The sequence below is a fragment of the Lissotriton helveticus genome, chromosome 6, assembly GCF_964261635.1.
Source record: "Lissotriton helveticus chromosome 6, aLisHel1.1, whole genome shotgun sequence".
NCBI lineage: Eukaryota > Metazoa > Chordata > Amphibia > Caudata > Salamandridae > Lissotriton > Lissotriton helveticus.
The window spans coordinates 1246687493-1246975850 of NC_136067.1; the positions used below are offsets into that span (position 1 = coordinate 1246687493).

The window sequence follows — 288358 nt, forward strand, 5'->3', positions numbered from 1 at the left end:
TCAATCGCTCGGCTTCAACTCAAACCTTATTTGATTAACAGAAACAGGACTCTGTAGTGTCCGCTGTTCTTAGAGTCCGGACAATCACCATGGCAGCAGAGGCAGGGGCAGCATCGTAGAGGCAATGATGTTCATGGAGTCGAGAATGGAGAGCCTGAGCCTCCAGACCAACCGCAAAGACGGCATGCACGGACAGAAGGAGTGCAGTGCTGGTTGCAGACAGACTCTGAAGCTTTAATGTGACATCAGTGATCAGGAAGATTCTGAGTCTGGGGAGAGCAGTGTGACGGGCTGTGACGGTAGGGTGCCCCTCCCTAAAACCACCCTGGTTATTGCAGGCAAGATCATACGATAAAAAGGACAATTTTTATTGAGCACGGGGTTTTCTTTTTATCATCGGGAGAGCCCGGCTGCTTATCTAGGCGCTATTATATGTTTGGCGATCATGTGCTGGATTGGGCGGGGGGTGACCGGGGGAGCTCTGGTACGTACAGTGAAGAATGCTGCATCGCCTATTTAGGATGTGCTCGGATCCCCCAGTTTGCTAGCCGTTGAGGCGCTGTTTGCCTGGTTAATGAGCGAGCCAAGCTGTTGGTGCAATGGTATGACCAGATATTTTGGTTTGGACAGGGATATTGTGACTCCTTAGTCTCGGGCCCTTGTTGTTGGGATTTGTTTGTTGTGACAAGGTTTGTCTCTGCTTTTTAAAACGAGCCTCTGTGGATCAACTCATCATCAGTGTAAGAGTAGGTCAAGATACCACTGGTATGAAGAACTCACAAAAGGGAGCTAGGAATTTAATTAAGACCCTCAATACTGATTTCAGTTCAAAACTTTCACAAATCTCTCGACCTGTCTGTACCATTCTACAGGTTTTTCGCGCAATTTTGGGAAATCATTCGTAAAGGATACAATATCCTGTCGGGACCATGGCACATGTACATATCCTCCACCTGGCACTTCTCTCATAGGATATCATTTTTCCACCTTTTCTGCTTCTTTTAAAACATATCCAGAAGTCATTTGTTTTGATCTAATCTCTTCTTTTTTCTTTGCCCACCTGGCTTTCCATTTTTCTAACTCTCCCCATTTTTGCAACAGATTTAGTAATTTTCTTATCTGCACCTTTTTCCCTGACACATTCATGTTTTCTAAATCTTTGTCTGAGAATTCTGCTCTGTAGGGTTTTTGCAACACTTTAGATTTGCCAATGTCTATTCCCATGCTAGCTGCAGTGTCCATTAATTTCTCATGGTACACTCTGGTATTACGGGTGATAATTTTGCAAATGAATAATAATTCATCTTCACTAAGAGTGTTCAGTCTGTCCAATCCCACATTCCCAGCCATCAGTTCCTCTAATTCTATTCTTAGCTTATATATAGCTAATGATTTTGGCTGGGGATTTGGTTTCTCTTATTCTCGGGCCCATCGGTCTATTTCCTCAGGAGTCACAACCGTGGCACTTCTGGTACCAGAGGATGACTCAATCTGGACTTCTCTCGAACTTAAAGGAGTGTTCTTTCTCATTGAACTGCCTTCTGGTTCCCTTATGGGTAAATCCATTAAGGAAATTATGGATTCACATTCACTTGCCTGGTCGTCTATTACCAAGGGCTCTTTTCTCGGCTGCCCTTCTGATGTAGTTATAACTGGAGCTTTTGGACTACCTTGCTTATCCCCGTACAAAGGAACAACTGGGCCAATAGTTACTGGGATTGTCAGAGCTTCAGGACTGGTATTTAATTGAGAGATTTTCTGGATTAGTTCAGTTCTTTGTTTGATTAAATCCTCTCGTTCCCTATCCTGTAATACCTTTTCCATGGAGGTTTCATGTACTATCTGCGGAATCAAGGGAGGGTTAAAACTCAGAGCACTTGGATTTGCCATACTTGGTCCCTCATTATAGTTTGGTTTTGAAAATGGGTTTCTCGTACTTAGGGATCTGGGTTCCTCATTATAAGGTGGTGGATTCTTCATTAACAAGTCTTCCAGATAATCATCGTCTGAATCACCACTGGTCATTAAATGTTTTGTTTTCTCTTTCCTCTTACCTCCTGTGGGCTCTCCCACTGGTAGTACAGGGTATAGTCCTTCTGCTAACATGTTCTGTCTCCACTGTTTCATTCTCTTATCTCGGGATTCTTTCTGTACCTCGGATAGAATTTACTTAACCCTTTGTCAATTCTGTGCCTGTCTCTCTCGAAAGCTTCTATTTCCCATTCCTCTAAGGCCTCATATTGCGTTAGTCTAGGTCTGGGATGTAAATAATTCATTTGGGTCCTCAAGTTGAACAAAATTCTTCCATTAAATGTACCTTCTAAGGGAAATGCAAAAATTCTGTCATCTTTAGTACATTCCACAAAATTTTCTAACCATACACAAGCATGGTAGCCTCTGTCAAACATCATAAATGATGCAGGAGTGTTTGGTGGTGTAATAATGACTCCTTCTCTAGTTTTGATGGGCTTGTCTTTCTTGCAGTAATTCTTAACTCTGTCTACAAGTGTCATTTTTCTCTTGCTTCCATACATAATGTGAGATCTACTTTTTATCGACTGTTCTCTCACAAAACCTTGATATCTTGGATCAGGTCGAATCTCTGGATGGCTTGGATACCACATATACTTTTTCACAAAATTACTTTGTTTACAAAATCACTTCCAATACTAACACTTCTTTTATTTCTCTGCCACCAACCAACATTGCGATTTCAAAATAATTTCAACCAATGAGTGCGCGGCTTTTCTCGTGAGACGAGTTCCCACGCTCCTGTGCTCACCCCTCCTTTACAATGCTATCTCCGCTACACACCCGCTGTCTCGACCAATACCAGCGCAGCACTGAGAGACGTCAGCGCAGCTCCGCAACTGACTCCCTCCTTCACAAGGTAATGAAAACTCAATCCTTTTCGTTTTAAAGTGCAAGTGCTTTGTTTAATTTACAACGCAAAACATTTGCCACTGTACTCGAGTGTCTAGAAAGAAAAGATTTATTTCACTTCAAGTAAACCTCTTCTGTTTACTTTTCATATACTGCGGATAGATCCCTTCTGCCTACCCTTCACGCAAGCATTAGAGTACCTGCTACTTCTCTAGACTCATCCACTCAGGGATATATACTAAGTCCAAAGTTTCACTAGCGAACCCTTTTGCTATCAATCAAGCTCAGACGAACCTGCTACTCCTTCCGTGTGACCCTTTCTAGGTGATATCACAATAGAAGTTTTGCCAGCGAACTCTTTGCTATCATTTATTCATTCATTCATACAGAAAACCCTAATTAGTGCTTCCAGTTCTGCACAACCATGCACTAACTTCCTGCAAGTAAGTGACCTCACTGCGATGTGGCTTCCATTTACCACCCGCTATTCTGCCCCCGGGGATTTCAGACAAACATATAACAATTACAAACGGGTTTTTTAATACATAGATCAATATAGCAGCACATCAATAATATTTCAAAACATTTCAGAACATCTCAAAACAATTTACATTTGATCGATCAATACCTATTTAGCAGTAATTTTAATTTTCACAGTTAGCAGCAATTTACCTACCTACCTATCTTAACTAATCCCTAACCATTAATCTGCTACTAGAAAAATACTGATAGAGCGCACAGACCACCCGACTATAATTTTACCAATGCACACCTGGGCCCATAATTCAGTTCTCCATATTTACTCAATCGGGTAACCTACACTCTACTACCAGTCTTTTTATTACTACTGATTCCTATACCATTGACTTACCAATCCTTGTCACTTGTACCTATGATCACAATGGATCAGGGAGTTAGTTGTAAAGATAAGCAAAAAGTCAAAATTACCATAAAATTTGCACTCTTTTATAATAACCACAGACTCGAGAAGTTTTGAAAACCTTTATCTAATCTTCATCAAGAGTTGAGAGCCAAAGATTTACAGCAAGCAAGCTATCGATAACCAGAAACATGAAAAGCGTGCAACTATGCAAAATATATATTATGCCAACCATTTAGAATTCTAAAGGGAAGGTAAGAACAGGGAACATACTGTAATGAACTCACAGAAATCAGACTTAAAAAGGTGTCTTCTAAAGGACGGGGTAAATAAGGGACATGCTAGAAATCACAGTTTGATTGCTCATAACAAGGTGGGTAAGAAGAGGAACACCATTTATTATGACGACACTGATTTAACCATGAGCTAAGGGAAAGGTAAGAAATTGGAACACGCTAATAATTCAGAGCAACCACTTTAGTTCGGCTAAAGGAGGGTAAAGAAAAGGAACACCTAATTTTCATGAACAGTTCTTTATGTTCAATTCTAAAGGTTAGGAGAAAATTGGGTCATGCTAAAATAGCCAGAATCACGATGTATTAATGTCTCAAAAAGGAGGGGGAGAGAAAACGCACATATGCAATTGTGACTCTAGCAAGATTCAGGAAGGGTAAGAAAAGGGACGCAAAGGTACTATTTGTTTCCCACGCAGATTTATATTTACCTAGCAAGGTGTGAAGACCAACGCTAGCCACGGGTCAGTTAAGGACAGAAACCCCGAAAGTTGCAAACGCCAGTAGGCCAGCAAGTGCAGGTCAGAGACCGGGCAGGAAAATCAGATTTGGATCAGAACCGGACCACCAAAGTTGAGACCAGCACCCGCAGTTCAGTTGCAATGCCTGCGCTACACCCTCTCTGCAGCTATCAGTCAGAACCCAGATTGGGTTATCGAATTCCCCTGCAAAGTGCTTCGCCAGCACTTCAGCTCCCCAAAACCCCGATTGGGTCAGCTGTGGTAAATAAATTATTACCCTGTCTGAATTTCTAGGCATTAACAATTAGCATGCATCAAGTGAGAAGCAGAGTCCGTGGTATCTGAGTTAAAATGGGCTTTATTCCAATAACTCGAGTCAAAGGGAGAATATGTTCCATCACCACAGAGGTTCAGGAAGAGTCTTCTAACATTTAATAACAAAACATTATATTATATACTTTTCACTCCTTGTAAATAGGAGCAGGCGCAAGACAGAAAATGAGATAAGAGCATGTGGGTGTACATGAGGGTGTGTACTTTGATGAGTCATAGCGAGGTGATAGGTAGGTGTCATAGGTGGGTGGGTACTTAGAGGAGGAGTTGGCATGACCAGCTCGAACTGTGCCCTAATTGTGCAACTTTGAGCATGACGTGCAATTGACGTGTAACTGGGTGGAGGCTGACTTTCAACCTAGCAGAGAGATCTCTTATGTCAAGGCGACCAGCACATCTAGTACAACTGATATCTAGAGTCAGCAAGCAAAAGAAGCAAAGGTTGTTCGTCACTAAAAGACAGAGAGGGCATATTTATTCGTTGCATGAGCTTTCTATGGGTGCAAGCACTGTCATTTACTTATATGGAGACAGAATGGCTAGGCCTATCTCCCTCGGACGGGTTCTGTGTACTTTTCCTCAGATAACTGTTATTCATAAATAATACTGTCTTGGCAGGCCTCTTGCGAGGTCGGAGGGACGTAACTGCAGCTTCAGTGTGTCAGGAGTCATGAAACACCCTTATTTCAGAAAAGTGGCTCGGGCTGCGCCACAAAATGGGTTCATTAGAATATTTATTTAACAGTGCACAATGCAATGCAAATACATGGGCCTTATGCTAACTTAATGTTTGGGAGACTTGATGACTTGACTTGCAGGACATGATTGCAGAGGCCTAGTGATTCAGGCCACTACGGGAAATATGCATGGGTGACATGCACATGACATGTAACATAGGGTATATGTAGTGGACATATTTGGTCATATTTGGTCAGGCAAAATATCATTTTCCTCACAGCGAGTCTTTTGACAGAGTGCTTCACAGCACCACTGTTCCCGATCAGCTATTGAGTGCGTTGGGTCAGTGACAGGTCAGCTATTCGGACAAGTCGAAAATTTCTCTAGCTAAACCTATGCTAGTTATACTATTTTCCAGGTCAGTGTACCACCCCCCAATGTTGCAAGTGTAAGAATCCCCAATTTCGATTGGACAAGGAAGAGGACAGGTCATCACACCCCCTAATATTTCTGAATTTTGCCGTCTCTTATTCAAATTAAGGGTCCCGCCTATTAAACTCAGGCTCCCATGAAGTTTTCCACTCGCAAACAATCGATGTTTTATTCAATACAACAATGTATGTGTCCAAAGTTCAGTAGGTGACGTTCCCAGGAGCATCTTTTCCGTCAGTCAGCTCCCTGGCTGGATTTCAAAGGTCACTGCTGTGGAGACTCGCAGATCTCGCGCAGACGCAGTTTCAAGCAAGATGGAGTGCAGCAAGGGACAATAGGCCATATTTCGTAATGTACCCTGAAATGGAAAAGAAACAGTTTTAGAACACAGAAAAAATGAATACACTGTATACCATGAACTTCTACTCTATACCCATTACTTTATAATAAACTATAGCATTAGGATTAAGCAGAACGAATAGCTTAGCAAAAGCAGCAATGCAAGCTTCTTGCATGTGAGAACACAAAGCAGCCATCTTAGCTCTAATGCGCAGATGCGAACAGCTTCCCTCCAAAACTGCGAGTACGTCACGTCACATGGGTATGACCGACACATGCGCAGTTGAAATTCCCGCGTAGCAGCAGCCATTTTATTTTGCAAGCGTATTAGGATTAGAAAACACATAAGCAAGCTTCACTCGGATGCCCAATAATGTCGGAAAAGGGGCTAATTAATAAGACAAACTAATTGATTAGTTAATTAACGTTATTCGAGGTTCATGAGTACAAGCAAGTCGCTTTACGTGCGAATCCTTGCTCCAACTGCACCTTTGTTCGTTGGGGGGCTGGGGAGGTGAGGTAAGGGCTACCTCCCTCCACAGATAGCCCGGTGTGGGAAGGGGTGTTGGGGATGGGGGGGTGAAGCATCACAAAAAAATAGGCAGCTAATTAGCGGGCAAACGTGGGTTGACAATCAACAAGATAACATAATCAAGCTTAGGGGTCAAGGGATATGCAGCAGTTTCCATGTCACTAAGGGGCTATATGTAACCTTATCTTTAGAGACAGTACAGTTTGAAGTATGGCATAGGAGAGAGTACATCATGTACTTGTTATGGTGGCATGGTTTATTTTGAAATATGACACAACCATTGAAGATAACTTCTTGTAATGTTAATGGATTTTTAAACGTACAGAAAAGAGGAGCGATGTTGAAATGGCTAGGATCATTTTCCCCTTAGGTGATTTTTTTCACAAGAGACACATTTTAAGTCTAATTACCCTAACCTTTCTCTCCCCAAGAAGTATGCTCATGCATTTTTTTCTTTGGCACATGCAGCAGTATGTGGGGTGGGTATTTTACTTTCTTCTGTGCTAGACTGGGGGCTGGGAAAAGTGATTGGAGATGAGGGAGCAAGATGGACCTGGGTCGAAGTCTCAGTTTGTGGAGTAGCCCTTGTGTTGTTTAATTTTTATGGGACAATTTTTTATGACATGCAGGCCTTGAAACAGATTTATGGTCTGCTGTCAAATGCTCATGGTTTTATAGTTATGGGTGGGGACTTTATTTTTATTCAAGATCTCGGAATGGATACATCCAATAAGGGTAAGCATCAATTAAATCCAAAGACAGCAAGATTATAAAAAAATTATGAAAGAAGATTTTGCCCTATTAGATCAATGACGGTTTGACCACCCGGGCCTTACTGAGTTCACGGCCTACTTAGCTAGAGATAAAACAGCATCCAGACTGGATTTCTTTTTGATAAGTAATCATCTTACAAGAGGAGAATCTGTTATCTTTTCGAATTCATTCATCCAATAACGGTAAGCAGCAATTAAATCCAAAGACAGCAAGAGTATTAAAACTTATGAAAGAAGATTTTGCCCTATTAGATCTATGGCGGATTGACCACCCGGGACTTACTGAGTTCACGTGCTACTCAGCTAGATATAAAACAGCATCCAGACTGGATTTCTTTTTCATAGGTAATCATCTTACAAGAGGAGAATCTGTTAACTTTTCTAATTCATTCTAAGACCACTCCTTAGTATCTTTTGTAACATATTTTCCCGTCCCTAGGGAAAAAAATAATAGCAGGTAGTGTTTTGATAAAACATTGCTCTCTTACTCAATATGGGTTGCTAAAACCCATGACTTTATACAATGGTTTTTTTAAGGAAAATGTTATCACAGCATCAGGTTTCATGGTCTGGAAGGCTTTTGAGGCTACTTTTAGGGGACGAGTTTTTGCATACAGGGCGAACCTCTCCAAACTAAGGTAACATAAGATTGCAGGCCTTCAGAAGGCTGTTGATCGAGGTAGGGAAGTTCTTATGTCTAGGGCCTCCGAAGATTATCAGGAATAGTCTCCCCAGCAGGAACTACTAAGGGCGAAAGAGCAACTAAAAAACTTTTTTATTCTTGAGGAGATCTCTGGTAGCAAAGCATTTCAACAAAAGGTTTACGAATAGCGCCAACAAATTGTTACATTTCAAGCCTGGTCAACAAAAACACATCAGAGTAGACAAATAATCCCACAAATAAGGTATACTAACACTATGAGCTTGGTGAACGATAAAGATAGAATAGCTGACATTTTTGTGTCTCATTTTAGGAAGATCTGTGCAGAAGCCCAGCTAGTTAACATCCAGGCTCTTGTGGATTATTTTACGACAATACAGTTGCCCCTGGTCCCTGAGGAAGACTGTAGAGTGCTGAATGAAAACATTTCTCATTCAATAAACAGCAACTTAATGCATTCTGCATTTAAAACAGAAATGCATTAAGTTGCTGTTTATTGAATGAGAAATATTTTCTTGTTGACTTTGTCCGTTGGGTAAACATTTAACCAGAGAGCATTTTGTGAAAACGAATTCATTGTTGATAAAAGTCTTTGTGAAATGTATAGTGTATATATATGTATTGTTGAATAGTGTTGAATTTTGATGTATTTGTATTTATGTAGAAAGTGTCAAATGTGTAAATGTTTTGTGTTTTTTTCAAACAAGAAATACCTAAAAATAATGAAATAAAAATGAAAAAGGTATGAAGTGGATATACCGAACAAACTATATAGTAATTTTGGTTTGTTTTCCTCAATTGTGAGGAGAAAAGAAATGTGAGGTTGGCAATCTCTTTTTTGTACAAGGCAGTGTACTAGGCAGGACTGCCCCTTTTCCCCCCTTCCATTTTCTCTTTTTATAGAAGCATTGGTAATAAAGATTGGCTCTAATATATTAATTTGGGCTCCCATAATAGGAATGGCAAAAATTAAGCTGTTTGCCGATGATTTGATCTTGTACTTGAACCCAGATAAGGTGAACATTCAGTTGGCCCTTGGAGAAATCCAGACGTTTACAGAGCTGGGGGGTCACAAGGTCAATCTGTCAAAAACTGAGCTTCTCCTCTTTAATTATTTAATTCTTCGGGCGCCCATCTCCCTGAAGGGATAAAATTCCTGCCTTTAAGAGCTATTAGATATTTAGGCCTATACGTTACAGCCGACTTCTCTCAACTTTTTCACTTAAATTATGTAAAAACACTTAATAAAATCAAATTTTTTTAGATAGATGGTTGCTTTTACCACTGACAATAATATGTTTAGTCTCCCTAGTAAAGATGTTGATACATCCCTTGCTGATTTTTTTGTTTTTAAATATCCCTTTAAAAAAAACAATCTCATATTTTAATGAAGTAGATAAAGTGATCTGTGAGTTTGTTTGGGCAAAAAAGAAACCTCGGGTTAAGCTATCTATTTTACAAGTAGACGCAGAGCGGGGGTGATTGAGCGCGCAGGTCACCCGACCAACAATTTTACCATACACGTATCGGGCCCATGTATTTCAATTCACCATATTTATTATTAATCAGGTGACCATACACTCTACTACCAGTAACCCTTGTTCCTTCCTATTTATTTCTACTGTACCCGACTTACCAATCCACCGTTACGGGTACCTATGATCACGACGGATCAGGGAGCTAGCTGTAAAAGAAAGGCAGATACCAAAATACTTTCTATATTTGCACTCAGAAAATAAACACAAACTCGAGAAGTTAAAAAACCTTTATCTAAAATTCAGATTCAGTTTCAGAAAGCATAAGATTTACAGTAAGTAAACAATCGATAACCAAGATTACAAAGAGCACGTATCCATAAAGGAAATAAATCAGTCCAACCATTTGAGAATCTAAAGGAAGGTAAGAACAGGGAACATGCTAATCAGAAATTTCAGAGATTGGGCGTCAGATGGAATAACTAAAAGATGGGGAAAATTTAGGAACACACTAGAAAGTCACTATTGGAAAAATACCCCTGATATATGGGTAGGGAAAAGAACTTTAGTTTATATTGCGAGACTCTGGAATACTATACAACTATAGGGAAGGTAAAAATGGAACACGCTATAATTCTAGAAACATCATTTCAGTCAGCTTAATAGGAGGTAAAGATAAAATACAGCTATATACATCTATATTTCATAAACGGTGTGGAGAATTGTGCCTAAAAGAAAATAGGAACAGGCTAGAATAACAATCAAAAATGTATGAGCTTTTCATTTAGTAGTTTTGCGGAAAGCATGGAAATTCAAAATATGCAAGAGTATGACTTTATTAAAGCAAAAAAAAGAAAGGAAAAATAGAATTTTGCAGAGTAGACTTTTCAGCACTATATTTACTTAGTATGGTGTGAAGACCAACCCTGGCCACGGGTCAGTTAAGGACAAGAGAAACCCCAAGGAAGGACAGTCGCCAGTAGGACAGCAGGTGCAGAATGGACACCCCAGGACAGGACAGGAAGACCAGATTAGGATCAGGACAGGACCACCAAGGTAAGACCAGCACCCGCAGTTCGGAAGCAACGCCTGCGCTCCACCCTCTCTGCAGCTATCAGTCAGAACCCCGATTGGGTTTTCGAATTCCGCAGCAAAGTGCTGCGCCAGCACTTAAGGTTTCTCAATAAAAAAAAAACCTTGAGTCTATGGAAATTTCGGACAGAGTGCTCCGCAGCTCTCTGTATCAGTCACCTATTGAGTGCGTTGGGTCAGTGACAGGTCAGCTATTCAGACAAGTCGGACAAATTCTCTAGCTAAACCTAGGCTAGTTATACTGTTTTCCGGTCATTATACCACCCCCCAAATGTTGCAAGTGTCAGAATCCCCAATTTCAATCGGTTCACAAGTAGGATAGGTCAACACACCAATCACATTTCATTTCTACAAGACTCACTTTGCATACTCTGGGACCGCCTATTGATTTTGGGGTTCCCATGACCTAAGTTTCTACATTACAATAGAGCATCTTTGAATTATGATACAATTGAGAACAAATCAGCTTCTTCTGCTAGGCGAAGGTGCATCTTCCCAGGCACATCTTGGCTGGGACTTCGGGTTGGCACTGTTTCAATGCCACCGGCAGAAGACGGTCATGCGCAGAAAGGCTGTTCAATATGGAATCACAAGTGTTCCTCAGGCCCCAGAAAATGCGATACATGAAAAGTAAGCGAAAACAATTTAGAAATACAGGAAAAAATGAGTACACTGTATACCATGATTAGCTACTCTATACCCCTTTACTTTATATTAACTATAGCATTAGGGTAAATGCGGAACAGACAGCTTTGCAAAAGCAGCTTTGCAAGCACGGAGCATATGAGAAACAAAGCGGCCATTTTAGCTGTATTGCGCATGAGCAAACCTTTCCCACCAGAACTGCGAGTATGACCAACGCATGCGCAGACTAAATTCCCGCAAAGCAGCGGCCATCTTTAGTGGCAAGCGTTATTATGTTTTAGTAAACACATAGGCAAGCATCGCTAGGACACCCAAATGTCAGAATAACGGGGAAAATTAGTAAGACAAACATATTGGATTAATCGAGGTTCATGAGTATAAGCAAGTCGCGTAACGTGCGAATCCTTGCTCCATCAGGGGGGCTTGCACTACCTCATTTAGCTACCTATTATCAAGCTGCGCTACTTAGTTTAATAAAGCAGCTAGTGGCCCTTTCCTCAAATTTTGATAATTTTTTATTTAGTCATTTGTTAACAGAAAGTGCAATTAAGTTACCAGCATTTCTGCGCACCTAAAAATACCTAAAAAGAAAAGATATTAGTGTGATCATATTTCTAAATCGCATGCAGCAGTTTGATAAATGTTACAACGTGCCAACATGCCATGCATATACCTCTCTCCAAGATTGTGAAATATGGGGTTTTCAACTTTCGAGTAAGGGATTGCAATCATTTAATATGTTAGGCTTTAGAAAGCTAGGTGACTTCTACGAAGGCACTAAATTGAAAACATGTGAAGCTTTTGTAGCGCAATGCGGTCTTCTGGGCCGTGATCTCTGGTTAAGCTTCAGGCAGATAACAAGCTTTCTCTCGAATTCTTATAAAACAGTCAGTGAAAGGGTAAGAACAATCCTAAAAGCAGCCTTGAGATGAATTTAACTGTAATTGGCAATTGGTAGTGCCTACTGCTTCAGGACATAAATAGGAGTCTTGTTGAAACAATGCTCCCTAAAATTGTTCAGCAATCTGATTGTTTAGTATTCAGGAATGGCAATTAGTGTGCGAGTTGGAGCATCGGGCTCTGAGGGCGGCCAACTTTAAAAGGATGGCCTTTCTTTCAAGATGGATGATGTATCATACTCCCCTCAGACTACATAAATGGTTTCCTTCAATCCCAAACACATGTTTTAGGTGTAATCTGGCAGAGGCAGGTGACTGGTCACAGATATTCTTCACTTGCCCTAGATTACAACATTTTTGGGGTGAGGTGTTCAGGTTTATCAGTCTCTGTATGTCAATGCTAATCCTTCCATCAACATAGCTGTCCTTGTTTGGCTTTTCTTATCAAATCAGTCAGCTACCAAAACATAGGCAATATTTTGTATTTACGGCCATAGCAATAGCCAGATCGTTGGCATTGCAAAATTGGCTATCCCAGAAGGTGCCTAAAGTGGAACAGTGGCTTTGTAAGCTGGATCAGACCTACCAATTTGAAGAAGCATACGCAAAAAGGGTAGGGGCGCTTCGTATGTGTAGGCAGATCTGGGAGGGGTATGCTTTGATCATTTATACAAATGATAATATGTAAAAGTGGCTATTTCTGGCATAATGTAAGGAGAGGGGATTCAATTCAGAAACTGCGGTGTTCTTCTTTTTTTTTTTTTTAAACAATATTTATTCTTTTTATTGTTGGTAGCCATGCACGTTGACAAACAATACTACAAGCCTTCAGTCATAATTCCAACACACCATTATACCTAGTCAGGGTTAATAATGACATTAAAATGAGGAGCAATTCGGCTTTTGACTCATTATAGTTAGCAATATCAATAACCCAGTCCCTTTTTTCACTCCTCTTCGTCATCTGAGACTGCTTCTTCTTCTTCAGGCAGCATGTCACACAGTTCTCCCCTATATACATTCCACTTAGACCATACTTTATTCCACTTTCGAGGGCAGGCCCTTGCTACATATACTGCCCTTTCGGTAAACATTAGTAAGTCCATATTTCTGCTCCATTGCGCCAGCGTAGGTAGGTCCGCTGCGCCCCATTTTTGCGCAATGTCCCGTTTCGCCACCACAAGGGCCAGTGTAGTCCAGATCAACCCATACCTTGATAAGTCATGTGGATCCCAGATATTTAAAAGACACTTACGCGGTTCCGGTGTTAACGAAACCCCTAGTGCTTGCGAAATCGTGCATAGTACCTGGCGCCAGTAGGCCGCTACAAATGGGCATTCCCACAGGGTATAAAACAAGGAACCTTCTGCACCGCAGTTTCTGAGACAATATGGATGTGGTGCTCTCTGAAGTTTATGTAAGGTGGTCCTCGTGTAATACATCCTATGTAGGATTTTTATTTGTATTAGTCTAAATCTAGCTGAGATGCCCACTTCCCTTGGGGACGCTAGTGCTTCATTTCATTCCGAGTCGTCTATGGCGCCCTGTTCCTCCACCCATCTCTCGCGCAATTTCAGTGTGGGGTCTGTGAGGTTGTTTATTAGCTTTTTATAAGTGAGGGAGGTTGCGCTATGTTGCATATAGTCAGTGAGTAGTCTGTCCTCTAATGGGGAGGACTCCGGGATGTTAGTCTCTGCTGTAAGTACTTGCAGCAGGGCGTGCCTGATCTGAATGTATCGATATGTTTCTGTCAGACCCAGTGCATACTGGTGTTGGAGTTGAGTGAAGGGGATTACCGCCCCTTTGTCCCATAAATCTCCCATCGTCGATATCCCTATATTGTCCCATTGCGTAAACCCTTTACTCTTTCTTAGTTGTCCGAGTGATTTGGTGTCCCAGAGTGGGGTAAGTTTAGTGATTATGTCCTTCCAACCCAACCTTGCTTGCGCGCTGTGCCATATCGCTATCGTGTGTTTCGCTGGGTGTAATAGTCCTGTCACTTGGCTTCTATTGTATAGCGTTGAAAGCATGCCGTCGGTGCCCAGTTGAGCCCAGTCAGCCCTGTAAGCTGGGTCATCCCGGGGTGCGTGGATCCATTGGTTAATTATTTTGAGTTGGGCAGCCCAGTAATATAATTGCAGGTTTGGCAGTGCAATTCCTCCTTCGTACCGGCTTCTATTCAGCTTGGCATGGGCAATACGTGCAGGTCGGTCACTCCATAGCAGGTTAGTCACTAACGCCGTTACTTGTTCAAAGTATCGTGGTGTGACCGGGTAGGGTGAGTTTTCTAGGGCATAGAGGAATCTGGGAAGGGCCATCATTTTGTAGAGTGCCACCCTGCCAAGAAGCGTGAGTGGCAATTGCGCCCAGTGTTTTTCATCGGTTCGAAGCCGGTCTAGTGGTCGTTTTAGGTTCTTGTCATAGAATTCCGTCGGATTGTCAGTGATATATATGCCAAGGTATTTGAAGGAGGTCGTGACTATCTCGAGCCAGCAGTCCCTGCCGAGTGTGGGCGCCGGTCCCTTCAGAACATATAGGACTGATTTCGACCAGTTTAGTGTGTATCCCGACGTCACGCGATATTCGTCGCATAGCGACAGCAGTGCCGGCACACTTCTTTCTGGGTCCGTCAGATATACCAACATATCGTCGGCATACAGCGACACACGGTCTTCCCATCCGTCCTTCCAGCTAATACCTTTCAGAACTGCTGTACTTTTAATCAGTGCCGCCAGCGGCTCCAGCACCAGGGCGAATAGCAGGGGTGAAAGGTAAGGGTGGGCGTAAAATCCGTTTCGCGGGCAAATTTGCGGATTTTCCACAATTTCGCGATCCGCGAATCTCGCAAAATCGCGGTAAAATCCGCGAATCAGCGGGGACGAATTTTGCCAAGCAAGGGTTACAGCAGCAGGTGCAAAAGTTGAACCTAATTTCTTTGTAACCTTTTACAAAAGGGTTACAAAGAAATTAACTTCAACTTGGGCACCTGCTGCTAAGTGCTTCCTGGCGCCTCGTTGCCTACTTGCAACTATTCTCTGACCCTGCTCTGACCCTTGAAGCAGGGTCAGAGAATAGTTACAAGTAGGCAACAAGGCACCTGTCCCAGGAATTAAACCTCATCAAGAAGCACTTACAGATATAAAAAAACAGGAAGAAGGGAGAGGATGGCAAATACACCCATTTTCAGTTGTCAGGAGGGGTTAAACTAAAAGAGACCTTTACAGCACAATTTTCATATGCATTTTGCTAAAAATAAAAAGCTGTATGTTCTGTAGGGGCAACTCAGGAATCTGGCCCTTCAGAGATCAGGCCTCTCTTTCTTTCTCTCGTTCTCTCTCGTTCTCTCTCTCCCTCTCTTTCTCTCTCTCTCTTTCTCTCTATCTATCTCTCTTCCTCTCCTTTCTTGCTCTATTTATCTCTTTCTCTCTCTCTTTCAAGTTCTTCCTCTTTCTCTGCTTATCTCTTCCTTTCTCCGTTGTTCTCTCTCTCTTTCTCTCTATATCCCTCTCTTTCTTTCTCTCTCTCACATCCTCTCTTTCTCGCTCTCTCTTTCTCTCCCTTTCTTTCTCTCTCACTCTCCCTCTTTCTCTCTCTCTTTCTCTCTCTCATCCTCTCTCTCTCTCTCCCTCTCTGTGTGTCTTTCTCTCTTTCTATCTCTCTTTCCATGTCTCTCTCTCTCTTTCTCTCTCTCTTTTACTTTCTTGCTCTTTCTCTGTCTCTTTCTTTCGTTCTCTCTTTCTCTCTCCCTCTCTCCTCTTCTCTCTCCCTCTCTTTCTCTCCCTTTCTCGCTCTCTCTTTCTCTCTCTTTCTTTCTCTCACTCTCCCTCTTTCTCTCTCTCTTTCTCTTTCTCTCTCTCATCCTCTCTCTCTCTCTCCCTCTCTGTGTGTCTTTCTCTCTTTCTCTCTCTCTTTCCATGCCTCTCTCTCTCTTTCTCTCTCTCTTTCACTTTCTTGCTCTTTCGCTGTCTCTCTCTTTCTTTCTCTCTCATCCTCTCTCTCCCTCTTTCTTTCTTTCTTTCTTTCTTTCTTTCTTTCTTTCTTTCTCTCCCCTCTCTCTCTTACTCTCTCTTTCTCTTTCTCTCCCTCTCTTTCCCACTCTCCCTTTCACTTTCACTTTCTTGCTCTTTCTCTGTCTGTCTCTCTCTTTCTTTCTTTCTCTCTCTCTTTTCTTTCTTTTTTCTTTCTTTCTTTCTTTCTTTCTTTCTTTCTTTCTTTCACTCTCTCTCTCGCGCTCTCTCTCTCTTTCTCGCTCTCTTTCTCTTTTTTGAAACATTGCAAAGATATTGTAGATGACAAAGTACAAACAAGCATTTGCAATGCAATAGGTCTCGCATGTTTTGTATTTACGTGACTTAGCTGTATTGATATTACAAATTACAATGGCTTTTAATTTTTAAATAATTAATACTTAAATAAAAGTGATTTTAATTTATAATGGCAATAGCTTAAACTTTTGTAAATAACTTTTGTGAAGATTATGTTCAGTGTATTTTATTGTGACGAAAATCCAAGAACAGAAGTGAAATATTAACATCTTTTTGTGACATTTGTAATAAAGTTTGAAACATTGAGAGAACATATTTGAACCAGTTGTTGTTGAATGGTTGCGCAGATTGATGCTGGGGTGGTGCTGAGTGGTGCTGTGGTGGTGCTGAGTGGTGCTGTGGTGGTGTTGAGTGATGCTGTGGTGGTGCTGAGTGATAATGTGGTGGTGCTGACTGATGCTGTGGTGGTGCTGAGTGATGCTGTGGTGGCACTGAGGGGTGCTGTGGTGGTGCTGATTGGTGCTGTGGTGGTGCTGAGTGATGCTGTGGTAGTGCTGAGTGATGTTGTGGTGGTGCTGAGTGGTGCTGTGGTGGTGCTGAGTGATAATGTGGTGACGCTGAGTGATGCTGTGGTGGCGCTGAGTGATGCTGTAGTGGCGCTGAGTGGTGCTGTGGTGGTGCTGAGTGGTGCTGTGGTGGTGCTGAGTGATGCTGTGGTGGTGCTGAGTGGTACTGTGGCGGTGCTGAGTGATGCTGTGGTGGTGCTGAGTGATGCTGTGGTGGTGCTGAGTGATGATGTGGTGGTGCTGAGTGATGCTGTGGTGGTGCTGAGTGGTGCTGTGGTGGTGCTGAGTGATGCTGTGGTGGTGCTGAGTGGTGCTGTGGTGGAGCTGAGTGGTGCTGTGGTGGTGCTGAGTGTTAATGTGGTGGTGCTGAGTGATAATGTGGTGGAGCTGAGTGATGCTGGGGTAGCGCTGAGTGATGATGTGGTGATGCAGAGGGCAGAAAGGCATAAAAAGCAGTCTAACAAAGGGCAGAAGGGCAGAAAAACAAGGGAAAAACGAGTCTAACAGAGGGCAGAAGGGATCAAAAAACCAGTCTAACAGAGGACAGAAGGGCAGAAAAACAAGGGAAAAACGAGTCTAACAGAGGGCAGAAGGGCACAAAAAACGAGTCTAACGGGGCAGAAAGGCACAAAAACGAGTCTAACAGAGGGCAGAAGGGCACAAAAAACGAGTCTAACAGAGGGCAGAAGGGTACAAAAACAAGGGAATAACAGAGGGCAGAAGGGCACAAAAAAACGAGTCTAACAGGGGGCAGAATGAATCCCGCCCTGCATGTTTGTCCACGAAGATGCCACCTTTTTGTGCAATACCTCTACTCAACTGGAGTACTTTCTACTGTCTAATCAGTAAGTGCTCCCTCGTTGGCTAAATGTATAGGGGCAGATTTACAATAACTGGGGCATCCCCAGGGATGCGCCAGTTATTGTGCGCCGCAGCTCCGCCACCCATGGTGCGCCGCATTTACAATGCGGCGCACCATGTGGCAAAAACGGCACAGATGCATCACGCATCTGTGCCGTAAAAGCAGCGCATTGCTGGAGCTGCGTCGCGCTTGCAACGCAGCTCCAGCAATGCTCTGGGGGTGCCCTATCTCCCCAATGCTGCATCAAGCCTTGCGCCTGCTTCAAGCAGGCAAAGGGTTTTGACGCAGCATTGGCCTAAAAGTGACTGAGTGAAATCTTGTAGATTTCACTCAGCCACTTTTAGGAGGCTGAGTCGGAACGCCTCCTGATGGCGCAGGGCTTTACAACGTGACGCATCTCACAGAGAGATGCGTCACGTTGTTAATACCCAGCACCATGGTGCATCTTTTTTGCTGCCGCTGTGTCACAAAAGGTCTCGGTAGAGGGTGGCAGTGGTGAACCAGAGGGTGGCAGTGATGAACCAGAGGGTGACAGTGATGAAGCAGAGGGTGGCAGGGGTAAACCAGAGGGTGACAATGCTGAACCAGAGGGTGGCAGTGCTGAACCAGAGGGTGGCAGAGGTGAACCAGAGGGTGGCAGGGGTGAATCAGAGGGTGACAGTGCTGAACCAGAGGGTGGCAGTGCTGAACCACAGGGTGGCAGGGGTGAACCAGAGGGTGGCAGTGGGGAACCAGAGGGTGGCATGGGTGAACCTGAGGGTGGCAGTGGTGAACCAGAGAATGGCAGTGGTGAACCAGAGGGTGGCAGTGCTGAACCAGAGGGTGACGGTGGTGAACCAGAGGGTGGCAGTGCTGAACCAGAGGGTGACAGTGGTTAACCAGAGGGTGGCAGTGGTGAACCAGAGGTGCTGTGATGAACCAGAGGGTGGCAGTCGTGAACCAGAGGGTGGCAGTGGTGAACCAGAGGGTGACAGTGCTGAACCAGAGGGTGGCAGGGGTGAACCAGAGGGTGCTGTGATGAACCAGAGGGTGGCTGTGGTGAACCAGAGGATGGCAGGGGTGAATCAGAGGGTGGCAGTGGTGAACCAGAGGGTGGCAGTGCTGAACCAGAGGGTGACAGTGGTTAACCAGAGGGTGGCAGTGGTGAACCAGAGGTGCTGTGATAAACCAGATGGTGGCAGTCGTGAACCAGAGGGTGGCAGTGGTGAACCAGAGGGTGACAGTGCTGAACCAGAGGGTGGCAGGGGTGAACCAGAGAGTGGCAGTGCTGAACCAGAGGGTGGCAGTGGTGAACCAGAGGGTGGCAGTGGTGAACCAGAGGGTGTCAGGGGTGAACCAGAGGGTGGCAGGGGTGAATCAGATGGTGGCAGGGGTGAACCAGAGGGTGGCAGTGCTGAACCAGAGGGTGGCAGTGGTGAACCAGAGGGTGGCAGGGGTGAACCAGAGGGTGGCAGGGGTGAACCAGAGGGTGGCAGTGGGGAACCAGAGGGTGGCATGGGTGAACCAGAGTGTGGCAGTGGTGAACCAGAGAATGGCAGTGGTAAACCAGAGGGTGCAGTGCTGAACCAGAGGGCGACAGTGGTTAACCAGAGGGTGGCAGTGGAGAACCAGAGGTGCTGTGATGAACCAGAGGGTGGCAGTCGTGAACCAGAGGGTGGCAGTCGTGAACCAGAGGGTGATAGTGCTGAACCAGAGGGTGCTGTGATGAACCAGAGGGTGGCAGTGGTGAACCAGAGGGTGGCAGGGGTGAACCAGAGGGTGGCAGGGGTGAACCACAGGGTGTCAGTGGTGAACCAAGGGTACTGTGATGAACCAGAGGGTGGCAGTCGTGAACCAGAGGGTGGCAGTGGTGAACCAGAGGGTGACAGTGTTGAACCAGAGGGTGGCAGGGTTGAACCAGAGAGTGGCAGTGCTGAACAAGAGGGTGACAGTGGTGAACCAGAGGGTGGCAGTGGTGAACCAGAGGGTGGCAGGGGTGAACCAGAGGGTGGCAGGGGTGAACCAGAGGGTGGCAGTGGTGAACCAGAGGGTGGCAGTGATGAACCAGAGGGTGGCAGTGGTGAACCAGAGGGTGCTGTGCCCATACACGACTGCATGGGTAACTTCGCCATGCGGCCTGCGAACACGCAAAAAGCCCCGCTAACACGCAAAAACCCCCGCAAACACGCAAAAAAACCCGCGAACGCGAAAAACCCCCAAAATCCGCAAATTCGCACGAATTTGCGGATTTTGTGGATTGCGAATTCCATTTTCAAATTCAAATTTCGCCCATACCTAGTGAAAGGGGGCATTCCTGTCGGGTTCCCCGCGCCAGTTGGATTGTGCGTGAAATATGACCATTCGCCACCACATGGGCGACTGGGTTGGCATATAGGAGGCGTACCCAGGCTATGAATTTGGGGCCAAAGCCCATGCGGGTCAGGACTGCGAATAGGTGTCTCTATTCCACCATATCGAAAGCCATTCTCGCGTCAAGCGAGAGGATGACGGCCCGCTCAGGTAGTAACGGAGCTCGCGCTAGCACTCCGTGCAAGCGTCGGAGGTTATGGGCAGTACTCCTATGTGGCATAAAACCTGATTGGTCAGGATGGATCAATAGTGGGAGATGGGTCATTAATCTAGTGGCTAGCAGTTTTGTGAGAATCTTCGCTTCTGCATTGATCAGCGAGATGGGGCGGTATGATGTGCAATCGGTCGGTAGTTTATTAGGCTTAGGTAGTGCCACTATCGTCGCCGTTCGCTGATCTTGTGGTAGCTCCGCTTTCGTATAGGCTCTCTGTGTACATAGCCAGCAGCGGTAGGCTAAGTGTATCAGACATAAGTTTATACCATTCGATGGGGATCCCATTGGGGCCCATGGCTTTTCCAGATTGTATCGCCCTTATGGCTAGTTGTATTTCATCTACAGTGAGGTCTGCTTCTAATTCTTGGACTGCCTTTTGTGGAAGCGTCCTGGTTTCAATCTGATTAAGGGAGTCTAAAGCTGCGGCCTCTGTGACGACGCGGTTAGGGGTGTACACCCTTTCGAAGTGATCTGCCAGTACATTGACTATCTTTTCAGGGTGTGTCTGAGGGTGTCCCTCCACTGTGTGTATTTGTTGTATGGCTCTACTGCTTCCCCCTCGCCTCTCCAGCCAGGCCAACATCTTGCTTGCTTTATCCCCAACATCATATATCTTGAATGATTGTTTCCCGCTGTTCTTATTTTTTTATGACCCACACCGACGCTCTTCGGCCCGAGTGCTTTTTAGAAGCACCCAGGCGAAGCCACACACTGCGTTCGGCCCTTTCAGACACACCCAGGCCAAGGCACACACTGCATTCGGCACTCCCAGTATGTGTGAGACAACGGGCAGTCCCCCAAGGGAGTCTTGCGAATGGTTACTTACCACGCTTCGAGGTGAACGCCTTTGTGACGCCCCCAGCACATGGCCACAGCTGACGATCTGATTAATGTACGACCCAGATGACATGAAGTGCGGAACGTAGCACACGCCCCCAGCGTTTGTCACGCCCCCAGCATGCCCCTTGATGTGGCGCAATTGCGCAATTGGCGCTTCACATGGCATGAAGGGCGGACACACGCCCACAGCGCGAACACACGCCCACAGCGTTTGTCATGGTCCCAGCGTTTCACGCCCCCAGCGTGCCCCTTGATGCGGCGCAATTACGACTCACATGGCATGAAGGGCGGAACGTACCACACGCCCCCAGCGTTTGTCACGCCCCCAGCACACGCCCACAGCAGAACGCAGACACGCCCACAAGAGACTACTTTGCTGGCACGGTTCTTTTACCTTTTAAATGTATATGGTGGCCGTCTGCATAGCCTATGTCCTTCTGCTGCAACTGCCCTTTCCAACGCTATATTGGGTGTTGTGATTGGTGCTGTGGTTACTGAGATTACCCGCCTCAAAGGTTTGGGCTCTCTCTTTATAATATTAGTACGGATATATATATATATATAGATAGATATATATATATATATATATATATTGATACCCCTCGGTTCCTTTTCGCCAGAATTTGCAGCGCTCTCTCGCCGGTTCGTAAATCCCCGCGGCAGAACCACGCCGCATTTAAATCCACAACCAATTCCCCCAGCTGGGAGAAAAAAGGGACGAACTCGCGTTTGTCTTCACTTATGTGCTTTTTTATTTAATCCTCACAGCATGGAGTTTCTCAAGCAGGCAGGCACAAATCTACGCGGTTCGGGATAGCATATCCCTTGTTCACGATCAATTTGGCTACAGGCTCTCAGTCTCAATATAGTAAGTCACATTATTACATAATTTCCTGTTCGATGTTATTTTGGCCCTCGGCCTTCTGGATGATGTAGTTTTTTGCAATTTTTTTTATAACTTTTTTTATCCGTCTGCATAGTCTATGTCCTTCTGCTGCAACTGCCCTTTCCAACGCTGTATTGGGTGTTGTGATTGGTGCTGTGGTTACTGAGATTACCCACCTCAAAGGTTTGGGCTCTCTCTTTATAATATTAGTATGGATTGACTTCATCAGTGAATTGGGCATATAGTAAATATTTCAAAAAGTCCAAGAATAAAATCTATAAGTACATCCTTGCTGGAAACAACATAAATATATTTAATATTGTATCTGAATGCTTTCCTATGGACCCGTTCTTTCTGCTACAGTGAAAATTGCTTGTGGGTCCTTTTCTCCATAAAGATATTTTTAACCTAAAGTATTTACAGGTCCTACTTTTAACTACAGAACACTCTACCAAACTGCAGTATGGCCAACTTAGGGGTGACTTGTTAATATTTAATAGAAAGGTTTAGGCCTATCAAAAGGGGTTACTTTGACAGATTGCATTTGAAGTTTGAAAACGGCAGAGTCAAGCTTCATAGAGTAGGCCTTCAGTCAGGTTTATAATGTCAATGTGGTGGATGAACAATGGGTGCTGACATCCACTTGTCACATTTAACTTACAGGCCATGGGCACACTTTGTGCTCAGTACTAAGGCCTTATATGTAAGCTAAGTATGCTGATTAGGGATATGCCAATTTCACTATGTTAGAAGGCAGAAAACAGGCACTGTTTTCACCCGTAGGAGGTCTACCGCCAAGTAAATTGTCAAAGCACAAATTCGGGGCACACCACACTAAAGGTGGTAATTTCCAACAATGGTGATTTTGCAGGAAGTTGTTTGGGCTCTCAAACATAGTATATGCATGCCCATAATCTCAGAACAATAATAAAGTCTGTGCATCTTTTTGTCACTGATAAATTGCCTCATGTTCCGCTCCTCGAAGAGGTTTGAATTTCAATTGGTAAGCTTTTATATTGGACCTCTGTCTTTCTTTGCTGAGATGCCAATTAGCAGTCATCCGAGTTTGTAAGAGACCTAACGTGGGACAGCTAAATAGTGAGGTTTATGTAGCTCAGTTCCTTTTCACAAATTGTACCTTGCTGGACTGACATGTGTCTCACATGTTGTAGACATTTTCCATATTCAGAAACTTTGCATACATAATTATATTAATTTACAGCACACAAATGCATTTATTGTGTATCCATTTTCATCTAGCTATAGCTAGCATATGCCACATTGTAATATGACGGACACCTGTCAGCCATGATGTATTTTTTTATTTCTAATTTCAGGAACCAAGCTGTACCAACCAGTCTGCAAATGTATCAACAGTTTTGCTTTCCATGTAAATGTATATTATAGGAAATTCACATGATATTCATTAATTATGTGTTCCTTCTGTATCTTCTTTTATATTGATAGGTGGGGTTTGAAGGGCGCTCTGACAGAGGCTACAATGTGTTCATACATGTGTAAGTAAAATCTTTTGTATCCTTCTGCACCTTATCTGGATTGGTTTCCTTCATGGGGATCATGTGGCGGCGTGGCGATATGTTAGTAGTGTGCTTTTTAGGTTATTGCACAGTAGGCTGGAGATTCAGATGTCTCTTTCAGCTGCTTTAGAAGGAGATGTCTTTCCCGCTCTCTTTCGGGAATAATGCCTTTTTCTCTTGCCCAAAGGAGTTAGATTATGGGGGCACCACTCTACCCACTTTCTGGACAAGTCTTTATTTGATTAATTTGATACTGACTTTCAAAGGCTTTCCCTGCTGACAAATTTTGCCTGACTTTTTCCAAACTCTCTTGGCTTTTCCTAGTTTAGCTATGTAGGGATTTTCCCTTCATGTTTTCATTTATTTATGACCACTTTATAAGAGTTTGTGTTTGCATTTATGATTTTGAATTGCTTGGATTTATATTGATTAATGCCTTAATATATTGACTACTGAATGACAATTACTTAATGATTTTATAAACCTTCATGGTTTGCATCCTTGTGATGTAATTGTGCTTCACGTTGTTGAAATGTATTGATTGCGGTTCACGTTGCTGAAATATATTGATTGTTGTGTCTGCCTTGGTCAGAACTAAAGATCTATTCGCCTGAGCACAGATTGTACTTAAGTTCACACCATAAATCTGCCCGGTTAAAAAGTACTGCATCAGAGGATCCGCCATTGAAGCTTCCCTTTTCTCACTGGACTGAACACCAAAAGTTTTACCTCAACTTCTGCATGTTTAAGGTGAACATCCTGTTGGCCATCACCCACAGTAGTGTAACAATAGCCCCCACAGCCCCCATGGTGTAGGGGTTCCCTTCTGGCACCGACAATAGGCCCCTGGCCTGAGAGCTCCTGACTGGGTCTGGAGCATGAGGGCCACCTCCATGTACTTTGTAGGGGGGCCCCCTCAAGTTGTGTTTTGCCACTGATCAGCTATGCATGCTCCTCCAGCGAGATTGGGGCATTTCTCTGGAAACAAAAACCCTTTTCTCTTCTTTAATCTTAATAGGTAGTGTTAGAAACTGGGTTGTTGGTTCACTGGGCTGTAAGCCTGGGTCAAATAGCACCCACAATCCAAATCAGGGTGAGACACAAGCAAACCCTAAATTATAATGATCATGCCATACATGGAGCTCGGTATTACACGTCTTTATACTTCAACGTGTAACGTTTAACTGCCATCCCTATGCCATGAATTTTCTTAACCACACCCAATCACTTACGTCACTATTCTATGGAGCCTATCAGAGACCAGAGGGGTACCGCTATCTCTAACACACATGCTATACTCTATACACTATACACTATAGTAGCTTGGCACAGAGCAGTCAGGCTTAACTTAGAGGCAATGTGTAAAGTATTTGTGCGGCACTTCAAACAGGAAAGCAGTGAAACATCACACAAAATGATTTCCACACCAGGACTGCTTAAACAGGGCTTAATTTAATAAAGACAACAAGACCAAAACAACAATAATCTAATCAGTACAGCCCGAGATTTTGAATTTTAAAGTTATTTGAGAAAATAGCACCAAAAGGTAAAAAGCACCAGCTGCAGATATCTGGTCACGCTGGGCCAGGACAAAGTCCAACTGGGATGGATTGGGAATCAGGTAAAGGTATCCAGTTAGGCCCATTAATTAGAGTATATTAAATCCTGGTTTGCGGAGCATTGCGTGAATCCGCGTCGAAGGATTTGTCGTCTAGCCGAGGCGATGTTTCCGATCCGAGATGCCGGGCGAATGTGATGCAAAGTCGGGTTGCATCGACATTGAGGATTTGGTTGTCTTGATGTGCGATGTGAAGTTTGGTGTCAGGATGGGACACACAGTCATGCATTGGTTCCGAAGAGCTGCAAACTGCGATGGGAAGTCCGGCATTGTCATTGAGAAATGCGAGGGCCTGCGCCAAGGAGGGGTCATGCAGTGGCAGTCCTGAAGACGATGCAGGTCTTTGCGACGGTTCCAATCCACACAGCAGCGGAGATTAATTGATTCTGCTAGGGATTGCTCTGTGCTGCAGAGGTGATGTAAGCATATATTTAACAAGGACCCCCTGAATACACGGAAATGCAGTTCCTAGACCAGGGAAAAACAAATGAATGATATGTATCAATCTAGGCAACAAAGACAATAAAAATAGGAAGGGACGGAGCTACAACATTGGTTTTTGCTAAAAAGAGTACAATTTTATTCAGAGTTATCAAAAACACATAATTTCATGTTACAAATTCAATATCACCAATTAACAAATATAACACAATAAAATAGAAATTCAAAATATCATTAAAAAAGAGAAATCCAGTTGTGTATATTGATATACATAAAATAGAAACAAAATAAAAACAGAATGTGGCAAATTATATCTCTACGCGCGTTTCGGCGGACCAGCGCCTTCTTCTGGAGCAGCCACGATAATTTCTAAAAAGAAAATACCATATATAGAAAATTATACATAGTATCATATAAATTCTTTAAGTCCTAGTTTTTCATACATGAAATTTCTAAATTCCAATGTTTTAACAGTAGTCTCAGTCTTTCCATTTTACATTAGGCATAACATTTTGACATTTCAACATTTTTTAATATCGTTTCCTTGCTTGGCCTCACTGGCTGTCACAGAATTTGTATTGCGTTTTGGGTATCGGGACATATATGGGAACCCAAAAATTGGCAGAGGCTGAAAGTTTATTCAGATGAAGCCATTAAATTCTAGCTATATCGTATAGTCACAGGAGATGATATATTATATAGGAGTAATGATGATTCCAAGGTTTAGAACTTAGAAACTTTGGAAAAAAGAGATATAATCCAACATTCCTAATGTAAATCCCTCAATTGCAAGCCACATGTGTGAAGATAAAAGAATATACATAAGGGGCCTAACTTGATAGAGGTCATAAGTGAAAGGCTATGCTTTCCTACATATTCGACCATGAGAGGACCTGTACATTTATTTAAATGCATGTATCCAATGATTAGGATCACTTACTTAAAACCTGGAATATAATATGTATAACACGAAGAATGAATCTGGTTCTTATGCGAAAAATATATCCTCTCTTGATTTCTGAAGATAGTACTATAGATCAAAAGAAAACACAGGGGGGACAAGGTAATATTATGAATAGGTCCATGATTACTATTTCGAAATCAAGGTTTTAACAGAATTGGTGCATACCTATTTCGATTTCTGTCCAGGGATGGATTTCCAAATGAAGTTAATACTGTCAGCTGATTTCAGGTATAACTCTTAGTGGTTTTATGTTTCCTAAAAAATATGTATATAGGTCGAACTTTAGGTTATAGGAAATTATTCTGACTAAAGGTATGTACAATACAAGTTTTCACGTTGTTATCTCAGGTCGATTAATTTACCTGAGATATGAAAAAGAGTTCCATTTAAACCCGCCGACCGGAAACAGCGTCGAAATCACAAGAACTTTTGTTTGCTTGATAGCGAAAATATAATCCTCCTGATGTGGGGATCTTGTTAAGGGTAATTTCCTGTATGTTAAAAGGAAATGTTTCTCAATAAGCGTTTGTTTAGATTTTATGATTAATTTGCAACTAAATGAAATTTCGTTCATGAAATGACAAGTAAACAGTGGTTACCTTTTTTGTTTATGTTCCAATAGGGTTGGTTATGTGAGGTTAAAATAACTCCCTGTCTGCAAAATAAAAATATAAAGATAATATAATAAACTTATGATTTTAAGTAGTAAGTCAGCGGTAGACATATTAAGCTACAGGTATCACGCTAAGTGATTATTTAGTCTTACCCAATCGAAATTAACAGGGCTCTTGGTTTCCGGCGGCGGGACGCGAGGTTTCCGTAGTCCTTACACGATCGATAGTGTGTGAATGCACTTGCGGTTACATTTTTATAATGCCGCTAAATAGAAGATTTGATGCAGCTGTGTTCCGTATAGAAAGAGAAAACGGACCAACTGGTCGGAACAACAAAGAAAGGACTAGGTTCTTACGGGAAAACGCATTGACTCTAACAACGATGCTCTTCCGGCATGAAAATAAACGACGGAATGTGGAGTCAAAGGGATCTCTGGGCAACTGCATAGGAGCAAACATAGAAGAGGGACTCCTTTTATATGGAAAAGACGGAGTCTAGTTAATGCTATCTATATGCTACAAGTTAGCGCACTGTATGTAGATTGTTAGAACCAGCAGTGCATAAACCGAAAACGGGGATATGAGGACAATAAAGTCGTTACTATTACAAAATGAAATGGAATGGAAACTGTGATCCTATTAAAGAATTAATTTGGAAAAAATTGAAAATTATATATGTATATTATTAATTTCACGCAACCTCATAGAGGCGCAGGGAACGAAGAATTTTTGACGATTATCTATAAAGGATAAGATTCATATAATTTCCAACCTATAAAGTGGAGTAATAGAACGATAAATAATTAAAGCAGAAAAGTGAATTGCAGTTTGTGTTTATAATGGGGCAGGAAGGACTGTGTGGAATTGACTCTGTTCTAGCATATAGCGTGTTCCCAAGGCAATTCACTATTCATTCCCTCACGGAAGGTATTAAAGACAAATATCCAAAACACCTCCCTTTTCTTTCGGATGGCGGATCCACCATTAGTGTCTGGGGTATGAATTTTTTCTAAGACTCTCCAGGTAAAGTCTTCTGCATTATGCCCTTTTTCCAAAAAGTGTTTCACCATTGGAGCAGCAAGTTTTTTAGTTCTAATCGCAGAGCGATGTTCATTCAGACGTGTCTGTATTGCGTGGGATGTTTCTCCTATGTATCCCAGGAGGCAAGGGCATTGTATAAAGTAGATCAAATTTGAGGATCTACAATTCCACATTTCTTTTGCAACTGTTTTATGGCCATTGTGAGTAAATTCCTCTCCTCTTATGATATTGGTACAGGAGGAGCAAGAGGTGATGTGTCATTTTCCCAAGATCCATAGTTGCGCTTTGAAGAGGGGAGAACCTTCTAGAGGCATGCCTTTGAATTGCACATTTACCGTGCCTTCCTGCTCTGGCTCCAGACTGTCTTCAGGGGGTTTGCAGCCCTTTGTGTGGAGACAGGACACAGTATATCCTTGCTACACTGGCTCCCAGTAGGAAAAACCTTCTTTAAAACCATGTGTTATTGTCATACATTTCTAAACAGGAAGGACCCAAATTCTTCTACTTGTGCAACCCTACCTGCCTTCCCACTATTTGAGATCTGCTAGGCTTTCATAGTGACGCTACCCTGGGTGTGGTGGGCCAGGGTAAGGGCCCGATCTTTTCGCTATTTGGGGGCTAAGATTTGGAATTCCCTACTGGTCCATCTAAGGGTTGAACCAACTGAAAAGAGTTTCTGGCACAGACTCAAAACCTGGCTGTTTAAGCCTCTCTAGATTTCTTAAGTGGTTCTCCTCTCAGCGCTCGTGTTTCTCATTTTTTACTTTGTAGATCTCGTCTTAGTGCGAGAACACAACGCAAAGTGTAACTCTGCTATTTATAAAATATCTTATTATAATTTTTATTATTATTTACATGTAAAACGTTTTAAAATACACTGCGCCCTGCCCTTGGGGTTGTCCAGAGCCTATATCAGGGGTGAGGGTAAATGTTTCAAAAAAGAAGGTTTGAGCCTTGCAAAAGGTTTACTTTGATGAATAGTAGTCCCGATGGTGGACCAGGCCCAAAGTGCATAACTTTGTAGCCCTCGGGCTTCTAATTTCAACAACATTCAAAAATAATTAAACAACTCTTTGAAAAGAAATTGATGCTTTTCAGTGATTCAACTACTTTAATGAAAATACATTGTATCAATGTTCATGATTGACAGCCAGACTTTGGATGCTCTGCCTCTGGTTTTGAGAAGTTGTCCTTCTGAAGTGGTTTTCAGAAAAGGACTCAAAACTCTCCTCTTCGATTCTGCTCTAACCACTTCCTAACTATGTTTCTTGTATTGTGACACTGTTGTGATCCTTTCCGCTACCCCAGTGGCAGCTGTACGATTTAGAAATGCATTGAATTGTGTTGTATGATTCAAACCAAACGTTGGTCCACACTTGTAGAATCGAAATATCACAGTACAATAATACAACAGTCTTCTTGTTCCAACAGTCATATCCAAGATCCAATACATTTTGGGAAAACCCATAATTTGTGGGTAACTATTAAAGTAAATAAGGAATATAAAGTTCTGACTAGGACAGTTCATGGGGAAATGGAGAGAAAGTGAGATTACAGCACTGAATCACGTGCAGCACGCAGGTGTGACTAATATGTCTCCATGCTTCAAAATGGTGTTCATTGCAGGACTTCCATGTCAAGAGCATAGGTAGTGAACCTCCATGCAATGGGCCAATGAATAGTGGCTGTTCGTCCGACTATATGTCATTCAAACTTAGCCTGTAGTGAGAGTGGTTAGTCAGTGAAATATTAAAGCCGAGCAGCGAATAGAAACTCAAATGCAACATAAATCACCAAGGGCCAGATGTAGGTAAATCTCATTTACCGATTCATAAATACCGAATTTTACCGATTCGGTATTTATGAATCTGTAAATGAGATGTAGGAAAAATTCGGTATTTTTTACCGAATCGGTAAGATTCGGTATTTACCGATTCTGTAAATACCAAATCGGTATTTGCTATTGAATCCTATAGGCCTTGAAGCCCATAGGATTCAATAGCAAATACCGATTCGGTATTTACCGAATCGGTAAAAATACCGAATTGCTAAGGGGGACAGGGTGTCACTTTGACACCCTGTTGCACCCCTGTAACTGGCGTTTGCGCCATGTGGCACACATACATGCCCTTAGGGCATGTCTGTGTGCCACATGGCACAGGTGTACATGCACAGATGTGCATGTACACAAGAATTCGTAATTTACCATGCAATTGTATTGCATGGTAAATACCGAATTCTAAAGGCCCTGTGGCACTGTTAGAAGTGCTACCTACATCACAAAATACATTTTCGGTATTTTTACCGAATGGTAAATTTACCGAATCGATAAAATTTACAGAATCGGTAAATTAACCGATTTTGTAATTTTACCGGTTCGGTAAAATTACCAATTCGGTTTAATTACCGAAAATGTACGTTTTTCTAGCCCCTACATCTCCATAGCCCTTTACCGGTCGGAAACGGACGAAAATCGGTATTTTCGGCCGTTTCCGACCGGTAAAGGGCTACCTACATCTGGCCCCAAGTGCCTATTACATGCCTAGGATGTGTGTCTGAGATAAGATCCACATGGACTAAAGTGGCACTTGTGGTACAACATGCATTAGGATACACTAGATAATTAATGATGATCCCTAAATGCAGTCGTGCTCACAAATATGATGAGACACGATCTCAACAAAGTGAGTCGCTCTAGGGACACGGAGTGTAAAATGCATTGCTCAATGGAATTGCTTGATGGTCCCTTTATGAAAGATGTATTGCTGGGCAACGGTCCTCAAACCCTGCACAACTTCACAACGTGACACCAAGACGTTGGCTCAATACAATTACATGGAAACCAAAACACGTGGCAAAAAGTGGAAAGCAATATACCTTAAGGGTTGCGTATAATCCTAGCCGGGACCAGAGGCGCAACCAATTTGCAAGTGCACTATGTGGCCACTATATCCCAAACGCTTAACATTCGTAAATATGCATTACATCTGAAGGAAAATAAAAAAAAGAGTGGCAGAACCAACAACGCGGATGCCTTTTAACACCATGTGACATTATCAGGTGTCATGCTACCCGGATGTCGTTACAGTAATATATCGCAATAAAATCGTATTACTGGATAGGCATGCTAGACTCATGTCTACCAGGTCAGTAGACCGGGCTCTTACTGACAGAAAAGATGTGGTCACCCTACATACGCCCAATGCATGGTATGCTGCCCTCACTGGTTTACATAATGTACACAGGCCATGGACAATAGTTCCTGGCTGGCTATGAGGACACGATTGGTGCATCCATCCAGGTCACAGGACAGGTCCTGGACCTCACATTTTCAAGTTCAGGCCTAGACCTCTGCTCACGTGCTAGGTAAGTATAATGCCAGTGTCAAGAATAGAAAGTCAGGATACCAGTGTCATAAGCAGTCAGGTAATCAGGGGAACATGTCTGCTTACCATGCAGAGAACATTCTCATCTCAACACTGGATAACTTTCTGTAATCTTGATCAACTGTGCCAGCAAAATCATCCATGTCACATTCGCAGTCATGTTTCCCATTTCGTCTCCTCTTGTAATTTCATGATTAGATCAAGCAGGCAGTACTTGGGCTGAGTAAATGGAGTGAGGCATGGAGGATGGGCATAGTTTAACCCTCTTGGGGCAAAAAGAGTTTTTTGGGGAAAAAATATTTGGAGCAAAGTTGTGCCTGTCTCAGAGTGCTCAATGATGCTTTTAGAAAAAGAAATGTGAGAATATGAGTACGACTCAATGTAATAAAGATTAAAATAAGGAATATAAGCATTCTTCAAGTATAATAGTGGAAGCTCAACCTATACCAAAGCCAAATGATTTTTTTTTTCGTAGCTGGTCATCTTCGCAAGTAGTCTGTGTAAAATATCGTCCAAATTGAAACAAGACCGTACCATTTGTCAATAAGTACCTCCAATGGACCAGAAGCAGCATTTTGGCATGTGCGCTCTCCTTATTAAATGGATACCCCCTATACCCCTTAAGAAAAGCATTAGATACAATATGCCATTGCCAAAATGTTGTATTTGATCCCATCCATATTCCATGGGTCACCCTTTGTGTCAAGAACTGCCTCTAGCATGTCAGTGCCAGCATTTTGTCATGTTTGACTAACCCCCTCGCCCCATAAACCACAGTTCTCCTAATGCCAAAAATGGCCTCCACTGTGACAGCACCAGCAATTAAACATGGGTAGCCCATTGCCATTGTCACACGTCCTCCTTGAGGCACGACTATTTCTAAAAATATGCCATCTCCAGTATATTGCCATGGATGCACAATAAGCCCCAAGAATGATCTCCAGTATGCTAGAATCAGCATGTTGGGACTCCGAGGCAGGACAAGAGGATTCTTTGTGCACTTCCACAGTGAGGGGAAAAATGGTAGAATTGCTCTTTTCCCCAAGTCTGCTCAAGTGGCCACAGCTGGTATTCACTGAGTGGAAGCTGTCCATTGTGGACAGCTTCCACTTTATGAATTGCTACTGGTTGCTTTACGCCCCCTTCCTCCTGGTTTGTAATCACCCACGAAGAGCGTTGTGCAAAATGGAAAGTCATTTCTGCCTCGGATTGCAGTCCTTGTATATTGCAAGTTGCCCTTTTTTGTGCTCATGCGAATCACGGGCGTGTGACCTCAAAAAGGCTTACTACACAAGGCTCCTAACTATCTGAAACAGCTGAAAGGAAAAAAATAGAAGCGATTTGAGCCTTCCATTGACTAGCATGTAGCTTCATAACCATTGTAGGGGGTTTGGCATGCTGCCCAATGACAGCATTGTCCACTCCTTCCACTGTGTGACAGTGTCCGCTCCTATACTTACCATTGTTTAAACTCTTACCACTGTAGATAGTCTGGGGGAATGTCCCCTCAGTGCTGCTACCCATTTTAATGTTTGTGTCTCGCTCATTTTGTAGTTCTGACATTAATAGGTGAACTGAAAAAAATGATGTTTTTAACTTCATACTTTATAAAAAACGTAAATCACCAGCCTCTGTAATTATGGAAATTTGAAGTGGCACATATATAAAATGTAATTTTAAGGAAATTATGCCAAACATTCCAAAGATATGAAGAAGGCACATAACAGTAATACTTTTCAGTACCTGACCTCTTTTTCTTTCAATATTAAAGGATTTCGAAAAGATTGCAAATAATTGCTAAAAGGTTTTATTAATCTCCGCTCCATGCTCGCACGACACAATGCATTACACGGATTTTAAACACCACTCTGCCTGGAGCAGCGTGTAGCACCAGAGGTTTCAGCCTCATGAAAAACAGATTTAGTTTAAGTGGTGCTAAAAAGCCCTTGGACTTTCGATGGTTTTAAATTTTACAGTGACATTTCTGGACCTATTTAGCTTACTTTCTACAGTGATCGAGGTGGTTTCTGGGTCGACAAAAAGGATATTACTGATTCTAAGCACCAAACCAGCCCACGGGCTTTGCCAGCTGCCAGGCAACTGACCTTATTATACCTTGAATATTGGCAGGAGAGATCTCCTTCCAAATGGAAATGACCTGTGAGTAGATCAGGTACCTCTCAAGGACATTGGGAGCCCTCGGAAAAACGTTTTTTTTTTTTTTAAGAACAACTATGAATTTATGATCCAATTCCAGCTCTTTCATGCCCTCTATGGCTAGGTCACTAACCATGCACAGGGATAGTGATCTGTGTTTTCAATATTGTAGAACAACAGCAGCTCCCTAATATTGCTGCAAATAATCTCTGTGCCCCCCCTTCCATTTCTCATATGTTAGGTACTGTTTTGATGTAATAGAAACTTATTTATGGTTGTTGCATGAAACAAACACAACTTTGAGGACGAGGGGCCTCAGTCATTTATGAAAAGTGACGCATCGCTGCGAGAAAACAGCGATGCGTCACTTTTCATTGCGCCCTCCTTGCGACCCCAATGATGCGTCATATTTACAATATGACGCATCATTGCGCAAGGACTTACAGATACGTCAGTATTTCTGATGTATCTGTAAGCGCAAAAGTGACGCATTGCTGGAGTGTGTCACAAAAGTGACGCAACTCCAGCAATGCGTCCATTCACATGGGGAAAGCCCCATGTGAAAGGGCTTGCGTCAGTCTTACGCCTGCTGTGAGGCAGGCACAAGATTTTGACGCAACAGCGTCCTAAAAGTGACGCAGTGAAATTCATAGATTTCACTGCGTCACTATCACGAGGCTTTTTGCGGGGGAACACCCCCTCTGCATACATTATACCTGGCACAGGTATAATGTAGCGCAGGGGTTTACAAAGTGACGCATCTGCTTAGATGCGTCACTTTGTAAATAGTGCGCAACAGCAGGCATGTTTTACGCTGCAGATGCGCCACAAAAAATGACGCACCGGCGGCGTAAAAGTGACGCACAGCCTCATAAATGAGGCCCGAGGTACTTTCACTTCTCAATCAATCCCTGGTACATGGTACCGTCCCCGCTAATCTCAAAACAAGCACGTGTCATCCCACTCCTGAAGAAGCCAGGAGCGGATGTGAAGAACTTAAAACATTTTAGACCGATCTCCCAACTCCCCTTCCTAGCAAAAGTGCTGGAGCAGCACGTGCTGAAATCCCTGTCCCATCACCTCGAAATTAACAACCTCCTGCAGCACAACCAGGCAGGGTTCAGGGCCTATTACAGCACAGAAATGGTCATGCTAGCAGTGCTGGACGATCTCAGGCTCCGGGCTGACAAGAAAAGGCCGTGTGCCCTGGTCTTACTGGATCTGTCCGCGGCATTTGATACGGTCAACCACAACCTACTTCTGTCGCGGATACACGATCTCGGAGTCCAGGGCACAGCCCTCAAATGGCTCACATCCGTCCTCAACGGCCGGTCACAGAGAGTACAGCTGACGGCCCACACGTCCGATTCGGGCAGTCTTTCCTGTGGAGTCCCGCAGGGATCGGCACAGTCCCCCACCTCTTTAACCCTTACCTGCAGCCCTTGATACCTGCCCTAAACACCATGGATTGCCAGATCTATGATTACGCTGATGACATTCAACTCATCATCCAGATCGACAACTCCCCAGCCTCTCACGCTAATACACAAAACATCCTTAAATTTATCGCCAACTGGATGACGGCCAACTCCTTAAAAATCAACCCGAACAAGACCGAGGTCTTGGCCATTGCCACCGCCTCTAACCCTTGGAGTTAATCTTCTGGCCCCAGGAACTGGGCGCCGGCCATGGTTGTTAAGAGCCTAGGAATCAAAGTGGATGCTAATCTGTCCATGACCCAGCAGGTGTCTGCAGTAGTGGGAACTTGCGCCGGCCTGATGAGACAGCTCCGTGATCTCGCCCCCTCTTAAGCATTTCCACCCTCAGACTGATCGTGTCGGCAATGATAACCTCTCGTCTTGACTACGGAAACGCCTTGTACATAGGCCTCCCGGAGAAATTACTTGCCAGACTTCAGGTCGCCATGAACGATGCTGCCAGGCTAATTTTCAGACTGCCCAGAGGGGCCCACGCCACCCCCCCTCCTCCAACAACTGCACTAGCTCCCAGTAAAGCAGAGAACCAAGTTCAAGGGCCTCTGCATCACGCATAAGGCCATCTATGGCCAAGCCCCTATGTACGTCAAAGATCGCTTAAAACTTTACACCCCGAATCGGGCGCTCCAGTCCTCAGAGGCATGCCTGCTGACATGTCCTTGCTTCAGGCTCACCTCCAAAGGGGGTAGAGCCTTTTCCATGGCTATCCCCCCACTGTGGAATAAACTACCAGAGACACTGTGCAAAGAGGGCGCCCATCTTCCCTTTAGGAAGAAGCTAAAAACGGTCCTTTGTTTAGAAGCTTGGGGCTCTCCCCAATGCTACTCCCTTCGCATCTGCAGACCAGGCCGTGCCTCTCTCTCTTGATAGTGCTTAGAGCTGATAATTGCGCTCTACAAATGTAAAATACAAATACAACATTTCTCTGCAAAATATCGGTTATACACTCTCACGCACCACCACAGTAAAAAAAAAATTAAAATACATTAACGGAGTTTAAAACCCTGTTTAACCCCTTCGATACTCATGACGAGCTCAGCTCGTTATGCAGTACACTGCTCGTGTGCTCATGACGAGCTGAGCTCGTCATGAACAATGGGAAAAAAAGAGAGCCAGCACTCAGGGAAAATTGCTGTAGCATTGAAGGTGTCAAGAATTGTTCAAGGTCATCAGGGCAAGATTCTCTCCAGAACACTGCTGGCTCTTCAGAGGGCTCCCTGAAAGGCTGGGGCCCTGTGCCAGAGCCCCCCTTACCCATGCCCTAAAATATCTCTGGAGTAGATATATTTCAGTGGCATGATAGAGACAGTTAGAGCACTTACTGGCACTTTGCACACAAGGGGCATGCAATGGGTGTTGCTGTGGGCGTACCCAGCAACACCTGAGACTGAGTCCTAGGATGGTTGTTGTCACATCATTGTTGACTACGTGGCAGCCAATCAGATCTCATCTAGATATCTGGCGGCCTTGATGATCTACTGCAGCCTGAAATATAAAAATGTTTTAAAGGCTTAATATTTTAAAAACGATAACATGGATTTACATCAGGCATTTTGTGATTTGGTGATAATCCATTCAGTAGGTTTTTGTGAATTAAGGTTTAAAATATTTGTATTTCTACACAGTTAAGTCTGTGAGAGGCTCAAGAAACTCTCACAAGAGTGGCAATTTAAAAATAGAGCGTTCTGATTGGTCCAGGGAGCTTTATTACCATTGGCCCATATTGCTCCCACAAATACTGACATATTCACCTAATTATAAAGTTACTTTAACCTTTTTTTCAGTGAAAATATATAACGGTGTATCCATGAGCCAAACTGTGATTGGCTGGTTCAATATAAAATTAAAAGGGTGCAAGGGGCCAGGGTAGAGGTACTTTGCCCCCATAAATGGCTTAGGAGGGTCTGAAAGGAAATCCTCTTTGGATGAATTGGTAAAAGTAAGACTTTTTATGCCCATTCGGCTGGTCCTCAGATCCATTGTGGCTTTGCAATGTATCCACACATCCTCAGCAGCTTTGTGAAAAAACACTAAGAAACACACAGACAATCACACACATACACACACAGAGGCACACCGGTTCCACACATTCACATTCACACTCATTCACACACACACACAATCCAAAACTCACACACAGACTCACACTATCATACACTCGCACACATACCCACAGATCTCCATGCACAAATACTCAGACACATCCATGCACCCCTATACGAACAGTCACAGACACAAGTACACAACTCCACGATCACACACATGCTCACACAACCTCACACTTATACCCCATAAACCCAAATAGCCCCTCTCATATACACAGAACCAGAGACACCCAAATAATCCCCCCACACACCCTCGCACCCACACAACTCCACACTCACATACACACAATCACACAATCCTACACACAGACACATATCCAAACACATATACTCACACACATACCCACAGAGTCCTACTGATATACAGTCACAAATGAAGCACACAACTCTGCATTAACACACACTAACACACAACACCACACTCACATCCCACAAACCCACACAACAAACTCCACACATATATCCAGAGAATCCACCCACACAACCTCTCCCAATGCACAATTACACACAGTACCACAAAAAACACACCCACACAAGTACATATTCACACAATCCTGTGCACACACCCACACATCCCCACACACATATTTACACAAACTCACACAACCCTATATGCACCCTCACAGACATAAACACGCAACTCCACACTCACAAACGCACACTCACACAACTGCCTAAACATACCCACAAACACACACACACTCACACAGACCCAAAAACCATGCACAAACACAGTCACAGCAGATGTAGACAACCACATGCACACACACTCCACAACCCAACACTCATACCACACAAAACCATACAGCCACGCAAACAAACGTACACCCACTGAATCTCCCACACACACAGTCACACACTTAAACAACCCCACTCAACCAATGAAACACAACTCCACACACAAAGACACTTACACAATCCCACACAATTCACATACTCAGACACACCCACACAACCCCACACATACACACAGTCACAAGCACACAACTCCACACTTACACACATACTCACACAACCCCAAACTCAAAGCTCTACAAAGTGAACAGAGGCCATACAACATTGGATCTGAAAAGTGACAATGGTTCTTTAAATGTTCCAAAAATGTATTATCTGGGAGTGCAAGAGTAGTAGCCGAAAATTGGTGGAGGGATTGTCTGACACATAGGACCAACCAGCTATGGATAAAAAGGGGAAGGATAGGTTCTTGGGTTAGTAAGCGTAGAATATAGGTTTCAACAAGAAATAGCATAAAGAACGTTTGCCTGTAAAAGAACTTAGGAAGGGCCTACTTTGTTAAACAGCAATGGTGTGCTGTAAAATCTGGTAGGATACAATCAATCAGCGAGTCTGTGGAAAGGTCAAGGATAGAGAGAGGTACAGTAAGGAAGTGAGTGATAATTGGAAATACTGAGGTGAGTGGGTTCCAGTTTGAATGTGAGCAAATGTTGACGTAAGATAAGCCTTCATGGGGTGGGTCAGGTTATCTTGATAAGGTCAGAGGGCACTTTTCATATGTGTGAGATAACCAAAAATTTGAATTGTGAATAGGTGATGCTTGAGGTGTCATAATATTCCTGTGCCATTTTTGAATGCTACAACATCAAGAGATAATTGCATTGGAAGCTATGAAGAGCATGGAACATTCATCTCTCTCCACAGATTATGACAGAACATCAAATGAACGACCTGTAACTTGGGAAGAAAAATGAGCTATATGCAGTAGTATAACAGAGATAATGCATGTTTTTAAAAATATTTGGTTTCAGAACAACCATAAGAAAATGACATGCAGAGCCACAAAAACATAGGGTAAATTGTCTGAATATGATGGTAGATATTTAAAAAACATCAGTGCTATAGGCTGGAAAACCTTAAAAAATGATAGGTGAAATATGCTTTCAAGATTAATTGAGGCAGTTGGAGTGAGTAATTAAACATATAAGAACATGTAGAGAGTTGGGGTTGGTGCCTAAGTGGCACAGAATACACAGGTATCTCAAACGGAGAGGGGTACACAATGCTAAGCCTCAAGAAACACTTCTCACAGTGCGCATGGCGGTGTATTTGGCCAACGCGCAGGGTGTTCTTTTGTGGATACGAGCGGGGTTCCCTTTGGAGGGATGCACATAAAGATAGATAGTAAGGGGAATTAAGTTTGAGTCACAGGTAGATTATATGCTAGATGAATTACACTGGGGAGTGTGTATGAGCCTCAACAAGATCAAGTTGCATTCCTGCATTCTCTGTCTGTGCTCCTGGACCACCTAACTGATGAAGCTTTGATCTTAGACCGGGACTCTAACTGCGCAGCAGATACTGTCCTTGATACTTTTACTCCCCATTATATGGAGCAACAGCTCACAGGGTGGCTGTGGGCTTCCAGGACTGGCAGCGGGACTAGGGGCTTGAAGACGTTTGATTAATGCAACATGGTGCTGAAAGGGAATACTCTTATTACTCCCACACATGCAGGCTTCATACTGTAGTTTCTAGTGAGTTAGAAATGATGCAACACCTTTGTCTCCTGATTGACTCTGTAGAACTTTGAAATGAGTGTTAGAGCAGAATGCAATGAAGGCGGTTTTTATGGTTGAATTTGCAGTTACATGCAGACAAATAAAGATGTGTAATACTAAGCACCATGTGTGGTGTAGTTATTGGCAGGTGCCTAGGCTTGGGGGACCCCACACATACCCATCTTGACTGTTATATTTTTTCAAGCCGCCTGTGCCAATGCATGGCCCAGACAGAATATCTGGGTCGCACTCTTTCAGACCACAGCTCATTGTAAGAGGGTTTTTGACCGGGGGATGAACACCCGGTGGTACCCATGTGGTGACTGAACATAGAAGCCCTCTATAGGATCACACTGTGGGAGGCATTTGTGGTATATTTTTAGGTCAATCACAGCACAGTATCTGATTGCTTAATGTAGTGGGAGGCTTTTAAGGTGGCCCTCTGTGGGCATTGCATTGGCTGGTCTGTGAGTGTGCAACAGGAGTTAGACAGAGAGCTGCTTGAGCTCAATGATGTCCTGCACAAATTGGAAAATGCACTGGGTGTTGACCCGGACACACTTGCACAGATACTAGCTCTAAAGGAAGGTGTTTCATGTTGTACTGTAAGGAATAAATCAACAGGCTACATGAAGATCAAGGGAGGGCTGGGAGGCCGCTGACCTGGCTTATTACTCTGGAGAAGCGGGGAATGCACATTACCTATTTGCATGCTGCTGACGGCATGACTCTTCATTCCCCCAAGAACATCAATGCAGCCTTCCAGGACTATTATGTAGAATTGCATTGGTACCCACCCTGATTATGGCTGGGGCGGCGTGGGTCTTTCTGGAGTGACTATTACTTCGAGCCCTGCCGCAGGAGACTGGGGAGGGCTTGGGTGGGCCAATGACATCCCATGAAATTAGAAGTACCATTAAAGACATGGTCACAGGCAAAACTCTGGGTCACAATGGGCTGCCTGTGGAGTTTTACTCCACATAGGCTGGAATGCTGGTCCCTAACTTAGTGACGCTATATGCCGAGTTGCTTAAAATGAGGCTTTGCCGGCCTCCCCTAGGGAGGCAACTGAGGTCTTTCTTCTCAAATTCAAGACTCCAAGTGCTGCCGCAGCCGCATTCCACTCCTCTTCATGTTAAACATGGATTTGAAAATCCTTAGTAAAGTCTTGGCAACCAGACTGCTGTAGCACATGCAGGTGTTAATTCACTGGTAACAGAATGATTTTATACCATTGAGGAATACCTCTTCTGTGGCTATATCATATTTTGCATTACTCTGATGTGCAGTCTTCGACAGGTGTGGGCACCCAATACCTTTACGTATTTATGGATCCAGATTTACCACAAGTTGGTGGATCTATCGGAGAGCAACCTGTGGCGGGCTGCACTCTCTTCCTTCATGTGTTCCCTCCTGCAGACCGCTCAAACTACAAAAACCAAACGTCATGTCTCACTAAAGACCAAATGGGAATCAGTGGTAGGCCACAAGCCCCCAGATCCAGAAGTATGTAGGATATTGGCGTACATACAGAGGGTGTCCCCAAATACATGCCTGACTACATTCAGTTCAATTACACCCACTTGACATACTTGACGCCGTTAAGAATCAGAACCATATATGGAGGTGAGCCCTGAGGATACCCATTATGGGGTGAGGTTTTGGCCAGACTGAACACTGTGCTTAACCACACTTTACTTGTATGGTGGAAGCATGTCTCCTGTGGGCCTTTCTTAGGCCCAAATCCCGAAAAGTTGGCAACATGTTTATTAATTTGACAGTAGCCCTGGCTAGGAGGTGCATATTGATGGCTTGGAAGTCCATGTTGGGACCAGGAGTGGGGCTATGGGTGAAAGATGTGACCACATGGGTCAGGGCAGTGGGGAGCGCGCCCTTTTGCGGGACTATAGGTGGAGGCGTTAGAAGTATGGTAAAGCCCCACTGGCAAGGCCGGCCCTGGCATCAGAGGGCATGATGTGCTAATGGAGACTGACCGAGTGATAGTTGAACACTGGGAAGCATTGCCTGCAGCCACCCAGTTGGGGTGTACTATCTCCTCCGGTGCCCAGTAACCCCTCTGCTACTGGGTATCCCTTGTGCCCGCGACCTCTACCTCGAAAGGCTGATGGCTGGGTGCGCCCACAGTGTAGCTCTGATCCCACATGTGTAGCCCCATGTATCTCCTCCGCACACATTCACCCGTAGATGCTCGTAACAATCCCCCAGAGACAGCAATCTGGGAGTATTCCCCAGTTTGTCGGTTCCATACCTTTCTCTCCCTTTTCCTTTTCTTTTTCTTTCCTTTTCTTTTCGTTAAATTGGCATTGGTAAATATATGCAGACAGGAACATTGCTAGGTCGACTGTATTAGGCCTCCACATGGGAGTGAACTCTGGGATGTCTTATAGGAACTAGGCCATTTAAGTCTAATGGCTGAGGTAAAGTAGAGTATATTTAACTGTATAGCCCGCACAATACATTTTGGGGAGGCCTAAAGAAGAGACATGTACTTACAATGTTACTGTTTTGACTATGATAAATGTTGTGTATACAGTCACTTCCCCACCCACGGAAATTATTGTGTGCGCCATTGATTCTGAAATATACAGCTGAAATTCCAGTAAAAAGAGATTTAAAAAAAAGATATAAAAACATGTAGTCATAAGTCCTGATGCTTTAGTAGACATATTATTATAATAATATCTTTAGTGATGGGCACATCGTCTCACCTCAGTAGTAAAAGAAGTATTCTTTACAGTTGAAATTCCTTTATGGTCATCGGCTTATCCTGATCCTGATTTACAAAAAGAGGACAAACAGAGGCGCATTTCAGTCACTTGCACTGTATGCTATAAAGAATGCAACTTGTTGCACTTCTACTTTTGAGATTTTTAGGTAGCTGTGTTGAGAAGAGGGAAACAGTACCATTAAATCAGACACATTTCTGGAGTTGCATTTAGAGTGTGTATTTATTTGATTTATTTAATAGTGGAATTTATTTAGTGCTGAAATATTGACTGGATCATCGGAGCACTTCACTGAAAAAGAAAACATATTACATTGATGAGAGGATAAAAAGAGTATGGCCAGTATATAAACCTTTGGGGATTATACAAACAGTCTGGAAAGCAATCTTGAAGTCAGTTTTTGGAGTGAGGAGGAGTTAGCGGAGTGCTCATAAGAAATGTGCACTCACTTATCTGCCCCAAAGATCCATTTGTTCCTTTGACCGGTGCTTTCACCTTTTTGACCAGAATGATGATAACATGTAAAAACTTTAGAAGGGCTAATTGTTGACACACCTTACATTTAGCTTGTATCTGGTTGAATTACCGGGGACTTGACAGCTCCCTGTTGTCGTGTCTTCAGATCAATAACGACAAACACTAATGGTGTGTGTTCAGGAGATTTATTTCTTACTTGTTACCAGTTCCCTGTCCCTACTCTAACTGCCCCTTTCCTGTCTCTGCCCCTCCTCTTCCTCCAACCCCGTGACTCCTCCCATCCCAACTACTAGACCGTGCACATCATTACATCTCCCCCTTTGTTAACAAAAGAAATTAACTAGTCCGATCATAGTTCTTTAATCAGCCTCTTTGGTTTGTGGATGTCTCTTCGAGGTCGGAGGCACATTTCAACCTCTGCAGGCGCATCTTCCGTTTGCCTGTCAGGTCTCAGGGTTGGACTGGGTTGAGTCAGTCCGTCTGCATCTCGTTGTACTGAATCCCCATCGAGTGTTTCTTTTATACCCGGGGTACATTTCTGAAAATGAGACACATTTCAAGTGATCCGTCTTTTCTCAGACTCAGCAGTGATCATGGTGCCTTTTTGCTGAGTGACAATCAATGGTTCTTCTTTGAACCGACAATCCGTCTTCTTGGCCTGCTCTTGTTTGACCACTACACAGTCTCCTGTCCGAAGGGAGGGAGACTTGGCTCTCCGTCTATTGTCTGCATATGTTTTCATCCTCTGTTTCCCCGCTTGATCAGCCATCACTGTTTCTCGATGGGTACGTGTTGGGGACACCGGTGTCAGAGCCCCTTCCCACGTCGGGATCCTTGTCCTGATGGGTCGCCCCTGCATGAGAGTGGCAGGACACTTTCCGGTGGTCGCGTGTGGGGTGGTCCGATAGGCTCTTAGCACCTCATTGAGGGCTAATTGTAGGTCCTTCTTTTCCAATGTGGCTTGTTGAAAAGCCTTTTTCAGGGTGGCCATGAACCGCTCAACTGTGCCATTGGCCTGGGGCCACAGCGGTGTGATCTTCCGATGTCGAAAGTTTAGATGCCTTGCAAATTCACGGAACTCATGACCGTTGAAGGGGGGACCATTGTCTGTCTTGAGTTCCTTGGGAACACCCCACGCGCCGAAGACCTCATCTAATACAGCGATGGTGCTGGAGGCGTTGGTGGAAGACACAAACTGAGCTATCGGGAATCTCGAGTATTCATCCATGATAGCCACCACATACTTGCCTGACTGGAGGGGTCCATAGAAGTCCATCGCAAGTTCCTGCCATACCCCACTGGGCAATTTAGTCATTTGAAGAGGAGCCGGGGGTTCTCCAGGCTTCACCAGTTGACACTGGGGACAGTCTTTCAGGGTGAGCTCTACCATTTGATCGAGTTGCGGGAACCAGACTCGCTCCCTTAGAGCTCTCTTTGTGGCAACCACTCCCCGATGACCTTCATGGGCAAGGTTGACGACACCTTGACGTAGCTGCCTCTGGATGACAATCCGATGGTCTCGCAGCAGGAGCCCCTCTGAGGTCGCTGACAACTCGTCACTGACATGACAGAAAGCTTGCATTTCCTGGCGGGTTTGTGGGTCACTTACTTCGTCCTCACTATGATGTCGCCAGCGATGTATGCGCAGTCGGCGCATTACCTTCTGAAGGATATTGTCTTGCTCAGTAGCGTCCTTGATCGCTTCCAAGGGGACTGCCGGTGGCCGGGCTACACCTACAACAAAGTGTATGTACTCTTCAGCTGTCGACGGGTGTGAGACGTTAGATGCTTGAGGGTGTCTGGACATGTAGTCCGCCGGGTTCTCACCCTTGCCAGGTTTATGAATGATGGCAAACGTGTATTCCTGCAGACGTAGACCCCACCTTTCAATGCGGGGCGGCATCTTGGCTTTGGGATTACCGAAGATGATGACAAGAGCCTGGTGATCCGTAATCATGGTGAAATGTTTGCCAAAGATGAACACGTGGAAATGTTCACATGCCCACACGACCGCTAGGCTCTCTTTCTCGGGCTGAGAATAAGCCTTCTCTGTGTCGGACAGGCTGCGACTGGCGTAGGCCACAATGTGATGCCGATCAGTGTCACTATCATTCTGAGCCAGGATGGCACCCAGCCCCACTGGACTGGCATCCACCGTGATCTCCGTCTTCCTTTTGGTGTTGAAATAGGCCAGATTGTTCGCCGATTCCACCGCCTGCTTGATCTCTTGGAAAGCCCATTCACACTGAGGGCTCCACAGAAATGGTTGTCCTTGCTTGGTAAGGGCACGAAGTGGATGACTGATCGTGGCATAGTCCTTGATGTATCTGGAGCAATAACTTGCCATGCCCAGAAACGATCTTATGTCGCTCACATCTTGAGGGCTCTTGGTGGTGTTGAGCGCTGTTACTTTCTCAGGGTCGGGCTTCATTCCCGCCCCAGAGAACACATGACCGAAAAACTTGAGGGTGGACTGATGGAACTCACACTTGTCCTTATTGAGAGTTAAATTAGCTTCAAGGAGAGCATGGCACACTCGATCCAAGGCTTTGTCATGTTCTTGTGTATTTGATCCATATACCAAAATGTCATCACTGTAGTTCAGGGAATTCGGGATATGCCTGATGGTTTCGCGGATGACCTCTTGAAATATTTCTGCTGCAGAGGAGATACCAAAACTCAGCCGTTTGTAACTAAACAAACCCAGATGGGTGGCAAACGTTGTAATGTACCTCGACTTTTCATGCAACTCCAACTGATGGTATCCCATGTTGAGATCAAGTTTTGAGAATACCCTTGCTCCATTCAATGCCGATATCATATCACTCAGGTGAGGCCCTGGGTGACGCTCTCATTCTATGGCCGTGTTGGGGAGCCTCATGTCCACACATAGCTGTACCTTCTCCGGGGTACCCTTTTTTGGAACTATCACGACCGGTGACACCCATGGGGTGGGGCCCTCCGTTTTTTCAATAATGTCCGCTTGAAGTAGTTCTTGTATTTCTTCCTCTACTGCCTGCTGAAGGTGGAAAGGCACCCGCCTTGGATGCTGGGCGATCGGGCGCACTTGGTCGTTGATGTGTAAGCGAATCAGACACTTGTTCATTTTGCCTAGCCCACTGAATAGCTTGGGAAACTTGCAGACAATGTCCGGATTGTCATGGACCCGGTACAGGATTTCAACCAGACTGAGCCGCTCTGCTGTGGGCAGACTGAGCAGACAATCAGCCTCCGGTCCGTCAATGACGTGAATGTATGCCGATACTGCTGTGGATTCGTGCTTGAGCGTCGTTGCGAACTTGCCCAGGCAGGGAAGTGGTTTCTTCGCCATCCAGGTAAACACCCTGACATGTGCTGGACTCAGGACAGGCATTGGTTTCATCTTGTTATATTCGGTCATGGGCATGTAATTCAGTGATGCCCCACTGTCAAGCACAAATTTGGTGGCATGAGTCCCCACTTTGATATCTAACGGAGGATACTTCTTCAGCTGGTCCGGGTCGGCCACCATGCATATGTATTCAACCGTGAATTTCGTCTCCTGAGAGGTCGACCTCGATTCCCTCGATGGTGACCTTCTGATCCATTGAGATCTGTGAGATTCCCTGCTGGAAGGTGACGAGCCAGAAGACGATAGTGCTCTGTCTTGGACAGCTTTTGCATGATGTCGCTTATCCTCTGGGGGAGATCTGGTTGTCTCACTCCTTCTCTCCTTGCTGTGTACTCCGCACATGACTTCAAAATGGTTCTTGCGTCCACATTTCCGGCACTGTTGGCCCATTGCTGGGCAGGTGTCTGTGTGTGGGAAGTCATACCCACATCGGTAGCATTTCCGTGGACGTTCTGTCTTCTTGGCATATCCGCTTGCGCTGTGCTCTTCCTTATCCTCACACTGAAAAGCGCTGACTGCATAGCGTGGTATTTTAAATTTGCGAGTGAAGCTAAATTTTAAAACTGTGTGTGGAATAATTTTGTCACTTTCCTTGATTGCACCTCACCTTTCAGGCTGATTACTAAGCCTTGTTGAATCACATTTCGCCTACTCCCGCCCCGGTCCGCCGCGTCCATTTCTGGGCGTTTGATGCGGAGGGTGAGGAGGAGCCTAGCACTTCCGGGCTCCAGGCGGCCAGGTCAGCGTTCTAGTTGCCCCTATTTCCTATAAATGTGTGTTGGTCAGCGACCGCGCAGCGGACGCGTGCAGCGGGCGCGCCGCATTCGCGCCGAAGTCGAGCCAAAGTCAAGCCCGTCTGCGCCCGTCCGCGGTCGGACGGGGCGCGGGGCCATAACCCCTGGCTCTTCTACCTCTGCCATTTGTAGGTATGACCGACAAGATTTGCTGGATATCCGGCTTAATATTCCCACATGCCACAATCATTTGATGCATGCTTTGTCTCTAGGAAATTGCACATCGTGCACATTTTCCCCTGTCAATAATGTAATTGTTACTGGCGTCTTAAACACATTAAAAGCTGCTCTGCTCAACTGTAGATCTCTACGAAAACACTGCTTAGAAATATTCCATTTACTTGAGGATGACAAAATTCAGATTCTGTTTCTTACGGAAACGTGGCTGGATGACTGTTCAGATCCCGATATTATTCAAGCCCTGCCACCTGGATACTCCCTTGCCAGATTGGACAGGAAAGATGGCAGAGGCGGGGGCATTGCCATTATTACTAAAGCCCCACTAGAATGCACCCTCTCTCCCATCTTGGTCGATCATAGTGAAGCGGCATCCTTTACCATCATTACTGGTCCGAATCACTCCTTTTCAGGCATTCTGGTGTACCGCCCCCCGGGAAGACTTTATGATTTTACTCCTACTCTTATGGAAGCCTTAACCCATCTTGCACTTAGAAAAACACGCATTGTAATGCTAGGCGACCTAAATGTCCATTTCGACGACCCCCTTGATAAGGAGGCGGCTGACATTAAATCAGAGTTATCTTCTCTGAATCTACAGCTAAAAAACAGTGACCCAACACATCAGCAAGGTCATTTATTAGACCCTGTATTTGGAAACTGGAAGGGAGTTCAGACTTTTCCCCCTCAGCCTATACCCTGGTCTGATCACTTCATAATTCCGATTGTATTCCAACTAGAAAAGACTGAGCAGCATATACAAAACTCACAGCGTTTCAAACGTAGGAGATGGAAAAACTTCTCTAATGATTCCTTTGAAAAAATCATTCTGGATGCAGGCCCTCCTAAAGGTTCGGATTGTGAGACATCATATGCCTACCTACAAGACTGTATCACGAAAGCACTGGACACCACTGCTCCTATTCGCACTATAACAACTGCCACTAGAACAAAAAAAACAGCCCCGTGGTTTAGTCAGGAGCTCCAGTCTGCGAAAACAGCTTGTAAGAAACTCGAAAGAGATTGGCGCACTGATTTCTGCCCTGAAATCAAGGCCCGATATAAAATAGCACAAAAAGAATACTATAAAAAGGTACGTCTATTCAAAGCATCGTACTATAATAACCGAATCCTGGAAGCGGAAAACTCCTCCAAGGAGCTATTCCAGATTTACAAAGAAATCTCTATAGTGGATGCTAATCCCACCTCCCACACTGACTCAGTGGAAACCTGCAATAAAATTGGCAAGTATTTTTCGGATAAAATCACAAACATCTATGTGAATTTTTCCAACAATATAAAACCTGGCATTGACTTTGTAGAGAACGTAGACCACACACGCACGCAACTTTGTCTATGTGCGTAAAAATGTGTAAAAGTATTAAATCTGGTTCTCCGCGAGATCCTGCGCCACCAAAAATTTTGACTGCGAGTCTCTCGGTCCTTGAGCCCCACTTTAGACACTTGCTTCAAATGTCTTTCTCTACGGCCTGTCTACCCGCAGACTGGAAAAAAGCAATAGTGTTCCCCATCAAAAAAAAAACCAACGTGAGTCAGGACATAATGGAGAACCTACGACCGATCTCCCTGCTGCCCTATCTTGCTAAATTAGCAGAGAAAGTAGCTAATGCCCAACTCACGGTCCATCTTGAAGCCCAAAACGCCTTCCATTCCTCTCAATCGGGCTTTAGGTCAGGCTTCTCGACAGAGACAGCACTCTTGAGAGCTACTGAAACTCTGCGGGAAGGAGCAGACGAGGGCAAGACCATGGCTTTGATCATGCTGGACCTTAGTGCCGCGTTTGACACTGTGGCACATTCCATTCTGCTACAGTGTCTAAACAGAGCGGGGGTCACCAAAGAGGCATTGGGATGGCTGAAAGCTTTCCTCACCAACAGGAGCTTTCAGGTCCAACGGGGAAGTTTTCTTTCGGACAGCATGTCATTGGATCAGGGGGTGCCTCAGGGCTCTGCCCTGAGTCCCACCCTGTTCAACTTATATATGGCTCCATTGGCAGAGGTAGTCCAATCGTTCGGCGTAGAGCTTGTCTCTTACGCCGACGATACTCAACTTCTGATCTCCCTGTCCCAAGCTCCCTCCTCCGCGGCTGACAACTTCAAATCATGCATGTGCAAGCTTGCTGCATGGATGAATGAGCATTGCCTCAAATTAAATGGAACTAAAACCGAGGTGCTCATAATAGGTGGGAATAACATAAATTGGACCAATAATTGGTGGCCCTCTTGTTTGGGACCCGTACCTATTCCCAGTCAGGAAGCCAAGAATTTGGGTGTCTGGATAGATAATAAACTATCCTATGACAGCCATGTCAAAAAAACAGTAGGGAAGTGCTTTGGAGTCATGAAAACCCTCAATTGTACCCTGGATCTTCTACCGATAAGTTCCAGGCGTACCATGACTCAGGCACTTATTACTTCCCGTATAGATTACGGAAATGTGCTGCTGCTGGGTACTTCAGAAAAAAACATGAGGAAATTACAAGTCCTGCAAAACTCAGCTGCACGACTTGTGCTAAGACTCCCCCGTAGAGCTCCCTCTAAACCTTCCTTGGCTGCCCTTCACTGGCTGCCGATTAGCAAGAGGATACTATTCAAAGCGCTCCTCTGGGGCCACAGGATCATTCATTTTAAGGCCCCTCCCTACATGTCTGATCTAGCTACACTTTACGTACCTAATAGATCCTTACGGTCAATGGGTACAGGTCTGCTTAAAACAACGCTCCCTAAAAAAGCTAGAATGGGAGGCAGATCCTTTCGTACTCTGACAGCAAAAAAATGGAACACCCTTCCTATGCACATCAGACAAGAGAATGATGAGGCATCCTTCAGGAAAATGTTAAAAACCTATCTTTTTACTCTTTAATCTCTGTCTCTGGATCCACATTGCAATACTCTTTCTCCACAGCGCGGGGACACGCCGGGAGGCGTCACCAGGCGCTTTACAAACCCCTATAATAATAATAATAATAATAATAATAATAATTGGCATAGCTCGATTTCTTGTCTCTCCTTCTTGATTCATAGCGTCGATGACTTCTGTGTGTGTGTCTGGACGCTGGACGAGACCTTCCCTGATTGTCAACTGATCTTCTCTGAGTGTTGGTGTTTTGAGTCCAATATGCTTGCTCCTTTTTCTCACCACGCCCTGTCTCCATGTTTTTGGCATGCTCTTCCGCCTGGTCGTACACTCTCGTCATTTCCTCTATCTCGTCGAGATTATGACTTTTCCTTAACAATCTCCTTCGAAGCGTCTCTGAATGACAGCCCTCAATGACTCTCAGTCGGATGGCATCCTCCGTTGAAAACAAGTCAAAATTGCAATACTGCGACAGTCGGCGCAGTCGTGATATGAAGGTGCTCATCATTTCGTCTTTGTCTTGACGTGCCTGATAAAACACATACCTCTTGTAGTCCACATTCCTCTTGTGCACAAACTTTCTGTTGAGTGCATCTCGCACTTTGTCATAGGTCCCTTTATCATCCGTCGGTAGTTCTTTGATCACCTTTCCAATCTCTTTGCCAACCAGATTGCGGAGTGCAATTAACTTGTCTCTGTCGCCTGTGACTTTCGACCCTTCCAGGTAGTCCTCAAAGTCCTCCAACCACTCCTGCCATCGAGGGCCCATGCTTCCACCAGCCACCAGAGTCAGTGGTTCCGGGGGTCGCAGATGTGAGACTATGGGCGTGACAGGGGCCGTCACCGCTGCACCACCTCCATTTCGGTGCGGTGAGTTTGACATGGCTAACCTGGCTGACTAACACACTTATTGTCAGGTTCTACACTTGCTAGTGCCTGCTGTTGCAGTGACCAATGGTTGTTTGTGCACTTATCAATGTTTGTTTTGTAGCCGTCAACGCTTGATTTGTAATGTTCAATGCTTGTTTGCTTCTTGTTTTTCAAATGCTTGTTTGCAATTGTCAATGCTTGTTTTGCAATTTTCAAAGCTTGCTTTGCAATTTTCAATGCTTGTTTTGCAATTTTCAATGCTTGTTTTGCAATTTCCAATGCTTGTTTCTTTCAGCCGGGTGCTGCCTGACTTCAAAATGGCCGCTCAGGTTTTGCACATAGGGTGTCCCACTGGTCACCTGACTCTAAGATGGCCGCCGTACATGAAATCTCGATCCACACGAGATGTGCTTTCATTCAGGGCATGCTCTCTCTCCAGGACTCACCGGCAGCCGATTTCTGTACGCGATCTCACTTTTCGGTGTCCCTGCACTCCCAAACCTTCAGTATCTCCAGGTAGGTGCAGGGAAATGTTCTCAGCGTCATTGGATGCTGGACCGGCTGTCTCTCACGCATCGGGGGTGAGCCGTCTCTACCACGTGTCCTGGCGTTCTTCGTCTGGACGCTTTCACATGCCTTGGGCAGCACCTTAAGCGCTCTTCGACCACTGGGGCAGTAGGCAGACTCGGGGTATGCACCCGACTTCTCCTCGTGGGTCGCGTGCCAGTTTGCACGCATCGAGGGTGACTCGCGGGTTTGGCGCGAAACAGCGCACCGCTCCAAACGCCCCAGCGCCGCTTCCTCCCTCAGGGCTCTACGCGATTGCGAGATCGTGGAGCACAGGCAATTGCCGCTGGCCTCTTGTTTTGGGCGGCGGACCTACTTCAGCCACACGTGGCTCACCAGCGTTTCTTTTTCCTTCCTGCTGCCGGGACAGGGATGCTTCTCCTTGGGTCCTGTGGGTGGCTGACTGCACCATCCCACCCTCGTCGCCAGTTGTCGTGTCTTCAGATCAATAACGACAAACACTAATGGTGTGTGTTCAGGAGATTTATTTCTTACTTGTTACCAGTTCCCTGTCCCTACTCTAACTGCCCCTTTCCTGTCTCTGCCCCTCCTCTTCCTCCAACCCTGTGACTCCTCCCATCCCAACTACTAGACCGTGCACATCATTACACCTGTGAGTTGGCCAGCTGTCTCTTTATATGCTGAACACACTCAGATTACTGCTGCAGTTCTTGCCGCCAGCACCAAGACGCCCTGTTGGGCAATCGTTTGCACTTTACAACTGTTATCTTATCTTATTACCTTGGAAAAATAGGCCAAACACGTAGCTGCTGCATTAGTTAAGTAGACCTAAAGACAATGACTAACATTAAATAATAAAAAAACTCAGATATTCAATTTTTAAGACATCTTTCCTTTAATCTACATGAAAGATAATGCGATTGTTCTGGGGTGGTGAAACGGCATATATATTTTATAATTCTATTTACTTAGTAGCTTGTTCTGGTACCTTTATCTAAGGATAGTTTAATAGGAAGCAGGAAAAAAATGGACTGTCAAGGGTGAACCATCAGTTTTGCGCTAATTGGGTAAACACTTCGAGACTATCATCCATTTTATACAAAATTATATAATATTCTACATATAACAGACTGGAGCATAACAGGGACTGTTCCGTATCCATACGCAGCTGATACAACCAATACCGCCCGTATGGATTTTTGTTCCTGATGTGGACTCCAATTTTCGGGGGGAAGCGTTTTGTTCGCTGGCTGTAGGCCATGTGTAACCGGTCACAACTATGCTACAGTGACTGGGAACATTCTAGCAAAGATAGATTAGAATAAAGGTATGGGCATTAGTATGATTTAGCTGATTTACAGCTTAAAGATGTAGTTTATAACTGCCGCATGGGAATGGCTTGAATATGACCATCACATTGGTTTCTGACAGATAATTGACATTTGATATGATTTGTCTCATAACTATCATTTTTAGGAATACATGCCCATATGTGTTTTGAAGACAGAGTGCACCTTTGACTTGATTTACCAACATGTGGATACCCATGAGTCCAGGCGGTTAGATCCGGTCACAATATGGCCGCCCATCAGGCTTATCTGGGTGGGATCTTCCCCTTAACCTACTTTCAATAAAGGATGGGAAGCAGCAAGAACGCCACCGTGACTTGCTTAATTGTTTTGTAATGCTCAATGATAGATTGTGACATTGCTTTTGGAAACATTACAAGACAGTAATGGATAGCTGTTATATATTTTATGTAGCATTACATTGACACTTCAAAGCTCCAGCTGGGGAAGAGTTTTTGCTTCATGCTCTCGGTTCTGAAGCATCCAGTTTGTGTACTCTTTTCTTATGCACAAGAGCCTGGCTGTTGTAGTGATACTGTGAACAGGACACAAAATAATAAACAGCCTAAGCGGCGATAAGGCCCTTGGTAATATGCCCCAGAGTCTGTGAAAGGAGCAACACTGGAGAAATTGACCAGAGGGTACGAAAAGAAGGAACCACAGATGGGCAAAAGGGGAAGCAACACACCTTTGAATGGTCAATTTACTAGACAAAACCCACAAATGGTATCTGTCTGACAACATGCAAGTGGGTAGTGTGGTATGGATATTTTATAATATATCTTGTGTTTGCATACATACGTTCATTTACACATTTGGCCTCACCCATATCACAATTTCTATCATGATTTATGCATGTGGAATCTTGATTCCACTTGTCTTGTGACATCTTCCCATACTATACCGAAACAATGCATGGTTTTTGACTGACATATGTGTTCAATGTTTTCCCTTCATATTTCGTGCCTTAGGATCTGATCATGGTGATAAATGGATACATGTGACCGTGATCATTTGCTTGACATATATAGTGGGGTTCCACTGCAGATGTACTATTGTTGTGAGATAATCATTTGCTGCCTGTGTAAGTATTTTGCTCTAAGATGTGTATAAATACATGTTGCACATTCATTTACTGGTACTTGTATTGTCCCCAATCATGGCTGTATCTGGCCCTTCTACTCCTTCAACCTCTTCCGGTTCTATTACTGCTGCAACTTGCTCCTCCATTGTTTTTACTGGGATGCAAATGTCCAGAACCCCCACCTGTTGCTATTGCGCTAAGACGGTTGTGTGCCATTTTCTCTTTTGTGTGCCTCCTGCATTCATGCCACTTTTTTTTACCTCATCAACAATTTGCACTGTTGAGGCCACTGCATTGCTTTTATTTTGTATTGCCCTCCATAATGCTGTTTTTGTAGCTTGAGTTAAATTGGAAGTGACAAAAAGTTGGTGCTGTTGTTTTGTCCCCTCTGCTATTAGGATCTCTACCTCTTCTGATGTGAATTTTAATTTCCTTTTCCTGCCTTCCTTTGAGGATTCTTGTGATGATCGTGCTGCTGTTTCCGACATGTCTTCAACGTTTTTTTAGATCTTCTTGGCTTTGTCCTCTCTGTTGTATTTTGCCTTGCGTGCTCTGCTTCGCGGTGTGCATTTTCACATTTGCATTGCTCAAATTTTTTTTCATAGCATGTGAGAAGTTGGCCTGATATGTGATGTCCACTATTCTAGTGGGCACCCTGTATCAGTCCAAACAACCCTTATGGTGATGGTTGTAAAGTCAACCTTATAGACCAGCTATCCTAGTGGTAACATGGACAAAGCAGTCTTAGGCTAAACTCAAGAGGGCATGTGAAGCCAGCTGTTTTACCATATGTTTTACCCCTTTAATATCAAATGAAAGGACACCACACAGGTTATATATAAAAATATATATGTATTTATTACTAACACAACCCTCTGAACTCTTTATGAGGTCAGATGCACAAGCACATAACAAGATACTCAATCATCATACAATAAGTTGCACAAAATACAGTAGGGCCCTAGGGGCATGTAAAACCATATACTAAAATAGTGGTATAAGGACCACATCATGAACAAAGGATAGGCATTGGGCCTAGGGAATCGCTGGGTCTACGCTGTACTACCTAAGGATAGGAAGCAGGAGACCCACGGGAGGCGCGTGCAGTGTCTTAACACACACGCGAGTTACCATAGAGTTATAATGGGAACAAAAGAAATGGAAACTAGTTCTTTTAGGGCACTTCCGGATGGACTAGGAGAAAGCTACTGAAAACTAGGACAATAGGATAGTCAATACCCACAGGGGCACCAGAGTACTCGCGTTACCTCACCCACAGGAAGCGGGTGCATAGGTATCAAAGTGTGTCGGGTTTCGTCGCTGAATCCTGTGGAGCCTTGGAGAAAGATGCTGCAGACGACCAGGAGATAAGTGTCCAGGTGGATCCAAGGGCGGATCGAGGATGAAGAGTGCTTGAAAGCAGAGGGGACAGAGTCTGGGCCACTAGCCAGTGACCAAGAAGGAACCAGGAAGGAACCAGGCAATGTCGCGAAGCAATCAGGTGATGTCGTGAAGCTTGACTCTGCAGCCACGTGGACCAGGAGGCATCAGCGATGACCAGGAGCTGGATACGGACTGTCCCACGGAGGATCTCGCTGTTGGCGGCATCGGCTTCTGGATTGGAGTCAACAGGCCTTGGCAAATGCAACCCACGCAGGAATCAAATATTCGCTTCGGGATAGACCAAAAAGGTCTATGGGGCTTCTCCTTTTCAGGGAAGTAGGGAGCAACCTGGAGCAACCAGGCAGGCAGTTTAGATTCAAAGGTTCGTCGTCACAGAGGCCACTAGCCAACGGGCAAGTAACCGGACAGACGCGTCGAGCAGGAAAATGCAGAAGGGCCCCACGCAGAACTCATGGAGTGTGGAGGGCTGATCTTCGATGCAGATGATGCTCGGGGCTAGGGCTTCTCAATCCCCAATGCACAACTTCGAGAGTGCCTCAGAAGCTGCACAAGTAGCAAGGAGCAGGTTTTTCAAGATGGCCGGTCCCATGTCTCTCGTCGCCTCCACGGGTCTCACCTTTGCATGGACTGTGGATCGGAGACAGAAACGTCTAGAAGTCTGGCTTTTGTCGGACTCTGTGCTCAGGCTCTGGCGGGAGCGTCTACAAAGTAAACCGCAGATTGCTGGATGGTGCCTGTAGGTACAGAGTGGTCACTCCTTGACCACAAGGGAGATTCTTCCATCTTCTAGTTGCAGTAGAATATCGAAGGTCCAGAGTTTCGTTACAAGTTTCAGTTCAGGATAAATCTAAAGTCTCTTGACTCAGCTCCTACCTATATACTAATCTGGGGGGCTGGATTACCTGCTAGGTACCTCCTATGGGTGGGACCAGGAAAGGGGGTTGTTACACCCCTTTCCCTTTGTCCAGTTTCGAACCAGAGCTGGGGCTGGAGTGCCCCAGCAACTGGTTTGAACCGGGCTATGCATGGAACCCCTTGTGTGCCCCAGGCAGTGTCTCATTTCATTTAGTCTTCCCTGCCCCAATACACTATGGCCTGTATGGGGTGGTGCTAGCACCTCCCAAGACAGGACACCTATTGTCCAAGCCTCCCTTGCTGGAAGGACTCCCAGGAGCAGGAGGTCAGACTTGTGTCTGTGGCAGCAGCATCCATTTTGTGATGCTGAGGCTCTGGTTAACTTTAACCGGGATTAACGGGAACAACACGTCTTCTCCCTCTTGAAGGGTGGAATGCTACCCCCGTCACCAGAACTGGCGAGGGGGTAGTATTCCAAAGCAGAGGATTATAATGCACTTAAGAGTATATGGTATGGCTATATCATAGAACAGCTACAAGGACATGGTTCCGAAAGCTGCAGACAGGCTCAGCTCATGCTAGAGCCTCATCTCACATAAAAACAAGCACTCTGCCTTCAGGATTGTTAAGGCCTGCCATAGGAGTGACTTATAGGTATATATGTGTCTATATATAATGGTAGGTATACGAATACTATACCTAAGCAAGGGGTGATTGCACAACCTTGCCCCAGCTGAGTGATTTATTTATTTATTTATTTTAGGAAATTTGTTAAGCGCACAAATACCCGTGGGTGTCTCGGCGCTGTGGGTCCACTATGTTGTCCATGAAATGATCACTATTGAAAAAGCCACGTTTTAATCTGTTTGCGAAAAGAGAGAAGAGAGGTGCAGGTTTTAATTTGGCACGGAAGGCTATTCCAAAGTTTGGTGGCAGTCACTATAAAGGACCTGTCACCCCATGAAACTTTCTTTGTCCTTGGGACCTGTACAAGACATGCAGTGGATGAACGGAGGGATCTTACCGGGGTATAAGGGCAAAAAGCATCCTTTAGAAAAACAGGTCCCAAAGAATGAATTGCTTTATAGGCAATACAAAGTGCCTTAAATTGAGTTATTTTCCTTACTGGCAACCAGTGAAGCTGTTTAATAGTGCTGGAAATAGGTGCAAACTTAGGGGTCCCAGTAATCAATCTGGCCGCAGCATTTTGCACCGACTGTAGTTTTTTTAGGACTCCTTCCTGAGCATTCACAAAGAGCCCATTGCAGTAATCAATGTGAGATATCACTAATGCACTGACCAATGTCCTGGCCATACTCATGGGAAGGTAAGGAAGGAGTTTTTGGATCATTCTCATAGTATAGAATGAGGATGACACCACAGCATTAGCGTGGTGCATAAGGGAAAGTTTATTGTCCAGTACGACCCCCAGATTTTTTGCCTTGGCCACCGGGGACAGAGGTGGTCCAAGAGCAGCAGGCCACCAAGTAGGTGACCAGGCTGGGGAGAGATTACCAAACACCATAACCTCCGTTTTATCGGAGTTAAGTTTAAGGGAATTTGTGGACATCCAGTCACTTATTGCAAGCATTCCTAAATTAAAATTGGAGGCCACTTTGTCTCCGTTTTTATTAATAGCCAACACAATCTGAGTGTCGTCAGCATAGATGTCACTGCCAGGTGATGGGATTTGATGACCCTCGCTAAGTCCGACACATAGATGTTAAATAGTGTCGGACTTAGCGAGGATCCCTGGGGGACACCACAGGGGAGAGTAAAAGATGGTGAACTGAAATTGCCAAAAGTGACGGATTGCACTCGATCAGCAAGAGAAGAGGAAATAAGATCCCTAGTACCATGTGTAATCCCCACCGCTGAGACACGGTCGATCAAGATGGAATGATCGACCGTGTCGAACGCGGCGGACAGGTCCAACAAAATAAGCACTGCTGATCCTCCCCCGTCGAGTGTCATCCTGATTTCATCTGTAGCTTTAATAAGCGCAGTTTCCGTCCCATGACCCTTTCGAAATCCAAATTGCGAATCATCCAAACAATTATTGTGATTGATATAATCCGAAATTTGGATATTCATGATCTTTTCAACAATTTTGGCAGGAAGAGGTAGGCAGGCTATTGGTCTATAGTTGGCAACTTTAGAGGGGTCTAAAGAACTCTTCTTAATGAGAGGTTTAATAATCGCTTTCTTCCAGATGGAAGGGAAGATGTTTGAAGAGAACATGACATCAAATATCTCAGTGAGTTTGGGACCTATAATGTCAGGGAACATCTTGAGAATGGAAGGGGGACATGGATCTTCCGGCGAGCCAGAATTGGTGGTGCATAATAAATGTGATACCAGTTCTGACGGGACCTGAGTAAAATTCTGGAAGGAAGGCTGTAAGGTCGAATCAGGCGAGATAACGCCTGACCAAGCCAAATCCTTGCGGTCCTTAGGAGTGGAAAGTGAGTGTCCAGTACTGATTGTGTGTGCCTTGAATTGGGTATAAATGTCAGTCACTTTACTTTGAAAATGGTCCGCCAAAGAGTCACAAAGTTCCTGTGTAGCTATGATGGGGATAGAAGTAGCTTGGCCAGAGAGACGCGTGACTACCTGAAAGAGTTGTTTCACAGAATCGTGCGCAAGATCGATTTGGGCACTATAAAATTTACTTTTTTCCATGACGATGAGTTGTTTATATTTAGACATCATAATTTTGTAGCATGATTTTTGGTCTGGATCGTAGTCTCGTCTCCATCTACGTTCCTGACGTCTACATTTTTGCTTTTCCTGTCTAAGTATATCATTATACCAGGGTGCGGACTTAGAAGCCCTATTGATAGATTGTTTCTTTACAGGAACCGTCACATTAACTGTGTTCTGAATCCAGTTCGTATAGTTAATAGCTCCTAACTCAGGATCAGTCACAGTAGATGGCAGCGAGGTCAGTAGTAATGATTGAGAAGCAAGAGTATCAATGCTTTTCCAAGCTCTAAAATAATTGACGGATGAAGAGTTATTAATTGGAGAAGGAGTATCTTTTAATAAAAAAATCAAAAAGAACCGCAGAATGGTCAGTCCACGTCAAGGGGAGAACATCTCCTATCATAAGTGATATATGGCTGGAAAAAAGACCATCCAAAAGGTGGCCCGCTATATGGGTGGACCTGAGACTAATTGTGGGAGTGCTATTACTTCTAATTCCGATAGGAGAGCTACAGTGTCGGGATTGTCCAGGTCCTCTAGGTGAAAGTTAAGATCACCCAGTATAGTTTACTGGTCTTCACCTGCTAATGGCTCAAGTTAAGCTTCCAGGTTAGTAAGAAAGGCACCCCGAGGTCCTGGGGGGCGATAGATAAGAGTGCCTTTGAAAGGGGTAACGTGGGGAGTGGCGATTGTAAAAGTAATTGCTTCACAAGTGGTGGTAGGGACAGCTTCCATTTGTACTATTAGGTTATTACGATATATAATGGCTAGGCCACCTCCCTTTTTCGGGGGTGGTCTGTCAATTCTGATGTTCGTGAATCCCTCAGGGGTGGCAATGACAAAATCAGGTCCACAAGAGAGATCACCCCAAGTTTCGGTTAGAAAGATAAAATCAAGATTGTGATCCTCAATAAAGCTTAGTATTTCATATTTGTGCTTGGGCAGAGAACGTGCGTTTATTAATGCCACCATAAAAGGTTTAGGCGGTGATCCCTTACTGCAAGATGTATCTGTCAGTAAGCGACGGTAGGTATTAGTCACATAGGAAGAGTTAGGGCAGACGTAAGGGAGGGAGTATGGCTGCTTGGCTAGTTCGATGCGAGGGCAAAAGTGAAGCAATGTGTTTAGTGAGTGAAGTTGCTTTGAGTCATAGGTCAAAGTCACCTCTGGGCTATTTTCCATGACACTGGCAGGGGGGGTTGCCCTAGGCACGGTCCAGGCACGGTCCAGGCGCGGACGGGCGCAGACGGGTTTGCCTTTGGCGCGCAATCGGCACGCCCGCTGCGCACGTCCGCTGCGCGTTGTAGGAGACATGATGGTTAAATAGCGAAGGGGCGGCCGACTAGCCTGCTAACCTTCGTGGTGGTGCAGGTTCAGACCGGAAGTGTAAAACTTGCCGGCGAGTGTCTGATCGAAGCTTCCCTCCACTCAAACGGAATCACAGTAGTGGACCGGGGAAGTGGAGGAATTGAGTGCACAAAGAATAGAATTACAATGCGGCGCAAATAATAACAATTTTCAGAATTTTAAAATACAGCTTATTAAATCAAGCGTTTTAAATTAAAAGGCAGAAGCCCTTTCCCACTCCTGCGTGAGTCAGTTTATATCCAGAATAGCGTTCTTCAGAACGCGAGGCGGAAATCAGCTGGTTAAATAGCGAAGGGGCGGCCGACTAGCCTGCTAACCTTCGTGGTGGTGCAGCTTCAGACCGGAAGTGTGAAACTTGCCGGCGAGTGTCTGATCGAAGCTTCCCTCCACTCAAACTGAATCACAGTGGTGGACCGGGGAAGTCGAGAAAGTGAGTGCACAAAGAATAGAATTACAATGCGGAGCAAATAATAACAATTTTCAGAATTTTAAAATACAGCTTATTAAATCAAGCGTTTTAAATTAAAAGGCAGAAGCCCTTTCCCACTCCTGCGTGAGTCAGTTTATATCCAGAATAGCGTTCTTCAGAACGCGAGGCGGAAATCAGCTGGTTAAATAGCGAAGGGGCGGCGACTAGCCTGCTAACCTTCGTGGTGGAGCAGCTTCTGACCGGAAGTGTGAAACTTACCGGCGAGTGTCTGATCGTAGCTTCCCTCCACTCAAACTGAATCACAGTGGTGGACCGGGGAAGTCGAGGAAGTGAGTGCACAAAGAATAGAATTACAATGCGGCGCAAATAATAACAAATTTCAGAATTTTAAAATACAGCTTATTAAATCAAGCGTTTTAAATTAAAAGGCAGAAGCCCTTTCCCACTCCTGCGTGGGTCAATTTATTTCCAGAATAGCGTTCTTCAGAACGCGAGGCGGAAATCAGCTGGTTAAATAGCGAAGGGGCGGCCGACTAGCCTGCTAACCTTCGTGGTGGTGCAGCTTCAGACCGGAAGTGTGAAACTTGCCGGCGAGTGTCTGATCGAAGCTTCCCTCCACTCAAACTGAATCACAGTGGTGGACCGGGGAAGTCGAGGAAGTGAGTGCACAAAGAATAGAATTAGAATGCGGCACAAATAATAACAATTTTCAGAATTTTAAAATACAGCTTATTAAATCAAGCTTTTTAAATTAAAAGGCAGAAGCCCTTTCCCACTCCTGCGTGAGTCAGTTTATATCTAGAATAGCGTTCTTCAGCGGTTGTGTCAGTTTGGATGGCCAGACAGGGGTGGCATAATACATGCTGCAGCCCCTGATGGGCCTTGGGTGCACCTATGCCCTGGGTACCTATGGTACACTATACAGGGACTCACAAGGGTGACCCAACATCCAATTAGGGATGTACCTAAAGTACATGGGGTCCATTTTACAGTGAGAGCAGATAGCCTGGGGCCCTGATTAGCAGGATCCCAGGCCAACTACGTTGAAAACCAGCTAAACACTAGGCAAAAAATGTGGGGTAACCATAGTCAGGTATCCACCTTCCTACATAGCATACGGAAACTGCAACGTTTTGCTTCAGTTGCGATGCTAATTTTTGTGCCGGCGTGCCTTCGCGAGCATCCGAGTTGTAAATTTGGCGCAACCTTTACGTGGAACACTGGTGCTGATGGGGCACAATTTTTTTATACGCAAAACATCGCCAGTTGAAACTTTCGTAAATCTAGCCAGAAGTGTACTTAGGTGGTGGTCATAGTACGATCACGGATATTGTCATGCTATATTTGCAGCACATACAGATCTGACATCTAAGTTTTTTTTTTAAAACAAACTTTATTGATTACCATAAAGCATCCAGTGAATGCAAAACATTTCAATGAGGCATATTTAATAACTGTACAGCTAGCATATGCTAGTAAGAGTGTTGCAGTGTGTGCTCGCATACACACCAGGAGAAAGAAAAAGTTTGCATGATGCAATTGCAATTAAGATGCATGAATTTAAAGAGGTTATCAACATAACTACTAACTGTTTCCCAATACCCCTCCCTCCCCCCACCCACATTCTGGCCCGCCTGGTCAATTTGTTTGGGATGTTAATTGCGTTCTTGGGTATTACTTTCCACTCCATATTTCAGTGTTTCGTTGTGGGGGTATATGTGTCTACTTTTCATCCGCCAGACACTCTGCCCACTGTAGCGCAGGGTGTCAGTTACTGTGGGGTTGGAGTAACGTGGTGCGGAAAGAGGTCCATCGCCTTAAATCCCTCCAGTGCGACATCCCACTCAATAGAAATCGAATGTTTGTGCACCCCTTGAGCTTCTTTTCGCATGATTGCCGCACTCTATGCGCCATTCCAGCGCACTACCTCGTCATACCATGTGGACATCGCAGGGGGTTTCGCAGACTTCCACCTCATCATATTAGCTCGGATAGCTAGTATAAAGGCATGGTATAGGAAGCGAAGCTGAACCTACTGGGTGCCTGTGTGTTTGTAGAGTCCTGGCAAGCATTTGGTTATATTGTTTTGTCGTGTATTTCTATAGGTTCTGAATCGATCCCCCTATTCCTGACCCTATTCTGGTTAAACTTACTAGCTAGTTAACTAACAGTCAGCCCATGAGGCAAGAAATCCCCCATGATGCAGATACCGTTATCTGACGCAGTCACACTACGGCACAGGAACGTGTTATCTGATTAGGTCATAACGCTTGAGATCTAATTAGACAGCGATATTCCTCCAGCCCCTGATAAGGCATACGACGTTCTCATAACAAATCAAACCTATGACAACCTGGATAATCCGTGCGGCCATTGTTTTGATTTCACAGAGAACTTTAGTAAAGAATGTGCTAACGAGCAAGTCGTATGACATCTTTATTGACGTACCTATGTCCATCCTTACGTCAATCCCGGCACCTTTAAGGTATAAATATTGCCGACCTTGCCCTATGCAAAACACACGCGTGGTGACAAGACGGAGCAGCCATACTTGCCGAAGCAGAGAGCCGAAGCAGACCCCGCAGGCAGCAGCCCCGCCTTCCTGACGCGCTGAGAGACGCGCTGCTATCTCAAGCCGAGAGACCCAGCACCGGCGCTTCTGGGCAGCCCTCGCAGGCAGCCTGGAATATCGAGAGCAGAGAAAGAGATACCATTCCTCATTCATCCTAAATTCCAGGTACAGAACTGAATAACCCCTCACAGAGAATTCTTTAGTTATTCACTTGGCAAAAACAAACTTAACTTAAACTGTAACTTTCTATTCCCGCCCACGTATTAGACTTAGGTCAGGTACACGGGGTAGGCGTATTTAGAAACACCAGTTGAGTACGTTTAGTCAAATGTATATGTGTATGTAAATATATTTTAATCATTTTAAACATCATATGGCTCAGAAACCATATCAATGTTTTTACAGTATTATTTTATACTATTGCTTCTAATGTATGCACTTTACTTAACTATAAGTATCGCAATAATATCGATCCATTTCTCTTGTACGAGAAAAGAGACTGATCAATAAATAACATCTTTTATTGAACACGCCCGTCTCTTCCTTTTCTCTACATTCTGATGAGACTAAGAATGCACGTACTGACTGAGTAAAATAATTGCCTTGTGCTCACACGACTCTTGAGATTGACTCTTGATTAGGGGAGAGCAAAGTTGTCATGTTCTATGGTTGTCAGAAACTAAATCCCTTCTTGTCTAATCAGGGAAGTTAATCCTTCCTTGAACATTCGAGAAAGGTTCTAGCGAACTCTGAGCTTAGCTGGCAAACCCAAAAATTAAGTCTAGTATCGACAGTAGTAGACCTAGTTAACGTCTGGCCTAGGCCTTTACTGCTGTAGGTACTATTCCAATGCGCAGAGCCTATTGGGAAAATAGGAGCTACACTACATGGCGCCCAACGCGTTTGGAAAGGGCGATAAAACTAACGTAAGACATTTAGAGTAACTCAGTCGTGCTTTCTCACTCAGACCCCTTTTTCCAAATACTCCAAAGACGTCTGGAGTGGGTGAAAGGTTATTATATCCTCCAAAACCTCGCAGGAGGGAACTCCTATGTATGGTTTTTGGTCTAGTCAACGTTGAAGGATAAAACAGTTCCAGAATATTGTGCATCTAATCTCTGTTTCCATAAGAAACCTGATCTGCAAATAAAAATAATACCATCCTGTCAGTAAAATGGGAGACAGTGATGGAGAAAGAGAGGCAATTAGATTAGCTACTGAAATAGCAGATGCTGATGCTACCATGCAAGCAGCAGACGCGGATATAATACTCATTCCGGTCATTAAAAGGAGATCTATAACCTTAAAACTTATAGAAAATGGACTGACACCTAGAGGTGGCACAGTCATATTCGTAATCGAGGCACACGAATATCGGCAGACAGAGGTATACTATACATGGATACATTTTCCAGCAGCAAATGCTGTAACAAAGTACTTCCACTATTACAAAGTAGAGGAACCTCCTAATGAGTACACTCCTTTCGAGGAGGTGGAAGTACCACTCAAATTCCAAGAGCATTTGCTCTTATTTGATGGCGCCCTAAAACATAATAATCACATTACAAGGCTCGGTCCTTTAGGAAGACCAGGAGCAACGTGGCCGGTCTTAGCCGGATACACACCATATCCAGACATCGAAAGAATGCCTGCAGCAGAGCTGTTAATACAGCTAAAACAACTACTAAAAATTCACAGACAATTAGTTCAGTATGTAATGCGGACTTCAACAATTCAGCCAGCGATTAAACTTCCACAGCTGACCCCTCACCAGGGGAACACAAATAAAATTACACCACAGAACATCCAATCCTGCCTAGGTAAAGTTCCAGCTAAACGGGAACAGATACCATTCTGGTTGGCACAGAAAATTACCCAAATAGAGGCGGTGTTTCCTGACACCACCCTGCTGGAAAAACACAGAATTCTGACTATATGTCTCCCAATGGGAATCGCACCACACATTGAGGACTGTGACACTTGGGGTACAGTCTTTGCTTCCATCTACACAAAAACGCACGGTGTTCCATCCATTTCGGTAATACCAGATGTGCTAAAACAAATTCAAGATGAATACGGTCCAGAACCTGCTTTAACTCTTGGTATGAAATTACTAAAAGACTTCAAGCAGGTCTCGGCTATATTACTAGCCAATATAAAGGGTGAAGCAGCAAACGTGGCGATCCGCCAGAGGTTAAAAGAGACAGATATAGCAGACCAACCAGCTGAAATTGCCAGAATCATAGAAAAATCCTATGAAGAACTAGGCAGAGATAGTCTAGGTGGAATACCAGTAAAACCGCAACTGACTACAAGTCCAGAAAAAATATTTTTTAATAATAATAATTCACCAAAAAAGAACTGGGATGGAAACAAACAATCCAATCCTAAAGAAAAGAAATTCCAGTCCAGAGGAAGGTCTCCTAGGCGAAGAGAGAAATCTCCAAACCCGAGACAAAGGTCACCCCAGAGTGAACCCTCTGGGAATAGATATAACCTTAGAAATAGGGATAATATTAAAAAACCTGATAGATATCAAGACATTGATACACGTCCCTCTCAATCTTTTCAGAATTCCTCGCAGAAATCGGAAAGAAGAGGACGATCAGAAGAGCACGCCAAGTCCAAAGACAAGGAACCTGCTCAACTGAAAAAGAAATCACAATTTCCAAAAAAGAAGGTAGCCAGTATCAAGGTAGTTAACAATGCCGAGAATACTGAGGACACAACTGAAAAACGGAGAATGGGCTCAGACAATGCTAGACAGCGCAGCAGAGGTGAGCATAGCTCGCAAAGTCCTTATGGATCATCTGGAGACAGTGGACACGAATGAATACCTTCAAGTGGAAACTGCAGATACCAGAGTTAGCAAGCCCCACAAAATATACGAGATAACATTACGTATAGAGGGAGATAAGACTAGGAAAATAAGGGGACTATTTTGGGATAACCTATCCAAAGGCTATGACATCCTTCTAGCTGAAAAAGACTGGCCACCAGAGTTTGTCAGGGAGTGCCCTCATGGCGAAGAAGTAATTATGCCTGCCTTCTCGAATCAAATACCGATTCATAAAAAATACACACTTGCTAGAAAGTGGGCAGTGGCCTTAGCACCTGCTTTATATAAAAATCATGTAGGATGGGATGAGGATTCTCCTCCTCACAAAATCCAGTTAAAATCACAACCTACTGCACAAAGGCAGTACCCAATTAAGCAAGAAGCTAAAAAAACAAGTAAATGAAATACTAGATCAGCTAGAATACCAGGGGGTGATTGAAACTTGCACCTCACAAATGAACAATCCTTTGTTTCCGGTCTCCAAACCAGACAATTCGTACCGTCTAGTTTTGGATTACCGACACCTTAACACATGTTGCAAAACTTTTGCAGTGCAAAACTCACACAGTGCTGCACTAATGAATAACATAGTGCGCAAAAAATACAAAACAACCTTGGACATCTCCAACGGATTCTTTTGTCAAAACATAGCACCAGAGAGCAGATATTTAACTGCATTCTCAGTAAATGGCACTCAAAAACAATTCTGTCGGTTAGCCCAGGGGTACAAAAACAGCCCGGGGGTATTCTCAGCGAGAGTAACAGAATTACTACAACTATATGATGATGAAGCATTATCTTATGTCGATGACATTTACTTAACAGATGATGACTTGGAGACTCACTTGAAAAGAGTGAACACCATAATACTTGGTTTCGCTGCAGAGGGTTACAAATTCAACTTCAAAAAGTCCAGAATTGCCCATCTGACGGTCCTATTCTTAGGATATGAGTTATCAAGTGAAGGCAAAAGCCTGGCAGACAATTTCCTAGAGAAATGTGCCGTAATCCAAGCTCCTAAAACACTAAAAAACCTACAGTCAATTCTAGGCTTCCTAAATTTCGGAAGAACATATATTGCAAATTACGCAGAAAGGGTCAAACCCCTTTATGATCTAATTAAACCAGACTTTAAAAGATCCAGTTGGACTCAAGCACACACAGAAATTTTGAGATCCTTACAAACAGACATGCTAATTAAAACAAAATTAGAAACCCGTGATAATACACGCAACCTTGTGATCCGAGTCATCCCAGGGAGATGCGGATTCACATACCTGACTTCTAATGAAGGAGATAAGGTACCAATTGCATTCAAATCACATTTGTACACAAAAGCTGAACAGAGATTCAACAACAAAGGAAAAATTGTTCAAGCAGTTCAAACCGCAATAGCTAGAGAAAAAGACATAGCTGACGGTAGACATATCACAGTCAGAACAGCAGAATCAGCCTTTGAGGCATTAACAACACCGTGTAATTTACCAACAACAACATTGGATCCAGAATGGTTACAATGGGTAAATTCAATCACAACGGACAAAATATATTACTTCTTTGATCCAGAACTAGAAGAATTAAAAAATCTAAAATATGAAAAAACGTATCCTCTGCCAATCGACATTCTGCCTCTACGACACTACGCCTGTGTAATCTATACAGACGGACATGCTCAACCCTCCGTTTGGGGAGAACATGCATACAATCCCACATGTGAGATTACAAAAGAAGTGTGGCACGGAGGTAAACTAAGACCTCTATTAACAAAATCACACTCAGTAGAAACTAATTCAGAACTACAAACTGAAATATTAGCTTTGAAAATGGCGCTAGATAATGCGGATCGCGAATTCCCGACACTTATAGTGTCAGATTCATATTTCTGCGTCAAAGCATATAACAAGGATTTGCAGACCTGGATTCAGAACGATTACAAAGATGACACGGATGCACCAATAAAGCAGAGACTGCTCTGGGAACAGGTAGCTCTTTTGAAAAAAGAACTACCAAAGACTCACGTGACACACTCACTGAGTCACCAGCGTGATGGCGTTCACGTTGTAGGGAATTCATTGGCTGAAACAGCCGCAGCGGCAGCCAGTAAACCGGCTCCCGTAGATCGGAAAAAGCGTACATTAAAATACATTGACGGCGAAACATTGCTGGCAGTAAAAACGTCATCAAAAGGCGACTGCTCGGCGTTACCGATCAACTATCCACTCAATTACACATACATCATAGATGCAAACTCCATTCCTTTTGCTCGAATCCCTGGAGTGGGGGATAGAGTGATTCCAAACATGGACAGGAGAAACTTGTTAATTGCAGACGCACACATGGGCGAGGGTCTCAGACACCTTAAATTAAAAGATTCTCTGGAAGAATTACAATCACGGTACTGGTGGCCAGGCATGAGCCTGCACTACACCATGTTTGTAAAAAACTGCCCAAACTGCAACAGAGATCGCAGTGGGGAGAGAAGCAGTTTAATACCTCGTCGTATCAAGGCAGATAATATTACCAGTAAAAAGAATGGCTTGCGATTAACATATACAGGCTAGTTCCCACTTATAATGTAGATCCACAGCACTCGGCTGACGTCCGGACTGTTATACAAGATTTGCGAGTCTAAATGGCATATACGCTAAGAGCATGCTACGTTCGACCAATTTTTTCTTTTTCTCAGGCAATCCAGCCTGGGGGGGGGAAAGAATGGCCAAATGAGCACAGCCCAGCGGGAATCTTCTCACTTCCTTCCTGAGGGTATGGGATGGTGTAAAGAAAAAACCAAGACAGAAAGCAATCTATAATAGAAAGGATATTAGGTTCGGGAGCTGGGTGGGTCAAACATCTAATAAGTGTCCAACGTAGTCTAAATAACTTGCCAAGAAATTCTCTGAAGGGATTCAGTCCGTACGAATTATTATTCGGAACTAGGATGTTGATCTCTGACCTTGATAGTCAGACTTCAGTGGTAACAGAAAAAAGCTTTGATGTCAAAGACCGTTTGGCTATTTTGCAGGACTTAAACAAAACAAGAAAAGACCTGAGCAACATACAGTTGAAAGAACAGCCAACGACCACTGAAGATTCACCACCTGTCCCAGCAAGACCTGTCTGGATTCCAAAAGTCGGGGATCTAGTCAGGGAGAAGATCGCGGTAAAGAAGGAATTTGGGCCTTCTTACAGAAAAGCAGTTCCTGTATTGTCTGTCAACGGGACAAGATCAGTTGTACTACCGCCACTTGCTGGAAAAAAGGAGAACCGAGTTGTATCCATCGACCTGGTAAAACCACAACATGTGGCCGATAACAAACAGTAGGCCAAGTGGACTCCCAATAAGTAGCAGAACACCAAGGTTTGCTACCAGTACAGAGGTCCTAACAAAGAGGCTCATCACATTCGAAACGCCTACAGAAGAACAACAAGGACTATGCAACAATGCAATAGAACTAAGACCTCTGAAAACCCAAATAAAGACATTTAGCAGAGACACACCAATCTATACAGAAGTACCAAGTGAAAATGCAAGAAACAAAAATCCTGAACCAATTGGAACAATTGACAGAACTGCATCCGGTTACTTCATCAACTTCGATGATTCCTCCGACGGTTTCAGCGAACAAAAGACACAGCCATCATCAAAATCCTTTAAAGACAAAGCGAAGGAACTTTTGAAACAACTAAAAGAAACATATCTGATCTCTCCATGGATTGAATTTTGGGTGGGTTTTGGTGCATTTATCCTCATACTTTGGCTCATCATGGTATTTACCTTGGGACGCTTCATTGAGGGAAAATATGCTAAAATGGACACAGCAAGTCAGAACATCAACTTGGTCCTCAAACCACACACATCTTCACACGTCGAGAAACGAGAACTTTCTTCAGAACTTTCTTCAGCCAACTTCACAGCAATTCCAATACCTGGTGGGGTAGCCTGGGACAACACTGACTATGAAATTTATGGTCCGGTCGAGATCCTGAAATATCCACACCAAATTAAGATCTCTTTGAGTGACTTTGCAAAACCAAACTCATTTGCTGATGATTGGGACTTTGAAAGTATTAACAATATGATGTCTGACTTAGTAATGTCTGCTAAATTTACAAAACATGATTATTTGCAGGGTTCTACAAATTATGACAGCATGTACTGCTATAACCATTATGGTAACCATTTCGTGCATAAATCTGCACAACCTAGAAATGTTTTAAGTTATAATCAATGGGAACATTGTGCTACACCTCCAAAAGGGAGCTCTAGAACCGTTTATGACAAATATTCATATTTTTCAGGTTTTAACATAACTAATGCTGAAACATTTTATTACAAATTGTCAAACAAGACAGGGATGAAAACCATGATAACCAACACAAAATTGATATATTCAGATTCTTTCTTTGAAAAAATGAATACCTTTGGATTTGATTATTGGGACAAAAATGTTGATTTGAAAAGTGTTTGGGGTACAAAAGAATGGCAAGTACAGGGTTTAGAAGCTTTGTTTAGAGCCTGCATGATCCCAGAACAAATGATATTTTTAAATGACACCGTTCAACAAACCACCTGTCTTGGCCTAGCAAAAATCAAAGATTTAAATAACCTGTCTATTCCAAAGCCAACAATGTTTAGCAATAACTCTGATATAGACATAAACCATATACTTAACCAAAACAGAACACATCCTGATTGGAAACAATGGTTGATCTGGCCCACAGATACAAATAACTGTCAAGATAGATTCCTGAATAAAACACAGGGTTTCAAAATGAACAGGCCAGACCCTAGATTTCCCCAAAGACATCACCCAGGGATAATAACAACCTACAGTGTGGGCAAATTATGCCTTCAATGGCTACAAACCTCCACACTGCCTGAAATTAAGCAACACCTAACTTTACTTACTGATGGTGCTGACTTGCGTGATTTCATACTGGGACCACGCAAACAGCGTCATAAGCGTTTCATAGCAGCCTCTGTATATGCAGCATACAATGAGGCCTGGAAGGTTACTCAAATTGAGACAGCAGAAAGAATACGGGAAATTGACCGTATTAATTTGGAAAAATCACTTTCTGTAGTGGACAATGGGTTAATGACTCTGTCCTCCAGAATTTTTTCATTGGACAGCATTGTGTCTTCAGCAATCGATATATTATCGCAAGACTTACTGTTATTACAACATGGTCAGTCACAATTGCGTTCTATCGTACAGCTTGGCTGGACGTTACAAAATCTGCGTTCAGGCTACGTGCCTTGGCGTTTAATCAACACTACGTCACTATTCCAAATCTTTAACCTTACTGATAGACAAATCGGTATGGCGCAGAAGGGTGCTGATTATACAATCTTGAGCATTGAAAAACTAGAAAGATTACCAATGACAATGTCAGAACGACCGGTCAGTGAATGGATAATCCACGGAATCATAAATATTCCAATCTCAACCTTCAGGTTTCAATACTGCCAAAAATATATACAGGCTGGCATGTACGAGAAATTGGGAAAGGGGTACCTTAAAACAACTTGGAACCTGCCCTATTCACATGCATGTGTCAGTAACAAAGGACAGAAAGTGTTTCTTAGTGGCAACAATTGTGCTATGTCACTAAGCGGCACGCTTCTGTGTAACGGTATTAGTTTGCACGGAGCCTGTGAAGGGAATTCATACAACCTTTCATGTCACCAGCAAGGCGCACCTGCAACTGAAATAGAACCATTCTTTCAAAGACTCTATAATGGGAGTTACATTCTTATTGTAGACCGCAGATGCTGTAGTCTTATGCCCGGGACTCCTTATCTCGTCACTACGACGGCGAAGGTCAAGTGCTGTGGACGTTCTTTGTTCCCCAGCTCCTTTCCAGACAGGGAGGCAAGGGCATGGCCCGGTCTGAAAATTACTTCTATTCGAATAGACACTTTAAGCAGAATGAAAACAGTGCTTCTTCAGACGCCTACAAGGCTCACGTCATCTAAAGAAACGTATGATCTACAAGTCGCAAGGACGACTGCAGAGATACATACATTATTATCAACCAATTCCCCCGTACATTTCGCGGAAATCCTGAGCGAAATCTTAAATATTTCTGATACCACTGGGGTCTCAAAGGTATTTAAGACAGTATTTTCGATGGCATTAACACCATTCAAAGCCATACTGGGTATTTTTCCAGATTTCGTCCATTCGATTTTTGGCGGACTTCCCCTGATCCTAGGACTAATTGCAGGAATCCTATTCCTGGTCCTTATTTTTCGTTATGGCAACCCATGTCACAAAACAAAATCTCACGACAATGGAAGATACGATCCTAGCCATTGGATACCGGGACCGGATATCAAAAATCCTGGGACTCTCCCGGCTTAGAGACCTAAACATGACTTGGTTTCTATCATTTCGACCAATGTGGCAAAGGTGTGTTTTACCTGTACTAAGGTGTCTGCTATGCGGAGAAGAATGCGTGTTAGACACCTGTCTGACGCTACAATCGGATGCGCCGGTGGATGCAGATACACTGTTGGTTCCTACCAAGGTTCACGCACTGTGCTGCCCTCAAAGGCTGCCAATTCTGATGACGGCATTCCTGGAATCTTCACCACTGCGATTGAAGAGTAGTGAAGTTCAAGATGAAAGCAGCATCGAACAGGTACGACCTTCTGTCAGCAATGCAAATCAGAATGTCAATGGAGACAATCATGCGCACGAATGCATGGTTACCCCTATTTCCGACTTAGAGGAACTTTCCCATGAAGCTGTTGACAGTTTTTTCGAAAGCCTGAATGATATGATGTTCTCTCCGGAACAGAAATAGAGACTTTTGAGTAAACTCGCACACGGCGTTCCCTGAATTCGGCCTTCAACTTTAAAAATAAAGTCACATGAACAATTACAATCCAGTTCACGGACAGCAACTTTTTTCAGCAAACCCCTAAAATATTTTTCTATATATTTTTTCCCGGGACACTGATCTTCTGCTTAAAGTAAGAAACTATTCCTAGAGAACTAAGATTTCTATTTTTTTAGATACTTTATAGACTTTATATAGACTTTAGCTGCCCACTGGTATGTTCACAATATATTTTATGTGATGAAATGGTTTCGACTTTTTTTCTGTATAGCCATATTAAGAGCCATTTCATGTGTATTTCTCATATACCAACAAGCAATAATGCATAACAATGCGTGTTTACTTTTGCATTTAATTCATAGCTTAAGTGCATACAATATATATGACTGCAATTTTCCAGTATATTTGAAAATTTCAAAATGCATTTATGTATTTTGGGGTGGTAAGGTATACACTATACTCTATAGTATGTTGTACTATGTTATACTATGCATAGATTAGTAGATATGACCATAGTTAGCGTGGAGTGGGTGTCGTGTATTTCTATAGGTTCTGAATCGATCCCCCTATTCCTGACCCTATTCTGGTTAAACTTACTAGCTAGTTAACTAACAGTCAGCCCATGAGGCAAGAAATCCCCCATGATGCAGATACCGTTATCTGACGCAGTCACACTACGGCACAGGAACGTGTTATCTGATTAGGTCATAACGCTTGAGATCTAATTAGACAAGCGATATTCCTCCAGCCCCTGATAAGGCATACGACGTTCTCATAACAAATCAAACCTATGACAACCTGGATAATCCGTGCGGCCATTGTTTTGATTTCACAGAGAACTTTAGTAAAGAATGTGCTAACGAGCAAGTCGTATGACATCTTTATTGACGTACCTATGTCCATCCTTACGTCAATCCCGGCACCTTTAAGGTATAAATATTGCCGACCTTGCCCTATGCAAAACACACGCGTGGTGACAAGACGGAGCAGCCATACTTGCCGAAGCAGAGAGCCGAAGCAGACCCCGCAGGCAGCAGCCCCGCCTTCCTGACGCGCTGAGAGACGCGCTGCTATCTCAAGCCGAGAGACCCAGCACCGGCGCTTCTGGGCAGCCCTCGCAGGCAGCCTGGAATATCGAGAGCAGAGAAAGAGATACCATTCCTCATTCATCCTAAATTCCAGGTACAGAACTGAATAACCCCTCACAGAGAATTCTTTAGTTATTCACTTGGCAAAAACAAACTTAACTTAAACTGTAACTTTCTATTCCCGCCCACGTATTAGACTTAGGTCAGGTACACGGGGTAGGCGTATTTAGAAACACCAGTTGAGTACGTTTAGTCAAATGTATATGTGTATGTAAATATATTTTAATCATTTTAAACCTCATATGGCTCAGAAACCATATCAATGTTTTTACAGTATTATTTTATACTATTGCTTCTAATGTATGCACTTTACTTAACTATAAGTATCGCAATAATATCGATCCATTTCTCTTGTACGAGAAAAGAGACTGATCAATAAATAACATCTTTTATTGAACACGCCCGTCTCTTCCTTTTCTCTACATTCTGATGAGACTAAGAATGCACGTACTGACTGAGTAAAATAATTGCCTTGTGCTCACACGACTCTTGAGATTGACTCTTGATTAGGGGAGAGCAAAGTTGTCATGTTCTATGGTTGTCAGAAACTAAATCCCTTCTTGTCTAATCAGGGAAGTTAATCCTTCCTTGAACATTCGAGAAAGTTTCTAGCGAACTCTGAGCTTAGCTGGCAAACCCAAAAATTAAGTCTAGTATCGACAGTAGTAGACCTAGTTAACGTCTGGCCTAGGCCTTTACTGCTGTAGGTACTATTCCAATGCGCAGAGCCTATTGGGAAAATAGGAGCTACACTACAGTTTTAAATCTGCAAGTGAGTGACTTCCCTAACAGCACCACACACGCCCTCTCAGTAGTCCCTAAGGTGAGGGCAAGCCCATAGCATGTGTACAAAGCCCACCTCAGATTTACAGGAAAGGCGGCAGTGTTGGGTGTCTGGGAACATTCGGTGTAGTTGGCGTGGGGTTAGAAAGGATCTATGCAGAACTATGCATCATTTAAATTTGGCATTCGGGACACTTGCTTCGGGTGTTCCAGTATACTTTCCCAAGCTTCATCGGATATGTTGCAAGTGATAGTTTCCGGCCATTTCGCTCTCAAGTTAGTGAGATTGTGTCCCTCTCCCATGTAATATAATGTATGAACTAGTTCATGTGTCGGTGGCACTTGCTGTTGGGGAGTCCAATACTTTTTAATATAATGGGACACCGTGGCATGCGTTAAATAGAGGTGGCCTGGCGCCCCTGTGACTCGCATAAAGTTGTCATGGTCTAGAAGGGTGTTCTTGCTGAACAAGGCACCTACTGTATCAACTCCCACATCCACCCAAGCCTGCTGTCTATTGCTCGTGAGTCTGCCACCATGGGTTGGTATCCCAGCAATGGGATGTTTCCAGCATAGGGAATGGTGCAGGGTGTGTAAAGCAGTGCTTTTTTCCAACATTGAAGTGCTGTCTTGAGTAGTGGTAGTGCACAGGGGGGGAGTTTGCTTTTTGGCAATAGCAATGTGTGGAACGAATCTCGACCTATGTCCTGTGTTGTATAGCCTATTTCTTGGAGTTTCCGGACCGCTGCCCAGTAGGATAGCCACTGGAGCTGACAGGCATAATGGTGTGTCCTAAAGTCTGGCACCCCATCCCTCCCTTATGTGGTTCTAATTGCAGCTTTTCAAGACTCACCCTTCGGCGACCAGACCTCCATAGATCCAGCAATAGTGTGTCCAGGGCGTGGAATGTGGATGGCATGACTAGTATTGGCAAGTTTGCAAAATAGTATAATAAGTGGGGGAGCACCACCATTTTGGAAATAGCGACTCGCCCCATCACCGATAGTGGTAGGGACGACCAGAATGCCACTCTTGCCAGCACTGCACTAACTGCTTTCATTAGATTCCCGTCTAGTTGATCCGCGTGTGACCTTATATGTGGATACCTAGGTATTTGAATGTGTTATGTACCACCGGTATTTAAAATTTGCTGAACCTAATTATGTCTGGACGGGGACCCTCATGCAGGAAAAAGGTGTTTGACTTCCCTTCATTAATGGCGAGATCAGAGACACATTCAAAAACAGAGAAGATAGTGGGGAGAGGTTCAGACAGGTTTGTGAGGTCCCGTAGGTACACAATAATGTCATCCGCGTAGGCTGATATCAGGTGGGTTGCATTGCCTATTGGAATCCCATGGTGGTCAGCCATCTGCCTTAGTGCGAGTGCCAGCAGCTCTATGGCAAGTACAAATAATAAGAGGTAGAGGGGCAGCTCTGCCTCGTGCCTCTATGTACTGTGTATTCTTGAGATATGTGGTTGCCAGTGCGTGCTCTCTATACAGAAGTCACACCCAACGGAAGTATTCAGTGGGGATCTCAAACCTCTTCAGGGCTGTGAACATGTTTCCCCTGGTGTTTTGTTGCGTGGGAGTTCTTTGATGGCCGCTTTTATTTCCATTTTCATTATGGGGCCTGAAAGGCTCTTCTGGGTGTCTGCTGTGAGTTGTGGGTAGGGTATACCCTCTAGAAAGTTATCGTCCAGCTAGTTGTCTATGTGCGCAGCTTCGCTATATAGTGCGCTATAGTATTTGCAGAACGCATCATTTATGTCACGTTCTGAATGGACGATGCCCGTCCCTGGAACGTTAATGTGGTAAATAACAGGGGGCGTTGGATCATCTCGTATTATTCTACACAATAGTGTCCCAGATTTGTCAGCCTCAGTGTGCTTCAGCTGTGTGTACGCCCTGTGGTCAATTATACGGAGAGTTTCTAGCAGTTTGGCGTGCTGTGTGCACACTTCATGCAGCAGATCCTGTTTAGTCTGATCGCTCACTGCTGCCCATTCCAATTCAGTCATTGAATTTTCTACTCTAATGAGGTGTTTATGTGTTTCCTGTCCGGCCCCTACAGTGGCTCCTATCGCAGTACCTCGCACCACCATTTTAAGCGCATCCCATTCAATCAGGTTGGAAGTGACAGTGTTCCAGTTTTCTGAAAAATAATTTGTGATGGCTGTGGATAGCGTACCGCAAAATGGTGCATCTTCCAGCATTTGGGGCCAAAGCTTCCATGTGGGGACCGGCGTAGGCACTTTTCCCCATGTAAGGTGAATCTTTACGGGGTTATGATCAGAAAAGGTTTTGGCTAGATATGTGGCATGAGTGACTTGGGCCGCTATAGTGAGGGAGCAGAGGAATCTATCTATCTGCGTGTAGAGTTGGTGGACTGGCGAGAAAAAAGAGTGTTCCCTGCCTTTTGGATTCAGCATTCTCCAGACGTCCCCCAGTGTCCAACCAGCAGTCCAGCTGAAGAATTTGTCATGGTCAAAGTTTGGGGCGTAAGGGCTACCTAATACCACTGGCAGGTCATCAAGCGTTCCTTGCAGTAATATATATCTACCTTGGTCATCAGTGCGTCTCACCAATACAATAAATGGGACCCCATGTCTAACCCAGATGGTTGCCACCCTTGCAAAAGCAGAGTAATTAGTAGAGAATATCTGTCCCCTCCACTTCTTGCAAACTTTCCCAGCTTCCGACTCAGTGAGGTGTGATTTTTGCATGAAAACTATCTCCACCTTGTGCCTGAGGGGTTGGCATACACCCCATGCCTCTTGTATACTGATCCAAGCCCCCGCACATTCCAGGATATTACATTATAGGAGCCTAGTGTAGTGGAGCTGTGGTGCATACGTCAGTAATTTAAGTATTGGTCCCCCCAACTTGGAGCTGATTTCCTGTCGAGGGCCAGAATTCCCAGATTCCCTTTGAACTTGTAATACATGGCTCAGCCATTGAACTATGCTTGGCCAAACAAAGAATAGAAACATACAAGCAATGCCATTTGGTGCGTACGCTTTGTGAGGGTGGCCGCCGCCATCTGTCATGTTGTTTACATACATATATGGATTTTCACTTCATAAGCTCAACGGAGCCCGGGGGGTATCTCATTTCACTATTAGTATTAATCACCCAGTGTGCTCCACAAAGTAGTAGGAAGAATGTATTGACGTGCCATATACTCATTCATAAATTAATTGCTGGTACTATGATAGATGATGTCTGTTAGACGGAATCCAAGGAGGACGTCATACAACCACTTAACAGAACCAGTACTTGATTTGGCCGACTGGCGGTGAATTGAGTTATCCCCCTCGTTTTTCCCATCCCCTTATTCACAGTGGAACTATTTGGAATTTAATTCCACTCAGGCACTTCTTCACTAAGTCCCATTAAGAGTCGGCATTTTGGATTAATTTGGCACACCATTGACGGGTTGCGCACCTTATTGCTGGGGGCGTGTATTACTTCAACCTAGGTCCCCCACCACCATGTCTTGAGGAAGACCTATAGCTGAGGTGTTGGTCCACCCTTACCGCGTCAGGGTCGAAACGTCAACGATCTCCCCCCCCCATCTGGAGCCTGCACCCTTGCTGCTGACCCCCCGCCCATTGACCATTAGCACAGATGCTGTGTCACTGTCACAAGAAACTGCAGTAAAATATTTGAACTGTCTTTTGGGGCAGGCCTTAGATTTTGCTAAGAAGATTGGACCTTAGCACAATACAACTTAGCAGATTCTCTTTTAAACTTTCTTAATTCCTTTTCCCTTCTCACATGAGCACCTATCTTTGCACTTCTCCTTACTGCACCTAGCAGTAACCCCCAGCCTTTACTGTACTTATTAAAGTTCTCATTGAAACATAATGTAAATAAACTGCAATTTATGTTGCCCTATCAAATTTGTGCATAAAATTATTTTGGGTACTGTGTAATTACACATGCATTTGGCTTTTTGTTTTTTATCTCCTTTTCACTTGCAGGATTGAATCGCATATGAATATATAACATTTTCATTCAATGTTACGATTAAGCTACGTCTAGGACCACTTTTGTTTTCTTTACAGCTTGATACCCAGGTCCTTAGACTAATTCTGGGTCTAACCCCATTTTTTTCAAAGGTACTATGATGTGCACATTAACATCAGGCATTTTCTTCATTAGTAATGTCCAGTTCCATGAGCTCTCATATGGTCCAGTAGGTCCTATGTGGCCCACACAGTTACACCGACCCCCCATGAGATTAGTGAGTAAAAGAAAAGGATACATTCCGCCACAAGGGGCGCACACTGTGTGTCCTCAGCTCCTGTGACCCATTGATCGAGACTGAAATCCAAGCCATGCTATTCACCCCAGTAAATTATCAGCGGTCTGAGGTGTCATTGATGGAAAGAGGGTGATACTGCGCTCAGAGTCTGACTGTATGGTGCTGTCTTCCAACGAGTCAGTTGCAATCTGGAGATTGTCGTGTCTGAAGGAGGTTGCACCTGCCAATGCCTCTTTCTTGCTGACCAAGGCTTGCTCCTGTGTGTGGCCAGAAGTAGATGGTTTTTGCAGCCTCTTAGCATTGCGACATGAGCTGCGGCCTTGAGTTTGATTAGGACTATTGGGTAGATTGTGGGACGAAACTGGGTCCATCACTTCAATCCATTCCTCCGAATTTTCCAGACTATCGAAAAAATACGTTTTTTACTTGTGGATTATTTTTAAATGGGCATGAGATGTAGGGCGCGCAGCTTTTTCTTTACTGCTTGAAAAGAGGACCTCTGACGCTACACCATCACTGTATAGTCAGGGTACAGAGATGCCGATGTTTTTCAAAGTGGGTCTGTGACCGTTCCAGCGCTTTTTGTAGCAATACGTCCCGGTCTCTGTAATTCAGTATTTTAACTACTAAGGGTTGCGGTGGCTGTCCATCCTTTGGTGTTCCAGTAGGAAAGTAGGAATCCAGTGGGCTCTCTCCAGGCAAAAGAAGTGTGAAAGGCCCTCCGGGGCCAAATGTTCCCGAAACCAGCGTTCCATGAAGTCAGCGGCCTTGGGGCCCTTGCTGAGCTACAGAAGGCCAATGACCCGCACATTGTTCCATCGGTTTCTATCTTCCGCATCTTTGATCCTGTCCTGACTTGCTGTTGTAGCTGCTGTATGTGCCTCGCGTGTTCTTTAACTTGGAGTTCAATATCACTCGTGGTTTTCCCGTGAGTTTCTATTGTGTCAGCGAGCTTGGCGTGGTAGGCCCTAAGTAGTTTGAAGCCAGTTGTATGCAATCGGATCTGCTGTTCAATTGCCTTTCGGGAGTCTCTGACTTCCTGTGGGATCAAGTCTAGCTTATCTGGGGTGCCTCCGAGTTAGAAGGAGGAAAGAAACTAGGCGACAATAACCTGGTGGGGTTGTCTGGGTCTTTCACAGGGTGACTAGTGGCGGCGGTTATGTCCAGGTTTTTCCCTTTAACCCGCCACATTGCTCGTCGCTGCTCGACCTCTTAGTTACAAATAGGTGCAGAAGCATGGAGCAGCAGGCAATGTAGTTGCTGCGTTTTGGGTGGGGCAGACGCACTCACCGGAGTGCATCTATACCAACCAGCAGGGAAAGATACAAGCCTGGAGATATTAGTCTGGACAATGTGGACACAAGGTACCTGCGTTGGGTTGGATTATGCTGTGCAGTCCGAGGTGAGTCGATGTTCAGACAGGCTTATAGGTGGCCTCAGCAGTTCCAGATTGTCAACACTCCACTCGGGACTCTAGGCGGGCATCACAGAGATGTTTGCATGTCCCTCCATTCCTCGGCCTCTCTCACACCCCATCTGGGCATCCATGGAGGTAGGTTGGCAGAAAAAAGACAGAGGGGGTTCATCTGGTTAGCCAGTAGCAAGTGCACAGTACCCAGAGCAGCCCAAGAAAAGTGTCCAGGGAAGACATGGCTTGGCAGTTCGGGCTGGACTGTTCCCATGAGGCACAGGGTCAGACTGATTTGCATATAGCCATGTCTGAACTGGGGTGGCTGAGTGGGCTAAAGAATGGTGATGGATTAAACCCAGATCAGTTGACTGGGGGTGAGTGTTTGATTTGCTCAAATGCTCCGTCCATCATCCCCTTTTGTATCGCAAGAACAGTGTCCTGCATGTACTCCCTCCTCCCTAGTGGAGACTCAGGCTTGCAGCTCCCAGTGCAGGCCTGCAGTGCAACCACAGTGGAGGTTATGTGGTAGATGGGGAGAGAGAAGGCAGCAAAGATCACCGGGGCACACAGCCATACCTCTTGTCAGTTGCTGTTGAATGGCGGGCGTGAATCTCACCTTCATGCAGCAGTTGTCGGGCAGTAGCACAACCCGGGGCGCCACATCAATTCCACATGCCAGTGACACCACACTGCACCCGTGGCCTACACCCCATGGTCGGCCCTCGGGCCTCCTCGTCCCATGTGTGTAGCGCACTGAAGCGCAAGCAGCCCAGATACAAGATGCAGCGCGGCGTTGCAGCCACTGTCGTCAGGGTGAGGTCGCACGCAGTGCTCCACTCAGCTTACGGCAGCAGGCAATACTCACCCCCGGGGGGGCACACCCTGCAGATGCAGCAGGAGCAGCAGACCGGGCCCTGGCAAACCCCAGCACCAGCCTTACCCAAGCCCTCATGCTTCATTGGGAGCCCCTCACTCCACACACCAGGGAGCTTCCCACGCAGGTCAGTAGCTTCAGCACTGTCCCACAGTGCCCATCGGGGTCTAAGCTGTCAGGGTTGGGGACCGCCAAGTCACAGCGCACAGTCCTCCCCCTCCGCTTAGGGGACGATGACTTTCAAGGGCCAACAACAGGTGCGAAGGGCACTCACTCACAGGGGGTCAGCTATATAAATGCCCTGGTAGGCCGCAGGGCGTTTGTTGCGGGTGCAGGCACGCTTCACAGCCCCGCATCACCAGGCATCAGCATTCAGGTGGGAACGGCCACAGCTTCCGACTCAGGCCACAAGCGTGCGCTGTCACCAGTGGCACTCAGAGAGCACGCTGGGCCATCACACGCTGCTGTTCAGTAACTAGGCCTCGGGCTAATGGGTCCCATCTCGTGCGATCTTTTGAGCAGTAACGTTGTTTCAGGTGAGAGAATCGGCCAGACTCTCCAGCAGGGTGCTCAGCAGCATTGGGGCAGCAAGCGTGGGATTGATGCAGCACTTTGAGCAGTGATATATCAGTATTATTCTCCCAGGGTCCGGAGCCTCACAAATCTGCATCCGCCATCTTAGGCGGTTGGCCACGCCCTCCCTCCATCCGTCATCTAAGTTTATGTAATCTGTGGTCAATAAATACAAGGCCAGTCCCTATAACTTGTTCGAGTTGTAAGTGTTTGTTGTTTATAGGCAGCAGGATTGAGTGACTATGGCACACAGACTGGTTTGATATTCGAGAGTGATAGGATCGACTTAGTAAGATTTTGGAACATAGAATATGTTGGTTTTACCATCCATTATGTTTTGTTTCAGAGGTCCTACTTTTAGGTCTGGAGGGACTGGACATTTAAAAGTCTCACCTATACAAGTATTGATTTCATCTCTCCATTCTTTTTGGACAAGTGTATTTGGATCAAAGTACCTATTTTGTAAGTCAAGCATTATGACATGTTCCACTCTTTGACTGACATTCCGCTGACTATGCCATGAGCACGTTCTATTCAAGGAGTGGCACCATGTCATACATGGTTGACGCAAGACAACTAAATGACTGGTGGCACATCCTATTTGTCGGGTTACCTATTGATGGTCATGTTCAGTACTTTCCCATGAGTTGACTAACTAATGTCTCCTATCACACTTCAGATTAAGGGCCATTTTCTTCTTTCTTTTTAGCTGCATAGACAGATGGCCCTAGTCCTTATAAAATCTGCCAATTCATTAATGGGTCGAAATGACGACAATATACCTTTGGTTGCTCTGTGATTTATTTAGCTGGAATACCCTGTGAAACTGATGATAGGATTATTGACGTCTGGAAATAATGTAACAACCTTTGGTGTAATATAGTATTTTTAAGTGTTTTTGAGTACATTTTGTACACTTATTGGAACACTGCATCACCTGCACTATTACCACTTTGTTTATTTCATCTGTTCGTTGACAGGATGCTTGATGTCTTGAAATAATATAACTTCCTTGGGTGTAATATAGTGATTTTAAGTGTTCTTGTGTATATTTTTATCTGCATCACCTGCACTATTACCACTTTCTTTAATGCATGTGTGCAATTGATTTGAGAAATATATTTATGCACAGTAGTAAAAAAAGAGTCTTACGGTACTTTTGTGTTTAGTCATATGATTTCTGACAGAAAGTATTGTGGATTGATCCTATTCCTTTAGATTTATCTTGCATGGTAATGAGATAAATGAGTCCCACATGCCATAGCTTATGTATAGAATGCTTGAGATGGACTTCCCTTTATTGGATGGCTCAAAATGTAGGATATGGAGCAAGACTCCAGGTAGCGACAAAGCTAGAAACCTTTTTGATAACCTTACTGATTGGTGGGTGGGTGGTGTGTCTAAGGAAACCTACCCAATTAAGTTAGAACACCATAGTGCAGACTTGCATTCCCCCCTCAAATCAGGGGGTGAAGCCTCCTACAACAGGATTTATGAGCACAAATGTAATGCTAGTAACTGTGTACTCATAGATAGAAGTCTCCCCATCACGAAGGAGATCTCACAATAAGAATGTTGATGCAAAATTATTAAAGTTTATTATTCGTTGAAATTATTATAAAAACAATACTATAAAATATAGTATAAATGGTAATTGGTTTTATATTTTTTAACCTAGAATTAATCAAATAAAATGTTACAGCTCTATAACTAATCTAATTAAATAGGTATTAAATATTTATAAACTTAAATATATTGATTTAATTTATTAATAACAATTTTAAATGTGCTTTTTAAAACACATTCTCATCCAATTAACATTTATTATGCAGTATATTTTGTTTCGAATTGTTTGTTTTAATAATTGATATGTTTTAATTAAAATATTTTTACATATATTCTTTAAATATTTAAAAACTCATATATAGTATTTAAATAATGTCAACATATTAGTTCGTCCAAGGTGTTATTTTATTTCCCTGTCTTCATGGTTACCTACCTAACTGTGTCCTAGTTCCTGTGACTGAACATATGTGGTGCTTGGCTTACTCCAAGTGTGGACCTGAGTATATTTCTTCTTGTTTTGACACCTTTAGTGCAGTAATAACTTTAGAAGTGTAGTTTGTGAATAGACATGGTCATACTCATTTGTGAGTGTGTGTTTTGTATTATGTCTTTCTCTAAACTCCTACTGATACTCCTTAAGGGTGGCGGCCGCAACAGGTAACAGCGGTGAGTTGGGGTGAGCTGGGGGGGGGGGGTGTCCACCAGACAACGGGGTAGGTTAAAGTAAATATCAAAATAAATAAAAACGACTTACCTTGTGCTCGCTGCATTGCCGACTCGGCAATGCTGCGAGCACAATGTAAGTGTTTTTATTTATTTTGATATTTAATTTGACCCACCCCATCTTCTATCTACTCCCCCCAACCCTGCCCCGCCTCACGATCCCACTGCTCTTAGCTGTGTCGGCCGCCACTGCTCCCTAACCCCTTCCCATTTAGAAGTAGGTATTCAGTATTTTCAAGCCACTCACTCATGTACCTCCCACATTTCCTACTAAAATGTGCATGTTCGTGTGCAGAGATTTCTTCCACCGTGGTGGAGATCTCCACAAAGCAAAGATAGGATTGGCGAGGTCTCCAGCTATAGGTTTGCAGATGACATTTTAGAGTACAGGTGTTGTTCTATCTTACATACTGCAAAATGCACTTTGTGATTAGGGCATGTTTCTAAGCCCTGCTGTCAGCGTCATAGGAACAAACGATAAAGATTTTTGAGTCAATGTATGCGCTGAAGATGGAGAAAAATAAATGTAAGTCAGCGAAGTGAGAGTAGGAGAATAAAGATACAGCCTTCGGTAGTAACTGCCTGTTGAAATCAGTGCAGCAAAAGTAAAAAGGGGCACGGCACATGTACTAAAAGTGTTTGCATGTGACATTCACTATTTTAATGCCATTCTGAAAATTATGTGTAGAATCAGAGGGAGCCTGCTTTGCAGCTTGTGGCCAGGTTATTTGACCGGATGTTAGCATTTGGGTCCAAATGATTTCAAAATGCTTTGCCAGAAGAGATTAATACCTGTTAATTAATTAACTACTTATTATTTATATTGGACGTTTGTGTTTTATCCACCACTAGGGAAAGGAAAAAGTGCAATGTAAGCAAGTGCCTCATATCAGAAAGCGATGATGAAGGAATTAATTTAGGCTGAATTCCAACTCTTTAGCAAAAATACTGTTAAATGTGAGTGGCAGCCTAGTAGCTAGCAACACTTACTTGTACCTCATGGACCTACCTTACGGTGAATGTGCATAGATTATGCTAATTGAATAACAAAAAACAGACAATACTATAGACAGATGAACTGATGATAAACAGCAATTCTTATCATTTTTTTTTAACATCGTTTTTATTACAGATCCAAATTTTTACATATATGATACTTTCATAAGCACGTTACTTTTCCATAAACCATAACAATTAGTAGCTCGGGCGATCCGTCCACACAGCCAATAGGCCCACAACCCGGAGGTCGGGCGGCGTCAAGCAATTCTTCGCCTCTCACATCAGCCCCTGAGCATTTTAAAATCTTGTGCTATTATTTCTGCAGTCTGCTTTTACATTTTACTCACCTTCCCCCCCAAACCTCGCACCTTCCCTAACTACCCAACTCCCTCCACCCTCCCCTTCTTCACCCAATGCCTACATCTACGCCTGGAATCGCAGTTTGTGTTCGTGTATGACCACAGTCAGGAGGAACCTGTCATTTACAAAGCGTGTGTGCCTGGTGTGCCAGTGGGTTCTTCACTTTCTGAGTCAGCGTGTTCCTCTTCTTCCTCCCCAGCGCCATCCCGAAGCGCTTGTACCAGCGCTTCCCATGCTGTCGCCCTTTCCAGCGCCCTTTCATCAGCAGTGCGTCGGGCTAGTTGGTATCTAATTGTGCGTTCGCACGCCGCCCATTTAAGACACTCAGTATACCACCGCTTATAAGTGGGCCCCTTTTTTGATTTCCAATTCCTAGTGATTTCTCTTTTAGCCAGTATCAACCCCATATCTATAAACTTACTAGTTATCTTATTCTTAGGTGTGTGTGGGAACCAGTGTAACACTCCTACCGCCTTAGTGTATTGCAGCTCCCTATCCGTAGCGTTGTTCAATTCTTCTCCAATCTCCCGCCAGTAGTCTCGTAAATGCGGACAATCCCATAGCATGTGTCCCAAATCCGCCTCCGCTAAACTGCATCCGGGGCAAGCTGCATTATCCACTCCAAAGTATTTCACAATTTTCCCCGGTGTGAGGTAGGCCCTATGAATAATATAGAAATGTATCAATTGAAATCTTGCATTTCTCGTGCTCTTCCTGGCTCGCTGCAGCAGCTGCGCCCAAGTAGTGTCAGGAATCTCCATCTGGAGCTCCTGTTCCCACGTGGCCTTCAGCCTCAGCAGTGGCTTTAATGTTTCTCGCAGCATTCGAGAGTATCGACAGGTCACAGCTTTATATGTGCCAGCTGCCATCATCGTACATTGGCAGGCCATGGATGCGGCGGGCTCCTGCAAGCCCTCTCCCCAATGCGCCTGCATGGCTCTGATCACAGCAGTATGCATCAAATAGTCTCCTCTCGGCAGATCGAAACGATCTTGCAAGGTCTGGAATGGGAGCAGTACCCCGTCCTCATACAGGTCACCTAACATTTGTAGTCCTGCATCCTCCCATCCCTGCAGTCGTGACCAGTCACCTCCGTGGGGGAGTGCTGTCACCATACCCAGCGGTATCTCAGGTGCGTACATACGTCGTATTCCTGCCCTCCTCCGCGCACGATTCCAACAAAGCCGAAATGTCTGCTCCTCAGTGGTGAGATCTCTGAGGCGGAGCTTCTGCTGTAGTGTGATGTAAGCAAGCACATGCCTGGGGGTGCCCCCATCCCTGTCTATTTCCGGACCTCGATACACCCCCGCCACCTTTTGTGTAAAGGCCTGCAACTGAGCCGCTAAGTAGTAAAACTCAAAGTCCGGCACTGCCATACCTCCCTCATCCTTGGGTCTAAGCAACGTGTCTAATGCTATTCTGCTTCTGCTTGTGTCCCATAGGAAGGATATCAGCAAAGCCCTCAACTGCCGAAAAAGCGAGCCCGGAACCCACACCGGCAACGTGCGAAAATAGTAAAGGAGACGCGGTAACAGCAATTCTTATCATGCCCTTCATTAGACTTTGTAAGCAGACGGCAGGATCTCGGAGAGTCAATGTGGTAACAGATTGCAAAATCAAATGAGAGTAACATAATGGCTCCCTAAATTTAGGTTTGCAGGAATCAGTGTTGCCCCAAAATCACATACTACACTATGAATCAACTTAAAACTGGAAGAAAAGTGCTAGAGTAATGGGATTCATTAAAATATAGCAATTTTATATTTTTAAACTTAACCCTGTCGTACAAAGTCAGAGATGGTGCATTATCAGTGCAACTATGGAGTGTTTATTTATTGAATTTAAAAAAACATTCATGCTTGTGTGCTGTTTACAGGACAAAACACAGTGCAACCTTTCTGAAACAGTATAAATACAAAGATGTGTTGGCTAATCTAACAGGCATTATTATTTATTAGAGGAAATATGTGTACACAGGGCTTCCATTTTTCAGAGAAAGAAAATACCATAATGAAGCAACATTTTGGGCTATAACCAGTACCAGTGGAATTATGTAGCAATAGAGGCCCAAATTATGCTGCGGAGTTGCTTAGTTAAGCTTGAAAAAATGTGACTTTCAATTTACAAGCTAATTCGCAATCTGTACATTACAACTTTAATGGTTCACTTACACCTGACAGTTTCAAATCAAATGAATCGAAAACAATCAATTGTATAACTTCTTAGAGACCATTATTTGAATGTCGATTTTTTATGTGTGTTTGTGGTACTTTTTATTCCCGTCATATAGATAGATTTAAATATTCTTAAATATTCTTGAGCCGTTGAACCCACAAGTGTGTGACCTCTCCCAAATATATTTGAATTGTGTGCTATTCTTCGTCCATCCTTTAGTTTTATAAATGCTTTTTCCATTTCGTATAGTTATAAAAAGTTAGACCACAGTGTAGCAATACATATACGTGCAACAATAATGGCAATAAAACAAACACGTTGCAGTTCCCCGGACCTCAAACTCTTTTTCTGTAATTTGAGTCTGTTGACCCCTTCCCTTGTACATCAGCTTCAACCATATTGCATTCAGGACATTTTGAAGAATTCTGGTGCTTGCATTTCTGTAATTTTAACAGGGCATAGCATAGTCTATGAATTAATTCATAGTGGCGAAGCCGTAGGTTAGCAGCTCAAATACTTCATAACCGTTCTGAAATAAGTTCCGTAACATCTTACGTGTAATTTCCGACTCAACATCTCTGCCCAAATCAGCTGCTAATGATTATAAACCATTTGTCTCACCTTTCCCTAAATATTGCATGCACATTTCTGCTGTTTATGCTTTTGTTTCTTCATTATGAAATATTTCCAACAGTAGGTTAATTCAGCTGTATAATATCGGATACTATTTTAATCAAGTATGCTCGTAATTTGCAAATACGTATTAAACCGTGCCTTTGGTAGTTAGACCTCCTCCTGAATATATTTTAACATTCCTTGACTATGTGATGCCTCAGTTGTATTCACCCCATTGCTAACACGAATTTGACAATATGAGGATTCTCCCAATAGTTCAGAAGGGTGTATATTGAATAACCGCAGCTATCTTGAACAGCTGTTTCCAGCTTTGCCAAATCTTTTACGGCCTATCTAGCTATCTTAAATATCAATCAATCGGGGATTGGTAAAGCGCGCTACTCACCAGTGAGGGTCTCAAGCCGGTGGGGAGGATAAGCGGGGCTGCTTCGGTCAGTCGAAAAGCCAGGTCTTGAGAGCCCGTCTGAAGTTGTTCAGGGTTGGAGAGCGTCTTAGTACTACTGGGAGAGTGTTCCATGCTGTGGCTGCGGTGTAGGAGAAAGCTGTCCCTCCAGCTCTGCTTCTGTGGATGCGGGGGACCTCTGCCAGGGCAAGGTCGGCTGAGCGGAGGTTCCTCTTGGGTGCGTGGAAACTCATTCGGTTGTTCAGGTATTTGGGTCCCATGTTGTTGAGGGATTTGTAGGTGTGTGTGAGTAGCTGGTAGGTGACCCTCTTATTGACGGGGAGCCAGTGGAGTTCTCGCAGGTGCGGAGTCATATGTTCATGGGTGAGCCTGGCGGCCGCGTTTTGGCTGGTTTGGAGCTTGCGTAGTAAGGATTTGTTGATTCCGGCATAGAGGGGATGCCGTAGTCGAGCCTGCTGGTGATGAGTGCGTGGGTGACGGTCCTTCTGCAGTCTGGGGGATCCACTTGAAGGCTTTTGGTAGGATCCGGAGGCAGTTGAAACTGGCGGAGGAGATAGCGTTGATTTGGCGGTTCATGGAGAGGGAGGAGTCGAGCATAATGCAGAGATTCCAAGCTTGGTCTGTCGGGGTGGGTGGGGCCCTGAGGGCGGGAGGCCACCAGGAGTTGCTCCAGGTGGAGGGGGAGGGCCCGAGGATGAGAACCTCGGTCTTTTCGGAGTTGAGTTTGAGGCAGCTGTCCTTCATCCAGGTGGCCAAGTTTCTCATTCCTTCCTGGAAGTTGAGTCTAGTGTCTTCTGGGTTCTTGGTGAGGGAGAGGATGAACTGGGTGTCGTCGGCATAGGATATGAAGCTGAGCCCGTGCTGCCTGACGATGGCGGCGATGGGGGCCATGTAGATGTTGAATAGAGTTTGGCTCAGAGAAGATCCCTGGGGAACTCCTCAGATTATGTCGGTGGGTTCAGAGAGGAAAGGGGGGAGCAGGACCCTCTGTGTTCTGCCGGAGAGGTAGGATCGAATCCAGTTGAGGGCGTCCCCCTGAATTCCCGCTTTGTGGAGCCTGGTGGTTAGTGTGCAGCGTGAGACGGTGTCGAAGGCTGCTGAGAGGTCCAGGAGGATGATGGCTGTGGTATGGCCCTGGTCGAGCAGCATGCGGATGTCGTCGGTGGCGGCGAGCAGGGCTGTCTCGGTGCTGTGGTTGCTGCGGAAACCGGTTTGGTAGGGGTCCAGGATGCAGTTATATTTGATGAAGGTGGTCAGTTGGACATTCACGAGCCTTTCTGTGACTTTGGCAGCAAAGGAGGAGGAGGGAGATGGGTTGGTAGTTCTTGAGATCAGTTGGGTCAGCCGATGGTTTTTTGATGAGGGGCTTTACTTCCGTGCATTTCCAGTCCATGAGGCAGGTGCCGGAGGCCAGGGAGGAGTTGATGGTGCGGGCTAGCTTGGGCCGTTCGTCGTGGAGGCATTGTGGAAGATGTGCGGGGGCAGGGCTCTGTAGGGGCTCCTGAGTGAGCTTTCTTCATGATGGTGGTGATAAGTTAGATGGATGCGGGGTTCCAGGTGGTGATGGTTGGCGAGTCGGTGGTGGTGGGTGGAGGGGTGAAGGCAATAGTTGGCTCGCTGAAGTTGTCGTAAAGGGTCATGATCTTCTGGTGGATGTAGGCGCTGAACTTGTTGCAGAGATCTTGGGATGGTGTGATGTCAGTGGCTTTGCATGAGGGTTTGTTGAGCTGCTTGATGACGTTGTAAAGTTCCCTTGTGTTGGATGAGTTGGTGTTGATTTTTTCCCTGATGAAGGGTCTTTTGGTGTCCCTTATCAGCTGGTGGTAGTTCTTAATGTTGATCTTGTGGTCGGTGTGGGCTTCAGTGGCCTTCTGGTTCCTCCACCTTTCTTCGAGGCATCTGCAGGCGCGTCTGGTCTCTAGGAGTTCGGTGGTGAATAAAGGCAGGCTTAGGATGGCATTTAGTGGATGTCTGCCGGAGAGGTGCTAGTTTGTTGGCACTGTTGGCGATCTACCGGTGGAGTTCCTGGTCGTGGTGGAGGGTGGTGGTAAGAAGTTCTTCGGTGATCTTACTCCAGTTCCATCGAGGCGGGCGCGGGACTGGTTTGGGTGTGGTGCTGGATGTGAAAGTGAAGTGGATGCAGTGGTGGTCTGTCTAGGAGGGCTGGGTGGTGTGGGTGAACCGGATGTTTGACCCTTCCGCGAAGATGGGGTCCAGAGTGTGTCCTGCAATGTGGGTGGGTTTGCTTACCAGTTGATTTAGTTCCAGGTTGACGAGATTCTCGAGGAGTGCATTGGAGTCGGGGTCCTGGCAGTTCTCGAGGTGGAAATTTAGATCTCTGAGCAGGATGTAGTCCCTGGAGGTGATGCGTGGGGTGCGGCGAGTTCTGTGATTATGTTAGTGGGCTAGGCGCAAGGTCCTGGTGGTCTGTAGATGAGCGTGTCCCGTAGCGTTGTCCTGGGATTGGTATGGATCTGGAAGTGGAGGTGTTCTATGTTGGGAAGAGTGCTGCTTGGGTTGGAGGTGGAGAGTTGGAGGGAGGTTTTGTGTGCGATGGCGAGGCCTCCCCCGGGCGGTTTGGGTGGCCTTTTCTCTGGAGCTTGTAGCCATCCGGTATAGCCGAGGCGATGTCTGGTCCGGAGGTGGCGTTAGTCCAGGTCTCAGTGAAAAAGGCGACGTGTGGAGCGAGTGTGGCAAGCATGTCCCATATCTCTATGGCGTGCCGGTGAAGGGAAATATAACCTTCCTTTTGTAGTTTGGATCAAAATTTTTAAAAAAGAACCCTTTGAAGTTGACCCTAAGTTTGCTGCAGGCTTCAAAGTCAAAGGAACTCTATGTGCCCGCTGGTTTTCCATGTCCCAGTTCCAATTAGATAGTTCGGGCAGGGTATCACGGAACAGTTGGATCACATATGTGCAGGCATCGTCTCCTTCAACTGCCTCTGGAATGCCTAGAAGACGCACGTTGTTCCTACGTAGGCGATTTTCGCAGTCTTCCAGCTTCCACCTGACGTCAGCCAGCTCTGCCTCATGAGACTCAACTCGCTCTTGGGTCACTGCAGCTTCGGCTTCATTGGAGACAATACGAAATTCCATCTCAGTCATTTGCCCATTAAAGATACCAACAGTTCAAGTTAATTTCGGTACTACCCCCTGAACCTTACGAATAGCTGCCTGTGCCTTACGACCATCATGGTAGGTTTCCTCACGATGTGAAGCAATGGCCTGAAGCACAGTATCCATGACGGACTCTAACGTGGCTACAGGCTGATCTGAGTGTTCTGACTGAGAGGGGTGAGACAGGTGAGCAGTCAGAGAGGCTTGAAGCTAGCAGAGGGTTCAGAACATTCGCTGTGGTCGCTGTAGTCGGAGGATTAACAAACTGGGTCGATGGGGAATAATCCCATGTTAATTCCGCTGCCCCATGATGACCCCTTTTCCTCCTTAGGACCGTTTTCTGGCTATCCCTGGGGGCATTGCATTTCACTACATCCTCACTCTTACTACCTGTGATGATATCAGTCTCAGCCCCAGTCTCATCTGACCACTCGATTTCATCTGAAAATGAAAAGAAATCGCTTGGATCTTTGTCCGCCTCTCCTACGGCCCCGACCGCCTCCACTCCACCCAAGTCATGCAAAATACTATTATTCTCTGCATTCTCTGTGTTCTCAGCATGATTTATTTGGGGGATTATAATATCATCCCGGCCCTGCAGGGTCAGGTCCGTCCCATTTTCATTTACAGAAGGCTGATTATTTATTTGGTTGCACGGGGTACCGGCTGAGCCGTTAGCTGCGTCTATAGGTGCTGAGACAGAAGCCTCTAAATTAATCTGTTTAGCTGTAATTAAAGGACTCATACCTTCATGCCCCTTTCTTCCAAAGCTGCAGCCGTGTGGTCCTCAGTCCCCCCCAGGGTAGTATTATCGACTGTTGTACCATTCTCTCCCTCCTCCTTTTCCAAAGCGGGGGGTGTTTCCGTGTCTGGGGCAGTTTCGGTGCTTCCATCGTCGCTCGCAAGCTGCTCCGCGTCAGTTACCGCAGGTGGAGTCTGGATCTTCTCTCCCCCACATCCAGCCGGACGCCTCTTCTCACCACTACCCGGAAGAGGTTTCACAGGAGTCGGAGCTCTGCGGAGCAGTTCAACCACAGAGGGGCCGACTTTCCCTCTCACGGCAAAGCTCCTCCTTGCTTAGGAGTTTTGGGCATCCTGAGAGTTAGGGCAGCCTCCGAATCAGGCACAGCGGGGCTCCTCGTCTCGCTACCGGCATTTACATTGCTCCGTTTTGCAGCAAGCTCCCGGTCCCGCTGAGCCTGCCGAGCCTGTTTCGCCGCTCTGGTCTTAGCGGCGGCGGCTAGTATTGCTGAGTTCTTTGGGGCCATATCGCCGCGCTCTTCCCTCGTCAATGCCAGGTAGGCTTTCTCCGTTATCGTTTCCTCAGCTCTTTTAACACAGCCGCTCTGCTCCGTAGATTGCGCAGCTAAGTTGCTTAGCCTCAATCTTCTGAGAAGCCGTAACACGGCAATCCCAACCAGCGATGCGAAGATTGATAGCTGGTCTCTTATCACCTCCTCCTTCATGGCGGTAGGTCCGAGCACCATTAGGCCAGCACCATCACTGTCGCTGCAAAATAACATTTCACTTGTCAGCTCTCCAAACGATAGTTTCTTCGGGGTAAAGCAGCACCACAGTGTTCCATTATTCAGGTCTATGCATGTAGTTTACCCGCATCTCAGGTAATACAAACACCGGTCAGGACGCACAACACGGCGGTCTCTCAAGCCGCCGCCATCTTGCCCCCTTTGACTTTGAAGCCTGCAGCAAACTCAGGAGGGTACCCCCATGCCATATTGGTATATTTTGGAAATTTCCTTCTTAGGCAGGCAATCTTTAAGAAGGCTTGACCAGAAGCGCGGCGCACTAGAGGCTCAATCTTCTTCTTTGTCCGTCCGGACTTCTGTCATGTAACGGTAGAGAGGAGATGGCTCCTCCGCCAAATGATCAAACCATTCCAAGAGAAGAGGGCCAAGGCATACCTTAACAACCCAGCTCGGCTTGAAATAATTTTTGGAGGCCAAACCAAATTTTTCTCCTCAGAAATTAAAGCAAAATAGAATCTTGATAGTTTGAGCTAGATGGGAAGGAGACATTATTACCCGCATTTACTTGCTCTTTTGCTCTTTTCTTCTTTTTTTGGATTAGATTGTGACAAAGGGTAGCGGCTGTTGAGGGGGAGGGAAAGAATTAAGAATGTGATATAAAATACAGATATTGGGTATATGCACCCTTATATGCATTTTTTCATTTTGAAAATGAGTAAGGTGTTTTTTTCTTCTCTTTTGTACCCGTAAGACAAAAAAAATTGTTTCTTGATGCAAGTGAACACCGGTTGGGAAGCACTGTACCATCACTATAGACTCTTATGGAGTCTAACAGCCCTTTTTTGGGTCCGAGGGGGGTGGGCTGGCGCATTGGGGGGGAATGAATGGGGGGTGGGGGGAAGGGGCGGTAAAAAACAAGAAAAAGAGCAAGTTCAGTTGTACAAGGTATGTAGTAAGAAATGCAACAAGAAGTGCATATGAGAAATGCATTAACTGTAGAATCCAGAGTTCGAGATCAGATGCTGAGAGTAAATAAAGCGGCAAAAGAAGTTGGTTCAACGTTCCTGATAGTTTGTTGTTTAAAATATTGCAATGGGGAAGTTAAGATTGTGTTCTTGGAACGTTGCATGGCTTAATGACAGGGGTAAAAGGGCGCGCTTCTACGAAATAATTCGGCAGAACTCATATGATGTGCTCTGCCTTCAGGAGACCCATCTCCCGGTGGATGAGAAGGATCTCTTAAGAATACCTGGTTATAATGTACTTGCATTAACAACACAAACCTCTAAAATACGTGGAGTGGCTATTCGAGCGAAAACTTTTTTGGGGCAAGCTAAGCGCAGGCTAGTCGATCAGCTAGGTAGATGGGCCATAGTTGAACTAGAGATGGGCATCACCATTTGCTCATTATACGGTCGAACCAGGATGACCCTCAGATATTTCAAGATCTAGAATTGGAGTTGGCTTCCTGGGCTAGGACATTAATTGTCTGCGGAGACTTTAATATATCTTTGGGCTCGATGGGGGGTAGTTAAACACTGCAGACATACATGGGGCGCAAGCCTAGAGTTTTTGGGGCAGTTAAACAACTTATGGATAGCTATGATTTAATGGATATATGGGATCTTAAACATCAAAATGACCCAGGATATACATATTTTTCTTATCCCCATAATAAATACGTCTGGATTGACTGCGTAATGACATCAAAAGAATGCTCTAAATCTACGGAGATAATTAAATCTCCAAAAATAATATCGGATCATAACTCGCTTGTTCTCACATTTAATCTTTCTAATCTAAATAGGCCCCATTCCCAGTGGTCATTTGACAGAAAACCACTGGCCAACAGAGAATATATAGAGCATATAACTCTTTGGGTGCAGGAATTTTTTGACTATAATCAATATAGTGCTCCTAGAATGATAGTGTGGGATTGTTTTAAAGCAGCACTGAGGGGGGAGACTATTGCTTTTGTAGCCAAGCGCAGGAAAATTCAGGATAGACTTAACCATCAACATATGAGTGAGCTAGCAAAATTGGAGGAACAACATGCCACTCAGATACTACAAGGGGAAGACCAGGGAAGTAGTCTGCGTAAAATACTAGTACTTAAAACCAAGATAAATAGCAGGCTCGCTCAAAGGGCAGCTGAAATCTTTCAGACAAATCAATCTAAACTCTATGAAAACGGGGAGAGGGTAGGTAAACAGCTAGCACTTCGGACTCGTCAGAAATACTCATACAATGTGATAGACTCTATCGACTTTGAAGGCCAGAAACATACGACACCTGTATATATTACAGAATCATTCCGACGATACTATCAAAAATTATATAAAAATGAAGATCAAGCTGAATCCAGTGATATTAAAGAATTTTTAACTGAATGGCTAACTGAGATAGGGTCGGCCCGGACTATTGATGAAGTTACTAGGGAAGATTTAGAACGAGAAATGTCGATCACTGAGCTGCAAATGGCATTATCATAGCTGGCTAACGGGAAAGCTGCCGGCCCAAATAAAATTCCATTAGACCTCTACAAAATCCTTGAAAAACAAATATTGCCGTACCTATTAGATCTATTTTTGGGGGTACAATGGAGCGGCATTCCACCAGAGTCATGGCAGCAAACAAATATAGCCATTTTTCCTAAAAAAGGTAAACCCCCGGAACTCCCGTCTTCATATCGCCCAATTTCGCTGATAAACTCCGATTCCAAACTCTACGCCAAGATTCTTGCCAACCGGCTCAGCAGGATCATTGAACATCTGGTCCCCCCGTGGCAACACGGCTTTATCCCGGGAAAGTGCGTAATGAACAGGGGTTCTGCCCATATTACCCTCCCATACCTGGGCAAGGAACATCAAATGGATGAGAAAATAGAACAAAGAGGTATTAAGGGATAAATTAAGCAAACGCTATTTCACAACAGGAAACAATTTATTAACCTTTTTTTTATACTCTTTTTTAACAATAAATGATTAAAGTTTTTACAAAGGACAAAATATTGGGTCAAAAAACCGGGGGGGAAAAGAACCAGACTATATACAGTAATCAAAAAAGAGGTAATTACAATATATACAAATATACAACTATGTACCCTGGACAAAAAAAAAAAAAGGGGGGGGGTTGAAGCAAACACTATTAGTTATCTGTCGACGCAGTCGCGGTCGCGTTTCCGCCAGTTGTTTCTTCTGGCTTCATCAGGACAAGGGTACTGAAAAATATATACACATATAATATAATTCCTAAAGACACACTATGCCGCAAGGAACAACTCACCCATATACACCGTAGCAATGACCAACCACAAGTGGAAAAAGTGAAAAAATAGAATCAAATCCACATCTTATTTACAAGAAAAAGAAAAAGAAAACAAGCTCCAAACGTGCCAAGTATTTACACAAGTGGTAACGAGTACACAGGTTGTAGAAACCCAATCACCAAGGACACATTCTTCTATCCACCATGTGTCTACTGAAAAATGCCAGGTGGCATGCATTGTGAAAATAAAAATAATAATAAAAAAATTATAAAAAAATAATCAAAAGAACCACTCAAAATGGGCAATGGCAACTGCCACAAGGTTCCAAATACCTGCACAAGGGTGATATACGTGACCCCCCCGACAGGGAGTGCCGAGGCACCACCCTGAGGGGTATAAACAACTTCTTCACACAGGGAAATGGGTTCACGCTATCCTACAAGGGTGTGTAGAGGGAGAAAGAGCCAGAGGACCGGTTCTGTTAACTTATCAGTTACTCAAAACTCTCAATTGTGACGATGAGTCATAACTCAAACACGAAAGTGGCCTACCTTCAAAATTATCCAATTTCAAGGGGGGGTGTAGATTATTTCGTTTGTGTGTAAGACACCACAATTAGTAACACGCCCTCAAATAAGGAGTCACCAGGGATGCCTGCAGTCAAAGTGAAAATAAACACAAAACAAAGCACAATCGCAGTTACTACCCGCGTGTGCTCAAGCGTGGCTCAGGTCTTTACAGCGTCACTACATATGGGATGACAATTATACACGCCTACCTCTGGTGCTCTGATTCCCCCGAGTCACACGCGGTAAAGGGCACTACGGACAACACCTGCAGGGCCATCTCTCTCTTTGACATCATGGGTGTGACGGGGGGTCGGATGTCGATGATCCTACTTGACGCCGAGAAGGCTTTTGATTGAGTCTCTTGGAGGTTTCTATGGGGGATCCTGGAATTAAACAACGTTGGACCAGGACTTTCCAAGGCTATCAAGGCACTATATGTTCACCCTTGGGGTAGACTTACTGTAAGGGGTGTGGAATCGGAGTTTATCAACATTCAAAGGGGCACAAGACAGGGCTGCCCGTGTTCCCCAATTTTATTTGCCCTATACATCAACCCACTGATTCTAAAATTACTTGCATCTAATATAATCGAACCTGTTACGGTTGGTATTTATCAAACTAAAATATTAGCATATGCCGATGATGTGGCGGTATTAACACCAAACCCTGCTGAGGCGATCTCGGAGATCGAGCAAATTACTCAGACTTATGGTTTCTACTCAGGGTATTCCCTGAATAAGGATAAAACAATGGTTTTATGTACCGATAACATCACGTATGAAAATCCTTATAAGGTGGATAACGCCACTTACCTTGGTGTTTGTATAACCCCCAAGGTGGAGAATATTAATCAACTTAACTATGAACCCCTTATTAAAACCATTAAAAAAGATCTTATAAGGGTAAATAATCTCCATCTATCAATTATAGGTAGGGGAACCTTTATAAAAATGAACATCTTTCCAAAGATATTATACTTATTTCGTGCGATCCCACTGATGGCTGATGATAACATCATTAAAACTATTGGTTCTTGTATTTCCAAATTTCTTTGGAATTACGGGAAAGTTAGAAGGGCTCTTTCATACTTACCTTTACCATATCATACAGGAGGATTAACGGTTCCTAATATGATGCTATATCTGTGGGCGGCTCTTCTCCAGCAAATGGCACCGCTATTTAACTCTAAACCAATAATAGAAAGTATGCAAGATCAGGGTATACCATCAATTTACAAATTGGCACTTGGCAATAAAGCCAGAGGGTTGCTGCTAAGACAATTGGAGCCGTCCTATTTTAAACAAGTTAAATTTAAGATTATTTATGGTGCATGGAATATATGGAAACACTCCTCAAAACACCTAGCAATTCCAAAATACACCAAATATACTCCCCTTTGGCAGAGCTCGATCTGGCCGCTCCAACTTAATGACAGACTTGCCAGAAAGTAGGAGAGTATGGGGATCATTACAGTTGGGGACTTTTTTGGTCAGGAACCTAATACCGGATTTCAAAATTTACAACTAAAATTCTCGGTTCCTACTAATGACTTTCTTAAATATATACAAGTCTACACTGTCCTTAATCAACTTGTCCCTAAAATTATGATGGATAATGTTCCCTTCTTTGATAGGCACCATTTATGAGATATTGATTCAGAATCAATGAGATGATTTGGAGCACATTGAGAGAGATTGGGCAACTAAATTAGGCAATCCTAATGTCGACATTGATTTATCATTGTCTTTATCTTCTAAACTATTTTTAGCGTCTACTACACGGCAGCAAAGTTATATACATGGGGCAAAGGAGCAACCAATGCCTGTCCACGATGCGGGTTGGGACCTGCGGACTTAATACATTTGTTGGCAGAATGCCCTAAATTAGATCTATGTAAAAAAATGATTTCTGATTATTGGGAAGAGGTCTTTGGGCCTAATATAAAAGTATCATCAACACTTTTTCTATAAGGCCATGATAATACCCTGGGGCATAGTAAGGAAGAAGAACCATCTTTATTTTTGGGAACGGCGGTGTTTCGGATTATATTAGCAGCCCGATGGAAAGAAGCTGACCCTCCAACTTTTCAAATGTGGCTAACTCGCTTTTTAGGAATCTACAACCAAGCGATAGCCATTTATGAAGCTAGGGGTAAAAAATCTAGAATACGTGGAGCCCAAATATGGTCTCCAATTACTGCCTGGCTTCAGGATATAAGGAATGTTTAAATGTCAGCTGCATAAAAAAAAAAAATTAAGTTGACCCTAAACATATGTGATACAAAGAGGGTTCTTCCTACCTTTCTTCCTACCGTGTCTTATCTATGCGTAAAACTGACTTTCTGTTCCCCATGAAAGTCCTGTAGTACAGATGAAAATCTGGTACTGCAACACCTTGACATAAAGGAATTCTTAAGTATTGTAATGTTCTTAAACTGTTTTATATGCCCAAATGAAACTATTAATTGCTCATTCTAATTTCCTAAACCAAATGCTCTGGGCATACAAAGGTGTGGATTGAAAAAGATATAAAGTTGTAATCAATATTTTATTTCTTATCAGATTACAATACCCAATAAGGCTAATTGGAAAAAAATGCCATTATGTTTATCTGCTTAATACAATCATTACGTTTTTCATAGCTCTTAGTTTTGACTGTGTTAATGTCGCTACAAATGCATACACATTCATTTCAAAACTTTATTCGATACATAAAATGGATCATAAAAGTGGTGAACATACAAACCATCATACCTCATAAGAGAACATTTTAAGTACACAGTTTACCAAAATTTGTAAGAGGCATAAAAAAGGGCCATTTAAAAAATATAAGTACATAATTTTGGCCAGAGAACATTATATACATATTAATACTGACCATAGCTCTTCCTAATCTTTAACGAGACTCTGATAAAATTTAACATGGCGCAACAGGTTTCAGCAGAGGATAATGATGACAGGTAATCATACCCTTCCTTATAAGTGCAAAATTGCCTCCCCTTCAGAATTGGTTTGATAAACCGGATTCTTGGTTCTTGATATAAGGGGCAAAAGAGGACCAGATGGATGGTGCTTTGTCTAACCCTGTTATTACATGGACAAGGGGGCAGCCTCTCACACCAACCCCCTTGTTTCGGGAAAGCAAGCAAAAAATGCATAATATCCAGTCTAAATCTGGTTAGTAAGAATCGCCATTGAACATTAAGAGTAAATGTTAAATAAAACTGAGTTTGGGGTTTACAAACATAAACATTAACATCGTCCAAAGATGGTGGAATCAATGATTTCCAGTACATTGTCTTTATGACCCCCTTTTGGTTTCCCTCTATTTTTTCTGGATTGTCATACAAAGAGCCCAAACCAATCGTTTTAAACATGTTACAAACATAGGACATCCAAGGGATCTGTTTCGAATTTTCTAAAGCCATGCAATCAATGATAATATCTTTAGTTAGTTGCAAGTCTTCAGATCGCCATATTTTGCCCCATTACAATAAAGGGGACAAACGAATAGTATCAGAAACACTGACCAATCCCATTTCTTTATGGCAGAAGATGTTAGAGCTACCTTTGGGGACTGATAAAACCCGTTTTATGAAATTATTTTCCACCACTTGTATCACAGTTGGTGTTTCAGTCCCCCACACCCCTGCCCCATAAGTGGCCACCGATAGACATTTGGATATATAGAGGGTTTTGAGGTGCTTTACATGTTTTTGGCCCAATTTACTATAAAAACGAAAGATGCCTTCTATTGCCCGGGTCGCACTCTGGGCTCGAACCTCCATAAGTGGAGTCCAGCTTAATTTGCTATTAAAAAAATTCCCAAGATAGTTAAATTTCTCCACCTTTCCAATTGTGCGATTATTTACCACAAACTTCCTAATGCTTGACCTTTTAGGACCACAACACATTATAAAAGATTTATCAAAATTTACCTTTAAGTCGAGGTCCAGCATGAAAGTATTGAAGGCATCTAAACATACTTGCATGCTATTCCCTGTTAATGTCATTAAGACAGTATCGTCTGCATAGGAAAGCATGGGAATACTTTTGCCATTAATTTTTGGAAAGTCGCAACCATGGTCTAATAAGTGCTTTTCTAACCCGTTAGTGTATACCAAAAAAAGAAAAGGCGCCAAAATGCATCCTTGACGCACACCCTCGGTTGATGGAATCGATTCTGTCATTTCGCCTCCAGGGCCAAATCTAACTGATACAGTTGTTGCTGCATGCAGCCTTCGAAGCAATGTGACCAGTGGTTCCTCGAAGCCCATGTCGTCCATCATCTGCCACAACTTATGTCTGCAAACAGTGTCGAATGCACTTGACAGGTCCATGAAGGCAAGATGTATTGCGGACTTTATTGCCCTCATGTACTTGCCTATAATTAGTGCCAAGTTCAGGCACTGCTCGACAGTCCCCTTTCCTCGCCTAAATCCATACTGGGAATCAACTATGAGACCTGTCGAGTCTGCCCAGCTTTCTAATCTAGCTAGGATAACCCTGCCCAGGATTTTGCATGAGGCATCTATTAGGGATATGGGACGATAGCAACATGGGTTGCACCTGTCACCCTTCTTGAAAATCGGCACTACAATTGCCTCCTTCCAGGAATCAGGGATACGCCCAACCACAACAGCCTTGAATACATTCAATAATAGGGGTGCCCACAATTTAACATTGTGTTTAAAAAGGTCCAAGGGTACAATATCTGGGCCTGGAGCTTTTAGTGATAAACCCTTCTCTATAGCTTCCTCAATCTCTATCAGTGTAAATGAAGAGCTGAGGGTCAAAGCCGAGGGAGATGACGCCAGTTCCCCTGTACTATCTGAGGTTGATGTTATTGAAATAGAATTTGGATTAAAAATCTTAGTAAAATGTAGGACCCATTGTTCAGCGGTGACCTGCATAACTATAGTTTCTTTATTGTCATTCTTAAAAAGGGGGCGATTTAGGACCTCCCAAAAGAGTCTACTGTCTTTTAGATCTGCAGCCTTTTCAAGGTCTTCCCAAGCATTGTTTTTTAGGTCCTGCTTTCTTTTTACAATAGCCTCCCTGTAGGCCTTTCTACTAGCTCTTACCAATTCCCTATTTCTTGGTTTTTGGCACAGGGCTAATTTTAGGGATTGGTGTGTGGCAGAACAAACAGAGTCAAACCATCTAAAGGCCTTTTGACCACCCTTTCCCTTGGGTTTCCTAAGGTTCTTTGCTACATACCCACATAATTTCTCAAAACACTCAATAACCTTATGGGGGTCAGGTGCTGGGAGTAGACATGCTTCCATTTCCGTTTTACAGCTAGCAAATATATCTTCCTCCAATTTTGTCGCGTTTACCTTCCCCCATTTTAAACTAACTCCCTGATTTTTGCTGTACTTAATTGGCTGATCCCAAATCTTTGGTAATTCATGTACTGGGAGGCACAATGACAACATTAGGGGGTTATGGTCACTTGCGGGATTAGCCACCACCTCGAGCTTTTCAACATATTTAAGAAAACTACTGGATACCAGAACAAAATCAATGGTACTCATCTCTCCCCTTGTACCCTGAAAAGTTGGTATTTGCGGTAAGTTGGGGGCTGACCAGGGTTCAACCACACATAAGTCGTTCAAGATGATAATATTGTTCAAAGCATCCCCCTGGGGTGTGTGTTTGAAATGGATCAAGGGCTGTGTGTTTAAGTCCTCCAGTCCACACACATTCGAATCTCCAAAACTGCACAATGAACAGTTGAAATCGCCAATCCAAATGATAGACGATAAAGGGAGCTCGCTTCGTACTTTACCCACTGCATCCTTAAGACTTTCAATTATCGATGTATCACGAACATTAAAAATGTTGTGATACCAGTTGACTAACAGCACAGGTTCTGGAAAAAGATGCTCTAATAGCAGCAGTTGATACCAATTTGTGTCCACCAATTTCGAAGTTATCAGCTTCTGTAGTTTTATGGACAACGCTGTCATTATGCCACCCTTTGCCCTCCCAGACGTCGATGGCACGGCCAAAACATTGAATGATTGAAAGCCCTCAATGTCATAGGCAGTCCTAGTCCAAGTCTCCTGTAAACACAGGATCCCCTGGGCTCCTACATAATCCAACCATGCATCATCCTCCAATCTCCCAGCAAGTCCAGCAATGTTCCAAGATATTAGAGACAGCCCCTGTTTCCCATAAGTGCTTCCCCGGATGTCTCCTATATTTGAAAAGCTTTGTCCAAACGGTAATGTTTGATTCTCACGACCCAGGATGTTATCTCCGCCACGAGTAACATCATTCTCTGGACATGGGGGGCCGATACTCACAGTATCACAATCGCCAGTCACCGCAACTTGGTTATTATTGCGGACTATCCCGGTGTTTTCACTCTTTCCCAAATACAGCTCGGAAGGCGCATTTCCCTCAGACCTAGATGATGGTCAATCTACACCGTCCAAACCCATTAATGGATCAAAGCGGTTTCTCAGTGGGATATTATTATTTGGGATCCATCCTGGGTGTTCTTCACCCTGATACCTTGGTCTTCGTGGGTTATACGGGACTTGTGTAAAATGACCCATGCTCGGTGGTTCCATAAAGGGGTCATTTATCTCATTCCAAGGGCCACAATATTTTGTGTGCCTTGGTTCATGGTCAAATTATGTACCCACCCCGAGTGATTACTGCCATGATCTTTCTTGCTTGGCCCGACCCAGGGGACCCTCCGTACACTTAGAATTTTTGTGGCAGTGTCTTGGGAAAGGGGCCTGTTATTGTTTAGCCAAAATTTTGTTTTATTTAGAAGGTCCTCCATTTTCTCATATTTATTCGCTGCGATTAATGGAACACCTGTCAAAATTGCCATATAGGGAGCAGCCTCAGGGGGTATATTTACAAAGATTTGTTTACCAGGCAAGGGTGTTTTACTAGGAACTAAGGGTTTGTTAACCGGGGTTTCTTTCCCCTCAGCATTTAGCAGAGCTGGGGCAGCTGTATTTACTGGGGTTGCTACCATCAAAGAGTTCTTTAACTGAGATCCCACAGTAGTTTTAGAGGAAGTAGCTGGCACTATACGAGGGGTAATACCTTTAGAATCTACAGATACCACAGTTTTCGGTTGTTGAGATTGTGTCTGGTTTTTCTCAGCACTCTTTTTTAATGTAGTAATGTTATTACACCCAGTAGCAGCAGGTTGTTTACTATTATCTACTAGACTCTCCAATAGGGCTGTATTTTTAGATGTTAAGAATTCAAGTTGGTCAAGTTTTAAGTTAATAATTTGAGTTTTTTCCATCAAGGGAGTCAACATACTTTTTACCAGGTTCTCTAATCTGGCCATAAGATCCTTATCTTGTATATGGGTTGGTTTTTTGTCTTGGTTCGAAGTACTTTTTTCCCACTCCAAGAGCTGAGATCCTATATGTGTGAGTTTAGCTTCAAGGGGAGTTAACAGTTTCTTGAGTGTTTCCCACACAACAGTCAAAAAATCTACATCTTTCCCCTTTATGGTGCAAAGTGGAACCCCATTAGTTTCGCTCTCTATTACCAGATTAGTATTTTCATAAGTTATTGCCAGTGATTCAGGGCTGGGTTCTGATCTTAGTTCTAGGGGCTGTATGTTACTCACTAGGGATGGATCTAGTGGTAGCAGAGATGGTACCTTGGTGGATAGCTGTGTGTTCACAATCTTGGCTTTTTTCCTTGCGTAAGCTGTTATATATTTACGCTTCCTTTTATTTTGTAGCCCTTGTTGTGGGATACAAGAATTCACCCCACCCCATTCCATTTCCATAGATTTGGGTGCTGGCGCCGTTCCCAAAGGGCCGCCCTCACCCTCCTTCTGTTCACCATCGTCCCCGACCATTGAAGTTATTAAAGAAGAATCAGTAGATACTAGTGGCAACCCCCCCTTTAATATAGATGTGGTGAGTGCTAGTGGCTGGTGAATATCTGCCTCGGTTAAGATCAGGGTAGGAGCAGGGCCTATTGGACGGTCAGGTGTTTTAGCAAAAGCTATAGACCCCAGAGAAGATTTTTTGGCCGCTGATAACTCCTGTGATAATCTTCTGGCAGCATCTAGTTCGATGGACACTCTGTGCTGCATTTTGGCAATCTCAGTGTCAATGGCTGTATGGGTCCTGGTGATGAAATCATCCAGTGTACCATTTTTCAGTTTGGACTTAGCTGCCCTATCTTTATATTCACGGATTGACATGATGGCTAGTCAAATATTCAAACTGGCAGTACAGATATTTACCGAGGGTTAGGGCCAAAGAGAGTGGCCCAGTCCAGTCTCTCCCGGCCTCTCCCAGCCTCTAACGGCCCGCTCTTTGCCCGGTCTTCGCCCCGAGCTGCGTCCCGCGCTGCAGGAGTCTGAGGCTTTGATATAGTGGACGTGTTGGGCGGGGGGCGGGCCCGCAGGGAGAGCGGACCGGATGGTGACTAACGGTCTCGCAGGGACTCCTGGTTGTTGGAGTCCCCGCACGCTCGCAGCCCCGCAAAGCCACTTGCCTGAACCCGCCTTACAACTCCTTCCTCTGGTGATGATGCCCCAACACTCCCAGGCGATGCGGCACCCGCGGAGCGGGTGCTGCGAGATGTGGGTGCGAAAAGGTTCAAAAGTGTAGCCTTAGCAGTGAAGCCTCCGTGACCAAGCGACTTGTGTCCCAGCGAGGAGAAGGTGCAGGGAGCTTTTAACAATCCTCAGGTGGGCGGGGGGCGGGCCCGCAGGGAGAGCGGACCGGATGGTGACTAACGGTCTCGCAGGGACTCCTGGTTGTTGGAGTCCCCGCACGCTCGCAGCCCCGCAAAGCCACTTGCCTGAACCCGCCTTACAACTCCTTCCTCTGGTGATGATGCCCCAACACTCCCAGGCGATGCGGCACCCGCGGAGCGGGTGCTGCGAGATGTGGGTGCGAAAAGGTTCAAAAGTGCAGCCTTAGCAGTGAAGCCTCCGTGACCAAGTGACTTGTGCATACACCTAAATAATAGAATCTTTGATGAGTTTGGCTTCAAGTGTTGTATCTTTTATATGGTTTATTGTAATTTGAGGTTTAAATTTTTCAATGATCTCAGAACAATTTACCAAAGGTTTAATTTCATGTTCGACTTGATGGTTTTACGTATATCTTTGGAGTAGATTGCTACAACATCAGCATTTGCTGACAGTTTGATGTGTTCCCAATTGTATATCAAAAGCCTTATAGCTGTATTACCAATTATCCTTGTTAAATGCGATTCTAGGTATGTGTTGGAGAGTAAGTGTGATATATGACATCCTTCACAATTTCCCTTGATGATTTTGAATACCACCATGAGCATCATGATTCTCTTACACGTGATTGGAATAAGGAGCTTGTATCCCGCTCAGGCACGTGGATTGGCATAAGGTGCTTGTATGTTGCTAATAAAATGTTGGCCGATGCCAATTGCCTCTTGGCTAACCATAGAGGATCGGCCTAGTAGGAACGCCTCCATTTACATGCTCACGTTTCTTAAGTTGCCTTCTCTTTTACACACAATGACTTTTGACATACATTGCATGCGTGACAATGCAGGATAACGTTCTCTGAAGAGGTGTTCATTGTGACATGGCCACATGGGTGCGGGTTATCATATATATACAGAACCATTTCCTTGTTGGGGGAGAGGAGCGCTCAGCTGACACTCAAGGTCACTCCATGTCCGAAATCCAGCTCAGTTGCTTCCTGCTTGCTAACACAAGGGATGTCGAGCTCAACACTAAGTTACACCACCCTGGCAGTGATTAGGCAGATCACCCATGCTAGGAAAGACTTGATTAGGGAGCGCTAGGTAGGAGTACACTATAACCCAGTACTCATATGTAGGCCTGGCTGGTAAACTCTGCTACGTTCTTGGAGTTTGCATAGTTTCTGCACTCCACGCTCACCGGAGCTCGTGGAGTGCAGAAAACTCCGCTCTGCACAGAGTTTTTTCCCCGCTCGTACTCGCCAATGGTAAGTTAGCGAGCTTGAGCTGCTGCTCGTGTAGAATTTCTACTCGAGCGGCAGGAAGATCAGCGCAAACTGCTGTTCGCACTACACCCCTCCATGTGTGGAACTCCGCTGAGTTTTTTTGTCACTTTGTGGTGTTCCGTGTAGTGAAACTCCGCAAACTCCACCCAGGCCTTCTCAAATGTCCACATATATTTACTGTTTTAGCACAATGGTGAAAATGTACATCTTTTTCACTATTCTTGTAAAGCTAAATACTCTAATCTGTTTCATTCTATTTATTATCACAGCACATGTACTTTATACAAGAATCACAATGCTTCAATAAATATTGAAATACCTTGGTGAACACTTCTTGTGTATTTCTTTGGCTATGCATGATAGTCTAAACGAAAGGGTTCTCGATCTGTTACCACGATTTACTGGGGTGACCAGGGTTGCCATGTCCTAAAGTTGCACACACATTTGTTACCCTGTATGGTTAGGGGTCCAAATTGTGCACTGTGGACTAGCAGGGATATAGGCCAACATATCTCAAGGGTGTGCAAGGAATCAGTCTGGAACAATCCTGAAGTTTATGTTGTCCAAGTAACGCACAGTTTTACTGGGGAGGTACAACATGCCAACATACCATATCAAATTCCCTTTCAGTGTCCAATAAAATCATGGCTATATTTTTAAGTAAAATTCTGGTGGCAATAAATAATGTATTAGCCATATTATCTTGACTAGTTGTGTCACAAACAAGCACAAAGTCATGTTGTTGTTGTGATACAATATCAGCTATAACCTTCGCTATTCAACTTGAGAGTATTTTAGAAAAGGTCTTAGTATCTGTATTTGTTAATGATACTCATTGAAGAATCCTTATTCAATTTTCTATAGTCCTTGAAATAAAAAACATTGCAATGTGTGTGCCTTCCCATGATGTTGGGGCAGGCTTGCCCAAGTTGATATCCTTAACCAAATCTAAATAAGTAGATGAAAAAATACCAGAAAAAAAGCTTTGCATAATTCAGAATTGCCACTAAGTGTTTAATCAATCAATCAATCAATCACTGTATTTGTAAAGCGTGCTACATACCCGTGAGGGTCTCAAGGCGCTGAAGGAGGGGGGGGGGCTGCTACTGATCGAAGAGCCAGGTCTTGAGAAGTCTTCTGAAGGTCGGCAGGTCCTGGGTCTGTCGTAGGCTCGTAGGGAGAGTGTTCCAGGTCTTGGCGGTGAGGTAGGAGAAGGATCTGCCGCCGGCTGTGGTTTTCCGGATACGAGGAACTGTGGCAAGGGTGAGGTTGGCGGAGCAAAGGCTACGGGTGGGGGTGTGGAAGCTGAGTCGGTTGTTGAGGTAACTGGGTCTGGTGTTGTGTAGTGCTTTGTGTGCGTGGATGAGGAGATTGAAGGTGATCCTCCTGTTGACGGGAAGCCAGTGTAGGCCTCTCAGGTGGGGTGTGATGTGGCTGCGTCGGGGAACGTAGAGGATCAGGCGTGCCGAGGCGTTCTGGATTCGTTGTAGTCGTTTCAGGAGCTTGGTTGTTGTTCCTGAGTAGAGGGCGTTCCCGTAGTCGAGTCTGCTGGTGATGAGGGCATGGGTGACGTTTTTTCTCGTGTCGGGAGGGATCCATTTGAAAATCTTACGGAGCATTCGGAGGGTGTTGAAGCAGGAAGCGAAGACGGCATTGACTTACTTGGTCATGGAGAGGGCGAAGTCAAGGATGAACCCCAGGTTGCGTGCGTGGTTGGTGGGTTCCGGGGCTGTGCCTAGCAATGTGGTCCACCAGGAGTCGTCCCAGGCTGATGGGGTGGGTCCGAGGTTGAGGACCTTTGTCTTGTCTGAGTTCAGCTTCAGTCTGCTGTCCTTCATCCAGTCGGCGACGGCCTTCATTCATCTGTGGAGGTTGGCTTTGGCGGTGTGGGGGTCTTCGGTAAGGGATATGATCAGCTGGGTGTTGTCGGTGTAGGAGATGATGTTGAGGTTATGTTGTCGTGCGAAGTGGGCGAGCGGTGCCATGTAGATATTGAACAGCGTTGGGCTGAGGGAGGATCCCTGTGGGACGCCACAGATGATCTCGGTGGTTTTTGAGCGGAAGGGTGGGAGGCGGACGCTTAGAGGAAGGATGTGGTCCAGGCAAGGGCCTTCTCTTGGATTCCGCCGTCCTGGAGGCGTGCTGATAGGGTGCGGTGGCAGACCGTGTCGAAGGCTGCTGATAGGTTCAGGAGGATGTGGGCGGCTGTTTCTCCTTTGTCCATCAGGATCCTGATGTTGTCGGTGGCGGCGATGAGGGCGGTCTCGGTGCTGTGGTTGCTGCGGAAGCCGGATTGGGAAGGGTCCAGGATGTTGTTGTCTTCGAGGTAGCGGGTTAGCGGTTTGTTGACAATCTTCTCTGTTACTTTTGCCGGGAACGGGAGCAGGGAGATGGTCCGGAAGTTCTTGAGGTCCTTGGGGTCTGCCTTGGGTTTCTTCAGTAGGGCGTTGATCTCGGTGTGCTTCCAGATTTCCGGGAAGGTTGCTGTCTCGAAGGAGATGTTGATTGTTTTCCGGAGGTGGGGCGCGATGGTTGTGCTGGCTTTGTTGAAAACGTGGTGAGGGCAGGGGTCGGATGGGGATCCGGAGTGGATGGAGTTCATGGTTTTGATGGTGTCTTCGTCGCTGACTTTGGACCAGGCGGTCAGGCGACTGGTGCGGGTGGAGGTCGCAGGGGTGGTGGTCTCGGTGGTGGGTGCGGGGGTGTCGGGGTTGAAGCTGTCGTGGATGTCGGTGATCTTGCGGTGAAAGAAGGTGGCCAGGGAGTCGCACAGGTCTTGTGATGGTGGGATGTCGTTGGTGTTGGAGCTGGGGTTGGAGAGTTCTTTCACGATGCTGAAGAGCTCTTTGGTGTTGTGTGCATTGTTGTCTAGGCGGTCCTTGAAGGCGGTCCTCTTGGCAGTCCTGATGAGTTGGTGGTGTCTGTGGGTGGCGTTCCTGTGGGCTGTGTGGCTGTCTGGTGAACGGTCGCGGAGCCATTTCTTCTCCAGCTTCCGACAGGTGTGCTTGGAGGTCCGGAGGTCTTCGGTGAACCAGTCGGCTTTCTTGTTGGTGTGGTTGGTTGTGGAAATCTTGAGAGGGGCGAGGGTGTTGGCGCAGTCGTTGATCCACTGTTTGTGGTGGTGGTGTCGGGGTCGATGGGGTCGGCGGGTGGTCTCAGGGTGAGGGTGGTAGTCAGTTGGTCCTTGGTGACCTTGCCCCAGCAGCGGCGTGGCAGCTGTTGGGTGCGGTGGTGTGTTTCCTGAAGGTGAAATGGACGCATCTGTGGTCGGTCCAGTGGGGTTCGGTGGTGTGGTTGAAAGACGTGGGGGCTTGCGGAGAAGATGGGGTCCAGCGTGTGTCCGGCGGCGTGGGTGGGTGTCGTCATGAGCTGTTTGAGTCTGAGGTTGGCGAGATTGTCGATCAGGGCGGTGGAGGAGGCGTCGTTGTTGTTCTCGAGATGGAAGTTCAAGTCCCCGAAGAGGATGTAGTCCGTGGAGGCAAGGGCGTGGGTGCTGACGAGGTCGGCGATGGTGTCACTGAACTGTGGTCGTGGTCCGGGTGGTCTGTAGACGAGTGTTCCTCTGAGGGTCATGTTGGGGTCGGTGTGGATCTGGAAGTGCAGGTGCTCGGCAGTGGTGAGGGTGTCGTCGGTGTTGGTTGAGACTCTGAGGGAGTCCTTGTGGATGATGGCGATCCCTCATCCAACTCCGTTGGTGCGGTCTCTGCAGGAGATCTTGTAGCCCTGTGGGATGGCAATGGCGATGTCTGGTGTTGAGGTGGCATTCAGCCAGGTCTCCGTCAAGAAGGCAACGTCAGGGGCGGTAGAGTCTAGGAGGTCCCAAAGTTTGATGGCGTGCTTGCGGGCGGAGCGGGTGTTGAGGAGGATGCAGCAGAGGTAGTTGGGTTCTCTGGTTGGTGGTTTGGTGGGCTGGATGCTGGTGATTCTGCAATTCCGGCAGGAGAAAGGCCTTTGGGTGCGCTTCGGGATGGCCCGGTAGCTGGGGTGGTTTCGTCCGGGGTTGAGTGCGTGGAGGGTGCTGGAGTCGTAGTGCAGTCTGGTGTTGCGGGGGTTGCGGGGTCCAGGAGTTCTGGCGCTGGGCGCGGTCTGGGCGCGGACAGGGTTGCCTTCGGCACGCCAGCGGTGTGCCCACTGCGCGCCCTCCATAAGAGGGGCAGAGGGAGGGAGGAGCAGCTGGGAGGTGGGAGCGGGGCGGCCAATTGGAGGCAAGGGGGCGGGGCCGCAGGGATGCAGCGGCGGGAAAATGGAAGAGGGGGCCACGAAAGGCGAGGGACGAGGGAGCAGAGAGAAAGGCAATACGAGCACAGGTGATCAGAAAGCAGGATGGGCAGAACAACAACAATCAGGGGCAAAAAAACGGGCACAGAAAGCAAGATGGTCAGAACAACAACAATCAGGGGCAAAAAACGGGCAAAGAAAGCAAGATGGGCAGAGCAACAACAACAGGGTCAAATAACGGGCACAGAAAGTAAAATGGACAGAGGAAACAGAACAGTAGGGCAGTAAGGGAGCAATGACACTGTTATCACCTTTTGCACACTAATTAACTTTTTTGATTCTGCTGCTATATATATGTATATATATATATATATCGAAGAAAAGTTACCAGCTGCTTGGAATGCACACAGAAACAGATCGGGCTCCTTTCTTTTTGGTGAGAGTCCTTTATTGCAGCAGGTCAGCATGTTACACAATCCATTAATGCCAGACGCGTTTCAAAGTTTACTTGCTTCTTGTTCACTGGCGTTGTGCAAATTCAGTAAGGATGACGTGCGGGAGCAATCAGTCCTTATTAGTGCTTTTCCCGCCCCCTGGTGGGTGGGCTCTGGTGTCTTCAGGAAAAGTCTTCTGGGACTTGGAGTTCCTATTCGTATTTGGCTCTCTTTGGTGGGATATTTGGCTCTCTGTGATGAGATCTGCTTTTTTGCATCCATTTCATTAGGGAGACAAGCGGACCTCGTTCTGCTTTCCCTGTTAATCCGCCATTGTCAGATTCCGGTATCTGCTAGGCAGTTTACTAGTTGTGTGATGGTGCATTCCACGACCCTTGGCAGGCCGTTAAATATCGAAACAAAGTTACCAGCTGCTTGGAATGCACACAGAAACAGGTCGGGCTCCTTTCTTTTTGGTGAGAGTCCTTTATTGCAGCAGGTCAGCATGTTACAAAATCCATTATTGCCAGACGCGTTTCAAAGCTTACTTGCTTCTTGTTCACTGGCGTTGGGCAAATTCAGCAAGGATGATGTGCGGGGGCAATTATTCCTTATTAGTGCTTTTCCCGCCCCCTGGTGGGTGGGCTCTGGTGTCTTCAGGAAAAGTCTTCTGGGACTTGGAGTTCCTGTTCGTATTCGGCTCTCTTTGGTGGGATATTTGGCTCTCTGTGATGAGATCTGCTTTTTTGCATCCATTTCATTAGGGAGACAAGCAGACCTCGTTCTGCTTTCCCAGTTAATCCGCCATTGTCAGATTCCGGTATCTGCTAGGCAGTTCACTAGTTGTGTGATGGTGCATTCCACGACCCTTGGCAGGCCGTTAAATATCGAAAAAAAGTTACCAGCTGCTTGGAATGCATACAGAAACAGGTCGGGCTCCTTTCTTTTTGGTGAGAGTCCTTTATTGCAACAGGTCAGCATGTTACACAATCCATTAATGCCAGACACGTTTCAAAGCTTACTTGCTTCTTGTTCACTGGCGTTGTGCAAATTCAGCAAGGATGACGTGTGGGAGCAATTAGTCCTTATTGGTGCTTTTCCCGCCCCCTGGTGGGTGGGCTCTGGTGTCTTCAGGAAAAGTCTTCTGGGACTTGGAGTTCTGTTCGTATTTGGCTATCTTTGGTGGGATATTTGGCTCTCTGTGATGAGATCTGTTTTTTTGCATCCTTTTCATTAGGGAGACAAGCGGACCTCGTTCTGCTTTCCCTGTTACTCCGCAATTGTCAGATTCTGGTATCTGCAAGGCAGTTCACTAGTTGTGTGATGGTGCATTCCACGACCCTTGGCAGGCCCTTAAATATCGAAAAAAAGTTACCAGCTGCTTGGAATGCACACAGAAACAGGTCGGGCTCCTTTCTTTTTGGTGAGAGTCCTTTATTGCAGCAGGTCAGCATGTTACAGAATCCATTAATGCCAGACGCATTTCAAAGCTTACTTGCTTCTTGTTCACTGGCGTTGGGCAAATTCAGCAAGGATGACGTGCGGGAGCAATTAGTCCTTATTGTGCTTTTCCCGCCCCCTGGTGGGTGGGCTCTGGTGTCTTCAGGAAAAGTCTTCTGGGACTTGGAGTTCCTGTTCGTATTTGGCTCTCTTTGGTGGGATATTTGGCTCTCTGTGATGAGATCTGCTTTTTTGCATCCATTTCATTAGGGAGACAAGCGGACCTCGTTCTGCTTTCCCTGTTAATCCGCCATTGTCATGTTCCGGTATCTGCTAGGCAGTTCACTAGTTGTGTGATGGTGCATTCCACGACCCTTGGCAGGCCGTTAAATATCGAAAAAAAGTTACCAGCTGCTTGGAATGCAAACAGAAACAGGTCGGGCTCCTTTCTTTTTGGTGAGAGTCCTTTATTGCAGCAGGTCAGCATGTTACACAATCCATTAATGCCAGACACGTTTCAAAGCTTACTTGCTTCTTGTTCACTGGCGTTGTGCAAATTCAGCAAGGATGACGTGTGGGAGCAATTAGTCCTTATTGGTGCTTTTCCCGCCCCCTGGTGGGTGGGCTCTGGTGTCTTCAGGAAAAGTCTTCTGGGACTTGGAGTTCTGTTCGTATTTGGCTATCTTTGGTGGGATATTTGGCTCTCTGTGATGAGATCTGTTTTTTTGCATCCTTTTCATTAGGGAGACAAGCGGACCTCGTTCTGCTTTCCCTGTTACTCCGCAATTGTCAGATTCTGGTATCTGCAAGGCAGTTCACTAGTTGTGTGATGGTGCATTCCACGACCCTTGGCAGGCCCTTAAATATCGAAAAAAAGTTACCAGCTGCTTGGAATGCACACAGAAACAGGTCGGGCTCCTTTCTTTTTGGTGAGAGTCCTTTATTGCAGCAGGTCAGCATGTTACAGAATCCATTAATGCCAGACGCATTTCAAAGCTTACTTGCTTCTTGTTCACTGGCGTTGGGCAAATTCAGCAAGGATGACGTGCGGGAGCAATTAGTCCTTATTGTGCTTTTCCCGCCCCCTGGTGGGTGGGCTCTGGTGTCTTCAGGAAAAGTCTTCTGGGACTTGGAGTTCCTGTTCGTATTTGGCTCTCTTTGGTGGGATATTTGGCTCTCTGTGATGAGATCTGCTTTTTTGCATCCATTTCATTAGGGAGACAAGCGGACCTCGTTCTGCTTTCCCTGTTAATCCGCCATTGTCAGATTCCGGTATCTGCTAGGCAGTTTACTAGTTGTGTGATGGTGCATTCCACGACCCTTGGCAGGCCGTTAAATATCGAAACAAAGTTACCAGCTGCTTGGAATGCACATAGAAACAGGTCGTGCTCCTTTCTTTTTGGTGAGAGTCCTTTATTGCAGCAGGTCAGCATGTTACAAAATCCATTATTGCCAGACGCGTTTCAAAGCTTACTTGCTTCTTGTTCACTGGCATTGTGCAAATTCAGTTTCTGTGTGCATTCCAAGCAGCTGGTACCTTTTTTCGATATATATATATATATATATATATATATATATATATATATTACCTACTGGCGGTCGCCAGTAGGTAGTTATAGTTAGGACCTAGTTTCCATAGAAAATCCGCAACATTCTATTGGGAATAACTTTGGCACCGGTTGATGAATCTTCGTGAATTTCTCAAAGAAGATGGCCTGCTCTGCTCCGCTCCTTCCCTGAAAGTTTTGGGGGGATTCGCCAAGTGGGGGCTCAGAAAAAAGGGGGGTCCCAAAACGTGTTTTCCCCATGTTATTTTCCATAGGACGTTTAGACACGGCTACAGCCCGAACGGCTGAACGGAATTACAAGAAATTTGGTAAAATGGTAGAGTCTGAGTCGCAGATCACGCTTTTGCTCAAATGGTGTAAATCCCTCCAGTAGGCTTTGATGCCAGAAACCGGTCCCCGGAAGCTTGTTTCCTTCCCAGTATAAGAATTGGCTTGGTAGTTTGGTTTGCCCTGCTCCCATCATGCACTGGGACAGGAACAGACTAATTTGCATATAGCCAGGTTCTGAGCTGGGATGGTGCATTGAGCTAAAAAACGGTGATGGATTAAAACCATGATCTCTTGACTTGGTAAGAGTATTCTGCATCATTCAGAAACTCTGTCCATTACCACCCCCCTTTTCCAAAATCGGTTTTATCCACACTATGTGTGGGAGGGTATGCTCAGACGTGAGTCCCTTGCTCATTGCACCATCAGGATTCAAGCAAGCCGGGCCGAAGAAGGCTGTGATGCCAGAAACCGGTCCCCGGAAGCTTGTTTCCTTCCCAGTATAAGAATTGGCTTGGTAGTTTGGTTTGCCCTGTTCCCATCATGCACTGGGACAGGAACAGACTAATTTGCATATAGCCAGGTTCTGAGCTGGGATGGTGCATTGAGCTAAAAAACGGTGATGGATTAAAACCATGATCTCTTGACTTGGTAAGAGTATTCTGCATCATTCAGAAACTCTGTCCATCACCACCCCCCTTTTCCAAAATCAATCCCTCCAGTAGTTCCTGAGAAAATCATAAGAAAAAAAATATATATATCTATAAGCGAGCACCGTTCGCGCACGCGTGAGCGCACGGTGCGCGAATCGGGTGTGCGCGAGCGGAATTCTGATTTGCTCTTAGACGTCTGTCAACATTCCAATCGGTCGAAATCAGGAAGTGTTGGATGCCATTTTGTGTCCAAGACAGAAGAGAGCGGAAAACAAAAGTGGAAAACGTGAAAAGGGGGTAGGGTAGAGACTCCCTGACCCCCTAGGCCTTCTCAGGGGGTCCCTGAAGGACCCCGAAGGCCCAAAAACATGTTTTTTTTTAAATCGCGGGGTGTGCGCACGTTACACGCACCCCGAGGCAAAAGTGAGTGAAAAAAAAGGTGGGGAACGTGAAAAGGGGGCAGGGTAGAAACTCCCTGACCCCCTAGGTCTTCTCAGGGGGTCCCTGAAGGACCCCAAAGGCCTAAAAAAACATTTTTTTCTTTTTAAAAAAATCGCGAGGTTCGCGCATTTTGCATGTAGCCTCGAGGGAGAAGAGAGTCAAAATCAAAAGTGGAGAACGTGAAAAGGAGGCAGGGTAGAGACTCCCTGATCCCCTAAGCCTTCTCAGGGGGTCCCTGAAGAACCCCAAAGGTCAAAAAAAACTTTTTTGTTTTTGAAATAAAAAACGCTAGGTGCGCGCACCTTGCACGCACCCTCGAGGTAAAAACTTCTGGAAGTGCGCGTACGTTGCATGCACGTCAGAAACCCCCCCCCAAAAAAATACAGTTAAATAACAAGTTTGAGTGTTTAGATGTTGGTTGGCTCTAAAAAGAGCCGTTGTGTTCATTGAGTGTTTTTTGTACCTACTAGTAAGTACCGATGCAGAGTCTAAAATTCAAGAGGAAGACTCTGTTTCCCTCATCTGTGAAATGTACAGTGTCTCCTCTATAAATGCCTTGCATGTTGTAACGCAAGTTGTTGTGGTATATAGAACCCATACCATAGTCTCTGAGGAAAGCATAAACAGACTTATTCACATGTTTCCTTGCTTTCTCAATCTGTGGACAATATTGGTTGGACCAGTTCCATTTTTGCCTTTGGCATATATTAGAATATACAAAGGCAGTTTGTGGAAAAAGTGACATCAATTGCCCAAAGGTGTCCTTTAAAAGCATTTCCAGACCTACCCCAGTCAAAGTGCCTAGGTCATTGCCACCACAGTGCACAATTATGAGGTCAGGGTGTGGGAGATGCAAAAAGGATTTTACCAATGGCATCAATTGGTGACATCTCAATTCTCTCTGGCCAATCCACATAATATCCACATTTGGTAAATCAGGGTTGAGAAAGCATCTATTTGCTGCATACCTTTCACTCCAGAAAATATAGCTGTGTCCTACAATCCACACTCTAACCATCTTGAAGGGAGATCTGGTTGTACTCAGATGGGCTCTGGAAATGAAATGGCAGTTTGAAAAGTAGTAGTTTAGAAAAAAATGTGGATGAGATTCAGTGCACTTGAAAAAGAAAAAATGATTGGTAGTTTCTGTAAATTCAACATTGAAAATTAGGGTGCATGCTACTGTTTTTTTCAAGGAGAAATGCTAATGGTTGAGAGAAAGTGATTGAAAGGAACAATGCACAGGATTAGCTGCTGTTTTGAAAAGTCAAACACCCTTGCTGGTTTTTTTGCAGATGAACTTTTCACCTGTGTGTTCAGTTAGGTGTTTATGGAGTGTTACCATGGTAACAGGCAGAGAGAGCAGTGGGGGAAGGTTGTATTTTATGTGAGATTGAAAGTGTTTCAATGTAGAACCAATTACAATGTTAGTTTGGTTTTGAATTTGTGAGGGAAGATATTTGATTGGTTATCTTCAAGATTACAGTGTAAAATTAGAGGGAAGCTATGCCATTTTGTGCTTGCTGTGACTGGTGCACTATTCAGAGATTCTGCTTAAGAAAATCTGCTGTGTGATTGACACTGTTCTAAAACTACAAAAGCATTTTAAAAGTTTTAGAGTTGTTAATTTGTAAGGGGATCTATGTTGTGCAGTTTAAGTTAAATTGAAAAATGTATTATAATGTGGAAGCAGGAGTTTATTTGAACAGAGTCTAATTTTGAATTTGTCAGTTTGCTGAATTGCAAGGCATACTGTCATGTGTCTAAGATCACAGTGTAAGTGAGAATTCATTTTAGAAAAATTTAGCAGAATAATTTGCTTAGTTGTCGTGTTTTAAAATATGGCAAAAGATGTAGTCTTGGAGTGAGTCATTCCTTATGACAGTTAGTGCTATAAAGTTGAAAGCAAAGAAAAACCAAAGGTGGTGATGGACGGAGCGTTGACAATACAAACACTCACCCCCAGTCAACTGATCTGGGTTTAATCCATCACCGTTCTTTAGCTCACTCCGCCACCCCAGTTCAGACATGGCCATATGCAAATCAGTCTGACCCTGTGCCTCATGGGAACAGTCCAGCCCGAACTGCCAAGCCATGTCTTCCCTGGACCGGAGTCAAGCTTCCCAGGACCGGTTTCTGGCATTACAGCCGTCTTCAGCCGGGCTTGCTTGACTCCAGTGGCAAAGTGAGCAAGGGACTCACGTCTGAGCATACCCTGCCAACTTAGGGCGAACAAAGAAAAACCAACGGTGGTGATGGACGGAGCGTTGACAATAGAAACACTCACCCCCAGTCAACTGATCTGGGTTTAATCCATCACCGTTCTTTAGCTCACTCCGCCACCCCAGTTCAGACATGGCCATATGCAAATCAGTCTGACCCTGTGCCTCATGGGAACAGTCCAGCCCGAACTGCCAAGCCATGTCTTCCCTGGACCGGAATCAAGCTTCCCAGGACCGGTTTCTGGCATTACAGCCGTCTTCAGCCGGGCTTGCTTGACTCCAGTGGCAAAGTGAGCAAGGGACTCACGTCTGAGCATACCCTGCCAACTTAGGGCGAACAAAGAAAAACCAAAGGTGGTGATGGACGGAGCGTTGACAATACAAACACTCACCCCCAGTCAACTGATCTGGGTTTAATCCATCATCGTTCTTTAGCTCACTCCGCCACCCCAGTTCAGACATGGCCATATGCAAATCAGTCTGACCCTGTGCCTCATGGGAACAGTCCAGCCCGAACTGCCAAGCCATGTCTTCCCTGGACCGGAATCAAGCTTCCCAGGACCGGTTTCTGGCATTACAGCCGTCTTCAGCCGGGCTTGCTTGACTCCAGTGGCAAAGTGAGCAAGGGTCTCACGTCTGAGCATACCCTGCCAACTTAGGGCGAACAAAGAAAATCCAAAGGTGGTGATGGATGGAGCGTTGACAATACAAACACTCACCCCCAGTCAACTGATCTGGGTTTAATCCATCACCGTTCTTTAGCTCACTCCGCCATCCCAGTTCAGACATGGCCATATGCAAATCAGTCTGACCCTGTGCCTCATGGGAACAGTCCAACCCGAACTGCCAAGCCATGTCTTCCATGGACCGGAATCAAGCTTCCCAGGACCGGTTTCTGGCATTACAGCCGTCTTCAGCCGGGCTTGCTTGACTCCAGTGGCAAAGTGAGCAAGGGACTCACGTCTGAGCATACCCTGCCAACTTAGGGCAAACAAAGAAATACCAAAGGTGGTGATGGACGGAGCGTTGACAATACAAACACTCACCCACAGTCAACTGATCTGGGTTTAATCCATCACCGTTCTTTAGCTCACTCCGCCACCCCAGTTCAGACATGACCATATGCAAATCAGTCTGACCCTGTGCCTCATGGGAACAGTCCAGCCCGAACTGCCAAGCCATGTCTTCCCTGGACCGGAATCAAGCTTCCCAGGACCGGTTTCTGGCATTACAGCTGTCTTCAGCCGGGCTTGCTTGACTCCAGTGGCAAAGTGAGCAAGGGACTCACGTCTGAGCATACCCTGCCAACTTAGGGCGAACAAAGGTGGTGATGGACGGAGCGTTGACAATACAAACACTCACCCCCATTTAACTGATCTGGGTTTAATCCATCATCGTTCTTTAGCTCACTCCGCCACCCCAGTTCAGACATGGCCATATGCAAATCAGTCTGACCCTGTGCCTCATGGGAACAGTCCAGCCCGAACTGCCAAGCCATGTCTTCCCTGGACCGGAATCAAGCTTCCCAGGACCAGTTTCTGGCATTACAGCCGTCTTCAGCCGGGCTTGCTTGACTCCAGTGGCAAAGTGAGCAAGGGACTCATGTCTGAGCATACCCTGCCAACTTAGGGCGAACAAAGAAAAAACAAAGTTGAAAGCAGCATGTGTGTCAGGCCTCTGAATTCCCAAATAGTCTCCATGCGGTGTGCTGTAGAAATTGCATACCAACTTTTTCAGTAGCATGTAGAAATTATTTCAGTGAATTCTCATTTCTACATTCTTAGTCCCACCTTGAGCCCCTGCATTGCCTGTACACCACTGCACGGGAAACAACTTTTACAACGCAACTTTTACAACGCACTTCTATTACAACAAAACGTTTACAACGCAACATCCATTACATAGCATGCCATTACAACACAACCATTACAACGCATGATACTACAACGCATACCATTACAATGCATGTCATTACAACGCAGTTATTACAACGCATACCATTTTAACGCATACCATTACCATCCAACACTTACCCTACTGTTGCACCCCCTGGAGTTAGAATAGTAATTTTTACCCCTACGCTATGCAATACTTACCATACATGCAAAATCCCTTGTAATGGTATGCGTTGTAATGAAATGAGTTGTAATGGATGTTGCGTTGTAAAAAATGCGTTGTAAAGGTGTGTGTTGTAAAAGTATGCATTGTAATGTCATACAACCCCACTGCACTGTCCTAAAATGTGAAACAGCACTCCCAGCAAGACTCTCTTTCACTGTAGTAATAATTTTACGGAATTGCAAGGCATACTGTCATGTGTCTAAGATCACAGTGTGAGTGAGAATTCATTTCAGAAAAATGTGGCAGAATAATTTGCTTAGTTGATGTGTTTTAAAATATAGCAAAACATGTAGTCATGGAGTGTGTCAGGCCTTAGGACATTTAGTGCTAGAAACTCCAAAGCAGCATGTGAGCCAGGCCTATGAATTCCAAAATAGTCTCCATGCTGTGTAATAAAGATCCTGGGTGTGCTGATAGAGGACGTAAATGTACCTTTTGTGGACAGCAGCAATGAAGAAGAACCTATTGGTGCAGGAGATATAACCTGTGATTTTTGGGATGAAAGTTTAGATAATGAATTAATTGAAACATTGGATGATATGGAGTTTATTGTGTCAAGTTCTGAAGCAGATGAAGATGTTACTGAAATTCCTGATAACATCATGCTAGATGTTTTATTACAATATGAAATGTCACAAGAATACATTTATGATTAAAAATCAAAAATGATTTGAGAGAGTCTTCTTGTACAATTGTAATCTTTGAGCTAGTAGCCAAGTTATTGTGGTATAAACTGAGTCTTACAGCATAGTTTTTATTTCCAGGTGTATATTGTTTGACTTTTAGCAAAGTCTCTGTTATTGTTGATTTCCTATTGTACAGAGGTATTCAAGAGAATGTCTGTTTGTATGCACTGTGGTAAAAAATGACACTATTTGTGATCTTAGACACATGACAGTATGCCTTGCAATTTAGTAAAATGATTACTACAGTGAAAGAGACAGTTGCTGTGGAATTTCAACATCACACCCAGGATTTTAATTACACAGCATGGAGACTATTTCGGTATTCAGAGGCCTGGCACACATGCTGCTTTGGACTTTGTAGTCTTGCTGGGAGTGCTGCTTCAGGGTTTAGGACAGTGCAGTGGTGTTCATGCAGTGTAGAGGGCCAAGGTGAGATTGAGAATGTAGAAATGAGAATTCACTAAAATGATTACTACATGCTACAGAGACAGTTGCTATGCAATTTCAACAGCACACCCAGGAATTTTTTTACACAGCATGGAGACTATTTCGGTATTCAGAGGCCTGGCACACATGCTGCTTTGAACTTTGTAGCTCTAATTGTCCTAAGGCCTGACTCATTCTATGAGTACCTGTATCCCCATATGTTTAAACACATCAACTAAGTAAATTATTTTGCCACATTTTTCTGAAATGAATTCTGACTCACACTGTGATCTTAGACACATGATAGTATCCCTTGCAATTCAGTAAAATGATTACTACAGTGAAAACAGGTTTTGCTGGGAGTGCTGTTTCAGATTTTAGGACAGTGCAGTAGTGTTGAAAGAGTTTAGCAGCTTTTGATAGGGATGGTGTTTCAGAGTTTAGGACAGTGCAGTGCTGTTCAGGCAGTATAAGGGGTCAAGGTGGGACTGAGAATATAGAAATGAAAATACACTGAAATGATTACTACATGCTACAGAGAGAGTTGCTATGGCATTTCTACAGCACACACAGGATCTCTCTTACACAACATGGAGACTATTTGGGAATTAACAGGCCTGACACACATGCTGCATAGATTTTTATAGCACTACATGTCCTAAAGTCTGACTCACTGCATAAATATATGTATACCCATATTTTTAAACACATCAAGTAAGAAAATTATTCTGCCACATTATGTGAAATGAATACTAACTCACAGTGTGACCTTAGACACATGATAGTATCCCTTAAAATTCAGTAACATTATTACTACAGTGAAAGGGGTTCGTGGAGGTAGTGCTGTTTCAGGGTTTAGGGCAGTGCAGTGGTGTTTGAACATTATAGGGGCATTCGCTGAGGATGGTGATTCTGGATTTAAAGCAGTGCAGTAGTGTTGAAAGAGTTTAGTAGGTTTTGCTAGGGATGGTGTATCAGGTTTATGACAGTGCAATACAGTTCAGGCAGTGTAGGGCGTCAAGGTGGGACTGAGAATGTAGAACTGAAAATTTACTGAAATGATTAGCACATGCTACAGAGAGTTGCTATGGCATTTCTACAGTACACTTAGGATCTTTATTACATGTAGTGCTACAAAGTCCTAAGCAGCATGTGTGTCAGGTTTCTTAATTCCCAAATATTCTCCATGCTGTGTAATAAAGATCCTGTATGTGCTGTAGAAATGCCATTGCAACTCTCTCTGTAGCATGCAGTAATCATTTCAGTGAACTGCAAGGGATATTTTGATTTCTCTAGAATCAGAATGTGAGTCAGTGTGTTTTAACTCCCACATTGAACCTCTACAGTGCCTGAACACCACTGCACTGTCCTAAACCCTGAAATACCATCCCTAGCAAAACCTGCTAAACTCTTTCAACACTACTGCACTGGTGTAAACCCTGAAACATAATTTTCAGCAAATGCCCCTATAATGTTCAAACACCACTGCACTGTCCTAAACCCTGAAGCAGCACTCCCTGCATGATCTCCTACACTGCCCAAACTCTGCTGCTGTGCCTTAAAATTACATATGGAGTGAACCAGACTTAACAATATGTAGTGCTTCTAATTGCTATGTAGTATGCTAGTAGTGGTCTACAATTGTAAAAAAAAATGACATTTTTTTTTCCTTACAACAGATTTTAATTATCCACAGAAAGAAAAAACAATATGCCATCTAAAAGTGAGAGAAGAAAAAGATATAAACAGGCTTACATTTCCAAGAAGAAAGAAGTACAAGATTTATCTAAAGAGCAATGTCTGGAAAAAACAAAGAAAGCTCCTGGTAAGTCAAGAAAGGATTTTATAAGGAAAATAACACAATTTAAAAAAACTGTGGAAAATCAGGAACAAATATATATATATATCTGTGACTACAAAGAAAATCCAGAAAAAAACAAAAAATGATGGAAAAATATGTTGGAAACATAGACGAAAAAATCAGTTTGTTGAGATTCGGAAGCGAATGTTTCATAACAGAGTTGTTGGAAATTTATTAAAAAATTTAAAGAATTGTAAAAGAAAAACAGCTTTTTATAAGTAGAAAAAACATATACAGACAATTGTGGATAAAGCTTTTGAATTAAAAAAACCTGTTTGTTTTAGTAATCAGTAGGATTCGAACACTAGATAAGCCAATCAATGCTATGAAGGTCAAAAGTAAGCGGAAAAGACTAATTAATAGAACTAATTTTTGTAATGTTTTTTCTGGAGAATGGAAACATAGTTCAAGTTGGGAGCCGTTTTTTAATGAAGAAAGTTACTTTCAGAGTAATGATTTGTTGCATGCAGTTGTCACCAGTGGTCAAGCTTATGAGGTTAAGAAAGGTAGTCCGATTGAAAAAGAGAAAATTGTCCCTAGAAATGCAGAAAAGGTTTTAGCTGATGAAGTTTTAGGGAGACGTCCTATGGCTCCAGTGTACACTTGGAATTGTAGTAGTATTTGTAGTGTACGACAGGATTCAATTGATTTTTTTCGCAATTGTTTACGTAAGTATACTAAGAAAAGTGTTAAACAGAAGATTACGATGTTGCAAGAATTAGACCCCTGCAGAGTGAGAGAAAAAACGGGTTTGCAAGGTCATTCTTTGGCTTGTCTTTCTAAAAAAGTATGTCAGAGTGTTTTTCACCATTTTAGGATGTTAGCAGTGCATCATACTGAAGTGAGGAAATTAGTGAGAAGGTTGTATTATGCAAAAAGTCCAGCACTAATGTTAAAAAAGTTGGCACAGTGCTCTTTTGCATGGATCTGTGTTAGATGTGATCAACATTTGTGAAGAAATTGAGGTTAGATACTTTGGTCCTGAAGAAGAAAGTGCAGAAACAGATACATTAATAGAAGGAAATGTGGAAGAAAATGTACAGAAATTTAGTACAGAAAACTTTGAAAAAGAAATTAAAAGGTTTAAGGTCATTTCAGATGAAAAGCCAAACTTTTCTTGTATTTGTTGTAGACAAATTCATTATAAAAATCAGACCAGATTAGTTGATCTACATTTAAAAAGTGAAAAGGAGATAATAATAACTGGAAGGAATTTGCAACTTATTTGTTGGTAGGGAATTGTTTTGATTTGGGTTCTGATCAACATATTTGTAAATATTGTTATAATAAATTAGATGAGAATAAGATGCCTGCTAGAGCTGTTCATAATAATCTTGAGTTGGTAAATATTCCTTCTGAACTGATGGATTTAAATACTTATGAGTCTATTCTCATTCAATGTGCGCATCCATTTCAGGCTATTGTTCGCATGGAGCCTAAGACAGGGAAATTGCCTCCTTCAGATTTACAGAGAGGATTAAAGGGAAAAGTTGTATATTTGCCTCTAAATTTAAAGAAAAATATTGAAACAATTGGTGTCGAAAATGTGGAAGAGGAACCTCTAGTTATTCTAGTTAATGGCGTTCCTACAAAGAGTGAGAAAATCTGGCAAGATTTAGTGGATGTTAGGAAAGTGAAAAAGGCAACGTTGTATTTGGTAAAAAATAATCAATACTATAAAAATGTGTATGTAGGAGAAGAGGAAACAACTGTAGAAGAGGAGAGTGATTTGCCAACTGCACAGATTGAAAAAGTGGATGTGTCCAGAACTGAAGAGATTTATGAACATTATAGTGTGCATCCACTTCACTCTAAAGAAGTGATGGGAAATACTATTGAGTTATTTCAAATGAAAGAAGAGAAAGGAAGTCCCATTAGTGTATGGGAAGAAAGCTTGGAAGCTCGTTGCTTCCCTCAGTTATTTCCAACAGGCAAAGGTGGACGATATGATGAACGACCTGTGCAGATTCCTGCATCTGAATACCGGACTTCAAGATTATATGCAGAAGATCCAAGGTTTCGCCAATGCATTCCATATTTGTTTTATCTTCTGTTTGAGAGTGACTTGTCTGGACTTTCTTATGCAGTGAACCATATACTAAAAAGTGGAGTACAGTTGCAAAATGTTTCGGCAAAGGACTTTATGGATAAAGTCCAACAGAAAGATACTGTTTTGGAATCTCAGCTAATTAATCTCATGGCATGTCAGCGTTGTACTAATGCGTATTGGAACCTTCATCATGGGGAATTGAAATGTATGCTAAGAAACTTAGGAACTCCTACATGGTTCCTTACTCTAAGCTGTGCAGAGTATGCTTGGGAAGATTTACTTCAATTTCTTCGAGAGGCAAATGCTAACATAGAAAATATAGAATACAAGACACCTGGAGAACTGTGCTCTTTGGATCCAGTTAATGTATACAGGTATTTCAATCATAGATTTGAAGCTATGATGTCTTTTATCACAAACAAAAAAATCCTCCTCTTGGAGAGGTTCTGGATTTCTTTTGGAGAAAGGAGTATCAAGCAAGATATGCTCCTCACATACATATGGTACTACGGATCAAAGATGCCCCCAAATTTGGAACAGATTCAGATGACACAGTGATGAGTTTTATTGAACAATATTCTACATGTGCTGTACCCAAAAGTACAGTAGTAAAAAAATGTAAGACATCAAGTCTTACGGTTTCAAACCCATCGTTGTGGAAAATACTGTCGTCGAAAGTACACATCTAAGGATAAGTTCTACACAAAATGTCGATTTGCATTTCCACGTCCAGTATTATCAAAAGGAAGAGTGAACAATTTTATGTCATCTTTGCAACATACTGTCCCAAGAAAATCACCGAAAAATACCTACAACTTAAAAAGAAATGAAGAGTCAAAATACACAAATGACTACAACCCAGTCATTTTGTCCATGTGGAATGCTAACATGGATATTCAATATGTTGCAGACAACTCAATTGCTGTGGCTCGATATGTAACATCTTACATTACTAAATCTGAAAAGACGGAACTAAAGGAAATGTGGGAAGAAATTTCTCATGAAAAGAGCCTAAGTAAGAAATTGTACAGCTACAGTTTGAAGATGTTTTCTCATCGAGAAATCGGAGCATATGAATGTTCAGATCGTTTATCATCTGCAAGTCTATACTACAAATCTAGAACAATCATTTGGGTGAGTTTAGGTCTTGCAAGAACACGAAACCGAGTTTTGAAATCTGTACAAGAAATTGAGTACTTAGCAGAGAGAGAACCAGACAGTACAGATATTTTGAAGACAAATATGTTGGATACATACTATCCAAACAGAAGTAATCATCTTGAGAACGTTTGTCTCTATGAAGTACTGCAAAGCTATACTTTTAAGAAGAATGTTACAGAAGATATCAATAAAGGAGTATATGCTGTGATTGGATCTGAAGGATGTTTAGTGAAACAAAGAAAAGGACATTTGATTAATCACCGAAAACTGAGTTGCGAAACTGCTGACAAAAGGGAATTTTACTATTTAGCTCTTTTGCAACTCTTTAAGCCATGGCGAACAGAACTGGAACTACTTGGAGGTTTTGACAGTTATGAAGATTCATTCAACGCAACTAAAAATACTATAGAATGTCCTGCTTTTACTAATTATCTGAAAATGTTGAAGGACGAAATACAGCAAGAAGCAACAATTGCAGCAGAGATTGCTAGAGACAGTTATCCAGACAGTCAAAGTTCTCCTTCTTTGAGTCGGGATCCACAAGGAGAACCAATTATTCAAAATGAAGCAGCAACTGCCATGTATGAGGTGGAAACAGCAATGCAACAAGCTCAAGAGGATATAATAAACTTAGAAGTATTGGAAAACCAACTAAATGTTGAGCAAAAACAAATATACGATCAAGTGACAGAACAGATTGAGCATGGTTTATATCACAAGAAAAAAGAGTGCTCATGTATGTCATTTAAACCTGTCCGACTGTACGCGAGTGGAGAAGCAAGAACTGGAAAAAGTTTTCTAATTAAAGCAATTGCAACTTAACTACAGAAAAGAACTGAGACGTCACTCTCTTGTGTTGTTACTGCTCCAACTGGGTTGGCAGCACATAGTACTATTTATTTATTTGTGGGTTTGTACCGCGCTAGAATCGACTCCCGAAGGAGTATCTCTGCGCCCAACGCCAGTGAAGATGAAATTATGGAGCTAGGACCTAGGAGAAAGACTAAGACTGAAACAAAAGAGTTTTCAGCCTTTTCCTGAACGTTAAGTGGTCCGTGCACTGCCTGAGAGCGATAGGAAGATTGTTCCATATTGCTGGACCAATGGAAGTTAGGACTTTACCACCCTGTCTTGCCTTTTTTACCAAAGGGACTTGCAGGAGCAACTGGTCGCTGGAACGAAGGGTGCGAGCTGGGTTGTAAGGGATGAATTCTTCAGCCAGATACAAGGGGCCCAGCCCATGCAGACCCTTATGGATCACACATTAGGTCTTAAATTTGACCCTTTGGCGAATTGGTAGCCAATGCAATTTTTCTAGCAGGGAACCTGAGGGGGATCTGGGCGGGTCATTTAGAACCAACCTTGCGGCAGTGTTTTGTACCACTTGAAGCCTGCTAAGTACACCCTCATTGGCAGATACCAGCAGCCCGTTACAGTAATCCAGGCGACTGAGCACCAGAGACTGGACCAAAGTTCTTCTAGTGGTATCTGGAAGTAGGGGGAACACTTTACGGAGTAGTCCGATTACGTGAAAGCATGATCCTATTGTGTAATTTGCATGGTCCATCAAAGATAGATCTTGGTCCAGTCTCACCCCCAGGTTCTTCACCACCTGTTTAGGGCTAGGAGCAGAGCCCAGATCAGAGGGCCACCAGTCAGGGGTCCACAGCATTTTGGCTTCTCCAAAGAGCATAACCTTCAACTTTCCCACATTGCACTGTAGGAAATTCGAGGTCACCCACTCTGAGACTGCCTTCATGCCTTCAGAGAAGGTCTGTTTGACCACAGGGGTGAGTGATTTAAAAGGGAAGAGGAGCTGAGTGTCATCAGCATATAACACTGGAATGAAACCAAAAGTTACCAATAAATGAGGAGGGAGCTATCCTTTTGTCAGGAAAAGGATTGGGTCAACAATCATAAACAAAAACTCCTTCTCCTGATTTTGACAACAAGACTTATATTGCTATCCTGCCCCAGGTAGAGATTGCACAAGTCGGGAAATCAGTCTAGGGTTGGGTTACCAAATTTACAACTTAATCAATTGCAGATCAGTATTGACATGAACAAATATTGCAAACACAAAGTTAAAAATTTCATTCATTTATTAAAAAAAATGTTATGTTAAAAACACTAATACATTATATCATATGTATTCTGCAGACAATTCTATGCACATTACTCTATAATGTTTTTCAACTCTATTTAAAAACCGCTACTAGGCGTTGTTGCATAAATCTCAATATACATCATATTTCTCAAACATACATAGCTAACTATCTCATTCCATCACTGTACAACTTGTTTATTACACATAAAGAACAAACTGTCGACGCGGCGTTTCGGTGCCTCACACAATCTTGCACCTTTTTCAGGACTTGTTCATTAACATGGTATCTACAAAAAACATGTCACAATATATTCCAATTAGGTCCAATATTAGGTCTGACAATTGCACATTGATTCATTTACATCCTACCTCTAATGCCCTACTATTTGGTAACCCCGCCTCAGTGTGATCTGTATCTCGTCTTTGAGTCTCACGTTTTACTAAGATTCCCCATTTCTTAGTCTTCATGAAAAACAAGACTACCTGGCATATATATACCATTAATGCCAAGATAACGTGTCCTCAAATTACTTCATGGGACATAGTTGTTAACAACTTTAGTTGAGGGTACTCTAATCTTTGTCCTATCTTAATCATCAAAGTACCAACCCTAGAAAACTATATATTCTTACCCAGGTATATATTTCCTTCCTGGCACTCCCTTGTCACTTTTTGGAGTGGGTTGTCTTCAGCTATTATGCTATCAAACCGTATTGATGATGTGTCATCTTGTTTATTCTAGGAGAGAAACACACGTGGGTCTTGTTTTTAATACCCTAGGTCGTTGACATATTTCCTCAGTCATTTATCTGTTCGTGTGCTACTGTTATTACCTTTAAAGTAGCTATGGTTAATACACATCCAGGTTGATTAAAAAAGAGGGACCAACTTCAATCCTGTTGAGATATAAAAATCTATTTTTAATTTAAGAATTTTTATTTATATGGTTTCCCTCCACTCAATGTCAGTTCTTTCTTGCCACATCTTTTAACTCGGGCCTTACTGGTCCTATCTCTTGATATCTTGTGATGATGGGAAGACGCCTCTGGGAGCTTACTGTTCACTGCTCTTCTCGCACAATTAAATCTACAAAATAATTTGTAGTTTAAGATCCTATACATTTTAATTTTAAGTTTTTCTCCCCCTTTTTTTATGAGTCAATTTACTCTGTCTAGGTGATCTTACCTTTGGTTAGTGCAAGAACCTGCTTTTAAACTTGAATTCCACCTTCTTATTTCTCCTAAATATGGAAACAATGGCTACTATATTGCAGTTTTTATGGATTACCTGCCAACTGTGGAAAGACATAAAACAATGTCTGAAATGCTGTTAGTGCAGTGTCCTATGCCTAACACCACCCTTTCTCCAATTTATCTAACTCCCCCAAACTTACTTGTTTAAAGTAGCTGAACTGCACGGCGTCTTCCTGCTTCACGTGTCTTCTGAGAGTGATTTCTTCTCTCAGTATGCCAGTTTAAATATACTCCCTAATTGGATAATTACTTTCATCTGGTCGCTTTGTATCGGCCGCCCACTGTATGCCGGGTGTTTGTGATCCCTAGCACGGCCGCCATCTTGTAGTGTGTTTAATTTTCAATTGGAATACCGCTCGATCACTTTTTATATTTAAATCCTCCTATATCGCACTGTTATTATGTGCGTATCTATCAGTATTCTAATTATTATTATTAATGTTAAGTTGGTAATTCACTAACGGGGTACAAGAGCACCCGTTGTTGATTACTCAAGTAATCCCTATTTTACGTGTTTAAAATAAGGGCGACTTTTTTCTTTTTATAAGAAACTCTTTCTTTGCATATATAACTCTTTCTGCATCATTGAGTTAGTCCTCAATATATCCAGTGTATACCGGTAGACCCTAGACTGATTTCCCGACTTGTGCAATCTCTACCTAGGGCAGGATAGCATTATAAGTCTTGTTGTCAAAATCAGGAGATGGAGTTTTTGTTTATGAAACCAAAAGTTCTCATATTCCTGGCTAGGGGGGGCACATAGATATTAAAGCGTGTGGGGCTCAGGCATGAACCCTGTGGCACCCCCTTTTGTGATGTTTACTGGGGGCAGATCGAAATGCACCCATATTCACGCACTGTGTGCGGCCAGATAGGAAGCTCCTCAACCAGGCTAGTGCCGAGCCCTCGAGTCCAACCTCTTCCAAACGCCTGAGTAGGATGTCATAGGATATGGTATCAAACGCTGCCGATAAATCTAATAGCACTAGAACCACTGAATGTCCCTTGTCCAGAGACATACGAAGATCATCTGTGACGGACAGAAGTGCGGACTCAGTGCTATGATTTGGCCTGAAGCAGGACTGAGAGTAGTCCAGACTCCCTGTTCGTTCGATAAAGCTGGACAGATGTATATTGACGTGCTTTTCCGTCAACTTACTCAGGTATGGAAGAAGAAATATTGGCCTGAGGTTGGACATCTCAGTCCAGGGGATGGAGATATTCTTCCGAATAGGTCTCACCAGTGCCCTCTTCCATTCCTGTGGAACTCGGCCTTCGGAAAGCGAGAGGTTGACCAGGGACTGGATCACAGGACCGAGCACCCTGCCAACCACTGGCATAATTCTAGCTGGAATGAGATCTGATGGACAGCCACTCTTAATTTGACCAATAAGGTCCTCCACCTCGTCCTCAGAAGCAGCCGGGAACTGGTTAAGCAAGATGAGATTGGCTGCCCTCTTTTCCTGAGGTAGTACCACAGGCCGCCCCGTGGATAGGCTAGAGGCAGAGATTTTGTCATAAATTCTGTCTATCTTATTAGTAAAATAGAGGAAGGTGTCATCACATAATTGTTGCGATGCTACATCGGGGCTTTCACAGGCTGTTGGTTTAATGAAAGTTTGAAGGATCTGGTACAGAACCTTAGGGGCATTACCTGCCTCCATGAGTTGAGAGGCAATGTGATCCTTGCGTGCCGCTATGATACCCTTATGATAGGAGGTCAAGGCAGTGTATAGCATTTTTTATCGACCTCCTGATGAGATGATCTCCAGCCTTTTTCCAGTTTCCTACAAGCCTTTTTTTGGGACCGTAATTGGTCCGAAAACCATACTTCTTGCCGTTGTGCAGCGCTCAATTTACATAATTTCAGCGGGCGATGGTTTTTACCGCCCCACTGAAATTATGTTAAAGGGATTACTTTACATAGTTTATTGATGCTGCAATTAGAGCATGAACATAAATTAGAATACCACAAGCTATCTGGAGAAGCTTGTTGTGAAGTTTCTAGAGTCTTGAAAAAAATGAAACTTCTCATTATTGATGAGGTAAGCATGGTATCAAATTTAATGCTTGCCTTTGTGCATTTAAGAATGCAACAAATCCTTAAAACAGAGTATGATGTGTTATTTGGAGGCAAATACGTCATCGTTTTTGGAGATCTACTACAACTAACTCCTGTGAAAGGACAGCCAGTATTTAAAACAGTTACACATGAAGACACCAGAAAGTGCCTGGGAAGCATTGGAAATGTTAATATTTGGTCATATTTTGAATATTCAGAACTCATTACAATTATGCGACAGGCAAAGGACACTGATTATAAAAGTATTCTTGAAGATATAAGAATTGGAAAAGTGAGTGAACACGGCAAAGAAGCTTTACAGGTATGATTACTTACAAATTTGTTTCCATACGAAAATATTCTCCCAGAGAATATATATAGAAAAATTGCAGAAAAGAAATCAGTGCTATGCTTGATGCCAACTCTGCAAGAATGTTCAATATTCAATGAAAAAATGCTAAAGTTAGAAAATCAAGAAATTATAAAACTGGAAGCTATTGATAGAATAGAGCATGAAGGAGCTACTATTATTTTGTCAGAAAAGTTGAAGTAAAAATTGGATTCTTTAGAAAAATCAATATCTAAAACTGCTGGTTTAGAAAAGAATCTATATGCATGTATAAATTGTCGGATAATTTTACAACGTAATTTACATGTGGAAAGAGGTTTAGTAAATGGAGCAATGGGTAATGTTGTTGATTTTGTGAATTACCCAAATAGAGATGACATTGAATTTTTGAAAATCAAATTTGATGAAATTGAAGAAGTACAACAATTGAGTTGTTGTTCAGCTCGATTTTTGCTTGTAAAAGATTTATATGTCCGCCGAAAACAGTTTCCTGTTTGTTTGGCATATGCGGCAACTATTCATAAATTTCAAGGTTTAAGTGTAGATAGTGCTTTGGTGAATATTGGAAGTACTGTGTTCAAAGAGGGTATGGCATATGTTGCTTTATCTCGAGTCAGAACTTTTTCTGGATTATACCTGATTGATTTTGATGACACAAAGATTAGTGCAGATGTAAATTGTGTAAGAGAGTATTATAGGTTAACAAGAGAACATGCTCCCAAGTTACCTCAATATCCAGTATTTGAAAAGCGTGTGGTAAGTCGAAAAAGAAGATATGAGAAAAATTGTAGCGAGGTTGCAGAGAAAAGAAAAAAACTAGATGAACCAATGATAGTAAGCAAAAAGAAAAAGGATTCTATTGAAGAGGTTGTTCGTTTTCAGTTTGAAAACAGTTCTGGTGTCAACTGCTATGCTAATGTAGTGGTTACTACAACAAATTGCTGAAAATCGGGACAAAATATTTTGTTGTTTGTTGAATTCTGTGTTTGAGAAATGTAGTAGTGATAAAACTAAAATAGAAAGTGTTTCTGATATTCGAAATGTTTTAGACATATGTTCTGGTTTAAATCAATTTTCACAGAATATTCAGCAAGATTGTCAGGAATTTCTAATGTATATGCTTGTTGTATTGCAAGATGAAGGTATAGAAATTGAACATCTTTTTGGCCTTTCTTATAAATGGCAACATGACTGTGACAATTGTTCGTTTTCAAGTAGTAGTAAAATAGACACTGAAAGATTTATGTATTTGACTCTACCAGACTGCAAATCAGTGTCTTTTAATAATCTAGTTAGAGAAGCAAATCAAAACATGGTCTGTACCCAATGTAACTCAAATGTTATCAACATTATTTATACAAAGATATGGACAGTATGTAATTTTAATGCTGCAACGATGCAGACCTGATGGAAGAAAACTGACAACTTTAATAAAAAAAATGTGTGGCTTCTCAACTATCAATACCGGGAAAAGCTTTTGTAACTGTAGCAATTATTTTCCATGATGGTCCTTCTACAACATCAGGACATTACACAGCTTATCTAAAATGTACGAAAGGCTGGACTCATTGCAATGCTACTCAATTGATTTTTAAACAACGTTTGCCTTATGACTTACCAAATTCTTACCTAGTGTTTTTACAACCCAAATTTTAGGGAAAATAATTGGCCTGGGAAAATTACTGCTCTTAAGAAAGGGTAGTCTGGTGTTGAAAAGTACTTTGAGAGTGAGGGTGATGAGGTTCAAAAAATTCTTGTAGTTGATGTAGAGGTAGTGTAAGTGTATCAGATAGTGGGTGATGTGGCTATCACGGGAGATGTTGATCATCAGTGAGGCAGACATGTTTTAGATTTGTTGTAGTTGTTGGAGATGTTGCTGACATTTTTCATTCCCTTGTAGAGTTTTCTTTTAATGGTATACAGCTCCTTGGTAAGATAAAGGATGAGCAGAGTGTGATCGGCATACCAGATGATGTTGAGGTTCGGACAGCATGCTAGTTGTTTAAGGTTCTATGTACATGATAAATAGCATCGGGTGGAGGTATAACCATTGTTAGATGGTCCAAAAGATGTTGGTGCTTGCGATTCAGAAGGTTGGGAAACGGACGCTTAAGAGTACTATTAAGTAACTTCCAAACTAAGGATTTCACACATACAATTTGGCCATGAGGAATGATATGTGAAACAAAAAATGACTATTTCGGGTAAATGTTGTTAGCATATGTTTGTACATTAGTTTATTTAGAGTGTATAAGAAAGAAGTAATAATGTTTTGTTACTTTGTGATTGTTGGTAATATCCCTTACTCACGTAAATAATTGGTGTTCGAAAAAGACATTTAAGATATGTTTTTTTCTAATTGTTACATTCTTAATGAAAATGTTGAATGGGTTTTTTAAAGACAATCTTATTGATTGTCTTTTTTTTGCCCGCTGTTATATGATGAGTACTATTGAACTCACTGTTTTCAGTGAAATTCAATTTATTTTGAGAACAGCAAAATAAAATACAAAACATATTGTACATATTATTTTGTAATGTAAAATATATATTATACCTCAATTTTTTCTTCTCTTCCACAGATACTATATTTATTAAAACTAGATTAATAACATTTCATTACTAATAAGGTGAGTATGAGAAACAAAAAATACTTTCTCATCACTCTCTTACATCTCTTATCCTTTTTCACTTTCTTCACTTTGTCTCTTACTCCACTTCCTTTGCTCATGTTACTCTCCTTCCCTCACTCTCTTTACTCCCATTAATTCACCTTTACACTCCTTCTCTCACCATCAGTACCCTTTCCGTTACCCTCACTTACCTTCTCCTGCTCCCTCCTTCCTCTCGGTGACCCTCACTTCTCTTTTCTTTCTTCCCCCATCACTACCCTTCTTTTGCTTTATCCCTCACTCTTTTCTCTCTTCCCCCTCACTTTCGTTCATTCACATCATCCCTCACTCACTTTCAGCCACTCCACTACTCTCACTGCCTTACTCCCTTTTGCTCACTTTCTTTCCTTTATTCCCTCCTCACTCTCCTTTCCTCCATCCGTCTCTAAGTCTCTTCCTCGGTCTCAGTCACTATAACTGACTTACTCCCTCACAGTCCCTCACTCTCCCTCTGTTTGTCTCTCTCACTGTCTCCCTCTCTCTCCACCAGTCTTCCTTTTGTTTCCTCTCTCTTTCTATAAATCCTTCTCTCTCACTTACTCCTTTTTCCTTTCTCTTAATATGCTTCTTTTTCCAACACTCCCCTTCCCTCATCCTTATATATCTTCCTTCACCGTCACTGCCCTTCACTCAATCTCAGTCGTCTTCCCCCACTTCATGTTCTCCTCTCACTACATCACTCCTAATTCCCTTTCTCCTGCTCCCATTCCCTCACTCCTCCTCACTCTCTTTCGCTCAATCCATCCGTCAATACCCTTCCCGTATTCTCCTTTTCTCATTCCCTTTTGGTAATTCTCATTCGTTTAGTCTCTCACTCCCTTTCATTCCATTTCTCTCTCCCTCTCTCCCTCTGTCTTACTCAGTCTAACCACTTCACTCCCTGTCAGTTACTCACTCTCCCTCTCTTTCTCTCTCACTCTCTCCCTTTCTCTATCTCCCTCACCCTTCCTTTCTTTCCCTTTCTGTTTCCTTTACTCCTACTTCCTTTTGTATTATGAAATATATATTATAACTCAATTTTGTCTTGTCTTCCACAGATACTATATTTATAAAAAAATGTACTATTAACTTGTCTTTTTTTATAAGGTAAGTATAACAAACAAAAAATACTTTTTCATCACTCTCTTACTTCTGTTTCTCTCTTTCCCATTCTTTAATCTCTCTCTTACTACCCTTCCTTTACTCATCTTACTCACCTTTCCTCATTCTTATTACTCCACTTCATTCACCTTTACAGTCCTTCTCTCACTATCAGTACTCTTTCTTCACCCTCACTCACGTTATCCAACTACCTCTTCCCCTCTCTGTCCCTCACTTCTCTTTCCTATCTTCCTCCATAACTACCTTTGTCTTGCTCTATCCCTCAGTCTCTTCTCACTGCCCCCTTACTCTCTTTCCTTCACATCATCTCTCACTCACCTTCACTCACTCCACTTCTCTCACTCCCTCACTCCCTTTCGCTCACTCCCCTTCCTTTATTCTCTCCCTCACACCCCTTTCCTCCATCTGTCTCTAAGTCTCTCCCTCTGTCTCACTCACTCTAACTGCCTCACTGCTTCTCAGTTCATTGCTCTCCCTCTCTCTCATTCTGTCCTTCTCTCTCCCTTACCCTTAAAATCCTTTCCTTTCTCTTTCTATCACTCCTCCTCTCTTCCTCACTCACTTTCCCTATCTCTTAATTTTCTTCCTTCTCCCTCATTTATCTTCCCTCTTCCTCATACTCCTTCCCTAACTGTCACTGCCTTCAATCACCGTCACTCCCTTTCCCCCTCTGCACTTCATCCTATCTGTATTTTTCACCCCTTTACTTTCCTGCTCCCTTTTCTTCACTCCTCCTTGCTCTGCTTCTCTCACTCCCCTTCCCTCACTCTCCTTCTTTTACTCCTATTTTGACACTCCCTCACTCCATCTCACTTACTCCCTTTCGTTCATTCCCTCACTCACTTTTTTTCATCCATGTTTCTCTCCCTGTCTCTCTGTCTCACTCACTCTAACTGCCTCACTCCTTCTCAGTTCCTTGCTCTCCCTCTCTCTCATTCTGTCCCTCTCTCTCTCTCTTACAGTTAAACTCTTTTCCTCTCTCTTTATATCACTCCTCCTCTCTCCCTCACTCATTTTCCCTCTCTTAATTGTGTTCCTTCTTTCTCATTCATCTTCCCTCACCCTCATACTCCTTCCCTAACTGTCACTGCCCTTAAATCACCGTCACCCCCTTTCCCCCTCTCCACTTCCTCCTGTCTGTATTTCTCACCCTTTCACTTTCCCGTTCCCTTTTCCTCACTCCCCCTCGCTCTCCTTCTCACTTTATTCCTTACTCCCCTTCTCTCACTTCCCTTTACTAACTCCCTCCGTCACCTCACTCCACTTCTCTCTCCCTCACTCCCCGTCTCTCACTTTCCCTTACTCCCCTTTTTTCATCCTCATACCCCTTCCCTCACCGTCACTCCACTTCTCTTACCTTCACTCCCTTTACTCTGCTCTACTTCTCCCTCTCCATCTCTTACTCCCCTCCCTGTCTCCGTTCCATGCTCCCCTTTTCTCAATCCTCCTCCCTCACTTTCTTTTCCTTACTGCCCTTCCTTTACTCTTTCTCTCCCCTTACCTCACTCCCCTACCCTTAGTCCCCTTGTTTCAGTCACTCTTTGACTCCCCTTTCCTCACTCACCATACTACCCTTTCCTCACTCATTCCATCAGTCCCTTCCTCCCTTTTACTCAGCCATTTCAGTCATTCATTTATTCAACACACATTCATTCAAAAAAAGTATGACACAGTATATAAGAGATATAGCTCTTCTTGGAGAACTGAAGTTAGTTCTGAAAAGAACTGTTTTTTTTGTCTTTTTTGTTTTGTATGTTTTTGTAGTTTTTTACCAATTTTATATTTTTTGGGATTTTTTTTAAACAAAAAAGTAAACAGGTAACGAAAAACTATTCAACTGGAAAAAAAATAATAATTGAAAATAATTAAGTGCGGCGGCATGTGTGCTGGGTAACTTTCATTTCAATCAAATTCAAACTCTGCTCTCCATAGGTGAGGATTTTGTTGCAGAAATTACAACGAATATGTACATTGGCTAAAAATGGCCGGAGATCCAAATTTGATGTTGAAGGAGATGCTCCTGCTGTAGAGGTGCTGGTGACAGCACCAGGAGGATTGGAAGCAAGAGCTTTTGTAGAAACCCGTGCAAAGTTCCTAGGATGCACATTTTTAACGTGTCGCATCATGGTGCGGAGGCTAAACGAATAATTTTTGGTCGGATTTCCCCTCGAAAGCACACTTCCACATAGTCTGCAGGTTACCTTGGGGGCATTAACTTTTTTCTGCCCCTCAGGATAAGTGAAGAATTGCCAGATAAAAGACTCCTTCTTCTTCTTAGGAACTGGTTCTTCTTCCACAAACTCCACATTTGAGTCAGATGATGTATCTTCTGAGTGGTGTTGCTCTGCCATTTTTCAAGGTGAAAACCAGGAACAAAACTCCAAAGATCCTTCTCTCTGGAAAGTCAACGAGATAGTGAGGGAAGTGGTTGGGGTTTTTGAAGATTCTGGAAAAGAAACTACTATAAACCAATCAAAAGTGTTGTTTTCAAGTCACATGACTTTACGTGCGCGCACGGGTGCCCGCACGGGTGCACGCACGTTGCGCGACCGTCGCATATGAATGACATTTTACCCGATTTTCGTAAAAACATGAAAAGGAGGCAGGGAAGAGACTCCCTGACCCCCTAGCCCTTCTCATGGGGTCCCTGAAGGACCCCAAAGAGCAAAAAAACCATAAAAAAAAAAAAAAGAATTGCGAGGTGTGCACACGTTGCACGCACCCTCGAGGCAGAAGTGACTTAAAAACAAAAGTGGAGAACGTGAAAAGGGGGTAGGGTAGAGACTCTCTGACCACCTAGGCTTTCTCAGGGGGTCCCTGAAGGACCCCGAAGGTAAAAAAAAATATATATATATATATTTTTTTTAAATCGCGAGGTGCGCGCACACTGAACGCACCCTCGAGGCAGAAGTGACTTAAAAACAAAAGTGGAGAACGTGAAAAGGGGGTAGGGTAGAGACTCCCTGACCCCCTAGGCCTTCTCAGGGGGTCCCTGAAGGACCCCGAAGGGCAAAAAAACCTTTTTTTTTTTAAAGAATTGCGAGGTGCGCGCACGTTGCGCACACATTGGAAAAAAACACAAAAGAAAAGAAAAATAACAAATTTGAGTATTTATATGTTGATTGAAGATGTAGACTATACTGTTCAACTTCATCCAAATCCTAAATATTAGCTGTGCCATTGCATATTACTGGTTACAGTCAATCTATTACAATATACAAAGGCAGTTTGGGGAAAAATAAATATATAAAAAATATAAAAATTGATACAGAAATTAGCATTTTAAAAACTTTGTAAATTCACTGAAAAAGCATAGGTTTAACACACATTATAGTTAGGAATTAGCTTTGAAAAAACCTTTCAAATTCACTGAAAAAACCATAGGTTTGACACACGTTATAGTTAGGAATTAGCTTTGAAAAAACCTTTAAAATTCACAGAAAAAAACATAGGTTTCACACACGTTATAGTTAGGAATTAGCATTTAAAAAACCTTAGAAATTCACTGAAAAAACCATAGGTTTCACACCAGTTATAGTTAGCTGGACATTTTACTCATACAAAACTATTGAAATTCGCCCGTTATAGTTAGTTGTACTCACTATAACTCGCGCGCACGCAATCCAGTGCTGATGATGTCACATATTACATCACTCATGACATGGTCAGTGACATCATGATAAGACATCACTGATGACATCTCAAATGACATATGGGTTGGCAACTCTGCCGAGCGCCCGCCGAGAGAAAAAAGAGGCAAGAACACGCCGCTTTTGTGTGTTTTGGATATATATATATATATATATATATATTCACTGAAAAAACCATAGGTTATAGACCATATATAGTTAGGAATTAGCATTTACAAAACCTTGAAAATTCACTGAAAAAACCATAGGTTATAGACCATATATAGTTAGGAATTAGCATTTCAAAAACCTTATTTTACTCACACAAAACCATTGAAATTCCATATATAGTTAGTTGCACTAACTATATATCACGCACCCGCAATCCACTGCTGATCATGTCACATATTACATCATTCATGACATGGTCAGTGACATCACTGATGACATCTCAAATGACATCACTGATGAGATCACTGATGACATCATCCAGTGACTGTGTGTTTCTGTAAAGTTTAAATATGTTTTACATATTGAAGAATGAGTAGATGTATAAGTGTCTGGACGAAGGATTTAGTAGGTGCATGACTGAATGTAGGAGTGAGTGATTAAATGTGTCTCACTGAGTGCATGGGTTAGTGACTAAACTGTCTTAATTTGTGCATCATTATGTCTGTTGTTCTGTAAACTGCTGCATGTGTTGATCATTAGCTATACGAGAGGCTATATGTGTTATTAATTGGTTGCCCAAGTATTTCTATGGCAGATTGAGTTTGTGTGGGGGTGGCTGGAAGGTGTGTGACTCTATGCATAGATGTGTGAGCAGTTTATTCACTAGGTGTATGAGTTCAAGAGTGCATGTGGAAACAGCTACATGGGCAGTTGACTGTGTGCATGAGTGTATTGATGAGTGAATGGATATCTCAATGCTACATGTCATAGTAAGTACATATGTAAAACACAGTACATGTGAGAGTTGGCATATATAAATAACTGTGCATGAGAGCCACTGAATGAGTGAGTGGTTGTATCGATCATTGTGAACTTGTATCAGGGATTGTATAAGAGAGTAAATATGTGTTAGTATATGTTTCAATAAGTAAGGTGTGTTTAACTGTATAGTTGAAGAAATGGAGGTGAGATTGTTTCTTTGCATGACTGACTGGGTGTGTGAGTAACTCCATGGATGAGTGGCAGTGTGTGAGTGTCTGTATACACTGAGTGTATCTAAGGTTATATTAGAGTCTGAAGAGGTTTATCGTATTAGCACAAGAATGATGTCAAATGAGATGTCATCAGTGATGTCATCAGTGATGTCATTTGAGATGTCATCAGTGATGTCATCAGTGATGTCACTGACCATGTCATGAATGATGTAATATGTGACATGATCAGCAGTGGATTGCGGGTGCGCGATATATAGTTAGTGCAACTAACTATAAATGGAATTTCAATGGTTTTGTGTGAGTAAAATAAGGTTTTTTAAATGCTAATTCCTAACTATATATGGTCTATAACCTATGGTTTTTTCAGTGAATTTTCAAGGTTTTGTAAATGCTAATTCCTAACTATATATGGTCTATAACCTATGGTTTTTTCAGTGAATTTCAATGGTTTTTTAATAGCAAATATCATAAGCTGTCGAATGTCAAGTACGTGGTAAGTGAAAACATTTTCGTGTTTATGCACACTGATCTGCTTTGAATGGTGCCCCCCCCCTCATTTCTATTAGGAGTACTCTCTCTTTGCAGATAGTGAAAGGTAGTTAACGCAGGCCTTTGCCCCCGTTGTAATCCGTCGTGCCTGCTTCTCTCTCCATTTGATTGATTGTTATCCAAGTATTTACTGTTTTAGAATTAGTTCTCTTTGGTTCATTCTCTATTTACAAACAAACACAGAGTCGCAATACTCTGTTTAGTCTTTGCAGATAACGAAAAATCGTGTAAAAAAAAAGAAAAGGAATCGAGCAAAATCAGTAGGCCACTAATGGGATCTCTTTTTGACCTCGCTAAAATAGAAACATTAGGAACAACCCCTCATGACAAATACAAAACTAGTGAGATGAACTGAACTCCACACAATGATGGCTGCAAAACAGCTCGGCTCCGCCACCCACCCCGCCCAAAATAACGATAAAGAGCGGCTGCCATGATTGGTTGCGGAATGGCCACAACGGAGCTAAGAAATGGTGGTGCTCTCATGCTAACCCCAGCTTCAGTCTGAAACATCCAGAAACACTGTAGACTACCAATTCGATCAGTTCCGGTAGCGCCCCAATGTAACCCGGTAGAGAAGAACTAGCCCTCCCCTCTTTGACTGATGGTTCTTGTTGCCTGTCCCTTCTGTTGTCATTTAACAGAACTATTTAGCCTGCTGAAAGGGGTTGTGTTTCGACCGCTGGTTGGTGGAGACATTTTGACTATATTCTGGACCTGCGTTGTCGCGTAATGCGTCATATGACGCGCCGCGTTAGCGCATCCGGAAGTCATCCGGGGCGCGCAGCGCGTAACGTAAGCATAACAAGTCATGTGACTTGTTAATAAAACTTTTCATTGGTTCATTTTACTTTTCTTATTCTAATGATGAAAGCTTTGGTCATATCACCTAAAAATTACGCTTTTAATTACTTCCGAACATTATTTTTTCTTAAATATATGTTATAATGTTCCAGGCTAATGTACTTTCCCGGAAATTTTACAACTGTCCTGCAAGTAAAATATATTCTTTTTTCGAGAAAAAGAGCGTTTCTTCGTCCCATGACGGAGCCGTTGAGCAAAAGAGGGTCGACCTGCTGTCTTAGTCGCCGATACGCCTGAATATGAGATTCTTATCGATCACTTTATGTTGCAGGAATAGAAAACACAACAGCCCTTGACCATTTATCTTTACTGCGTTCCTTCGTATTATACCTTTTACCCTTCATGTAATTGGTCTGCTTTATTTCACTTGCCTTTTAATGATTCTAAAACAGTGACTATTATTAAAAACGTTACCAATGTATATACTACTACCATGTTTTCTTTTAAAAACCTTTATTGTGAAAATTTCATTATACAAATACGAGCCTATAACCACGTGGGCCTGCCACGGAGCAAACTGTAATCGTATATGATGAATAGACATTTACACTGTAGAGGAACGTAACGGGCGGGCCATTAGGTTGCAAGAACTAAGGTGTCTAACAGTTACGGAATCGGTGGACGTACATTTTATAATTAAAATACGACAGGGCCAGTTACAATAAAATTATCTAGATATACATTTGCGGGCAAGTACCATGGGTGACGTTAATTCGAATTTTCAACAGTACAGTAATCAATAACACATCAGAACTTAATATCAATAGGGATGTCGAAATATTCAATCAATTCTCGTCCCCGCCCGCCATGTGCTTCAAAACGGCATACGTATCTCGTGATTTCAAGGTTCTGCAACCAGTACACAACAAGGAGTTACGAGTCCCATTTATTCCGGCGCCATTTTGGGCGAGGACGGGCAGGTCCAGTATATAGTCAAAATGTCTCTACCAACCATCGACTATGATGATGTTCATATGCTGTATTTATTAGAGTAACACTCATCTGTCCACATGAAATTAATTTACCACAATCTAAACATGTCATTTTAATCTTTCCAAAGTTCTTCTAAATATTTGGGACCGTTTCCCTTGCCTCTGAAGCTCTCAGTGCCACTTCTTTGATGAATGTACTAGCAGGTCAGGGGTTCTCCTCCAAATCTCTCTTTTATGCAGCACTATAATTAATTGGTGCCACCTCTCCATATGACGATGCATGGTATAGTTACCACAACTATATTTTTTTTCGGTTCCTCTGGAGAGTTCATCGTGGCAGATGAAGCGTGTAACGTACCGGGCATTTACCTTTTTTTGCATGTACAGGAAAGGAAAAAAAAAATCGAGCGTCCGAGTTCTAAGGTGTCCCAGGGCCATTTTAGTGGACCAGGCCCAAATCCAAAGAACAGGCCGCCATTTTGAGAGTCCTCTTGCAGCCGCCTGTCGCTGTAGCATCAAGAGCAGCCGAAACTCAGCTGAATGGCAACTGAAACGGTAAATGGGCGCCCCACTACATTTCAGCATTGTAGGATGACCACACCAGTACAGCAACTTGCTAGACATCACCTCGGAGCCATCCGGATCTCGGCGCCCCACTGCAGATGAAGTGCCTCTCAACTATGAAACCACCACGGTGACATCCGGATCTTGGCGCGTTGTGCTGCCTTCGGCCTATTCGCACATCGGTCCGCTACTGACGCCATCTCACAGGCTAATGGGGTGACCCATGCCGAGTTTCAGCATTGTAGGATGACCACACCAACTTGCTAGACATCACCTCGGTGCCATCCGAATCTTGGCATCTCAACGCCTAGTGGTATCTTCCATACAGAAAATATTGTTACGCTGCCTTTGGCCCCATTCGCACATCAGTCCGCAACTTAGACATCACCTCGGTGCCATCCGGATCTTGGCATCTCAGCGCCTTGTGGTGTCAGTCAGAAAATATTGTTGCGCTGCCTTTGGCCCCATTCGCACATCAGTCCGCTACTGACACCATCTCACAGGCCAATAGGGCGCCCCACGCCGACTTTTACCATTGTACGATGGCCACACCAGTGGCACAACTTGCTAGACATCACCTCGGTGCCATCCGAATCTTGGCATCTCAACGCCTAGTGGTATCTTCCATACAGAAAATCTTGTTACGCTACCTTTGGCCCCATTCGCACATCGGTCCGCAACTTAGACATCACCTCGGTGCCATCCGGATCTTGGCATCTCAGCGCCTTGTGGTGTATTCTCTTCAGAAAATATTGTTGAGCTGCCTTTGGCCCCATTCGCACATCGGTCCGCAACTTAGACATCACCTCGGTGCCATCCGGATCTTGGCATCTCAGCGCCTTGTGGTGTCTTCTACTCCGAAAATATTGTAGAAAATATTGTTGCGCTGCCTTTGGCCCCATTCACACATCAGTCCGCTACTGACACCATCTCACAGGCCAACAGGGCGCCCCACGCCGACTTTTACCATTGTACGATGGCCACACCAGTGCCACAACTTGCTAGACACCACCTCGGTGCCATCCGGATCTTGGCATCTCAGCGCCTTGTGGTGTCTTCAAATCAGAAAATATTGTTGCGCTGCCTTTGGCCCCATTCGCACATCGGTCCGCTACTGACGCCATCTCACAGGCCAACGGGGCGCCCCACGCCGACTTTCAACATTGTAGGATGGCCACAGAAGTGCGACAACTTACTAGACACCACCTCGGTGCCATCCGGATCTTGGCGCGTTGTGCTGCCTTCGGCCTATTCGCACATCGGTCCGCTACTGACGCAAACTCACAGGCCAACGGGGCGCCCCACGCCGACTTTCAGCATTGTAGGATGGCCACACCAGTGCGGCAACTTGCTACACACCACCTCGGTGCCATCCGGATCTTGGCATCTCAGCGCCTAGTGGTGTCTTCTATTCCGAAAATATTGTTGCGCTGCCTTCGGCCCCATTCACACATCGGTCCGCTACTGACGCCATCTCACAGTCCAACGGGGCGCCCCACGCCGACTTTCAGCATTGTAGGTTGGCCACAGCAGTGCGGCAACTTACTAGACACCACCTCGGTGCCATCCGGATCTTGGCGCGTTGTGCTGCCTTCGGCCTATTCGCACATCGGTCCGCTACTGACGCAAACTCACAGACCAACGGGGCGCCCCACGCCGACTTTCAGCATTGTTGGATGGCCACACCAGTGCGGCAACTTACTAGACACCACCTCGGTGCCATCCGGATCTTGGCGCGTTGTGCTGCCTTCGGCCTATTCGCACATCGGTCCGCTACTGACGCAAACTCACAGGCCAACGGGGCGCCCCACGCCGACTTTCAGCATTGTAGGATGGCCACACCAGTGCTGCAACTTGCTGGACACCACCTCGGTGCCATCCGGATCTTGGCGCGTTGTGTTGCCTTCGGCCTATTCGCACATCGGTCCGTTACTGACGCCGCCTCACGTGCCAACGTATTTTCTCCGCATTTTACACCCTATGCCGCATAACAGGTCATGTGACTTGTTTATAAAACTTTTCATTGGTTCATTTTACTTTTGGTTTCCTAATGATGGAAGGCTTGATCATGTGACCTAAAAACAACACTTTTCATTGGATGAAAACTTTTTTTTTTCCCCAAACGATGAAAGCCCCACCTTGTTTCTGGATGTTTCAGACTGAAGCTGGCGTCAGCATGAGAGCACCACCATCTCGTAGCTCAGTCGTGGTCATTCCGCGAGCAATCATGGCAGCCGCTCCCCACCAGAAGCCTGCAGGAGTCGGAGCCCCCAAAACTTTTGATGAATTCTCAAGGCGGAGGGGACGCTTTCGAGAATGGGGTCCAATACCTAGCAGACAAGCGTCCGATTTCCAAGGTGTCCCAGGGCCATTTCAGTGGACCAGGCCCAAAAAGGAAACAGCCTGCCGCCATTTTGAGAGTCCTGTGACAGCCGCCCATCGCTGCACCGCAAGAGTGGGCGCAACTCAGCTGAATTGCGGCTTTTGACACAGTGGACCAAAAACGGACGGAATGGCAATTGAAACGGTAAAGGGGCGCCCCACTACAACAGATGACACTCCACCTGGAGAGGCCCGTTCACGCCGCCTCCCCCGGGGCGCCCCACGCCGTTATTCGGAGCAGCATTGTAGGATACCAAAACCAGTGCGGCAACTTACTGGACATCACCTTGGTGCCATCGTTCTGCTGCCTTGGAACTATTCGCGCAACAGTTTGATACTGATGACCCACCCCCCGCGACGCCCCATGCCGTTATTTGCTGGGTGGCAACTTACTAGACATCACTTTCGTGTCATCTAGATTTCAGCGCGTTCTGCTGCCTTGGAACTATTCGCACAACAGTTTGCTACTGATGACCCACCCCCCGCGACGCCCCACGCCGGAAATCTGGACGTTGTGCTGCGTTGGGACTATTCGCACAGCCGACCGCTACTTCGTTGTTTTTCCCTAAAAATGTTTATATGTTATTACTATTTTTGTTTTCTTGTATATATTTATAAATTATTAAAGTTTTATAATCTTACTACTTTGTCGGAGTGCTATATATTTTTAATGTGACACATAATTGTAAAAACTTTGATGTACAAAGAGTCATCCCTGGAATCTTCCGCTTCAGGCTCGGTCCCCTCCCCAATCACAATACAGGATGGTTTTCAGATAATAGCAACGCTTCTGCTGTGACGGATCTCATCGAGTGTGGGCCTTGATCTACTATAACTCCTTTGAAGAGGGGTGATTCTTTACAGCTGTGGCCATAAACTACATCTGCAGGGCTAGCTGATACCCTAGGACCAGCCTGGACAATCGGACACAGAGGAAAAGGAGTGTCAGAGGGTGCGGTAGTGAATAGGGCGAAAGGGAGGTGTCGGGCGGGCACAGGGTGTGATTCTCAGGGAAGAGCAGCGCAGATGGGGGGAGGTTTATTACCCATGCATAAGACAGAGAGCGGGGGTGACCACTGCCTGGGGGAGATGCTTGCGAGGGTGGGGAGCCATGCTAAGGATCGACAGCGTGCACAGAGTGGGTCTGGTCAAGGCATCTAAAATGGCTGCCGTGCGCAACAAAAGTGTGGCATTTGAAAAAAGACAAGATGGCGCAGACAATGTTTTTCAACACTTCCTGATTTCCTTCGAATCGAACGTTAACAGACGTTGGGGCATATTACCAAAGTTAAGCGATATTTATCCCTAACGATGCTTAGCAACGATTTTTTTACCGTCAGAAATTATCGCAGATAAACCTTGCTATTATCAAGGTTTATCGGAAATACGATAAAAAACGACCGCAATGCATTAATATCGCTGAAAACTCAGCGATATTCATGCATTACCGAGCTAATGCTCTTAGCCATGTTATCCACCTCCCATTGGATAACATGGCTAAGAACTGCTCAGGGCAGGTGGTAGCTTTTGGAGATATTCGCGCTTATCTCGAATATTTCCAAAAGTTGATAATAGGAGATAGCGATGTTAGCGACTGTTTCCAGTCGCTAACATCTTGGCATGCCCACTTTGCATGTCATTAGTGATAAATATCACTCACATGCAAAGTGGGGCCCAAGATGGTCGCTATCTTCTACTAGCCGTCGCTAACTGGTGTTAGCAACAGCTAGGTAATACACATATAATTTTATCTCCGCGAAGCGGAGCGCTGTTACAGATATATATCTTGTTTCTGAACGTTAATTTCTCAAAATGCACTGAAGCACATATATTGAGACCTAGCAAAGGCACATCGGGCTACCAGTCCCTACAATTTTGCCAAGTTTCGTGCAAATCCATTCAGCTGTTCGATCCTACCGAGAGACAAGATGGCGGCCGCTACGGACTGTTTGGAATGTTTACAGACACCGGAGAGCCAATCAGCTTCGCTTCGCAAAGCTCCGTAACGCGAAAAGTACGCGAAGCGGTGCGCTGTTACAGATATATATCTTTTTTTGAACGTTAATTTCTCAAAATCCACTGGAGCACATATATTGAGATCTAGCAAAGGCACATCGGGCTACCAGTCCCTACAATTTTGCCAAGTTTCGTGCAAATCCATTCAGCTGTTCGATTATTATTATTTTTATTTTTTTTTGCCCCGCGGGGCCCTTTTAAAACCTCCACATCAAACCTAGGGGGTGAGCGACAATGTACTATGCCCCCTTATGGTCATTTGCCCCTTCGCTTTGGCCTCCTCTTGTCTCTCGATCCTACCGAGAGACAAGATGGCGGCCGCTACGGACTGTTTGGAATGTTGACAGACGCCGGAGAACCAATCAGCTTCGCTTCACAAAGCTCCGTTGCGCGAAAAGTACGCGTCCTGGGGCGCTGCCCGGTCCGCTGTTACAGATATATATCTTTTTTTAAACGTTAATTTCTCAAAATCCACTGGAGCACATATATTGAGACCTACAAAAGGCACATCGGGCTACCAGTCCCTACAATTTTGCCAAGTTTCGTGCAAATCCATTCAGCCGTTCGGGCTAAAAGTGAGGCCAACCGCCCTATGAAAATTAACATGGGAAAAACGCGTTTTGGGACCCCCCTTTTTTCTCGGCCCCCCATTGACGAACCCCCCCAAAATTTTCAGGGGCTGCTCAGAAACAAAATGTGCCATTTTCCTGAAAATTTCAGCCAATTCCGTCCACAAACGCCAAAGTTATTAGACATAGAATTTTCAAAAATCCCATAGGGAAAAAATCCTAACTATATATACCTACTGGCGACCGCCAGTAGGTAATACACATATATATATTTAGATATGTATTTAATTATTTAATTCCAGCCTGCTGGCAATACATTTCAGAACTGGCTCGGACTAGCTAGAGTGGGGATGGTTTCAAAACAGAGTTTTCAGTTTTTCTATCATCAGTTAACCCCTAGTTTTCTTAATGTTCTACTTAGGTTGGCAGGTCTTTGCTGTTGTTTTAAAGTTGATCAGGGGCTGTACATTATATTAAATTATCATGATTTCTATCTATATCAGGAAATAAAGAGAATGTGTTTTGAGTTAAAGGGTTTCATTATTAAAATTCTTAGTAAGTCATGTTCATTAAAGTTACAAGTTAATTTAATCAATCTCATTCGTTGGAATCTCATCAGAAATCAATAATCAACAAGTAATCAATAAATCACGATACAATGCATTAAGCTTGTTCCATAAAGAAAAGAAAATCCCTATCCAAAGAATAAGATGGAAAAAGTGCCAGTCTCAGAGAGCCATAAAGAGTTCTGGTATTGAGAGAAATCAAAAAGTATAAAGCTTCAGCATGAAAAGTTGTCAGTTCAATAAATCAATAATTAATCAAAACAGAGCTTCTCATAAAAAGAGGTTCAAGAAACTAAGTAGAATCTCAAGCAGAATAGAATGGATAGATGTGGATGAAGTGAAAGAAGGGTATGTGCCCAAACTAAGAACACACACTATTATAGAAAGATAAAATATTATTTAAATGTTTGTGTAGCTTCTCCTTTCTTCTGCCGACCATCAGTTTCCGATACACCTATGGGAATGTGTCTGCACTCCCCATCTTCTCACTGGAACATACAATTCTTTAGACAGCAACTTCTAATACAGCAACTAAGTCTCATCCTTTTTAAATTTCTCATAATTTATTATTTCCCATTCAAGTTACCTTCCCACTTGTAAAACTTTATTCCTAATCTTCTGACTAACAGGTTTATTAATCAATCAATCAATCATGGGTTTGTTAAGTGTGACTACTCACCCGTAAGGGTCTCAAGGTGCCGGAGGTAGGGGGAGGCACAGGATCCATCAAGGAGGAGGTCTATCGAAGAGCCATTTTTTGAGGTCCCTTGTGAAAATGGGGAGTGATGTCGTCTGTCTGAGGTGGAGCAGGAGGGCCTTCCAGGCTCTGGCCACGAGGAAGAAGGAGGAGCGGCCTCCCTATCTGGACTTCTTGGTGTGGGGGACCACGGTTTGGGAGAGCTGGGCTGATCGTAGGGTCCTTTGGGGTGCGTGGAATTTGAGTCGACAGTTCAGGTATGCTGGTCCCTTATTGTGGAGGGCTTTGTGTGTGTGTGGGTGAGAATCTTGAAGGTGATTCTTGCCTCAATGGGGAGCCAGAGGAGAGTGTGCAGGTGCTGGGAGATGGCGGCTTTCCGGATGTTTTAAAGTTTGTGGGTGAGGTTTTGTTGATTCCGGCGTAGAGTGCGTTGCGGTAGTCAAGTCTGCTGGTGACGAGGGTGTGAGTGATGGTCTTTCTGTGTTTGAGGGGTATCCATTTAAAGGTCTTGCATAGAAGGCGGAGGGTGTAGAAGCAGGAGGATGCAACAGAGTTTATCTGGTGGTCCATTTTGAGTTCGGAGTCCAGGATGATTCTGACGTGTGCGTGGTCCTTGGGGGTGGGGGATTTCCGAGGGTGGGGGGCCACCAGGTGTCGTTCCAGGCGTCGGGGTGTGGGCCCATAATGAGTACTTCTGTTTTGTCCATGTTGAGTTGTAGATAGTTGCTCTTCAACTATTTGGCAACTGCTTTCATGCCTTCTTGAAAGTTGTGTTTGGCTGCGTTGGATTTGTTGGTGATAGAAATGGGATTTCTGGTTGGCTAAGGCTTGCCCCAAAGCCAGGCAGAAACCACTACTCTAGTCAGGTCAAGGGAGTTACATGCTGAAGATAACCCCTGCCTACCCCCTTGGTAGCTTGGCACAAGCAGTCATGATTGTCCCAGAGGCAATGTGTAAAGCGATTGCGCAGCACACACACACACAACAGCAACACACTAGGCACACCACAAAAGAAACTCCACACTAGGTTATATCAAAAATAGCCTTTGTATTCAGCATGGGCGTAAAATCCGTTCCGCTCGCGGATTTTCGGTAAATTCGCAATCCGCGAACTCTCGCGAACTTGCCGAAAATTCGTAAATCCGTGCGAAGCGGATTTTTTGCTTGGTCGCACTTGCCAACTAGAATACTATACAATTTCGCGGGAGTAAACACTTGCGAACACGTAGATGCGGCGGGCAGCGACAATCTCGCAATTGCGAGATTGCAAAATTTACAATTTCGCACAAGAAATCCACCAGCAGGCAGCATAAACCTCGAAAATTATGATTTTTATCAGAATAACTCCTCAGGTTGACATTTGCCTGCACTTTTTTTTGCAAGGAGTCCATTTTGGGGGGGGGGAGGAAGGAAGTGCCCCACAGTCTCCAACTTCCTGTTCCTGTCCAGCAGGCTCCTCCCAGTGCTTTGTTCATGTGCTGGTCACTTTGATTTGGATCTTGACCTGGAAGGATTACTTTTTGTGGATGCTGCTGGATATTTGGATTTTTGCAAAACTGAAAGCACTCAGCAGGTGCAAAAGTTCAATCTTATCATTAGTAACCATTCCCTGTAGTGCCTGGAAGGATTACTTTTTGTGGATGCTGCTGGATATTTGGATTTTTGCAAAACTGAAAGCACTCAGCAGGTGCAAAAGTTCAATCTTATCATTAGTAACCATTCCCTGTAGTGCTTCCTGAGGGGCCCCTTCAGAGTTCAGTTGCCTACTTGTAACTATTCTATGACCCTGCTCTGACCCTCACAGCAAGCTCAGAGAATAGCTACAAGTATACAACAAAGGTCCTGTTAAAAAAATTACACTGCAACAGAAAGCAATTACAGATAAGGAAGCAGGTGCCAGCCTGGAAGTTCAAATTCAGTGACACATTAATCAGCCCCTAATTCATTCATGTCAGTTAAGGCAGGGCAGGTGTGCTTTTTCCCCCCATAATCTACAGTGATGAACTAGAGGGTGGCATGGGTGAGCCAGAGGGTGGCATGGGTGAGCCAGAGGGTGGCAGTGGTGAAACAGAGGGTGGCAGTGGTGAAACAGAGGGTACTGTGATGAACCAGACGTAGAAACAACATGGTCGCGACCTTTGCTACCCGACAAGTAAGTTCGCGTTTGCGAACTGGTAAAAAACCCTTGCGAAATGGCAGAAACACTTGCGAACACACAAAAAAAAGGAATCCGCAAAATTCGCCAGAGTTCGCGGATTTTGCGGATTGCGAATCCGTAAATACGCAATTTCGCGGATGGCCAATTCGCAAAATCCGCCCATGCTTATTATCATAAACACATTAGAAACATAATCACACATTTACACTGTGCCAACTGGCACTAGGCCATATTCACAGGGGATTATATACAGGACCAGGCCAATCGGGCCACGGTCAGAACCATCAGAACAGGTAAGTAAATATTAAACACAACCAGTAACTACTGGTGCCATAATGACCTAAGCATTATCACATTAGCATTAGACACCATCCTAAAATATCATAGCATGACATTAGGCAATAGATCACATTAGGCCCAAACCTCATTAGCATAAACACATTACACACTAGGCCTCACCACCATAAACACATTATGCATAAACATCCTAAATATAAACACATTGTGTCATAGGCATCACAAGCATAAATCACATTACACAATCACATTAGGCATAACGCATATTATGCAATCATCATATTAGGCGTAAACGCATTATGAAACACCCATATAAGCCAAAATGCATGATGCCACCTCTGCGGGCATTACCTTAGGACCTTGCGCCCTACCAACACACAGATATTCACAATGACCCCCAGGACAACTGGCCTTCCACTGGGGCTCAAAATGCCCTCTGTCCATAAATGACAGGGCTCTTAATGGGGCCTTCCACATTGCCTTTTTGCTGCCTATGCAGCCAAAGCAACGGGCGTACTGCGCTGGGGCCAAGGAGTGTATCTCACTCCTTTATCGTCATGAAAAACAAAATGCCCCCAGCGTTGCAGCTGTCTGCACTCTCGCAGGGCAGTTGGAAATGGCACGGGCACCACTGTGCCTTGTGAGCCCCACTGGGACTCCCCTACAAAGAATATGCCAATGTTGCAGCTGTCCAGTGTCAGACGTGGCAGCTGTAGCAGCAACGGGAACTGACAATGTGCCCCGAATGGCACAAACAATGCCGGTGTGAGCCCCACTGGGCTCTTTACCAAAAACGCTTCCTCCCGATCAGCCCCACTCACCGGAACCTTGCAGGCTCCTTTCCACTCTCGGGGACTCTGCAGGCTCTCCTCCGCTCTCGTGGACTCTGCTCCACTTCACCCAGTCCCTCTCCTGGGACCAGGACTTCTGTCTGGAGCTCACAGAGGCGGCGTAGGCTCACGACCTCCTGCGCGCATGCAGCCAAGCTTCTCCTGGCCGCACTCCTTTGGCAGGCCCGCCCACAGTCAGGCGCTGGTGCCTAGCTTCCCGTTTTTTGGCGCTCTCTTCCTCGGCGGTAATGCGGAGTGGGCACCCGCTCTGTAGCACCATAAGCGGGGTGGGCACCCGCTTGTCACTGTCATAAGCGAGGTGGGCACTCACCTTACTATAAAAGGTAAAAGCCGGCACCAGCACCAGTGTGGAGTGGGCTCATACCTAATAATTCATAATCCAGCGGCACCAGCAGGGCGGGGTGGGCTCCTGCTCTGCCACTAAAAATACCCACAAGGCGGGGCATGTCCCTGCTGCAATACACAATGAACTTAGAAAAAGGGGTCTCAGGGAGAATTTTTAAAGACCAGTGTGGATTTTTATCCCCACAAACACTAGAAAATCTGTAGGTCTGACAAAACAAACACTAACAATAAAAGTAACAGGGTGGCCCTTGCTTGTTAGGGGAGTCCTTTTAAAGAGGACGGAATCCCATCACCCACCGAGGTGGCATGCTTCATCATCTGGGATCTCTTCCTGGTTGCAACACCTAGTGCAACCAATGACTACAACCTCCTCTGAGGGAGAAGTAAGCACAGGGATGTTTTTAATAATCTAAGGTGGAATCGACTAAGATCCCTTAGAAGTGGAGCATGGAGTGTATTAATGGTAATGGTTGCAGTGCCTGTAGATAAGTTAAAAAAAAAGCGATTAAAAATTGGCTACCAGGACACAAAAAATATAATAGGGGCCGTCCTGGTGTCAACTGAAAAAAACAGTGCGTATGCAGTTGTAACCAAATAACTGCATTAGTCCAGAAGGAAAAGGTCTACATGTTTCAGTTTACAGATCAAGGCTTTCATCAGGACATAGATGTAGTATCGCTACGGCAAAAACGTGTAAATATACAAGACAAGTTTAGTCTCAATTAAGTGGTTGGTACAATACAACCTACTTTGACCTGTGGTTCCAAAATCTGGTCAACTGTCACAGGAAAATTGGACAAAATCCTGTAAGAAAGAAAAAAAGTCTTAAATGTGCTCCTAACTACCAAGTGGTCCCTACAATCCTGAACCAATACTGTTATAAGTGCTCAACAGGTGATATCCTTGTCATACCACCAGATACTATGATATGTGTCATATATCAGTTAATATTTCAGTTTGATTGTAAAGATCTTTAAATTGTCACCCGTCAATATGCGGGTGCACTCCTCACCTCACCTGGTGTCAGCTCAGGTCATGAGGCATTGGTCTGTGTGAGAGGTAAAAAATAAAACCACATTCCCTGTTGCACCCTGGGACCACTGTAATGCGGGGTGGGCTCCCGCTCCACAAACCGGCACGGGAGAATCCCTACACCAGGAGATTCCCTCTAAAATCCTTCACTCAGCACAGCACGCTGCAAAGGCCAGCTCCTCTCTCCTGTCAAAATCAAACTATACAGGGCTCACAGGGCGCCAGGTCCTGGACATTCCAAGGCAAAGCTCTAGGAGCACAGCTGGGCCCAGGGAGGCTAGCACACAGGGCCCTCCAGCTGGGAGGCAAGCCCTTGTGGCAGTTCCTCCTGGGCCCTCAGCAGCCGCAAGTCCAGGAACAGCACTCCAACATGGGGTCACAGCCCCTACATTTATACTAACATTTCCTTTGTCTGCAGTATAGGGCTTTGGGGGGAACCAGATGCAACTTGTTCAGGGGGGATTTGGAGCACTCTGTTGACAGGGCTACTCCTCTCCATTGTTAGGTGGGGGCTTGTCATCAGACACATCACAGGGGGCGGAGCCAGCATTCACTAGGGTAGGCACAATCCTATTCAGAGACCTGGGACTTCTCCTCCCACCACTCCAAATGCAGATGTCCCTTTCAGACTAGCGCTGATTCACCCTTCCCCTCCTGGAGTCACACACATCTCACCAGCCCCTGTCACTCAAAAGCCAGACATGCAATTCACATCAGGCAGGCAGACATATAGCACACAGAAATGCCAACTTCTAAAAGTGGCATTTCTAAAATAGTTATATTAAATCTGCGCACACCATTGTGCAGCATTTATTATTACAATTCCAAATATACCAAACTTGACCACGCTGCTCCTCTCAGATCAGGAATTACCACTGAAGCACAGTAGTGAGAAACAAAATGACTGTTTGTCACTACCAGCACATGTCACACACTTAAGGTACATGCCCTTTCTTTTACCTACAATGCACCCTTACCATAGGGCTAGCTAGGGCCTGCCTTAGGGGTGACCGACATGGACTTGGCACACACTTTAGGTGCCACGTCACAGCGGCGGTGACAGTGTGCGCACAGGCCCTGCAATGGCAGAGGCCTGAGATAGGTTTGAAAGGTTACTTTGGTGGATAACGCAATCAGCGCTGCACGTCTACCAGTAGCATTTAATTTACCAGCCCTGGGTATATGGGATACCCCTTTACAAGGGACTGACAGGTATATTAAATAGGCCAAACAGACCAATGTTATCACATTTATCACAGAGATCACATGCACTTTACACTGGACAGCAGTGCTAAAGTGCCCAGAGGCCTAAAACCACCAACACCATGTCAGAAAAAAAGTTAGGAGAAAGGCAAAAAGTTTAGGCATGACCCTGCAAAAAGGGCCAAGTCCAACAGTTGGATAGGGAGAGGATGAGTTGGGTGTCGTCTGCGTATGAAACAACGCTGAGTCAGCTCAACAATGGTCTTTTTGGAAGTTGAAACATCTGTATAAACGAAAAGAAAACATTTTGCACAGCATCATTCTTTGAAAAATCAAGTCTGGTCAAGATCAAGTTTAAGTGCTAAATTTACAATTTCTTAGCTCATGTGAAACCTGAATATGGCAGTGCCACAGCATATTATGCCTAGGAAGTTTAAGTATGATTGCATAATGCAATTTTGCATTAAATTCGTACTTTAAGTCTCATTAACTTTGCACATTATATCACATTATTTCTAGACATTTATAAACACTTCTCCTGACTCAATGACAACTTGTTTTTGATAATTTTTACTAACTGAAGTTTTAATAAAAATGTGAACTTCTCATTGATTACACAAGAGAATAAACCCATTTCTTCACTGTTTTCATTTACTGTCTGCTGTTGCAGGAATTATAATGTGGCATGTCTAACATATATCACTTTAACAAATTGTGCCTTCACATTTTGCATAATTTCTTTCCATGTATCCAATCTTTCATTACAAGATGATGCATGTTCCTTTTATAACTTGAGTATATTTTCTCTAATTATCTGCTCTTTCCCTTTTCCCTTATTCCTCTAAAATGCATGATACCGAAAAGTTATACCTCTAATAAAAGATTTCAACGTATCCAGCACTACATTAATTGTGGCTGAGCTGGGATTTTCTTTAATAAATTCAGGTATTTCTATTCTCATATAAAAAATGTAACCAGCTTTTCCAATAGCTTCTCTTTTAAAAATCTATCTAGTACTAACTTGGTAGGATTCATAAACTGAAAAGTGATAAATAAAGGATTTTGATCAGAGAGTGTTCTGGATAAAATGTTAGTATCCCTAGCATTACTGGAAGAGATAAGAAATAGATCTAAGTATGAATATTGTTGATGAGGGTGCGAGGAGAATGCATAGCCCAGTGAATCATGATTCTTTTTCCAAATATCAATTAAATGTAATATTTCAATCAGCTTTAATATAACCTTACGGACTCTCATCATACAACTCTGGGGTGGAGTATTGCTAAAATAAAATTTTGGAGATATTATGCAAATAAAGTCTTCATATATAATAAAATGCCCCGGCTTGAAGGCGAGTTCTATCACCAGTTTATTATAGACAGAGGTATCATCATTATTCGGTCCATAAATGGTGCAAATTGTCAGTAAACATTTCTGAAGTAGGACCTAAGAGATAGCCCAGTGCTTCTTGTTACTGCTGGCATTGTGTCGTATCTCAATATTAAAGTCCTTATTTATAATGCCAAACCTTCTAGCTATAGCAGTTGGGTAGAACATACTGTCAATCTGCATGCCAGTTACCATAGCAATGCCATGTTTTCATAAGCCTTATATGTTTCTTGTAATGAAAGAACAATACAATTATTAAGAAATATTTCCTGCATACAGAGCATCTAATACTGGGACCTTTCAAGCCATTAGCATTCCAGCTTAACAATTTTAAACCTCCTAAACTTCAAATGGAATCATGCCCTCTTTAACTTTGTCAAGTTTCTCATTTTTATATTTTAATTTGCCACGCTGTGTCCCACTTCTGTACCCAACTTCCCCATGTTCTCCTGTAGCCCTCCACTCCACACTGCTGTTTGTGTGTGTTAAATGGTATCCAACAGAAAATGTGGCGTCCTTGTTAAAGGAGTACCTCTTCAAATTTTGCTGCGATATGCTAGCCTTACCCAACCCCAATTTTAAGCACCTTTGTAAAAATAAATGTATATACTCGTGACACATCATATTGTGAATTGATCTTGTATTTTTGTATTTGCCTTAACAACCACCAATGGATTTTATTCAACTTATCTCTCACAACAGGTTTTTTAACATCCTTATTCTCATATACGATTTTGAATTCTTCCTTGCCATACCACCCTGAGTCAACATTGCAAAATTATTTGTGCTTGTACACCCAATTTTTTAACATCTATAGTCAGGGTTTACATATGAGTGTGTCTTTGTGCTTATTTGTATAACACATCAGGAAATATAGCATAAACAAAAACTTCTGGTGAAGTGAAAGCCTTGGCTCCTTGAGCCTTTTTCATTATATTTTCTTTTTTTCTGCATTCCTGAGGAAATAAAACAGAACTTTATGAGATTGGGTGTGAATTTTTAATTTTACTGAAAGGTATTCGATGTGCCCTGTCACCTTCTTCTTTGTCCACAGAATTTTTTTTTAACATGTTGCCTTGAAAAAGTTTATTTAGAAACTGTACCACATCCCATTTCTCATCCCATGGTGCTGGTATTCCCACAAATCGCAGATTGGCTCTCATGGATCTATACTCTATGTTCTCGTTTTTTTCTTATACTTTGTATAGTGCTGGCATTGTTATGAAAATGAGTATTATATTTATTTCAAGATCCTCAACTTTAGTTTCAACCCCTGAAATATGAGCGGCTATATATTCTACTTTGTATGCAATATCATGCCAAGCAGGCTCAACTCTGGTTTAGTTGTCATGTGCTGAATCACACTTTCTTAGTCCTTTTGTTATGTCATTGTCTCAGTATATCATCGAACTGTCAGAGTCTTCAGAGACACAATCACTTGATGTATTGGGTTCTGAAGACAATCCATATACTGCTCCTGTTGATGCCTCTATCTAACTATCACCTTTGTGGAGTTCCCCAGTCACATCTCAGTTCAATTTGATTCTCTGAGTCTATTTTGGCTTTTCTCCTGTTTACTGATTTGATCCTGATCTTTCAAAACTTTGAATTTGTCTATCAGATCAGCTTGGAAAGATGATTGTGGAGCTCAAATTTATCCTTTCCTCTTGGCAGACGGACCTCTTGCGCTTTTGTCATGGCAGTGTTTTTGTTCCTTCCTTTTCCTGGCAAAGTCTTTCTCAGATTAGACATAATATAAATATGTTTTTGTTTAGGATCAAAAGTTTCATGCTCCACTGATGGGACAGATAATATAAGTGAAAGACTGCTCTAAGGCCAGGTTGGGGACAGTGATCTCTGCATGTAAAGATGCCCCCAATAGTAGTTTTTTTCTGTTGATGTATCTGGTTGGTTCACAGGTGCAGTGCCAGAATCAGCTGGACATCCTTGAATGTTTTTTGAGCTCATCAGCACCGGCACACCCTCCCTTTGTGATATCTTTGCCGGGATCAATATATATATTTTTCTCATCACCAGTTGTTTGTACTGTGGTCAGCACTGCAAGTGTTGGTCCCTGGTCCTTTGAATTCACAACATCCTGACTGTTACCTGCATGCTGTCTACTGCTTTTGCTAATGTCAATGTAAAGGTTTGCCACCCTCCCAATGAAAGGCATATTTGTCCTTTTGAGTCTTGAGCACTGTTCTCTCTTTGGGGTGTATATCTATCTGCCTCAAAAGTAGAGCTAACATATTGTTAGAAGGCATTGCTCCTGAAATGGTGTGCTCAAAGTTCTCATTTGTTTAAATTACAAACCAAAGATATATGCTTAATCCCCTAAATTCGCTTCTCTAGATTTTTCTGCATTGCAGTTTATATTTAACTAATGCTACTGCTTGCAGCCTTAATGGCCAGTTGTTTTTCCCTCCTCCCTTGCCCCATACCAGCAGTGACAGTGTTGGGCCTTAGAACTGACAATGTTTTGTTTCCCTAGTGTCACTGATTACATTGCTCAGTTCATTCGCTCTCCTTTTGTTTAATGAACAATTGACTTTACTTCTGACAGTACTTTTTTGTATGCTCTTCCAAAATGATTCTACCATCATCCACTTGGATTAACAGCAGATTGCTTTTTTGTTAAACTTGTCATCCTTAGGGTGGTCTTCCCCAAACTTTTTGCCTGCATACCTCCTCTTTTTGCTGTATCTTTTTATTGTCCTTAGGACTCTGAGTACTTTGCCACTGCTAACCAGTGCTAAATTGCATGTGCTTCTCTCCTAAAACATGTTATCTTTGGTGTTTACGCAATTGACAATTGATTTACACATACGTCCCTTGTAAATTAGTGTACCATATACCTAGGGCCTGTAACCTAAATGCTACTAGTGGGCCTGCAGCACTGATTGTGCCACCCACACAAGTAGCCTTTCAAACCCCTCCTCAGGCCTGCCATTGCAAGCCCTGTGTTTACAGTTTTCTGCCACTTTGATTTGGAATTTAAATCCACGGGCCAGGCCTTAAACTCCCCTTTTATTAAACATAAGTCACCACTAATGTAGGCCCTAGGTAGCCCTAAGGGCAGGGTGCTGTATGACTAGAAGGTAGGACATGTACTTTTGATTTTCACATGTCCTGGTAGTGATAAACACCCAAATTGATTTTTCACTACTATGATGCCTACTCCTCTCATAAGCTAGCATTGGAATTACTTAAATCATTTTTAAGCTGTAATTTCTGGTCAGAAAGGAGCAGCTGCATCATGTTTTATATATTTGGAATGGTAATGATAAATTCTCTTTAATGGAAAAGTTGAATTTAACATTACTGTTTTAGAAATGCCACTTTTAAGAACGTGGACATTTCTCTGCTCTTACTGCTATGTGTGCCTTGCAGCCTGTCTCTAATACATGCCTGGGGTGAGTGACAGCAATACTTTGTGCCTCTCCTCTAGAGAGGCACAAACAAAGGAAAGATGGGAGTGACAGAGAACTCATCTACATTCTGATAGCTCTTCCTGGGCAAAAAGAGAGTGGGGGGAGCTGACACTTACACCTGTATAGGCAGTGTCCTGTTTATCACAGGCTGAATACCCCTACTGATTGACTGGAGTCAGGGCTGGGAGGAATGCGGAAAATATGCACTTGTACAGCCTGCTTTGAAGTTACCCCCACTTCAAAGGCACAACTGGGTATAAGTACTGGGGCTCTGACCCTGCCAAGAAACAACAGTACCGGACCTGTGAAGAACTCTGTCATGAGTAAAGACTGCTGTGCTACATGTATTGCTACTCTGCTTGACTGCTACTCTGGAAGAACTGTTTTTCGGTTTTGCTGTGCTGCTCTTCTGCCTGCTCATCTCTGCCTTCCTGAACACAAGGGCTAGACCTAGGGTGACTTCAATGGTTGCTGGCTTTCTGTGGTGATGTGTTGTTTATAGTAGCTTGTGACATCAGTCAGTGATGTCATTTAGAGTGTTGGTCATTACAAGTTCTGGGGGATTCAGTTAATGTTTATATGCCTGGGGTGTACCAGCTGGGGGTGGCTCTCTGTTCCTGGAATAAACTACATTGAACCAACATCACTTCAGCGTCCGACATTCATCTTTTCAATGGCAACAGAGGATAGGATATTCTCTTACACATCTATACACACACAATTTGTTAATTAACTGAGTTTTCGGCTAATTTGGAGATGTAACTGTTCTTTATTATCTTTCTTTCTCTTTCTCATTATATTTTCATTTTTTCTTTATCTAAAATCTATTTCTTCCTTCTTTTATCTATATAATTTTTTTTCTTTCTTTAAGTATTTTTCATTCTACAGGTGTTCAATTGACATGCAGAGCGTTGTTTCTCCAGCACCTTTTCTACAAGAACCAGGTGATCCACCTCTGGAGTGGAAAGTGTGGTTCAGATCCTTTAATGTATATTTAGGTGCTATTGATGGTCTAAGATATAGACCTGAAAGGAAGAAAAATCTTATGTACTATCATATAGGTGTTGAGGGGCAAAATATCTTTGATCATCTACCTCCATATGTACCACCTGAAGGTGAAAATCCGGATGAGTTTGATCAAGCTGTCGCGCAGTTAGATAAGTACTTTACTAAAACTAAGAACTTGGTAGTTCATAGGTACAAGTTCTTTACAAGAATGCAAAAATCTGATGAAAGTATTCAGAGTTTTATTAAAGCTTTAAAAGTTCTGGCTTCAAAATGTGAGTTCGAAAATTTCACATCTCAACTTATAAAAGATCAGCTTGTTGCACGGTGTTATTGTAAGAAAACACAACTGAGGCTACTTACCTGTAAAGATCCTACATTAGATAAGGCTGTCGATATTGCGAAAAGCATTGGGACTTCAATGGATGATGTCAAACAACTTGAAACTGCATTATCTAACTCTACTGTTTCTGGCGCTGTCTCTTCTAAGCAACAAGTTTCAAATACTAAACTTCCTACTCCCTTAAATGATAACACCACTCGAGGTTATGTCAGAGGACCGTATATGTATAGAGGTGGCAGAAACTATGTGCAAAATAGACAACAATTCAACTCAAGAATGTTTTGCTATAGGTGCGGTTCATCTCAACATGTTTCCTCTTTCAAGAACTGTCCAGCCTCTAATCAGCAATGTGGCCAATGTGGCAAAATGGGCCATTTTGCAAAGATATGTATGAGCGGTAGAAGAAATATTGTGAGATGTATTATCAATGAAAGTGATGAACTTAATGATAATGAACAAGATGTTACTAATCAGGATTATGTTGTTGTAGTCAAACAATATGCTAACAAAGAAGAAACATTGGATGTTCCTGATCCTGAAGTTGATGTTTGTATTAGAACTAGTCATATTCAGCTTCTTGTTGACACCGGGGCACGCATCACTATTGTTTCTCAGGAAAAGTTTTTGAAGCTTTGGAAAGGCAAAAGTTTATTACCACCAGATGTTCTCACTGTGGCTTTCGAAGGCAGCAGAATTGAATTGTTAGGGTATTTTTTGGATAACATTACGGTATTGGGAGTAACTATCAGAGGAAAAGTATATGTAGGAAAAAAGGGTATAAATGTTCTTGGTCTTTTGCATCAAGCAGAATTTCGCTTGACCATCAAACCCGGTCAAGCTAATCCAGTTATGATTGACCAAAGCAAAAACCAGAAGAACATCAATTTGGTGTCCAATTTTCATATGCCCAGTGTTTGGGAACATAAATTTAGCAACATTTTTGAGGATCACCTGGGTAAAATAACTAATTTTTAACATTTTATTAAAGTGAAAGAAAATGTCTACCCTGTTAAACACAAATTACGCAATGTTCCTTTAAGTATCAGGAATGATCTTTCGAAACATTTACAAACGTTGTGTGATCAGGGAATTATTGAAAAAGTGGAGTCCACCCTCTGGCTTAGTCCCATCGGTTTGGCCAAAAAAAGGTCTGGGGATTTGAGGATGTGCGTGGATTTGAGGAGCCTCAACAAAGCCATCTGGTTTGATGGATTTCCTCTTCCTCGCATTGAAGAACTAATCGCTAAAGTTGGGTCATCTACGTGGTTCACAAAACTAGATCTTAAAGCAGCCTACCATCAGGTTGAACTGCATCCTCAGTCCAGACATCTTACTGCTTTTGTCACCCCTGATGGAGTTTTTCAGTTCTGCAGGCTTCCCTTTGGGCTAGCTTCGGCGGCCGCAGTATTTCAGAGACTCATGACTGAAATGTTTAAAGACAATCCCAACGTAGTTGTCTTTCAAGACGATATTCTTATTTTTACCAAGACTGAAAGTGATCATGATGTTGTTATCAACCAAGTTTTTAACACTCTAGAAAATAGAGGAGTTACTTTACAGAAAAGTAAATGTATTTTTAAAGTAAAGGAGATTGAATATCTTGGTCACATTATTTCTGAAGAAGGCATCAAACCTAGGCCAGCTTTAATCAAAAGTATTGTAGAGGTGCCTGCTCCACAGAACAAAGAACAACTTATGTCCTTTCTTGGTCTCTGTGAGTTTTATGCGAAATTCATGAAGGATTTTGCAAAAACCACAGAACGTTTCAGGAAATTACTAAAAAAAGGAAGTGTATACATATGGTCTGAGAAATGTGAGAAAGGTTTTCAGTCTATTAAAGACCATATTGTCAAAGCTCCTGCTTTACAAGCTTTTGTAGAGGGCAAACAGACAGTTTTCACTGTCGACGCTTGTGAATATGGATTGGGTGCCGTTTTATCACAGTATTCCGAAGGAAGAGAACACACAGTAGGTTTCGCATCCATGACGCTTCGCCCTGTTGAGCGAAAATATTCAGTTATCGAGAAAGAGCTTCTGGCTTGTGTCTGGAGCATTGAAAAATGTAAGTCTTATCTATGGGGCAGATCATTTATTCTTAAAACTGATCATCGACCTCTAGTTGACATTCTGTCTGGAAAGAACGCAAAACACACTACAGCTCGTTTAGCTAGATTATCTACAAAACTTTTAGAATATACATTCAGTGTAGAATACATTCCTGGTGGAAAAAATACTAGGGCCGACTGTTTACCTAGATTACCAATTCAAGATGCAGAAGAGCAGGAATGGGAGAATGAAGTTGAAGAATGTTTTGTAGCTCACATAAGTCAAGATAGTTTATCTTTTGCAGAAGATAGCTGGGTATTAGAGGTTAATAAAGATTCCATACTCAAAGAAGTTGTTTCTCTAATTAAAAAAGGATGGCCAAAAGAAAAATGTATTTTGTCTGAACTACAAATGTTTTGGAAAGTAAATGATGAACTTTCAGTGGAAGGTGGTAAAGTTGTCAGGGGCAATAAACTTGTACCTCCCTCATGTTATCGTGAAAGAATTTTGTTAGCTGCACATTCTGGTCATCTTGGCTCTACTATTACCAAGAGAAAGGCTAGAACGGACTTTTGGTGGCCTAAAATGGATTCCCAGATAGATGATCTAGTGAAACAATGTTCACGATGTAATACCAGTGATAAGGTACTGGTACTTGAAGGTGTAACTAGTTCTCCTGTTCCTCCTCCTGAAAGAGCCTGGCAGAAATTGGGTATGGATTTTTTAGGACCTTTTCATGTTCTTCCCTCCAATTCAAAGTATTTTCTAGTACTCATAGATCATTTGTCTAGATTCCTAATTCTAAAAGTGTAATTAACTGTTTGAACGAAATTTTTCTCAAGGAAGGTTATCCCGAAGAAATTCTTACTGACAATGGTGTGCAATTCGTTTCAGAAGAAATGAATTCTTTTCTACGGTCTTGCGGAATTAAGTACACTAGAACTCCACTTTACCACCCACAGAGCAATGGCAAAACAGAGAGGTTTAATAGAGTTGTGGTGGAATGTGTACAAGCAGCCTTTAGGTCAGGATGCTGTGTATTCCATGCTGTGAAAGATTTAATATGGTCGTATCGCACTTCACCTCATGTCAGCACTAAGTTTAGTCCATTTGTACTTATGAGGGGAAGAAAAGCTCCTTCACAGATTTACCCTTTCTGGATGGTGAAATCATTCCATCAGGATTGTGACATGAAGTGCATGTGGGATTCTGCCAATATAAAGTCTACTGAAATGTGTTCAAAAAATTGTGAGACCGCTACAAGGAAAATACCTCACAAACTTTGTATCGGTGACTGGGTTAAAATTAAGAATCCTGTTTCTGTAAGAAAAGGCTTGTCAAAATTTTTAGATTCTCAACAAATTGTGGATATTCGAAAAAATGCAGTCAAATTGTCAAATGGAAATTGGTGGAGAACTTCTCGTGTTGCTAGCGATCCGTGTTTTTCTTCTGAAGTTGATAAAAGTAACAACAAGGTTGTGAAAGGTGATAGTAACACAAGAATGAGCACAAGAATACATAACAGACCACGATATTTAAGAGATTATGTTTAGTCTAGTGCATAGTTTCAATGAAGGTTTGGTTGATGTTTATGCAATGTTGTATTTTCTCTTCTATTTGTTTTTTAGTTATTAAGGGGGGAGGTGTGGTGATGTGTTGTTTATAGTAGCTCGTGGCATCAGTCAGTGATGTCATTTAGAGTGTTGGTCATTACAAGTTCTGGGGGATTCAGTTACTGTTTATATGCCTGGGGTGTGCCAGCTGGGGGCAGCTCTCTGTTCCTGGAATAAACTACATTGAACCAACATCACTTCAGCGTCTGACATTCATCTTTTCACTTTCCCCTTGTTCTGAAGTCTCAGGGCCATCAAACACTTCCTTCAACTTTGTAACAACACCTGGACTCTGCCAGCTGTGAGTCCTCGCCTGCCAAATTGTGCCAATTATGTCCTTGGCCCCTAAAAGAACATTTCGGCTGTACAGACCCATCAAAATCAATGCAGTGATGACCTGTGCTGATCGGAACCAACGCATTGTCCTTCGGCAGACTATCAATGACATTACCTCAACGGACTGTGCGATTGATGATGATGGACAGTGCAGCTTGACTGTGACCTATCGGCCCAACTGCGTGAATTGGAACCAATGCATTGAGTCTTCGATGCCGACGCTTGCTCCATCCAAGGTACTTTTTTCACCAGACCCTGCATGGTTTCTCTAGCCAGCCTGCCCCCCATTGCAGTTGGTATGGACTTTGGATTTACCCTGATCTAGAGTGACCTCAAGTAACACCTACAAGCTTTTTGACTCAAAGCACTACTTTTTGATTTATTCTTTAGAAAATTAATTATTCCAGATCTACTTCATGGATATTTGTCATTTTCGTCTTGTTTTATTCATAAATTATTCTCTGCTTTACTAAACCAATGTGGAGTTTTTTTGTGGTGTTTTCAATGTGTTACTGTGTGTGTGTGTTGCACAAATACTTAACACATTGCCCCTTTGGATAAGCCTGACTGTGCAGGGCCAAGTTACCAGAGGGTGAGCACAGGTTTTCTTTTATTGTGTATCTAACATACCCTACTTGGACAGGGTGCATACTTCTGCCAACTAGAGACCCGATTTCTAACACTTCAACTCTTTTCTTTCTGGATTACTTTCCAGGTCAAGAGAGGCATGATCCTCCTCAGGATTGCTGCAAAGAGATATGTTCTTATCATGCTTCACTGCTGCTCCTCTGATGCACCCATACATATTCTATTTCTGCCTAGCAATGCTGATCTGGGCTGATCCGGGCCACTCATCTTTTCAGCAAATACATGGTCCTGAGTATCTCCTTCACATTGTGTGTAGGCCTTGACCAAAGGAGTAGTAAGGAGGGGGTGGGGGGCTGCGCCACCATGAGTGGCAGACGTTTTAGGGCTGGCGGCCCCCCCTGCTCTTACCTGCGGCTGTTACTGGGCAGCAAATACAGGAATCACCAGCACCCCCGCTCTTACATGTGGCCACGGCAGGGTGGCAAAGATAGGATCTGCGTTGGGCGGCTAAATGTCTAGCTACATCGTTGGCCTTGACCTTTCTCTTTGGGCTACATTCAACACAGAGGACACCTATTAGCTAACATTTGCAGCACTGTCTTAAACTGTCTGCTGGCTCCACCAATTCCATCACCCCTCTCATGCAGTCTATGCCATTGGTGACAGTTTTTTCACAGTAGGAGCCATTCACTTGCTGCCTCTTTCCCTGCCATAGAGTTGATTTGCAAAACAACAGTTGATGGACAGAATGCAGAACAATGCCATACATTCACCCCAGTACAGATATCTGGGCCTAAATCCATCGTTTTTTTGCACTCCACACCACCCCAGTTCAGACATGGCCATATGCAAATCAGCCTTGACCCTGTGCCTCATGGGAACAGTCCAGCCCGAACTGCCAAGCCATGTCTTTCCTGGACCGGAATCAAGCATCCTATGACCGGTTTCTGGCTATCGGCCGTCTTCAGCCAGGATAGCTTGACTCCAGTGGTGTGGAGAGCATGGGACTCACGTCTAAGCATACCCATCCAACTCGGGGTGACAAATGCAAAACAACAGTTGATGGACAGAATGCAGAACAATGTCATACATTCACCCCAGTACAGAGATCTGGGCCTAAATCCATCGTTTTTTTGGCACCCCAGTTCAGACATGGCCATATGCAAATCAGCCTTGACCCTGTGCCTCATGGGAACAGTCCTGCCAGAACTGCCAAGCCATGTCTTTCCTGGACCGGAATCAAGCATCCTATGACCGGTTTCTGGCTATCAGCCGTCTTCAGCCAGGATAGCTTGACTCCAGTGGTGTGGAGAGCATGGGACTCACGTCTGAGCATACCCATCCCACTCGGGGTGACAAATGCAAAACAACAGTTGATGGACAGAATGCAGAACAATGTCATACATTCACCCCAGTACAGAGATCTGGGCCTAAATCCATCGTTTTTTGCACTCCACACCACCCCAGTTCAGACATGGCCATATGCAAATCAGCCTTGACCCTGTGCCTCATGGGAACAGTCCAGCCCGAACTGCCAAGCCATGTCTTTCCTGGATGATTTGCAGCTTGGTGTTCTTTACAGCAGACGTCGACTATTGATTCTGTTGGGAATAATCCTTCTCTGCTATCAGTCCACTCAGTGGCTTCAAAGAATCTCCATATGCAGGGTCCCCCTGTCTCCAGTTAAGCATTCCGTGGCTTCTTACTCCGATACATTCATGATTAGTTGTGACAAAACATGTCAAAAACTGGTAGGTTCATCTGAGTAACAGTCTGGGTGACAGAGAGAAATGTAATGAGTGTAACAATTAAGAATGGCTTGGTTAATGGAATACTCTAATTTGAACATTACTTCCTTGTACTCTTCATCATTCCACTTATCACTGGGTGAAGCACACTCAAGCAAACCACTGAATGAGCTGTTTATTTCACATGGAGCTCCTTGTGTCTGAAAGACCTGAAAGCTTCTGCCAGGATGCAGCAGTTTGTCAGAACTTTGCACACATCACTCTCAGCTGATAGTGGCCGCTGAAAGGGTCTTGCAGCTTTATGGTCTTTTACCTGCATCAAACATGGCCACCTGTGGTAGTCAGGTGGTTGATGCATGCTTGGGGAGCTTTCATAGATCTTGTTCTACTTCATGGATATCCTAAGGCGCATATATGTTCTGAAGGTGGAGAATCAGAAGTCTCTAGGGCCAGTGGCAACTTCCAGAATAAGCTAAGCGAAAGGTAGAGTAATAAGGAACAATGTTGCCATTTTTTACATTAGAGGGAATCAAAATAAAGGGAGAAATGGATGTATCCATGACGGACAACACTTCAGGTGCTTGGCCAAAAGTCAGGCAAAACATGTCTTCTAGGTAAGTGACCTTTTTATACATTTTAATGTATGCATTCTAGTGTACATTAAACTTTACAAATGAGTGTTGTGAACTAAACATTAAAACCCGTTATACATATTTTGCTCACGTCCGTTCATGTCTTATAACATAACATAACATAACAGGTGTATTTGTAAAGCGCACGTTCGCCCCAGCAACAGGGCATCTTGGCGCTGAAATAACAGATGTATATTGTCCTAGCACATTGGTTACAATATCTACAACAATTCACACACATAGACTTGGAGACACCGGCCAACGGACAGCAAGTAACACAATTAAACATCATCCAAATTCCCCACCTTTTTCTTTTAAGATCGTTCCAGGAGAGGGGAGAGCTGCAACGTTTTTGGTTAAAGGTGGATAGTGCAATGGAATGCCAATTGGGGTGGCAGGTTCTGTAATGCCCAGAATGAGGAAAATATTAGGATGGAATGAAGTGATGTAGACTGAGCATGTGAGCATGAAGACCTATTGATTCAATATGTACATAACTTTGACTGGAAAATGTGAACAATAGTAAAAATTCGAGTTGTACAACTTAAAATGGCTGAGGTATAGCAAGTTCTGAAGTCGAAACGCATATACTATATATGACAATTGTGGAATGTTCAATTTAGGAAATGAGGATCATGGGAGACAGATGAATTATTTTTTCTCTATGAATTTCTGGAATCTAGTTATGGCCGACAAGCACTAATTCAGGAGACTTGCTATGTATAGGCTTTAAAGTGTGCTACCCATCTTGTTAACAGGTGGAAAAACTAGCAAAATTAATCTTGGTTCAACGGTGAACTGTTATAACCACGTGAATAAAGAACACTTCTTCAATATGATTATTATAGTGAAGAACAATGGGTGTATCAATTAAATTCATTAACTTTATTCAGTTTCCTTCAATTTACAAAAACCATAAAAGTACATGGATAAAAACATATTATTTAAAAAGAGGAGAACGTATAAAATATCCTTATCACCGGATGTTAAAATAGATGAATAAAAAATTATCAAAATGAATTGACAAAGTCAGTCTAGCTGGTACATATATACATACATATAAAGTTCAGTGCTAGAAAATAGAGGACAGAGCTGGTGATCTTTCAAACAGCATAAGGAAAAAATCTTAGCCTAGACAATTGTGTCCTGTATGTCACAACAGTGCTACTCCAAGTTTTCACTGTGCCTAATGCAGAATTTCAAAAAATTTGCAATATTTTTAGTCATACACTCTGCATCCAAAAACTGTAGGGCAAGAAAAGCTGGTCGGCAATATCTGATGCCTAGAATCCTTAGAACAGGTGTTATCCAGCGAGTCCTAAATTACTTGTAAAATTTACAAAACAGCACAAACTGTAGGGATGACTGCACAGAATTATCGTCACAGGGGCAAGTTGGCATTGTTTTCACCCAATCGTTCATTTTTGGGAAGGATATAAGATGGTGAAAAATGCTCAGTCTAAACCGGGTCAAGACAAACCTATCATAACTACTTAAATCATATGTCAAGTATGTTTGAATAGTTAAGGTCGTCTGAATTGTTCAATTCTGTTGGACTGAACATTTGTTTACTTCCCCCAAAAGCCTGAGCCCTTCCAGGTGGCTCATGCACTGTTTTTTAAACAATCTCCTGGGAATCTGTGCTATCAAAGTTGGGTTGTAATAATACTTTTCAAGCCCCAGATCAAATAGGATTTTTTTTTACGTACATGAGCCACTCGATCTTATGCGAGTTATCAAGGATGAGGCAATCTTTCAAAAGGTCCTGATTTAACATTGTTTTAGGGATTGAACAAATACGGTGCCATAACAGAACCGATTGTGATTTAATTAGATCAGTAATATAAGTAATGCCCAATTCGGTATGGCAGATATATGTAGCGGCACCGCGTGGAACTGCCAATAGATATCTTAAAAAGGCATTTTCCACTTTCTGTAGTGCCTCTACCCCTCCATACAGCCAGATACCTGGCCCATATATCGCTGTAATAATACAATTAGCTTTATATATCTGGAGCATCTCAACTGGTGACCTCTTTCCTAACCTCTGTGAGAAGTTAACCAGTGACGTTGTGGCCCTCATAAAGAGGATTTTTCTGGCACTTATTGCTTGTTTCCATGTACCCTTATCATCGACTGCTATCCCTAAATATGGGTATTTCTTGGTGGTATCTAGCTTTACTTGGTCTATGAAAATATCTTTTTGTTTCTTTGATCCAGTCACGCAGTTCATAATAAATGTCTTTTTGATGTTAATTTTTAAGTCTAGGTTGGCCATATAATTATAATATCTATTGAGGGCACGTTGTAGCTTGAGGGAAGTACGAGCCAGGATCACGGCATCATCCACATAGAGTAGGACGGGTATTGGGCGCTTCTGAAGCAATGGTAAGTCCTGGCAACCCTCCAACATGACTTGTACTAAGCCATTAGTGTAGAGTGTAAATAGGAAGGGGGCCAGGACACAACCCTGCCTGACCCCCCTCTCCACATTGAAAGGTGCTGTGCGTTCCCCCACCTTACCAAACCTGACCCTAGCCGTGGCATTCGAGTACAAATCTCTTAGAAAATGTACTATGGGTGTCTCCACACCCATCTTTTCTAAGATACGCCAAAGTTTATCATGACTCACACAGTCGAATGCGGCGCTTAGATCAACATACGCCGTATAGAGATTCCCTCCTTTGGCTTTAGTGCATTTCCCCATTAGAAGAGCTAGGTTAAGACCTTGCTCCACGGTACCCAGTCCCTCCCTGAATCTAAATTGTAGGTCTGACAGTACTTTGGTATCTTCCACCCAAAGCTGTAACCGGTTTAAGATGATTCGGCCTGCTACTTTTCCCAAAGAATCTAATAGTGATATGGGACGGTAGCAGGCTGGGTTCTCTCGGTCACCTTTCTTGAATATTGGCACCAAGATTGATTCAGACCATAATTTATTTGGGCCTACTGTACAAGTAGCCATTAGGACTCTTGTCAATAGAGGGATTCATAGATCCATATTATGTTTAAAAAGGTCTACAGGGACACCATTAAGCATGAGCACAAAATCCGCTCCGATCGCGGATTTTGCGGATTTTCGGTAAATTCGTGGTCCGCGAACTCTCGCGAATTTACCGAAAATCCGCAATCCGCGAGCGGCGGATTCCGCGGTCAAAAGTTCAAAGCCTAATTTATGATGGCGCCGGCAAGCTGCCAGCGCCATCCTCAAATAGTTACTTAATTAGCTTCAACAGGAAGCTCTAACAGATAAGATACAGCAGGGGCTCGAGCGCCTGCTTTATTTTATCAGTTGGAGCTTCCTGTTGAAGCTAATTAAGTAACTTTTTCAGGATGGCGCTGGCAGCTTGCCGGCGCCATCGTAAATTATTTACAATGGGGAAAAACGGTGGTGTCTTCTTGAATAAATATGAAGGGCAGGGTTCATTCTGGCACGACGGTCCTGGCACAAAAAATAAACCTCAACAGGAAACACTTGCAGATATCAATAAAGCATGTGCCCTAGTTGAAGCTTAAATTCAGTGACTCATTCATCAGCCCAAAATCAATCGTGAGCGTTGTGGAGGCTGGGCAGGTGTGCCTTCTTCCCAAATATACCATCGAAAATCCGCTGTGATGCAGGCCAGAGGCATTTGCATCTTTGACTTTCACGAGCGCACTCCCCGTGCTGTTCCTGTGACCAGGAGCTTCTGTCTCTTAATCTGCTGCTCTGATCGGTCTCTGACCTTTTATACACACAAGAGGCATGTGCGCTCGCATGGAAGCCCCGTCCGTTTGGCCCCGCCCACACACTCGAGGAAGCCCCGCCCCCAAATCCGCCGATCCGTGAATTCGCAAATTCGTGAATCGTGGATCCGCAAAATCCGCCCATGCTTAGACACCATCAGGGCCTGGGGCCTTACCACCTTTGCTCGCCTTTAGTGCCTGCTAAACATCAATTAGGGTAATCTCAAGAGGAATAGGGCAACTTTGGGTTGTGAATAATCATTTATCATAGAATTGCCAGTGCTTACATGGTGAGTCTCATCTATATGTAGGCCAAAAATACTGGAGAAGTGTTTTACCCAGTGTTTCTCTTCAACTGCAATTTCTATTGTTGGTGCATCATTCGTTTCTAAGAGAAACTGAGCTTTGACGGTCCTCCAGAAAGCAGTAATATCGTTATCATTGCAGCTTTTATGCAACGTCTCCCAAGTTTCTTTTCTAATTTCAGCTTTCCTAAGCTTCATCGCCTGATTGTATTCTTTTCTCAGCCGGCTTATTTCATTTCTATCCCTCAGAGCCTTATTTAAGGTGGGTTTTAAGTTCGAGTATGCTTTTGTACATGCCTTGTTAAACCAGCCTTTAGTTTTACCCTTACGTTGTTTATGGTCAGCATAGAGAGATTTATTTATTACTTCCGTTATTACTTTAAAATGACTTAGGACCTCAGTTGGTGAGATTAGAGGGTCCAGACATTTTAATATAGAATCTGGGATTTTGATATTACCGTTTGTGTAATTATTTGTGGGTCAACTCTATCCCATTTCATCGAATACCCATTTACTTTGTCAATTTTCAGGTTGCTTTGCCCGTACTTTCTCTCCAAATTATTAGAGCCTCGTCCAGATGGACAAAGTATTAAAACACTATTTGGGTAGTGATCACTAATCGCAATATCATGCGTACTAAAATTCTTCAAGCGGGAAGCAAACCTACTTGGGACAAAAATAAAATTGATTGTTGTTTTAGCTCCTCTTCCGTTAAAAGTATGTTTAAAAAGTAAAGGGGGAGACGTCAGTTCATTTGCAAAACTCAATTCCAATAAACTTTGTGTTTCATTTAGACATTCCCCAAATTGTGAGTGTGAAAAATGGGTTAGATTTAGATCGTTTTCATCTAACAAATCACAGGTTGAGTTTCCATTTGAGCCACTAAGCATTAAATGAAAGTCCCCTCCCCATAGCTAGCGCTTGGGCTACTGTTTGGAGGAACAGAGCGTTTTTTAGGGAAGTCTAAAATCGTTTCTTTGTTGGTTTTAAAAGTAAACTTTGTTGCACAAAATTCTCACTGCTTGTTAAATTGCCTCATACTTGCATTTTAAATGATTACACACACCGCTGATTAGAGCGGGATCTTCTGTCTGTCCGGGGGCTCCAGCGCCATTTTGGGTGAGGAGGTGCCACTCAAGGGCGCCATTTTGCAGAGCGCACTAGTGGCTGGGCCAGACACGCGGGCTGCCTATTTAATCCAGGCAATGCAAGCACGCAGCGCGCTCGCCGATGGCGCGTCGGAGGCAAGCCCGTCTGCGCTCTGACCGTGCTTAGGGCTAGTCATGATGCCCGTATGGGGAACCAGGGATGCCGTGCTGTGTATACAAGGACTAAGCTACTGGAAATAGGTAAGTAAGTAGAGTTTGGTAATAGTAATTACAACCCCGCTAAAACGAAGGCTAATAAGGTTGGGAACACTAGACTAAGCTGTGGATTGATCAACTGCAGGTCGCTGGTCAAGCACTACACAGAAATCTCTATACTGATTGAAGATCTGAAGTTAGATGTATTATTCCTAACCGAAACCTGGATTCGAGCAGAATCCGCACTCGAAATAGGATTTGCCTGCCCAAAGGGCTTTAATATCCTACATAACCCAAGGCCTAATGGCAGAGGAGGAGGGGTTGGAATGATCTATAAAGAAGAACTGCATTTCGCCTCAATAAAAGTGGAAGAGGTTAGTGGGCTAGAGCTTATGGGTTTCTCGTTACAGGAACCCAAAGGTAGCCAACTCACGGGATTGGTCTGTTATAGACCACCGGGGAGCGTCAACCATTATCAAGACGCCCTGGATAATATTACCAATCTTTCCCTTGCACACTCCAGAATGATCATCCTTGGTGATTTTTATTTGTGGGAGAATGCCTCCTTGGGTAACCATCTGAGAGAACTGACACACACCTGTGCCAACCTAAACCTGCAACAACTGGTTAAACTCCCGACTCACCAAGGTGGTCATAAACTTGACCTGCTCTTTGCCAATGCCTAGGAAACTGAGGTTCTGAGTGTCACACCTCAGAACTGGACTGACCATCACCTAGTCTCATTTCAAACCCTACTCCCAGAACACACGGGACAAGCCAAGACACCTGTGGCATTTAGGGTCGGAAGAGAATGGGCGAAGCTGGGTAGGTCAGGGGCCACACTAACTTCACCACCAGACAGCCTCTTCTGCGCCTCCGCATCAGTGAAGACTAATTAGAACACCTATCAGAACTATATTGTGAGTGCATTGGATCGAATAATCCCGATAAAGAAAATAAAAATAAGAAATAAAACATCAGCACCATGGTATAATGATGAATTGAGACATCTACGTCTGCTGTGTAAGAAGGCGGAAAGGAAATGGAGGACGGGCTACTTGGAGGGAGACAGGCTTGAGCTGAAAGCAGCACAGACTGCGTATAAACAACGGATCCTAGGCTGCAAGGCCCAGTTCTATGCTAACTCCATCTCGCACGCCTCTAATGGGACTAGAGAACTCTTCAGGATAGTCAGAGACTTATCAGCTCCAACATGTCTGAGTACTAAAGTGGTGGCTTCCCAGGAACTATGCAATGACATTGCTCTGCATTTCCTGGATAAAGTGGGAAAGATTGTTAGATCACTTGAGGTGCTTAACACCGACACCCACCCCCATAGACCATTGGAGACGGAGGGGGCCCGAGCCAATTATACACTCTTGTTGGCTTTCAGCCTCTCTCTGCTCCACCTTCAGTGAGGTAGTGCAAAATATATCCTCAGGATCTCCTTCTGACCCTTTGTCACAGAAAATATGGAAAACCTATGGCCGTGAAACTCTTCCCTGGCTTAGACAGATATGCAATCAGTCATTGGAAACAGGAACTGTCCCGGGGGAATGAAAACACGCCGTGGTGACACCACTGATTAGAAAACCTTCTTTAGACCCCACAAACCCAGTCAACTTTCGCCCAATGTCGCTGCTTCCCTTTCCTATTAAAATCTTGGAGAGGGTTGTAAGCAGCTCCTTGTCAGACTTCTTTGAGGAACATCACTTGTTGGACAAGGATCAGTTTGGGTTTCGGCCGGCGCACGGGACAGAGTCTGCTCTCTTGACTATGCTGGACAACCTACGAATGAGGGCCGACAACGGGAATGGTGCAGTATTGGTACTTCTCGATATGTTGGCCGCGTTCGACACGGTAAGCCACCCAATCCTATTAGAGAGACTGTAAAAGATGGGGGTCAGGGGTAAAGCCTTGCAATGGCTTGGCTCCTATCTGACAGATAGAGAACAGACAGTTTCTATGGTACCTTTCACCTCCTGCAAGACGCCGGTCACTCATGGGGTGCCTCAGGGTTCTGCTATTAGCCCTGTTCTCTTTAATGCCTATTTACAGCCGCTGTTTTCCATCATCAAATCGTTCGGGGTTGACCTAGTCAACTACGCGGACGATACGAGGTTGGCATTTTCTCTAGAAGGAGAACAGGCAGTTCCCCTGGAGCACTTCCAAGAGTGTATGCGCCACACCGCGGATTGGCTGCGGAGGAACTCTCTGCAGTTCAATAGCGGAAAAACTGAAGTGCTCCACTGCTCCCCTGCAAGGCCGACCATCTGTTCCCCACTGGAGTTGAGATTCACTCCGGAGGAAGATCCACTGACCCCGGCCAATACAGTGCGGAACCTGGGGGTCCTAATAGACAAAAACCTCCAGATGGAGTCGCAGGCATCCAAGACTGCAAATGTGTGCTTTGGTCTGTTGCGCCTGCTTCGTCGAATACTTCCCATGTTGCCAAAGGAATTGCGCGCTATGGTAGTAAGCAGTACAGTGCTGAGCAGACTGGACTATTGTAACTCTCTATATTTAGGAGCCCCCCAGTACATCTTTCAGGGGCTGCAAAGAGTCCAGTCTGCGGCGGCAAAATTGGTACTGGGGTTGCGACGTGACTCTTCTTCCACCTCTGCACTGAGGCAGCTCCACTGGCTACCAATCAGGGAAAGGGTTCTTTTCAAATCACTCTGCCAGGTATTTAGGGCCTCACATGAGATGGGCACAATCCCATTACAGGAAAGATTTTCCTGGTATCTCCCTCAGAGACAGCTCCGGTCCTCTGGTACCGGTTTGCTGGCAGTCAGAAAATGTAAACGCTCCCGTATGGGGGGGGGGGGACTTTTAGTGTGGTAGGGGCACAGTTATGGAACAAGGTACCACAAATGATTAGACAGAGTGTCTCGCTAATCGAATTTAGGAAAGGCCTGAAAACCTGGCTTTTCCCAAAACTCTGATCTATGTTCCATTCTCTCTCTTCATCAACCAGCTGACCAAGTATCTGGACATCTAAAAAGCACCAGGATACCCGTAGGGTGGCAGTAGCGCTATATAAGTATAGTTACAATACAATACAATACAATATGATACAAACACTTTTGGAACTTTTGTGCTGTAATTTCAAGAGGGCATAGCGGATATCTCTTAAGGTTTTAATCAGGCTTTCTTTGTGCAAATTAATATAAAAATGTACCACGAGGAACCGTTCTTTATTACTCATATCTAAAATTATAAGTTGAAAATGTATTTCTGATTTAAAGAAAGTTATCTGGTTTATCCCCAAGAGATTCAAGATATAAGTAATCAAACCGCCCTTCGCGCTTCTGCAATTTGAAGGGGTGGCAGGGGTAAAAGTAGGTCTTATATCCCTCAGAGTGTATTTCCACTGTAGCCCAAGTCTCTTGAAAGCAGAGTAGGTCAAATTTCCCAGTGAAATTTGACCGTAGAACGTTACTAGTTTTAGATCTCAAACCCGCTATGTTCCAAAATAAAATGTTCAAGATTTTCTCATTACTGCTACCTGTCTGAGTCCCATCAAAAACATTCAGGGTTTTTTTTTTGTTACTATCCACCTGACTCCTATTGTGTACAGTAAACCTTAAATGGGCTTCAGTGTTCCTCCCAGCCCCCCGTTTTCCCTGTTTTTTCTCCAAATATATGTGCGATTCAAGACTACTATCCTCAGGTTCCTTATTTATTAGAGAGAATTGTCGGTTGAGTCCGCTATTGCCTGCTAAGTCTAATACTGTGGTATCCATACATACAAACTCAGGAATGGTATGTTCTGCCTTAAGAATCGGAAATTAACAGAGCTGTGTGTCCTCGAGCCCTGACAGGGTAGAAAATCTGTGAACAGTAGGGTATTTATACCTATATCCTTCCATTACCTCATTATTTATAAAACCTCTCTCTCTCACAGGGACATGTGTCGGGGGATACAAGAAACCTAAGGGAAGTACATTTATCTCTTTGGCTGATACAAAATTAGTGTCGGCCATCTGAAGATTTTTTTCTACTAAAAATGGTGTTTTAAGGGTCAGAACAATACAATCGCCTGGTAGCGAATTCCTACTCTTACCCACCCACTGGACCCTTCTAGCCATCTTAAATTCAGCAAATAGTTGTTCAGTCAGCCCAGTTTTCCTTCCTAGCCAATAAATTGTTTTATTTCTTAATGTATCCCATGAATCATTTTCTGTTGGCTCTAATTGTGGGGCATTAGCCAGGATAATTATTTAAGGTGTTGCCTCAGGAGGCAAATCTAGCTGTTGATCAGTCTTCGTCCAGGAATTTAAATTTTTGTGGGTTTGGAAAATCTCTAATTGTGTTGGGTGCCAGGGCTTTTCGGGCAGTTGGTTAGGTCAAAAAACAGTTGGAGTCCCCGAAACCCTCCTCTTACCATCCCCAACCTCAGCTATGGGGGGGAAGGTTGCGGTGCGGACTTTGGTGAAGTTATTCTTTCCTAGGGGATTTGGCCATGGCTGAATATAACACTCCGCCCCTTTGTGTGTGTTCAGAACCAGGGTCTACCCTTATCGAATTAGGGTTTGTTCCATTATCGTTATTATGATCAGTAGATGGCTGTTTAAAATGTTTTCCCTGGTCTGTGTGCTTAGCCAATGAGGCTTCAATAGTAGTTAATCTATCACTCATCTTATCTAGTGTAATTCTCACATAAAGGTCGAGCCTTTACACTAATGCTGTTAGACTCTTAACGTCATTGCCATGTGTACTGGGACTGTTATGTACACAGCTTTATTTCTAGATGCGCATTTTCTTTGGCCTGCCTGCCCTTTTTCCCTGACCACCCTGGTTTCCCTGTTTTGTGCCGCCACTAGGCAAGATCTTTAAACTCTTATTTGTACTACCATCGCCATCTTCCACAGTCGTAGAGATTGGATGTTTTGATTTTTTTCTGGGGGCGCTGCACTAGAGAATCTAGATCTATTAATATTTCGTCAGAATTGTGTTAAATACAGCCATTTCCAGACGTCTTTGTTTTTAAAGAACACGTGGAATCCCGTTTCCCCGAGTCAATAGTAACACAAGACGAACCAAACTCAAGTGATTCTTCAACGGATAATATCTGCTTGTCTAAGGCCCCCATTGCCCCTGTTAAATAGCTCAAAAGTGTTTGTTGAGTGTCACTAGCGAGGCTTTTTTTAGGCGAGGGCTTGTTACTATTGAGTTTTCTTTTACCCATTGTTCACTAGAGTATGCTATATAATCCTTAAAGTCTTTCATACCAAACAGGCGAGGTACAGTATGCCAATAGCAATTTCTAGATTCCCTCTAAACCCCTGGCCGGGTCAAATTTGCAACACCGCCTCAGGGCAATAGAATTCAATATACTGGATACAATTTAATAATCAAAATAGCTCCTTACTAATATTTTCCCACAGTTCCTCAGTACACCGTCGATCCAAGAGGGTGGGCCCAGCCCAGCCTCATTCGGGCACAGATGGGCAAGGACGAGCCCGCGCACGTCCCGCGCCGTGGGAGACCCCGTTAGCCTTATGCACCCGAGATCCGATGAAGCTGCCCCTCAACTCTCGCGAGACCGCGCTGCCCTCTGGGTGTTTAAGTCCGGGCCCTTCGCGGTCCGCGGTGGAGGAAGCAGGTCCGGAAACAGCGGGGCCACAGGAGCAAAGAACAGGAATCCCTCACAGTGACAGCAACAAGGTAGGCAGAAATATAGAAGGACGTGAAATTTTTGACATTTTTCCAGTCAAAATACCAGGAAATCAATAAATATTGGTTCATCTGGCATTGGCTGCATATTCCTTGTCTGTATGTAAGTGCAATGAGCTGAGCCCTTGCTGCAGAAATCTGTACACATCAGAATCGTGGCTGGCTCCATCTTTCAAAATTCCTTTAGGAAATAGCATGTGCAATGTCTATTAGCTACATTTAGCAACATAGAGCTACAAAACTTGATAACACACCGTATAAAGGACAAAGACGTAATCATCTTCTTCATCTATGACCAACATTGGTATTAACATTATTAGTTGACATTGGGTAAAGAGGAGTGCAATGGTTTACTCTTAAGGCTCTGCTGTGCTGAAATTTAAATGCCCACATTTTAAAGAAAGACCTCTCCAAGTTCGAGAAAAGGCATTATACGACAAATCTAGCTCCAAAGGAAAAGAAAACTTCAAACAGTATCTTGGCAAAGAAAGTGAACAGCAGAAACACAATAATTAAGCACTGTTTTCTACTACAGCTACTATATAAAATAGGCAGGATCTATTCATTACTATAGCTCATAAATCTTTACAATTACAGATTCAGCAGAGATTACTGAGGCCATGAATGTGCATCATATCTTTTTACTTATAGACTAAGAGCATGTTTTAGAGTTTGGTGGACTGTTTACTCCGTCTCAGTGTGAGTATATGATATGATATATCAATCACGTTGTGACAGACTAACCTGACTAACCTGTTCGGCAAACTCCAAGGGCCTGATTACAAGTTAAGTGGTTGATTTTATCTTGTGTACTAACCTCTGTTTACAGATGGACGGAATGTTGAGTGTGCTTTTATTTAACACATCTGATAGTCATCGTATCCGGTAAATAACCCAACATTCATTACATTTAGCAGGCCAAATCTGCCGATATTTAGCAGAGTAAAACATACCTTATTTACCGTATCATGCAGATTTTTGCCTCAACTTGTAATCAGGCCTTACCAGGACATAGTCCTTTTTAAACAACACTTCCAGCCAACATAGTTTCAATGTAACCTAATTTCCATATTCGATTTTATCCTTCCTTGGCTTTTGAGTCTGTGTTCAGTGCTCCATTATGTTCAAGCTAGGTTCACTCAATGTAAGTGCCAATAGATACAGACATGCATATATGCATACATTGTTTCCCTTCTACTCGCATTCGTACATCATATGAAGGCTATAAATTCAACTATTTAATGGCTGGTGCTGATGGCAATAACAGTATATTTTACCTTTTTTGTAGGAGTCTGATGCAACTAAGCTGCTGATGTAGTGATATATTCCATTCATGCACTGAAACCTTCCGTGCAGCATTTCCAGAAGTCTAGTTATAAATTTTGAAGACTGAAAAGAGAGATCTTTAATCAGTTTATCTATTTTCTGTTTTATTTCAGAATATGATTGCAATACTATTGCTGACAGCTAATTACCTCTGATAAACACTTCAGCTGCCTCTTGCAATTCTGTAACTATTTCCCTAAGGATATCATGGCTATGCCATGTAGTGCCCCATGTATCTTCTTTTTTGGTCTCCCTGACAGTTGCAGCTGTCTGTCAGAGCCCTCATGTTAACAATACAGTACTACATACATACTACCTGCAGCACAGGGACATTGGACTTTTGTGAGCCCCCTACAACCTTTGTCTCTAGGCATTTTTTAAGACTGGACATTGTTTGGGCGTGAACTCTGGTCACTGCCATGAATTGTGTTGTTGGTCAATCAGCTTCGGAGCCATGCCTACTGTGACTGACATCATTTTAAAGGGAAAGCTGAAAAAGAGAAGTGGGCACTTCACAATAAGCAGAAGCCAAAAATAAAACTTTAAAGACTCAGACCTTAGTCACACTTTGGTGTCTGGAAATGGACTATAATAAGGGGAGGTTGAGACACCAACATTTTACATTTGTCATCTGCCCAAGCAGCCAGATGGGCTGTGTGAGAAGGTGTGAGAAGGGGAAGGTCTGCAAGACTTCTGCCTGTGAACTGGTATGGGGCAAGTGCCTACTAATCTCCCTGCTGGGTAGGGGGAACATCCCCCAGGACACCAGGATCAACTTCCCTGTGCTCTTGGTGCACCAGTGTCTGCCTGCTTGCCAAGACCAGTGTACTCCATGAGGAAGAGGAGAGCATAGGATGGAGTGAGGTCAAGTGGGGAACCCTGCAAGATGTTCCCTGAGTGAGGTGCAAAGCTATGCACTGATCGGGTCTTTGCCCAAGTGCAGTTTTGGCTCAATGATCCCCATATGCCAGGAGAGTTCCACCAGAGGCTAGGTCATGTATAGGACTGGGCAAAACCAAACTGCTGTGCTGCAGTAACCCCTTATGTAAGAGGAGGCCACCGGTAAAGTTACTACTGCCAGAAGCACTGGGACTCGTAACTGTCTTGGTGGCGGCACTTGCAGCAAGATATTCTGTGCACATGCTGTCAAGTACCATAGCAACCCCGTATGCTGGGAGGAGTTGCCAATACCAATTTTGTTGAGGGATTTGGTCACTGCCTGAAGGAAAGACTGAGGCTACATTCAGCGGGTTGGACCCGCACTGCAAGGGTACTGCCCTGTGTTACACCCTCGCTGAACCCCAGTTGGGAGCTGACGGAAGGATTATACAAGCCTCACTGGGTAAAGACAATATACCACATCTTTGTGAGCGGAGAGCTGCTTTGTGAACTCAGAAGGACTCCAGCTGGGCCACTCTGGAGAGAGAGCCTGTGTTGGCAGTTGCTGATGTGTGGGCAATGAGCAGCCTGACTATTCTAAGCTGAGCCAGACTCATGGGTGCTCGCCCAGAGGGCACCCGTTGCATGGCTGAACTCTTCCAAGCTGTGAAAGCAATTCTGGCATGAACTGGACTAGTGCGGCCCCAGGGAACTCGCAGCTAACACTGTTGTAGCGGCACAAGAAGGGCACAAAGTTCCCCAATGTGGGTAGGAGTGTTAAACTAGCACAGAAAGAGAGGAAAAAAGGGTGGGGAATTTCCCTTTTTGGAACTAAAACCCTCACACACCTAGCAAGCTAGGTGTCATGCTTCATCGTATGGGTTCTGCTCCTCGTCAGACTGGCGCTGCAATGTCTGACGGGCACCCGCGAAGGGGCTATTTACCGGAGATCTTCTGTTCCTGCCATATTGTGCATGCGTGTAAGAGGGGAGAGTAAACGCGGGTAAATGTGTAGTCGTGAAGTGAGTGTGAGTTAAAAAAGGTTAGTCAATCCAATAGGGACTTTATTAGTATGGTTGACTCCCTTGATTAAAAGGTGGGAGGGGAGATGTGTACTGGTGTAAGGTTCACAGTAAAAATCTACTACCCTCAGATAAGGTCAACATGTTTCTTGCATTCTCAGCAATTCGTCAGGACCTAAGTGCAATGTACTACACAGTGAATAAAGAAATACAACCTTTAAGTCTTGAGATCAGTGGTTGTGCAAGCCGAATGGTCCTGCCCCTAATGGTGCAACCTAGAAGGGACAATAAACAACAGAGAAGAGCAATGAACATTAAGCTCCGTTCCTGTCTGGGTACTCTGTATTTTGCGCTAAAAACACTCACATACTGTGGGTTAAAAATTGTGGGTAAGCGTTCAAGATGAACACACAAAGTGATAGATAAAATTCTTAAGGAGATAGAGGACGAAGGTATCAACAATTCTTCAAGTAGTCAGAGTGGGGTGATGCAGTAAGAACTTACCCTAAGGATTTCCCTAAGGTGCCTCCGCAGTCAACTCCCGTGGAACCAGCACCTTTGAGTAAGGTACCTATGGGAGAAACGGGGCGTAAGGTAATTGAGACAACCTTTAGGGGGGGTGTGTGTGTGGAGCAGGAAGACAACTGTACAGAGATATATACAGGGCCCATCAAGTGTATACTCGGGGCAGAGCGATCGCTCTCGTAGGTAGCCCGTGCCTAATGCCCATGGTCTGCATGAAGGGCGGGAGCCACAAAGAAGCAGGTCTAGCTATCAGGCCCCCCGAGGGTGGAGAATCAGCTACCACTTGGAGCACACAGCTCCCCTATTCTCCCGCTGGTACTTGAGGCAACACTCGTGGAGGGAAGCAGCGGGTGCGGGTCCATGGTCGCTGAGGCCACCGGGTGGGGTAGGAGCGAGGACCAACGATAGTGGGTCAGTAACCGCGCCCCGCATTAACCCACGCAACAACAGTCAAGGGGGACCCACATGGGCGGGCGCAGGATACCGGGAGCGTTACCTGAATGATCCCGATCACGGCGTCTGCTCTTGGCATTAATGTAAACTTACCCAAAACGGCGTGCGGTCTCGGCCGTCAACACCTACCCCCACAGCGTCCGGTTGCGACTAGGAGCGACTGGTAGAGAGCTCAGGAACACCTTGAGTCTCTAATGGCCGTCTTCTTCCTGTTTCGATGGACCGCGGGGGGCGGTACCTAACGGGCCTGGGATCGCGCATGCGCGTGGAGAGCGGGACGCTAAAAACCAAGGCAGGACTGCCAGTATCGGTGAGTGGATGAGGCGGCCATGTTGGGTGTATCACAGGACTTTGGTAGTCTGTACTAAGCGAGCAAAGTTAAGCACGCGAAGTAAAGGGGCCATTCTCAAATTAGGACAACACAGGACCAAGAAGAACAAGATATACTAGCTCATTTTTCACAAAATGGTAAGATAGTATTAGGAGTTGAGATCGATGGTGCGAATGAACAAGGGAACACACCCGGTCCACTAATAGTAATTGCAAAAAGCATGGTTGTCTAGTGCCAAGGTTATGGGCATCACTAACCGTAGTGTATGGTGCAGGGGGTAGCAAGACCCTCAAAGTCAATCTGTGGGTGGGTACTCTGTTGATTGGTTACAGCCAAACAGTGCTGCGATGTTTGAAGTTAATGTTAGGGGGCAAAGAAAATCAGCGAGGACATGAATAGTGTCAGTAAGGTCCTCATCCCAAATGGCAACATGAGAATGGCCCCACAGCAGTATGGACATGGGTTTAGGAGGTATAGCCCACATGGCTAACGGGCTAACGTTGACCACGGGACGGAGTCATTAAGACCCACAGTATCTAAACTTAATTGATGCGCCCATCTCTGTTCGATCCTAAACAGCGCCTGGTAGGTGATGTTTGGATGGGATTCCAGTACCAGCCAATGTACACTATCTGCTGTATGTCCCTGTTGTGTATAATGTTCATATAGTCTGGTGTGCGTTTTAAGGTATCTTATGTTGCTCTTATGTTCAGTAATTCTCAGCTTCACTGGCCTCAATGTCATCCCGATGTAGTGTTTGTTACAGGGGCAAGTGAGTATGTAAATGCATCTAGTGCTGTTGCAATTAGTGTGTCTTCTAAGGTGCCAGACGAAAGTTTCAGTGAGGCTAATGTCTTTACATTGAAGTGTTTGTGGGCATACAGTGTATCCCCCACATGGAAAATGGCCCACTACGGGTGGGAGGTCCCACGGTGTGCTTTGGGTATTGAAGTTCTGTTTTCTTGGTCTCGTGTGGATCAGCGCGTCTTTCAGATTAGACGTGCGTTTGGATGCAAACCTGGGTCGTGGGATGTCTAGATTGCCTGTATTAATGATGTTCCAATGTTTATTTATTGTTTTCTTAATATAGGCCGAGTATTTGGTGAAGCAGGTCACGCAGGTAATGACCTCTTCAGGCTCTTTCGGGTGTGTTTCTAGTAACGTTTCCCTCGGGTTATTTAAGGCTCGTTTACAGGAGTTGTGGATAAGCCTCGTGGGATATCCTCTGTCTTGTAATTTATGTTGGAGGAGTCTGGCCTCCTGTTTGAAATCGGTCTTTGCTGTGCAGTTCCTGTGAACCCTGAGGAACTGACCGAAGGGGAGGTTGTCCCTCAGGGCCCTGGGGTGATAGCTCTCATACAGCAAAAGGCTGTTCCAGTCAGTCTCTTTACGGTATAGGGTTGTGCTCAACCCCTCTTGGTTCACACAGATTCTCAGGTCCAAAAAGGGGTGACTGTCTCTGACATGGTACCGGTGAATTTTAAAAATGGGTTTTGGAGATTGATCCATGTACAGAATGCTTCACAGGTCTCACAGTCTCCTCTGCAGAGGATGAGTATGTCGTCAATAAACCTGCGCCATAATGTTATGTTGTCAAGGAAGGGGTTCTGGGCAGTCCTAATTGTATTTTCTTCAAAGGTTGCCATGTAGATACAGGCCAGACTGGGAGCAAATGTAGAGCCCATCGAGGTCCCCTGTATTTGATGGTAGAGCTGTGTCCCATACTGAAAGAAATTCTCAGTTAAGGCTATCGTTGCACAGGCCATTATGAATGAGACAGGGGTTGGTGAGGACCAGTCTTCTTGAAGCAGGGTGGCCTCAACAGACTCGAGGGTGGCCTGCTGGGGGATGTTTGTATATAATGCTTCCACGTCTAGTGTGAGGAGGAGGTCTACTCCCTCCCTACCTTCGAGGTTTTCAATTAGACGGAGCACATCCCTTGTGTCTTGTAAGTAGGAGGGTATTTTCCTCACTAATGGTTGAAGAAAGGAGTCGCAAAACTTCGAGAGTGGCTCAAGTAATGAGCCGATACCTGAGACTATTGGTCTCCTGGGGACAGGTGTGACACCCTTATGAATCTTGGGTATGGTGTAATTTATGAATCTTGGGTATGGTGTAAAAGTATGGTGTAACAGGGTCATCGGTTGTTAGAAAGGCTGCTTCGTTCCTACTGATCCATTCGTTAGTCTCGCCCTCTATGACCAAGCTGGCAATGGTCGTTCTTAGTCGTTTAGTAGGGTCCACCATCAGGGTCCTGTAGTGGGCGGTGTTGGAAAGTTGGCGTCTGCACTCTATGTCATAATCACCACTATTTTGGATCACGGTGGCGCCCCATTTATCTGCCTGTTTGATTACAATGGTGGTATCAGTGGCTAGGGATTGGACTGCCTGTCTCTCAGCTGTAGTCAGATTGTTGTAGCTGTGTGTGGCAGGTATGTTTGCCAGGCTCCTGAGAACCGCCCCCTCAAACGCTAGTACCTCAGGGGGGACCATGTTGTCTGTTGGCGTGAACGTGGACGGTTTTCGTAACCCTGTGTCTGTTCTCTCAGTTTCAGGTTGGTCCTGAAAGAAGGAACACAGTCGTACCTTCCTGAAGAGTTGTTTAATTTCACACATCTCATTGAAGCTATCAGGGGAGGGAGTGGGGATGAATCCTAAGCCTTTTTCTAGGACAATAGTCTCAGTTGAAGTTAGTGTTCTGTTAGAGAGGTTGACAACTAGACTTTCCGTCCCCTGGTTGTGCTCCTGGTTTCCACCGAGGATGGTGTGGTTGTCTGATCTTGCCACTGTACGCCCTTTTGACCTCCTCGCTTGCGCCCTCTTCCTCTGCCCCAACCTCTGCCTAAAAAAGGTGGGTGAGTTGGATAGAACTGTGGCGGTCCTTGTGGGAAGACGGGATATTGCCAAGGGGGCATCATCTGTGGTGGCCCATGGAACATTTGGCCATTGTGGTACCCTTGATTAGAGTTAGGGCGTTGTTGGTTACAATTATTATGGTAGCCATCGCTCGAATCGCTGCCGGAGGAGCCCCTCCGGCTGCCAGTATCAGAGCTCTCGTCGGACGAGTATCCATTTTTTATGTTGGGGTACCCATCTTTTAGTTAAGGATAGACCTTCTCCTTATCAAATTTGGTCACATCCTTTTGTAGCTTGGTCATTTTCTGTTTAAGGAGGAACTCTTCTCAGCGATCTCGTGATTGATCTCTGTTAGTTTTGCTGAGAAGATGGTTTTGTGTAGTGTCCCTCTAATGGTCGTCTCCATTGCTGTGATTTTAACTAACAGGGCGTCTGCCAGTCTTTTGGTTGTTTGTCCATTCAGAAAAAGAAGATCTTTGGTGCACTTCCACGAGATTTGGCACCAATCTATTTTGAATGGGCCATCCTCCAGGAAGAGTCTCGGGATGAGATTGACGATTAGTCCTTGAGGTGCGATCTTTGCTCTTAGGTATTCCGTCATCATAGCTCCATGGACTGTAATCCTTAGCCACTCTTTTTTCATCTGGGTAAGAGTCACCCAATCCTCACTTGAAGAGGCCGAAGCGGTTGTCCCTCCAACTCCAAAGAGCGAGGGTGCAGATCTTAATGCCTCGGCTATTGCGTCCTCATCAAAGCTTAACCCCGGGACGTCCTCCATGACTGATGGAAACGATCCGCCTGGGCAAACTGTGAAGTTATTCTTTTTGAGTACTGTGAATGGATAAGTCCCTGGAGTACCTGGGTGGCACCAAAGGGACCGTAGGGCCTCTCAGTAAGCTTATACTGTAGGTAACCTCAGTGGTTCCGCTGGAGAGCTCCAGCGCATAAATTATCAACAAAAGGAGGAACCATAGACGGACTATATTTAACGGGGTCCAGTGTACATGTCCGAGAGAACAGTGGCACAAGAAGGGTACAAAGTTCCCCAAAGTGAGTAGGAGTGTGAAACTAGCACAGAAAGAGAGGAAAAAAGGGCGGGGAATTTCCCTTTTCGGAACTAAAACCCTTACACACCTAGCAAGCTAGGTGTCATGCTTCATCATATGGGTTCTGCTCCTCGTCAGACTGGCGCTGCAATGTCTGATGGGCACCCGCGAAGGGGCTCTTTATTGGAGATCTTCTGTTCCTGCCATATTGTGCATGCGTGTAAGAGGGGAGGGTAAACGCGGGTAAATGTGTAGTCGTGAAGTGAGTGTGAGTTAAAAAAGGTTAGTCAATCCAATAGGGACTTTATTAGTATGGTTGACTCCCTTGATTAAAAGGTGGGAGGGGAGATGTGTACTGGTGTAAGGTTCACAGTAAAAATCTACTACCCTCAGATCAGGTCAACATGTTTCTTGCATTCTCAGCAATTCGTCAGGACCTAAGTGCAATGTACTACACAGTGAACAAAGAAATACAACCTTTAAGTTTTGAGATCAGTGGGTGTGCAGGCCGAATGGTCCTGCCCCTAATGGTGCAACCTAGAAGGGACAATAAACAACAGAGAAGAGCAATGAACATTAAGCTCCGTTCCTGTCTGGGTACTCTGTATTTTGCGCTAAAAACACTCTCATACTGTGGGTTTAAAATTGTGGGTAAGCGTTCAAGATGAACACACAAAGTGATAGATAAAATTCTTAAGGAGATAGAGGACGAAGGTATCAACAATTCTTCAAGTAGTCAGAGCGGGGTGATGCAGTAAGAAGCTTACCCTAAGGATTTCCCTAAGGTGCCTCCGCAGTCAGCTCCCGTTGAACCAGCACCTTTGAGTAAGGTACCTATGGGAGAAGAGGCATAAGGTAAAGAGACAACCTTTAGGGGGTGTGTGTGTGTGGAGCAGGGAGACAACTGTACAGAGATATATACAGGGCCCATCAAGTGTATACTAGGGGCAGAGCGATCGCTCTCGTAGGTAGCCCCGTGCCTAATGCCCATGGTCTGCATGAAGGGCGGGAGCCACACAGAAGCAGGTCTAGCTATCAGGCCCCCCCGAGGGTGGAGAATCAGCTACCACTTGGAGCACACAGCTCTGCTATCGTCCCGCCTGTACTTGAGGCAACACTCGTGGAGGGAAGCAGCGGGTGCGGGTCCGTGGTCACTGAGGCCACCGGGTGGGGTAGGAGCGAGGACCAACGATAGTGGGTCAGTAACCGCGTCCCGCATTAACCCACGCAACAACAGTCAAGGGGGACCCACACGGGCGGGCGAAGAATACCGGGAGCGTTACCTGAATGATCCCGATCATGGCGTCTGCTCTTGGCATTAATGTAAACTTACCCAAAACGGCGTGCGGTCTCGGCCGTCAACACCTACCCCCACAGCGTCCGGTTGCGACTAGGAGCGACTGGTAGAGAGCTCAGGAACACCTTGAGTCTCTTATGGCCGTCTTCTTCCTGTTTCGATGGACCGCGGGGGGCGGTACCTAACCGGGCTGGGATTGCGCATGCGCGTGGAGAGCGGGACGCTAAAAACCAAGGCAGGACTGCCAGTATCGGTGAGTGGATGAGGCGGCCATGTTGGGTGTATCACAGGACTTTGGTAGTCTGTACTAAGCAAGCAAAGTTAAGCACGCGAAGTAAAGGGGCCATTCTCAAATTAGGACAACACAGGACCAAGAAGAACAAGATATACTAGCTCATTTTTCACAAAATGGTAAGATAGTATTAGGAGTTGATATCGATGGTGCGAATGAACAAGGGAACACACCCGGTCCACTAATAGTAATTGCAAAAAGCATGGTTGTCTAGTGCCAAGGTTATGGGCATCACTAACCGTAGTGTATGGTTCAGGGGGTATCAAGACCCTCAAAGTCAATCTGTGGGTGGGTACTCTGTTGATTGGTTACAGCCAAACAGTGCTGCGATGTTTGAAGTTAATGTTAGGGGGCAAAGAAAATCAGCGTGGACATGAACAGGTAACGCTCCCGGTATCCTGCGCCCGCCCATGTGGGTCCCCCTTGACTGTTGTTGCGTGGGTTAATGCGAGGCACGGTTACTGACCCACTATCGTTGGTCCTCGCTCCTACCCCACCCGGTGGCCTCAGCGACCACGGACCCGCACCCGCTGCTTCCCTCCACGAGTGTTGCCTCAAGTACCAGCGGGACGATAGCGGAGCTGTGTGCTCCAAGTGGTAGCTGATTCTCCACCCTCGGGGGGCCTGATAGCTAGACCTGCTTCTGTGTGGCTCCCGCAGACCACGGGCATTAGGCACGGGGCTACCTACGAGAGCGATCGCTCTGCCCCGAGTATACACTTGATGGGCCCAGTATATATCTCTGTACAGTTGTCTTCCTGCTCCACACACACACCCCCCCTAAAGGTTGTCTCTTTACCTTACGCCCCTTCTCCCATAGGTACCTTACTCAAAGGTGCTGGTTCCACGGGAGCTTACTGCGGAGGCACCTTTGGGAAATCCTTAGGGTAAGCTTCTTACTGCATCATCCCGCTCTGACTACTTGAAGAATTATTGATACCTTCGTCCTCTATCTCCTTAAGAATTTTATCTATCACTTTGTGTGTTCATCTTGAACGATTACCCACAATTTTAAACCCACAGTATGAGAGTGTTTTTAGCGCAAAATACAGAGTACCCAGACAGGAACGGAGCTTAATGTTCATTGCTCTTCTCTGTTGTTTATTCTCCCTTCTAGGTTGCACCATTAGGGGCAGGACCATTCGGCCTGCACAACCACTGATCTCAAGACTTAAAGGTTGTATTTCTTTATTCACTGTGTAGTACATTGCACTTAGGTCCTGACGAATTGCTGAGAATGCAAGAAACATGCAAGAAAATGCGTGATCTAATCTATGAGGAGCGTTCCCGGCCGTGAGCCGCCCGCATTATTTCACAAGTAAGTCATTATGGAAAGACGCCAGATCAGATTACTTTCTTTACTTCTAGCAAGCTATCTCGCTAGCCACGTTTAAGCTCCTCATATATTAGATCACGCATTTTCAGTTACCGGCATGCCGAATGCTTCATTTAGCTTTACTTTGAACTCCATGTTTTTCACATTAGCAGTACGAACAATGTCAGTCATAGCATGTTTCATTTATTTCATGTGAATTATCGCAATACTTTGAAATTCAATTGAATGATGTTGCAGCACACTGTAATTTTGTTTTGAATGTATTATGGTTTGGTTTTATGCTGACTGCTAAGGTCCTGTATGTTTGCATTTGATACAGGCCCCCGAAGAAGGGTTATACCCGAAATGCATTGGGCATGATGTAATGCTGGAAAAGGATAAAACGCTAATGGAATGATCATACCAAATGACAATGAACGAAAATGAATAAAATATTTTTTGGTTCAATTCCGAACTGATACTTTTGACTTTATTGAAACGCTTACTTTGGATGGATATTAAGCTTTTTGTTTATACGATTTACAAATGGTGAAGAAACCCTCGAGTTTCATGCTAAACTAACGCGTCCTTCGTGATACATTTATCACATATTCTTTACATTACGGAAGGCACAGACAGACACAGTGCGACAAGGATTGCGATACCCTGAACCCCAATAAAATAGCAACGTTAAGTGACGCGCACGGAGATACAATCTTTACTAACAGTTAGCACTCCCTGGATGTGGCCACCAGTGAATTAGGAATAATACCAAACATATGACACCAAGGAAGGTGGGGCAGGGATTTGCCTGAAAACCACTAGAGCCTCAACCTCAACAGGGATTGTGTAGTTGTTTCTGAATGTTGTGTAACTTTGCATGTGTAGAGTTAGAAACAAAATACTTTTTTTAAATTTAAAAACAATTATTTGACTGGAGATCTATTTATTGTTCCCACTTTTGTTATGAAACGTGTTCACTTACCTGTGTCTGCATTCCCACCCTCTCCCTCCCCTCCCCTCCCCACCCACCATGAGGGGAGCCTTGACTGCTCAACCACAGCTACCACTGTGAGTTAAGTGCAGAAGGAGTGCTTGGCCCAGTTGCTCAGGATCCATAGTAGATTGGGCCTAGGGACATCAGGATTGAAAGGTGTCTACCAGCCCCTGAGTGCCCATGCCCCTCTAAAAGGGGTTCTGATGCATTTTTAAAGTTATGACAATCTTCTTAATAAGTACTAAAACATTAACATGACAATTTTAATTTATTTTGTAAGTGAAACAACATTATTTGTAAATTGTATTTACATTTTGCTACGCAGGCAAGACATTTAAGCACAATTTAATGAAAAACACAATTTATATAAATATTCCTTAATCCTCTCAATTGTTTGCATGGTAAGAGAATATGTTATGCAGTTTTATAAGATTTGTGCAGCCAACAGATTTGCAAGACCCCAAAGACCCCTAACTGGGCGGCAATAAAACATGATTTGCCCTACCTGGAACAATAAGAACCGCCTCTAGACATCAGACTCAAGTCCTTTTAGAGTTGTATCCCATTTTTAGGTCGAAGCCTAGCGTAAGACTGCGCACATGCGCAGTCTCGCTGGCGAGATTCAGTGTTATTGGGAAATTTCACTACCGGGCTCTAAGCCCCGTCCCTCTTTCCCATTGGCCGGCGTCACCGTTTATGCTAAACGGTGGCCAGCCATTGGGAAAGAGCGTCCTCTGACATACACTTTTCTCTTTTTGTCTGTCCCACTTGGACGGACTGCCCCGACTTACTGCTGGCGTAAAAGGTTTGTTATCTTCTTTATGGGTCCAAACAGATGGCCTCATAAAGAAGATAATAAACCTTTTACGCCAGCAGGAAGTCAGGCCAAGTACGTCCAAGTGGGACGGCAGAAACAGAAAAGTCATTGCGAGTGCTTGTTTTCACATAACATAAAGCAAAGATTTTACTCAAATGCAATCTCTCATTTTTGAGTTTGTATAGTGCATCTGTCAACTTCACCTGGAGTTTCTGTCGATTTGGACCAATTTCCTCTGATATTCGGTCTCTCTCGTGCCAGGCACTGTACATAATAGCAGAGAAAGAATGGGGTCAGTACCTGTTTATGTGTGTTGTGCTTTACATAACAGGCCGGGTCTTCAGTCGAGGGGACTGCGTTTTGCTAAGCAGCGACGGCACGTGAATGCGCAAGGAGCTCCCTTGAAATGGCAGGGTGCCTTCCCTTGTTTTGATGTCTAAGCGGTGGGGTGGCTCAGAGCAATATGCCTGTTCGACAGAATCCACTCTAATTGCCTGGCCATATTCTGCATCTTTGAAAAGGGATTACCACAAGGGAAGATAACGGACAGCGCATGTTTTTATGTTATGCAAATATTGGTCCAGATGTAGGTGTCCAAATACCGGTCGGAAACGGCCGAAAATACCGATTTTCGGCCGTTTCCGACCGGTATTTGGACATTGGTATGTAGGGGCATGTAAAATTACAGAATCGGTAATTTTACCGATTCTGTAATTTTACCGAATCGGTAAAATACCGAATTGGTAAAATTACCGATTCTGTAATTTTAGATGTAGGTAGCACTGTTTTCAGTGCTACAAGGGTTTGAGAATTCTTAATTTACCCTCCAACTAGAAGTTGGTGGTAAATTAAGAAAACCATTTAAAAAGCTTTTTTTTTGCTTTTTAAACAGTGCCATGTTGCAGACATACATGCCCTAAGGGCATGTATGTCAGCAACATGTGCACCCATGCACAATTGAGGGGTGCAACAGGGTGTCAAAGTGACACCCTGCCACCCTTCAATATTTCCCCCAATTACCGAATCGGTATTTGCCGATTCGGTAATTGCAATTGATTCCTATGGGCCTCAAGGCCCATAGGAAACATTGGCAGTTACAGACTCGGTAAATACCGATTCATTAATTACCGAATCATACCAATTCGGTAATTAATTGGGTAAATATACCTACAACCAGATTGCCAGTTCTTAAATACCGAATCGGTATGATTCGGTATTTAAGAATCGGTAATCCGGGATTACCTACATCAGGCCCATTGTGAGGAAATTAAAATGGGTGCCTCCTGCCCTGCCATGTTGTAAAAAAGACCCCGGCGTTGTAACAACAATAGCTCGTTTTTATAATTCGCTAAAACCACACTGAAGTATTTGAGAACGCCGCAGTCAAGACCAAACTTGGAACTGGTATAAACTAGAACACTCCTGTCATTTGCATGTTACAGCTAGGCACGCGCCATGCGACCTTTGCTTGAGTTTGAACCTCAGAAGCGAATGAACACACACCTTGTAGAACACCATGACGCCCAGTGTTTAATTTTAGCCGGTGGCTAGAGACGCTCATTTTTGTAGACCGGGGCATTTTTTATCTTCAGACTTTGGTTGGTCTAAGCTGGAAAGGCAGAAAAGGTGGAAGAAAAGGATGAATAGAAAGTAAGCAAAAAATGACAAAGGGAGGAACATTGGCAGAAATACTGCAAGATTAAGATAAAGAGACAGGGAGTGTAGGGTGGTGGAAAAAAGGCTTGAGGTCGAATCAACTTAATCGGCAACCCCAGCATTTGGCAGCAACACGCCTCTAAGAAAACTTTGAGCCTCTGCACTTTTTGTTAAACTAATTCCATGCTAATTTGTTCCTGCATTTTTACTTATGTTTGAACTTTGAGCTTCTGTATAGCATTGCACATAATGTTTGTTTTTTGCAGATTAAAAACAGATTCATGGAAGTTATCCAGCCAATAAATATTCATTAACTATGAGAGCTTTGTAGCTGGCTAGATGTGTGCCAGGTTGAGGTAATATTTGCTGACATAATCACAAAATAAGGAAAGGCATGGTAAAAGTGAATAAAATGACTTCGATTGGCAGGCGTACCAACCCCAGCACTCTAACACTATTGCTAGGACTGTATGTGTAAAGTTAATGTTGCACCTGAGATCACCTAGTATGCTGCACAGTTTATTCCCACAACACTGTAGTGAATTTCAAGGGGTGAAATGTTAGACATTGCTCAAAACGATGAACATTCCTTCAGACGATCTAAATTTTGTGATAATATATGGATGAATTGTAGCAGAAGTGAATTTCTTTTAATTACATGTATATGCATTTTTTGTGCCGGATAAACCGCTGTGCTATTTATAATTTTAATATAATTATAGTTATCACAAAGCTCACTGGGACTATGTCTTCTACAGTGGAAGTATGAAAAACCGGCTTAACCTGGGCGGGGGCCTAAATATTGGCACGCATGCCAGAAACCGGTCCTCGGAAGCTTGTTTCCGGTCCAGGGAAGGCATGGCTTGGCAGTTCGGGCTGGGCTGTTCCCATGAGGCACAGGGTAAAGGCTGATTTGCATATGGCCATGTCTGAATTGGGGTGGTGTGGAGTGCAAAAAACAATGGATTTAGGCCCAGATATCTGTACTGGGGTGAATGTATGGCATTGTTCTGCATTCTGTCCATCAACTGTTGTTTTGCAAATCAACTCTATGGCAGGGAAAGAGGCAGCAAGTGAATGGCTCCTACAACTCTGTGTTCTCAGGCAGTGGTCTGAGACCTCCTTCGAAGTTTAATCCCCCGTCCCATTTGGTGGATAGTAAAATACGAGCCTATGAGCAAGTGGTACTGCGAGATGTTGACCAGGCTCTTGTGAGCCGACAATATGTGTCGCACAACATAACCAAACAAGAGAAGACTGCCCTGTACACTCTTAAGAACAACACTGAAATCGTAATAAAGCCCGCAGATAAGGGTGGGGCGATCGTTGTTCAAAATACCAACAAATATAAGTGTGAGATACTCTCGCAACTAGAAGTGGTAGGCAATTATGCTCTACTGAGAACAGATCCAACAAAAGGGATCAGTCAACACATCAGCAAAATAACTAATAAGGCTTTGGAGGATGGAATTATCAGTAAACATGAGTTTGAGTTCTTGAATAATAAACACCCGCGGATGCCTACAATATATACCCTCCCGAAAGTTCATAAACGTTGGATGGACCCCCCGGGAAGACCCATCATATCGGGTTGCGGTTCCCTACTTGAACCCCTGTGTAAATATATATATGTTTTCTTAAAACCCATAGCGACATCTACTCCTACATATTTACGCGATACAACTCAGAGAATACAGTTGGTAGATGGACGAATGTATAACCTGCAGACATGTCTTCTAGCCACAATGGACATTACGTCCCTATATACGAACATTCCCCAACAAGCTGCTCTAATTTGTATAGAAACCATCTTGAATCGGAGGATGACCCCCCATAGGGTCCCTACCGAATTTATCATCCAACTCCTAACAGTAGCCATGACGCAGAATTTCTTTATGTTTCAGGAGAAGTACTACGTACAAATGAAGGGCGTAGCAATGGGGGCAAGTTTTGCCCCAAATCTTGCGATAATATTTATGAGTGAATACGAACAGGACTATGTGTTAAACCAGAGTAACCCATACCGCAATCATATTTCGGTGTGGGCTAGGTAAATCGATGATGTCCTTATGATTTGGGATGGAAACAAGGAGGATTTGGTCCAATTTCATGGGTGGCTGAATGCACGTCTGGTAGACATCCAATTTACATTGGAGTTTGATAATGCTTCAATTAACTTTCTGGATATTCAAATAAAAGCTGATTCAGGTAGTCTGTACACGACCCTGTATAGAAAAAGCAGCGAGCGAAATACGCTTCTTAGATACACAAGCAATCATCCCCGTAACCTCAGGGACAACCTGCCCTTCGGGCCTGAGGTTACGGAGAAATTGTACTAAGAAAGAAGATTTCTTTGATGAATCCTCACTACTCATTGCCAGGTTAAGTAAACAATGGTACCCTATACGTTCACTCAAGAAGGCCCGGAAGCGGGCGTGGCACAACCACCGAGAACCCCTGTTGGATGTACAACAAAAAGTGAATGGTGAGGAAAGACTGGTGTGTGTGACCACATTTAATACTAAGAGCAATGCCATTAAGAAGGCAATAAATCGACATTGGCATCTAGTGAAAGACGAAGTAGGTGGACTTGCGCCCCCGCTTCATGCCTTTTGGAAGGGAAGAAATATCAGGGACCATCTAATAAAATCCCTTTTACCAACTGTCCAGACTGAGAGGCAAACTACACTATGGGGCCTTCCTCCAGTGATAGGCCACATGAAATGTGGGACGTGCAAAGCATGTCCCTTGGCCACAGAATGTACCACATTTACCCAGAATGATCAGACATATGTGTTGAAAGAACACAGCAATTGTAACTCCACAGGGGTGATATATGCGATCGTATGCCCCTGTGGATTGATGTATGTAGGGCAGACTATACAGCGAGTGAAACGCCGCATCTTACCACAAACGAGCTGCATACGCTGTAAAACAACAGGGGCGCCCTTAGTGGAACATTTTACCACCTTCAAACATGAAGCTAATAGCTTAAGGTGGTGGATCATTGAGAAGGTAAAGGTCAATCCAAGAGGTGGCGACCTTAGTGGCGTGTTAAGCAGAAGGGAATGTAAATGGATACACCAACTGGACACCGTGAATAAAGGATTGAATGAATCAGAAGAGATTAATAGACAGGTGTCATTGTTGCGAGTATGATCACGTTCTGAGCATCAGTAATGATCCACATTTCAGCAATAGGATTATGAATGATCTTACCCGCGTTATCTGTAATAGGGCTATAACACGGGTAACATATCACCACATACATTATGATTTATCTGTATTGTATAAGCCATTGTTGTGACAGCTTTTGAATGTAAATTTGTTAAACTACATGAAGATGTATTGTGTTGGTACATAATTGTTTTTATAGCCCCTGCCAGCAAATAGTGGGTTGGCAACAATGTGTCTGTTCAATGTCTCTGTCCAATTCTGTGATCCCAGATCAAGATGGTGGCCCACGTTTAGGAATTGTCAAGAAGATGTTTTGAAGGTTTTTCTAATTACATTGTGGTTAATATATTGTCCACAGATTACAGAATAATTAAGATTGAGTTGATTGATTTGGGTCACAAACACAAGAACGTATTACACGTGGTTATTCACGCGGTCCTGTTCCAAGATGGCGCAGGGCCAAACTATATGATCCTAATTCAGGATGGCAGACAGTCTTTTTAACCATCGTGGTTGTAAATAGGCTTTAAATATTCAGAATTACAATGGTAAGGTGCCCGCTTTGTTTCCCCAATATTTTTAATATCGGGTTCCCAAAAGTGTACCAATTAAATAACCGCATTCGCACTCCATTTCCGGGTGCTAGGAGCACTAGTCCTTTTTTGGTGTTTACCACTCTCACCGCAACGTTCAGGGGTAACGTGCATGGCGGCCGGGCGTTGCTCTGACATACTGTGAGAAAACGTGTACACGTTGGGGGAGACTACTGCGATACCCGGTAACAGCGATTGATAAATTTGTGCTGGTATAGTGAAGTTAAGCCGGAATATTAGTGTATTGCCTCTAATGCCGGTTGGGTAATTATTTACTTACAGATGCTGTCTTTAAACACACTGCCGTGACTTCGTTTCTGGAATAATTTTGTTGGAACTATACATGGATACATGGGCAAAAAAAGATATCCGGTAAGCATGAATAATAACCTGTATGCTGGCTGAGTAGAGTTAAGATCCAATACCAGTGCATTGTCTCTAATGCTGCTAGGTTATTACTTATTTACAGGTACTGGCTGTTGAATCGCAGAGTCCCGACTTTGGTTTTTAATACAGTGGGTGAAGACATAAGGAGAAGAAGACAGGTACAGTCGATCTCCTCACTACGCTGTTCGGTGTGGTATTATCGGCTTATATGGAGTATATAACTATGGCTCCATTATTTCTGCAGGGCTCTGCATCCGACAGTGGCACCCACATATTGAATTGGGCCACATTCTTTAGGACTCCGTAATTGAGCCAACGTCATATGCCTAAGGATTAAGCATACAAGATACACAGAGTACTAGAAGGTACAATTGGGCAATTTAATACCTCTTCCCTATTACAACCCCTGTGGGGTGATGAAGGGACTTAAAGCTATTTGTTATTCTTTACAGCTTGATTTCTGTGACGTGGACTGTGTTAGCTTTTCCATGGAGGGATTCATTTCTCTTTGCAAGTGTTTTTAGGTAAATATTGATATTGTAGTCCCACTATCCTTAAGGACTCTCACATTGGGATTAAGTTTTCCCTATTGTGTTGTGATGTATTTCCTATGGGAACTGTATCAATATTCCTGCTTCTGACCCTTGCCCGGTTAATAAATCAATAGTGGCCATACAACGGCACAGAAACCCGCTTTCTGATTAGGTCATAGCGCATGCTACCACATTAAGCAAGCACTATTCCTCCAGCCCCCATAGAAAGCATACCGAGTTCTCAAAACAAATCAAACCTCCAGCAACCTGGGAAATCCCCCGCAGCTATTGTTTTGATTTAGCCAAGAACTCCAGTAAAGAATGTGAGAACGACCAGTTCTTATGACATCCTTATTGACGTATTCATGTCCATCCTTACGTCAATCTCGGCACCTTTCAGGTATACATATTACCGACATTGCCCTAAGCAAACACACGGTGGTGGTGACGAGATTGGAGCAGCGCGACTTGCCGAGGAGCCCAGCTGATAGAGAAAGCCCACGGACGCTGCCCCTCCCTTTTGACGCGCTGAGAGAGACGCTGCCTTTTCTCGTGCCGAGAAATCCAGCTCCGGCGTTTCCAGCCGCCCTCGCAGGCAGCTGGGATATCAAGTCCTGAGATTGAGATACCAGCCCTCCAGCCTTCTAAATCCCAGGTACTGAACTGAATAACCCCTTACAGAGAATTCTTGAGTCAGACCCTTGGCAAAGCAAACTTAACTTAAACTGCTACTTATCTACTCCCGCCCACGTATTAGGCTTAGGTCAGGTACACTGGGGTAGGCGTAGTTAGAAGCACCAGTTGAGTACGATTAGTCAATGTATATATGTATGTATCTATTTTATCCATTTTAACGTATCATATGGCTAAGAAACCATATCAATGCTTTTACAGTATTATTTTATAATTCTGCTTTTACTGTATGCACTGTACTTAACCTTAAGTATTGCAATAATAGCGATTCATTTCTCTTGTACGAGAAAAGAGACTGATCAATAAATAACACCTTTTTATTGAACACGCCCGTCTCTTCCTTTTCTCTACAATCTGGTGAAACTAAGAATGCACGTACTGACTGAGTAAAATAAGTTGTCTTTTGTTTTCACACGACTCTAGAGATATACTCTTGATTAGGGGAGAGCAAAGTTGTCATGTTCTATGGTTGTCAGAAACGAAATCCCTTCTTGTCTATCCAGGGAGGTTAAACTCCTCCTTGCCTATTCGAGAAAGTTTCTAGTGAACTCTGAGCTAGCTGGCACACATAACTTTAAGACTAATATCGTCAGTAGAAGACCTAGTTAACCACAGTCCTACGTCTATACTATTGAAGATATTATTCCAATGCGCAGAGCCTATTGGGATAATAGGAACTACACTACATGGCGCCCAACGGTTTGGATAGGCGATAAATCTAACGTAAGACATTAGAGTAACTCAGTCGTGCTTTTTCACTCAGACCCTTTTTTCCCATAATACTCCAAAGACGTCTGGAGTGGGTGAAAGGTTAAATCCGCCAAACTTAGTAGGAGGAGACTCCTATGTATGGTTCTTGGTTTATTCAACGTTGAAGGATACACTGTTCCAAAATATTGTGCATCTAATCTTTGTTTCCATAGAAACCTGATCTGCAAATAAACAAAATAACCTTCCTGTCAGTAAAATGTCAGACAGTGAAGTAGAAAGGGAGACAGCTAGAGTAGCAGCTCAACTCCTAGCAGATGACAATAGTCTCCTACAGCAAGACCCGGAGGCAATACTAATCCCGGTCAACATAAGGAAAACTATAACTTTAAAACTTATAGAAAATGGGCTGACACCAAGAGGTGGTACAGTAATATTCGTAATTGAGGCACACGAATATCGGCAGGCAGAGGTATTCTATTCATGGATAAACTTTCCAGCAGCAAACGCTGTAACAAAGGACTTCCACTATTACAAAATAGAGGAACCTCCGAATGAGTATACTCCTTTCGAGGAGGTGGAAATACCACTCAAATACCAAGAGCACCTGCTCTTGTTTAATGGCGCCCTAAAACATAATAATCACATCACCAGGCTCGGTCCACTAGGTAGACCAGGAGCAACGTGGCCGGTCCTAGCCGGATACTCACCACATCCAGACATTGAAGAAATGCCTGCACCAGATCTTTTAGCACAGCTAAAACAACTAATAAAAATACATAGACAATTAGTCCAATATGTAATGCGGACTTCAACAGTCCAACCAGCTATTAAAATTCCACAGCTGACCCCTACTCAGGGGAACACAAATAAAATTACACCACAGAACATACAGTCCTGTCTAGGTAAAGTACCCGCAAAACGGGAACAAATTCCATTCTGGTTAGCACAAAAAATCACTCAAATAGAGGCGGTATTTCCGGATACCACCCCTGTTGAGAAACACAGGATTCTGACTATCTGTCTTCCAATGGGAATCGCACCACATGTGGAGGACTGTGACACTTGGGGTACAGTCTTTGCTTCCATTTACACAAAAACACATGGTATTCCATCCATGTCAGTAATACCAGATGTGCTAAAACAAATTCAAGATGAATACGGTCCAGAACCGGCCCTAACTCTGGGTATGAAATTACTAAAAGACTTCAAACAGCTCTTGGCAATATTACTAGCCAATATAAAGGGAGAAGCAGCAAATGTGGCGATCCGCCAGAGGTTGAAAGAGACAAATATAGCAGACCAACCATTTGAAATTGCCAGTATCATAGAAAAATCCTATGAAGAACTAGGAAGAGACAGTTTGGGTGGGAAACCAGTGAAACCCCAACTAATTGAAAATCCTGAAAAGGTATTTATTAAAAATAATCTAAACACTCAAAAAAAGAGCTGGGATGGAAATAAACAATCCACTCCGAAGGAAAAAAGATTCCAAACCAGAGGAAGGTCTCCTCGGCGGAGAGAAAGATCTCCGGACCAAGGACGCAAGTCTCCCCAAAGGGAGCCCTCTGTGAAAAAATACAACCTTAGAAATAGGGATAATATAAAAAAACCTGATAGATATCAAGATATTGATACACGTCCCTCTCAATCTTTTCAGACTTCTTCGCAGAAATCGGAAAGAAGAGGACGATCAGAACACAGGGAAGAGCACGTCAAGTCCAAAGACAAGGAACCTGCTCATCAAAATTAAAAATTACAATTTCCAAAGAAGAAGGTAGCCAGTATCAGAGTAATCAAACATGCCGAGGATACTGAGGACACAGCTGAAAAACGGAGAATGGGCTCAGACAATGCTAGACAGCGCAGCAGAAGTGAGCATAGCTCGCAAGATCCTGATGAATCATCTGGAGACAGTGGACACGAATGAATACATTCAGGTGGAAACTGCAGATACCAGAGTTAGCAAACCTCATAAAATATATGAAATAACATTGCGTATAGAGGGGGATAAGACTAGGAAAATAAGGGGTCTATTTTGGGATAATCTCTCCAAGGGCTATGACATCCTTCTAGCTGAAAAAGACTGGCCACCAGAGTTTGTCAGGGAGTGCCCTCATGGCGAAGAAATAATTATGCCTGCCTTCTCCAATCATATTCCAATACATAAAAAATATACACTTGCAAGAAAGTGGGCAGTAGCCCAAGCTCCTGCATTATATAAAAACCATGTGGGATGGGATGAGGACTCTCCTCCTCACAAAATCCAGTTAAAATCACAACCTACTGCACAGAGGCAGTACCCAATTAGGCAAGAAGCTAAAAAACAGGTAAAAGAGATCCTAGATGAACTTGAATACCAGGGGGTGATTGAAACTTGCACCTCACAAATGAACAATCCTTTGTTTCCTGTCTCCAAACCAGATAATTCATATCGTCTTGTTTTGGACTACAGACACTTGAACTCATGTTGCAAAGCTTTTGCAGTGCAAAACTCACACAGTGCAGCACTAATGAATAACATTGTGCGCAAAAAATACAAAACAACATTAGACATCTCTAATGGATTCTTTTGTCAAAATATAGCACCAGAAAGCAGATATTTGACCGCCTTTTCAATAAATGGCGCGCAAAAAAATTTCTGTCGTTTACCACAGGGGTTCAAGAACAGCCCAGGATTATTCTCAGCGAGAGTAACAGAGTTACTACAAATATATGATGATGAGGCATTATCTTATGTCGATGACATCTATCTAACAGATGATGACTTGGATACTCACTTGAAAAGAGTGAACACCATAATACTTGGGTTCGCAGCAGAGGGTTACAAATTCAACTTTAAAAAGTCAAGAATTGCCCATCTAACTGTCCTGTTTTTAGGATATGAATTATCAAGTGAAGGCAAAAGCCTGGCTGACAATTTCCTAGAGAAATGTGCTGTAATCCAAGCACCCAGAACACTAAAAAAGTTACAATCAATTCTAGGTTTCCTAAATTTCGGAAGAACTTACATTATAAATTATGCAGAAAGGGTAAAACCTCTCTATGATCTAATAAAACCAAATTTTAAAAGAATCAACTGGACTCAAAAACACACAGAAATTTTGAGATCTTTACAAACAGACATGTTAGTTAAAACAAAACTACAAACACGTGACAACACACGCAATCTTGTGATTCGAGTCATCCCAGGAAGATGCAGATTCACATACCTGACCTCTAATGAGGGAGAAAAGGTACCAATTGCATACAAATCACACTTGTACACAGAAGCTGAAAAAACGTTCAGCATTAAAGAAAACATTGTTCATGCGGTTCAAACGGCTGTAGCAAGAGAAAAAGACCAAGCTGACGGCAGACGTATTACAGTCAGAACAGCAGAATCAGCTTTTGAGGCATTAACAACCCCATGTAATTTACCGACAACGGCATTGAATCCAGAATGGATACAATGGGTAAATTGTATTGCTACAGACAAAGTAAAATACTATTTTGATCCGGAATTAAAGGACTTAAAATATCTAGAATATGAAAGAGAATATCCTCTGCCAATCGACATTCTGCCTTTACGACAGTACGCCTGTGTAATCTATACAGACGGACATGCTCAACCCTCAGTATGGGGAGAACAAGCATACAATGCCACATGCGAAATTGTAAAAGACGTGTGGCGCGGAGGTAAACTGAGACCTCTATTTACGAAAGCACACTCAGTGGAAAATAATTCAGAACAACAAACTGAAATTATAGCGTTAAAAATGGCGCTAGATAATGCCGATCGCGAATTCCCGACACTTATAGTGTGAGATTCGTATTACTGCGTCAAATCATACAATAACGATTTACAGAAATGGATTCAAAACGGTTACAAAGATGACACAGGTGCCACAATAAAGCAGAAAGCGCTTTGGGAACAGGTAGTTCTTTTACAGAAAGAACTACCAAAAGCTCACGTGATACACTCACTGAGTCATCAACGTGATGGCGTTCACGTTGCAGGGAATTCATTGGCTGAGACAGCCACAGCGGCAGCAACTAAATCGGCTTCCGTAGCTAGAAAAAAGCGTTCAGTAAAATGCATTGACGGTGAAACTGTGCTGGCGGTAAAAACGTCATCAAAAGGCGACTGCTCAGCGCTACCGATCAACTATCCACTCAATTATACATACATAATCGATGCAAACTCCGTTCCTTTTGCTCGAATCCCTGGAGTGGGGGATAGAGTAATTCCAAACACGGACAGGAGAAGCTTGTTAATAGCAGACGCACATATGGGTGAGGGTCTTAGACACCTCAAGCTTAAAGATTCTCTGGAAGAATTACAATCAGTGTACTGATGGCCAGGCATGAGCCTGCATCATCACATTTTTGTAAAAAACTGCCCAGACTGCAACAGAGATCGCAGTGGCGACCGAGACGGTGTTTTACCATGGCGTTTCGCTCCAGTTTGGATCAACAATAAAAAATAAAACCCAGTATGAATAATGCGTCAAATTAACATGTAAAGGCTATTTTCACTTATAATGTAAACCACCAACTCTCGGCTGACGTCTGAACTGTTATACAAAGATTTGCGAGTCTATAATGGCATATACGCTAGAAGCATGCTACGCTCTGACCAATATCTTTTCTTTAGCTCTCGAGCTTGTGGGGAGGGCATGGCCAGAATGAGCATTGCATTGCAGGACTCTTCTCACTTCCTTCCTGAGGGAAACGGGATGGTGTAAAGAAAAAAACCAGAGGCATAGAGCAATCTATAACGGCAAAGGTATTAGGTTCAGGAGCTGGGTGGGTCAAACATCTAATAAGTGTCCAACGTAGTCTTAATAATCTGCCAAGAAATTCTCTGAGAGGTCTCAGTCCGTACGAACTATTGTTTGGGACTAGAATGTTAGTCCAGGACTTAGATAGTCAGACTTCAGTGGTTAAAGAAAAATGCTTTGATATCAAAGATCGCTTGGCTATTTTACAGGACTTAAATGAAACAAAAAAAGACCTGAGCAACATAAAGTTGAAACAACAGCCAACAACCACTGAAGAGAAACCACCTGTCCCAGCAAGGCCTGTCTGGATTCCAAAGATCGTGGATCTGGTCAGAGAGAAGATCGCGGTAAAGAAGGAATTTGGGCCTTCTTACAGAAAAGCAGTTCCTGTCTTGTCTGTCAACGGGACAAGATCAGTAGTACTACCGCCCCTTGCTGGTAAAAAGGAGAACCGAGTTATATCCATCGACCTGGTTAAACCACAATCATGTGGCCGATAACAAGTAGTAGGCCAAGTGGACTCCCGAGAAGTAGCAGAACGCCAAAGTTTGCTACATCCACAGAGGTTCAAACTGAAAGACTAATCACATTTGAAAAATCTACAGTGAATCAACAAGGACTATGCAACAAAGCAATAGAACTTGAACCTCTTAAAACCCAAATCAAAACTTTTCATCAAGAAACACCAACCTACAATGAAGTAACAAATGACTATGCTGATGAAACAAAACAAATTCCAAAAGCAAAAAGTGATCCAGAAGCAATTCGAACAATTGACAGAACGGCATCAGGCTACTTCATCAACTTCGATGATTTTTCTGAAGATCTGAGTGAACCAGAAGTACAGCCAACAACAAAAACTTTTAAAGAAAAAGCAAAGGAACTTTTTCATCAACTCAAAGAAACCTATCTGATTTCTCCATGGATTGAAATTTGGGTGGCACTAGGTGCATTTATCCTCATACTTTGGCTCATCATGGTACTATGCTTGGGACACTTCATTGAGGGAAAATATGCTACAATGGACACAGCAAGCCAGAAAATCAACTTGGTCCTTAAACCACACACATCTTCACACGTCGAGAAAAGAGAACTTTCTTCAGTAAACTTCACAGCCAATCCTATACCCGGCGGGGTAGCATGGGACAATACTGAATACGAAATATATGGCCCGGTTGAACTCCTGAAGTATCCACACCAATTTAAGATTTCATTGAGTGACTTTGTAAAACCCAGTACATTTGCTGATGATTGGGACTTTGAAAGTATTAATGATATGATGTCTGATCTTGTGATGTCTGCTAAATTTACAGAACATGATTATTTGCAAGGTTCTTCTAATTACGATCAAATGTTTTGCTACAACCACTATTGTAACCATTATCTGCATAAATCTACCCAGCCTAGAAATGTTTTAAATTTTAACCAATGGGAACATTGTGCAACTCCACCAAAAGGCAGTTCAAAAACGTTTTATGATAAATATTCATACTTTTCAGGGTTTAACACAAGTAATGCAGAAACATTCTATTTCAAATTGTTAAATAAGACAGGAGTGAAAACCATGCTTACAAACACAAAATTGATATATTCAGACTCATTTTTTGGAAAAATTGAATACATTTGGTTATGATTTCTGGAACAATAACATTGAAACGAAAACCATCTGGGGCACAAAAGATTGGCTAGTGCAGGGTATAGAATCATTGTTTAGAGCCTGCATGATCCCAGAACAAATTATATTTTTGAATGACACAATTCAACAGACCATCTGTCTTGGTCTAGCCAAAATCAAAGACTTAAACAAACCGTCTATTCCAAAGCCAACAACGGACAGTAATAGCACTACGGATGTTGAGATAGACGTAAACCATATTTTAAACCAAAACAGAACACATCCTGATTGGAAACAATGGTTGATCTGGCCAACAGACACGAATAACTGTCAAGATAGATTCCTGAACAAAATACAGGGGTTCAAATTGACCAGGCCAGACCCTAGATACTCCCAAAGACAACATCCAGGGATTGTAACTACTTACAGTGTGGGAAAGCTCTGCCTTCAATGGCTACATACATCCACACTGGCAGAAATTAAGCAACACCTAACTTTACTTAAAGAAGGTGCTGACTTGCGTGATTTCATTATGGGACCACGCAAACAGCGTCAAAAACGTTTCATAGCGGCCTCTATATATGCAGCTTATAACGAAGCTTGGAAAGAAACTCAAATTGAGACAGCAGAAAAAATACGGGAAATTGACCGTATTAATTTGGAAAAATCACTTTCTGTTGTGGACAATGGGTTAATGACTCTGTCTTCCAGAATTTATTCACTGGACAGTATTGTGTCTTCAGCAATCGATATAATAGAGCAAGACTTACTGATGTTACAACACGGTCAGTCTCAATTACGTTCTATTGTACAGCTTGGCTGGACGTTACAAAATCTGCGTTCAGGCTATGTGCCTTGGCGTTTAATCAACACAACGTCATTATTTAATATCTTTAACCTTACTTATAAACAAATGAGTTTGGCACAGAAGGGTGCTGACTATACAATTCTGAGCATTGAAAAACTTGAGAGATTACCATTGACAATGTCAGAACGACCTGTCATTGAATGGATAATACATGGGATAATAAATATCCCGATAACAACTTTCCAGTTTCAATACTGCCAAAAATATATACAGGCAGGCCAGTATGAAAGGTTGGGCAAAGGATACATTAAGTCAACATGGAACTTGCCCTATACACACACATGTGTCAGTAATAAAGGACAGAGTGTATTTCTTAGTGGCAATAATTGTGCAAAATCACTAAGCGGTATACTTCTGTGTCAGGGTATAAATTTACTTGGGGCCTGTGAAGGGACTTCAAATAACCTTTCATGTCACCAGCTAGGTGCACCTGCAACACAAATAGAACCATTCTTTATGAGACTCTCGAACGGGAGTTACATTCTAATTGTAGATCACAAGTGTTGTGGCTTAATGCCCGGAAAACCTTATCTCGTAAGCGTGACTACCAGGGTCATGTGCTGTGAAAGAGTATTGTTCCCGAACGATACTCCAGACAGGGAGGCAAGGTTATGGCCCAGTTTTAATTTCTCTTCTATTCGAATTGATACTTTAAGCAGAATGAAGACTGTGCTCCTACAGACGCCGACCCAGTTGACGTCATCAAAAGAAACGTATGATCTCCAAGTTGCAAGGACAACGGCAGAGATTCATTCACTGTTATCAACAAATAGCCCCCAACACTTCGCAGAAATACTAAACGAAATCTTAAATATTTCTGATACAAATGGTATCGCAAGTGTATTTAAGACAGTTTTTTCGGGAGCTTTGACCCCATTCAAAGCCATCCTGGGTATTTTTCCTAACTTCGTCCATTCCATCTTTGGCGGACTTCCTCTCCTGTTGGGACTAGTAGCAGGCGTCCTATTTTTGCTACTTTTGCTTCGCTATGGCAAACCATGTCACAGACATGACTCCAGCAACAATGGAAGAAACGATCCTAGCTATCCGCTACCGGGACCGCATAACTAAAGTCCTTGGACTAGCACGGCTACGAGATTTAAATATGACTTGGTTTCTTTCATTCAGACCCTTGTGGCAGTCTTGTGTTATGCCTGTATTAAGGTGCTTGCTATGCGGCGAGGAATGCGTGTTGGACACCTGTCTCACACTACAATCAGAAGTGCCATTGGATGCAGAGACTTTGTTGAGTCCAGTTAAGGCTCATGCATTGTGCTGTCCCCAGCGGCTACCAATCCTGATGACGGCATTCGTGGAGACTTCACCACTACGATTGAAGGGTAGTGAAGTACAAGATGAAAGCAGCACCGATCAGGTACGACCATCTGTCAGCAATGCTGATCAAACCATCACTGAAAGCGATCATGCTCATGACTGCATGGTAGCGTCATTTTCCAACCTAATCGAACTATCACCAGAAGCTGTTGACTGTTTTTTCGAACATCTAAATGATATGATGTTTTCACCAGAACAGAAAGAATGACTTTGAGCAAACATGCACACAGCGTTCCCTGAACTCTGAATTTGGCCTTCAATTTTAAAAAACAAAGCCACTGAGAATTTTTTCGAGTCTGCTCCTGCAAACAGGAACTTTTTCTCCAACATCCATAATATTTACCTTTCAGGCACTTATCTTCTGCTTAAAGTAAACTATTCTTGGAGAACAGAAACTTCTATTTTTAGGTAACTCTAGTAGACATTACCTCGACCTCTAGGTTGTTTGCAAGTAGAATTATATTTCTATGTGATGAAATGGTCTCGCACTTTTTCTTCTGTATTAAGAGCCATTTCATGTGTTATTTTCGCAAATCATTCGTGCTGATATAAAAAGTGCATCCTCTTTGAATGATTACACTGCTTGAATGCATACAGTAACTATATTCATATTTTCATGTGTTACGCTAAATCCAATTAATGTATTTTGGGGCGGTTTGAATACACATTCATTATTAGTTATGTTATGTTTACTATGCTTAGGTTTGTAAATATGGACATAAATTCAGTGGAGTGGGTGTGATGTATTTCCTATGGGAACTGTATCAATATTCCTGCTTCTGACCCTTGCCCGGTTAATAAATCAATAGTGGCCATACAACGGCACAGAAACCCCCTTTCTGATTAGGTCATAGCGCATGCTACCACATTAAGCAAGCACTATTCCTCCAGCCCCCATAGAAAGCATACCGAGTTCTCAAAACAAATCAAACCTCCAGCAACCTGGGAAATCCCCCGCAGCTATTGTTTTGATTTAGCCAAGAACTCCAGTAAAGAATGTGAGAACGACCAGTTCTTATGACATCCTTATTGACGTATTCATGTCCATCCTTACGTCAATCTCGGCACCTTTCAGGTATAAATATTACCGACATTGCCCTAAGCAAACACACGGTGGTGGTAACGAGATTGGAGCAGCGCGACTTGCCGAGGAGCCCAGCTGATAGAGAAAGCCCACGGACGCTGCCCCTCCCTTTTGACGCGCTGAGAGAGACGCTGCCTTTTCTCGTGCCGAGAAATCCAGCTCCGGCGTTTCCAGCCGCCCTCGCAGGCAGCTGGGATATCAAGTCCTGAGATTGAGATACCAGCCCTCCAGCCTTCTAAATCCCAGGTACTGAACTGAATAACCCCTTACAGAGAATTCTTGAGTCAGACCCTTGGCAAAGCAAACTTAACTTAAACTGCTACTTATCTACTCCCGCCCACGTATTAGGCTTAGGTCAGGTACACTGGGGTAGGCGTAGTTAGAAGCACCAGTTGAGTACGATTAGTCAATGTATATATGTATGTATTCTATTTTATCCATTTTAACATATCATATGGCTAAGAAACCATACTTCCGCCCAGCCGAGCGAAGGCTGACGCGGTTAGAGCGTTGCCTGGCCAACGCCGCCTTCCCCACCGACGGACACGCCCACCCACGCTGGCCACGCCCCCCCGCCACACTATTTGAACGAGCGCTGACTACAAGCTCGTCGTTCTACAAACCCACTCCTGAGGCAAAATAGCCGGGAGCATTTTACTTTATTTTAAATACTTTGTGTGATAACTTGCTTTTTAAATCCAGCACCAGCCACTTTACCTCGCCTTGATACTTCCGCCCAGCCGAGCGAAGGCTGACGCGGTTAGAGCGTTGCCTGGCCAACGCCGCCTTCCCCACCGGCGGACACGCCCACCCACGCTGGCCACGCCCCCCGCCACACTATTTGAACGAGCGCTGACTACAAGCGCGTCGTTCTACAAACCCACTCCTGAGGCAAAATAGCCGGGAGCATTTTACTTTATTTTAAATACTTTGTGTGTTAACTTGCTTTTTAAATCCAGCACCAGCCACTTTACCTCGCCTTGATACTTCCGCCCAGCCGAGCGAAGGCTGACGCGGTTAGAGCGTTGCCTGGCCAACGCCGCCTTCCCCACCGGCGGACACGCCCACCCACGCTGGCCACGCCCCCCCGCCACACTATTTGAACGAGCGCTGACTACAAGCGCGTCGTTCTACAAACCCACTCCTGAGGCAAAATAGCTGGGAGCATTTTACTTTATTTTAAATACTTTGTGTGATAACTTGCTTTTTAAATCCAGCACCAGCCACTTTACCTCGCCTTGATACTTCCGCCCAGCCGAGCGAAGGCTGACGCGGTTAGAGCTTTGCCTGGCCAACGCCGCCTTCCCCACCGGCGGACACGCCCACCCACGCTGGCCACGCCCCCCGCCACACTATTTGAACGAGCGCTGACTACAAGCGCGTCGTTCTACAAACCCACTCCTGAGGCAAAATAGCCGGGAGCATTTTACTTTATTTTAAATACTTTGTGTGATAACTTGCTTTTTAAATCCAGCACCAGCCACTTTACCTCGCCTTGATACTTCCGCCCAGCCGAGCGAAGGCTGACGCGGTTAGAGCGTTGCCTGGCCAACGCCGCCTTCCCCACCGGCGGACACGCCCACCCACGCTGGCCACGCCCCCCCGCCACACTATTTGAACGAGCGCTGACTACAAGCGCGTCGTTCTACAAACCCACTCCTAAGGCAAAATAGCCGGGAGCATTTTACTTTATTTTAAATACTTTGTGTGATAACTTGCTTTTTAAATCCAGCACCAGCCACTTTACCTCGCCTTGATACTTCCGCCCAGCCGAGCGAAGGCTGACGCGGTTAGAGCGTTGCCTGGCCAACGCCGCCTTCCCCACCGGCGGACACGCCCACCCACGCTGGCCACGCCCCCCCGCCACACTATTTGAACGAGCGCTGACTACAAGCGCGTCGTTCTACAAACCCACTCCTAAGGCAAAATAGCCGGGAGCATTTTACTTTATTTTAAATACTTTGTGTGATAACTTGCTTTTTAAATCCAGCACCAGCCACTTTACCTCGCCTTGATACTTCCGCCCAGCCGAGCGAAGGCTGACGCGGTTAGAGCGTTGCCTGGCCAACGCCGCCTTCCCCACCGGCGGACACGCCCACCCACGCTGGCCACGCCCCCCGCCACACTATTTGAACGAGCGCTGACTACAAGCGCATCGTTCTACAAACCCACTCCTGAGGCAAAATAGCCGGGAGCATTTTACTTTATTTTAAATACTTTGTGTGATAACTTGCTTTTAAAATCCAGCACCAGCCACTTTACCTCGCCTTGATACTTCCGCCCAGCCGAGCGAAGGCTGACGCGGTTAGAGCGTTGCCTGGCCAACGCCGCCTTCCCCACCGGCGGACACGCCCACCCACGCTGGCCACGCCCCCCCGCCACGGCATCCCTCAAACAGCATAAATCATGCTGAGGCACCGGAAGCGCAGCGGACGAGCGCAGCGGGCGCGACGAATGCGCGCCGAAGGCGCGCATAAGGCAAGCTCGTCTGCGCTCGTCCGCGCCGAGGACGGGCCTAGGGCCACCCCCCCTGCCACCGCACCCCTTCCCACGGAGGTAGTTACAGCAAGACTAGTATATACATCCGCTGAGCTACTGGAACTCAAACTGGGTTCGAAAGTTCCCCATGCCTTACCACAATTCAGACATACCAACGCCATAATAGGCCCACATAAATGCCCTTCATGTTCAAACATCCATCCTCCTATCATCAAAACTGCCACTAAACAAGTGTTAGCTGCGCTAATAAATGCTAGATCCCTTCCCAAACATAAACTGGAAGTGGCCGACCTGATCGACTCACACAAACTAGATTTACTTTTTATTACGGAAACATGGGGGGACGAAGCGTCTGGTCCTGACTTCACAGCAGCCACTCCAACCAATTATAGTGTCTGTAGATTGGACAGACCCAAACAGAAGGGAGGAGGCATAGCAATTATTTACAGCAACCAGTTTAAACGTACCACGACGCAAGCCAATTGCGCTGAGTATGAAGCCTTTCTTTTTACTATAGGCCTCTCGCCCAAAGAATCATTCAAGGGTATGCTAATCTACCGCCCTCCCGGGTCACGTGCCAAGTTCCTCGCCAACATAGGTAATATGATCGAAGCCTCTGTAGGATCCCCCCATTTTACCTTGCTGGGAGATTTTAATTTCCACTTGGAATCCCTTAATGACCCGCACACAGCACAGCTAACGAACGATTTAGCAACTATTTGCCTGCTGCAATTAATAAAAGATCCCACGCATCAAGCAGGTCACACTTTAGATGGCCTTTTTACCAACAATCCTCATATTGTTGTCACCGAGGTAATCCCGCTGACTTGGACGGACCACTCAGCCATCTGTTTCTCCATTGTAACCACGTCTACTAAAGCCATTTCCACATCTTCGGCTACAATCTCATACAGAGACTGGAAACATATCAATCTGGATCTTTTAGCAGAAATGATGCTAGCCAACCATATCCCTGATGGAAATGACCCCATTTCAGCATCCGCAAGCTTTCTAAGCAGTCTTAATAAGGCGTGTAATAAACTAGCCCCTATCAAAACTCGTCATCTTAGTAGAAAAGCCCCTTCAGCACAGTGGTTTACTGAGTCCGTGCGAATTCAGAGACAGTACTGTAGGAACCTGGAAAGGCAGTGGCGTCGACATTATAACCCTACTGACAAACAGACCTATAAAAGTGCACTCCTCAAATACAAAAAACTCATAAAAGCAGAAAAAAGTCGCTACTACACCGCCCAAATCAATGAGGCAAAAAACTCGGTAGGGCAACTATTTCAGGTAGTCACTCACCTATCCAACCCCCCGGTTCCACGCCTAGAAGGATCACAAGCCCTCTCGGACTCCCTGGCCAAATTCTTTGAGGACAAGGTCAATTCCATCTTTCTGAACTTTTGTCACTCCACCAATCCCCCAATCCCTACGTCTACTACGATCCCTTTGATCAATAATAATTCCCCAATCTTTTCCTGTTTTGAACCAACCACGCAGCAGCAAGTCCAACAGCTGGTGGCCGGTACTAAATCGGGCTCCCCTCTCGACCCTTGCCCTGCTGCAATCCTTAATCACATACCGGAAGCCATCTCGCCTGCTCTATCTACAATCTGCAATGCAATGTTTGCAACAGGCATTTATCCATCTGTCTGGAAGAAGGCTATAATCAAGCCTCTCCTAAAAAAGCCAACACTTGACCCTCTCCTCCCGGCCAGCTACAGGCCTATTGCATGTCTCCCCTTTCCAGCTAAGATTTTCGAGAGAATAATGAACATCCAACTCTCGAAATTCATCAATGATAATGAACTTCTTGATGATACTCAGTTCGGCTTCCGACAAGGCCACGGAACGGAGACAGCACTACTTAAGGCAGCAGATGAAATAAGAGCTACGATGGACAAGGGAGGTTCTGCAGTCCTTATACTTCTGGATCTTTCCGCCGCCTTTGACACGGTCGATCATGTCACACTGATCGGCCGTGTCTCGGCTGCGGGAATAAGAGGCAAAGCTAAGGACCTCCTCGCCTCATTCCTGGCCAATCGTCCACAGACGGTGAAGTTGGGCAATTACACCTCCCAGACCTTTTCTCTCTCGTGTGGAGTGCCACAGGGTTCCTCGCTAAGTCCGATGCTTTTTAATATCTACGTATCGGACTTGGCGAGGGTAATAAAATCCTATGGAATCGCACTCACAACCTATGCTGATGACACTCAGTTAGTGTTATCGGTACACAACGATGGCATTGCAGTCGCGGCCAACTTCCAGGAGGGAATGAGGGCAATAAGTTCCTGGATGTCATCAAACTGTCTCAAATTAAACTCCGACAAGACGGAGGTGATGACATTCGGGAACTTGCAACCCTCCTGGTCCCCTCAGTGGTGGCCTTCTCAGCTGGGGAACCCCCCTCAACCTGTAGTCAAGGTTCGCAATCTGGGAGTAATCTTTGATACCAAGCTGACCTTCTCTCATCACGCCAATGCGGTGGTATCCTCTTCCTTCTATATCTTAAAAAGGATTAAAAAATTATTGCCATACCTGCCGCCTTCTGCGGGCAAAACCCTGATTAGCTCCCTGGTGTTCTCAAGAACAGATTATTGCAATGCCCTCCTGCTAAATGCCCAAGAAAAGGTCCTTCAAAAACTACAGACGGTACAAAATGCCGCAGCCAGGGTTCTTTTGGCTATTCCCAAATTCACCTCCACCTCCCCCTATATCAGAAGGCTACATTGGCTCCCCATACGGAGTCGAATCAAATTTAAGGCCCTATGTATAGCCTATAAAGCTATCAACAGCCCTGGCCCGCAGTTTTTAAAAGCAGCTCTCCGTCCCTTGGAGCACGCAAGAACCTTAAGATCATCCTCAGCACACCTACTGATGGTTCCACGGACAAGGAGGACCAACTGGGGAGACAGATGTTTTTTCATAGGAACTGCTAAACTGTGGAACACATTACCATCCCACATTAAAACTGCCCCTACCCTACTACACTTCAGAAAGAACCTTAAAACCTGGCTGTTTTCATCCTAAACCATTCCTTGCCTCCAGAGTGAGTTCAGTAGCACTAGCGCCGAGACACCTTCACGGGTATTTGCGCGCTCTAAAAATCGCATAAAATAAATAAATAAATATCATTGCTTTTACAGTATTATTTTATAATTCTGCTTTTACTGTATGCACTGTACTTAACCTTAAGTATTGCAATAATAGCGATTCATTTCTCTTGTACGAGAAAAGAGACTGATCAATAAATAACACCTTTTTATTGAACAGGCCCGTCTCTTCCTTTTCTCTACAATCTGGTGAAACTAAGAATGCACGTACTGACTGAGTAAAATAAGTTGTCTTTTGTTTTCACACGACTCTAGAGATATACTCTTGATTAGGGGAGAGCAAAGTTATCATGTTCTATGGTTGTCAGAAACTAAATCCCTTCTTGTCTATCCAGGGAGGTTAAACTCCTCCTTGCCTATTCGAGAAAGTTTCTAGTGAACTCTGAGCTAGCTGGCACACATAACTTTAAGTCTAATATCGTCAGTAGAAGACCTAGTTAACCACAGTCCTACGTCTATACTATTGAAGATATTATTCCAATGCGCAGAGCCTATTAGGATAATAGGAACTACACTACAGTGTGATATATTTTATATCTTATTGTTATAGAATTGAACTAATCCTTTTGAACGTGGGAACAAGCACCACTTCATTTCCTGCGAGGGTAAGCAACTTAGATAGATTAGGGTATTACTTTTATATATGTCCTAGCAACAGCTTATAGATTTAAATGTTTTTCGTTGTAGGGTCATCTATGATCCCGGGTTGCCCCTTCAGTTTTGTCCTGAAGAAGACTCGCATGGCCGAGGCTTAAATGACCGACAAGCCGAAAAGACGATTAGAAACGTCGACATTTTTTGTAAAAACCTGGACCAATGTGTTCTTTCTAATATTGATGTGCAAACACCAAATTGACATTGATGTGTCTTGAACATTTAGAAAAAGTTTGACTTAATTTGCTTTGCTTTGGCCAGGTTGAACAGCACGTTTAATTGATTTTCTGGACTGTGATGTACAAATTGTTTTGAATATTTTATGTCACAAATATTTTCTATGAATATCTTTCTTTCTTAATCTCTCACACATTTTTCACAACTCTTTTTCTATTTGCACGCTCTAATTGGGGCAACCATTGATAAAGTTCCAAAAAATTATTAATTTGTTGACCAGTAGAAATTAAAAATTGTTCCTGGTTGGATACTGTTTTTTTGCTGTTGCTTTTTCAAAATGTTTTTGTTGTTTTTCGTAAAAAGATACATTTATTGAATAGATCTGATCCCTTGTGACAAGCTTTTGAAATTGTTGAATTATAAAGGTTACTGATTTATTCAGGTCTCACAAAATATAGAGGTCTCGGACCAATTTTTCTATATCGGACTGTTCCCATGAGGCACAGGGTCAGACTGATTTACATATGGCCATGTCTGAACTTGGGTGGCAGAGTGGACTAAAGAACGGTGATTGATTAAACCCAGATCTGTTGACTGGGTGTGAGTGTTTGATTGGTTCAGATGCTCCGTCCATCACCACCCCCTTTTGTACCACCCATGCCACAGCAGCACGCACAAAAGCCACTGCACTATCTATCGTACACGCTTTGTGAGATGGATGTGTTCAGGAGCGTGTGCCAGAAACACTTTTGTTTACTCTGGATATTTTAGAGTCAGTTTAAAATTGTTTGGGGAGTGAGTTTCTCTGGAGGTTCTTACCACTGAGAGAACTTTAACATCTTTAGCCAAAGCTAGGCCTGATATGCAAGTTCACAAAAGACAGGCCCCAATCTAATCTCTGGATATCAGGAATGTTATGAGGCTCATCCTGTACAATTGCATCAATGTAAACAGCTCCAACTATCACCCTATTGTCCTATTTCAGGTGCTGTCAGCTATTACAGCTGAAGCAGCAGAGGGCCAGAGATGAAATGCTTTGCTCAGGACACAGTGTGTTCAAGGCTGTCAAATGGAGTGCAGAGCCCTTGTTTCCAGGTTCTACAATCATAAACATACACACTCTGCCAGATGTTTTTGGTGACAGTATTGTATTGCTAAAAAGCGACTTGGGCTCCTAGGCTGTGATCGGAAACTGAACCCTTCCTTGTACCGGGCACTTGGAAACCCCTTTCAGTATAGTTATAACCTTGCATAGGCAGCCAGCAAACAATTACTCTGGGCCAGTGAAGGACTCAATGAAGGGATCTGAGGAATACAAGACTTCCCAAGCCATAATGGTCAAAAAACATGTAATTCAATTGGAGGTCACATAACAATCCTCACTGAAATCCTCCCTTGTATTAAATTGGCCAAATACACTTTAAAGTCTCTTGAGTTGGTTTATAAAAGAAGTGTATATTGTTTTACAATAGCTAGCACCACTTCATAAACAATATACCTCATTTCAAGTGCTGGTACGGTGTGTGATTGCGCATGTGCAAACTTACTAAAACTCAATTGCTATCTTGATTGGCCCTGGACTGGCTTCAGAATCTCACAACACACTTCTGTTGAGCAGCCAAAAGAGGTCCCTCTATTGCTCTACAACAATAGACGGAATGTGAGAAATGGTTTGTACTACATAATCATGACCTCAGTGACGCACTACCACGTGATTGAGCCATTTTTCTGAAGTCCCAGTGTGAAGCAGCAGTATTTCAAGTATTCAAGATTCTGTAAGTGCAACAGAATAACAATGGGATCCCATGTGAGAGGTCTCCTTATTATTAGATCTACCACTGGTCACACAATTTACATGTTCTAGGATTTCTTCGAGTAGGAGCAGTTTTGTAATTGTGAGTAATTGTGAGGATTTACCTTGTATATTCACTTGAGTATTTCTTGGTGGGAGAGCCCAGTTATGCGTAGACAAATTTACTTCAAAGGAGGCAGTGTATTATGCACGACTACTTCCTTCAGTGGGGTTGCTTTGTGTAGTCCTCAAGATTTCTCTGTAAGTCAGGACTATGTGTAATTGAGCATTTCCTCGAGTCACCATGGTTTGTAGTTGAGGGTTCTTGCTCAGGGACTCAGTTTACATGCAGAATTTATGAGGAAGGAAAGGACACTGTAGATCTACTTGAGAATCTAAGGTAAACACCCATTGTTATGTGCACTCTTGCCACAGCTTATGCAGCCGACCTATCTTTCTGAGTCTGTAGCCCAAAGGCAAATTTCCTCTCCATGACATTTACAAATGATTAGATCGTCTCTGTCTTCTTGCCTGGTTTCTCTTTCTTTCAAGAGCTCTATAGCTGTGCCCTTCTTGAAGAAGCTTTTGACTGACTCCCCAAGGATATCCACATTTGTCTGGCATGCTTTGTCAATGGGCAGCTACAACACCTCCTGTACCATCGGTGGGTATTGGCGAAGGGAAACATCTGACTGTTACAGCGGCATCATACCCTTGATGAATGTGAGACTACAGGGCAATGCTCCTGTGTCTCCCTGGGTTGGGAGAATTGTACCCAATTCCTGGAGAAAACCCCAAGGAACCCCATCAGAAACAAGAGTATAATTACATTTGTGTGACAAATAACGGGGTGTGATTCTCAACAGCACTAACTTGGACATGTTTTCTGATGTAAATTACACTGACAGTATAGGGATCTCTAGTCCTGATGATGGCCGACGACCTGTAAGGGTGGAAAAAGTATATCCGAAACATGTTGGCATCTAGATGGTAGGGTAATAATGGCCCATTGACCATCTTAAACTGCTTTTAATCCTTCAAAAAGGTACCCTTTAATGAATCAAATAGACTTGGTATCGATTTTAGGCAGTTTCAGTCATTTACCAGATTCTTAAAATCTCTACTCTAGCCCCGTGTTGTACACACCCATGGTAAAGAAAATGTTGTAGCTGCCCAATGTTGAAGCATGACACTATAATGTGGGTGAGGGCTTTTCTAAACAAGCATTGAAAATGCAATAGGTCTCGCTTTTGATTAAGTTAAAACCATTTGCTTTGCTAATGGTATTGTATTCTAGCTTTGCATTATTTAGTGTATTTTTTAGATACGTTGTAGTTGTATGTAGTTAGAATTGTTTTGTTAGCTGTGTAGTAATTTAAAGTATAGCATTAGTAGGAAAAGAGCAGTGTTTCAGATTTGGGAGGTGAATGAATAGAAGCATAGTATGTGTGTTATTTTCGTATAGTGAGGATTACAATAGCATTAGGCAGACGAAAGGGCCGAGGGGAGAGCAAATATATGCATATATCACAAATATACACTAAATTTTGCAAAGCGAGAATACAATACTATTAGCAAAGCAAATGGCTTCAACTTAATCTAAGGCGAGACCTATTGCATTTTCAATACTTGTTATGAGATAGCACCACTTCTGTGACAAATCCCGGGGCGCGAGTTGAGATCTTCCGGGAAAGGGCTGATGCAGGTTCCTAAGTTTAGAAGAGCTTGGATGGGTGGGCGCTCCTTCCGAGTGCAAGCTGCTCAACACTGGAACAGACTCCCGCCCGAAATGCGATTAGAGACTTCGGAACGCATTTTCCGGAAACAACTGAAAACTTACCTCTTTCCTCAGGTCAGAGAGTGAGGAGGCTCACATGTGAGGAATTAGAGGGGAAGACATGCCTGACTAACTGTTGCTAGCCACATTATAGCGCGGGGACACACTGGCCTCAGTGTAACCAGGCGCTCTATAAAATTATTATTATTATTATTTTATTATTATTATAAAAATGTATATGCAATGTTCCTTTTCAGATATTTATAATTAATGACAAAGCCCAGTTTCTTTACTTTTGTCTTAAAGAGAACTTTATTCCTGGTTCTAGTTTGAGATTCGCCCATTGTAGCATCTCCCAAGTTCTAGTATCTAAATATATATGATGGTTATGAACATCATAATGCCAGTAAAACCGAGTAAATGGCCATGAACTCACATAAGGGCCTAACATATAACCTTGCACTGAGTAATCAGAAAATAGAACATGCCATTAATTTTACCTATCTGGACATATTATTAGACTCTAAATTAGCTTGGAAGCAGCAAGTCAAGCACTCAGTACTACGGTTAGCACAAGGGACAGGGGCAATCTCTAAGAAGTATAGTTCGTCCTCAAGCAAATCTGTGACACCAGCGCTTGAGCTATACAAATAAAAGGACCAGGCAGCAGCATTGTATGGGTCAGAGCTAAGGGGTACCAGTGCTACCAAATAACGGATAATTGTGGAAAATACATTTGCGAGGAGACTACTGGGGCTACCCCTATCAGCACCACTTGTCTCAGTGTTTCATGACTTAAACATAAAGCGTATAGGGCATAGAGAAGGTGTAAGTGAATTACTGGCTATTAACTCTTGCCTTACCTTCCCATGGCTAAGATTTGTACGGAAATTATTCATAGAGCTAGGCCTTGATTCATATTGGACCAACCTGCACAGTTTAACATCAAACTGTTAAGACACACTAAAGGGAACTTATTGGCAACACACAATGAATGCACTTTACTGCGACCCGAGATTAGGAAGGCTAACATCTCAATTCCTCACTATCAAGCCAAGTCCGAGTGGCGAGGAGTTTCTTGGCAATATACAGCCGTACCTAGCAAAAATCTTATAGCTAAAGCTAAGGTACAGCATTTTAATGATTAAGAGCCATACTACAAACTGTGGGGACAAGGAAGATCGTTCCTGCACTTTATGCACTACACGCACTTTAGGATCTACAGAAAACACAGCACATATCTTGTTTTTTCTGCCCAGCGTACGATAGGGCAAGTAGGAAATGGATGCAACCATTATGCAATTTGATGGGATTCAGAAGGCACCAAGAGACTCTGAGGGTACTAACAGCTAGCACTATACCACACGCTATATCTAGATACCTGTTTATAGTGTGATTGATACGGGAAAAAGCGGGGCTAAAGCTGTGATGCGCTAATAACCAATATCCTTATGACTGTCAAAACATTTTCTGATTGTATAAATAACCAGACACTTTTCCCTTTATTGCATTATAAGTAGTTTAATGAATTTTGAAAAGAGAACTCACAGGAGAGGTAATAATGGAATCTCATGGTGACCAGTTTACCCTGTCTTTCATTGATTTAAAATATTTTATTTTTTACTGAGACTTTACAATATATGGTTGGATGTTTTTTAGATTATTTTATGAATGATTGTATTTCTATGAAACCTTTTATAGCCTTTGACGGATAAAGTATTTAAGTGAAATGAACATTCAGAATGTTATCCTCATTAATACTCCCACAATGCTCGATCCCTAAAATATGTAATTCAATTGGCATTTTGGCCAATTGGAGTCTTAACTCTGTGTAGATAGCTTGAAATTGGATAAATCATATGAATTCTAAATGCAGTTAAAAGCACATGGATCGAGAGGCGTGGCCAAGATGGCGGAGAGTAGGACGTGTCTACTCGCCGCTCCATCCTGCCATCCGGGACCAGCTTACATAGCTTCGACCAGAGTGACCCGGTTCATGCCTTCGGACCTCCTTGGGGTCAAGACTTTGCCCCGGTGCCGTTGACCACTGTTGGATGCGGTGGAGCCCCGGGACAGCCGACCCCGGAGCCTGACAGCACTGCAGCGATCGAGGCCGTGATCTACCTGGAGAGACGTGGTGGGCGGAGCTCGTGCCCCGAGCGTCGGTGGCAAGGAGTGTGTGGCGCAACTTGTGTCCGGCACCAATAAGTGAGGAGGAGCGGCCTACATGCTAAAAGGAGGCGGCACAGTGTCTTGCCCGACTGCGTGGTGTCATAGCGGCGGCGACCCCTACCGGTGCGAACTGGAGGTGGGCTGCCATTCAAGTGCCCACGATACCCACTGCGGCTGCCTGTGATGCCCTTGTCTCCAGTTTCAAACGCCCCCACTGGGGGTCCGCTGAGCCCTACGCAGCTGTGGCCGGTGGCGACAGGGGCCGGAGCCAGGACCCTCGCGGAGTGAGGCCTTGTGGTTTGGGCTGACTCTGGCCCAGAAGTGAGTGAGGCTGGACTGGTTCCCTGAGGGCAGCTGAAGGAAGTTGTACAGTGCCACACCATCCTGGGGAGAACAGATCGGGGGAGTCTGCAGCCGCCACCCGGTCAGTGTGTGCCCGGGTGAGACGGCGACGAGTGGGCTAAATGCCACTCCCTCCACAGCACCGAGGCCCTCTCACCGCCACAGTCTAAGGAGGTAGGGCACATCTGGTGGGCACAACTGGAGCTTGGAATTTACTGAACTCTATACTATTCCACCACCCCAGGGAAACCGACGAGGAGGTGGGCCCTCCCTATACACTGGACATTGGTAGCAGGCACTGGGTGAGGGGTACCTCCTTCAGAGCGACACACAACGCACCCCCCCCGAGAGTGCATCCTGAGACCTGCGCTTCACATCCCCTTGCAATGTGGCTCAGGTGCTGGTGGAACCCTCCTACAAACCGGGCCCTGAAGCCTACTCCGCTTCACAGATTAACTAGCTGACACGCAACATCCCTACACATGACCCTCTAGCTACAGGCAGGGAGTGGAGATCCCTACAAATAGCCGCTGCCAGAGTTTGCAAGGACCTATCTGTTAGGGACTTATTACTTAAGGCAGGGTCTGGTGAACCGTTCTCGTCGTAATAACATAAGTATCCGGGGGTTCCTCAGGGGGCGGAGGAGCAGGACATCAAGGCCTTCGTCATAGACTTGTTCTGTCACATCCTGGGCGGTCCCCCAGAACAGGAGATCTGACTTGACCGGACACACTGAGTGGGCCTCAAGAGATTCTCAATGGCCCCTTCACCGGATACCTTGACATGTGTTCACGATTTTAAACTCAATGAACGCATTTTACATGAGGCACGGTCCAATCACCCCATTGAATTCCGCTCTTGCAGGCCTATTCTTTTCAAGGACTTGGCGGCTTCCACACTTCAGAAACAGCGCAACTTCTGCCCCATCTCTGCTCCAAAGATATCTCCTACTCCTGGGGGCATCCATTTCGTCTCATTTTCAAAGGGGAGGGCAGACTCCGCCAGTTGGGCTCTCTGGAAGAAGCAACCTCTCTTCTTCGGCTTCCGGAGGTCGACCACGCCGGAGCAGAGAAACCTTCTACCTCCAACCACCGAGCTGACAACAACCGCTGACAGAGAGCCAGAACCTCGCCACTAGACTCTCGCCCGGATCCAGATGAGATCGTCAAAGAGCGCTCTGCAGTTCTTCAGTCCCTGTCTGAAGGTTCAAACACCGCAGACTGACCTATAACTTTGGAGGTGTCGATTTTTGCTTTCCTTTTGGGTTAAGCCAGCTGTCATAGGCCGGGTCCGGGGCGGGGCGGCGGGGTCTCCTGTGATCCAGCCTACGTCTCACCATGGGCTTACTGCCTGGGACATTTGTAGACTATTCATATTAAAGTTTCTTCTTTCATGTTCTTTGTTTGTTTTTTTGGGGGGGGGGTTTCCTCCTCCTCCGATGTTTGTTAAGGGTTGTTATTTGTTATTCCACCATGCCTTCACTCCTTCCAGGGACAGTGCTGTTAAGTATAGTGACTCTGAGTCTGTACCCTTATGTCTTCTGAAGTTCACATTGTGTCCCTGAACGTGAAGGGGCTGAATAATCCCACTAAGCGTTGAGCCCTACTGTCCTACCTTGAGCGTTCAGATGCCCATATTTGCCTACTCCAAGAGACGCATTTGCTCTCTGCTGATACCAACTGGCTGAAGTCATGGGTGTTTCCTCACCAGATGTTCTCCTCTGCCACTTCCAATACTGCTGGAGTAGCTATCTTGGTATTTTCCAGGTTTTTGGGACATGTTGGTAGCAAACAGGCTGAAATTAGAGGAAGGTTCTTAGCATACACCTTCAAATTAGATGCACACACATTCTCGATAGCCTCGGCATATGTTCCCAATAGTGGGAGCTTACGGGTCTGCTAGAGAAAACGATTTGCTGGGGGGGGGGGGTACTTTAATATGGTGTTAGATGGAGACCGGGACCGCTCTGGGCAAAGATGGGGCCAGACAGGGACCCTGTCTAACATGGGGAATTGCTTACTAGCGGAGGCTGGACTTACCGATATATGGAGGCTTCGGCATCCCAACACCAGGGCATACACAATTTACTCACACCCCCACAAAACATACAACAGAATTGACTATGTCTTTACTTCCGACCCCCTGACGCAACAGGTACGTGAAGTGGAGATTCTCCCCTGTCCCTTGGCTAACCACTCTGCACTGGGGCTCTCTCTGACATTGCCACCGCTGTGTCCTACCCGCCGCCTCTGGCGCCTTCGTGAGACTTTGGTCCAGTGTCCCTCGGTAGTGCAATGGATTCAGAAGAGCATAATCGACTATTTAGCCACAAATGACACACCGGACATATCCTCGACGACTTTATTGGAGGCAATGAAGCCGGTGATTCGAGGGGTCTTCATTGGCACAGCATCGGCCGACAACAGAGATAGATGGGAGAAACTGGACCACCTGATGAGCGAGGTTATGGAGCTGGAGCGCATCCACCAGAGGACTGGTGCTCCCAGAGTCTGGAAGCTTCTAAAGACGGCCGGGGCACAGCTAGCGGGGTTAGATGTCGATTGCACTGAATATGCGGCTCTTCGCCTCAAACATGCCTTTTATGTAGGAGTAGATCACTGTGGGTGTCTTCTCGCAAACCGTCTTCGAGTGCAAAGACAGACTCATAGAGGCGCTGAGGTACAAGATCCCCGGGGGGAGAGTGTGGCGAGGACACAGAGATTGCGGAGGCTTTCAGGAACTTCTATGAAACGCTATACTCGACCCAAGCCCTGCCTGGGACTGAACCAGCATGATACCTCTGTGAGGTAGCTACAATGAGCTTGAGGTTCATCTCAACTACCATCTGAGTGCCTTCTTGGATAATTCCAACCTGCTGGATCCTTCTCAGCATGGCTTCCGGAGGGCACATAGCACTGAGTCTGCCCTCACAGTGGTTATCAATAACATCCGTGCTAAGGTCGACAGGGGTCAGACTACTCTTCTGGTCCTGCTCGACCTGACAGCTGCTTTTGATACCCTGTCCCCCTCCATCTTGGCTACATGCCTTAGGGAGATGGGAGTAGAGGGCCCAGCTCTGAGCCTTCTAACCTCCTTTCTCAATCAAAGAGAACAGAGGGTCAAGCTGGGTGAATTCCTTTCCCCCGTTAAACCTGTGCAGTGTGGGGTTCCTCAAGGATCGTCCTTGAGCCCCACACTTTTTAACATCTATGTGGCCCCACTTGCCAGGTTAGTAAGATCTTTCGGGTTGGAAGTGTTGTCATATGCTGACGACACTCAGATCTTGGTCTCCCTCTCCCAATCGGTGAGTATCACCGCTCTTAATTTCAGGAACTGTATGGAAGCAGTCTCGCGTTGAATGATTCAAAACTTCCTGAAATTAAACGGTGAGAAAACCGAGGTTTTGATCTTCGGGGGCAAACAGGACTGCTTTCAGTCGCTAACAGGTTGGGTACGCCCACTTTGCATGTCATCAGCGATAAACATCGCTGGCATGCAAAGCGGGCCCCAAACCGCTCGCTATTGCCTAAAAGCTGTCGCTAACATCAGTTAGCGACAGCTTGCTAATAGGGCGATGATATTATCGCCGCTTAGCGGCCGAAAACGGTGGCTAAAGCGGCGATAATGTCATTTCGCCAGGCTTGGTAATATGCCCCTTTGTCCGAATAATTTAGTTTAGAGTATCTCCAGGAGTCCAGTTTTTAAAAATCCTAATGTTAGCATTCATGAATAATTGCAAAATCCTCTTGACAACGAGATAAAAATACTTCTTGCTACAAATGAGGAAGGATATCTCAATTGGAGATGGGCATTTTTTATCTATCATTTGTGGTTCATCATCTTAGCTTCATAATATTTGCTGACAATAAACAACTACACATCCTGTTAAACAGAACAACAATAGATGCACGTGAACATCTTGCACGTGGATGAAAGTGAGCTATGCGTGAATAGTGTTAATACAAAAATTCATACCGCTGGACACCAAGCAGACAAATGTTTACCATTCTTTGAGTCAAATGAGCTGGGCTGTACACTGCCTCAATCACATGCAATAAAGAACTTACAAGTATATATCAATAAGAATCTACTTTTGATCAGTAAATACTCAAGTTGGTTAACAATTCCAAGTTTTGCATCAGAATGCTGAGACAGATCCTGGCCTCACAGACACCTCACAGCATCGAACTGACCTAAGCATCAGTGTTATCCAAACTTGAATAATACAGCACTGGTTTTGATGAAGGCACACAAAAATAAAATGCAAAATGAGAGAGTTGATCAAATAAATCAGCCAGACTCTGCCTCAATTTGAAAACAATCAGATCACATTTTATCGCATGAGAATAACATTCAAAATTCCAAGCATCCTCTACAAAGCAAACGAGGGTCTGGGTCCACAACACTCACAGGCAATATTTGTGCTATATGCGCTCAGTCAATACTTGAATTCAAGCAGCACAAACCTTATTGTCCAAGCCAGTTACAAGCAACAGAAATGCAAAAAGAAATGGATTTGTGTATTGGGCACACACCTCCAGAATGTGTCCAAAACGGATGATCCTTCCTAATCTGGCTGTGTTCAAGAGAACAACTGAAATCACTTCTGTTCAGAAAAGGCTCTCATTTTTTCTCAAAACTCTCCGAACTATTCCCCTCCACATGTGAAGGACCCCAAAGAGCACACATTGACCTTTTATAACGCCAGAACGATATAAACATGAGGTGATAACTGATCCATCACAGACACTGTCCGTTCTCAGCTCAGAACTGTAAATAGTTATTCAAGATCTATCCTTCTGTCCTCGGTAGTGCTACAAAATGGTTTTCACAACGAGTCAACAGTTTGTAAAATATTAACACAAAGGAATATATATAAATTTGCTATTGTTTTAAGCAGATATTTCTAGGAACACTTTTTGCTGAGATTTTGCTGAGATTATAGGGAGATATATCTTTTCACTTGACAGTTTTTGTGCTTCTTGATTTTGCCAAACGGAAGAAAGACTGAAAGAAAGATTTGCCACACTAATTTTTCCCAGTCATGCTCTTTCTTTTCTTTTTATTATTGCACCCTTGCTGCTTCCCAATCTTATTATTTCACTCTGGGTGTAACTTATGTTTGTTATAGTTTCACTGCAAAATCAAATGTTCAATTTGATATGGCACATCTACTGAAATCGTTTATTCTCCTTATACACATTTCGAGGAGATAGAACTTTTTTTTCTAAATGAAATATTTTTATGCACAGCTGCTGATTTCTCTGAAGACAATTTTTACATTTTTAATGCAGCGAACTGGATCTCACAGTGGAGACTGTTTCTCTTTGGCCTCCGGTGGTTTTCATTATAATTAAAACTCATGACAATTGACACAAATTAACATGTTTAATCAAAATCTTTAAAGAGTTTCTGCAATTGTCAGCATCATTTAGTTCCCAAACGCCCATGTTTTTAATATCCTTACGTCCAAATGCGTCACCATGATGTAGAAATCTTTATAAAAACATCTTTCATTTATCAATGGCAATTTTCAAGTTGTTTTAAGCTGCCATTCCTATCATGAATAAACCATGTAGAATATTCAGTTGCATATTTCAAGCATACTTACTTGGGCACACAATTATTTATTTTTGTTTTTCCGTGAAAATAGCATATTTTACATGGGAAAAAATAACTTTGACATTCACAAAAGGTGGTCTTATGCTCATAAAAAGATTTACTTGTAATACTTTTTTGTAAATAATTCTACTCCAGGGAGCAGTAAATGGCACACCTTGACAGGAAAGCTGAGTAAGTTTCTGCATCCCCACAAAAAAACACAGTCCCACACTAGAAACTTTTGGCTATTTACTTATGACAAGGGCAAGAGTAAACCTCTTTTACATTGTGGATATGGGAAGGAAATAATACTCATAACATTGGTGGCTGTGGGTGTGTGTGTGGGGGGGGGGGGAGTAGACCAGTAATTTAGATGCTTCAATTATGAATAACCAGTGGTGGCTCATAATTTTTAGGGATAGTGTGGCAGACACACATGTCCACACTCACTTCCACCCATCCCCTCACAAATGTACACACCAACTCTGGTCTACACCAACCCATCCACAAGCACACTCACTCACATCTATCCATTTGCAAGCGCGAACACATACTCATACCCATCCATTCACAAGCATACACACATACTCTCAACCACCATTGAAAGCACTTACATGCACACACTTGCACACACACATTCATACATGTCAAATACATATACACTCATACATATATGCAAGCACCCAAGCTTTTAATAAGCACTTACTGGGTAGTTATTGTAGGACCAGCAGGTGGCAGGAGGGAGGATTAGAAAGATCCTGGAAGGAGCTGTAGTCTTCAGGGATGAAAAGGAAAGATGGAAGACCCTGCCTTCTTTTCATATTAATTAACCTTGTCAAGGGTCTGTCAATGAAAGGAAGACCTTCCATAAATTGTCACAGAGTGGTGTGGGGTCGGTGAGACTTGCTGACTTCACCACACCCAACTCTGTGATGAGACGTAATTGACAGACTGTCAGTCTTGAGCACTTCAGACTTTCAACCTGAAGTGCACAGGGATGACTTCATTGGTGATGCTCCCTCTTGTCGTGCACGGAAGAATTCCACTGTGCTTTGTCGGGATGAAGTCAGTACCCTCAGGGCTGTGAGGTCTTCAGACCAGCGAACTTTGGCTCAGGCAGCTAGATGACTTTGCTTTAGGACATGCAAAGTGCTTGGCTGCCTGATCCTGACATGGTGAGTGTCTATCAGGCTCATCTTTGCTCATTTTTGACATTTGCTGTATTCTGAATCTAGAGTGCCAAATTTCCGCTACTTTGTGATTTGTATAAAATGGTTTCACCTCACTTGGTGCAGTCCTGTTTTGTGTATGCTAATGTAGTCAGTGTATTGGTTGAAGAGCAGTTGTATTAAAAAAAAACTTAGCTCACAGTAATTCATCGCCACAACCACTTTGCATGGATACAAATACATAATACACATAAATACATTTGTGGCAAGTTTGGAGACTCGGAGGCAAATAGGCTGTATGAGAACAAAACCTCCAACTTTCCATACATCCTGTATGTTGCAGATTTGATGTTAGTGAAGCTCCCAGGGAGGTGGGTGCAGTAGTTGGGTGAAGGTGGGCGCAAGGGGGATGGAAGATCAACAAAGTGAGTAGGAGACAGTGTCATCAGTCATTGTCGAATTCATCTTGGAGGAGATATACTTTGAAGTCAGACTTGAGCAAGTGAATTAGGATAGTATATCTTAGTTTGTCTATGAGTAAGCTCCTGTATAAAGGCCAATCAGGTTAAGGATCCAGAATCTGAACAAGAAGCATGAAGAGTTAGGTGTATGAGGATACTTTTAATGACTGTGTGTACATTACATTTAGGAATGAGACAGGCACCTATGTGTTCCTACGGACAGGCGCTCCTTGAACACTGAGTCAGAAGCTTGAGAAAAACCCTGCTTTTCCTATGCTCAAACATTTGGTGACAGTTGGGTGAGGGAGATGGTTACTTGGGAAGGTTGGAAAAGGCTTAGGTGGAAAGATCTACAGCGTGGGGCCTCATTTAGAATTTAGTGGAACTAGACATCTACCAAAAAGTGGTGTCTGACAAACACAAAGAAAGGCCCTTATTTTAGTAAGGAGTGGATATAGGGCGGAGGACCAACACATTATGTGCCCATAATGTATTTTGCTAAGAACTAATGTACTGATTGGTCTTTGGCTGCATGGAACTCAAGGTAAGAGCCGATTTTCACGTATATCGTAGCTGTAAACATTGACAAGTGGCTGTTAACCAGTCAGAAATGAGAGACTATAGGTGAGAGTTGTAAGGTGAAAATGAGAAAAAGGTGTTGGCATAATTTACTCTGCAGTTATAAGCAAAGCCAAATGAGTAAAATGATATCACTAAGGGAGGTAGAATAAAAGGGGGTGGCCCACCTTTGCAATGCATAAATGACAACGATGACTGCTACAATGCAAGCACTCCACTCATTTACCTATGCAATGCAATACTTTACATCGAAGTAAGTTACAATTCAATACATTTATATTTAGGGATGGGTTGATTTAATTGCTGTTAATAGATGTTTACGATCTTGGATGGTGTAAGGGTTTGCACTACAGCATAAAAATTACACATTTAAAAATAAACGTGTGTATATCTATATCTATCACCACATAGATCCGTTATCGGCATGGGCTCCCTGTGCGGGTGGCGAGTGTGAATTGGGAGAGGACACAATACTATATCCAAAGGTTCGCATATCCGTGATCGAAAATCCCATGACATCAAACATAATAGCAAAGAATAAAATATAGTAACATCAAATGAACTAAAGAAAACTGCCTCAAGGGGGGTAGGAAGGCCATTTCAAAGGGGCAAGGGGGCAGTACGGCAGGGTATTCTAAGATGTTGTTTGTGTGTATGCTGCAGTACTGCCTCATATTTGCCCCTTTGCTATGACCCCCCCTTGAGGCAGTCACCTTGGCACTCATTGTCAGGCCACTTGGGTGCTACCTTGTGTTCTCCCTCTGATGTGCCATTAAGCTATTGTAGGTGGCTGTCCAACCTAGCCCGTATTTTTGGTCATTCTGGGCACTGATTTGTGCCACCCACTCTTGGCGCACTTCTTTGTATGTGGTGCATACCTCTGCGATCCTGACCTTCCCACCTACTCCTGAAAAGAGCCAAATACTATAACAGAGAAGCCCTACTACACCCTACTGAAAGAATCACTGAGCAAAAACTAGTCTGTGTCCTAAATCACTCAACCCTAAACAATAAGATCAGGAAAGTGATAAACCAAAATTGGAAAATTTTAAACACGAATGAACATGCGGAGCAATTAAGCAGACCAATAATAGCCTTCAAACGTAATCAAAACCTAAGAGACAAATTAGTTCACAGCAGGTCAAAAAACAAAATGGGCAACCGCCAGCTCACCATGGATGGCAAACCACTCCCCAAAGGCAATCACAAATGTGGCAACTGCCATGCGTGTGATCAAATCATTTTAGGAAATACTTGGACGTACGGAAAAAAATCAGGTCAACTGAAAGAAATGACCAATTGTAAAACATCCAACATAATTTACCTGATCATATGCCCGTGTAATATCGGCTATGTTGGAGAAACGTCCAGAGAATTTAAAATTAGATTCTCAGAACATAAGTCAGCAGTAAGGACAAAAAAAGTGCATGCCCCTATGGTACCACACTACATACAGTATGGCCACACTGAAAGAGATATGCGATGGCAGATTTTAGAGCGAATTCACACCATCCCTGGTAAAGATACAACCAACCTCAGAAAGCAACGTGAAACGTACTGGATTTATAATCTTGACACTGTACGGCGTGGCCATAATGAGGACATATCGTGGATTGTGACAGGTTAATACCATCATCCTTCACATAACTCATACAAGGGATATATTAGTTGCAGACTAAAATCTATGGCCCTGTGCTGTTCAGAAATAGCTATACAATGAGTCATTGTTAAAAGAGAAAGATACCTTACACTCTCAAAACCAACTGCCAAGCATAATCCTACTTCTTTTAATTCTCACTGAAAATATGTTTTAGAAACTACTTGGCGGCCATCTTAAGTATAGTATCTCAAAAAGAACGAACTTGCGGGTTAGTCCGATCTCGATCTCTCGCCAAACCTAGAGGGTAAGAGCAACATCAGTCCTACCTCGCTGACTGTTAAACGAATCACATTCACTAATATCACCTGAAGCCGAGCGTCACCGGCACCTTAAAAAAAACCCTATTTAAAACGACAAAAGTTTGTCGGCTGTTCCGTAGCGGCAGGCATAGCGGAGGACTCCCTGTAGACGAGCGTTTTTGGAGTAAAAGAGGTAAGACAATCTTTAAAAAAGTACTGCACAATAGCGTCTCACTGAAAGCCCTATCAGGATACGTCACTGCACAACACCGCAGCGTACACGTTGTGTACACATTCGTCCACAAGCGTTTTGCATCAGTGCGCTTCTCGGTATGTTACCGATTTGTGACGTATACTCCTTATGGGCGCTAACATATGCCCGTGGGCTTAGAGTCTTTACCATACCAACCGCCATTAAAGTTAATTTAACTTATTTTTATTGTAACATTCGAAAAATAAACCAAGTGACGGCGTGAGTATCAGATAACAACACAGTACCGGCACAGTGCGATAGACCAAATAAAAACAAAGCCTAACATGCCTTCGAAAGAAATTTAGATGCGCAGGGAAAATATATATAGTACAACATGTTATTAGCATGTTCCCTAAACGCTGACAGGCTGTAACTAACTATCCGTATTGCATAAACTAACAGAGGTGTAACATATTACAATTCTCAGATGGTGATGTGACAAACAGTCATCGTCTATCCCATATATGGAGAACAAGAAAGTGAGGCTTACCCTGACTCACTCTGGAAAATAAAAAGCGGATATCAGGTAAATATATCAACTCACATGATGCATAACAAATTAGGGAAGTATTTTCTCTAAAATGATAGACGTACATTAACTTACGCTGTCACACATTCCTAGGTAAAATCATCTGGAGTACCCTTATGGAGTTGGAACCCCTGGGAGGAGCTGGCCCACGCACTGTGTCTATAAATTAAGTTAAAGAAAGAACGCTCTCTTGAAGTAGGTATCCCCCCTAAAAACTTCCATCATTTACCTAACTACTAGCTAGTATAACTACAGTCTTACCCACATCAATGTTCCCCCTTAGATGCAGTTAATACTTGGATAAACAGAGCCCTTAATCATACTTCACAGCAAGGGGGTGTGGATCCACCGCTATTTTCAAATATAGGTAATGCTTTATAACAACTAGAATACTCCTCTTTCTACAAGGATTTAGATGCAACTGATAAAAAAAAACCCTTTCCCTTTTCCCCTTCTTTAAAATCTTTCATGGGTAAAACTACTAAACTTTCCTATAGCACATACTTCAAATCTGATGTGAATTATATAGCATTGGGTGTCTCTGTGCTCTCTACTATGATCCTTTGCAGAACTTGTCTCTGTGCTCTCTACTGTGATCTTTTGCAGAACTTGTCTTAAAATAGTGGTTTATACTATAGCATGCCAAGTTACTTATATGTATGATGATCCGATAGGACGATATAAGGATGCATTATAAGAAATGTTATAAAGATGTCCTATAAAAAGCCAGTCACATTTATGAAATGTTTTTTCACCTTTCAGAAATTGAAGAACCCCTCGATTTTATTTGATGGTGCATGTTTCTTTTGTCTAGTTGTTCTTTTTCTGGCCCTGAAGAAGGTGATTTAAATATCAGCAGTCACCGAAACGTACGTAGGCCGTACGCATCAAAGACCCTGATATAGATTATTAACTTATTACATATATGGAGTAAGGAGTACCCAGTCATGTATAATATACAAATCACAAAGTAACTAATTTTGAGGACTTCTTTCCGCATAATCTACAGAGGTCTTTCTAGAACAATTGTGTGTCAGTTTATTGTGATCCCTGTTCACTATGTCCTAACTTGTATTTTAGATTGTGAGTGAGTGTAGTAGTATGCATGACGGAATGATTGATAACAGGATAAGATGGTTTGTTTGGGGTTCTTTTGTTTAAATTAAATCATGTTTTGTCTAATTGGTTTCAGATAATGTGTTATTTAGACCTCAATTGTATGTTAACAAAACTATTTGTATTTATGAAAAATATATAAACTGCCAAAGCAAAAAAGAGAAAAAAGAATAAAAATAATGTTTTGAATAAATCACATGTCCTACTTCTTCTTATAGCATCCTTTATTGGAATAATTTGTGAAGAAAATCATTGTAAAAGCAATATAGGTCTTGTCAGAGGTACCTCTATAGTTTTGGCTATTTTTCCTCCCTCCTCTGGACCTTCAATTAAACTGGGAGAACTCTTACTTTGTAATTTCCCTTCCCACCTACTCCCCCATCAGCCCACTTGGGCGCCATTGTGTATTCTCTACGGGGCATGTAGATTCTCAGGCCTGTGGTTGCCACATGACCTGATTTCCCCTTTTAGGCATATACAGTGAGTACTTCCTCAGCACCTTGAGAGCAGTGTCACTTTCTTCCTGAGATTTTCCCCATCGGTGGCCGCGCGGTGCTGGGTCGTTCAGGGTGGTACTGTGTTCATGTGTTATTTCCCTTCACTCTGCTTTCTTTGTACCATTGAATCGGATTGATGATCCTATGAAGTTAACTATATCTTTTGTCCATTTGATGTGACTATGTTTTATTCTTTGCTATTATGTCTGATATCAGGGGATTACACACTAAGATGGCCGCCATCAGTTTTGTGATCCTTTGTGATGCATTGCTGAGAGTCATGTTTCCATGGCCATGCCTTTTTGCACATATATGGGTGTAAGTTTTCATAATCTTGTTGCATGATCAGGGCCAAGTGGCCGAAACGTGTTGGATCTTGCTGTTGTCCGCATTGGAATAGATATCTTTGGAATCTTCTCTGAGTGCACGTGATTTGTGTTAACTGAAACAAGAACCTTTGGATATCTATCTATCTATCTATCTGTCTATCTGTCTATATGTCTGTCTGTCTGTCTGTCTGTCTGTTTACCACTTATATATCTGTATATATATATATGTCAAACCTCTTTGCAGGAAAAAGGATTGAGCCGCACACATCCCGGTTGGTTAAAGCTTTTATTTCCAAAGTGGCATTTTCATTTTCTAATGCATTTCGGTCGCATCTCGACTTTCATCAGAGAGGAGCCACATCAAACGGAGGCAAAAACAGCACACCCACACAACAATTGCCTTTGTAATTTTCAGTGTTCTGCCCCCTGGTGGGTGCCTCGTTAGGCAAATTTGGTAGGCATGCTGGTTCATGTAGTGCGCTGTCACCTCATTATTGTTGACCCTCCAGTGGGTGCTGCTTTGATGTTTGTGCTCCATTTGTACCACACCGGAAACCCCAGATAGATGCACTTATATATATATATAGGTGAACCTTCCTGTTGTTCGTGTGCTTTCCTGCTAGTGTGGTCACCTTAAGTGCGTTGAGATATATATATATATATATATATATATATATATATATATATCTCTTGCACACGCTCAAAGCTGGAGGACACCGCTGAAGATTACCAGGCGCCGCTGCAACAAGGAACACGAGACCCAAGAGTTCAGGTGAGAAGATTTTAATAGGCACCTTCGTCCAACATAACGTTTCGGCCTCCGAAAGGCCTTGGTCACATGACACACCGAGAGGGCAATCAAAATTTAAAGTGCAAGTGCTAAAATTCGGCCACTAGCGATTGGACACCACCAAGTCTTAAAAGATAACATAAAAGACAGACTTTAAGTACATATAGAATCACTGGATAATCCAAATTCATCATTACATGTGTACAATTAAAGTGACAGTGCATTATAATTTGGCATGGCAAAGTGTGTGTTATTGAAACCAATTGCAAGGAAAATTCATAACAGTCTCACCACAATGCATCTCTATAATATTTTTAAATATAAAGGATAAATCCTCTTTATATAACCTAGAGAGCAGGTACAAGACCCCTTCCATCTGTTACAGTTGTTAATAAACCCAACAAATAACACAATTATTGTGTAAATACCAAACCACAAATATGTGATTTGCAACACCAGCCCCGAAAAGCAAGTCGAGACTAACATGCCAAAAGGAGCACCACGCAAGTGTCCAAACTATTTTTTGGGTCGAAGTGAATAAACAAATTAATAAGTGAATGTGATAACATATGTGTATACATAATTACTCATATGTAGCTAAAATCAATGAATTAAGATCCATAGGTTGATCCCAACCTATGATGATGCATTGATTGCAACGCTGCTTTCAGGAACAACCACAAGCACAGGTAGTTAGAACATACTCTGTTACTCTAACCTAAAGACATAAATGCTATAAATGCATTATGGAACTGGAGAGGAGATAAACATTCAAAAACATACTAGCCCAGAATCAAACCTTGTATAGATGGTATCACTGTAACACTGATGTAATTTGTATAAGACATTTCAAAGACATGTATGAAGGTCTTCAGTGAAATTTAAGCCCCAAGGTGATTTGCTGTTTAATTCAATAATGTACTTGGTCTCCAGAGCTCTAAGGAGGCCTTCCCTATTGCCACCTCTCCTGAGAGGACCTACTGCATCAATTGCAAAGTATCTAAGGAGTGCACTATTGTTACCGTGACACTCCCTAAAATGCCTGGCAACCGGGTACGCGGCATCGTTTGTATTGATAGCCCTAATGTGCTGGAGCACCCTCTTGTGGACCTGCAGTTTGGTGCTGCCAACATAACGCAGTCCACACGGGCACTCCAGCACATATACCACATACTCGCTTTTGCATGTGAGCTTCTTAAGGATCTTGCGGGGCGTAGCTGTAAATGGAACGGTGTATTCGGTTTTGCTGACACCATGTAGACAGGCTTTACAGTTGGAACACTTTCTAAACCCTTTGCTCCCAAGCATCCAATTATCGGACAAAACCACCTCAGGACTAGATTTAACTAATGCGTCCTGAAGAGAAAAGGCTTTGCGATAAGTGATGTACGGTTTCCTAGGCATACGCTCACCAATGACTGGATCAAATCTGACAAGATCCCAGTGTTTGTTAATGATCTTTCTCAAAGCCCCATGCTGTCTATTGTAGGTCCAAATCAATCTAGTGGGTTGTTCCTTGCCCTCAGTAGAGGTTATTAGGGGTTTTCTATGATTGAGGGCAGTGTCTCTAGATATCGCATTGGCCTTGTTAATGGCAGCATCTATGATGTTAACGCTGTAACCTCTCGCAAGGAACCGCTGTTTGCTCGCCTCCTGGGCCAGCTTGCATTGGCTCTCAATGCTACATACCCTCCTGATTCGAAGCATTTCCCCATAGGGGATGCTTCTTATCAGGTGGGGAGGATGATGGCTCTGCGCATGCAATACCGTATTACCCGCAGTGGGCTTCCTGTACAAGGTGGTTTGTAAGTGACCCTCACTGACTTCGAGAGTAACATCCAGAAAGTGCGCTACATTGGGGCTTATCTCTGAGGTAAATGACAAATTGTATTGATTACAGTTCAATTTGTCAACAAACTGATCAGCTTCCGTCTGTGTCCCTTGCCAAATTAAGAAAACATCATCGATATATATATATATATATATATATTACCTACTGGCGGTCGCCAGTAGGTAGTTATAGTTAGGATTGATTTCCATAGGGAAATCGCAACATTCTATTGGGAATAACTTTGGCGCCGGTTGAGGAATCTGCCTGAAATTTTCCTCAACTTTGCCTGGCGGTGCTCCGGTCCTTCCCTGAAAGTTTGGGTGGATTCGTCAAGCGGGGGCCGAGATAAAAGGGGGTCCCAAAACGTGTTTTCCCATGTTAATTTTCATAGGGCGGTCGGTCGTACTTTTAGCTCGAACGGCTGAATGGATTTTCACCAAACTTGGCAAAATTGTAGGGACTGGTAGCCCGATGTGCCTTTGCTATGTCTCAAGATATGTGCTCCAGAGGATTTTGAGTAATTTAGGTTCAAAAAAATGTGTATATCTATAGCCGCGCCCCGGTATGCGCACTGGGGAGCGCTCCGGGCGCGCCACGCAACTTGCGCACGGAAAGCTGATTGGCTCTCGGGTGTCTGTAAACATTCGAAACAGTCCGGAGCGGCCGCCATCTTGTGTCTCGGTAGGATCGAGACACAAGAGGTGGTAAAAACAAAGGGGGAAATAACCAAAAGGGGGCAGGGTAGACCCCCCCTGACCCTCTAGGTTTGATGTGGGGACAATAAAAGGGTCCCTCGGGTAAAAAAAAAAAAAATCGGTTTTCGCGGGGGGAGCGCCCGGTACGCGCACCGGGGAGCGTAGCGGGGAGTGTACTTTGGTGAAAAATAGTTAAAATAATAGTGTGAAATAATCATTTTGAGTGATCAGAGGTTGGGTAGCTCTGAAAAGAGCTTTTGGGTTCAAAAGAGCTTTTGGGTTCTGTGGCTGTTTTAGGTACCTACAAGTACGTCCCACACACACCCACACGCACACAACCCCACACCCACACACTCCCCACACACACCTCACACACGCACACCTCCACCCACACCTAAACACCCCACACCCCCACACCGACACCTTACACATCCACACCCACACATTCCACACACCCACATTCCACACACCCACACCCATACACACACCTCACCACCCCCCCAACACACACACGCACACACAGATACCTCACAGACACACCCCACACATCCCACAGACACACCTCCCCCCACACACACACACACCCACACCTCACAGACACACCAACACATCCCACACATACACACATATCTTACACACATACCCCCCACACCCACACACCCCCCACACACACCTCACACACCCACACCTCCACCTACACTCAAACACCCCACACACCCACACCCACACACACCTTACACACCCACACCCCCACCCACACCCACATACCCCATACACCTACATACACCTATACACCTCACCCCCCCCAGACACATACACACACACACCTCACAGACACACCCCACCATCCTCCACACACACCTCCCCCCCCCACACATGGGGAAAACTCAGTGAAACAGTAAAATGATAATTTTAAGTGCTTAGAGGTAGGGTAGCTCTGAATAGAATTGTTGTGTTGTGTGGATGATTTAAGTACCAACATGTAGGTACCAATGTAGAGTTTTAAATTTAATGTACACCTTTTTTTATGTAGATATCTAGCATGTTGTTACAGAAGTTATTGTGGTATATGGAATCCATACTATAGTTTGTCAGGAAAGCAGAAACAGATCCTTTAAGTACTCCCTGAGAAGACCTAGGGGATCATGGGTAGTGTACCCTGCTCCCTTATGATGTTTTCAAGTATTACATTTTACTCTCTTCTGAATCTACACAAAATTGGCAGTGATATGGTGCATAAGAGACAGAGAGTGAGAGAAAGGAGGCAGGAGATGAAAAAGAGATGTGAAAAACACATTGGAGATAATATAGTGGGAGAAAGGAAGTAACTATGAGCACATTTACTATGTAACACAAAAAAGTTGCACTGTAAGTCTCAGTTTATATTATAATCATTTTGGTAGTATTTAATGAATTACATATAAAAATGAATAATGTCTCGAACAATTTTTAATTATTAAATAAAAATTTATTGTTGAGATTGTTCATAATTTAATAACACTTCTAACATTACATCATCCGGAATGTCCTCCAAATTTTCATTACATGATTCAAATGATTCAAGACAGTCAATTAGTTGTTGATCCTCAGACTCATCCATGAAATCCAAGTCTTCGTTAAGAATATCTTTATCCATAATTTCAAAAGAAATTGTTTTGCTCTCCTCTTTACCTTCCATTTTTGCTGTAAATTGCATAAAAAAATAACTATATCAGTAGAGTTAGGGCACTGTTAGGTTTAAGTTCAGACAGGTACTTCTGAGTTTTTAACAGTGAAGTTATTTTTGGGCAGTGTATGGTATCAGGCAGGAAGTAGAAATATAAAAAAGTGCATGTGATGAAGCCTAAGTAAATTCATAATTATACCAGAGAAGCCTAACTCAATCCATAAGTATAACAGAGAAGCCTATCTCAATCTATAACTATAACAGAGGGACAGTAAAAAACTATCAGAAAACATTTTTCCAATTTAAGTTAAAGTGCAGAACATAGTTCCCCTTACAAATGAACAACTTACCTTTCAGAAAGGAGTTGATGTTTTCAGAGGAAATCTTTTATAAATGTACCTCAGGTAGTACTAGTCAAAATGGCCGTGTTTCCCTCTCATTTTTCATTTATATTCATGTACATAACCAATCAAATGTCAGGTAAAAAAAAGTAGAAAATGAAAGTAACATTTTAATTGGTTGTAAATCCAAACTCTTCATATGTGTTTTTGTCATGTAATTTACCTCAGGATATTTAGACAGGGCTACAGGGCAAGTGGCTCAATGGAATTCCACCAAATTTTGGAAAATGATAGGAACTGGTATGTAGTATGGCCTATTCTATATTTGGTGAACATCTCTACAGAGATTTTTATGTAAATTAACTTTTTAAAAATTTAGGGAGCGCTTCCCGGTGAGCGCCCCGGTACGCATACCGGCAGCGCTACGGGAGTCCTCCATCTTGTGTTTCGGAAGAATTGAGACACAAGATGGAGGACAAACAGCGTTGGGAATGGGTATAAGGGGGCATGGTAGGCACTCCATGACCCTCTAGGTTTTCTGAGGGGGTCTTAGGAGGCCCATATAGGCGAGAAAAAAAAAATGTCACGGGGGAGCGCCCGGTACGCGCACCGGGAAGCGTACCGGGGAGCGTACTTTGGTGAAAAATAGTGAAAAAAGTTAGAAAAAGATAATCCTTTGGAGTGATCAGAGGTAGGGTAGCTCTGAAAAGAGCTTTTGGGTTCTGTGGCTGATTTAGGTACCTACAAGTAGGTACCAATGCACAGTCTTAAATTCAGGAGGAATATTCTATTCCCCTCATCTGAGAAGTGCACACCATCTCCTCTGTAGATATCTTGCATGTTGTAACGCAAGTTGTTGTTGTATATTGAATCCATTCCATAGTCTCTCATGTAAGCAGAAACAGATTTATTCACATGTTTCCGTGCTTTCTCAAATTGTGGACAAAATTGGTTGGACCAGTTCCATTTCTGTCTTTGGCATATATTGGAATATACCAAGGCAGTTTGAGGAAAAAGTGCCATCAATTGTTCAAAGGTGTCCTTTAAAAGCATTTCCAGACCTACCCCAGTCAAAGTGCCTAAGTCATTTCCACCACAGTGCAGAATTATGAGGTTAGGGTGTGGCAAATGCAAAAAGGTTTTCACCAATGGTATCAATTGGTGACATCTCAATCCTCTTTGGCCAATCCATTTAATGTTCACATTTGGTAAATCAAGGTTGTGAAAATTTCTGGTAGCTGCATACCTTTGAGCCCAGTGGAAATAGCTATGTCCAATAATTCAGACAGAATACATGGTGAGAGGAGGTTCTGGTGCAGTCAGATGAAGTGTAGGAATAAAATGGCAGTTGGAACAGTAGGAGTTTGCAAAACAAAACCTGTGGAGTTTCAGTGCTCTTGAATCACAAGCAATGATTGGTAGATTGAGATAGTTGAAAACTGTAAGTTAGGGTGCATGGTTGTGTTCTGTGTAAGAAGTAATTTGAATGGTTAAAAAAAGTCATTTAAAGAAACATTGCACAGATAAGCTGGTGTATTCGCAGGTCAAACATCCTTGCTGAGGTGATTTGCAACATTGTAGAATACAATTTTAAACCTGAGAGCTGAGTGAGGAGGGAGTTGCTATGGTAACAGGTAGAAAGGGCTGAGGGGGGGAAGGGTGTTGGGTTGAAAATACAGAGGGAAGAGTTTTGATTGGTTACCGTGAGCAATATGTGTGTAGAATTAGAGGTTTTCTGTGCCATTAATGGTTGCAGTGCCTGGAGAACATACCATTTGGTCTGCTAAAGAAATATTGGTGTGTGTATCTGACACTGTTCTGAATCTCCTAAAGCATTTGTAAAGGTGAGTTATGATTCATTTAGATAGAGAGTTCAGATTAAGAAGCACATAGGACCTGTGTTGTGTTCCTAAAATGGTAATTGAAAAACGATTTTAGTGCAAATCAATGGGTTTCAGTAGTGAAAATGAATGCTTGTATATAGGATCTGTGCAGTGTTTCTAAAATGTTATTTGAAAAACGATTTTAGTGCAAAACAATGGGTTTTAGTAGTGAAAATGAATGCTTGTAAATAGGATCTGTGTTCTGTTCATAAAATATTAAATAAAAAACGATTTTAGGGTAAATTAATGGCTTTCAGTAGTGAAAATGAATGCTTGTACATAGGACCTGTGTTCTGTTCATAAAATGGTAATTGGAAAACGATTTTAGTGCAAATCAATGGCTTTAACATTTTAAGAAGGAATAAATAGTGTGTGCCTAATTATATAAAAATATTTGAATCTTTTACAAACATGTTACGTGTTTTACTTCAGATTGGGAAGCAGACTGAGTTTCTTTGCTGTTCGTTTGTTTCATTTTTTGGGTAATGCTTGCTAGGAATGTTTGCAAGAGATAGGAAATGTATTTTGTAAAATAGTGACTTTTCAAGACTGAAATGGATTGATTGTACATAGGACCTGCACTGTGTTTCTAAAATGTTATTGAAAAATCGATTTTGGTGCAAATTAATAGCTTTTACATTTTTGAGAAAGAATAAAAAGTGTGTGCATGATTAAATAAAATAATTTGAAGCTTTCACAATCATGTCACCTGTGTTATCTCAGATTAGGAAGCACACTGAGCTTCTTTGCTGTTGGTTTGTGTTATTTTTTTGGTAATGCTTGGAAGCATTGTTTGCAAGAGAGAAGAAATGTATTTTGTAAAATAGTGAGTTTTCAGTAATGAAATGGAATGCTTTTACTCCAGCAATGCATCCTTTCTCATGGGGAAAGCTGCATCTGAAAGCGTTTGCCTCAGTCTTACGAATCGATTTTGGTGCAAATTAATAGCTTTTACATTTTTGAGAAAGAATAAAAAGTGTGTGCATGATTAAATAAAATAATTTGAAGCTTTCACAATCATGTCACCTGTGTTATCTCAGATTAGGAAGCACACTGAGCTTCTTTGCTGTTGGTTTGTGTTATTTTTTTGGTAATGCTTGGAAGCATTGTTTGCAAGAGAGAGGAAATGTATTTTGTAAAATAGTTAGTTTTCAGTAATGAACTGGAATGCTTGTACTCCTGCAATGCATCCTTTCACATGGGGAAAGCTGCATCTGAAAGCGTTTGCCTCAGTCTTACGCCTGCTGCGAGGCAGGCGTAAGATTTTAACGTAACAGTGTCCTAAAAGTGATGCGGTGAAATCTCATAGATTTTACTGCGTCACTATTATGAGGCTTTTTGCGGGGGAATGCCCCCTCTGTGTACATTACACCTGATAGAAGTATAATGTGGCGCAGACTTTTAAAAAGTGACGCATCTACCTACATGCGTCACTTTTTAAATATGGCGCAAAAAGGTACATGTTTTATGCCGCCGATGCGTCACAAAAAATGACGCATTAGCAGTGCAAAACTGACGCAGGGCCTCATAAATGAGGTTCATCTTTTTTTGCACACTACTCCAGTTTAGTCCTGTCCACTGCACTCTTGGACACAAGCCTCACCTTTTGTGCTCCCCTGGACAGGCTTCATCTCATCTGCACTCCTGCTTAGGTGTCAGAATCCTATCACATGGGGAAAGCCCTATGTGAAAGTGTTTGCCTCAGTCTTATGCCTGCTGTGAGGCAGGTGCAAGATTTTGATGTAACAGTGTCCTAAAAGTGACGCAGTGAAATCTCATAGATTTCACTGCGTCACTATTACGAGGCATTTTGTGGAGAAATGACCCCTCTGTGTACATTACACCTGACAGACGTATAATGTGGCACAGAGGTTTAAAAATGACGCATCTACCTACATGCGTCACTTTTTAATTATGGCGCAAAAAGGTACATGTTTTATGCCGCCGATGCATCACAAAAAGTGACGCATCAGCAGTGCAAAACTGACGCAGGGCCTGATAAATGAGGTTCATCTTTTTTTGCACACTACTCCAGTTTAGTCCTGTCCACTGTACTCTTGGACACAAGCCTCACCTTTTGTGCTCCCCTGGACAGTCTTCATCTCATCTGCACTCCTGCTTAGGTGTCAGAATCCTAGCACATGGGGAAAGCCCCATGTGAAAGCGTTTGCCTCAGTCTTATCCCTGCTGTGAGGCAGGTGCAAGATTTTGATGTAACAGTGTCCTAAAAGTGATGCAGTGAAATCTCATAGATTTCACTGGGTCATTATTACGAGGCTTTTTGCGGAGAAATGACCCCTCTGTGTACATTACACTTGACAGAGGTATAATGTGGCGCAGAGGTTTTAAAAATGACGCATCTACCTACATGCGTCACTTTTTAAATATGGCGCAACAAGGCACATGTTTTATGCCGCCAATGCGTCTCAAAAAGTGACGCATCAGTAGCGCAAAACTGACGCAGGGCTTTATAAATGAGGCTCATCTTTTTCTTGCATACTACTCCAGTTTAGTCCTGTCCACTGCACTCTTGGACACAAGCCTCACGTTTTGTGCTCCCCTGGGCAGGCTTCATCACATGAGTATTCCTGCTTAGGCCTTATAATTTTTTTTTAGAATAACATTTGAAAAACAATGAAAAGGTCATATGTATAAGCTTTTCATTACACTACTAAAATATTTTTTCTGCAAATTAATGAGTTTTACATTTTTGAGAAAGTTTAAATAGTAGGACCTGAAATGTGTTTCTATAATGTTATTAGAAAATCGATTTTGGGACTAATCAATGAATTCTACATTTTTGAGAAAGAATAAATAGTGTGTGCATGATTACATAAAAAAATGTGAACTTTTTAGAATCATGTCACCTGTGTTACCTCAGATTAGGAAGCACACTGAGATTCTTTGGTGTTGGTTTGTGTTATTTTTTTGGTAATGCTTGGTAGCATTGTTTGCAAGAGAGAGGAAATGTACTTTGTAAAATAATGAGTTTTCAGTAATGAAATGGAATGGTTATACTCCAGCAATGCATCCTTTCACATGGGGAAAGCTGCATGTGAAAGCGTTTGCCTCAGTCTTATATCTGCTGTGAGGCAGGCGCAAGATTTTGACGTAACAGTGTCCTAAAAGTGACGCAGAGAAATCTCATAGATTTCACTGCGTCACTATTACGAGGCTTTTTGCGGGGGAATGCCCCCTCTGTGTACATTACACCTGACAGAGGTATAATGTGGTGTAGAGGTTTAAAAAGTGACGCATCTACCTACATGCGTCACTTTTTAAATATGGCGCAACAAGGCACATGTTTTATGCCGCCAATGCGTCACAAAAAGTGACGCATCAGTAGCGCAAAACTGACGCAGGGCTTTATAAATGAGGCTCATCTTTTTTTTGCACACTACTCCAGTTTAGTCCTGTCCACTGCACTCTTGCACACAAGCCTCACGTTTTGTGCTCCCCTGGACAGGCTTCATCACATGAGCAATCCTGCTTAGGCCTCATAATTTTCTTTTTAGAATAAAATTTGAAAAACAGAGAAAAGGTAATATGTATAAGCTTTTCATTACACTACTGAAACATTTTTGGGGCAAATTAATGTCTTTTACATTTTTGAGAAAGTATAAATAGTGTGTGCATGATTACATAAAAAAATTTGACCTTTTCACAATTATGTCACCTGTGTTACCTGAGATTAGGAAGTAGATTGTGCAGATGAGGTGAGACTTGTCCAGAGGGACAGATGAGGTGAGGTCTATGTTCAAGACTGTAGTGGGAGAGAGGCCTTTCCTGGGAAGCATAGGTGGTGAAGCCTGTGTATAAGAGTGCAGTGGACTAGACTTCATGAAGTCTATCCCCTACTGGACTCTTAGACACAGGTCTCATCTTCTTTGTACCTGTGGACAGAGCTGTCTTCCACTATACTCTTCAATACAGGCCTCACCTTTTGTGCACCCCTGGAGAATCCTCACCTGATTTGTAACCCTGAATAGATCGTTTGCTTTTTGTCATTGCTTTGTTGTTTGGTAATAGTGGTCTATAATGTGCTATTTTTTTCTTTAACACAGATTGGAATCAAGATTTCAAGAGTAAGCAAACATGCCCTCAAGGGAAAGGAGAAGAAAACAACATAACCGCCAAAAAACAAAAACAGCAACGGAATTACAGCACTCTTCCACAACAAATACTTCAAAAAACAGGAACCAAGCTCCTGGTAAGACAACTAAGTCTTTCATACGGAAGATGTGTACATAAAAAAAAAATGTTGGACAGCATGTAGAAAAAGAGAATGAGAGAGTAAATTTGAAAAGGAAGGAGAGAACCTCAAAGAATCCTACAACTGGAGCAGGAGAGAATAATATGTATAGGAATAGAAGGCAGAATCAGTTTAGAGACATTCGTAAACGAATGTTTCGCAATAGGGTGGTTTTAAATTTGTTAAAAAACATTAGGAAAGGTAAACAGAGAGCTGCTTTAAATAATAATAGAATTAGGACACTAATAATAATCAATGGAATTAGGACACTTAACAAGACAATTGATGTTTTCAAATCAAACAGTAGATAGAAAAGAGTAATTAATCAGACTAATTTTTGTAAAGTTTTTTCAGGAGAATGGATGCACAGTTCAAGTTGTGACCCATTTTTTAATGAGGAGAGTTACTTCCAGGAGAATGATTTAGTGCATGCAGTTGACACCAGTGGTCGAGCTTATGAAGTGAAAGACAGTTGTCCGATTGAAAAAGAGAAACTTGTGCCTAGAGAACCAGAAGAGGTGTTAACTGATGAAGTTTTAGGGAGACGTACTAAGGGTCCAGTGTACACTTGGAAGTGTAGTCGTATTTGTAGTGTGCGACAGGAATCAATTGATTTGTTTTGTTATTTCTTACGTACATATAGTAAGAAAAGTCTAAAGCAGAAAGTGAAGTTGTTGCAAGACTTAGATCCTTGCAGAGTGAGAGAAAACACAGGTTTGCAAGGGCATTCACTGGCTTGTCTTTCTAGAAAAGTCTGTCAGAGTGTTTTTCATCATTTTAGGATGTTAGCAGTGCATCATACCAAAATGAGGAAATTAGTGAGAATGTTGTATTATGCAAAAAGTCCAGCACTTAAGCTTAAACAATTAAACAGTGCTCTTTTGCATGGAACTGAATTAGATGTGAAGAAGATTTGTGAAGAAATTGAGATTTGTTATTTTGGTGAAAAAGAGGATAGTGTAGAAATTGACACAGCAATTCAAGGTAATGTGGAAGACAATGTACAGATTTCAAATACAGAAAAGTTTGAGCAGGAAATTACCAGGTTTAAGGTGAAATCAAGTGAAAGGCCGAATTTTACTTGTGTGTGTTGTCGACGAAGTCATTATAAGCATCAAACTAGATTAGTTGATTTACACGTAAAAAGTGAAAAGATGAATAATTATGAGTGGAAGGATTTTGCAACTTATTTGTGGGTGGAGAATTGTTTTGATTTGAGTTCTGATCAGCGTATTTGTAAATATTGTTATGATAAATTAAATCAAAACAGAATGCCTGCTAGAGCTGTTCATAATAATCTGGAGTTGGTAGACATTCCCCGTGAATTGATGGATTTAAATACATATGAGTCTATTTTGATTCAATGTATCCACCCTTTTCAGGCAATTGTTCGCATGGAGCCTAAGATAGGGAAATTGCCTCCTACAGATTTGCAGAGAGGATTAAAGGGAAGAGTTGTTTATTTGCCTCTTGATTTAAAAAAAAATATTGATACAATTGGTATAGAAAAAGTAGAAGAGGAACCTTTAGTTATTCTAGTTAATGGGGTTCCGACAAAGAGTAAGAAAATCTGGCAAGATTTAGCGGATGTTAGGAAAGTCAAAAAGGCAACGTTGTATTTAGTCAAAAACAATGAGTATTACAAATATGTATCTGTTGCAGCAGAGGAAACAGCTGCAGATGAAGACAGTGATTGTTCAGGCGGCCAAATTGAAAAAGTTGATGTGTCTAGAAGGGAAGAAATATATGAACATTATACTGTTCATCCTTTGCATTCCAAAGAAGTAATGGGGAATGCAATTGAATTGTTTCAAATGAAAGCAGCAAAAGGAAGTCCCATTAGTGTATGGGAAGAAAGTTTGGAAGCTCGTTGTTTTCCACAGCTATTTCCAACAGGTCGAGGTGCACGATATGACGATCGTCCACTTGAAATTCCTGCATCTGAATATCGAACTGTAAGATTATATGCTGAAGATCCAAGGTTTCGTCAATGCATTCCCTATTTGTTTCATCTACTGTATGAAAGGGACTTGTCTGGGCTTTCTTATGCAGTAAACCATATACTGAAAAGTGGAGCACATCTGCAAAATGTTTCGGCGAGGGACTTTATGGAGAAAGTGAATCTGCAAGATAATATTTTAGAATCTCATATAATCAATCTCATGGCATGTCAGCGTGGTACAAATGAGTATTGGTACCGTCGTCATGGGGAATTGAAATGTATGCTAAGAAACGTAGGAACTCCTACAAGGTTCCTCACTCTTAGCTGTGCCGAGTATGCATGGGACGACTTACTTCAATTTCTACAAGAGGCAAATGCAAATATACAAAATATAGAATTCAAAACACCTGGAGAACTGTGTTCTTTGGATCCTGTGAATGTGTGCAGATATTTCAATCATAGATTTGAAGCTATGATGTGTTTTATTACCAACAAAAAAAATCCTCCCCTTGGAGAGGTTTTGGATTTCTTTTGGAGAAAGGAGTATCAAGCGAGAGGTGCTCCTCACATACATATGTTGTTGTGGATTAAAGATGCACCCAAATTTGGAACAGATTCGGATGAGACAGTGATGAGCTTCATTGAAGAGTATTCAACATGTGCTGTTCCGAAAACTACCGAAGAAAACAGTTTAAGGCAACAAGTTTTACGCTTTCAATCCCATTGTTGTGGAAAGTACTGTCGTCGAAAATTCAGAAACAAGGACAAGTTCTACACAAAATGTTGTTTCGGCTTTCCACGACCAGTGATGTCTAAAGGAAGAGTAAATAATGTGATGTCTTCTCTGCGACATACTGTGACGAGGAAATCACCAAAAAATACATACAATTTAAAAAGAAACGAAGAGTCCAAGTACATCAACGACTACAACCCAGTGATTTTGTCCATGTGGAATGCTAACATGGATATTCAGTTCGTTGCTGACAACTCTATTGCTGTGGCTCGATATGTGACGTCTTACATCACAAAAAAAGAAAAGACAGAACTGAAGGAAATGTGGGAGGACATTTCACATGAAAAGAGTCTAAGCAAGAAATTATACAGTTACAGTCTGAAGATGTTGTCGCATCGAGAAATTGGAGCATATGAATGTTCTGATCGATTGTCGTCAGCAAGTCTCTATGCCAAATCTAGAACCATCATTTGGGTGAGTCTAGGTCTTGCTGCAACACGAAACCGAGTTTTGAAATCTGTACAAGAAATAGAGTATTTGGCGGAAAAAGAACCAGAAAGTACAGATATTTTGAAGACAAACATGTTGGATACATACTATCCAAATAGAAGTAATCATCTTGAGAACAGTTGTTTGTATGAAGTTCTGCAAAACTATATTTATAATAGAACCATCAGAGAAGATATTAACAATGGAATATATGCTATCATTGGGTGTGAAGGATGTCTAGTGAGACAGAAAAAAGGCCATTTGATTAATCATCGAAAATTGAGTTGCGAAAATCCAGAGAAAAGGGAATTTTACTATTTAGCTCTTTTGCAACTCTTTAAGCCATGGCGTACAGAAGAGGAACTACTTGGAGATTTTCTGTGTTACGAAGATTCTTTTAATGCAATCAAGGATACCATAGCATGCCCTGTTTTTCCCAATTATCTGCAAATGTTGAACGAAGAAATAGAGCAAGAAACCACAATTGCTGCAGAGATTGCTAGAGACAGTTCTCAAGACAGTCAGAGTTCTGCTTCATTGAGTCAGGATCCACTTGGAGGACCAATTATTCAAAATGAAGCTGCCACTTCCATGGATGAGGTGGAAAGAGCTATGGAACAAGCTCAAGATGATGTAGTTAACTTAGAAGATTTGGTGAAACAACTAAACCTTGAGCAGAAACAGATATATGACGAAGTCACAGAACAGATTGAACATGGATTCAGTCATGAGAAAAAAGAGTGCTCATGTACATCATTTAAGCCTGTCCAACTGTACGTGAGCGGAGAAGCGGGAACTGGAAAAAGTTTTCTGATTAAAGCAATTGCAACTTATCTGCAGAAAAGGACTGAATCACCGCTGTCTTGTGTTGTTACCGCTCCAACTGGGCTGGCTGCACATAACATTAAAGGGATTACTTTACATCGTTTACTGATGCTGCCAGTGGAGCATGATAACAAATTGCAATATCACAAGCTATCTGGAGATGCGTGTTCCGAAGTTTCGAGAGTCCTGAAGAAAATGAAACTTCTTATCATTGATGAAGTAAGCATGGTGTCAAATATAATGCTTGCTTTTGTGCATTTGAGAGTGCAAGAAATTCTTAGAACAGACTATGATGTCTTATTTGGAGGAAAACACATTATTGTTTTTGGAGATCTACTGCAGTTGACTCCAGTGAAAGGACAACCTGTGTTCAAAATGCTCACGCATGAAGATACCAGGAAGTGCTTAGGAAGCATTGGAAACGTTAATATATGGTTAAACTTCAAATATGCAGAACTGCTTCAAAATATGCGGCAGGCAAAGGATGAAGATTATAAAAATATTTTACAAGATGTAAGAATCGAAAAAGTAAGTCAGCAAGGGAAAGAAGCTTTACATGGACGAATAATTTCAAATTTGTACCCAAATGAAAACATTCTTCCAGAAAATATTTTTAAGAAAATTAACGATAAGAAATCTGGCATATGTTTGATGCCAACTCTGAAAGAATGTTCCATGTTCAACAACAAAATGTTAAAGTTAGAAAATGAAGAGATAGTGAAACTGGAAGCTACAGATAAAATAGAGCATATGGGAGCAACAATTATTTTGTCTGAAAATTTGAAATCAAAATTGGATTCATTAGAGAAGACTATATCTAAAACTGCTGGTTTTGAAAAGACTCTGAATGTGTGTTTAAATTGTCGTATAATTTTGAGAAGGAATTTAAATGTTGAAAGAGGTCTGGTAAATGGAGCAATGGGTCATGTTGTTGGTTTTGTGAATTACAAAAATAGAGATCGAATTGAAATTTTAAAAATTAAATTTGATGGCATTGATGAAATAGAACAAATTTGTCGTTGTTCAGCTAGATTTTTGCTCGTGAAAGACTTATATGTTCGGCGAAAACAGTTTCCTATTTGGTTGGCATATGCGGTGACAATTCATAAGTCTCAAGGTTTAAGTGTAGATAGCGCTTTGGTGAACATTGGAAGTTCTGTGTTTAAAGAGGGTATGGCATATGTGGCATTATCACGAGTCAGAACTTTATCAGGATTGTACTTGATTGAGTGTGATGAAACAAAGATTTGTGCAGATCTACATTGTGTTAAAGAATACAATAGGTTAAGAAGAGAGTATGCTCCACATTTGCCTCAATATCCTCTGATTGAAAAACGTGTGGTAGGCCGAAAAAGAAGAAATGAGAGTAATTGCAGTGAGGTAGTAGCAAAAAGACAAAAAGTAGACGAAACTGTAATTGTAAGCAGAAGGAAAAAAGATTCTGTTGAAGATGTTGTTGGATTTCAGTTTGAAAACAGTTCTGGTGTCAACTGCTATGCTAATGTAGTGTTTAATGTTGTTTTTTTTCTTCAAAATATACAAGAACAGATTGTTGAAAATCGGGATCAAAGATTCTGTTGTTTGTTGAATTCCGTGTTTGAGAAATGTACCAGTGATAGAGCAAAAATAGAAAGTGTTTCAGAAATTCGAAATCTTCTAGACATATCTACTGGTCAAAATCAATTTTCACAGAATATTCCGCAGGATTGTCAGGAATTTTTAATGTATATGTTTGATGTATTGGAAGATGAAGGTGTAGATATTAAAAATCTTTTTAGCCTTTCTTATCAATGGCAGCATGACTGCGACAACTGTACTTTATCAAGTACTACTAGAATAGACACTGAAAGATTTATATATTTGACTTTACCAGACTGCAAATCAGTGCCTTTTAATAAGCAGCGGATCACAATATGGTGTGTCCCCAATGTAAGTCTACAATGCTGTCCACATTATTTCTACAAAATTATGGTCAGTATGTCATTTTAATGTTCCAACGAGGTAGACCTGATGGAACTAAATTGACAACTTCTATTAAAAATTTCGTGGCTTCACAGTTATCGATATCAGGAAGAACCTTTGCAACTGCAGCTATTATTTTTCATGATGGTCCTTCTACAACATCAGGGCATTACACATGCTATTTAAAAAGTTGTAAAGGTTGGACCCAATGTAACGACACTCATTTGACTTTCAAACAACGTTTGCCTTTTGGCTTAAAAAATTCATACCTAGTGTTTTTACAACCAAAATTTAGGTAAAGGTAATTGGCCTATGAAGACGGGAGCAGTTAATAAAGGTTATTTTGCTGTTTAAAAATATATTCTGAGTAAAAGTGATCCAGGTAATATAAAAAATTGACTTGTCATATAGGTACTGTAAGTGGCTCTCATAGTAAGTGATATTAGTATTATACAAAATGATGAACATGAGTGAGTCAGAGATGGTTTTAGAAATACTTAAATATTGTGAAAATGTTGTAGAGCCTTTCTTTCAGAACGTCGGAAAAAAGGTCATTTCAGAGTTTCTTTGAATTAATTTGAAAATATACTCATACATCTGACACTATTTGGCCAAAAGGAAAGGTACAGGAATGAGTAAAGAGTCATGACTGAAAAAAGGAGTATATGAAAATAATGAAAATACTTCAGATGTGCCTGGAGCTTTTCTTCTAGAAAGTCGATGAAATTGATTTTTTACTGAACAGCAAAGTACTTTGCAACGAGAAAAGGACCTCTATGATATACTATTTGGCCTCAAGGAAAAGTAAGTCAATCCAAGATTAGTGTACATTTGTCATTTGTCAGTATCTAAGGTTTTTTTAAAAACACAATCTTTTAGATTGTGTTTTTTTTTCCCCGCTGTCATATGATGAGTAATTTGAACTCACTGTTTTAAGTGAAATTCAATATATTCTGAGAACAGCAAAAATAAACTATGTAACATGTTGTACAAGTTATTCTATACTTTGGATTGTGTACATTAAATTGTATTCCCATTCTCTGACACTCACTTTCCTTTTTCCATCCTCTTTCAGCTCTTTTTACTCACTTATAATGTCTTTCTCTCACTCTCTGTAACCCCCGTTCCTTTACTCCACTTCTTTGACAAGCCCTCATTCTCATTTCAACTGTCTGCATCCCCTCTCTCCCTTGCATAACTTATCAGCTTTCAGTCTCTCTGCTTTACTTCCCTTTTCCGTATTTTCCTCCTTTGCTCTTTTAGTAATTCCTGTTTACTCACTCAGCAGTATTATCGCACTCTATCACTATAAATCAGCCACTCTCCCTCGCTTATCTTTGTTTGCTCCTTACTTTTGACCTTTTCTCTCTATTTTTCGTTCACTACTTCTATGTCCTCAGTGCCCTACTCTCCTTGTGTTATGTTCACTTGTGTTTATGTTTTCCGTCTCAGTCATTATCTTTTTACTTACTACTGTTTCCTGATTTAGTTTTGCTAACTCACATTGTTTTACTATCTTTCTTACCTTCAGTTCATTTCTCTGTTCTTCTCTTCCTCTCTGTCAGTGAATCTATATGCCTTACTCTTAGTAATTTGCTCTCATTCTATTTCTTTTTTTCTCTTTTTATCCTTCTACCTTACTTTATTTCCCTTTCTGTGTCCTTCACTCTTACTTTATTTCTAGATACACTGTTATGATTTGTAACCTCTTCATTTGTATATTTTAATTTAAAATACACATTTTACTAATTATAACTTATTTTTTCTTCTCTCTTTCACAGATACAAAGTGCAGTAAAAAAATAATTAGTTACATTTATTATATGGTAAGTATGACTAAAAAAATTTACTTTGTCATCACCCTTTGCTTTAAGCTTACTAATATTTTCTCAACCAACCTCACTCCTGTGTCTTTATTCTGCTTACCACACTTATTCTTATTCTCCATGTTTACTCCAATTTCCCTATTTCCCCTCTCATATTCAACTTCTTTCAACCCCTATTCTTTACTTCACTTACCCTCTGTTCCCTTCCTTTGCTTCTTCACTCATTTTGTTTTTCTTAATTATTTATCTTACTCCTACACACACACCTCACCCCCCTCTCAACACATACACACACCTCTAACATACACCCCACACACACACCACACACACCTCATACACACAAAAAATCCCCCCACACACACTCTTCACATACACACACACATTCCATACACACACATACATCGCACACATATACACCCACACCCTCCTCACACATACTTCACACACCCTCACCTCCACCCACACCAAAACACCCCACACAGCCACACCCACAGACACACCTTACACACCCACACCCCGACCTACAGCCACTGACTTCCTATAAGTCACACACCCTGCATTACTTATCTTTCTTTGCTGTTTCACTCAAATCCATTCAGGTACTGTTTTCTTTACTCTCTTTGTCCTTTCTCTTTGTCACTCCCCATGTCTTATCCTAATTCAATTTTTTACCCTCTTTCACCCCTCTTTACTTACACTAACTGGTCTTTTCTTACCGTCACTCGCCGTTCTTCATTTATCCCGGGTTACGCCACTACCCTTCATTCTCAATTTTTGACTGTCCTTTCTTTTTATTTCAACACCCACTCATATTCTCCCACTATCTCTACTTTAGTCTTCTTCCTCTCTCTTTTCCCTTCTTTCGCTCCTTTAGTCATTTTACTTTTCTCACTTTCACCCTATTACACCTTCTCTGTTTTTTACTATGTAATAAACAATCCCTCTGTGTTCATCCTGTAGCTCTCTTTCTCTTAACATTACTCTCTTTGTGTTCTTCCCTCATGCTAATTCCTTCATGAAATTTTTTTTTTCTATGTTTTTGGGGGGCCCGGCCCGGTACGCGTACCCTAAGAAAAAAAAATTGAAAGAGATTCATTAAAAATATAGGTTTATTTTTATAAATGAAAGGTAGTTCTAAAAAGAACTGTTTTTTTTCTTCTTTTTGTTGTTTTATATTTTTTTAATGTTTTTTTGAACATTTTGTACTTTTTTTGGCTTTTCAAAACAGTTTTATATTTTTTTTGTATTTTTTATGGGGAGAAACAAAAGACAGGGAATTGTAAATGGCTCAACAGGAGCAAAAAACAAAAAACAGAAAAAATTACTTTTTTGGGGGGCAATTGTGATTGTCACCAGCAAGGACGACGAGCTTTACGCTCTTTTCACCATAGGCGATGAGCTTGCCACATTCAATGCATGTGATTCTAAAATCAGCAAATCGTGGCTGAATACAAGAATACAAGTTGTTTCTGGTCCCGATTGAGTGGGTTGCTTTCTTTTGGAGCTGGTCCTTGAACACTGGGGGAGGTGACTGGCCAGTTCCCTGATCTCTGCACGAGAATAGTTGTTAGGATGCTTCCGGGTCATATGTCGAATCATGGTATTATTACCAAATGAATATTTTTTGTCTGGATTGCCCCTTGAGAGTTGTTCGCCACAGATTCGGCAAGTTACCTTGGCCGCATTCACTTTTTTCTTGCCCTCTGGGAGTGAAAAACACTCCCATACAATGTGTTCTTTTGGCTTGTATGGGGTATTTTGTTCAGGCAGCCATCTTCTCCCCTCCTCCTCCTCCTCTTCCTCCTCCTCCTCTTCTTCACCACCAATGTATTGTTGTGGTGGTCCTCTTGGTGATGGTGGTGGTGGTGGTGGTGGTGCAGATGCTCCAGCTGTTGCTGCTACAGTAGCCATTTCAAAGTACAAAAGAATTGTCTCTATAGATGAAACAGGTCTTCCTCAGTCAAAGGACAAAGTCAGAATAAGGAAGAAAGGTGGGGTTTTTCATCATTTGGGGAAAAAAACTGTCCTGAACCAATCAGAAGTGTTATTTTCAGGTCACAAGACCCAGGCTTTACTCATTTGGGAAAAAAAACTGTCCTGAACCAATCAGAAGTGTTATTTTCAGATCACAAGACCCAGGCTTTACTCATTTGGAAACCAAAACTGTTCTGCACCAATAGAAAGTGTTATTTTCTGGTCACATGAACCGACGCGCTTACGCTACGCGCCCCGGGGCGCGCCCCCGTAGTCGCGGTCCGGGGCGCGCCCGCGGGTGCGTAGCGTAAGCGCCTCAGGACGTTCCGCGATCGTATGCGATCGCGTGCTTTCGGTTGCGATTACGCTGTGCGTCATATGACGCATCACGCGTCTACGCAATACGTCACGATGTTGTTTTCGTTCGCGGGAATTGCGCTAACGGGACGCTCCCCGGGACGCGCCCCAGGGCACGCCGCGATCGTATGCGCACGCGTGCTTCCGGGTGCGCTTACACTGTGCGTCATATGACGAATCACGCGTCTACGCGAAACGTCACGATGTTGTTTTTGTTCGCGAGAATTGCGCTAACGGGACGCTCCCCGGTACGCGCCCCAGGGCGCGCCCCAAGTTAAAAATAAAAAATAAATAAAAAATTTGACATAATTATACAATATAAAATTCGTTTTAAAATTTATTATTTTTTATACCTTTAAAGATTTGCTCTTAAAAAACCATTGAAATTCACTGAAAAAACCATAGGTTTCACACCAGTTATAGTTAGGAATTAGCATTTAAAAAACCTATTAAATTCACTGAAAAAACCATAGGTTTTACACCAGTTATAGTTAGCTGGAAGTTTTACTCGCATAAAACCATTGAAATTCCCACGTTATAGTTAGTTGGACTCACTATAACTTGCGCGTGCAAAGCACTGCTGATGACGTCACATATTACATCACTCATGACATGGTCAGTGACATCACTCATGACATCACTGATGACACCATCCTTGTGACAGAGTGACAGACCTCCTTTCACTGTAATGTAACCTTTGAAACACATATTCAAAAATAGAAACTAAAGTTTTCAAAAAAATGGAGATACCCATACCAGTTACAACAACCAATTCAGTAATTCCACCATCTATACACATCCACTCATTCACCAACAGTTCTGTGTAGTCACTCATACATATACTCACTCATCATATGTAGTGATACACCTATATATCCTGTTACACAACGACAGTCATCCAAAAGTTACTCACACACATACTCACACATGCAAATAAACTATTGAACATCCATTTATTTGCATATACAGCTATACACACACTACCACCTTACTTCTAAGAAAACATACACATATTTACTCTGTTAAACAATCACTAATAGAAAAACATACTTATTTAAACAGGAACTCTTACAATCCCTCAATCTCACATCAATATTCCCATATATTAGATTAAACATATGTAGTTACTGATAAAGACACTAGTGAGACAGTCATTCACTCACTAACACACATATATACACACTCATCCACCCATACAGTCCTGCACATATGCTGTCTTCAAAACACATACAAAGAGAGAGTCAGTCATTCATGGATCTATGTGCTAAGTAATACCCCCACCAAACCATACAAACACTCATACTGATACTAAGAAAAACATCTAATAACCCATATACATACACACGTAGCTACTCACCAACCCATGCAGCCACTAAAACACAAAGTGAAACACTAATACATATATTTAAATATTTAAACATTACTCACTAATATTTATTTTTCAGAAAGACAGACATTCACTGGATGGTGTCATCAGTGATGTCATGAGTGATGTCACTGACCATGTCATGAGTGATGTAATATGTGACGTCATCAGCAGTGCATTGCACGCGCAAGTTATAGTGAGTCCAACTAACTATAACCTGGGAATTTCAATGGATTTATGCGAGTAAAACTTCCAGCTAACTATAACTGGTGTAAAACCTATGGTTTTTTCAGTGAATTTAATAGGTTTTTTAAATGCTAATTCCTGCCTATAACTGGTGTGAAACCTATGGTTTTTTCAGTGAATATATATATTTATATATATATATATATATATATATATATATATATATATATATATATATATATATATATATTCACTAAGAAAACCATAGGATCCAGGCCTTATATAGTTTACCGAGGCACAAGATGGCTGCCCACAATTTCTGCATGGAATGGTACGCGCACGTACACGTACGTACGCGTACGGTACGCGTACGGTACGCGTACGGGTGCGCGTACGGGTACGCGTACGGTGCGCGCATATAGATATATACATTTTTTTAAAGTTAATTTTTGTAAAAACCACTGGAGCAACTTTCACCAAATATAGAAAAGGCACTTCTGCGTACCAGTCCCTACAATTTTGCAAAGTTTGGTGTAATTCCATTCAGTGGTTCGGGCTGTAGCCGTGTCTGAAGGTCCTATGGAAAATAACATGGGGAAAACACGTTTTGGGACCCTCCTTTTTTCTCGGCCCCCGCATAATGAATCCCCCCGAAACTTCCAGGGAATGAGCGGAGCTGAGCTGGCCTAAATTTAGGAAAATTACACGCAAATTCCTCAACCGGCGCCAAAGTTATTCCCAATAGAATGTTGCGGATTTCCTATGGAAACTAGGTCCTAACTATATATACCTACTGGCTATCGCCAGTAGGTAATATATATATATATATATATATATATATATATATATATATCAATGCTCTTGAGGTTACCACACTAGCAGGAAAGCACACGAACAACAGGAAGGTTCACCTCTAACCTTTAATCTGCGGTACAGGCGAGTAAAGCATGCAGGTAAGTGTAGCAGTTTAAACGCTTCGCCTTACGTTTGTGGTTTTACCCATAAATGAATGTGATTTCGCACATTATTCATAATGCAATTACGCGCTCCTCTCAGAAGGCTAGTGCAGACATGTTGCGAAAACGAAAATTTTATGCCAGTGCGCAGGGGCTTAATCAAGTCTAAAGAAACACAATACATCAAGCTTGAGAGTAGTGCGTAATTGCATTATTAACAATGTGTGAAATCACATTCATTTATGGGGTATAACCACTGTGTGTGAATAATGTGCAATACCTATCTTTTCACACATTTAAGATTTGATGTTGAATAAATCAGCAATGAGAGAGACGGGGGAACAATAAAGTTCTCATAATTGAATTGTAACCACCAGGATATAATATTTAGTTTCACTGCTCTGGTCTACATATGTTGTATTTAAAATGTTGTCAGCCTCTTTTAAATCCAACTTTGTGAACACAATATGGTGTAATATTGTGAAGTTATAAGATCAGAGAATACTTATTATTGTGGTGGGGAATTCTGTCTTCACGTTTTTCACTTCGGTCACAAGTCACATGATGTTTATTTAAACACTTTTTCTGACACAACCTAAGTACTTGTGAGCAAGGAAACCAGCTTTCCGAAACGCGTAGAGTCTTATTTTTGCCATAAAATAAAATCTGTTTGAAAGCATTTGTGGTGCCGTGGACCGTTGTTATTTGGAATGATTACGACGGAATTGTGGATGTTTGGGTTTCGCTAACCCACCACTGCCCGCTGTCGCTAAGTGGCTCGAGTTGAAGCAAACTTTGTTTGGTGGATATATATATATATTCCGCTCCCAACTCCATCGGGTAATTGTACCCGTAACAGATGACAGCACTCGCAGGGGAGAGTTCAGAATATTTTATTTACGAACTCCGGGCATACAAGACGCGTTTCGGCGCTTAGCCTTTGTCAATTTCTGCACGAAACGCTGCAGCCATCTTTATTGATTATATATACAAACACATCAGTGGTATCCGGTATTGCAAATGAAAAAGCACCATTTAGTGAAAACTGCAAAAGTTGTCAAAGTTCCGCCATATTAGAATTACCAAAAGCGGAACTCCCAATGCAATAAATATTGCATTTCATAAACAATTCAGCATTCCTTAATCGTTCATGTAAATACATAGAAGCCCTGGATGGGTTAAACCAAATTTAATTTATAAATCTGTTACAACTGTTGTCATGAATGAATCACAATCTCGCCCATAGATGGGTCACAGAATTAGCATTTTACCAGACTAACCATTCTAGAACATCTTTCAATCATATAATTCATCAGTATGTATGATCGCACACATAGACATTCTTCATAATTTTCATAACTGATGCAAATCAAATAAAAATAGGAAAAGATTCAAAATTAACAGAGTGGAAAAACCACCTTCAATTTGCAGATTCGACATTAAATAATATCAACCAAAATGTATAGCAAGTTCCTCACTGCTATTGTGACCCAGCGGACTCTTACTTGGCAGGTCTATGATATAGTGTGATTCTAAACGCCTTAATTTCTGTATCCTATTTCCACCCCTAGGGTTGACTGGTACATGGTCTAGACAAAAGTATGTCAAAAGGTCCCTGTTCCGACAGTGTACTTTGTTATAATGTCTTGCTACAGGGTACGATTCATAAACATTTTTAATCCCCCTCATGTGTTCTAATATCCGTATTTTGACCGTATGAATAGTGCTTCCAATGTAACGAAGCTCACATGGACAGACCAGACAGTATAGGGCATAAGGGGTGGTACAAGTGAGAAAGCTAGCAATCTTTTTGGGTGTACTGAGTCCCGGGACATCATAGGACAAAGTTTGTTTGCTCTTTTTGCAGGCTTTGCACTTCCCACATGGATAGAATCAATTAAGTGCTTTAAAAGATGTTCTAGTGGGCTCTACATCATGGTAACAATGAACCAAATGATCTCTCAATGATCTTGCTTTCCTGAAAGTGACTAGTAGATTAGATGGCAAGTCATTCCTTATGATGTGATCTGTAAGTAGAATATGCCAATTTGTCCGCAATATCCTCTTAAGTTGATTGCCATTCTCAGAAAAGGTAGTAATCATATGAAAAGCCCCATTACTGGATTTTTTGGTGTCTTTATCCATCAATAAATCCCCCATATGGATATTATTAACCCTGTATAACTTGTGTGACAAGACAGCTTCGCAATAGCCTCTCACTCTAAAGCGTTGCATACTGATTTCAGCTGCCTTCTAAAATTCTAAGTCATTGATGTTATACCTCTTGAGTCTTAATAGCTCCCCATAAGGGATACTGTTGATAAGTTTCTTAGGGCGACTACTAGTTGCATAGAGAGTAGAATTGCCTGCAGTTGTTTTCCTGTAAAGTCTAGTATGCAATTGTCCCTCTGATATGTAAACGGTCAGGTCTAAATAGTTGACCTCCTCAGTACTCTCCCCTGCTCCATCAGTTGCCATACTACTGGATACAAATTTCTCACATTGGGCCAGATGTAGGTAAGTTCCATTTACTGATTCTAAAATACAGAATTTTACCGATTCGGTATTTTAGAATCGGTAAATGGTATGTAGGTAAGTATTCGGTAAAGTTTACCGAATCGGTAATATTCGGTAATTACTGATTCGTTAAATACCGAATCGGTAATTCCCATTCATTCCTATGGGCCTGGAGGCCCATAGGAATGAATGGGAATTACCGAAACGGTATTTACCGATTCGGTAATGGGGGAACACATTCAAAGGTGGCAGGGTGTCACATTGACACCCTGTTGCACCCCTGAATAGTGCATGATTGCACATGTGGCACACTTACATGCCCTAAGGACATGTATGTCTGCCACATGGCACTTTTGAAAAAGGCACAAATTTGCTTTTTCAAAGGTTTTTGATATTTACCACCAACTTTTATTTGGTGGTAAATACCGAATCCTAAACCATGCAATGCACTCATTTGAGTGCTCCCTACATTTCAGATTCGGTAATTTACCGATTCGGTATTTTAAGGAATCCGTAATTTACCGATTCCTTAAATTACAGATACGGTAAATTACCGAATCTGAAATGTAGCCACCTACATCTCAATAGCCTAATACAGTCTAAACGGCCAAAATTCAGTAATTTCGGCAGTTACCGACCGGTATTGGGCTACCTACATCTGGCCCATTGTTTGTATAATGGCCTGTGTGAATGTGCCACTTATGCGATTTGTTTCTAATCAGGGGTAAAGTGCTGTTTTGGGATGCACTTTCTAGCGCAAACCTTGATTTGTGTTGGAAAGGAGCTCTAAAGTAACACAAAGTAGCACTGTCTGCTACTTTGCACTACTTTGAGTCGAGGTGGCATATCAAGGGTGGTGCGTGGGTGTTTTAATGCAACCACCCATGGATTTTGATGCAAAGCCCTATCTACTAAAAAAGGTAGACAGGACTTTACATAAAAAAATAACACTTCCTTGAGGCAGCTACAATGTTTGAGAAAAGTACCAGCACTGATACAGAGTTTAAAAAGTGTTAAACTATGTCAAAGCATAATATTTTTGTACTGAAAGAATACCCTTCAGGACACATCACGCATACACCCCTGCACTATGTTGCAAAGGTGCGTGCATTGTCACAATACATCCTTAAGTGAGGCAGGTGGAGGAAGAGAGATTCAGTGCCATATTTTAGCAGATATTATTCTGATCTGACCTTTCCCTTTCGTGCAACGCAACATAACTTTTATTGCTGTGCTACGTTGTTTGAAAACTTTTTTAATGTGGCCCATGGTATCGGAAGCCTATAATGCCCATATCTTAATTCGAATTCGCATTCAAAATGAAGATTGAGATCGAATTGGGATTTGTGGGTCAGCGGGGTAAGTGTGCCTCTGTCTACGGAAATTTGCACCGATTATACTGGAGAGGCCTTTTCGTGGCACGACCACAGATTTGTCTAGAAAATTAAAAGTGTCTCATTTTAAAGTATTTCTTTATCGCCTTTCAAACAATCACGACATTAAATGTTCCTGGCAGCTCTGTTCCTACCATGTTTGGACCTGAGAAATGACTCTTCCCTTCCGTATCTGAGGTCTATTTTCAACATGTAAATCAGGTCAGATTTAGGAATTTCACTGACAGCACATCTTGGTTTTGTTTGCTGGAGAAATTGTTCTGTATAATAAGATAAACCATCGAAGTAGCTAGCTGTGAGTGGGCCACCTTAATCACTAAGCTCCCACTGGCAGTGAAACGGAATCACATTAGATAATTTGAATTGCATAGTAGAGCCCCAGAACCTAATGGGGTTTGTCTGCCTTTCCTGGAGCGTAACATACAGAATATCGCAGCTTTTCCGATTTTCATTTATAAGGTTGGGATTGTCCTCCAATGCATCTCATGTGAACCCCACAGATTATTATTAATAATCAAAACGTCACGGTGACTGCACCGTCCATTAATACACCAAGGAAGACCGTCGCCTTAAGTGCGGCTGTCAAATTTGTCTCAGTTATAGATTCTTGCAGCAATGTTTGATTTGTGTACATTAACTCGATTGGTGAATGTATAAGTAGTTCGAAGCAATTATGGCCATGCGCACATAGGCAAGAGGCCGGGGACATTGAATATATGAATCTGCATAACGTAATAACACATGATTCGACGTGCTGCAAAAATAAGTTTGATTTAAGAGTTCATGTGTGCACTTGAAATGTGGAGAACGGCATTGCCACGCACACTGTTTGATATGCGAAAGAACGTCGTCACAACTGACGACCTTAGCCGCCATTCTCGAGTCGCAGTTTCTCCTGTAATGACCTCAGGTTGGGTTGATTAACTTGTGTCTTTACTAAAGCATATGTCTAAAGAGCACTTTTAAGATGCTCATTTTACATTCGAACTGCAATATTTGCAAAAGGCTTATTCGAATCTCCTGTTCTCTAAGCATTTGATGCATTTCTAACAAGAAGTCCTTCAAACCAATAGAAAAATTTTGTTTGAAGGCTACATTTTACTGAACGAAGAGCACATCAACGAACACCGCTCTAATCTTATTGTTTACTTAGCGGTGTGTGTGTGTGTGGGGGGGGGGGGTGTCACAGTGTGCTAAAGAAAAAAAATGCATTACACCTCTGGAACACCTCTGCACTTCTTTTAAGTTCGAAAAAAATGTTATTGGTCAGAAAACAAGGTATCAATACAGAGCACATGAATGATTCAAGGAGAACTAAAGGAAAGGGAAAAAGAAAACAAAAACAATCAGGAAAAACATTGCAATAAAGTCATTGACATAAGCTGATCATGGGCATTTAAGTGAAATATAGGAAATACAGTGGGTGCAAAACACGTTCAGGTAAAAGTACATACCAGTCAGTGAATCAGCTTTATTTCGATAAAAAAATATCTTAAAAGCATTACAAATAGCAGCAAGTAAAAACCATGACATTTAAAATCCATCGGCTAAACAATTAAGATAAAGTGCATTCCAATAAATTAGATAAAAAGGTCTAGATACATGACCGCAATGAAACAATAACTTTTAGCCATCTAGATCTGATCGACCAAGCCCAGCCTAGATATTTGGACATGCCACAAACAAACAAGGGCCGGGTATCAGACATTAAAATACGCAAAGCAGCTATATGTTGTCTGGTGCCTGTCTCCCTGCATAAGGGTTTTAGCCACCTAGATCTCGGTACTTTGTAGGCCAGGCATTCAAATAGAAAATGGGCAACAGACTCCATTTTTGAGGTACAAAATATACAAAAGGGAGAAGTTTTCGCCTGAATATTCCAGTGAGCAGTCAATTCTCTAAATGGTAGTATGCCCACCCTGAACCTAAAGTACAATGCCCTATCAAAGGGTTTTGAGATCAAGTCCAGGTAGGGTTCACATAAGACCACGTCCTTAATCCTGAGGAACTCGATAGTTGTTCTGCATAGCTTGTGGTTGGAACTTTGTTTATTGGCTACCCACTGCCAATACATAGTCTTGAGGGCAGCTTTGGGGGGGGCACATCCGGATGTCCAAGCATCCCCGAGACCCAAGTCGCCGAGCAAAGTTTTGACATGATTGAGCCATCCAATTTTAGACCAGCCAGGCATCGACAGAATTTCTTTCAACCCTTCCGCATAACTAACAAGTTCAGGAACCCTCCATAGGTGAGCCCATAGTAGTAGCGGGCGGAGTTGGGCCCGGTCTTTAATCGAGCGGCAACCCATATCCAGCAACAGGGGCAACGTCGTTGTACTCTGTGGGAGGGACATCAAATCCTTCAAAAATGTATTCTCCGATCTAGAGAGATGGTCAATATTGTTTAGACCCCAGAGTTCTGCCCCGTAAAGTGCTGCGTTAACTCCTCTTGCCTTGTAAATGTCTAGCACTGGCGCAATACGTTTCAATGAGGACGAGCGATGCTCTTTGAGAAGTACCCCCACCACCCTTTTGTGGCTCAGCAACATTTTCTGGAGGTGAGGGGTCCACTGCATGGAATCAGATAAACGGATGCCCAAATAATCAAATTCCTTAACCCTTTCCAGGGACACACAGTTCAGTACTGGCGGTCGGCCAAGCTTCCTGGGAGGATTCAATACCAAGTACTTAGTTTTATCGGTATTGGTTTTACGCCCCCTACTGGTGCAAAATGACTGGAAATTGTCCAAAAGGCTCTGTAAGCCCATAGGAGTCTTAGATAGGAGGAGGGTATCGTCGGCAAATAGGAGGGTTGGTATTTTCTTATCCGCCAGGGACGGAGCGTCAGATGGTTCCTTCAGAAGATGCTCCACCACTCCGTTCACATACAATGAGAACAGAGTGGGGGCAAGAACACACCCCTGGCGGACCCCCCTAGTCACTGGGATTTTGGCGGTCTTCTGGCCCTGAGTACCCCACCTCACCTGGGCAAAATTCCCAGTATGCAATTTCACCAGTAGGGACAAAATATAAGCGGGGATCCCTAAATCAGAGAGTACCCCCCAAAGGCGATCCCGCGGCACCAGGTCGAAGGCAGTCTTTAAGTCAATAAAGGCGAGATAAAGACTGCCTCCGCCTAGAACTACCACCTTCCAGTATATGAGCATCAGCCTAAAAACCTGCTCTATGGTCCCCTTGCCTGACCTGAAGCCCGCTTGGAATTCCGAAAGGATTTTGTTATCAACCTCCCACTGGAGCAGTCTCCCAAGAACCACCTTTCCAGCTACCTTCTGGGTAGAATCAATTAGGCTTATAGGGCAATAATTGCCTGGGTCGTCCCGACAGCCCTTTTTAAAAATCGGGACGACCTCGGCCCCCTTCCAAGAATCTGGAATTGCCGTACCATAAAGGTTAGCGTTAAGCAAGGATGAGATAAGCCTCCCCCATTCTTTGGAATTAAGGCGAAGCAGATCCCCCGGTATCCCGTCAGGGCCTGCTGCTTTGTTTGGCACTAGGGATTTGAACACCTCTTCCACCTCCCTAACTGTGAAGGGGAGGGCCGGGCTCTCCCCAGAGTGGCCCAAAGGTGGTGGTATACACAACCCCTGCCCATCAGCTAGATGGGTGGAGTAAAGAAGGGAAAAGTGGTCAAACCACTTTTGCCCAGTGATGTTACATGTAATAAGGGTGCTATCAGGCCTATTCCTAATCCTTAAAAAATTCCAAAAGCCACCACAATCCCTCCCCATACTGGCTGCCTTTAAATCACACCAAAATTGGTCCTCCCAATCCCTCCTTGCCTCAGTAGTGGAGAGTCTATAATTCTTCCTAGCAGCCCGAATAAGCTCTGGATCTTTCAGATTAACGACCTTCATTAGGGCTGTTTTCGACTGCCTGCACTTTTTAGAGAACCAGCCCGCGTTGCACTTTGGTTTCTGGTGCTCCCTTGCAGGGGAATCCCAACATGGTTTTATGAACAGGTTTCCCAGTGCTGTGGTGGTATTGAAAAAGAGCCCAAGGACCTCTGAGGGAACCAAGATAGAGGTGTCCAGTTTAGTCAGGGCTGCTTCCATCAAGGCTCCTATGTTCTGTAGCTTTCCCTCATCCAGGGCCACCGTACACCATTTAAGACACCTCCCACCTTTAGTTGGGCGGACTTCTGAAGTTGTTCTTAATTGAGGTTCATGTGGGCCATTTGTAAGCGACCACAGAGAATCTAGGCTTAAAGATAGCGGATTATGGTCGCTATCCGCTGTAGACAGGACTTCCATGTTCCGCAGATAACTCCAGAGCTTGAAGTCGAGTAAGATGTAATCTATCCTCGATGAGTGGTCTACCCTGTTAAACGTATGGGCACCTGAGGGGTCTGATGTTGTTCTGCCATTCACTGCCCTTAAGCCAAATTCCAAGGTTAAGGTGTTGAGCTGAATGGACCGCTGGGACCATCTCTTGATAGGCGCGATATTGAGGGCAGGAATGCCCCTTCTTACATCCTCATCGGAAGTACCCAAAATGTCCTCAGCCGCAAGGGGCTCAAAGGTACAATTGAGATCCCCTGCAACCAGGACATGCAAGCTCTTACTACACTTGCTAAGTTCCTATTCAAGCATATAGATAGTTGGAGATTGAGAACCACCTTTAGTACCTCTAGCGTAGATGTTAAATATCTCCAAAGTACGCCCTCTCCGTGGTCCCCTGCCTGACAACCTTTGTATATCATGGGATTTATATGCTAGGTGCTTGGTGTGACAGCCCAGGGAAATGCTAATCCAAATAAGGAGGCCTCCTGAGGGGCGACCTCTTCCAGAGTGGGCGGGGATAGATGGGACGAAATACGTGGTGTAGCCAACCTTATGAGTGGGCTCTACACTCCAGGTCTCTTGGAAAATACAGATCCCGAAAGACTCAATAAATAAATTCCAGTCGGGAACATCTAGTTTCCTAGAGATGCCTGCTATATTCCAGCTGAGGATCCTCACAATGTTATTCATATTTACTTCCTCAGAGGAATACAATATGGCAGTCGAACTAGGCCCAACACTAGTCTCATAGGAGATAACCTCCCGCTCCCCAGACCTACAGTTGCAGGATTTAACCACTCAGGGGCACCGCTCTCCAGGACCTCAAACACCTTTCTATGACAAGACAAGTCTGTAACCCTTGGTTGGCTTTTGGCAGATGAAAGAGCGCCAAGTCACCAACCATGACCCAACCTGTGTGCCGCTCGACCTCCCCATGGCATATAGCACTGGGGGTAGTCATAATCATATTAGGGAGGGAACATAATGGGCCTCCAGCCCCTAGGTTGATGGTTTACATATGGGTTGGAAGCAGGGGAAATTTGGAAGTGGCTGAGTTCGTTTGTGCCAATTCCTGGATTCCCTGAGCTAGGCTGAAGGTTGCAGATGTATCTAGCAACCCTGGCATCCCTGAAGTTAACCAGAATGCAATCTCCTGTCAAGTTCTTAGCCCTGTTCCCAACCCAGTCAACTCTTCGCACATGGAGAACCTGACCATCAAATGAGCTAGGAAGTGGTCTATTCTCATTTAACAAAAACATCGTTTTGTTTTTAAGTTCATCATACGATTCATGAATGCCAGGCCTACAGAGAGGAACCCCTGTGAGCACAACTACATATGGCTGACACTCAGGAGGTAGGTTAATATGGGGAAAATCAGTTTTACCCTTATTAGCAGGAATAGGGATATGAGTTAGCTCAGATTGTTTACTGTTTAGACCCACGCTTTTTCCCTTCGTAATATTGGGAGCCTTACTCTGGGCAATCAAACTTTGGCGGTGTGTTTTGGACCCTTTATCCAAGGTAGAAGTTTTACTAGATCGATCAATGGAATAAATGGATCCACCTTGGGTAACAGTGCTAGCACACACTTGAGGCCCTATGGCTTCCTCTGGTACTATTTGCCCCCTCTCCTCTGGGGATGTTAAGTCCAACAGAGTATCTTTAGGAATTTCAGAAACCCCCTCCCTGATTTTGGAATGTAATTTAATTAAGGACTTAATTGAGAAAAAGTTATCAAGAGTGGCTTGCTCGAACCGGTCAAGCCTCTCAGTCAAGACTTTCACACTCTCAAGAACCGGGAGTATGAGAGATTTCATCATTTTCTCTATTTGAGCCAAGGGGGGCATCTGGACAGGGGTGGCCAATATGGGAGTAGGTAATTGCTTTTCCCTCACCGGGTTGTTCAGTGTGCATGTCACCTGGGTGTCGGTCAGAAGGGACCCTTGCGTAAAGCCATTAGTGCAGTGGGTTCTAGTCCCCCCCAACCCCGTAGATTTCAGACAACCCTTGGAGCATTTACCCTTGAATTTCTTAGATGGTTTTAACGTACCAGCCCTTCAATAGTCCATAACTCTTTTCCGTTTGGAAGCTGCTGGTCTGGTTCCTCTAATAATCGCTGCCTCTGGTTCCACAGCAGGGGCCTTCGGGGTTATAGAGGTACTAATAGGAACTTGGCCCCTACAGATGGAGACAGGGCGGGCCCCAGTGTAGGCTGTGTAGTCGGATATATACTACAATTGAGGGCGTTGAGCCTATCCAAACTGGCCCTGATAGACCCTATTCTTGTCAGATCTGGACCAGATGAAGCCTCGTTAGGCGGCTCATCTGTCTGTACTGGGGATACAGCCAAACCCAAAGGACCTAAGGAGGAGCGCTTATATTGAGGAAACTCATGTGAGAGGTGGCGTTCTGTAATGGCGATTTCTTTTTCAATAACCGTGACAGCTCTAGTAATAAACGGGTCCATCGTGCCTATAACAGAACCTCCCCAGCCCCCTTTCCCTTGCCAGAGCGAGTTGTCATTGGCATGAGCAGACACACTGAGCTTTAGAAGCGGATACCGCAAAAATGGCTACACTGCGGAATATGTCACAATGCAATAATCAATGGAAATGTATTAGGTGACTCGTTAGAAGGGTGGCCAGCCCTGCCACGGCCAGCCCCGGACAGCCACAGACGGCCTGCCCTTTGCCCGGGCTTCGCCCGGCGCTGCCCGCGCGCGGTCCCGCGACGCGGGGGCTCTGTTCAAGTTTAAGCGCCTCCGGGCGCGCTGTGGGCGGTGGCGGCTTCCCTTGCAAGCAATCCTGGGAACTGTAGTCCTCTGTGGCCGCGCCGCGTTGCTGGAGGATGCGGCTGCGGCGGGAGGACACTCGGGGGATCAGCAGCAGTGGCCAAGATGCGGGAGACAGCAGGTATGGCTCCGAACAAACAACGTGGTAAAGCCTCAGAGCACCTGCTCCACAAGGGCTCTGTTCAAGTTTAAGTGCCTCTGGGCACGCTGTGGGCGGTGGCAGCTTCCCTCGCAAGTAATCCTGGGAACTGTAGTCCTCTGTGGCCGCGCCGCGTTGCTGGAGGATGTGACTGCAGCGGGAGGAAACTCGGGGGATTAGCAGCAGTGGCCAAGATGCGGGAGACAGCAGGTATGGCCCCGAACAAACAACGTGGTAAAGCCTCGGAGCACCCGCTCCACCGGGGCTCTGTTCAAGTTTAAGCGCCTCCGGGTGCGCTGTGGGCGGTGGCGGCTTCCCTCGCAAGTAATCCTGGGAACTGTAGTCCTCTGTGGCCGTGCCACGTTGCTGGAGGATGCGGCGGGAGAACACTCGGGGGATCAGCAGCAGTGGCCAAGATGCGGGAGACAGCAGGTATGGCCCGAACAAATAACGTGGTAAAGCCTCAGAGCACCCGCTCCGCCGGGGCTCTGCTCAAGTTTAAGCGCCTCCGGGCGCGCTGTGGGCGGTGGTGGCTTCCCTCGCAAGTAATCCTGGGAACTGTAGTCGCGCCGCGTTGCTGGAGGATGCGGCTGTGGCGGGAGAACACTCTGGGGATCAGCAGCAGTGGCCAAGATGCGGGAGACAGCAGGTATGGCCCCGAGCAAACAACGGGATAAAGCCTCAGAGCACCATGATACATGACAGGTAATAATGAAGAAAAAAAAGGAAAGTGTAAAGGGTATACATGACAGGTAATAATGAAGAAAAAAAGGAAAGTGTAAAGGGTATTCAAGGGGGTTTGAAGACCTCTTGTTGGGCAGGCTGTGGATGGAATGAACGATGAGCGCAGTTGTCCAGATACAACGTAATAGGAAGCCATAAGTCTGCACGTTTCGCTGCCATATGAATAGGGAAGCCAAAAGCAGTGTCAAGCCTATGGTTATGACAAACATTGTACCACCATGCTTTGAGGAAGATGTTAGATGAAACTTTCCAGTTGATGGTGATCTGCTGAAATGCAACAGCTAAAAGCAAATCAATAAATACGAACATTAAGCTCAGTTCCCTCCCAACAAGGCGAAAGGCTTCCCAGGAAGATGTGAGCGTGAGAGAAGGGAATGCAAGTATGGAAAATTACATTGATTTGAGCCCACACCGGTATCCAAAAATCATGAACAGATTTGCAAAGGAACAACATATGAAATGAGGTGGCATGCGGAGAGGAACAGGACCAGCAAACATCCGGAACAGTAGAAAACCGCTTATTTAGGGTAAAAGGTGTATGAAGTAGCCTAATATATATGAAGAACAAAGATTGCGTTAAGGTCGCCGCTCTGGACGATCTGCGAATCTTAGTCCATATCTTGTCCCACAGGGATATTGGCCACGTTACGACAAAGTCACGTTCCCACTGCTCTTCTATCTCAGACTTAGGCCTAATAGATTCGTTAGCATGAAGGTACTTGTAAATAGTAGAAGCTTTGGAAGTAATATGCAGGAGAGAATGAAGTCGTGAGGCAGGGGTGGGAGAGAAGGGGGGAGCCTGTGTTTGCAAGAGCCGAGTGTAGGTCGCCATCACCGTTGTCTTAAGTAGAAGGTATTTAGGAGCAAAGGATGTAGGTAAAGCAAAGGAAGAACAGAGAGTTGAGAAGGGTAGAAAGGTAGAGTGTGAGAATAATTGCGATATCCAGATTAATCCCTTGTGTCTCCAGGATTTCCAGTAAAAAGGTTTATTATGGATTAAGAGGTGTGTGTTATGCCAGATGGTGGAGGAAAGGAAATCAGCAATTGTAGCAGGGGGAGGAGGGCTGGAAGATAGGAGGAGTTTGGTAGTAAATTTATGAATGGGAGTGGGAATCAAAGAAGGTTTACGTGAAAAAGAAAGGTATTCAACAAAGGAGAAGGGGCAAAGGAAAAGGCGCTCAAGCTTAGCCCACAAGGGACAAGGGGAGATGGGGTCCTGTAACCAAAAGGAAGCCTGCTGCAGCAAGAAGGCTTTTTGATAAGCTGGAAAATCCGGAAAGTTGACTCCACCTTCTGAAATGGGGCGAATTAATCTGGCAAGGGACATCCTGGATTTTTTGTTATTCCATAAAAAGGAAGACAAGACCAAATTATTTTCTTAAAAAATTTGGAGGATATGGGCACAGGAATATTGGAAATTGTGTAGAGAATTATGGGGGATAGCATCATCTTAATTGTATCGAGACAACCCCACCAGGATAGGTAAAGAGGGTGCCACCTGGTCGCTAAATCCGAGATATTTTGAATACACTTATTTAAACAGAGAGAGACGGTGTCTGGAATAGAGGGGGTAATGTGCAGGCCCAAATACTTAATATGTGAGGAGCTCCAAGTAAAATTGGAAGCGCTAAAGTCAGGTTTAAAAGTGAACTTAGTCAAGGGCAAAATCTCACACTTATCATTATTAAGTTTGTAACCAGATATCAGGGAATAATTCCGCACTTCCTCCAGGAAAGCGGGAATTGAGTCTGTGGGATTGGAGATGAAGAGTAAAATATCATCTGCATAAGCAGCAAGTTTAATATGGGAATTTGTGGTCTGAAAACCATGAATGTTAGGGTTCTGACGGAGTTTGGACAGAAAAGGCTCCAAAGCCAAGTTGAAAAGAAAAGGGGAAAGGGGGCAGCCTTGGCGTACACCTCTACCAAGATCAAAAAGGAGGAAACCTGGCCATTCGTGCATACTGCCGCACGTGGGTGAGAGTACAATAGGGAGACCAGGGAAAAAAATCTGGGACCAAAGCCAAGCCATTCGAGAGTGTGAAAGAGGTAGTACCATTCAACCCTATCAAATGCCTTTTCGGCATCTAAGGCGATCGCTGCAAGGGGGTGCTGTAAACGTGGGGATTTCAATAGGATGTTAAACAAAAGTCTAGTATTGTCGGTGATAAAGCGACCTTTTACGAAACCGGACTGCTCCTCACCTAAAAGGTCGGGAAGCAAAAGGTCCAGTCGCGCCGCTAATGACTTAGCGAATATTTTGTAGTCGATGTTCACTAGGGAAATAGGTCTATAATTTTTGCAATATTTGGTGTCCTTCCCTTATTTAGGTATCAAACAAATATGAGCATCAGAAAAGGACCCTGAAGAGCAATCCCAGGGCAGCAAACGTGTCTATAAGAGAGTGAAGTTTAGGGATAAGTATCTTTGAAAAGTGAAGGTAAAATTCAACGGTGAAGCCATCTGGTCCGGGAGCTTTGTTCATTTTGAGATGTTGAAGCGCAGTGAGCAGTTCCCTTTGAGAGATGTCAGATTCCAAGTGAGAAAGGTCAGGAGGAAAGTGTTCAGGTTTCTGGATGATAGAAAAGAAATGTGCGAGAGATTGGGGGGAAGGCTGAGTTTCAGAGGAGTATAGAGTTTTGTAGAAAAGAGAAAATTCAGTGAGAATCTCAACATCCTTGTGCTTGAGAACGGAATTAGAATCATAAATGGATTCAATATTTAACTTATTGTGTTTGATCTTCAGATAATTAGCAAGAATTGTCCCAGCTTTGTTTCTACCTCCATAAAACTTAGCACTAGATTTCAGCAAATACAGTGAGGCATCTTCTGTAGATTTCTCGTTAAACTTCATTTTGGCAGCGACAAGAGCAGTCAGACTATCCTGCGAGTGTGAGGTGAAGTAGGCGTGTTCCAATCTCTTAATGTCATAGAGAAGATCCCCAGTAAATTTACGCTTTTTGCCGCAAAACTAATAATAAAATCTCGTGCTGCAGCCTTAAAGCATCCCAAACAGTATGTTTTGGAATAGAAGGGGTCTCGTTGAGCAAGAAAAACTCATCAAAAAAAGCGGTAAAGGAGGTGGTAAACTTGGGATCCAAAAGAAGAGTATTATTGAAGCGCCATCTTTTGGGTCCAGCAACTTTAGGGAGTATATCAATGTTGATTAAAACGGGGGCATGATCCGATAGTAAGATCTGGGCAATTTCGGCAATAGTAAGGGTTTGAGCAATATTGTGAGAAACAAAAATATAGTCAATCTGTGATTGGGAATGATGGGAGGGAGAGTAAAAAGTAAACTCCTTTAAAGTCGGATTACAGAGTCGCCAAGTGTCAATGAGCTTATGTTGGGAAATAGCTTGAGTAAAGAGATTGTGAGGTTTATTAGGAACATAATGGGTATCAGAGTTCCTATCAACGAAAGGATCAAAAGGTTGATTGCAATCCTCAGCTAGGATGAAATTGGCATCCACAATTCGGGTAATGTGTTGGGAGAACTCAGCCCAAAAAAGAGGCTCGCCATTAGTGGGAGCATAGACATTGAGGAGAGAGATTGGAACACCTCTAAGAGATAGTCTGACATGTGTCCATCTGCCGTTAGTATCCGACTCTTGAGATATGAGAGCGAGGGGAAGAGATTTGCGGCATAGGATTGCTATGCCGTTACGCTTACCATCACCCTGTGAATAAAAAACCTCACCCACCCAGCCTCTCTTAACTTTTGCAGATTCCGTGTCGGAAAGGTGAGTTTCCTGCAAGAATGCTACATCAACATTTAGTTTAGCTAAGTGAGACAAAATTCTCTGACGTTTGATTGGAGAGTTACTATCCTTAACATTCCATGAAATTATGTTCAATGACATACCATACAAAGTAACCTATAGTAAACACAGTGAACAAAATCAGAAAGAAAACCCATGAGAAAAAATGAAAGGAGAGGAGAAAAGTGCTTATCACCAATGAAAAGAAAGAGAAGAGAAAAAAAGACAGTAAATATAAAAGGAAAAGAGGGAAGAGGAAACAAGTTGAAAATGAAAAGGAGGAAAAGAAGAATCAGAATGAAAAGAGTAAAGACATAAAAGTAATAGAAGTAAGCAAAACCTGAGTAAATAAAAACGTCACCCATGCACAAACAAGGAAATAGAAACATAAAAGGGGGAGTACAAAACAAAAAGTGGAACGAAAGGAAGAAACAAAAAAAGATCATACCTACAAAAGGAGAGAATGAGAAGGAACTGAGGGGGGATGAGACCACATGGGTAAGGCAACACATCCAAGGTCAGCTGGGCGGGGAGCCAGGAAGATGTCAGCAAACGGGGAAGAATTCCTGTGGAGGTGAAGAGGGAGAACAAGAGATTAAGATACAGACAAGGGTCGAATCAGAAACATGAACAACAATGAACGTCAATACGACTCAAAGAAAGTAAGAGTCAAGACATTAAGACTCCTAGAGGAGTAAAAGAAGCCAAATGCAATAACATTATGGAAACAGCAGCTCAGCCAGGCAAAGAGGAGGATGAAAGGCCAGAGGAGTCCATGGTAGAAGTCTTATGTGCGTTGATAAAACTCTGCAGGCGGACTGGGTCTTCATATTTAGTTGTTTTGTTTATTGTAGTTAACTTTAAACAAACAAGGATGATAAAGGCCATATCTTGCTCCCATCAAACGGAGGTCATCTCTCATGTTTAGGAAGGCTTTACGACGGGTAGCAGTAGCTTTTGCATAATCCTGAGCGAAGAACAAAGAGGAGCCAGACCATGTTAGTTTTGGAGAGGATTTGGCAGCTGTCAAGACCTTCAGAAGATCAGTATACTCTAAAAAGTAGAGAATGACGCCTCTTGGTCTCTGTGAAGGGGAAGCAGAAGTAGATGGGCGACCCAATCGGTGAGCGTGTTGAATGTTGAGGTTCGTGCCCTCTGGCAAACGGAGCAATTTAGGAAGGAACGATTTGAAGAAGGCAAGTGAATCGGAGCCCTCAAGTCCTTCTGCCAGACCACAAATGCGGAGGTTGTTCCGCCTATTTCTATTTTCCAACTCCTCCACCTGTCTCTGGAGAGTAGACACTTGAGAGTTTAGATGAGATACTGTGGAACAGGTTCCCTGAAGAGACGTAACGGAGTGTTCAACTGAAGATACCCTCGTTTCAATCTGTGACCAGTTATCAGTAAGAGCTTGATGTTTCACGTTGGTTTCCTCCATAAAAGGACACAAGGACCTGATTTCCTCCAGAAAAGGGCGAAAAGATCTAATTTCCTCCAGTAAGAGCTCCATTGAGACAGGTGTAGATTGTTTGAGTGGCGAAGGAGGGTCTTTTTTCAGTCTTTTGATATTAGTTTTCCCCGATGAAGGTTGAGAGGATTCCATTGCTGTATCTGAGCCAGACGAAGTGAGAGAATCCTCTAGTTTGGAGAAGGCAGAGAAGACTTTAGAATTTTTCACAAAAGCAGTCTTTGTTGTATGAGGCAAGTGTGATATAGACTTGAGCCTACCCATAAAATATATGTTGTAATGTATCAGTCACACAATATGCGCAGTATGCGTAAAAGAATGAGTAATTTCACAGAAAAGGCTGTAGCAAATGCGGAGGAAGTAACTTGAGTGATGAAGAGGTCACAGATATCGTTGAATAAGTCAATTGTTAGAAGTGCCAAGCGTGCACAACAGGCGAGTCAGCTAATATGAAGCAGATTAAATAAGGAAAATGAAGTTCATAGCACACAACTGAATAAGTAGGAGTCAATGGGGAGCGCAGACACAGAAGTGGGCATGTCGAAGCAGGCGTAGAAAGCCGCAAAGCGGTAAGACCGCGTACCCCTTAGATCCAATATGCAAGGTTTGCCAGGCAAAACAGGGAGCAGAGGAAGACCAAAGGGTACTCCTGACAATGGAGAAGGAAGCATCCAGACTGCACACAAAGGGCAAAGAAAATCGTAGTGGCAGCAACCAGCACTGCTAGTAATCAGCAGAGCTCATCCACAGATAACATCAGGGCAGAAGCGCAGCGACATGCTGAAGGACGAAGTAGCTACTCACAGAGTCGTCAGCAGGGTCGAAAATAGCATTAGTCAGCAATAAATATATAGGTAGCAGCTTCCATCACCCAAAAGACGACATAGGCCATCACCAAAGGTAAAGTGAGAAGGCACTTGAGGTGGCCCAAAATGGCGGTCGCAAATGATGATGAGGCGGCAAGTAATCTGCAGCAACCATAGGGCGGGAAAGAAGTACCTAAACTGCGGAGCAATAATGAGGCAAAGTCACGTGAAGCAATGTGAGAGCCTGGCAATGAGCAACCTTCGTTGGACAAATAGCTCCGTAAACCGGCAAAAAGAGGTAGATGCGCCTGATGTCGTAAAATGGCGGCCGCGTTAGTAGCGGAGTTGCAGAGACTCACTTCGGTAGAATACTCCGACCAGGAAACACAAGGAATAATCCCAAGCGTCGCGAAGTCATCTAGGAGTGTTCCGGCAAGGCAGCATGTCCTCCAAACAGGAAAAGAAGGTTCTGAAGCAATACATCTCCCGGAGCTGCAGCGGAGCCTTACTCAGATGCCGCCATTACCATCGGGCGCCAAGCCCCCACCTCTGCACTTCTAAGTAAAGCTTACAAAATATAGTAAGACAGTCCTTTTCCAAGCCTAAACAAAAGATTTGGGGGCATATTATCAAGGAACGCCTTTGCAGATGCAGCGATAATGGGCTTGATAATATACCCTTGAGAATTCCAATAGAAGCCCATGTTCTGCTGTTAACATGGGCTTCTATTGGAATTCTCGACTGCATATTATCAATAACCCTGGGCGTAGTAGGCGTAGTGGGGCTACGCGAAGCTACGCGAAGTGGGACAGAAATGACATCCACCTACGCACTTTGCGTAGCCCCACTACGCGCCACGCGCCTCCCTCCCGCCCTCGCTAAATACTAACCGCCTCCCTCCCTCCTGCCCTCCCGCCCTCCCTAAATACTTAAATAATGTATTTAAAAAGAATAAACACCACTTACCTTGTCGGCTGCGTCTCCGGGGCTCCCTCTGGTAACCGCGCTGCCATCTTGGATACTAATGCGCATGCGCGGCCGCCCGCCCATTTCTGCGCATGCGCGGGCGGCCGCGCATGCGCATTAATATCCAAGATGGCGGCGTGGTTACCAGAGGGAGCCCCGGAGACGCAGCCGACAAGGTAAGTGGTGTTTATTCTTTTTAAATACATTATTTAAGTATTTAGGGAGGGCGGGAGGGAGGCGGGTGGCGGGCAACTTCGCTACGCCCACAGAGTGGGCGTAGTGTTGCCTGCTACGCCTACTTCGCAAATGGCGAAGTATGCAAGGAGTGGGCGTAGCGAAGTACTACGCCCAGGGTTAATTATCAAGCCCGTTATCGCCGTTTTAGCTGCAGTTTCCTGCAGTTAAACCGGCGATAACTTTAACTCTGTTTCTTGATAATATGCCCCTTGGAATTTTAAACAAACCCCAAACCACCTGGAAACTTAGGCAATTCAGAGCTACTATGAACTTGATCACCAATGCAATCACTTCATGTTCAGTATAATTCCATGCTAGAGCTTTTAATCATGCCATCTGGAAAAAGCTAGACGTACTCTAAGCTCAACCAGAATATGTGTGCAACATTCATAGCAATACAATAGTATCGCCATTTGAATGAATATTTTATTGTATGATTACCTAAAATCATTTACAAAAGCGATGCATTACGATCATGGTTAAAACAGAGGTTAATAAAAGATAAACTTTCAAAACTTTTAAAGTGAAGAGAGATTTAAAAGGGAAGGAACAAAGAAGAATAAAAAGAAAAAAAGAATAAAAAAACCATCTACATATACATCCGGTTGGACAGACAGTGCCCTAGTGTCAGTTCATCTTAGATTGTCGGGCTTGGTGCCAAATCACTGATGGCCTGAGATACTTTGTTTATTGTTTTTTCAATGAAGGTGTCAATGTTCATGACCATTGGAATTAGCAAGGTGTCACTATTGATGCTGTCGCTGCTCATCAACGGGCGAATTGTTGTTATGCTGTTATTTTTCTGTACTTTGCGTTTGACATAAAATCTTTCCAGCAGTGGCAAAGAACTTCCCGGTACGTGCCAGCTCCATTGGTACTGTTGTGGTATATATGTACTTTAAGGCCTCCTTGCATGTTCTTACTTTATTTAGATTGAACATTGTCCTTAAGTATTTGCACCTCGGCCTTACCAACGCTGGACAACAACAGATGACATGCTCTGCAGATTCTGTATGGTATTGGCACAGTCGATACCCTCTATTTCCAGTTGGTATGGTGGACCAGTGTGCCCTAGCGTCTTTTATTGGTAGAGTTAGTAGTTTGGTATTCAGAACATTTTGAAGAGCATATCTACCAAGGCCGGCTTTCAGGTATGGTTTGCATCGGGTGGCTTCATGTGATTTTGCAAGTCCCTCTGCGCCGCGGATACCTCTAATTGTATCTATGTCCCGGTGCCTTGAAATAGCCTTTCCCTGTTTTTTAACAGGTTTTTTAGGCTTACTGTTGGCAGATTTATTGTTGGCAGATTTATTTTTTGATCAGCTGTCAGGCATAGTGTTTTGTTACCTGAAGCAAGGTACTTGGCCCATCGACTGGTTTGATCCGTGAAGAGTATTTGGAGTGCTTCCCTTAAGGTACCCGGACTAGCATTGTTCACACAGTGGTATAGCTTCACTATGTCTTTTTTACATCTATGTCCATTGATGTTAAGTTGAACTCAAGTCTGATCAGTGTACGCCTTGTCGAGAATGGTAGCCTAAAGATTTTCCTGAAAGACATAATATGTAGATGCTCCAATCTTTCAGACAATACGCCCGGGAAGGCCAGGTGGCCATAACTGATTGTGGCAAATAGCTTGGCTTGTATTACTCTTCGAATGCCCTCAGTTGAATGACTCACAAGGTTCTGATGAATTTTGCATAGGGCATGTGAGACCTTAGCAGATTTTGTCTCCAATGATTTTGCCTGAGATGTTGTTCTGCCGGTATCTAAAAATTGTACACCCAAATAGGTATACTTGTTTGCAGTTGCAATTCTTAGTGGTCCGATGTTCCAGCCCAGCAGGGATTTTTTTGGTTTATGGCCAAAGACCAATACCTTGGTTTTATTTGGAGATTATTTTCTGAGTTATATAAATGAAGAGTCTCCAGTGCCCTTTTCATGCCTACTCTGGTTTGATCCAGGATGACAAGATCGTCCGCATATTGCATAATAGGTATTCTAAGGTGACCTAATTTAGGTGGAAAAATATTAGTTTTTGAGAGTGCAGCCCCCAGGTCTGCAGTGTATAGATTGAACAGTGTTGGCGCAATCACACAGCCCTGTTTTAACCCTTTGTTCGTAAAGATCTTGGCAGTTGCGTGTGAATGTGTGAGCTTCGTTCGGACCCATGTACCAGTGTGGAGGGACATAATGGCTGCCAGAAGTTTTCCTGGTATACCCCACTTTGCAAGCTTTGCCCACAATATGTTGCGGTCGATGCCATCAAAGGCGGCACTGAAGTCAACGAAGCAGGCATATAGGGGTGGGTTTACCCCCTCTATGGCCTTAGTTGCCAGATATGATAATGCAATGGCGTTATCCATTGTTGATGAGGTCGCCCGGAATCCAGTCTGGTAGTATGGTATTATTTGATTGTCTATTATCCATTCCTCTAACTCTTTCTGAAGGACTTTTGCATATGCCTTCCCATCCACGTCAAGTAGAGCAATTAATCTGTAATTCTCAGGCAGTGAGATGTTGTCTTTCTTATAGAGTGGTTGCAGAATGGAGCCTTTCCAGGAGTCTGGTACTCCTGAGGTATTGAAGCAATAATTGAATAAACTGTGCATATGAGGGGCCCAAAAGGCGCGATCTTCATTAAAAACACTTCCTGGTAATCCGTTCGGTCCTGGGGCCCCGTCCTTCCTTATGCCTTTCAAAATGAGTAGGGTTTCTTTTTCGCTAAGAGTGAGGGCTTTATTCTCGTTTCCCTCTAGACAATAGTTTTCAACTACCACTGGTTTTGGACTAGAATTATCCTGATCAACATATAACTTAGTGGCATGTGCTGCCCATTCTTTGGCAGGTATTGCATTATGTGCGTTGCTTCTACCATTAAGATTATTGACATAATGCCAGAATCTCCTGCTCTTGCTGGGGGCAAGCAATGCGTAGATACTTTTCCAATTGTACTCGATGATTCTCTGATTCAACTCCCAGACTGTGTTTTTGTGCACTCTTCTGGCTGCTTTCAAACGTGTTTCTAGCTTTGAGCATTGTTTCCTCCAATACTGTTGCTCCGCCAAGCAACACTGCTTTTTACTCTCTTTAAATTCTTTAAGGTCGGAAAGGATGACAGGCCTGCTGCTACGATGTTTTCCTTTGTATGCCAATTGTTTTCCTGTGGTCATCGCATTGGATATAGATGAAATCATTTCCGACCAATTTGTGTGAGGACTAGTTATGCGTGTTGCCTTTTTCCAGGAGTTGTATTTCTCTTGGCTGCTAGGACCCCATTTTATACGTTTTATCCGTGCAGTATCAGTATTCGTATTGAGCATTTTGCCCGACGTTAAGTGTTCAAAGTGCATTGTTGCATTTATATTGACCAGGATGGTTAGTGGATTGTGATCACTTGCGGTGGTGTTAGTCACCTTATATTCTTTGCACCTCCTCTGTAGGTTCTGGCTCAAAAAGACGTATCCAACGTCAATATATTTTTAAAGGTTGGTTGTAACTTTATATTTGGCGACACCACTTGATTTGCAAGTTCCAAGCTGAATTAATTGATACAAGATTCCATAACATTCAGGCCATTGTCTCTTCCGTTGTTGGCCGAGTTGCACAGGTCTCACATGTTGAAATCCCCGGTAATGATGCATTCATGACCTGGATTTTCATAGAGATATTCTCTAATTAGGCCAGTGACCATCCTTGAGCTCGCAGTTTTTGTCTTATTTTTTGGGTTAATGTATAGATAAATTACCAAAGTTGTAGTTGGAATTCCCTCTAGCCTTACCCCCTTTAGACTGACAATCTGGATGTCGGGTGAATTGGTGGGCCATTCCTCCATCTGAACTTGCAGATTCAAGTTTACATAGATTGATACCCCACCGATGGGTCTTACAAATACGTTTCTCTTACTTGCTAATGTGTGAATTGCCTGGTAGCCTTTGATGGGTGTTGGCGAAGTCATCCATGTTTCCTGTAAACATAAGATGTCTCCCGATTTGAGAAGGCTTAAAGCCTCCTTATTTGCTAACGTTGGTTTAAGGCCTGCAATGTTCCAGCTTATAAGTCTGAGCGTTGTTTTAACAGCTTCTGTGCTAGGGATTTGTCCTCCCTTTAGAATGCAGAGCCATTGAGATCCAAGCCTAATCTTCTGCGGTAGTGCCCAGTGATGCTCTTGTCTCCATACATTGTCTGGTGGCTTCCCCCCTTCAAAAGTTTGATTTTAACATTGTTATTCCAGTGTAAGCTCGGATCGATCTTATGTCCTTTAGTATACAATTGAGTGGTGCTACTGGAGTTGATTTTTGCTGCCTCTGCAGTAGTATGTGCGGGTACTTTTCAGTTGGAAGTGTATCTACGCGAATCCCCCAGCTACTGAATACGTCTTTTTCTGGCATCATATTTTGGATGTCCTGCTTGTTGGTCCATTTATATGTGTGGACTCCCTATGGCTCATAAAAGGACAGTTTTTAAAATGCACCGCTTCAAGGTGTGCTGATTTTTAGTAGGCCAATGAGGATATGCAGGACGGAATATATAATATATTTGAGCGATTTTGGATGGCACCCTGGCCTCTTGTCTCAAATTCAGGCGTGAAAATCACTGTATGCTCTGTTTCCGGATGGTGTGCTTTTCCCAAGTTCTTTCCATTTTGCACCATGCTTTCACTCTCATGTTCATGTGATTGAATATTAAGACCTATTTGGTCGTTGTTGCAGCAAGGTGTTAGTTGCGGCTTCCCATCTGTGGCCCCAGAGGAGAGTACACAAGTCTGGTGTTTATTGACCAACGGCAACTGCTGTACCAGTGTCGCTTTCGAGGCTGCTTTGTTTTGTGCATTATGTTGAAGTTCCGTTATGAAGGGACAATCTTTCATTGGACGAGTTCCCTGTATAGATGCGCTTATTTACTTTTCTGCCTCTACGCAAGGTTTATTTTTAGCGATGTTGCGTCCAGATGATTAGTTTATCTTACTTTTGTTGCTCTTAAGTAATGCCTTCGCCTCCGGGCTTTCTATTGTTTTGGTGGTATTTATCATGACGGCTCTTGTGACCTCGGCGTACGATTGTGTTTGCGAGTTGGCGGCATTGCAAGTTTTATGCTTTGTGGTGGTCACCTTGGCTGATATCTCAGTTGGCTTTTCATTTAGAGGATTTGGTGCTGAGGGTTCCGGACTAGTGTTTACTGCAGAAGCCTCAAATGTGCTACTGTTTTTTGATGTGAAAATAGGATAGTACCTCAGACCCTTGTCGGTGCTTATTGTGCCCTTATCACTCTGACCATTGTTTGTTCTGAGTATATTCGGCTCTTCCATCATTTTTCGTAGAAGTGCCATTGTGCTTTTCCTTTTATTGATTTTCAGAGATTTCCGAAGTTTTTTCTTTTGCTGTCTAGACAGTTGACCTTCAATCGGTCTTTGATCTGATGTCCTGTCGTCATCTCTGGCCTCTGCACTAGGTGTTGGGCTCTTGCACTTGTCCACTAGTTTGTTATTGATTGTGCTTTATGTGCCCTCAATTGAGCTCCTACATTTGTCCACAAATTGTTTATTGATTGTACTTGATGGGCCTTCTCTTGTTTCCGATTTATTGAGTGTTTTAACTTGCCCGGTAAGTAGGAACCACTTTTCTGTCTTTATTTTACTTTGTGTTTCACTTACTCGTGTTTGACTACATTCTTTTATTAAGGTTTTTAATAGGTCAGGCAGTGAGGCAAATTTTTCCACTATTTCCTCATTCAGATTTTTTGTCGGGCTTGTGGTCCCCCGTGGCCTGTTTCTCCAGTGAGCCACTGGTTCATTTTTGAGTTTATCGAGTCCACCTTTTTGTTAATTGACAGGACACTTTGTGCAAGCATATGAATCAAGTCTACTTGTATCTCTAGTTATGCGATTGCCATGTGAGGGCCTTTACTGCTGCCAAGAGTGATGTATATATTGTATTTAGAATGGATTCTGAGCGGTCTTTGTTTATTGGGTTGTGCGGATCATACTGTATTCCGGAATGTTGGCCTGAGACTAATCCAATGAGATCCTCCATGATTTGCGAATTGCTTGAAAGGTTTAGATCTAAGTTTGTTTTTAATGGCTCCATTACATGTGTATCTGGGATGCGATGATCGACTGATTTGTATTTAATATTTTAACGTTCAATGTTGTTTACCGGCGTGGAGCAATTCTGCATTAACCCCTGGTCACATGAATTTACAGCACCTTCCAGAAACTCCCGGTGCTGATCATTTGTATGGTGAATAAGAGCCTTTATTTCAGTCTTATTTTTGCTGCAGGTGTCTACCGGTGTTAATGGACCCTGTAGGTTGGTTGATATTTCACCGTCATTTAAGGCCAATGAGATCTCGATGATCTCAGCTTGCTCAGCTCAATGTCCAACTATGCTGAAGTTTTCATTACATTCTTTATGTTGGTGGTTGGTATGTGGGGAGTTGTTCCTGTTCATGGTGGATTCTACTAACTCTGCGAATCCTTCCATCTCGAGAACTATTGATTTACCCAGGGTGGTCTTGGATGTTTGTTTTGAGACGAGTGGGGGCTCTTCCCCCACAATTGCAACTTCCTGACTGTGACCTGGGCCAATGGTAATCTCCTCCTCCTCCTCCCCCTGCCTTTGGCAGTCGATTTTGTATTCTGACTTTAGTCTTGTGAAATATTTATGTATCGGTGTACTTCCAATTGGGGCGTTGCCTGAAGCTAGCGTATTCTTCTTCACGCCAGTTGCAGTACCCTGTTGCTGCCTTGCTTTTGTCTCCTTGTTGGCAGGTCCAGTGCGCTTCATTTTTCTTGCGGGGATCTTGAGGGTTGTCCTACGTGCCGTGAATGCCTTATGTGAGAGCCTCCAATTGGTGTGAAATGCTGAAGCCTGTATCCTTACCCTACGTGCTCAATCTTTGGCCCGCTCATGTGATTTTTGTTGCCTTGTTTGGCTATAACCGTAACTATGAAGGGCTCCCTTTTGGGCAGGCACTCGGGCAGGTGCTTGGTGCTCCTGCTGTCCAGTCTGCCCAAATTGAAGGCTTAGGATCATTGGGTTCATTTTCAGCCTGCTGGTTTGACTAGTTTGGATGGTGAATTTGAGAGTATTGTATTTGTGGTGGTTTATACTGTGGTCGGGTACCAGTAATAGTTATGAATTTATTGTTTTGATACAATTGTTCGGCTTGACCTTGCTATCAGAGCTTTAGCTTGGCTTATACTGACTTGACACCACCCAGCCGAGTGTTAGTACGGTAAAGTGTCTTCCTTGTGGCCTGCTTGTTTGCGTCCTCCTTGCTTATGTATTGGGCTCTGGCCACTATACCAGGCAGCAAGCAGGCACACCCTGAGCCCGAGCCCGAGGATGTTTCTCTGGGGATGCCATAGCTCTCAATGGGCCAGACAAGAGAGCCTCAGGCTAGAGGGCCCCTGCTAGAGACAATAGACTACCGTTTTTTAAGGGACTGTCGGAGGGGCTTCCAACTGATGGAGAAGGGGTGGTTGAATATTTTTGAAGAAAGTTGCTGTTCACAGCTTGCACGGGCGCTTCTTCGCTGCTCTCACTGTCTGTGCCCCTGTCCCCCCAGGATGGCAAAGGATATGTGGGTGGGCCCAGTTGGATGTAGAGGGATGTAGAGTGAGCAGGGAGCCACTCCTCACGCTGCTTTCACGCTCGGCCGCTTACACCGATTGCCCAGCCAGCCAGCCGCCACCGCTCTCACCGATTGCCCAGCCAGCCAGCCGCCACAGCTCTCACCACATTCATTCACCCACTGCTGCCTGCCTGCAACCTCGCTGACCCCCTGCTAAAGAAAGCGGGGCAAATACTCGGCGATGACAGGCAGCCGAGATAGCAGCAGTCGCAAGCAGGTGCGGGGATGAGCTAGCGTGTGATGCCGGGGTCCGGGGCCAGGGAGCAGCCAGGGGCAAACGCGAGGCGTGTGGAGTCTCGCATCTTGTTCAACTGTCACAGGACGGCTTACTGTTACTTCCCCATGACAGTTTCCCAGTGCTTCTGTTAAGGGGGACTAGGCTGAGGCTGAGGCCAAGCGGGCACCCGATTCACTGCCTGCGGGGGCACAGCTCACAGTTCACATCCCACTGCTGACGATCATGGCGGTCATGGCGGTCATGGCGTTACCTTTGGCTCCGTCGCTGCTCTAGTTTTCTTACTCATTCGCAGCAGCCCACGGCACCAACATGGTACCAATGCGGCAACACGGCGGCATGGCGGCACAGCTTCGGGGCTTCAGTTCGAGCCTTTTCTCTGATGCCCGCTTTCACAATCCCCCGCAGGTTACAGGTCCGCGCTGCTGCTGTTCTCCGCTGTGCACCGGCTGTCCTGCGCTCGCTGTGGGTTCTGCCCAAAGCCTGGACTGGATTCAATTGGAGAGTACCGGCACACGATTTTTAATTGCTTATAGTATCGCCATTTGTTTAATAAAATGTAGGCTTTATGTTAAATTCCAACAAGAACCGATAGGCATGTGCTAATCCAAGAGACAAGGAGTGAAAAAGTTACATATTCATTATATGGCTTGCAAATAATTGATACACTTATTATATGTGCAATTCTTTTTGATAGTCATGTCAAAAGTGCTTAGTGAGAAAGCTTACTTTCAATACCTGCACCTTTCAAAAGCACGGAACCGTGCTGGCAAATCTTTGCTCCTTTCATATCCCTCAGGATATTCTAACT

At 43.5% G+C, this 288358-nt stretch overlaps 2 long non-coding RNA genes across 4 annotated transcripts; one reads left to right on the forward strand and one right to left on the reverse strand.

The window, feature by feature from the left end:
- Window positions 1–25329: 25329 nt before the first annotated feature.
- Window positions 25330–180775, reverse strand: LOC144761696 (uncharacterized). Of its 3 annotated transcripts, XR_013595852.1 has the most exons (4): window positions 180648–180775; window positions 42964–43028; window positions 36936–37098; window positions 25330–25982 (listed from the first exon to the last, which is right to left on the reverse strand). It is a non-coding gene; the product is annotated as an uncharacterized LOC144761696 (long non-coding RNA). The 3 variants fall into 3 exon arrangements; XR_013595851.1 differs by lacking the exon at window positions 36936–37098; XR_013595853.1 differs by lacking the exons at window positions 36936–37098; window positions 42964–43028.
- An 83-nt stretch (window positions 180776–180858) lies between these two features.
- LOC144761697 (uncharacterized) lies at window positions 180859–218201 on the forward strand. The gene is made up of 5 exons (XR_013595854.1): window positions 180859–180943; window positions 199817–199906; window positions 200004–200079; window positions 200166–200286; window positions 217823–218201. It is a non-coding gene; the product is annotated as an uncharacterized LOC144761697 (long non-coding RNA).
- Window positions 218202–288358: the final 70157 nt, after the last annotated feature.